This window comes from Rhopalosiphum padi, chromosome 2, assembly GCF_020882245.1.
Source record: "Rhopalosiphum padi isolate XX-2018 chromosome 2, ASM2088224v1, whole genome shotgun sequence".
NCBI lineage: Eukaryota > Metazoa > Arthropoda > Insecta > Hemiptera > Aphididae > Rhopalosiphum > Rhopalosiphum padi.
In genome coordinates, this window is record NC_083598.1 from 29,995,772 (window position 1) to 30,231,177 (window position 235,406).

Consider the following 235,406-nt stretch of genomic DNA (forward strand, 5'->3'; position numbering starts at 1 on the left):
GGCTACATAATAATAATATTATTTATTTAAGTCGCACAGTTTATTGTTACAGTGTTATTATTACAAAGAATACCTACGTCGAATAACTTATTATTCAGTTCTGAGTGTATATTGTTATAACGTAAATTTGTCGTAAAATATATTAACGTATATTATTATCATAAACTATCTAATAAATAATAAAGCAAAATAATATGCGATGCTATCGAATTCAGCCAAATCACTTGATTCACTTGCAAATGATGAGCCCCAAAAAGTAGACAGTGATGTCGTCGATTCGATATCAAAACAAAATGGATCGGTTCCCAATATTGGACTGATATCGGGTGCAGGTGATGCGTTGGAGATCCAATCATCGTCATCGGTACCAACGCAGCTAGTATCTACGGACTCGGCCAAACCGGACGCCGAAAAGGGTGACTTCACTCGTTTACCGAAGAAACCCTGGAGTTCGATGCCGAACATTCACATAACGTTTGGTGAAACCGAAGCAACCGACATTGAGTGCATTTCTATGAAAGTTTTAGACTCGACCAAACCGGACACCGCGAAGGATGACTTCACTTGTCTACAGAAAAAACCCTGGAGTTCGATGCCGAACATTCACATAACGTTTGGTGAAACCAAAGCAACCGAAGTCGAGAGCATTCCTATGAAAGTTTTAGCCGAGATTGAAAATGAAACGAAACCGGCCTATGATGAGCACGTTTATTCAGATCCAATAACCAACACCAGTCATGGAACCACCACTGAACGTAGACGCCGTTCGTGGTGGAAACGTACTAAAAAATTCGTACGTCGAATGTTTTGTTGTGGTGCGTAATATACTAATATAGCCTATAGTTTAAAATATAATACAGTGTGATTATTTTAACTTGTACGCAGTTATAAGTTAAGTATATTATATATTATATATTTGAACCTAGAAAAGTTCCTTATAGCTTTTAGGGTTAGGTTAGGTAAAAATATTTATATATTATATAATTAAAAAATTAAAAAAAAACTTGACAAAGATAAAAATATCTTTATATTTTTTAAGTTAAAATTGGAAATAAACATTGAATTTATTAAAAAAAAACAAAAAATGCCAACGGCACGTAGTGTTCCCAAGCGGTCACCCATCCAAGTACTACTAACTACGCCCGACGTTGCTTAACTTCAGTGATCGGATGAGAACTGGTGTATTCAACGTGGTATGGTCGTTGGCGATGTGTTAGTAGAAAATAATTGTAATTAAATACCGTAATCAAATGTTTAAATTTTTTGGTGGTGGTATAAGATGAAAACTGAATAATTCAGTTAATTTTCAATATTTTTAAAAAAATACTAAAAAGCAAACACGACACTAAACATAAATGTATAAATTAAGTTTTGATTTTACAGTAAAATATACTTAATTATTTACTTATTATATACTAATTTAATACTATCGGTATTGCCAGTATTGGTAAAATATTTGCCATTTGGTCAAAGTACCTACGACCTACGTACCTATAACCTATTAGTTAATAGTTATATGTGTCATGTTGCATACTTAATGAATACGAATTTCAATTGGATTAGAACTTATAGTGGTTGAATATTTCGTAATCCGTATCAGGAAATGACCTGTCTATAATATTATGCAACCACGTTAATATAAACGCCATACGTTTGGACGAATAATTAAAAATTGCAATGTGTTTGGACAATAATTTAGCATAATGCGTTTGAGCAAGTGATTTTAAAACATTGTAATGACGTGTTTGGGTGACCTTTTTTTCTTTTGACGGCAGTTTTAATAACACACCGATCAGCTGAATTAAGATGAGTAATTGATTCATGGTTATGTATATTATTATTTGAAAAAGATAGTATTTTATATTTTTATCGATGGTAGAATTCAATAAAACACTTAGGACATTTACTGTTAGTACATCGAGAACGAGAAGACTTTAAAGTGGTTAGATTCACGAAAAATATTATTTTAAATTAAAATGCATCGCTTGTTTGATTTTGTATTTAAAATATATTCAATTTTATGATCCATATTTGATATAAACTCGATAATACGATAATATAAGTTCAGTTTATCTCGCCCAAACACATTATTATTAATCGAGGTTAATTATAAATCAATTGTCATAATATAATCATTTCGCACAAAAACTATAAATGTATAATATAGGTACTAATTAGATAGTGTATTTAGCGTATTGCTAGTGTATCATTTGAACGTGTACGAAGATGCAGTCTATTAGTTTATTTTATTTTATTAAAATACGTTTAGAAACCTGGGATTTAGAATGTTCGTAGATCAGGGCCGTATACAGCTTAGACTATTTAGGCTAAAGCCTAGGGCGGCAAATTTTAATGATCGAAACGAAATAGCTTCTTTTTTTTCTTAGGTGATAAATTTATTTCAGCCTATGGACGGCAAAAACCTTAATCCGGCCCTGTATATTTATAAACAACATATTTGTCAGCTTAAGATTAAAAATTTAAAAAATCAATATTTATTTGCCAGTATATACACACGTAGTAATAAACTCCCAACTTCTATAAGTGTGGACATATTGCCATAAGTTGTATAAACGCCTAGCTATGATAAGATTTTTATCGATGATATGCTATGTTATACCTATAATTTATTATTAACCGTCGACAGTATGCCGAATGTCTCTTGTTAATCGCAAGAATTGTCGTACATTTTATAAACAAATTGTGAAAAACCAGTTTACACATTTTATACTTACAAAACAACGTTTCAAAACACCAAAAAGAGATGCTTTTGCATCAAAATCCCAGCCCTAAATATTATTACTAAAAGTTAAGATAAATAGCAACGTCGCTAGAAAAATCGTTCTCAATCGTTTGATTTTAAGGTACAAAATATTGATTCTTTGATCTGCCGACATCGTTCTCAATCGTGTTGCTAAAAAGGTAAAACGTTCTCAGTCGTACAACACCGACTTACACATCATTTATGGCCGATTGTAAACTCTCCCGATGGTAAAATCTCCCGGGTCTACTCTTGTACTACCTGTCGAAAACATGTAAACTTTCCCAGGTCTTTATTAATTTAATAAAAATCATAAAATAAATTTAAGTTTCATTTAAAAATATTCAATCTTATATTAATAATAATAATAATAATAATATAAATTATAGCTTTTATAGCTGATATGAGCTATAATATTATAGTCAAAATACAATAAAAAATGAAATTCATAAAATAAATCTAAGATACAAAATAAATAATATATAATAAAATAAAAATGTTTAAATTTAATTTTTTTTTTTTTGATAATAATAACACACTGATTTTAAAAAACTTATGGTATCTATTTCTATTTTAATATTTTTTATGATATAGTTTTTTATTATTGACTATTGTTTGTATTACCGGTTTTACTTGTTTTGTTTAATTTATTGCAACTTTGAATTTTAATGTATATACAATATACCTATTTCAGTTTAAAAATGTTGACCTGGGAGAGTTTACACATTTACTTCAGGACAGTTCAGGTAAACATTATGTTGATCCGGGAGAGTTTACTATTATGTTTAAAAATCGGGAGTTTTTACCACCGCACTCATTTATGTAGGAATTAACGTATGTGTTATTTACCTGCTACTATATCGTGTAAGAACTTACGATTCCCCACTTATGTAAAAAAAAATGTTAAAATATTAAAAAAATATATCTTATACAATATAGCAAATATAGTTATACGTAATATATAGGTAATATAAACAAATAAATATCGAATTATGCATTTAATAAGAAGCTAGGTGTTAATTGGTTTAAATCTATAATTTTAATTTTGTCTTAGTACGGCGTTACTCATTTCCAGCTTACTAATGTTAAATTTAAATGCGTGTCTTAGCGTCTAAAGAAATAGTGAAGCTGCTGTAAGTGCTAAATAATTATTAATCACATTGTATTATAAGTTCAGGGAGTTAAAATGAGTTAAAACTTGTTTGGTAACTAAACTTATCGGATTTTGTATTGAAATATTTTGCGTTTAAAATCGGATGCAATTGTTTGTGAGTCTTGTGTCTGTAATCGGATAGAATTGTTTGTTGGCTCCGTGTATGGTACAAGAATGGAACAAAACGTTTACTAATTATAGATTTTGAATTCAAAATCGGGTAGGAAATATGGTGGCTTATGAGTTTTGCGTTCAAAACCGGGTAAAATTGTCGATGAGTTTCTCATCAGATTATCAGAAACTGGGTAAAATTTGCGAGTAGTGTGGGTAAAGCGCTGCACGCTGTCGCTGTGTTAATAGGTTTCAGGTATTGAATAAGGTAACATTTTTTGCGGTTTACCCGTTTTTACTCCCTGAATTAATAATATGACAGAATTAGAATATAGAAATTATGAATTATACATTTTGATATAATAATAGCAGCCATTTTAAATCATCAATTACTAAAAATGTTCGATATGTACAACTGAAATAAATAAATATAACTTACAAAATGATGTATACATGTTTTACGGATCGCATATACTGATATACTGGTCAACTGATCCACCTGATCTAATATATATAGCTATAAATTATATTTAAAAAAAAATTCGGACTAAATACGGTAATATTTGGGTACACGGTACACGGCGTATACTAATACCAGTATAATAATAAAATACGAGTGCTCAATTCCACATTTTGTGTAGTAATATTTATTGTTAAATTAACGGCTTTGGCTGCTTTAATATTTCCACAATCTGGTACATGATTATGTGATATTTCTTTAAGTATTATTTGATCATTGTTAGAATGAATACGGCCTTTACACTTCTTTTTTTATACTGTAGGTGACATTTCCATATAGAATTTTGTTCAGTTCCAAATTTTTCAAAAATATACATATAACCATTATAAATTAATTTATCTTTGCCTTTTTCACTCTTTATAAATTCCATTTTTATACAATAAAAAACTGTTGACACACACAATATCGCATCAGCATCTAACAAACACAAGTATGTAATGAAAAATTGGTTTAACCAACGGAATAAATGACGATAAGTCGATAACGGCCTAAGGAATAAGCTTATCGAAGTTATTGTCTCGCCAGTTCAATGATATCGTGTGTGATGTGTATACATTTAATGGTACCTTTCATAATTCATACTATACCTATATATTATTATACCTGTTGACCGCATTGTAAATTGGATTAACTGTCCGTTATTTAAAAATAAATCAATAAGAATACTTGAATATTCTAAAATAATAAACATAACACTTGGAAATATACCTAGGGTAATAAAATAATTAAAAAACTAAAAAAGTTCGTTCGGCGATCAATTATCTTGGCGACCGCCGACCAATTGTATTCGCGTTCAATTCACCGGCGGTCAATATTGTTCATGACCAATTCACCACGATCTCTATAATTATTATTATACGTAAAAAGCTTGACATATCGTAGGTACATCATGCCACCCAATGACGACACTATTTCTTGATTAGGTTAAGTTTAAAATTGACCTATATATAATATATAACATATATTATGTTAATTGAGATTTAAATCTCTACACCACTTCCTCTTCAAACGATGAGGAGGATTACTAGGAAGTAGGAATGGTGTATATAGTAATAGTGTATATTAGTAGTAAAAATATTTGAATCTACTAGGTATTTAAAAAGCAATTTCTGGTAAGTACCTACTTTGATTTAAATGTTTTAACGTCTGAATTTATAGTACTGATGGAAAAATCATATAGTCACATTCTTAGGTGGGTAGGTAGAAATATTTAACAAAGTTAGTTATAATCAGGGTTCGGAACTTATAATACTTAAAAACACCGAAATAAGCGCTAAAATATGCCTAAATATTTTATGCAAAATATTATTTATAATAATAAATCTAAAAATATGCATTTAAAATATTTTTTATTCAAACATTAGTATTAGGTAGTATTTTAAAATTATTTAGTAGTGAAAATAAAATAAACACATTACAAATCTACAAATAATTTAAAAGAAAAATATTGCTTAACATTTACATTTTGGATAAATCTGTATTATTTCTTGATATCACCTAAATTTTTAAACTTTATTCGTGAACTAAATAAATATAAGAAAAATTAAAAATTGTATTTTTCATTTAAATTAATAAATGCATTATTTTATATTTTTGTCTTACCTTGATGGCGCTTGATTATTACATTAAATAGATAAATGTTTAAATATTTTTGTAAGTTAAAAATAACGAAAACATACGAATATAAGGTTGCATTTTTAACAGCCACATTCGAAGTAACTGATATTCGGAGTAATTTATTCGGAACAGTACTATATTCGATGAAATTACTTTTCGTGGCTACGGTGTTATCCTTGCATAGGCAGCTATATTCTATAATGATAATAATGATAATAATAATAGTCAATAATAATAAATAATTTGTAATTTGATAACATAATAATTTATGACGACGATGATGAAATTAATAGATTACATTGATTGAATGTTTCAATTTGTTTAGTTAGCTTTACGACCCGGTGCTTACTATAATATTTGTAAGTGTTAATAGTTCGCAATCAAAACAGAAACATAATTTATTATTCATATTTCTATCACGTTTCACCGCCGTGTAAACAATAGTTTAATAATATATTGTTATTATACAAACGGTGAACAAACTTCCACAGACATCGCCATGACTGTAACACACGAGTCCATTGACGATCCACAGTTGGTGGCGGCTGCCAATGTGTTTGTAGATGACATAATTGAGACCGCCAAAGTAGAAGCAGCGCAACGAACTATGGTAGGAACCTAATACTTACATATTACGTAACTACGTGCAGTAATAATGCCCATGTATGTTTAATCAGTCCCCGACTACCTAGAACATTATTAATATTGGTGATATATTAAATGATCGATACTTCATTCACAGAATTTTCTCATTAAACTTGAGGTGTTGTGGGAGCAATTCATTTCGAGTATTACTAGTTTGAATATTTTCAAGCTTTGTTGTTCTATGCAAGTGTCTTTTGGCTACATTTAATACCTAATAGAAATCAGTAGAATATTTAAAATACATAATATACTTTTAACTGTATATTGTTTCCTGAGCTATCACATAATATGTGCTATAAACATTATACATTCAATATAAAATGAAAACAGCTATAGGTACATACAATATATAACAAGAATATTTGATTTTAATAAGTGCTACCTATGATTAGCTTAAATAAAGATACTATTGATTAGTGTAACTTAAATTTTAATTTATAAAATAAGCGTAACAATACTAAAGGAAGCGGGTACCTTCTCCTCTTAAACTACAAAATAAGATTACCAAAAGCCAAAAGTGATTGGATGTATAAATTTGTTTTAAGTTGATAGTGATGGCTTACGAGTTTCGAACATAGATTTTTGTGAAAAGGGACAAAAGCTTATACCTAGGTCTACATTTGAAATTTGTGATTCATAATTTATTAACATCTAAAATACAAATATTTTGTTAAAATTTCTTATTATTTACTAAACTAAATCCAATTCTATTTTATTTTCAGACCAAATGCAATGGAGGATCTCATTTATGTAAGATCAAAATATTTATTTCTTAATATAATTCAGTAATATTCACTAATTTTATTTATTATTTTATAGTTGAATCAAATATAAAAAAAATTAATGAATGGCAGAATCGAGCTAAAGGTGTTCTTAGACGTTTTATGACAACCATATGTGTAAGATTTCAAGATCTTACCTCTAAATAATGCAAAGAATAATGAATTGGAAAAAAAAACAGCTTAAAATAATTTCTTTATATTAGTTTGACTCGATAAGTCTCTATAAAGTTACCTATGGTATTAAACACAATATACAAATTACTATTATCTACAAAAATATGGTAATGAACTAATGAATAATAATCATAATTTAAGCGCCATTCAAACTATTTTAGCAATAAAAGATTAATAAGTATCTATGTTTCTTTACCATTAATACTGTAAACCTAGTATTTAAGTATATATTATTGGTGCAACATGTATTTATTATTATTTATTTTAATATTTAAGACTTAAGTTATATTTGTTTAAGGAAAAGTCATAATGCGCACTTAAATAACTATTGTTTTGAAAAATGTATTTAATACCTATTCATCTTAAAGGAAAATTTATTTCCAAATATCCAAATTAAAAGTTAAATTGTTTTGTTTATAATGGATGATTTATTAATACATATTTATGAAATATTATTATGTTTCAGTTAAGTATGAATCCCTACTGATAAAAGTTAATCTATTCATATAATTTAACAGTTGTTTATTGGATTATTTATATAATGACAGAATTTCACACTTACATTAATTGACTTCAGTCCGAAGTAGGTTATTTTAAACTTGTTATTTAACTTCAAGTGCGATAAAATCCAAATTTGAATCAAAATTACCTTAAACAATCTTAAACAATTCATTAAATAATGAGGAATCAATTATCAATTTAACTAATATATTCATACTTTTTCCATAACATTGTGTTAGTCATATTTATAATTTTGTGGGGCCATGTATTGTTGTGATTAAGATTGCATTATTAAACTGGTTGCTTAATAATTTACTCTGATGTTAAAAATAATAATTGTATAAACCTTGAGTTTTACTTAAAAATGAATTAACTCTTAATCTATGAAATTTGAACATATTATTATTTTAATTAACACTGTAAGTGAATATATTGAGCCTAAAAGACAAAACATTCTATTTAATATTATATTTATTAAGTACTAAAACACACATACTGTACTATTCTTTATGAATTATGTAATATAAAGTTACCTTATTCCAAAATCCTTAACTAAGGTCAATTATGTTGATTTTTATTATTTTACTTTGACAATCAAAATTAATGTATTAATATCATATTACTTAAAATATATCATTTCTATGTCAACACGTACAGTATTTTTAATTTCAATTTTTTTTTAGTTACAATTTTTATATAACCTATTGTTAATTTAATTGTTTGTTACTGCTTAAACCTAAAATATTACAAAATTTAAATGTTAATAAATAAAAATTGTGTCATGGTATCATTAATCGTATGAAGTTATTCTTAAGGATAAAAGCATATTATGTAGTGTAATAATATAATATACATTTCCAATTGTAGAGCATTTATTAGTAATATTAATTACTAGAATATAATTATATTTATTATTATTTAGATTTTTCACTTAGAATTATTATTTTCATCCCATGTCAAAAGTGCTATCTTATTAAAATGTTGTTTGTTCCTTAATATTAATTTTATAGTCTCATTAGTTGAATACCATATCAACCATTTATAATATTAACTATATTGTACTAAAAATACGGTTTAGTCTTACCGTTTATACATTTTTGTAGTTTAGTAAGTAGACATAATAATAAATATTGATTAAAAATACTTCATGTCATATTTTTTACATCCATAACTCCTATTGTATAATCAAATTAGAAATGTTTAATGTATTTAATACAAAATTGTCAACCCACGTGTAATTGCATGTTTTTTTTAAATTTAATTTTAAAATTTTAAACATTTTTATCTTGACAGTTATTGTTTAGACTTAATGTTATGAATAGCGTGGACATAATATTAAAAATTCAAACCTAGCATAATTACAGCTAATACTCAATATTAAAACTCATAATGCAATAATGATAAAAAAAAATGTAATTAAACTTTCCTAAAAAGATCTAAAATGCATTATTGAATTTTAACACCAGACAACAATATATTCAGCTTTAACAAATTGATTGTCTAAGTCAAGATAAAATGTAACATGTTTTTTAAATAATTGTTACACAAAAAAGATAATGAATCAAAAATTATTTATCAATTATTAAAAAATACATACTATTTTACACTTTTATTTAAGAGTACAAACATACCAATATCAAAACACCTGTTATTTATGATTACAATAAATAGAGGTTATCTGTCACACATACCCCATACACATACATCTGCCATCAAAGAAATATAATTAAAAATGTAACATAACATAATATTGTGTATAATCTTACTATTATAAGTATATAAAATAACAGGAAAAAACTACCTTTTCACAGTAGGTAACTTAATTTTTGTAATACAACAACTGATTGTATAATTAAAAATTAATTAATTATGATTATACATTATTAAGCTTCAATATAAATAAATATTAAAAGTAATAAAATAATACAAATATTAATTTTTAACTATTTTTTTTCTTTCCTTAATTGTTTTAAACTATTTATGATTGAGATTTAATACTTAAATCCTTTCCTAGAAAAAAATCCTACCAATTTTTTACTCTAATCTTATTGAATGTCATTTAAAATTATTTTTATTCTCTTTTTAAAAAAATTACACAAAATCAGTACTTTTTATATTGGTAGCTAAACGTTTTTGTATTATCACACATAAAAAAATATACACCAAGAAAACTCGGTTAAAACTTAAGCACATAATACAATTACATACATAAATTCAACACCCAGACTGAAGATTCATTGTAGAAATTGTTTTTGTAATCATTGGAGTTGTGTTCAAACTTTTGTATATACCGACTTTGAATGTTTCCAGTAGCAAAGACAATGCCATTTCTGAAAATAATTAGACATTGAGTATTAAGTATTTTTTATAATAAAAAATATAAAAATTTCAATAATAATCAATCTAAAATTAAAAGTAAAAATTGTATAGATAAGACAATTCATAAAAGAAAAGAAATTTTTAAATAATTAAAATAAAACAGGCAAACATCAGCCAAAAATTGGTACAAATAGAAACGTGGAATGAATAACATATATAAATAATTTACCTCTAGACATTGACAAAGAATCAATATGGTTTCTTATTGTGCTAGAAACTTCATCATCATCAGACAATAGTGCACTCAGTATCGCTGGTACCAACACAGAATTTGTAGACAAGTTACTATTGTTAAACTGTAAATAATGCAATAATAATCCAAGAGATGGTAAACGTAAATGTGAACTAGGATTCCTGATCAATGAAGTGACTTTATTTAAAAATGGCTCCAATGCTCTATTACTACGGTATGCAGAACGTTCCATGTCAGATAATAAATTATTTGCAGAATCTTTAACATACGAATAATTAAAGATTAATGTTAATGTACTATATAAAATTTGCGATTTAAATTACCAGAGTCTTTAAAACAACTAAAGAAATGGTCATATGGCAAATCGTTTGATGTTTCATTTGGTGGCTGCAATACAATAACTTGGTCATTTTGACTAATTAGTAAATTCAGGTTTCCAATAGTTTTGTATCTTTCAATGATATTGCTGGGAAGAAAATAATTCAATTATTTAAATTACATGTATAAAATACTAAATTTTAATGAAATAATATTTACCCGAACCACATAATATTTGATTTAATAAAAATCATAGCGTCTTGTGAATTTGCAGCGATATAGCTGTGTACTCGGTTACCAAATTTTGTTAAAAGTGTATTAAATTCTTTTCTAGCAGCACTTACGTTTAAATTATTCTTAAAAATAAAAATGTTCAATATATGTAAATATAGAATGGTAAAATTGTATACTTTATAAAAAAAATAACTAAAATAGTTACACTGATTATGGTCAGGAAAATTCCCAAAAGTTTGTGAAGAGCGTCTGTGTAAAATGAAAAATATACTGTGGGCTCTAAACTTTCTAATAAATCAAGAATATTATTGAGCAATAAAAGATGGCCAGATTTCATTGCTCTAAACTCAAGATAACAACATCGACGCAATGGGGCTGATAATAGCTCAAATACCCTAAAATAAAAATGAATAAATAAAAACATAAGCACATATAAAATCAATTATAATTTATTACCTTAGGAACAGAAGAGGATGAGTTGTACATAATCGCTTAGCTAGTATTTCATAGTCATATATTTTTTTATTCAATTCTTTGTCCCTTTTAATTTTAGTGGATACGATTGATGACACAACAGTGTGTGAAATTGAATCCAAAGCACATCCTTCACTTTCTATTAGAATTAAAAACAATTTTAAACATTAATGAATCAATCATATGCAAAGACTGATGTATACCTTTTATAATTACTGGATCCAAAAAGCTATCCATATCATAATATTGTAATTTACTAATGATGTTTGGGTCATTAGTGTACACAAGACTTAAAATCTGTTTAAACACTGCAATGTTTGAACTGAAAAAACCATAATAAAATTGATGAATTCTAGATGAATATACCCAATAGTCTTCTAAATTACCTATTAATATATTTTAAATAAATATTGTGGAAGATTTGGACACAGTTATTTTTGGCCAAACAGTTTTTTAATATCACTGATAATTTGGTTAGCATGAATGCAGATAACTCTGTCCAAGTTATACTTGGATCTTCATTTTTTACTTTACATTCTTCAATCATATACAATAACAATGCTGTGAGCTTAAAAAAGAAAATAATAATTACATTATTATACTGTAAATTATGATAAACAAACAATTGCATGAAAGGCATTAACTATTTTGTTAGTACATAATAAGAATAAAGTAAAAATACATTTTTTTTTAAACTTAATTATTTTATTAAATTAAATTAAAATAAAATGTATTATCCTTGCATTACCAAATGTGAAAAATTAAAACTAAATAAATACATATTTTAATATTTATTATTAGCTTCATTCAAAAATATCAAAAATAATTTATTTTTAATTTGAAATATAATATATCTATGCAATTATATGCATTTAGTATAATAATACATAAATGTATTCAATTGTTTTATTATAAGTAAAGAAAACCCATCTGCCAATAGAATTACTAAAGTTTTCCAATCAAATAATTTTAGTTTTAATAATCTAACAGAAAAATAGTTTACCTGATCATGGTTCAATAACATCAATCCTTCATTTGATCTACTTTTAGAAGCATTCATTTCTCTACCTTGCCATAATTTTGGATTTGTCGTAATAGCTGTTATTAAGTCAAGAACTGATGAAGGTTCAAATCTAAAAGAAAAAGAAAAATAATTAAAACATACAAATTTAACTTTAATAATTTCACAAATTATTTAATAGTAGCATTTAAAAGTTTTAATTAAAATATTTTTATTAATATAAATATAATGAAAAAATTATTATTTATCAATATTTTAATGTTAAAATATGAAATACCAGAAACTAACTTTTCAACATTATTTAACTGCAATAAAATATCTAAGACACATTCCAACGACGACCAATTCATATGGTGATTGAGCAAAGTTAATAAGTATGGTCTGCATTTTCTTACAGAATTCCATTTCTCACAAGTTGTCTTTGAAAACAACATATTAACCTAAGTAAACAACATGAAGTAGTAATTTAAATTTGGTGTTTAAATTTTAATGATATGTTACCTGTTGATCAATTGTTAAATCAGATATTTTTAATTCAATTTCTTTTGGTAGATCTACAAAAAGTGAACGTTTTTGTCCTTTAATTGAATTATCAACTTCCATCAACTCTGATTCATTTGTTTTCTTACGTTTTTGAGGTGGTTTTTTAGTTTTTTCTATTACATTTAAATTTAAATTAGACAATCAAACATCAAGGGATAAAGAAAAAGAAACTGCAGTTTAGCTTTAAGACAATTATTAGGATTTTTGTTTTTAAACAAAACATAAATTACATTTAAAAAACTTGCTTGTAAGCTAAATTGCAATAATTATTTCATGAAAAAATCAAATAACAAACCATATTTGTTTTTATAATTTGTTATAATCATACGCAAATTATTTTGTTTTTTCTTCACATTCAATTGAACAAGTATCAATTTAACAATAGACATTAATATTTTGTTGTAGCCACATTTTGTCATTAACACTTTAAGTAAATGGCAAGTTATATTTTCATTAGCCACAACAGAACGCTGATACACTTTACTTCTTAACATATTTTTGAACAATGCAATCATACAATTTTGAGCTAATGATTTTGAATCTTGTGATAGTGACTAAAAACATTAAAAATTAAAATATATGTGAAGTAAAATTATGAAATTGGTTAACATACTTGTAACAAAAATAAAAATTCTTCACCCTCCATCTTAGAAGTAAAAAGATTTGAAATGATTAAATCAACATTTATATTTTTACTCTTTTCTAATACATTAATTGAGTTGTCTAAAATAATAAAATTATTAGTTATAATAATATATTCATATTTAAATAATAATATGATTAAAATACTTATTTACAAAATGAAATACCTTTTATTGATAACTTTTTTTTATTAGTCAATTGTACTTTTTCTTCTACTTCCATCATTGTTGATTCTTCATTTAATGTTAATACTGATGAGAATATTTGACCTCCTTGTGCTCCACGTCTTTGCTGTACTTGAACTAGTTGAACCATATAAGCTTTATCCATAACAGCAGCTTTAATGGCTTCTGGATCGTGACATACAGCTTTGTCCAATATTTCCAATAGTTTGCTAAATTTAATTTTAATTTCCATATTTCAAAAAAATACTTAGGGTTACCAAATTTAATATTATGATATTTACCTCATTGATGCAACTGGTATCCCAAATGATTGAATAAATAATATTAATTGAGGTGGTTCAAGGTCAGTCAATGCTTCTTCTACAAGCCTAGGAACTCTAGACCTAATCATACGCAGCTTAAGCCAATCAGGTATTAGTAATGCTTCTTCTGATGTATCAACTAAATAAGCCTGTAAAAAAAAAAAAACAGATTGCTTTGTTGAATAACTTGTAAACAATATTTAAACAGTTTATTTAAATAGAAAATTATAGATTTACTTTAGGCATTTGTTTTCTATCTATTGGAAACCAAGCTTCTAACAAATGATCAAATTTCAATGGATCGTGAATACACTGAGGGCCATAAGTTAACAATATAATCATAGCATGTACAACCAAAATGTGCAAAGTACATTCCTGACCACCTGGCCATGTTACGAGAATTTGATCTTGATTCTCTGACCAAGGATGATTTTGACGACAAGGTTCTCTAGCCTAACGTAAATAATCAATATTAATTAATAAATCAATAAATTAAAAGTTAAACTGAAAAAATTGACTAACCCTGTTTAGAAATGTGTAAAATATATTAACTAAAGAATTTAAGGCAATATTGAACACAGTAACTGTATCTGTTGACACAGGTAGAACTGCAGCCATAACTGTACTTCGTTCGACAATTAACTGTGCCATATCAAGTACCATGTCAGTAAGCTGCTCATTAGTTAAACTATCTGCCTTGTCCACATCAGATGTCCGTTCAGCCAGAAACGTCAAATAAGCTGTTATTAAATGAGGGTCATTTTCTACTTGACAAGCTTGTCTCAGAGCAATAACAATCTAAAAATATTGAAGTAAACAAATAATTAAAAAATCACTTTGTTGAGCTCAGAATTCAGCAATAAATTATGATTTTTACCTGGGACTTAAAAGCAGGAAAATTCGGAAGTTGTGGTAGACTGGTTAATAACCACGAAACATCAGTTTTTGATTCAATTACTTTATCAATGTCAATAACTTTATCGTCAGTTGCATTTAATAGTAATTTTAAACCCTTTGAAAATTAACATTAAATATTAGTTTTAACAGATTTATAAATACAATTAGTAAAGAAATAAGAACATGAAATTGAAAAGAAAAATATTTTTAATTTTAATCAAAATCTAAAAATTATTATTTATTTAACAATGTATACATAGCTTTTAAATCTGTATTTTTACTTACTAAAATAGCGTGTTGTCTACTAGTTGGAGAACTTAAGCGTCTCAAAAAATACTCCAAAACTTCACAACTTATTATTGGATCAGTTTCTGGATGCATTAAAAGCTTTTTCAGATGATTTAGTAATTGATTAAATTTACCTTGTTGTCGACAACTTGGACTCAATAAAAACTCACATAAACACTGAACAGGTAAATGACTAAAAATTCAATAATTTAATGATGAAATTACAATTATTAGCAATTATAAAATACATTTTGAATTTATATTTACTTTAATGATCCTTCAGATGAATTTACTAAATCAGCCAGCCAAGGCATTGATTGTGAAGTTCCCTGGCGTTGAATGATGTCCAAAAGAAAATCTGGGTCTCTTGATCGGCACAGCAAATGGCCAATACGTAAGTTAGTATTCATGACTCTTAATTGTTCTAAAATAGATGATGGTGGACGCCTAGGTGGACCTTTTGGGTCCATGCCCATAAGTTGACTTAACAGTAAGCTTGTTTGTTCAGTAATTGTAACTTTTGTAGAAGCTGCAGCCAAATATGATTCAAATTCAAGTATTTTTTGTTTTTCAAGTGATTGCAACTGAAGATCTTCCAGGAATGGAGGAAAAGAAAAATTATTTGTGATACACATCTCTATAAACATTCTTAACATTGGATATTTTCGGCAAGCTAGAGTTCCAAAAACTAATGGTATATGAGCACAATATATTAACATTATCAGCCATGTTTTCCAATACAAATTTGATATGGCTAATTGTGGAGGTGTATATCCCAATGGTAACTCTATTTTATCAGGATGATGATATTCACATAAATCCAATAACATTTCAAATAATTCGTATTTGTCAGCTAAAAATAGTATGGTTAATTAACATAAACAAATTTTAAGAAAATATATTTATAAAATATTACCTCTAATAATATTAGAATTTTGATACACTTGTAGTGAAGCAGCACGTTTTACTAATTGATCCATCAATTCCAAGGCGTCTGGCGAATTCAAAGGATGTTCTTTTGACAATCCCATCATAAGTATTGTTAAAACTGTACCTTGTAACAATGGTACTTCTGTAGCAATTCTAAATATTGTTGTTCTATCTTGCTCAGGAGGCCAACTTTCTAATTTGTAATACTGTTCAGGTGCTTCCATTAATAGTATCTAAAATCATGAAATAAAACTTAAAACATTATACTATATTAACAAAAACTATGCAATATAAATAAAAAAAGTAAGTAAAAAAATTGTATAGATAATAAATAAAATATATACTTTGTGTAATGCATGAACATAGTCAGTAGGGGCAGGCCGATAAGCACTTAAAGCAATACCTTGAAGCCATACAACACCATCCTGTTGAATTTTTGCTATAATGTTTTGCATTTTTTCAAACTAAAAAAACAAATAATTATTTCTTACATAAAATACACTTTATTATTTTTTTTTTTTACCTGTACAACATCTTTTCGTTCTGAACGCATATATGGGTACACAGTTAGAAAAATACACAACGTTAAGAGATCTATAATTCCAGCAAAAACTCTATCCTTAACTTCAGGAGATTGATTTATTGGCTCTTTGGCATTTAAAAGACCTTGAGAAAAGGTTAAAAAGTTGAAATCAGTTCGAACTTGGCGAGATATTTCTCTTAGAAGTCCACGTAATGGTCTCAAATAATCATCTCGTAATATTAATAATTCCTAATTATGAATTCAGATTATTAGTACAATTAAATAATTCTAAAGTATTTTAAGAATCAAACCTGAAAAATATCAGCTAAAAGTATTGCACTTGAATCTGGTTCAGCTTTAAAAATAACTTGAAAAATTGCCATATTATTTGTATTCCGTGAAGTAGACATTTCATTATAAACTACATTTTTTAATATAACTGGCAAATTATTTGGATTTGCTGTAATCAACTCTCTGAAAAAAAAATAAATATTAAGTGATATTATTGTGAAATTTTTGACTTAAATTCTAGTTGTTTGTAAAAATAAAAATTAAATAATTGAAAATTAATTAATAATAATAAAAATAAATAAATTTCACTTACTTGATACATGATACATAAAAGTTACCCATAGCTTTTGTTTTTAATCTCATTTTGACAATAGTTGAAATAACATCAAAATCTCTTTGAGTGCGTGATGTACAGTTAACACAAACTGCTAAAAGTAATTCTTGGGCTGGTCGTACAAGCTTAGCATTTTGTAACCAAACTTCCAATTTTCCAGCAACCATAACCCGAATCTAAAATTAAAATTTGTAGCATTCATAATAAAACAATATAAATTGTAATAGCTAACCTCCAAAATTCCAGCAGCAACAGATAATAATTTTAACAAATTCCTGGATATTCCTTCAGTTGATTGTCTTCTGATTAAATATTCTTTGGCAACATCTAAAATTATATTTTCAATAACTGTTTGATTTGCCCCATATCTTGACATAATTGAAACTTCATTAGAATCTGGTAACAATAACGCTGTTTCGGTTGTACTCATAGTATCCAAAAAATCCAAAGGAATAAAAGGCGAAGTACGTGTATTTAAACTAATTTTCAAGTTTTCAACAAAATAACGACATTCTTCATTATCTACCCACAGACGTTCTCCCATTGAATCTTCAACAAAAACCTTAAAATAAATAGGTAAATAATAATATTACTTATAAAAATAGTATATTCAGATTTTAAGAAATTACTTTAACAAATGCTTCTGGCCAAAGAACCAATTTATCGTGTGATGCCATTAGTAAATTAACAGAAGTAACTGCAGCTACTATGTTATATTGACGCTGTTTAGTTGAAGCAACTGAGTGACATGTAAGGATGGAGCACAAAGCATTTATAATTTCTTCATTATGAAATAATGTAGGAAATTGACGAGCAGCAATTAATAAACTCCAAAATAATTCTGGTTTTAATCGCTGGGTATGCATAATTTTAAAAGCTCCAAAAAGTAATCCAACCTAAAATTAAATTATATATAATTTAATACATTATTTAATAAAAAGGATTGTGTCAACCATGATTATTTAACAAATGCATAAAAATGAGGTTTTACAAATTTTATTTGTATTTATGTCAAATAAAATATATAAGATAAATACTAAAGATTTGTATATTACTTTGATAATAATAAATAATAATAAAAAAAAATTTGATAATTAAATATACTATATAAATTTAAATTTAAATAATTTATATGTAAATAAAAATAATCAAATATTTCACATAATATGTTATATACACATTATACATATTCTAAATTAACTTAATTATACACTTACAGCTTTAAGATTTTCTTGATTTTGGATTGAATAATTTAATGATTCAATTAAGTCAATGGAATCGACCTCAATACACATCTGTTCCCAAGCAAATGAACTATGACTAGAACCTGCATGTTTAGGTTTTTTACTAGGAATAGCAGCTATAGGAGGTCCAGTTCGTTTTCTATCTAAATTTAAAATTATAAAAACATATTACTACTAAATGCCATAGGTAATGAATAATTATGACGTGTTTTATTAGTAATATAATACTTAAATAAAATAATGAGTTTTGTTTTTTACAAATAAACACAAGAGTCACAGTAACATATGATATTTTACGAACTGTATAAAAACCAAAAATTTGATTTGAATAAATACTCGTTTTTACAATCATATTGTCATCTGGTGACGTGATTATTGTTGCGTCCAACTCAGACAATTAAAAAACTTACCAGACAAAGTTGATTCCATTAACTTTCTATGTAATAAAATATTACTACCACGTTTCTCTTGTGGATTTGGTTCGACTCGACTATTTTTCGAACCCAATGCCACCAAATCTCCAGGCAGGTATGCATTTTTCGATTTCCCTCCACGACTCATCTTAGACGAATAAGTACTACTTCAATTTATAATAATATACCTATGCAACATGCAGGCCGCAGCTAATGCTGAACGGCCGAATGAAGTACGTTGTATGATTCAATGATTGTAACTTGTAAAGTTATAAGAACACAGCTATACGTAGGACTCGTAGGAGCACCACAACACCAATTGGTAAGTACACCAGCCGGCAGGCGGCAAACAATAAATACTTGATTGTATCAATTTCATATAAAGCGTATAATTTGATAGTAGATACTATTATACATGAAGTGGTTATTAGTTTTGACGCCTTGTAGGCTGTACATGGCTAAAATATCACACTTCACAAATCACGGAGAGGTACGCAAATGTCAAGTCAAGTGATAATTTGTTCAATTTGTTGCTACATACTGAGTAGTATGAGTACATAACCACTGAATATTATCATACTTTCCGTGCAATAAACAAACAATTCAAGTATTCAATTATTTCACTGATAAGAGAACTGAGAAGGATGTAATACCACCACGGTTTAAGATCTATCTTAAACCGTGGATACCACAGATTTCTAAATAGATAATAGATATAGATATACTATAATATCTTATAATTATAAAGTGTAGTATTGTCGTATAGAAGTCTGTGATACACACGAATTAAGTTATACTTAAATACTTAATACTACCATTAATTTTAGAATATTAAATTATAGACTATTCTAAAATAATACTAGAATGGTCTATTCACTCTATTCTATAATCAATGCTTTAGGTCATAGTACAGACGTTGGAAAAGTTATTAATTTAGCAAACTAAAAATATCAAAAATGTTGAAGAAATTCATAAAATGTAGGATTTCTTTTTAGAAATAGAAATTCATAAACAATTATTTTTTCATCATCTAAGATTTAAAATTTATAATTGGTTTGGAGGTTCTATTTATGTTTTTAAATTTTTTTATTAAAAGCAATTTTTGTTAGAAAATCAAAATTGATTTCTTGATTTCTACGAGTTAGAATTTCAATTTTTATAACATTGCATATTAACCCGTAAAATAACTATTTATCCACAGATTACATTGATATTATGTTATAATTAAAAAATGAATAACCTATACAAAGGTAGGTATCTATTTATTATATAAATAGATATTTGAAATGTTCCTTAAATAGTTATATGATAAATTGATAAATGTCTATACGTCATAATAATATTTTAAAAATTTAAAAAAACCTGGTTCAATAACCTACACTTACATAGGACCATATATAGTACAATTTAATAGGCTACGCATAGGGCATCATCTTCTACCCAGCCACTCCTTTAAACTTGGCCTTAATGATTCTCCATTCTGTACTCTTCACCTGAATGAATGTATTTGTGACTTATCCCATATTCTACTTGACTGCCCTGCCCTACAACTCAAACGCATTATTTTAGCTAATGAACTTAAGACTCTTGATATCCCCTTAAATATCCATTCCATACTTAATACAAAATCCACTACCGCCATTAAATTAATAATTACCTTTATATTGGATGCTGGCTTCATTATTTAATATGTATTATAATGTTTAATGTATTATGTTGTTTTATGTATTATCTCTGTAATAGTCGAGCTGTCATAGTTGTATACTAATAGCTAATAATAAAAAAAAAAAAAAAAAAAAAAAAATATTTTAAAAATATTTTTACTTGTTTTGAGTTATTTATTGACATTTGAAATATTCTTTTTTTTTAGTGTTTATAAATGTCGATAAAAAATTTTTCGCTAAATAAAAATACTTGAAATTTTCATAAAAAAATCCCTCATAAATTGTATTTATACGTATTATCATTGACTATAAATACTCAATGGTAGTATTAATCAATATTTATAAATTATTTACAACAATATAAAAATAATTAAGTTATTTTTTTAAATATTAAAACTATTTTATAGTCATAGACATGGCCATGGGCGTAACTAGGATTTAATAGTTACAGGGGCTTGAGTCTTAGAAAACCAAAGTTAAAAATAAGAATAACTTACTTGAAAGCTAATTGAGGCTCAAAATTAAAACCTTATAGGGGGCTAAATACAAATACAGGGGGCTAATACAAATGCAGGAGGCTAAGCCCTCTAGACCCCCTAGTTACTCCGATGGTCATAGACAATACATTTTTAGTTAATTACTGACTTTACTGTTCAACTTTGAGTTTTATGAAGGATCCTATTGTTCCTAATTCTAACAAATTTGTAATTTGTTAAGAGTCTTTAGTTGGTAATCGCAGAACGACCGTTGTAACCTATCTTAGTCCGTGGTTGAAACTTTGAAAAGAAACAGCTAACTTTCATAAATGTAACATGAAATCGGAAACTAACATTAATAATTATAAATTTATAAATCTAGTATCTACTAAATCAGTAAATCTAGTAAACTAGTATACAAGTATACAGTGCCGTATCCAGGGGGGGGGGGCTTTTGGGCTTAAACCCACCACGAAATCTTTTATTTTAAATAGTATGTGTATACTGTATATATATTTTTAAATTATTTCCTATTTTCCTATAGATTTAAGTATGAATGTTGAAGCACCTGCCCCCCGGAAAACAAATCCTGAGTACGGCACTGTAAGTATACAACTACTAACTAGTAACTAGTATAAAGTATACGTATAACTACTATAACCACAGAACTAGTATAATATTATGATCTAAGTTATAAATTCTATTTATAATTAATGCTAAATGCTAATAACTACCAAATTTGTCCAATTGTAGACAATCGTTGAACGTTGATTGGTTACATTAGCTATCATCATTTATACATTTTTTGATTTCATAGGTTGGTACGAAATTCAAAATTCTTATCATATACTTTATCTATAAAAAATACCGACAATTTAAAGTCAAACGACAATGCTGACTTTTTTTATGTAGTGATTATAGAATAGGCTATAACTATAATATTATATTATTATTTATTTATTAATACTTATTAATTATTATATATTTTGTTATTTTGTACGTTGTATCACTATTTACTTTATTCTAATAAATAAATGATTCACTTATATAAGTAATAACTATCTTTTCCTAGAAAATAAAAATTGCATTGACCTAAAGCATTATGAGTTCAGAGCTGGAAAAAGTAACTGAAGACATTGATCGAGCAGTTCATTTACTTGATTTACTGAAATCTAGATATTTTTTCTTAAGAGCTAAATATGATATAGGTAAAATTAATTATTCATTGTGTATTCACGATTAACATGATTCTTTTGTCTGAGAAAGATATGCATTTAACTTTATTATTTCAGTGTATGTCATGTCATTGAAACATGTTTAATTTTATACTGAAACAAAACATTTACTATTGTACAATATATTTTTCAGACCTTAACTCTCAAGCATATGGGTCCAAAGATACTCAATCAGAAAATCAATATTCATCTAGTGATCTTCAATCATTTATCATGCTGGAACTTCACCTTTTAGAATATGCTTGTACTTATGGTATTTATTCCATGAATATGTATGCAACTCGTTTAAAAACCAATTTAAATTACAATGACAAAGACCATTTTTTTTTAAAGTAATTCTATTAATTAAATTATTTGATTTTACCTTTATCAATATTAATTTATATTTTTTGTTTTTAGACTACTTAAAGATCACTTGCGGAGTTTAATTGAAACTAATTCAAATATTAAAAATCTTTCTGTAGATTCTTATGACAATTTTACTTCATATATAAATTCATTCAAGGTATATGCCAATGTTTTGAATAGTGTTAACGAATCAAATATTACTCTATTAAATGAAACTGATACAAACAAGTAAGTTTGATAGATTGAAAATTTATATATATTACTGTTAAAATAAAAATAGTATAACATATGGATATAACCACATACTATGTCAAATGCTTAGAGCTGCGAATTCAGTTTAATTACTTAGGCCATGTCACACACATTTAGATTGTCTTCTATTATTAATATTATATATATATTATTTTTTGTTTTTGTACCTACCAATAATTATTTAGGTTAATATGTTACTTGTTATCATACCATTACTTCATTTGTCAATTTTTTGTATCCATATTTTAACTGCCGTTTGGACTGTTTGGTGTAAATAAACTAATAAACTAATAAAATGTATTATAATTATTTATATCACTGGAGAATATATTGCTATAACATGATACCAAGTTGCTTAATTTATATAGTTCTTAAGTAATGCATGCTATTTAAATACATACTTACTATACATTTTTTTTATTAAATTTGATATTTTATGTTTGATTGTATTTTATCACAAAAATGCTTGTTTGTAATTATAACTTATCTAGTACATAAAAGCTTCGACCAAATTACTTAATTATATTCTATAATGGTTTTTATAGTTTATTTCCAAACCTGATAATTTAATAATGACAAATAATTCTGCATGTGTTAAAGAAATTTAGTCATGTTGAATTAAATATAGTAGATATGATAATTAAAAATAGTGTTCTGAATTTTATAGGAAAAAGAATAAGCTGATGAAGAAAATTTCAAAAATTAATCTAATGTCAAATATTATTACGCTATTTGTATCCGACTTTATTTCAGACTATAGAACTGAAGAAGGAAGGGCAGCTTTAAATATGTGTTTAAAATATAGAACTCCTAGAAGTATCGAATATTATACAAAAAAATGTGATTTAAACAAATAAGAACTCTTTAATAGTTTTAGTTTATGTATAAAGCTTATTATTTTTATGTATTAAGTATCTACAAATCCATAATAATACACAAATATATATTTTTTAACTTTTAATGTTTATTTTTTTGTGTTCTACCTATGTTATTTGTGTTGGTCATATTTTTTATATTTAATAACATAATCCATATTATCACTAATAACTAATTATTTTAGTTTTAATATATTATATAGAATATAGATTATAGACTGTACAATATATTGTAACCAAAAACTTATAATCATAGAGTAATAATAATAATAATAAGTGTTTATAAACAACTTCATATTTTAGAATATTAATTTCAGAAGTAATAACTGTAGCTAACTTTTTTACTATAATTTAAATAATTATTGATTAATATTGTACAAAAATAGTATATTTTTACAAATTAAATTTTAGTATGTTTAATTTTAAAAGTTTATTTACTCAATAATATAATTAAGATATATTTTTTAATTTTGTTTTCTAGAAAGATAGTACTAGTATATTTCTATTTTCATATATTAAATTAAATTTATTTAATAAAATATGCATAAATTATCGTTCTGTACACTTTCTATGTACTATAAATTTTAACTATATCAAATCTCTTACTCCTCTGTGTGCCCAATATGTTTGAATAGAGATACCGTTTTCTCTTCACGTATTAATATATAAACATTTTTGAATTTTTGAATTATTACACTATAATATAATGTGCATACCATTTTTTTTTAACACAATTTGACATTTGTAGGTTCATATTTTACAAAAAAAAAACTAAACCTAATACTTTCAGTGAAGAATAAGTAAAATTAGTTATTTAGTACTTATAATCTGAAAAATTCTTAATAGTCTGACTGTTTATGTAATACTTCTTTCATTAGGATAAGTCTTAGGGAAAGGAATTCCCTGTACATATAGGCATATATCTTATTGTTTGTGTACTGAAATTAGTTATTCCGAGAAAAAGTTGTTCATAATATTCTTAGGACTTTTTTCCTTTTGGTGCATTTCACCATAATAGTTTGAATTATGACTTATGAGTAAGTAATCGAGACATATTTCTAAAATAAATTATATTTTTTACTATCTATTTCATTCTAATCACAAACCAAAACAATTATTATTTTATTAAAAAAAAATATGGAAGTTGCAACTGCGTTTAATTTACCAAAAGGATTTAAATTGCATTGATGTATTAAACAATGACTCTAAGTTATTAAAAGATATGAATTGTGTTTGATGGAGATATCAGAACATCATTTAAGATGTTTAGGAGAGTTGGATCTACTACTTTTTTTTCGTTTTACAAATAGCATAATAAATTTATTAAAGCCGATTACATAAACTGCAGATGGCAATAGTCTTGAATATATCAACACATTTGATATTAACAAAATATTTTTAAAAAAGTAACATAGAACCTTATCATAATAATAATTTATAATTATTAATTAATCTAATGCCTAACCCATATATAACACACAGCGTACATAATATCATGATATTGATTAACATACTTTTTGTCACCGAGCAAAAAAGTTGAAATGTATTTTATTTTTATTTATACATTTTTATTGATGAAAAAAAAATATACGGATATATGGTCCAAATTTCAGTCTTCAAATAATTTTTATTTAGGGCAAAACATTCGAGATATCACAGAGTTAAAAAATAATAATAATATAAAACCCTAACAAATACAAGTCTTGGTTGATATTTTATTACTGTGCATTTAATTTGATGAATGAGCTTCCCAAATTGTAATATAAATTATTATTTTAGACATAGCAAGTTTAAATGTCAATACTTGTAATGAAAGATTATTAAATGGTTGATTTAATGTTTCATTAAAATAATAACTTTTTTTAAGCTAAGTCCAAACTAAAATATTGAAATGTATTTAATGATTTATCATTAATGAAATTTTTTTTTTAAGCACAGTTAGTACTTTATTATACACTTAAAATCTAATACATGATTTATCTGAGATAATTTTGTATTGCTTTAATAACATTAATATTTCATATAAATATTTATATAGTTACTCACTATAAACAATATTTATTTGTTTCTAAAATTGCCATTTGGTGTTAGTTAATTTAAAAATATAAAAATAAATAAACAATTATATCTTATTATTTTTTTAAATTATTATTTTTTTTTTTAATGATTAAAATATTAATGACTATATCCTAACAAAAATTATATTAAATTGTATACCATGTAAAAGCTAAATTTAATAGTTTCAAAACATTAAGATGTATACCAAGTTCTCACTGTTTGTAAGTCTTGGGTTTTGTTTTTAATCATAAAAATAAAAAAACAATATTTATAACATAATAATCACAATAATAATATTAATAATAATAATAATAATAATAATAATAAAAAACATTTAAACTTGCTACGTAATACGTATTCATGTCAATATCAAATTGATAATTACCATCATACATTTATATAATAAATGTAATTGAAAAAATTACTTTATGCATAATATGGATATACCAACATAATTGAAACCAATTGCATGGCATATAAATGGATACATGTCATACGTAGACACATCCCTAAATTTAAGTTAACAATATGAATGTTTTCAAACAGCCAATAGGAAACCAATTAGTTATATGTGTATATAGCCGCCATACTTCAAGCTCATCCAAAATAAGAAAACAAGCACTTGTGTGATAAACAATTTTGATCTTTAGTGTTAAACTTTAATACAAACAAAAATAAAAATAAAATAAATATTTCTGGCTAAGTTGTAACACAATCATATTTTTTAACGGTATTTTAATAGATCTTAAATTTGAATACCAAATCCCCCCCACAAAAAAAAAAAACAATAAATCATTAAAAGTTATCATTAGGCTCATACCAAATAATGGAGCCGGTAACCAATGTTAAGACAGTAAAAAATTATAAATGCACTGAGTTTTTAAACATTGAGCGAACCATTATGTGATTAGTCACTGATTTTTCTATCTCTTTTGTGCTATGGAACTAATTTGGGTTTTATAAAAATTGTCATTTAGAATAATTATACATTGTATTTAAAAGAAATAGAAAAAAAAATATAATAATATTATAAATAATTGATTGCTCATAGGCAAGAAGAATCTGGTGTTGCAGTTCTAATCAACACTGGATTGTGTTTATCATAGTCATGCACCAGATCTTTAATATGAGACAATTTATTATGAAGATAGTCAAAACGTGTTTTAGCTGCTTGATATTTATCATCATGTTTTCTTTCATTATATTCTTGTAATATTTGGTTTTCTAAAATCTAAAAAATATATTTAAATTATTAAACTAATAAACCCTAGAGTAAATAGATAATATATACCTTATATTCATTTGAACCTTTAGGATAAAGCAACATACGATCTTTTAACTTGGCAAATTTATTTCGAACAGGATCCATAATTTCAGCCAGGTGTTTATATTCTTTATGACATTTCATGAATTCTGATTTATATTGCTTTTTTTGCTCCTTGTTTGTTATTCGTACAAAATCTCTGAAAATAAATATAAATATTTTTAAAATCTAATATTTTTAAAATAAAAATTAATTATACTTTTTTAAGAATTTTCATAATGTACTTACTGAATATATTTTGGTATTGGATTAGTGTGAGAGGGTGCATGAGTAGGTGATCGTATTGTTGATTGAGTACTAGATACAATTGGTGGAGGACTATTTGATAACAATTTTTTCTCAGGTGATGGTCGTTTAAAATGTGAAATACGTAATCTTTTTGTCTGGAAACCATCAGCACTATTGTAGTACCCAGGTCTTTTGTTACCATGCACATTATTAGGAGGACTGCTGGGGACAGTGCTACTTGGAGATTGTTCACTGCTGCCAGAGCTTCCAGTATCACTCAATCCAGGAGGTGTTAAATTTTGAGGCTTTCGTCTAAATATTAAAATCTTGTTTAGTTTTTTTTATCAATCTCTAACTAATTAATAAAAATGTAAATGACTAAACAATTATTTCAAATTATTTATTGGCTATCTAGTACAGAAAATGTATACTTATTTTCATTATATTATTTAGATATACAGAAAATATCATTTGTTTTAAACAGAAAAAAATGGATTCTCATTTTTTCAAAATAATTAGGTGTTTTTATGGTCATGTGGGCCGCTAGATTTTATTTTCCTTGTATCTAGTTGGTATTTTGGGGGGAAATAGGTTAGGTTAAAATTAATTTTATAATTAGGAAAAAATATAATAAATATTTCAAGGGCCAGAACTAAATAACATGATATTCACTATAATATTATTGATGTTTTAATGTGATAAAAGATGAAAAAATATATTTCTACTATAACATAATACTGCATTTCCCAAACTCTTGTTTGAGCTGGCCTGGAAATTAATATTTTCCCCTTAGCGATTCACCAAAATATTTTACATTTATCATTGTGTAAAAAAAGCAAAATAAAACACATTTGAATGTCCAGATGGAATTTTATAATAAAATTGAAGCGTTAATTTGTAACAACAATGTAATAAATAATAATTAAAATATAGTTACTAATTATATCAAATTATTAAACGAAATGATAAATAATAAAATTTAATATGAGAATTTTATTAAATTCTGTGACCAGGTAGTGGGTTCCAACCCACTATTTGGGAAACGCTGACATAATAAATTATACAACAGAACTTAAAATAATATATTTTATTAAAAAGCTTATTAAAATATGCTATACATGTAGCATACTTATAATAAATAACTATGAACTATATTTTAAAAATTGTTATTTAATTTCTTTTAAAATTTCTACCTTGCTGATATCGAATATTTTTAATGTTATGTAATACTTTTAGTTAAGTAAAAAATCAATAGTTAGTATTTTATTTGATCATATTTTAATTTCTTTGGATCAGCACTTTTGTTTGTAACATCTATTAAATTAATAATATTATTGAAATTAATGAACATTAATTATACTTAGTATTATTTTTGTTATTATAGTTTATTATATATATATTATTTTATACATAATTAAACAGAGCTTTTATTATAATTGTTCAATAATAAAAGAAATACACAATTTTACTTACCGTTTTAATACAATATGATCTTGACTACTATAAAATGGCCAGTCTTCTTGTACATCATTCCAAATATGCCTTAATAGATAGTATACATTATCTTTTATTTGTGCTACATGACTAAGAACTGACATTATTTGTGTTCTATCTTTATCTTTCAAACCATCTAAAAAATGTAACATAATTAAATTAAACAAACATGTTAAATTAATTAACAATTTTAACAAACCTCTATTTAATATACTAATTAATTCTGGTTTCTTGTATGGCCTTAATGCTAAAAGATGAATAATTCTATCTCGTAATGGTTTTTTGCTAATATCTGATGCATGATTGGCTGGTGAAGGGATATGCGGGGGTATAGGTTTGGAAATTATAGGTTTTGGAACGTTATTTGTAATATTAACATTATTATAAGTATTATTATTATGACGGCTAGCTCTTATTTGAGCAGGATTTTTTCGGATTTTGCGACTAAGAGCTGATTTGCTGTCAAGTTCAATTTCCCGTGTACTGTAAACAAAGAAAAAATATATCTAATTATAGTTATAATTTCTACAGATATTTATGATAGAATTTTTATTATTAATTAATATTTTTTTTATTAAATAATGGTTATTTTATTAATTGTTACATTTGAACAAACATTTCACATCCATATATACTTTTAATGTAAAGTGATAAATGATTAAGATAAAAATTTTTTTTTTAAATAAATAACAACTATACCATGATTTCTTATGTAATTCTTCGACAGCGACCATTCTATGTCTAGTAGCTTCATATACATCATCATTCGCTAGTACTCGTATATGTCTATTTAAGGTACCAACATATTCTAATGATCTATAAATAAATGAAATAGTTTATTTTCTGGCTACTATCATATTATAAATGTTTATTATTAATCAATTGATGAATAATTTTTATAAAATACCTTGAAGTATTTTGACGAATACATTCAAAGCTACTTCTAGGAGCAGCAACATCGTTATTCGATAAACTAAAGTCAAATGTATAATTTTTTGATATGCTCGGTACGCATAATTGCTGTAATAATAAATATAAATATAAAATTAACATATTTAATAATTACTTAGACAGTACTATATTATTATACTTACGCCTTCATTGCCTTTAAATTGTATTCTAGGTTTTGGAAGGTTTTCTGAGTTACCCTAAAAAAAATGTATAAATATTAATATTAATTACATTTAAGATATATTTATAAACAATTAATTTAACTACAATACCTAAATTCTATATTTGTAATAAAAATAATAAATGAGCTAGACCTAAATGTAAGTAAGTTGAAGTTAGGTTATAAATTAACAAAATAAAGAACTATAATGAATTAAGACTGAAGTTTAGAGAAGATAAATTTCAAATTATAAAAAAACAAATACAACTGATTATTATAGATTATTAAATTGGCATGGTTCATTTGAAGTAAATTGCAATCTCTTATCTTGTTTATTGTAATACGTTATTACAATATAGTAAACAACTAAGGAATGATAAATCTATAATGGATGTAAGATTCCTTTTTTAAATAGAAACAATAAATTATTTTTTTGAATACGGGTACATCGCACATATTATAAAATTAAACCATTTAAGAGGATGCCAGCGTAGTATTTTTTAAGTTATGAATATTTTAAAATTGTAAATTGTTTAAACATCTTAAAAAACTCATAACTCGCTTTAAAATAAAAATATAACAAAACACTTATGAGATGCCCTAGATAATGTTCTCAAATTTAAATTCTATAATTGGTCATTTCACTCTAATTTGAGAAATTAATATGGTTATAGTCATTTTTGTGAACGTAAAATGTGCTATGTTGCGCGTGGGTTAGAGAGAGATAACTAATATTACGCTGGCATCCTCTTAAGTATTATAAATCGTTAAAAATGATTAAAATCACGGATATTACATTTTTTAAATAAATAAATTCACACAATGTTTAAATTATTTTATGTAATAAAATGTATTATGATCTTATTGAATACATTAATTGTATTTTTAATGTCTTATGCTAAACACGAATTACGAACATATTACCTTATTTAAAATATAGTGTAGATGACGCGCGAAACTATAATTATATTTTTGTTTATTTATAACATAAACCAAGGAATGTTTTAGTATTATTTTCTCGGTGCCCGTAGTTAATATATGTTTGGTTTTGCTATATAAATATATAATATTATTCACTACATTTACCTATCTATAGGTAGTATTATAATATGCAATATTATTTTTTTAAATTATTTTTATTTTTCCGGTTAAATATACAGCTAATATCAGCCGTATATGTTCGTTTTCATCGCATCGTGTTTTAAAATGACATTATCTCTGCATTAGACAAGGGGGACACGTCATTTGTAGTGAATAAAACATTGTTAAATGTTTGACATGTTAATAAATGTTTTAATAATAATAATGGATGTCAAATTATTATTGGTAGGTCATTCTCAGGCTTCACACAGGTAGCTCTGTGAGAGAGCTGGCCTATTGACGTGTATGACCCAAATACCAAACTCTTAGTCTGTAACAGCAGCAATAGTACATAATATATATATATATAAATATATAAATATATAAAAAATAGTGTGGCAGCAGCGGTAGTAGCGAAACTTTCACTTTTTGTCATACAATTGGTCCTGACCTTGTCCTCAACGTAGACAAATATTTAAGCCTTGCCTTGTGTATTAATTGTATTTATTCGAGTTATGCCATTTTAGAATAACCACTAATAATAATAATAGAGTAAAACAGTTATTGCGGAGACAGTCATATATATTTTATATTTTATGTAAAAACGACTGCAGAACCGAGAATGAAAATAATTTAAAATAAACGAAGTCCAACAACTTAAAATTTAAAAAGGCATTTTGTATGTATGATTTTTTTCCTTTATAGTCACAATCCATTCTAAGATATACAATATATAAGTCACATTAATATTTGGTTTTCTTTTAGATAAAAATAATAATCATAAAACTTAGTTAAGAAAACTCATGGTTTGACACATTGTAGATTCGTGAAAATAATATTTGAACGCGTATTATTATTATTATTAGAGTACGTACACATTTTTATTTGTTGCGTATTACTAATGTTTCACGTGAAAAAGCGGGTGAAAGTACGAGTGCTAAAGACGAAAGGATAATTATGTTACATACATATACAATAATACTGCTTTACAGCCAGTTAAAACCAGTTTTTATTAAACCATTACTATACAGTATGAAGAACACAAAATAAGTTCTTATCATAAAGTTTTAGCCCAGATATTATTTTTGTATTTTTACTGAGATACCTTGAATTGAAATAAATATTTACCAAACAATAATTACGGGGACTGTTATTGAGACTTAGTTTGTTCGACATGTAAATAATAAATAGAAAATGCCTAGAATACAATTCTAGTTTTAAAATAAATTCTATTCAGAATAAAATAATTGTTAGTTTCCTAAGTTACCAAAAACTCTTTAATTAAAAGGATGTTATATTTATTTGAATAACATATATTATACAATTCTCGTTAACTAAGTTTTATCAATGATAAGAAAACCAAAACCAGAAAATAATTAAGGATAATTTGTTTTTTTTTTTGTGAACAACTGTTCAAATTTAACTGAATTCGAAGTGAAGAACTTTTAAAATTTTACAAATAAATGAAATTGTATTTAATAAGTACATCCATAATTCAGTGTAACAAAAAACCGTTTTCTATGGACTAAGTACAATGATATTTTCACTAAATCTTAATTTAATAGATTTCATACGTTTACGAAAACCAAATTAATTAGTTGTTTATACTTTGACCTTCATTTTATTTCGTCAACATTGTCGATAAGCCAGCTGACATTGTACGGAAAAAAATAAGTACAAACGTAATTCACCAACCAATGCCACTGAGTTCTGTGCACTTAACTATTATTTTTCGGTTTTCAAAAGGCAATCTATTCAGATAGATATTCCATAATAATACACATAAATCAATTATTATGGAAAATGACAAATAAACTAAAATTCTTCAATTCGTTTTATTTGAATAGTGATATTATTTACGACGATTGTAATAACTTAATAAATTATTAAACTATAACTATGTTATAATTATTATGTTTTATGACACAACTGATGTGGGTAATAAGTAGCTAATCTAATATATATTTCCACATAATTATCATAGACTAAACTATTGTTTTTTTTTTATTTTTGATAGATTCAATATTTTTATTTTGTATAGGTACATATATTATACAACTTATTTAATCATAATTCATAAATATAGTTAGTAAGTTTAAAAGCAGTTCTTGCAGTCATGAAAATAGTAAATATATTATAAAAATGCAATTTTATATAAAAAAAAAAAGCATCTGTTTAATTCGTTAAACACTTGTACTGGTGCTTTTCAATTGAAATATTTTCAACATAGTTGCCAAATCGTAATTGAAGAGATAAAAACGAGTTTCGGAAACAGAATAAAAATGGTAACGTTAAATTAATAGACGAAAAAAATTAATTTTTATAACGGAATTAATTCATTTATAAATATTATTCAAGGACAATGAAGTATCTGTGTGTATTTAAAATACAAATCGATCTTTCTCCAAAAACTTGAACATACTTATGCATAAAAAGTAAGTATATATCATAATATCATAGTATGTCGTTCCAATATAAGTATAATAAAATAATGACTGTAGTGTTTAATGTATAATGATTAACGAGTAATGACAATATAAACTATATACTATAAACTATAATTACCTGAGTAAACGCATTTAATTTAAATATAAAATATGTATGATAACATTTTTTAATCCAGCATTTCTATTAATAGGTTTTGTAGTGTTGATAAATTATTTTGTTAGAATTCAATATTTTATAATAATAACAATCAAAATCATGTTATTTGTTTTTTAAATAGGTACCCTAAAGTGTTACATGAAAAAGGAAAAATAATTCTTGTTTCCAGGCGTATTTTCGGGATTTTTATTTATGGAGAGGGGGTGGGGAGGCTTACAAATTTGTTCTGCATTCCTAACACAATTACCACTAGTTTTTAATAATCATTTTTTTTTTTTTATCATTTATTTTTTTTCGAAAATTATTCGTTATTGTAATATATTTTTAACAAAACAATATAATATATTATTCTACTATAATGTATAATATAATATACAATTTAAGGGACTTTAGCCCCAAAGGCCCTACTTGGGTGCATCACAACTATTCTCTTTTGTTTGCATTGCATAAATTAAAATAAATCAATTATTAGGTATTTTAAAAAGTTGTAGTTTTTTTTGGAGAAAATAGATTTTAGATAACACTTTAACGACTCATCTTAGAGGCCTATCCAAATCTTTTTAATTGGTTAAAATGTGTATAAAAAATTTATTTTTATTTAATATAGTTCATGACATTCCTAATAATTAATTTTAATGAAGAATAATGTTTTAAAAATTTCAATAACTTAACATAAAATTATCACATTATAACTTGTAAATATTTTAGTTTTAGTTAAGTAGATTTAAGCAAAACAAGAACCTAAGAAGATGATACACTTCAATCTCTTATTGTATATAAAAATGTATTCTATTTAATATCAGTAGTCTATACTTCTCAAAGTACATTGTTAATTGTTGTACAAAAAAATTAATCAGATATTTCAAATTAATCTTCAAACATGGGATAATTTTAATAAAAAATATAGCTAAATTAGGTAGGTACATGATAGAAGTATTTTAAGAGGTTTCTATACAGTAATATCACCACTATTAATTGTGTTACTACCAGTGTTTTTTATCAAGCATTTTAACCCAAATCCAACTCCAAAATACATATAAAAAACTATTTAAAATCTATTATTACACCCCCAAAAAAAGTCATTATGATGTTACACGAAAGTTAAATAGAAAATATAAATAAAAAAATTAACCAGCCCAAATTAATATTGTTCTTCAAAGTTAACATGGTACAATATTATTCTGGATGTATGTCGAATGAGAACTATAAAAAATATATACATAATGACTAAAAAATAAAAATAATTCTATGTATTATATAATAAACATATTTTTTAAAGAAAACTCTTTTTGTCATAGTTCACCAATACCGAATATCACAAAACAATTTGAAAATAAAAATAAAATGATTAAAACCACTAAATATTTGAAATTTCAAAAATATTGTTTGCACATGCCACTTTTAGATTTTAAAAGATTATTTAGCATTTATTTAACCATAGGTACCTACTGTTAAATATTAACTTCAGATACAGTGATATATTTTTAATTATTAAATCATTAATCAATTTAAATAAGGAAGAACAATAATACTTTATAAAATTAAAAACATTGCAATATATGATATAGGTTGGTAAATATAGGAGGCAGACTGGGAGGTATGTTGTATAAGGTCCAGTAATTAAGAATTCTACAATGATAAACAAATAATACCTAATAACAGTAATAAGTGATATTTTGTATTTTTATGTTCCTCGGTCTACATATTAAACTGGTCTAATCCGTCCCTCGGTATGTAATTTAGTTATAAAAATACCTAATAACCTAATTCTAACTATTAAAATATTATCAACAAATTGTTATAAAACTTAATTATAAATACTTGATATATTCATTGGGAATCTATTAATAGAATCAAAACACTTTGTACCAACATGATTATATGTGGTACTCCTCACCATAATACTAAACAATTTGTTTAAAAAATTCAATAGCTTATACCCACATAAGATTAGTTGTGCAAATTATGAAGTTGAAAAGTAATTATACCTCTAAAAACTTAAGGGTTTGCAAATATTGATTGGAATAAAATATCTGAACTTAGAAAAAATAATACCTACATCTAATTCTCAACCTAAATCTAACATTTCCTTTCTCTACATGACACATAGAAACAGAAATAATTTTTATTTACATAGTTTATACATTAAGAGAATATATTCTTATCATGATTTAAAAATAATTTTTATGCTATAAAATAAAATAAAGTACTTGTTAAATTAGATGGGTATAGCATGTATTTTGGCCAACTATAAGTAATTCATACAATTTGTTTTAATGTTTATTATATGTATAATTGATACACAATATTAATTGATTTACTATAATTTTTTAGAGCTATAAACCATTAGAATGGATGAAATTTATTAATTATTATACAATTATAGTTTTAGTTTATTATGAATGAGATGATAGCAGATGGAAAACAAATATGAAAATTGCACTTTTTTTTTTTAACTTTTTTATGGTTGGATAATTTTAACAATAATATAGTTTTAATATTTTTAGTTATGACTGGTTTTGGTTTTTTAAGTTAAAGGTTACAAATCTACTTATTTTAAATTTAAAATAGATAAAATAATCCAACATTTTTTTTTGGCATTGATAATATACAAGAATTATTCATGAAAAAAATATTAGAATATTAAGATAACTGTAACTTCTTTTTTAGTTTTAGTAAATAGGTAAGTTATGAATGTATGCGTATTTTTATTTTACTACACTACCTAATTAATAAAAGTACCTATGTGGCAAATAGTTTTCATAATTACCTAAGTACAATAAATAATTTATGAATATATTACAAAATGTAATATAATTGTCTTAAAAGTTAGTAAATTTAGTTTTATAAACAATATAAGAGTATATTTTTGAGAATTTGTGCGCAAAGATCTTTTTTTAAGAATTTTCTACAGTTGATAACAGTGGTATTTTTACTGTTTTTTTTTTATTATTTCCTATTAAATTTTCTTTAAATAGGTAATATTATTAAAAAGAGCATCTATCTACCAGACTATTGAAACAATTTATTGATATAGTTATGACACCGAGGATTTTTATTCAAACATTAAAAATAATTCATATACCTAATGAAGATTGTAAATGTAAAATATTTATTGCCTAATCTTTCTAGAAGGTCAGAAGGAAGGTAACATGAATCTTATTTAGACCTACAAAATAAAAATTATGTTGTAAATATCTATATTAGCAAACATTTTGAAAACTAAATTAACAAAACATTTTCTAGGTATAAAAGTATAAATGTATTGAACTACCTACAATTTAAATAGATACTAATACTAATTAAATACAAATTATACACTTAATATTAAAAACTAAAACAACTTGATCATACAATGATTTAAGAGGTACAAATATATTAGAAATATATCTATTTTTGATTTATTTTTAATTATCTAATATTATTAATAGTTATTCAAGGAACAGATATGTATTAAAATTTACTGTTCATTTAGATGAGCTAGTAACATTGTAAGGAATTTAAAAATATGTTAGTTCACCTATGCAATTCTAAAACTTGGTAAGTAGTAATTTGTTTGTATAATAATTCATTTTATTTCAATTATAGACTATAGTTGTTCAAAAATAAAGCTTTAAGTATAAGTCTAACAAAAATGCAGATCTAATTAAATGTGTCACACCATCCAATATTGTCATTATAAAAAAACATCTAATGAAAATATTGTTAATTTATATAATATATAAATTCAACTCTAGCGGGAAAGCTAAGCCTATGGACAACACAGTTAAGTTATACAAGTTTATGACATCGATATGTGAACAGTATTGAAAACCAGCTGTTTGAAACATTGAGATACATCAGGCTCAGAAATAATGAACAGATATTTGCGTAAATTAATAGACTGTTGGAAATCTTCCCTAGTCAACTCTGGAGATTGTCAAAATGAACCGTGGAAGTAGAAATATAAAATAAAAACAAGAGGTGTAGGTACTGGTGGATGAAATCGATTTCAAAGTCAAGTAGACAGTGGTCAACTAAAACCGAAGACCTTGTGATGGTTGCCGAAAAATCGGGGTCGCAGAGGCTGGTTAGGTACTTGGAACGAGTAATGCGAGTTGGTGTCCTGGGCCAAAAAATCGGAGGACCGACGAAGACTGAAGAGTGGATGTGTGGACGTGGCCGGAGGAAAACGAGTCGCGCGGGACGAGCGCAAGAGAAATCGCGTAGGCGACGACCGAGAGGACAGAGGGAGCCCACAAGCAGCGAAAACAAACGGTCGCGGAGAGAAAAGATCGTCGCGTAAATCGTTAAAAGGTCGGCACCTAAGTCTGGTTCTTACCTGTTGACAGCACCGCAGGTAATCCTCGACGGCCTTCAGACAGGAATCGGTCAGCTTGACGAAGAACAGCGTTTTGTTCTTGCCCGTCCTCTGTTTGGGCATAAGGCCATTGTTCTGGTTCGACGACAGACTGTATTGCACCCCGGCGGTCAAAGCGGACATCGCGGCCGATATGTCGTGGCGACTGGCGACTGTTTGCGGGCGCGTTCTCGGTACGCGGTCGGCGTCCTCTCGTCGTCGTCGATAGAGAGAGGAAAATGATTTCTTTTCGGGAAAAAAAAAAAATTAATTTTTTTATTATTATTACTATTACTATTACTATTATTATTATTATTACATCTACAAACGAATCATAATCGCACCAGCGACGATCGCGGACATGTACGCATAGGGAAAAGATTACGAGACTACTATTAATTATTATATTAAATACGAGTTGTATTACACTACTTCGATAGCTGATGGTAATGGTGCGAGATACCAGGTGCACACGGGACCGCCGCGCTGATACGCACACACCTGGGCCTCCCGGAGTAGTGACGTCACGGACGTACGATGTCTATACGACGGCACAACGGCCAACGATTGCTCCATACACCATAGACGTCGTCGCGCAACACACAATCAGCGACCAGCTGCTGCAGCTGCTGAAAGTTGACGCAACACAGTTTTTTGTGATTATACTGATTACTATGCCGCCGCCGTCATTTGTCCTGCCGTCGACTACTGCCACGGCGCCACTACTACCACAGCGCCACTATTGACAATACTACCTATACTATATTTACTAATAATATTGTTTACGTAATACCGCGACCGTCATCGGCCGGTCCTTCGATTGTAAATAGTAAAAGGATTATAAGATCTGTATATTGTACTGCAGTGCGCAGGATTTTTCCCCGTTGCCCAAAGCAGAACGTGTTGATTGTTGGCTGCAAATTATGTCTGATTATATATTATATTCAAAGTCAATGGGGGTATAGTAATTATAGTATCGTAGATAGGTAACTCATAAGAGTCATTTATTTGAGATCAAACAAGTTCAACTAATTTTTTTATGATTTTATAACTGCAAGACAAGATGAGATTACTAAAGTCAAAAGCTTTAACCCTTGATTAAAAAATCCTAAAAAAAAGTATTTTAAAATATTCTTGTTTTTTTTTCTTCATTTGTTTAGGTGTAATGGTAGGTATATATAAACTGAAACGATAATACAATAGTTTTATATAATTATATATATATATACTAGTATACTACCCCCCCATAAGTGCGTTGTTAAGCCAACTGCACTAATGGTAAATTTCCTGTGGTTCAATTTGGGTTCAAGGAACTATTGCGGCACTGCCCATGTCCCGTTGGAACAAATTCCGATTTACTTATTCTGCAGTAATACAATACCCATCCGACACGAACAATAAAAATCGGCAAACACATACGGTTGTGCTGCCGTCCCAAAGGGCCCTTCGAGATATCAAAACGTCACTACTCACTAGGAAATCAGCCCCAAAAAAATAAAACGATTTACTGAGGGCTGTACCCGTATGTATATGGAATGTAGTAATATAGTTTCTTTTTTTTATTTCCATTTCTTGTTCAACATGCGCAGCGCAGTGAGAAGATCAGCCGGTGGTAGTGATGACCAGGTGTTCGAGCTGGGAGCTACACATATTGTACAGGGGTGCGTATTATTATTATTTTATTCCGTACCCCACGAAGCCCCCACAGTAATAATCGAATAATAGCTGTATATATATATAGGTATGTATATACACCTATAAATGCCGTTATTTATTACATATGAACGACGGACTTGTATTATATGGTAATATACGCCGTAAACAGTAGGGTATTTTAAAAAATATTGGGAATAAACATATATAACTTACTACATAGACATAGCACGAAAGATGTTTGGGGGAACAGTTTTGCGTATATTATATCCTGAAGTCAAGGTCTGGAGTTTGCTTGTGGACTGTGGTGTACGAGCTTGTATTTATAACAAGTAACATATATATATATTATTAACTATATTATTATATATCTCGACCGGCGCCGTAATTGGGTTTAAATATACATATACGTAAATTAATGTAACTAATAATAATAATGCATAACGCACACATGCATAATACAGAGATATGTACTATAATAAATAATAATATGTAATATTGTAATCTTAATGTGTTTTTTTACAGCTATGGTATTCACCACTTGGTGACTTTTTCCAGCAACGAGCAACCCCTTCTACGTGATATAAAATAATATCATTATACAGAGTGAAACATTTAAATGAAAACACTTATTCATAGTGAAATTTTTAATTTTATAAAAACTCTTTTTATGCATAAGGTTTGAAGTAAATATTTTATAACACTAAAAAACAATTATTTTTATCGGTGGGTTTTAATTTTTTTTTAATGACAAGTCAATAACCTATAGATAGGTACTTTTATGTATATATATATACATATGATCAGAAACAGCTGGATACCTATTAGACTTATAAAAATGTGGTTTAAAAATAATTGAACAAATTTAAGTTTTAAAGTTTAAATAAGCAGCGACATATTATACTATAGGCATATTATAGCAGTGTAACTTTTGTCTTGACTTCTTGAGTGATATATATTGCGTGTTATTTTAATTAGGTACTGTTGAAGTAGGTAATACCTATAAATTATAATGTAAATAATAACAAACTATTTATTCAATATTTATACATCAACAATTTCAGAAAAGGATTAGGTATGTTTCTGATTATATAGAAATAAAAATATATTAAAAAATTTAAGGAACCACTATGTAATAAAAAATACTTAGCAAAGTGTAACCACTGATAAGGATTATACTGTATATGAATCTATATTCTATATAATATTATATATACGTACGCGTATTATAAAATACGTATATTATTACACATAATACCTATTTATATAGGTATCAGGTATATGTATAATATGTAATTCTATCGAAAGCGTAAATGATTTTTACTCTACAGACTACAATAATATATGATATATATATATATATATATATGTAATAATAAAAATCACTGCGCACGCTACGTTGACTATATAAAATAATAATAGTTATAATAGATATTGTGTATGGCGTATGTATAGGTATCGCGTTATATTTGGATTTACCTACCTATCGGTACACGATTATTCAATCAAGGAGCTCGTAAATCGTTTGAAATTCCAATCTTGATAAAAAAAAAAAAAACAATAATGAGAATGATTTGCGATATTCTGCTTTACTGCCGCAGTTATATACCTATATAACATATATACTGTATATATGTGTATACTGTAGTATACACCGTGCCGTGCAGATATTCCAATAAAAGAGACACACGTAACTCCCTCTATAACTCACCGACCAGTCTCACAACCAGTTATAAAATAATATATTCGTCTATATTAAATTTAATATACATTTATTTATGAAACAACTGTTTTTTACGTATATTTCATCATTCCAATAATACTTATATACATATATTATTATGTACGAACCAATGATGTGAATGTAATTATATATACACGTAAGCATATATATATTTATATATATATATGTGCGTATACACACGCCTAACGCGTGAATATATATAACATGAGTACATGACTGTGTATATATTCGTAGTGGGGGAGGTTCCGGGTTCAACCCCCCACCTAAAATGTCTTCAAAACAATAATTTGTTTTTAGTGTATATTCGTGTATATATATACACTATATATATATATATATAAATAGGTTATATGTGATTTTTTTTTCATCATAAGGACTTCTCGTCACATTTATACCTCACCCGCGGCTCACCCTATCCAGAAAAAAAGACAGATATTAAGACGCGTGGTAAACAATCGACTTCGTCACAGTAGGTATAACTAATACATAATATATTTATACATATACATACATGAATACTTAATTATTACTTATAGCTAAAGACTAAAATAATAAATGCTAATATTATATATATATTATATTATTATTATATGTATAACATTTCTTATTCATATGTTATAATAATAATATAATATTATACTAAACATGACGATGTACCTACCTATATATAAAACACAATATTAGTTATTACTGTATTATATATATGCACGTAACAATGAAGTTTGATAAACAAATAAGTATATATTAATTATCTTAACGACTTTGCCGAAGTTAAGTGTAGTATAACATTATATATACAAAGCCACCAAGGTAATTAGGAATTATTTAATTTTGATATGATTATAATTTATTATTTTAATTATTAATATAATAATATGATATAAATAAAAATATTCTCTTATTGTAGGCACCATTGCACCAGACACCAGTTTGTATAATTGTATTATTTTGCACATGATGGGTATTTTATGCGTGATATGTGTATTACATCATATATATATTATATCGATGACATATTATTTAGGTGTAATAATATAATAGCAAGCAGGGCATAATAACAAATGACGAATTAAAAAATAAAATCATATAAATTATTATTAATATGTTTTAACTTATCGAGACAAAAAAAAACATTCTTTATGACAAAAATATAAATTAATATCACTTTAATATTAATTTACAAGACATCCGACGGCCGACGTAATTCCACTAGCAGAGACTAGATAATTACCCGGCAGTAATAAGTCAACTGACATCTGACTACATCGTCTTGAGTGTGTTGAGTGGATATTACCTATAAGAATTGTTCTTATTATATTGTATATGGCACTTTTATATTATAGTAATTTTGTAATTTACAGTTACCTACATAATTAAGGGTTATTTATTTCTAACTAATTGGGTTAGTTTTTTAGGTATACTTGCCTAACTTATTAGTAATATTAGTTTAAGCTTTTAAGTTAATTTCATGAAGGTACCTATACTTCTAAATCTAAGCTATCATAAATTAAATTATAAATATTTTTAAAAATACGTTTCTATAATAGGACATAAGGGAATATAATAAAATGGTAATTTTTAATATTTTTTTTTTTAGTCAAATATCGATTATGATTAATTATTTATAAGTTTATAGCTGCTTTAACTTTAAAAGTTTGATTGAAAACTGATAGGAGTATATACATTCAGGAAGACAGACCACTCACTACGATTTATATTCCTATGGGAGTATGGTGCACTAAATACCACTTAATTTCCCATCTTGTCTAAACTTTAATAACAATTATAAATACTAAAATACTAGGCTATATCAAACAAAAAATATTATGTATTATATATTTGTATAAGCTTATAAGTTGTAGGTAAGTATGTTAGGTATATGTATTAAAAAAAATATTCCACTGCATAATGTAAAAATTTGTTCAACATTTTTTAGGGATTACAAAATTATTATTCATATTTACTATACTTTCTTGCCCCCAACTTCAAAAATACAATTACCCTGTAATATATGCCTATACTATTCTGTTATAATTTATAGTACACCTTACACACGCACTGAACGGTATTTTTATTTTTTGTACACGCGACTACGCGAATCATATTAGATACCTACTATATTATAATACATATCGATCGACTCGACTATAGGAATCATACTTGTACAATACAACAGTTATACTTATACACCATGATAATACCATTAACGTATTACGTAGAGCCGTATATAGTATATAATATGTATTAAGTAGATATTATAATAACGATCAACGGAATAAATATTGTGAATTTGTAATACTGTAATAGTTTCCTACATTTAAATATATTTCACTTATCGCGCACCAACTCTAAACAGTCTAAACTATAATTTTTTTTACGATTATTGTTCGGTACCTAGGATTTTCATTACGAGTCTCCTAACCACTATAATAACTATACAAGTATGTTACTACTACATATGTAAATATGTTATATTTTACACGGCGAATTATTTATATTTTATACGCGTAGACAGTGGCGGATTAAGCAATTTATCGCCTTCTCAAATTATAATATAATATTATAAATAGGTACATTTTATTTTTTAAGTGCGGCAAATTTTACGTTCCAATCACATGATTACTTTGCCTGTTGGGTAATCCGACGCTGTGCGTAGATAGTATTATTAATTATTATTAAATTTCGTATTGTTGTTTTTCAGTTTTTTCTAGTAGTACGGATTACAAATTATAATTTACTATAATACATTTAGATTTAGGTACATAATAGGTATATAATGTAGGGGCGTCACCGTTTTAGGCCAAAATGTACCCTTCCCTTTTCAGCCAGTGTCACTTTTCGGCCAAAAGTTACTGTTTACTTTTCCGCCAGCACAGTTTTCTTTTAACAACTTATGAGTTATGATTATACCCAAAAATGTGATTTTTTTTTAAACTATTACCTACCTAATACTTTATGAAAACATGATAAAATAAAATAACAAAATGTTGCAATAAAATGTTATAATATAATACATTATTCGAATAAAAATTAATAAGGTATTAATTATAATTCTTTATTAATTGATATAACTATTAACTATATAGGTATTAACCTAAAATCAACGAAATGAAGCTTACATTAAAGACTATAAAAATAATAAAATATGTCGTTACAAATTTGTCAAACAAATATCATATAATTATAAAAATAAAACTTCTGAATGCATATTTTATTATTATTATATTTGTATTCGACTAATGTATTATATTATAACATTTTGTTATTTTATATTATTTTATTTTATTATTTTTTCATAAAGTATTAGGTAGGTAATAATTTTTTTTTAAAAAAATCATAGTTTTGGATACAATCATAAATTCATAACTCATAAGTTGTTAAAACTGTGCTGGCTGAAAAGTGACAATGGCCGAAAAGGGAACTGTAAGTGTTGGCCGAACAGTGACACTGGCCGAAAAGGGAAGGGTATATTTTGGCCGAATAGGGGGCCGCCCCTAATGTAGTAATGTGTGATTAGAGTTGATCATTATTGTTGATAAATTTGATATCAATACACGGGTGCCCATATAGCTAACATTTTAAGAGGAGAGGGACGAGGGAGCAAAATAAAAAAAATCTCAAATTTAAGGTAGATAAATAAATAAGGTGTAAATAATGTCATTCCAACATATAAATATAAAATATTATAATATGCTATTATTTTTATAACTAATAATTGTATTGGTTTATTATAGTTAATTAAAATAATTTTTAGAAGTATCTACTTACAAGTCAAAAATAGAAAATAAAATATACTCAGATGTATTATTCAGTATTGGTAAATAAGAATTGAAAATATCTTATTATCTTCGTTTTATGATATAAAAGTCATTAGATAATGGTAATAGTTATTCAATTTTAAGTTAATATTATTTTCCCAGGGGAGGTAAATGCTTCGTCTTATATCCTTTCCCCCCAATCAGTGCTCATACATCTATATATTACTTTATATTTAATAATAATTACTCGATAGAATCAAGGTATATATATTTTATAATCATATTAAAATACTTATATGTAATACAAGTTTACGACTATATAAATACCTACAAACGAGTTATATAGTCTTGCCATTTTGACATTATACAAATGAACTTATACAGCTGTAGTGATGCAGTGCACTTATAGGCTTATAGGTTATCGAATATTTTAATCATATATTAAGGCATCGAAACGTAATAAAAATGTAATTATTTAACTTATTATTATTAGTAGGTAAGTAGTATACGTAATATATAAGCATTAATCATTAATCATCCGTATATACTATATAATATGTGAATAATATTTATGTACCTACCTATACCTAAAAATGTAACTGTAAAAATTAACATTTCTCAAAAAGGTACACAGTATACGGGCCCCGTGTTCGATTGCCCCTCACTACTTCACCTTTTAAGACACCATCACTGGCTGTACATGAATCGCGTCCCGAAATTAAAAATCCCATAAGTGAATACACGAAATATTGCACCTTGGGTTTGTCAAAATAGTGCTAGATCATCATTCAATAGAAGAAATATTTGTATGACTTTGGCAATAAGGCACCAACTTCAATTAAATGAAATGTTTACTAAAGGTAAATTAAATAAATCAGTTATTGTAGGACCTCAAAAAGAAATAGATTCCATTAAAGCCTGTCTAATTCAAAATGAACTAAATCTTAATAACATTGAAACATTAATAAGAGTTAAATGGGCTGAAGTAAAGGGGACAAGTTATAAACTAAAAACTATTTTGACGTTAGATATTATGAACGATAACCCAAATTTTGTTATTGTAAAAGATATTTTTCTTTATGGACCGAATAGGGTAGTTTTTGAGTGCAGTAAATTTACAACAATTGGTTTTGATGAACATGTTTTTTGTTATGAAGTAACATCACCAGAAATAAATGATTTATGTTATATATTCCAAGATTTATTGATATCACCTATTCCTAATACTATAAATATTGTATCAAATGGAATATATTATATAACTGTAAGAAGTCCTTTATAAATAATAGTTTACTTAAGTATCAATTGTAAATATTTTGTATATTTTTAATATTGTATATGTGCATTGAATATTTTTTTTAATATATTGTAATGTAAAATAATTATAATAAACATGTTTATTTAATTTATGTCAACAAATAAAAAAAAATTATTAATTTGAAAACTGCTTTTCTTTCAACTATTTAACCAAGTTGTATTAACTGAATAGTAATATTGTAACAACTAAGTAATTTTGTAACAATAACTATCAGATACACAATTTCAACAAGTTAGTTTTGTAGTACCCTCTAAATAATTTGTAGTATATACAATTAAATTTGTAAAGTCAAAAAAAAAAATATTTCTGCTTTACTTAAGTGTTCTGTTAAACCCGCACAGTGTTTTTCTGATTTTTCAAAATAACTTAGTAACAGTAACTGAACATTTTGTAAATGTCATACTGAGTTCACCCATAAATATACATACTTTCTGTTATCAATACGATCACATTCAGTTTTAATAACAGAACAAATTTGTTGTTACTACAACTTCTGATTAACAGGAATGAGTTAGTAAGCGTAACCATACACATTGCTGTCCCTGAGCCAACAGGAATTCACAGTTATTATTACTACATTTTGATTATGTTAACAGAATATTTTTTTCAGTGTGTCTGTACTAAAAATTATATTTTTATAAATATATTTATTGGTTTTGGTTATACCACAGTTCTATTTCAATATGGTAACTTTAAAACAGATTATAGAACATCTTTATTAATTTGGATGCAGATTTCATTTAGGTTAGAGTTAGTGGAGGAAAATTCAAATGTTTGATTTGTCAAGAATAAAATAAAACTATATTAGAAATAAGCAAGTAATTTCTTAAAATATTTTTTTTGTCAACCGTTTAAAAAATTAAAAGTTAAAGCCGATATGGGCGATTGTAAACTCTCCCGATGGTAAATTCTCCCGGGTCTACTCCAGTATTACCTGACGGAAACATGTACTCTCCCGGGTCTTCAGTACCGTGACTTCCCACGTCGCCGAAATCCAAATTGCCGACTTATTAAAAAATAAAAGTAAATACAAATTTGTCACGTATAAATGGTTATTAATACATTGTCAGTATTCAGTAGATATATTATATAAAAATAAAAGTAGGTTATGATATATTATTATATACAGAGCTAAGGCACATATTCTTCGAACAGTTTTTTTTACTTCATCATTGTGTGTATAATCGTGCACTAATCCAACTTTTTATACTTGACGCCATATAGATTGCCCAAAAATGAAAAGGGCATCCTTTTATTTCTGCGTTTTATCCAAATAAATCTCTATTGGCAACTATCATTCCTATTTAAAAATAAATTTGAAATGTTTTTGGTTTAAAAGCCAAATAATTTCTCAAGGCAGCTTCTTTAATGATATTGAACATTCTCTTATAAGTATTATCTATTGCTTTTATTCGGTGAAAAATCATAAACCTAAATATAAATAAATATATTAATGTAAATTTAATGTAATATATTATAATGTTAATGTATAAAAATATGAATATAATATAATAGGTATATATTTATATAATATGTTAGTAGGTATATATATTAATTTTTGAAATGATAACATACCATAACCATTGGTACCATAACACCCATTATTTTTATTTAGTATATTTTTCGTCAAATTGAGTTGTCGGCGAATTGGGATTCGGAAAAGTGGGTATGAACCCTTAGTACTACTAATTTAATTTAATAAAAATCATAAAATAAATCTAATATATATATTTAAATGTTAAGTTTCATTTAAAAAAAGTCAATCATATAATAATATAAATTAATTCCTTTAGCTGCTATGAGCTATAATATTATAGTCAAAATACAATAAAAAATAAATTTAATATACAAAATATATAATAAAATAAGTTTTTAAATTTTTTTTTAATAATATAGAAACACACAGATTTAAAAAAAACTTGTGGTATCTATTTCATAGTCTTTTATAATATATATTATTTTTTGTATTACTGTCTTTACTTGTTTTGTTTAGTTTATTGCAACTTTAAATTTTAATGTTTATTTCAGTTTGAAAATGTTGATCCGAGAGAGTTAACATATTCCTACAGGTAAATATGATGTTGACCCGGGAGAATACTATTTTTACCATAAAATCGGGACTTTACCACTGCCCGCCGATAGTCGATACTGTATTAATTTTAGTAGGTAATAAGTAAAGGTCGGATTTATATTCTCTTAAAATCCTTAAAATATGATGTTTTTATGTCACATAAAATAGGCAATATATTCTCTTAATATTCTTTTAAAATACCAAATATATGATGTTTTATGTTCTTAAATATGCAAAATCTTCATTTAATATTAAAAAAAATTCAGTTTAAATTTATTTTTTATTAATTTGGTTTTAAATATATTTAATTTAATTAATTTTACAACAACAATTAATTACTATTTATTGTTTAATGTGTTCCGGTGTCATTTTAGTACGCTGGTTTGTAAAAATACTTTTGTAGATGCTGAAGGACCGTTCGACATCAACCGATGTCACTGGAGAATATTGCAAGTCGGCTACCATAGTCGGTGAATAATTTTCCAGAAGTTGTACTGTGTTATTTCCACTAAGAATTTGTCCAATATTTTTCAAAAATTTGTATCCTTTGTTTTTTGTTGAAGTTGCAATATTTTTGTTTTTACTACTCTTTCTTCTGGTATTTGTTCAAGTTGTGTCAAAGTGTTTTCGATAATATTTATCATATCAACTAAGGGAGTATTTGATTTTTCCAAACTTTTGATAGTTGTAACAATTTGAAGAAAATGATATGTATTATATTAAATATATCGTAATCGATAAGGAATACCTGGAGATTAATTTTTATTAGAACCCAGAAACCCAGAAATAAATCATTTAGTGAACATTGTATTTATCAAAGTGCTGATATACGTGAAATATGTTAAATTATATGCCGATATTACAAAAATATTCTCAAATATTCTCTAACCCCTAAAATATGCTTTTTTATGCAAAATAAATTTTTTCTTGTGAATTCTGTGTTTCGTGAATCGTAAAGATTTCTCACTCCCATTTAACTACATAGACTAGAAATAAATATGTAAAATCATAAAAATCCTACCTCTAGTAATAAGTATCTGTTGACAGTCCTAACAAGTCAGTAGGTATAATACGGGATGGAAAATGTTTTTACATTGGGACATAATTAGTGTGCAGCGCTGGTCAGCATATCTTTAATCCAGGCTTGTACATACGTGTACGGTATAGTTGGTCACTTGGTCTTGGCCACTTGAGTAATTATAAAAAATATATAGGTACCTATGCAATATTCATGTCTGTTAAAATAAGCTTTTTAATTTTTATTGAACGCCTTTATGGTAAATTAAAATATTTTTATTTTCGAGATTAAATGAATTAGGCCAAAGATAAAAACATTAAAAACTATTGAGTTCTAATGAGTTCAACAATAGAATACATAACTTAATTATTTTAAAATAATAAAAATTATTTCAATGAAATATTAAAGTAATTACTCGTCAATCGAAAATTGAAATAAAGTTATTAGTTTCTAAATAATAACATATCAAATATCAACGTTAAACGTATCTACTATCCAGCCATAGTCATCATATTGTATTTATACTTTACAATGTAAAGTTTACATAACGTGCCTATGATATATATTTTTAGAAAAATAAATGTTATCGATATTCTGAAAATGCGCGTCGTAATAAGTTTTCTGATAGCTGGAGATATAATTTTTTTTTCTGATAAACCGGTCGAGAATTTTTGTTCATCGAGTACCTAGCGAGTAAAAAGTGTGAGACTAAGTACCAAGTAGGTATTTACTAATGGTATTTATTATAATATGTGTATAAATAATAAAAAATAGGAAAAACACCATTTTAATAATTATTAATTATTATATCATACAATTATAATTATATTTTATACAGATTTTGAATTTATAACAAGCATGTAATTATAATTTTATTAAGCACGTACATATATATTTATTAGTAGTTACTAGTTAGTTACTAGATATGCGATATAGATACAAGGTTTAGTGTTTTGGAACTGAAAATAAACTTTATCCCAAATTCCAATATGACCTTTTAAAAACGCACGTTTTGTAAGTCTAAAGTATATATTTATCATTTATACACGATTACTCGAAGAGCGAAACTATAAACATTAAAATAATAACACTAATAATACAAGTAAACAAATTGATCAATATTATAAATTATAATTTATAATATAATATAGGATACGTGACTATAATGTATATTGTATAATGATTAATGAGCATGTCTGAGATTCATACTTACTTATTTTTTGCAGACATCTCTCAATTTAAGAAATTATATGTTGTATGGTTTCCCGCAATAACTTTTAATATAGCTATCTATTTGTAATTTTGTAACTGTTTTTATCGGATTAGAAATAAAATTATTCGTGTTGCGTTATTTAATAAAATCATTAGAATTAGGCATATTATGTTTAAATTCAAATCAATTCCCAAATGTACATAACTATAAATTTAACAGATAAATAATCAAAAGTATCACAGAAAACTGTTAGATGTTAGTGTTTTAATTTTAAAAAATTGTATCGAATATAAGGGTCCAAAATTATGTTTATAAAATGTTAGAAAAAAAAATTTGCGAGTTCATGGAAAAATGTTCAACGAGTAAGAGGTTACCTAACCAGTAACCTTAAATTAATAATATATAATTATAATTATCACATTATTGTTTTATTTTCCTATGCAAAATTCTTAAAATTCCAAACCTCTTAAAAATTGAAAATTATAAAATGGTAGCAGGATAAACTATTCTATAGTTAATATTATTTATCATTTTTCTCTGTAGAATTTGTTATAAGGATAAGCGTGGGTGTATACATTCATAAGATAACAAACGTAAATATGCAACTTTATTCTCATAAATTATTTTAGTAACAACATTGTAGTGTATGGGAAATATGTATAGGCATTTTTTTTTTTTTAATAAAAAACAGTTTTATACCATTTGTATTTTGTATTTTTAAAAATAATACAAATTATAAAATATATAAACATAAATGAATTGATTGTATTAATTTAAAATATTTAAATATTTAAAATATGAATAACAAATAATTTTGTATTAAAAGTTAATAGTAACATACAATCAATAAAATTGTATCAAATACATTGTATTTTGATGATAAATAATATATATATTATTATGGCTTAAAGTATTCAATAAATAATTTGTTTTTAATCTATAAATTAATTTATATAAAAATAATAAACAAAATAACATCTATAAGTTTTAAGATAAAATATACAATCTACTATAACTTTAATAGTTAACAAAATAAATATATGAATTTTTAACTACTTGACAAGGATGTCTATTATTAAAACTCAATTCTTTAACATTTTAACAGTACTATAAAAATTTGAATATTAAATAAGGTTAAAAACTATGTTTAAAAATTTGTTCAACAATCGTCACCTTCAATTTGATTTGCTAGTCTATAATCTCCATGATCTAATCCTGGCTTATATCTTGTACAAATTCCTCCTTTACAAAATATAAGTAATATAAATATATTGATGATCAGCAGTACTGTTGCTATTATATGCCATGTCTTATCGTCCAGTAAATGCTTAATATTCTTTGAATAACAGTAGGTTTGTCCTAAGGCATGGGTCAGATCTGCATCTCCCCAACAAGTTGTACACTGATAATCATTTGGTCCATTACATTTATAACATGTATAGTGACAATCAGAACATACACCATCGTTATTTGCATATGTTTTGACCGGACAATTGACAGTACATTCACCATTGTATATGTTATATCCAAATGCACATTCTGCAATTAATTAAAATCAGTTATATTATAATACATAAATAACATGATATTTCAATAAAGCTATGATTATGACAAGCTTAATTTTTTTAGTGCTAAAAATTAAAAGCAAAGCTGTGTGGTACACTCACCGCAAGCATTTGATTGATGTTAGAATAATACAGCCCATTTTGCATTCCAATACGCGAAGTTTCATTAGTTGCAAAAATGCAAAATAGCAAATTTGTATTTAGATTCTGAGAGTTGAAATTGATTAAGGTTTTACATTTTATTTTAAACAAAATAATAGATAAAAATATAATAATATACTATAAATAGTAATTTTTCAAAATTAAACACATAACTTTTAAAATAAAACCTAATTTATTGTAAAATTTTGATTTGAAAAATAATAATTTCACACATATCACAAAATAAAAAAAAACAATTTTTAATCAAGTTATAATTAAAATATAATGATATTAAGTTAATATCAGAAAACAGACAAACAGGTAGTTTCAGTGCCGCGTTAAGGGAGGGAAATTGCCCCAGGGCAGCAAATTTTTGAATTATAATTTACTTAAGGGTGGCATATTTTAATTTGCCCTGGGGCAGCAACATATCTTAAGACGGCACTGGGTAGTTTAGGTCTTTAGTGTTGCTTTATTAAATTGTTTTACATGTAAACCAATTTCTCCATATCAATAAAACATTTTATTTTTTTTTTAAATTGTTAAACTAGAGGTTAAGCTATTCTAAAAGTAGCCAGTTAAGTCATTGAAAAGATAAGCTATAACTTTTTATTTTTTAAATTAGAACTATTCAATATAGCTAAACAATTTCAAGGCTCAATTCTTCGAAAATAATATTTTTTTATATATCATAGTATTTAGCATTATTAAAACTAATATATATTATTGTTGTTGAATATTAAGGATTAATAAATTTAATTCATCTTTATAATTTTAAGATAAAAAAATAACAATAAAATACTATTTCACGAGATGTACAATTATTAGGTATATAATCAAATTTGTGTACATAGTATACCCTTGTTAGCCATTTTCATAAATTTTAATGAACAGTAACAATAACTTAAAAACTTTAAGAAATATAAATATTAATTCAGTATTCAATTAAATAAACCTATTCATCAATTACTATCCAAATAATTTTAAGACTATAAATGGAATTTTGATATTAATAACCATAGGACTTATGTAATTCATTTATTCCATTTAAAAATATCAGACAACTTCATCTCAAATACTCGGTTTCTTCACAATGTTCTTGATTAAAGATGATAAATAAAATAATTACAAACTGAAATATGAAAGATGACTATGCTCGTTTTGAATTACCAAACATTAATAAGTAATTATTGATTAAAAAAAAATTAAATCTCAACAAATTATAAAATATACACAGTATAGTTAAACCATGACTCAAATTTAAAATAGTTACTTGTACTATTTTTAATATCTTATTCATGAATTAATGATATTAATTATTTTTAGTATTTATTTGTATACTTGCATAATTAATATTATATAAGGTAAAAAAGTATTATATTTTATATTATGAATTATATGAATGATTTTCATATAAATTGTTGATAAATAAAAAATATAAATTTATTTATTTTCCAAGTTAAATACTTGAAAAACTATGGTTTTCAATAGTACAGTACATGTTAAATAAAATATTTTCTTTTATCTGTATAACTGTTTAGGTATTTAATGGAAAAACATATAGATTAGCTGGTTAAATTTATTTGGAAAATACAACACAAATCAAAATACTAATTTTTTCAAAAACACAAAATATTTTGAAAGTACAAGTAATAATTTTATTTACAAGATAAACAGATTTTTGAGCGTAACATACTTTGGTATTGACGAGAGTAAAATATTGATAATAAAATATTTACATATTATGTCTAATAATTAATGTTTTATAATACTGATTTGGCAAAATTATATCTATTCAATTGATTTAGACAAATTAAGTAGCTATCCAAAATTATATTAACTTAGAAATGCATTCAATTACAATTAAAACATGACTTATTAACACACCAAAAACCAATTTCTATCACTTAATTTTAAAACTTAAATCATTATTTTATGTTATGTATAACGGCTAATTATAAGTTATAACTTATGTGATTATATTTGAAATCTATAAACTATACTGTCAATTATGAGCTAGGAGGAATATAAATTATACAAAACAAACTTGAACGTAGAAAAATAAAAACTATAATTAATAAATATAGAATGGAGATTTTTTTTGTTATTATTTATTATAGCGTATAGTAATAACAATATTAAATATTAATTATAGTACCATTGAGAATTTACTATAAATCACTAGAACTGTTATCAGAAAACAATAAAATAATACTAAGTCACTGATGAAATATACAATTTTATAATGCCTATTTAGTCAAGAGTCAAACTATAACTTAAAATTATTATACTTATTATTTTAAAATAAATTAACCCAATAAATAACTATAATTATATAAAAAATATGTTTATGGTTTTTTTCTTTAAAAAGGTCTGTTAAAACTAATAAAGTATTTATTAATGGCAATATTTAAATGGCAGATTGAAAAAAAAATATTCTATAGAAACGTAAGTGAATGAAGCAGGTTAATAGTTATATATTATGCTGATTCATTATTGTGATCTAGTACTATATAATACTAAAATTGAAAATATAATATTATCTAAACACAATGAAATTTTGGTTTTGTAATTTTTTCAGTATCAATTGACCAATTGGTCATACTTTAATTTATAAGCAATATAAACCAAATCATAAGTTTACAATTATAACTATTTAAATGTATTAATGTTTATAATGTTTATATACATTAAAATTCCATGATGCTTTTACAGAAAGTAAACATAGGTATTTTAAAAGATAAAAAAAAACTTTTAAATAATTCAAACACATTTTTAATGGTATTACTATACAGACTTAAAAATATATCACACCAATTCTTAAATGTATTTATAAATTAAACAACATATATTTACTTTTTAATTAATTTGTGTAGAACAATTTACGCATAGTCGTAATATCACATGTCATAAAAATGTATAATATATTATTTAATATTTTATTATATTATGACAATTGTACAAATATTATTTTGCTTGTCAATTTGTAAAACCTACATTTATAACTTTAATATTAAATAATATTAAATTAATTATAAAAATTACTACCTTCAATACTAATATAATTGAACTAATTACATGTATAGATATAGGTTAGAAAAAAAACTATTATTAATCTACAACTAATAAAACCATAATTAAGAATATTTTAAGTTCAAATTAGTTTATCAAGTTTAATGGGAATAAATATTAAAATAATTTTAATGTTGAAACACAACTTTTTTGATCAATATATATATATATATGAATGTATTCATACAACAATATTAAGTTGCAATTTTGTTCAATTCAAATATATATTTTTTTTAAATAAGAAACATAATTCATATATTATTATGATATTAGATTTATGATAAATAATTATTTTTTTGTATAAAATATTGTTTGAAAAATACATTATGGTTAATCTAATATTTTTGAAATAATCTCATGTTTTAAAAAAAATGTAAATAATTTTTCATTCCATACTTAGAACAAAAATGAAAATCTATCATTCTTTAGAGATTTATACAGTTAGAATTATTGTACCTTTTTCATTAATGTTAAATATTTTGTATTTTATATTTGCATGTATTGTTATAAATATATTGTAACTTGAATGATATAATTGGGCTTATCCCATATCAAAATATAAATAAATAAATACATATAATGATCTATGAATATTATGTATATTATTATATATGTACAAGCCGTTTAATCTAGTCGATGGTTATAAATATTTAATAATAAGAGCACCATTATTATTTTGTTAATTAAAATTCAAGTACAGATAAAATGGAGCTGCAATTTAATATAGCCCATATTAATTAAGAAGCAATAAGTTAAATGTTAATTAGAAAATAATATTTTAAGATTTTAAAATTAACTAAAGAGAAAAATAGCCAGGAAGATATAGTTTGAAATGGTTGGATGATATATAATTAAAAGTTCTTACTGTTTTTCCAATTTTTTTTTTATAAAATTGTGCACAAAGATAATACTAGTATTCAGCAATTTTGTATTTGTATCACAGATAGTTAAATAATAATTAAAAGATGAGATAGGAACATAAAAAACCAAATATATCTGAAATCTAACTGATTTAAATCTCAAAATATAAGGATAACATTTTCGAGCACACAAATTATGATTTTTAGTTTGAAATACAAATATTTTGTGTTGGCAGTAAATAATTTATTATAAGCAGAAAATTAAAGAAAACTTTTTTAGTAAATAGTTGTAATTGTAATTTATAAAGTATGTAAGTACAAAGCTCCCTTAAATGTATTATAAATAAATACATATTAAATATTATTATTTATTTTGTTTTTATTTTTTTAAATTGTATATATGATGAAAATGCAATCAAAATATTTAATGTCCAACATTAATAGCTATATTATCTACTAAGAAATATTTTTACAATTTAGCCAAGAAAAAACAGTGTATTATATATAATATAGCTTGAAAACTGTACAGAATAGCATAAACTGCATGAAGTACTAAAGTATATTAATGTTTAATATTTTTTAAAATATAAAAATAACTTTATGCAAATTCAAAATGAGTTTCTAAATCATATTATTTTTTCAAATTATCATTGAACTAAATATTATAATATTATAGATATTTGAATGTAAGATAATAATTATTAATTATTGATGTAAAATAGTTGGTACATTTGAATGTTCGCCAAATTTACAAAATCCTTAATTTAAAATATTTAGATAAATATGTAATAAAAAATGATTTAATATTACCTAAATATGTCCACTATGTATTGATTTTTTTGTAACCAATTAATATATTTTATTCACATTTTTATTATAAGTATACTAAAGATTTTTGATATTTTACAAAGATTGATTGATTGAGTTGAGAAAAATCTATAAAAATCATTACAGTACCGTACTACTAAACCAAAAAAATATTATGATTAATTATTATAAAAAGGAAAACATCGTTGCTTACAATTTTTAATTAGTATATAGTACATATTATTATATTTAAATTGAACAGAAAAAACAAATTAACTTTCTATGCCGTATTAAAACAAGTATAAAAAAAATTGATTTTCTGTAAAAGACATCATGTAAAGATAAACATTGGCAGTATGTACTTTTAAACTCCTCAATTCGTAGTTTTATATTTAATTAAGTAATTTTTAAATGAATTACATTTATATTGAATTACTCAATACTTTTTGAACTAAAAATAAAATTTGCTTACATGGGAAATGTAATTGTTGGAAATCATTTAAAATATGTGGTAAATATAATAAAGCATAGGTGTGTGCCATGTTTAGGTTAGGTGCAAAAAACATTTTAATTCACAAACAGCAAAATCTTTTACAAAAGGTTCAATTGTTAATATAATTTTTTAGATAAAATATAATTATTATAATACTCAAACTAAAACTAGTAATAAATAATTAAAATTTGGCTGTGGTTATACAATTGATTATAAAGTAGAGTTAGATATATTTATGAATCAAGTGAGAACTTTTAAACTACTGTAAAAATTTATCAAGTAATATATTATTTTTAACTATCAAACATGTATGATTATAAATTAAATTAATATTTGTCGATACTACAAATTGGAAACATATTGGTTATTAATAATTTAGAATTTTCCTTAGTTAAATTTTTCACACCAATATGCAAATTTTACAAGACTTATTAGAGGATAGCAGTCTAACTCAATCTATCTATTTAAAAGAAAGCAGGTTTAGTCAGGTGCAACAAAAGCATACCCCTACTACACCCATGCGCACACCTATGTTTTAAAGAAATTGAAAAAATCCATATCCATCAACCTTTATTAATTACAATGTATTATTAATAACTCTAATATATTTGTTGTAACGAATATAGGTACTTGTTTGTTGTACTCAGGACTGCACTAAGTTTTGGCAGGTGCCAAGCAAACTACATTTTCAGGGCTCTTTTATTTTTCCTTGGATTAGGCATGATTTTTAAAAGAAAAATTTTTCTTGTACACAAAAACTAATAATTAATTTATAAATTACAATACATGGATACAATATTAATAAATTAATAAGTTCTGAAAATAAGTTGAGGTTTATTACCTAAGTTACAGCCGAGGCTCCTAAGGATTTTTAATTTTTTTTGTAAGTACAAACCCCAGATAAATGACCTAAGTAAACCGATGGTCTGAATACAGCCTTGATTGTACTTAATGATTCCATAATATTAGTCGGATCCGTTAGTATATCATATATTGATCACTGTGATTGTGAATAAAACTAATTAGCTATCGTGAAATTATCTAAATCCATATAAATCTATAGTCCTTTCATTTAAGTAATTGTCCAATTATTCAAGAACCTAAGTGGTTCATTAAATTGATTATATAACTGTTAATATTTATTTAAATCGTGTTTTTTCACATAATGTCTAACTCATTATCATACTGATTTTTATAACAAACAAGTACCAGGAAAAAATATTTAAACTGCAAATGCTTCAAAACATAAAATTCAAGACCCATAGATATATAATATTATTTATTATATCCATATTACAACAATATTAAAACAACTTTTAATTTATCATTGCAATACACTTGAGAGTAAACATTAAGATCAATAAAAAAAAATAAAAATATGAATATAATTTTTATAATTATCTATGGGCCTTACAAAAATTTAAAGCCTGAAGCAATTTATATGGCACTTTTATGGGAAGACTTAATTAAACCTTAACTTATTTACCCTGTTAAAAATAAGGGATTATTGCACATAACATTAAAAACAAACCTAAACATTTAGCAGTGGTCACGCGACATTCTCCAGATTTGAAATTTATTTCAGGTTCATCTTCTGATGTCAGATTTTGGTTTATATTCATAGTAGGAAGTATATGTGTTTGTTCTGGAGGTAATATTGTTCCATAAAATACCATTTCCCAGTCAGTCATGGTAGCTAAAACCAAAAATATATACATTAATTTATTAAGCACAGTCTATACAATTATTAATTAAATAACAATCAAACAACTATAATTATCAAAATATCAAACACGAACTATATATTCGCAACATAAGTGGTGAACTAAAAATTGTAAAATTTTACTATTATTTTCTACAGCTATTTAATTGTAAAATAATTTGAAAACATATTTAGAAATAATAAGAAAAATAGACATTTTAGCGTAAGAATTAGGTAATGACTAATTATATTAGATTATGATGTATTATTGTAAATAAATTGTTGATTTACAATAGTAGGGAAATACAAGTAATCAAATTTTAAATATGATCACAGTGCTGATTAAAAATAACAAATCACAATTATGTATATATAAACTATAGTAGGCTAATAATGCGTGGCTTGATTTTTCAACTTTAAATAAAAATCTAAATACTTTGTAAATTAATAATTAATTTCATTAAGTAAAAAGCATCAATTTGAAATAATGTTTAATAAATATAAGAAATAACTTTTTATAATTTAAAAAAATTATAAATATGTTAGCAAATGTTTTTTTCAATTAAGAAATAATGTGCAATAAAAAAATACTTTGTACAATAAACTAATATAATTCAACACAAACAAATTGATTAGTTAATAATATTATATGATTACAAAACTAAAATAAATACCCTATGATGTGCTAAAATATAAAGACATTTATTTGACTAAAATAAGCAAAATAATAAATAATACCTATTTTTTTTTTACTAAACTATAATTATAGCATGGCATGCAAAGAAAATGGTGATTTCCATGCTGACATTCTTGCCTGAAGTTGTAGGTGATATGTTTCTTTCAGGCGACAAATTTTTTTTTGTCTGCCTGCCATCCACATTTTGTAAACTGTAGAGTCTATGGCTGCTAGGATATGTTTGGATGTTGTCTGTTAGTGTAGGAGACAATTTGGAAGAATTTTTAATAGGAAATAGAACAATATGAACATTTGGTTTATAACTAGAAACATTTTGTTTTATCAGGGTACTAACTGGAGTGGTAGACTGTTTTTGTGATTTACTTTTTTTTGATTTTTTTTTTTGTATTTTTGGAATTCCTTCGGGGAATTGGTTTGGGTGGCTGTTCCACAGGATAGATATTAGGAGATAATGTCCTTGGGGAATATTTAGTACCATACAATATCAAACACCACTCGTGTAAAGAAGATCGACCTAAAGCACATTAATTTGTAAGTGGCAATAGATTGTTAGTAAATTATAGAACTTTGATAAATGATACATTTAAAAACATTATTTAGTAATATGTACATAATTTAAATGTATTATTATTATTATTATTATTATTATTTAGTCAACCTCATTGACAGTATTATAAATTTTATTTTTACAAAAAATAAGTTATAAAAATATATAAATTTAATTTTTACCTAATAATTTTCCTTCATTATGAATAGTCAATTGCCAAATACCAAAAGGACGTTCTCCCCACATATGTACAGTCATAAATGGCCACACATGAAATCCAGCATGAGAATTATCATGAGTTCTTGGAGCAAGTAGTGTTGATTTAGTACCACTTGGAGAAGTCAAATCAATTTTTATATCACCACGTCTACTAGCTGTTAATGATATTTTAGCTTGAACATGTTCTAAAAAATTCACGGCTATTGCATTCTTTCACTAAAAGTTGTATTGTGACTGTGCTACGTGCAGGTACTGGTCTGTAATATAATTTAAACATTAAACAATTATAAACAAATTAATTTATTAAATTAAGATAAAAATGTATTTAATATTTGTTTAATGAAATATACTTTTCAAAAACTTGAGCAGTAACATTGCAAATATGTTGAGCTGGAACAGTTTTCCATTTACGAGCTAATCTTACCATTGTAGTAGCATCCATTAAACCATAGCCAAAAGAATGACTCACTAAAAAAATATTTAAATATCAAAATAGGAATGCAAGACTAACATATTAAATCAATTTATAGCTTTTATTTATTTTTTCCTATAAATATATGTTATAGTTATTTTTTAAGTATTGTTAAAAAGTTTAATATCCAAGTAACAAATAATAATTTAATTCTGTTATGCATAAATACCTTTTCGTACCAACACCATTAATAATCCAATCAGAAGCTAATAAATGAGTTGGTCTGGCTGTTAACACTACAATATGTTGCATATCTCTCCAAGTTAGTTTATTATTAGCTTTCTAATGTTAAAGCTACTATCCCTGCAGCTAATGGCGCTGATGCAGATGTACCAGTATGATTACTAGTACATTCATGATGAAGATCTGTTGTAATGATCTATAATTTTAGAAAATAAAATTCAGTCAATAAATAATTAGTTTTAAATATTTTTAAGTTACTTTATAATGTATTTTTTTATTACCTGGCTTTCATAATTACTTCCACTACTATACGTTGTTGCTAAAGTTGAACTACAAGCTTCTGAATACCAAGGGACATGACCATTTTGTGTAGCACTACTTATACTTAATGTCCAGATAGCATTTGTATATCCATCACAATTACAATTATCATGTTCACGGCCACCATTACCAGATGCCCATATAAATATTGATCCTTTACCACCCCGGCCTTTTGATATACCCTCAAGAAATGCTCGAGTAGCTAATTCACCAGGCCCATCAACAGTTTTACCATCATCGTCTGGACCCCATGATGCACTATAGATGTGAATATGCTGAGGATTTAAACTTAAAGATCGAGCTTCAACTGCATCAGTCACATCTCCATCTAACATTCGAACACCACCTATACTCGCACCAAATGCAACACCAACCGAACACAGAGAATTGTTAGCAGTTGCTGCCACTTCTCCAGCACATCTAGTACCATGACGGTTTGTGTCCCATTTGATCATATCTAGGCATTGGGTCTTCATCTCTATTGTTCATATCATAACTAGCTGAGGGATCCTATTAAATACATTTGACAATGGCATATTTATTTATAATTAATATTATTAGAATAATCAGGAAATGTTTTTTTTAATTAGACATACATAATTTTTTATTAGATCTGGGTGGTCTTTTTCTAAGCCATCATCTAATATTGATAACAACAGATCCTTTTCCTGTAATCCCTTCTTCCCAAGCACCTTGAACATTCATATCCATATCTCTACCACGGTTCTAAATAATATTAAAATTTAAAAGGTTATTCATAATTATAATGGTATAAATGCTACTAAAATTAATAAAATTCATAATATAACTAATAAGTAATAATTAACATTGAAAAAAGTAGATACAGGAAATTAAAAACATTCATGGACATTTTACACAAACCACAAGGTCGTCACAATTTTAAATTAGATAGGGGTAAAAAATAACATTATGTACAATGTTTGCATATTATAATATAACATTATTATTCAATATTTGATTCATAAAGAGTATTAAAATTGTTAACTATGATTTATATTATGATATTTTATAAAGAATAATATTCCATTTCAAAACTACTTACTAAATACCACATTTTTGGCCATTTTGGATCATTTAATCCTCCCTTAATTGCAAATCTTTTTGAACTTCTGCTATCTCGAACATAAGTTAAGTAGTCTCGTTTTGATCGACTTAAAATTCTTTGTTGTTTTGCCCACTTCACCTGAAAAAATAAATAAAAAAGTGTTTACTTTTTAGACTACGTGACAAATATAGTGATTTGGCACTTTTCTTTAAACATTTGTTTTTAAACAAGCAAAAGAGATAAATATGTTGTTTATATCTAAAGAAACAATTATAATACAATAAATAAGTACAAACATGTATAAAAGTACACACATATTTTTCATTTATGGGCTAGACTACAAATAGTAACGGTCAACATGAATTCTATACATCTTTTGTTTTTAAATAGTGTTGTAGCGGTACTGTCATTTAACCAGGTATAGTAAATTAGTAACATTGTTATTAATATAATAATACTAGTGAAAATATATTCATTTGAATACTTTATGTTTAAAAATATAATTTATAGAATAATTTATAAGTAGGTATGTAAACACAATATTATATAAGAGATCTAATAAAAATATTGTCATAAATATTTTTAATTTATTATAAATTTTTTTTTACATTTTAAATACATTTTAATATATTGTACAAGTATACTCAAATTAAATAATAAGGATATTATTTAGAATTTAGAGGATGTCATACCCACATATGTTGTTTCCCTTTTACTAACGTATAACACGGTAACAACAATAATTAGGTTCAGTAGTTCCAGTTTTGTATTGTTAGCCTAAATATTAGTGAATTGACTTATAATCAAACTTGAAGGTAAGATAATTATCTGTGTTCTCTCATTGTCTTTTTAGAATATTTTTTAACTTTAAATTGAATTATGAGTATGTAAAATATTAAAATTTAATAATACAGTAGAACCTCAATTATCTGTGCTCACTCTTCAAAAAATTTAAAAATAAGTATGGACTGTAAATATATATGTAGTTATAATCGAACATTTTATATTACATAATACACAATATCGACAAACGTATTAATGATATTTTTGACGATAACAATATGAAGATAAGCAATATTGTACATACAATATTATGGATGTATAACATTATTGTATATATCTAATTATAGTTGAATAAAAATTTTCATTATTATTTTCATAGTCTTGATTAACCGTGGTTTTCATTTATCTGTGTGACCCCCTCCCCACAATTACCACGGATTATCGAGGTTCCACTGTACTCAAAAATTCTGAACCTAAATACTGAATATGTTATGTGCTAGAAAGATGGGGACAACAAAATGCAATGGAGATGTGGGTATGACGTCTTCTTAATTTATAAAATAATTTATTGATCTATAATTATTATACTATTTTTAGTACATATTTTAATTTATCATATTAATTCAGTTATATTTGTTTGCACTTAAGCATTAGCTTGGTATATGATAAGTTAATTTTTTTTCATATATAATCACCAATTAGAATGAAAGAAATCTAAAATCTGAAAACAGAAACAAAACAGTTAACTTTAAAAGTTTAATCAGTTATCTATGTCTTAATAGTGTACTAAACTAAACAATTTAAAAAAATGAATTTTAATATATTAAGAAATAAATTAACCTGTACTTATATTTTTTTTAGTTAGCTTTTGATACTCATCAGTGGAAATCAAGTAATGTCGGTGAAGAACAATCATATAATCAAGTATTAGAACAATATTTAAATTATTATAATTATTTATATCAGCAAAATTGTATTTTAAATAATCAAAATAATAATGTTTACACCAATCCAATTTCAACAAATATCACAAATGCTAGTTCAGTTCCAACCAAACATCACAAATAATATTCCAATAAGTGTACTCAAAATGGAAAATAAATCAACAAATGACAAACAGCCAACTATAAGACCAATATTTCCAAGAAAAAACAAAATATTGCTGCCTCGTAAACTTAATATAGAGCCAATAAAACCATTAAAATCAAAAATAAGATTAATTTTATGTAAATCTCAAAATAAAAATAGCATCTAAATACATTTATTTACTTACATTTTGTTCTGATGTTAATTTTTTATGATGTTCAAGCCCTGGGTTAACTGATCGCTTCGATACATGATTGTGTTCTAGATGATAATAGTCTGGAAATATCTAAAATAATTTATGTTAATGTAAAATCCAATATTTTTTATTATACAATTTGCACAAATGATGTATGATAAAATTATTTGAAAAAAGCATAAGAGTAGAAAGAAGAGTCTATCTAGTCTATCCACATAATGGATATATAATATTACTTACAGACCTATATATATTATTTTTCTTTGAAAGTGAAGCTATTAATTTTTAAATATTTTTATACCATTTTTATATAATAAAGCCTATTTAATATATTAGAAATGTTTTACCTAAAGCATTTGAGTACGGAAGAGCATTTTCGTGGTATTACAAGTAATTATGTGTATTTAGAATTTACTTTAACAGTTAAAATGTTAAGATTACTATTAATATTGTTTTATTTGAAACATAAAATAGAACTTTTATTTTAGTTATTAATTATTACTTGTTTTTATCCCATAATTGAATTCTAAAAAACCAAATAGATTCAAAAAAAGTTTGTAGATATTGATTTGGTTTTTTGTTTTTATTAAAATAATAATGTTTTAGTATTAAATATATATTTTAATTTAATAGACATCAGAAACATTTGTATAATATTTATAGTTATATTATATTTTACTTAATAATTTGCCTTATATTTAGTAAAATATCAAAAACATATTTTATAGCATTCAGAATGAAAGTATAAAAGTTAAATGCAATTGGTTAAGTAATAATAATTTAAAATATTCCATACATAAATATAATTATTATACAGGCTGATTCATCAAGCATACGTGTCCGTTTTTTTTTTTTTAAATTATTTAATATTCTTAAAGAACTTATTTTCAAATAATATTGAGTATTCATTTAAAAAACCAAAAGTTCTTATCGCCACACAACATTCTTAAGTAGTATAATAAAGATTAAGAATTTAAAAATATAATTTTTATAAAAACATTAAGTTTAGGTTTAGGTATTAAGAAATAAAAAAAAAAATAAAAAAAAATAACAGAATTTGAATAAATTTGTTATTAAAGGAAAAGTGGGGATAAACATATTTGGTAAAATCATACTGTATAGCAGCGTTTCTCAAAGTATGGGTCGCGACCCACTAGTGAGTTGCGAACAATTTTTTGAATTATAAACCTATAAAATACTAAATACATAATATAAATTTATACATATTTATATAATACAAATTTTGTTTTTTATAATTACATTTGAAAAGTGAAACCATGTGGGCCACAAAAGATTTTTCGGAAGAAATTTGGGTCACGGTACTTAAAAGATTGAGAACCACTGCTGTATAGTATAGAATAGTACCTATGTTTATTGTTTGCAGATAAATTAGTTAGTTTTTTTTTATGAGTACATTTTAACTACTTAATATCTAATACATCAAAAATGTTACTTGATAACATGTAGATTTAATAAATATTAAGCAACTACATGTAAACAGTTTAAGTTAGTAAAATTCTAAAAATGAATTAAAGGCCAATGATTATACATAGGTCATAATATTATTGTTATAGGCTAAAGGTGGTCTGTAGATTTCAATAGTTTATTCTATGATCTAATAAATTACCAATACTATCAATAACTGCTACAAATTAAATACTATTATAATACATTATTTATTATTTATTTTATATTTCTTACTTGTTAGACTAAATAAGAAATATCTATGCTTAGTAGAGCAAAGTATGTTTTAAGCGGGGTTTTAAACAATAGAATCTGTTAATAGTTACTACAAACAAATTCAAGTACCATCTATAATGTATTCAATAGAACTACATTATTATTTTATAAAAGAAATTTCATCATAATAATTGTAATAAAAAATAAGTTTTATTTTTAATATTGTTTGATTACATTATTATATGTATGTACCAATTACTACAAACGTATACATATAAAATGGAAACAAAATACACAATATTAAAACTGTATTTAAAAATACTTGTATTCGTTACACAAAATTAACAATCAAACACCACAAATTAATTTATCTTTTCTTATAGCCTAGTTATTTATGCTAACTAAGAATTATTGTAGATAAACCTAATAATATTCATACTAAGGATTTTTTTTTTTTTTTTTGATTATAAATGTCATGTATTACAACAGGTTTATTTACTTAACTAATTTTAAATTCTAATAATGTTCATGTATTTGATATTACAACAGACCTGTTTCTAAATTTAGTTTGTATAATTAGTTTTAATTTATAAATACTTAATAAACATACATATTAAACAGTATAAACACACAATAATAATAATTAGTGCAATGTAATGTTTAATCAAATGAATACTACATTATTTTATACACCTACCAAGTATATGTTGTTTGATATGATAATAATTAAAAAAAAAAATTAGTTATTAGGGTATAAGGAAATCTCAATTCTAAAACATTTACATTTAATTAATGATAATATATTTTTAATTATACCTAACTTATAAAAATATTCACCAATCATAATTAATTAAAATTATTTATTATTTTAAAATTATAATACAAACAGTGCCTATAAAATGTGAATAGTTTAAATGCATTTGATTTGATTATATGTATTAAATTAATTGCATTTGGTACAATTTGTTTTATTATGAAAAAGCATCTGATTAGTACATCTAATATACATTATGATAGTCCTATTGTCTATTAGTATTCATATATAAATTAATATTAAAAAACCTATAGGCTGCAATCAGGTAAGATTTTTAATAATACTCAATAAAAATATATTATGTGATGCATAATTTATGTAATATATATATTGTTATGTAATTTAGTTATTAACTTAAATTATCCATGTTATTGTTATTATTATAATTGATTTTAAGATATTATGTTACATATTTACAAAATATGATACAATTTTTATTTAATTTATAACATATTTGGCATTTTGCAGAGGAAATTAGAACCTTTTTAATGCTCAAATTTAAGCTGATCTATAAAATAGTTTGTCCTGCACATTTATCTTAACTTTTATCTGTTCGCACCTTTTAAAATCACATTTCCAATCATTAGGACAGCAATTTGACCGTCAGTTTTTTTTTGTCATTAAATTAATTTTATATTTAGTATAACGTACATGTTTTGAAATAATTAGGATCAATGTATTTTGTTACAACAATGTAAGCTTATTTTTTCTCAAAATTCTTTATTTATATTACCACATAATTGTTTATAGTATATAAATTAAAACAAAATATTCAGTTGTTATCTTATGGAAGAGTGCGTTACTCGAGAATATGTGCTACTATCACCACTGCACTAGATAAAAAATGAGCACACAATTTCAAAAAGACGGCTAATCTGCCATCCTAGCTAGTAGATGAAGGTTAAGCATTACTGGGTTTTAGATTTTTAGTGTATTTTATAATGTTAATTATTAACTCTACAATAAAAATAAAGGTAAACTCGAGGGTAAACTATATTATGTAGGTAGGATATAATATATTACGCTATTAAACATATTTGAAAAGTATTATTATTAATTGACCTTACTGCAAAGTTAGTAAGTATTCTTAATTTTTTAGGAAGTATTTAACCAATATTTAACTGATAAAAAAATCTAAGAAATATGAAAAATTAACAACCCCTTTTCTTCGACATATATACTTCACCAAAATAACCAAAATGAAGTTAAAGTAACAAAATACCGAATTAGATGAAAATTAAAAACTTAATTAAATTTGTCTTGTTCTCATATTATTATTATTAAGCATTGGAAGTCATTAGACAGCCCGCCAGCTACAATATTGTTAACCAGATCAATAACTCAGGATCAATAGAAAATGTTATAGGTTGTTTTGATATATAGAGTAAAATTTTTGCATGAGAGAGTTGGATGTTTATTGATAAAATAAAATAAGATTATTTACCTCCCCTAGTAAAACAAATCCATGTTTTTCTGTTATTCTTTTGGCTATTTCTAATCCACCTTCGATGTGAGCCGCCCACTGAGAAGAATAGTCTTGAGCTGAAATCCATTGTAATGCGACTATCCACAATAGAAATGAAACCGTGCAGGCAGCCATGGCGCTCGCCCAACACCGGCCAATTGTGGGAAGACTCAATTCTCAACATCAGTCGTATAACAAACAAAACGAATAAGGATAATAGTCGTCATATTGATTGGTTACGTATGATACGCTGTTCCACACTGAATCAACAAGACAACAATAAATACTCATTAATACGGTATCGAAGACACTATACAGTATACAACACTATAATATATCTCCCATTTTGGAATGGTTCAGTCACATTTTCAAACCGATCAACATATCGACTCGTGACGAAGTTAACGATCATAATATAGGGAGAAATAATTTTAAGAAAACAGTTAATAACAGAAACAATAACGACTTACATCTACGTCACAATCGACTATCAGACGACGTCGGGCCCGACGGCGCTGACTGCATGGTGTAGGTAGGTACTAGCGGACGTCAGCGAGTGTGACGGACGTAAAACGTTTGACGGCGGCGGTGATATTGTCGGCAGAACAGTGAACGCGAGTTGAAAAATTGACACACGCCGCCAATTACTAACGGTACGACACTATTATAGTCTATTCGCTAGCTAGCGGCTAGGTTAATAAATTTTAACGATTCGGCGAGCTTGCTGCCTACTTGTTCGTTGCACCTTGCACTAAAACGCTATCAGTGCGCTACTGCTGACAACTTGCTGCGATTCGGTAATTAGTGTGTGCGTGTGCGCATATAAATAATACGTTCACCTTCACACGGAGGCGACGGTCCGCGACTGATAAGTGATAAACTGATAACCGATTAGCTACCGTTTGTAGATAACGACGACAATGCGTATGTAGTAACCACGAAAACATATACCTAGTAGAGTAGTAGGTATTTACCTACCTACCTACCTATCTGCATAATATGATAATATGCTTTGGGTAGTTAGGTTATACAGAGTGATCCATTTAAGTATTTTCACACATTATTAGTGAAAACTATTAAATTAACAATTTAAAATATTTTTTAAATGCAATTAAAAATGGAGTCATTCTGTTTTCAGTTTTGAAAAATCAATCTGTTTCCAATACAACATGCATTTTCTATTTATTCATCAATTCAACTAAGGTTCAAAGGTTCAACTACCGTATTACTAGGTAATAGTAAAATAAATTACTTTGCCTACTACATCAATATACATTTTAAAGACCTATAATATCATAAAAAATATACATATATTAATAAATAGACTGACAAACCTCTTTGTTCAAAATTGTTTTTCGCACCTATGCATTAATTTACCATTAAATTAAGATTTAACACATAGGTAGGTAGAACATATATGTATTACAATTACATGATCAGGTACACTCCTAGTACCTAGTGGTTACTTATTTCCTCCTTTTTATTTTTTTAATACCTTATTAAATAAGTTTATTAATTATTTTGTTTAATGTTATTTTCGTTTTTAATGTATTTGCCTGCGGGCTGCGTGTGCCCTTGTTCCCCTCCAATTGTTTTTCTCGTTTATATAATATACCAACTTACTCAAACACTTGAGCGTCTCAAACTATACCTATATTAGATTGTTTTTATCCATTTTAGATTCTGAGCGGAGCGATGCATGAATTGATTTAAAATGATGCGTGTTCTTTTTGTATATGTACACGATAAATAATTGATAAAATGCTTCGATTTTCAACTTTGAGGGTGGTTAGAAAAAGAATTTAATTTGTAATTTAGAGAGACCAAAATTAAAAATGTCCAGTATTTTTAAAAATAATCAGGAATAACAAATAAAAATCAAGGAAAACGGGGGTTATCCTTCGACACGTGGTCTACCATAGTATGCAGTCTACTTACATTTTATAAATTAATATATAAATAATTGATTTTTCAGTAAAAAACAAAAATTTAATTCGTTTTATTTTGTTACTTATTTGATATTTTTGATAGGTATTGAAAACTTTTCGTACTTTTCCTCGGTCATTTATTCAATACAGTTAAACTATCACATTTGTGTCATTGTGTTGTACAAGGTATAATAGCAGGCCATACTCTTGTAGGTATTTAATAACTGTGGATTCTTTAGTTAAAAAAGTAACATAAAAATCTTTTACGAGCATTTTAAAAAGTTTTTTTATAGATTATAATCTACTATACTATTTAGTTCTTTACACCATAAACGACACTAAACCATCTAAACTATTTTTGTGTCGATAGTAAACCATCACCTTGACATAGCTCGCTTATGATTGATGATGTAGATTGAGTACCTTTATTATTAACTTTTAATTATTAGCCTAAAATCTTATCGATGATAGGTACCTATTTGAAAGTACAAAGATAAAATGGTATAAAATACCAGTATGAGGATTTTATTTATGGTAGAATACAAAAAATTAGTAGACCATAAATTATAATAATATTTATAGTTAAGTAGTACATAATAAAACGATGATAGACCGCATATTGGGAGATCGTTAAAACGGGAAATTTTACAATAAACTAGTTTTTGAAAAAATTGATTTTGTTTTTTTTTATGTAATTTAATAACAAATAGCCTTAATTAGGTACTGGAGATTTTCATATAATATTTGTGTTAGCATTTCCTACACATAAAATAATTTTCAAAATATTTGAACTTTTTCTGAGCTATTTATAGATATATTAAATTTACAATTTTTTTTCTATACATGTCAATAAAAAAATAATCGTCTGGGAAAAAAGCTTTAATGTTTATCAGGAGATTCCTCCTGATACAGTGATACGATAGGGGCTCTACTGTATTTTTATTTAGATACTACACTTAATGAAATTTTCCAAAACATTTAGATTAATTTAACTTATTTTTACAATCACAAATGATAAACTTATTTACGTGGCGCTAAACCTATAAATTAGAGGTGACGGTGACCACCCCTTTTTTATGTTAGCTCCATACTCTCGTGTCGCCTCACCTCGCTTCATCTATAGGCTCCACACCGAGTCAGTATTTAGAGTCTTGAATCAAAGGATGCGAGACAACAACTACACTCAGGAAACCTTTTGAAAAGTTCTACTAACTAAGGTTCCAGATTCACTCTCTTAACCCAAAACCAAAACCTTTGTAGAAGTCAATAGTAATTGTAACGCGTCCACAGAACATATTTCGGTTTATTTTTCATGATTCATTTCCAATCTAAATTTACTAATCAGTTAACGTTTATTTGTTCAGTGTTTAATGTTTTAAATATTTTAATGCTCTCATTAGTCATTAGTCATTACCAAAGATTGTTTCTCCCTAATTATTTTCATACAACTTTTCCTCATATAATCTCTTGTCTACTCTGCTACCTATCATATCCATATTGATATTCATTAATATTTTATGTATTCCAACTTCGCTTCACTATCAGTTTTATTTAATAATCAAATCACTATATTATTTTTTATTATTCTTAATTAATCCTTTTGTTATAAATAAATTTTAATCATGGAAGTCATTATTTTTATTATTATGTATGTATATAATTATTGAGTTGTAATAGTTTCCATACTAGAAATAAAAAAAAAAAATACATAAGCATAACTATAACGATAATTGGACTGCGTTTCTAGTTTTCTACCCTACTTGTTTATTCTATGTTGTCTCTACTACATAAATCCCAAATAAACTTTTCATTCGTGTAAGGGAATTAAGGGAGTTTTTTATGGTGTAGAATAGAACACTTCCTCAAATAGTGAATAAGTTGATAATTCATTTATGCATGGTTATTATGTCTATATAATATTATAGTATTATCACTCTGCAATTATGGCTGTATGAAGAGGGTTTTTATATCTTTCCTATAGCTAATTAATATAGAGTACCTACCTGTCTTATAAGATTACTACAAAAGAACAATAAATAAGTGCTAAATAATATAATTTAAGAATTATTGTAGATATATACATTATTAATATTGTTTTAATAGTTAAAATACAGCACTATAGTAAATCATTTTTAAAAACCCAAGTAATGTTTTATAATTATAATATAATCACAAAATTTTACATTAATTATTGTTGTATAATAACGATATATCTACGTATTATATAATAAATATTACAGTGCCATTTAATATCATACAATAAAATAGGTATGTTATTATATATATGTAGGTAAATAATAAATGTTTTAAAAAAAACTATTATATATGATATATTATACTTTAATTTATATTTAACAACAAATAATAGTTTAACCTATAACTAAAAATAATGTTAAATACACATTATAAATAATACGATAATGTAATTGATAAAAAAATATTTTATTTGTGCAACGTACTATTTTTGGGTTCATTCACTTGACCCGTGATCTTCTACGCGTCTATTGAAATTTGTCATCATAAATATATTAACAGAATGGTATTCACGTAGACTCGTTTATAAAATCTTTAAGGGTAGGTTCAGTTAATTTTACGATCTAATTGGAATTTATTTTAGACTATTCATAACTTGTATGAAGAGAGACAAGAGAGTGTAGACAAGTTTTTAGTATGTACACAATATTATTTTCAATTTTTAGAATGTTAAATGTTTTCTAAAACATCATACAATTATTGAAATATATTTAATTATATATTATACGATTTATTAAATGGTTTGTATTTACTTTACTTTTATAACAAATAACTTAATTCTGTTAACTCAAAATCTAAAATATAGAAGTCAAAACTCGAAAATAATTAAACCATTTGTATAGCATTCATATAAATATAACATGCGTCATACTTAAAGTTTCGTAATTGGAACCAACTGAATAGACTATAATAGGAGTAAAATCGTGAGATTCGGAATCCTCCAATGTGCACCTCTTGTGTACTAAATATAATATAATAAAATACAATTCAACGTGTTTCATATAATTTCTACTACTAGATACAATATAAACATAAACCATTTTAACTTTCAAGTATTTTGTACATGAATATCTTTGACGTTATTTCATAGTATTAAAATTAAATCAGATAATCGTAATTGAATTGTGTACTCATAAACTATTAGAAAATATTATAACAACAAAAAAAGTACATATTATGTGATAATAACTTTATTACAATTGATATCATGTTCTACGACATTAATTTATAATAATGTAGGCATAGGTAGGTAGGTACATATAGTAGTTATATTTTGGAAATAAAAACGATGATAATACAGTGATTTATATTGGATAATATTATATAAAAGTACTTATACATTATTATAATTATAATATATATATTTACATAAGTCATTGTGAAAACACGGTTTTTTCATAACCGGGTTATGATTCTGCTGAAGTAAATTTATTAAACTTAATTATATTTTAAATGTGATCTGAAAAGGGTTTAGGTATCTATATCATGATCACTGATCATTGTCGTACACCTCAGCTGCCAAAAATGTCGATATTAGTCGAATTATTGACATCACTGATTGCGATAATACCATTGTAATTAGTAGGTAAATATCACAAAATAATTTATTTTGTGGTAATATTAGGTATAATATGTAATATGATTGTGACATAAATCTAAGGTCCGGATGTCGATGACTTTAACGTTTTATATCGAAATTCGATACGCTTTCTGTATCTATTCGATGATTTGATAGCTTTACAGGTTTAGGTGATTGTTATGAATCACGCATATCTGTTTATCAAGATTTATTTTACATTTTATGCAATTTTTTCACGTTTTGGATGAAATTAATTATTTTATTATTTATTTGTTAATTATATAATGTGTATCTATATAAAATATGACCATTAAACTTCAATACAGTAGTATTGTAACGGCCCATAATTAAACTCATTTTACTTTTTCCGTATAGGTATAACTATTATCATAAGTGTATACATTTAATACTCGTACATATGGATGGTGTGCAACATGTTGAATGTTCTACGTTTTCATTATCAAAATTTAAATGTTCTATTATTTTTTAATAATATCTTAAATTAGCCGTGATAGACTTATAGACTTATAGTTTCAAAAAAATCTTATACGACATATTATTATAAAATATATAGGTAAAATATTTTTTTTTTAATTTGAATAGGTTTGTCATCGACCCACATTCGGACTCTAAATCAAAAATATGCGTTAACGCATGTTTAATATGATGATATATATATATATACAGTATGTCAGTATTTTATTATAATATATGACCTATATAATATGTTGACGCATCTACTAAAATATTGATTCGACGGTCATTTTCGTTAATCATGACACGTAGGTACCTATAATATTATACATTTTAATAATATTACGACGACGATATTACGCACACACGCGAACAAAAATCTATTCCGAATTTCCGATGGACGCGAAGCCGTGTGCAACGATAAGCTTGATCAAGCGACTGGGGATCGTGCAGGTCTGTTGGACGGCCGGTTAGTGGCGGGTGCGTGTGTGGGTATTCATGATACATAATAATAATAATAATAATAATAATAATAATAATAATATAATATAATAATATGCGCCGTGACTCGTGTCACCGTCGGCCTCTCCCTCCCTCCCACCAGTCCCACCCCATCATCACACCCACCGACTGTCGGCGGAACGTGTGACGCACGACCTCGGCGACGGGGACGGACGCGGCCGTGGCCGGATGAGTCTTGACGTATTCGTCCGCATCGTTATCCACCCTTCGACATTCTAGACGGGCAGAGGGACGGGGTCCCACGTGAGGTTCTGCAGGTACGTCGTGTCGCTGATGTCGTTGTCGCGTTTGTCGAACAGCGCCGTTGCGCTGCCGTTGCGCGGCCGCCGACGGCGCCGCCGAGCGAACGACCGCGTGTAGATCTTCAGAACCTGACAGTTGCACGTGACGGCCAGCGCGACCAGTATGCCCTGCAGCGAGTGGCCCACGTTGTACGCGATCCACGCCACCGGGTCGGACGCCGGTGACCCGTTCCTGGCCACGTACCCGAACACGTTCACTGCGAACAGTAGCGTGGCGATCTTGACGTACAGGTGCAGCTGCAGTGTGCGCTTCCGGTGCATCTTCAGCCGGGTTTTTTTGTCCACCTGCAGCCCGACCGTGGCCCGGGCGGTCAGCCAGCTCCGGACCAGCGAGTCGACGATGGCTGCGAAACAGCAAAGCGCCGGCATGGCGAACGTCACGTTGTAGATGGTCTTCTCGAAAAACCTGCAATACGGTGGCGTTATGTTATTATTATTGTTGTAGCATGGCGTTTGCAGACAAATTATTGAATAATATAGTAAAGCTGAACAGCAGAAACAAAATAACAATTGTATATATTCCTATTATAATACTGGAGTATACCTCGAAAAATATATCCGTATCCTCGTATTAATCCATCTATAGGTCATTTTTTTAGCAGTAATATTACAATTAACAAGACATGTATTTTAATGCCATTAGAATAACCTAATATTTTGGATTAATTAAAAAAAAAACCACATTTAAATCTATCAATATATTCAATAATGGTGATGATGTGGGGCTTTATAAAGACAAGTTGTATATATTATTATAATTTATTATTATTCGGGACGTATAAACGTCGTTTGAATAAAGGTATAAATTCATAATACATTATTATTTATTATTTATGTTACTTACAGACAAAACGTTCAAAGTATAGTAGGATAATACATTAATACATAATAATATAAACATATAATTAAATAAAGTGATAGCTTATAATTACAATTAAGATTGAATTTAAATTGCTGTGTAAACTTCACTTTATATAGTTTATTTCTATAACAGAAAAAAAGGTCGACATAATCCGATGAATAAGACTACTGTAGTCACAGACATAGGTGGAATTAAACATTTTCATTAGACTGGGCTACTCATGAGAGTTATTTTGCACCTATCATATCCAAAGGAAAAGATGGAGGGCGATAGAGAACACCAATGTTTTTTTATTACAATACAAATGTATAACACAAGTAATTTATTTTATTACATTTAAAATAATATGTTCTTAGCAAATGTATACATTAATACGTAGAACGTAGCCAATTAGTCTGGGTCATGGCCCAGTTAGCTGTAGTTCCGCCCATGGTCACAGAAGTTGGCTAGTAGGAAATGACAAAGGAAACAGAAAAACACACTGAGTGCTAAGGTGCTTTAAAATGTGTAATAACGCAAACAAAGTAGAATGATCAATAGCGCCGTGAACAAGTCAAATTTAAGGATCGGAGCAGAGTCCACAGACTTACATGGATGTACCTGTTTGTGCTGGCTTATCAACTCAGGGAGCATATTATATATAGGTACGATCACGGCCATAGGTACAGCTATAGTATAGTTTCATGGTACCTACTCAATATTGTATAACGTGTTAATACGTCAAGTTAAAAAGTTAAAATTTTTTAAAAGATTGTATTAGAATTAATAATGTTTGATTTGATTTAAAGACCACCAATATTTTTTAGTTACCATTTTTAAAGTTAATAGTATATCACACTTATTGGAGATAATGGAAAGTTTATAGTTAAAAGTTATAGTTACACTATATTGGAGCAAATGAAAATTGTATGTACCTACCTATAAATTGCATATATTATAATTATTTTATTATATAGATTAATGTTCTATGTTTAAAGATCAATATTGTTATAGTCAGTTAGACTGCAGTTAATAATTAGAAATCAAAGGTACTTTTTCAAGAAATTTATAGATTTATTCTTAATAAAAAAATATGAATAAAAAAATATTGGTGCCTCGTGCCATGAACAAGGTGAACGCGATGTATGGGCGTGTACGATTTCTATTCTGATCATGCTATTCCGTAGCACTACGATGAGTCCGATACAGTGAAATACAATTACGCACTTACAATTAAATTTATCAATATAGTTATATTTCAAATGTTATTACGTTAAAAGTAAGTTATTTCCGTGATAAATATTATAGTATTATTAAATTCACAGTTCTGTTAATAACCAGCTTAGCATTTTTAAATTACTTAAATATCTAGTTCAATTATAATATTTTAGTATTTAGTAACCAAATGTTAGTTGTGTGTTTCAAGTTAGCATGATTTATAGTAAAAAATAAAAATATGTTTTAGAAATCATAGATACTGAAAAAATCTGGATAGATGTAATAATTACAATTTTATGGGAGGACATTAAATTTGAAAGAAATAAAATCGTTAGTAAATGACATAAAATTGGTACTTATCCTTATGAATTTTATAGATAATATTATGACGTAGATAATTTGATAATAATTAGTAAAAACTCTAAAAATTAAAAGTTTAGAACACTCAAAATAGAGTCATTAAATTATATTAATTTATTATTGTATTATTGTAAATAGTATAGGTAAACATGGTTTTTGTAGAAATTACATACTTTTTTCTAACATTAAGCAGTGTCAAAGGTTAAACAATATTGTTTCCGCCGACAGATGTGCATATTATTATTATCGAACAGTAGAACCTGTGTTAATATTGAGCCATATTTATTACTAACATTACGTATTTATGCCACCACCCGTGGTTTGCTGTCAGATATTACTGTAGAAAATTATGTGAATATAGTATATACGTTATACGTGTATATATAGGTAATACATAAAATTAATGTCATTATCTTTGGAAATTTGGATGAAAACATTTAGAAACACAGAATGTTTATTATAATTACTTAGTATTACTATAATATAGTAACGTAAAACTTAGTAAAATTAGGAATAATATTGTTAGTTTTTAATTGTAGAAAAATGTTTGAAGTATGATTTACTATTTAAAACATATTATCTAACATCAAGATTTCGTAGAATTTCCTGTTCTGTTTTACAGTTTTGTCTGCGAGTCTTAGTAAAGTACCTATCTAATTTAGTCTGTCAACAAAGTAGATTCGAAAATTAATATATGGTTGTCTACATCATTATTCATTCCAGGATATATTTTATTAACCTCTGACTTTGTGGTGTTAGATGTATATTATTATCTTGCACAACCATTGGATAAAATTGATCGAACTACACACAGGTGCCTTTGTCTACATAATTTTTGCATGGGCGGATTCTACAGGTTTAACACGGATGTCTTTTACAATTCCCACCAAATCGATTATACCAGAAACCTGAGAAACCATTTAATTATATATATAATATATAATATATATATATATGTATAATTATACATCATCATCGATATCAAATTATATCTGTATTCAGATACATTTAAACATTTCATACTCTGAGCAAAGCGTGAAATTTACTGGTTTTATTTTTTTTTATTTCATAAAAGTGCGTTTTTGGGTAATGAAAAATCTCCAATAATTTCGTTGTACAGGAATTAATCGTTAGGAAGGACTTCGCAATATGTTTAAAAAAAATGTAGTTCATATCAAATATATTGTACATCACATACGCACCTAGCACATATTATTATAGGTTGATAAACATATTATATATTATATAATATATAAATATAGATTATAGGCTATATTACTCAGAATCAATTATCTCTGGTTACTGTTATCCCGAGTTAAATCAATCGTAATATTATTATTACAGGACGTAGGTATTCGTGCAAATATGTAATCAATGATAATGATACATTTTGTATTATAATATATTAGTGAAATAATTGTGAAAAGATCATGAATACGGAGAACAATTTTTTTTTTATTAAAAGTACCTAAAAGTATATAATAAAATTTATTTTTTTAGTCTTATCGGATTTTTTACTTTGCACGAAATAGTACTATTTAGTTTTTATGATAAAATAACAATACAATGTTTATCTGAAAACTTTTAGGTACATAATACTTTACTATATCTGTCTATATTCATAATATATGTATAGGTATAGGTATATTGTAGTACAATCAAATATTAATCTTGTCAGTTGGGTATTTATTTTTTTCCCAATGGAGAACTGTTTACGATTATCAGTATCGTTATTAATTTATTGCCGAAGAAAGCATGAAGAATAGAGTAGGTATTATTGTCAATATTAATATTCTAAAATAGTTTGAAAATAATAGTGATCTCTGACTAGAAATTGATTAATAAAAAAACAAAATAAACCTTTAATTATATTAAATTTTACTATTTAGGATACAAAAAGGAAAATAAAAATGTTATTAAATAATATCATTCTGAACTTCTTAAAAGTATCTATAGGCTTTATAATGAAACATTTACCCACCAACTTACCAGTAACAATTCAGTAGAGGAGTTTTACCCTTTTGCGTTATATACTTATAGTGTAGTGGACTCTCGGATTCTCAGAACTCATTAAGGACATGGGTTATTTCACGATAAACGCTAGTACTTACACCCTCAAGGTTTTGTATCATGTCGTTACAATATCATCAATTATTATTAAGATAACTTAAATGTATTGCATAAATGTATTGAATTATGTTATCTACTAATAATGTTCAGAAACAATAACTTTCAAAAAGTAGCAACAACGAGCCCGTCGGCCAAATTATAGGACTTTTGGTCTATGATGACAAGATGAACGTGGATACCATATTATTAAATGATATATATAAGGGTAGTCTGTAATACATCATTTTCAGTTGTATGATAAACGTCGAGTCCATCGTACCTTCACTACACATCATTATTGTACTTTTTTATTTTAACTTGTGTTTTCTTTTAATAAATAACTGTTTTGTTTCAATTCATGGAAATTGTCTTAAGTTAATCAATCAATAACATAATATTTGGATCACAGACTGTCTTCACACTACAATAGCAATATTATAATATGTAGACATATAAATATATAATATTATACTGACCAACAGTTATATGGGTTGAGATTGTCAACAGTCTGGTGGTTAATAGTCACTCTCATCACGCTAGCTGATATCACTGACAACGAGGGTACGCCCCAAGCAAACAGGCTATATTTGACAAACCTTGATATGAGCACATTTACCGGCTCCGGTCGAGGGTTGAGATTCACATTGTTGCGGAACGTTATCAACATATCGTACGTCATCACACACAGCCAGCTGATAATGGCCAGACGGAGGTAGTGTATTCCAAACGCCAAGCACAAACAGAGATTGTCTTCCTGGAAACATGTATATTACAATTTATTATTATAAATAAAAATATTTTTCATTATCTAATATAATTGATACATTTAACTATAGATGTATTATTCCACTCTACTCTAGGAAAAATGAACAAATATAAAATAAAAAAGTTGTATAGCACTGAATTTAGTTATTTACGACAAGGTTATAGGGTAAAGGTATACAATCTAATTTACAATAAAATAATTGGTAAACACGAAAATTCCTTATTGATTTTTTTTGTGTAGTTTTATTGACTGTTAAATGCAATAGTCAGAGCAGTCGACATGTTAAATTACGTGTAAAGCACATTATATGAAGTATAGATAATAGTGGCAGTTATACTAGTTGACAATTTTGTAATTAAATATCGTCGTTCCTAGATTATTTAATACTTGTATATTCATATCCCGTATTGTTGTATGCTACATTGGCTGATTTAATTGAACCATTTTTTGATGGAATATATTTCGTTTTTGTATTTTATACAATTTAAAACAATTTAATTTTTTGACAGCCGACAGTAGTCAGTATTTATAAGTTTTAATGCCAGTGGAAAATAAAGATGTGAAGTGATTATTCCAAGCATTCTAGTGTTATGCTAGAATATATATGCATCCATCATACATGAATTTATTTTAGTCTACGTATTGAATATTGCATCATAGAAGTAAATAAGGGCTAAAACCACAAAACCTCATCATATAATTTACGTAAAAATATTTATCGTCGGTAATATTTCTCGGATTTAATAAAAATAACTTTGTTCCCGTTTTTTTTATAACGTTCGAGTAGTTGTTACACCATAACATTTATTATTCTTCATTACCTACGTAATTTTTTGTCATTATTATCACGAACATTTTATGCTTTCGTTTCTACGGAAATCTAACTCAAATGATAAACTAAATAGGTTAGAAGGTAGGTAAGTACTTGTGTACAAAATACACTTTCTTTGAAAAGTATAAAAAATTGTTATTTATATGCACAGTTAGTTAGAATTACAAGTATTTTTCCACAAAACTAGGTATTTAAATATTTCATTTTCATTTAACGGTTTCAATTGAATTTCTTAGTTCTATTAAGTCTTCTAATAAAAAAAAGTCAAACTTTTTTCTTTATTGAATCGGGAAACAAACGTTATAGATGTTTTTGATTTATTCGTTCTTTTTTCTTAGTTTTTGGGGATGAAAAAACGATGATGACGGTACTTTCTTACATCTATATTTGTATGTGTGTGTGTGAAAATGTACCAATGACGTTTAATTACTTTAGAAATTGAGCTGAATTTCACAAATTAAAAAAAAAAACCTTATTACAATTTATTTCATTTAAAAGCCAAAACGTTAAAAACAATAGATTAAGTTCCCATAAATAAAATTGTATATTGTTTTGATGGGCGTTCACGAATTGCCTTCCATGAATTATTTTTAAAAAGGTTACTCAAAATTGCCTACTGATTTCCATAGTAAAATTCACTCGAATGGCCTCCTATTTTGGACCCGCTTGTACTGGAATCGCCTCCGATAGCTATAATTAATCGATTTAGGTATAATCTTACATATTATAAGAAATATTTATAAATTAAATAAACTGAGAAAATTCAGTCAATATCGATTAATTTAATGTTAATTATATTACCTAAATCGGGCTAAATGTTAATAAATAATTATAATATTTTAGTAAATAAACCGAATCAGCAGTAATAATTAATAATATTATAAAAATAATAAATAATCAATACGTAAAATAATTTAGATGAAATATCATTCTGTTATACAGTCAAAAACTTAAGTTTGTATATAATGATGGATTAATCTTTAATTGATAATTAGTGACCGACAAGATTGTTGCATTCAACAAATTAATCTGTCTGGGAAATACTGTATGTCTTAATAATAATTTTTTTGAACATTACGGAAATCGATATAATAATTGATATTATACGTATAACTATCAATATATTAATTAATAATCTAGGTATGTTATGGGAGGCATTTCGAGTAGATCGTATAGGTATACTCGAATTGCCTCCGAAAACACCCGGAGGAAATTTGAGTGAAAAAAGGTTACCTATTCAGGTTTCACCGTTTTGATCGATATGTGATAGGTCATATTATGGATGTTTAAATTAAATTTTAACTGATGGTTAATATTGCTATCTTAGAAGGTTTGATAATATTGATATGCTTTTTTTTTTTAAATTAAAAGTTCTAAAAGTTTATTCAACCGAACAAAAGTCGACCAAGAGAAAGGCCTAGGCAACAAAGGGTGGACTGAAGTCAAAGAAGACCTCAGGATGTTGGAAGTTATGAACGGAGAAGAACTGGCAGAGCACAGAGAAGAATGGAGGGAGATAGTGGAAGCGGCAATGGGTCTAAATGACCTAGAATAAGCTAAAAAAAAATAAAATGAAAGTATATATTGGTATCTCAATGTAATGTATCGATAATTGTAAATGTGTTGTCATTTTACCTGAACTCCTCCGACACCAACTACATAAAAAAGCTGCGTTAAAAACATATTTGCTAGCATGTACATTAATGCCGTGCCGGACATTGTTCTCAGATCTGAAAACAAACTGAAAACAAAAAAGAAATATCAATTATTGTTAAAAAGTTAACATATTATTATTATTATTGTTTAGGATTTTTTTTTAATTATCTACTACAATCTGAAATTTCTATATTTCAATAATAATAATGAGTAGATATGATACCTAATGTTTTAAATGTTTTAATATTTTATTGTAGTTTGGAGTGGTGCACCTTTCTTCAGAAAAACCTTTATATTTAGGACACAGCTGTAATGCTATACAGTGTGAATCATTAAGTATGCTCGGTGCTCACTCATTTTTTCTGTAATAATGTATTTAATCAAATTCTGATTTTTGGTAATTTTTATAGATAATTATTAATTAGAAACCATATTTTCAAATTTTTGAAATTTTTTTTAGAATTTCTCATGGCAATATAAACTTCTGTTTTTCAGATGAGAATATTCCCCCATTTTTACTGTAAATTATTTAGTGGGTATTTTTTTCTAAATTTTGATGTACACCTAATTTAAAATGTAAACTAGTAGTTTCTCAGTTGTTAATATGTTTATACTAAGGATAATAGTTCTTAAAGAATTAAAGATGGTTTTAATAGATGTCATATTTCCCGTAGATTTAGTATTTATCATACTTGACCATTTTTTTCACCAATTATTAATGTTGGTAGATTTATATGAACCACTAAAATTTTCAAATCAACATAGCTTCCATATCTTTTAAATTTAATACTAAGTAGTAAGTACCTATAAGTACCCAAAGTATAATTAGTACCCAAAGTATACTTAGTACCCAAAGTTAAATAAGTAAATAGCTCAATAATTAAATTACTGATTCTAATTTTGATTTTGATATGTCAACATTTTCAGAAAAATAACTTACAGTTGAAAAGGTGGGTTTTCTTTTGAAAATTAGATGTGTGTATCTTTATTGTAAATTATTTTAGTAGGTAGAACAAAGCAATCTTAAGAATTTGAAAATATGACCGTCTTAAAGTAAATGTAAAAATTGAATGAATCAAATTTTCATAGTTGCATTATCAAAGAAAAAAGGGAATGGCATGCTTGGTGAATTACCCTGTATACATATCGTGGATGGACGAGAATGAAGAGGAATGGATAGTGAAAGGGTGATAAAGTATCATTTGTTATGGTGACATTTCTGTGTTGACAGAGATATTCTCTACGTTGTGGTCGTCATCATTATTGTCATGTCCTTGCTAAGTCTTTTACGCTTTCGTTCGGTTCATCTCACACTACCCAGTCTACCCCTAATTTTCAAGTTGGACACTAGGTTTTAACACTAAATTATCAATATATTAGCTTAATAAATCTACAATATGTATGTGAAGTCGTGTGGGTAGCAGAGGTTAGTATGTTGATAAAAGAGATAAGTTATCGTTTTTCAAAACTTTTGCTCTAGATAATACCAAAAACAAATATGTCCTATAAATAAAATGTGAATAATAAAGAACACGTCATATTTTATTATACCAAAATAAAATAAGATTATAGTTTTTTAATTCGACGAAAAATGAATACATATATTATGTCATAGGCATACAAATATACATACCTATTGAATACCTATACGTTTTAATACAATTACTTAGTGTTAGATAAAATCTAAATTCGAAGGCATAAATAATTAGGTTATAAGTAAAAAAATCGTACAAAATGTGTTTGAATATGCGGATCACTATATTTTGCGTTATATTATTATCATTTATATATTTTTATTTGAAGTTTGTAATTTACGTGTTATTATGTTTTTCCCAATTTTTAATTTATTCAGATACCCGCTAATTGCAGGACTTGTTGGAGAATATTTTGAGTAGTACCTAACAGCCAATAGTAGTTGTTATTTGTAGTTCAAATCATGAGTATATTTTTTTTAAATATTTTTCTTGTGAAAACAAGTATATATGTTAAAAAAGAAATAATAATAATAATAATAAATGGCCAATAATTTGTTAAAAATAAATAATAATACCAGTCATGGAATCAAATACTCGATAAATAAATTATTTATTTGCTGAATAATTTTTATTGTCTTTCGTCTAGAATAATAATATACCTATGGTTTTTCTGTTCATATTTTTCTCATGCTATACATTTTTTCAGAATTCAACAAGTCAGATATTATTACTATTGTTATGTCATACGAATGGTACCCGAGAGAATCTGTACCGGCCAGTCAACCAGTAGATATCAATAAAACAAACTTTTTTTTTAGTAGTGTTGTACTTGTTTCACATAAAATATTTATGTGCATTGTGCACAGACGTATAGTTATTAAATACCTACCATATATACTATATTATATACATCTATATATTATATAGAGTTTACATACATTTAAATAAATATTAGATTCTAAATTTTCAGTGTTATAAATTTGTACATTTTTGGAAGATAAAAATGTTAAGATGTACAATTTATGCGATTACAATTTGTATTTATTAGCTCCACATATAACACATACATAAACATATAATTATATTCTATTACTCAATATAATACCTATGTAATAAAACCAATTTAAATAATCAATGAAAAAAATACTGAAAAATATGTATCATTCGTGTACAGAAATACAAAATGATTACTTATTTTAATAGAATACTCATTATTCGGTTATATTATACATTTTTTTTAATAATTTTTTTATTATACTTGATTTTAGCCAATGAAAACAAAAAAAAATTTTAAGAAGCTATAAAATGCAGATTATATAGTATATTAGTAAAAACACTAAGTTAGGTATCTAATATCTATAATACTTGGTCTAACACTATTATATTGATAATTGTTTAGGTTAATATGTATATTGGCTATTGGATATTGATGATAACATAGTATTTTGTTAAGTACTTAAGTCCGATATTACAAGTTAAAGCTAGGGTTTTTCAGTAAATTAATATAATATATCATAATGATGTTATTTTACATCATATGTATTGTTGAATTATCTGTTTTTATAATTGTATTTATGGATTAGAATTTAGGAGACTTAGGTACGATATGTTGTTGTTAATGTTAGTCAGTACTCAATAAAAATAAATTAGAAATCTGGCTCTTCTCTGTCATTGGTTAGGTTAATTAATAATTAGGATAATTAATAACTGTTGCTTTATTTGTCACATTCAAGATTATTATTTAATTGCATAATATACAAAAAGTAAATATTAAAATAAGATTATTATTTTTGAAATTTCCAAAACAAAAATAACTGAATAATTCTATTTTTTAAATGTTTTGAATTTGAAAAGTTGGATTTTTAATAACACCTTTTAAATTATATAAATATTAGATTGAGTTTGTAGTTATTTTTTTAAGTATCTATTGGTTTATTTATGTTTCAGTATTATTTTTAGTTCTTTGGTTTTTAAACGTTGTTAAAATGCCATCAATTACAAAAGCAAACCTTTTTAAATTTTACGTTTCCACGTATATTTTTTACTTAAATCGATTTTATTTATAAATTAATCCATGCTTCTTAATATTTTTTATTCAAAATGTACTTGTAACAAGAAAGTCGTAAATTGTTATAATAAGAATTATAATTTTTTCAAAATTATTTGTTTTTCTATTTATGTTATTAGTTTTTATTTTATAAATATAAAATCTTTAATTTGTATGATTAAAATCTATAATAAATATAATTTATAAATATTTGGTTAATGTAAGATAAATCATTGCTTACATGGGAAAACATTTTAGGAATAAGTCATTTTATAATATTGATTGTCTTTATTATTTTAAACTTGATGTTGATTGTATGTAAAATAAATTATGATTACAGATTTTTCAAACGTATTAAGTATAGTTAGAATTATGTAATTAATAATAGATTAATATTTAACATTAAGTTATATTACATTTTACTATTTTTGTTAACTCTTTTCTACATCACACCGTAAAATTGTAATCAAATGATGCGTATAAATGTCGGTCAACCACTGACCCAAAAATTAGTTTTTTAGCTAAAGATATTTTTAATATCAATTAAACTTATTAATTGTTACACATTTTTATTATATGTGCTTAGAATTTATTTTAACACAAACGTAAAATCATGATGTTTTCTTAAACAATTTAAGTTATTTTTTTACAATACAAGAATATACTAATAGTAAAGATTTAAAACTTTTCACAATTATTATCTAACTATATATTAATAATTTACAAGTAATATTTTCAAAATATAGACATTATTTAGTATATTTTTATATTTGAATGTTAATACATTTTTTATGCTCAGTCAAACACTTGAAAACATAAAATACAGAGTTCATAATGAGTTTTTTTTAAAGATTAGATATACTTATGAAAATTTTTTTTATAGACATTCAACGTTTTAATTTTGACGAAATCAGATATTTAATCGAAAAATAACGATTTGAGTTATTAGTGTAATTAAAGAAATGATAACTATATCTTAGGGACTTGAAAATTTTCATCAAATTATTATTTTCTATACTTAATATCTATTATTTCCAGAATATATACATAGCTGTAAGCTGTACCAGGATGTACCTACTGTTTTATTACGGTAACCGATATTGATAATTATATTTGTACTTATAAGTTATAATAGTAAGTTAATATACAAATTATTATATATGATATAATATTAAAATATTTAATTATATTATGTATTCAATGTTGATAAAAAAAAAAAAAATAGTATAAAATATTGTGATAATACAATAATTCACAAATCATCCTTAAAAATAGGGACGGACATACCATCTTTGCTCAGAATTTATTGTTTTTCGTACCTGTGGAATTTTATCACTGAATTTAAATTTAATTCATTCATTATAGTATAGTTTCCTACTCAATGAAAAGGTAGTACACTTACGAGGTCCTCATCAATAGCAATAGTAAAATTTACGAGTACTGCAGCGAACCGTTGACGATCCGATCTACCACCGCGACGGGGCACAAACAGCGTGACTAGGTCGACTCTCATACCTTACCCGATCACAAAATGGATAGGACGTGAGAGAGTGTGGGACTGAGCTGACTGTGCCAGTGCGGTCTGTGGTAAAGGACTCTATGTATATTAGTCGTACTGAAAATACCGTCTACACGAATAGCTTTATTGAACCCGGTTCGCTATCCTAAACAAAGTGTAGGCATTGCAATAAATATTGAAATCGTGCTCCTATTTTTAAAATTTGTTTTACAGTACATCACAAAGTGTAAATTTCTAAGTCATTTTTATTTTTTATTTTAACTCTCACCTTATGTGAAAAAATTGTATGGGCAGTACCTAACCTAACTTGGGTTTGACCACTCACACGCCAGTCATTAGTGGCGTTCGTGCATCCGTCACATCAAAAGTGTAATAAAAATTAAAAATGCACTCGAAATTAATCTGATTTTTTTTTATCTTTCACTTCAAATCATTTCACCACATAACATAGCCGAAACGGGATAACTGTTAAACCACAACTTACTACACCTAGTTCGAATTACACTCAAGACCTATTGGCTATTATTATAGAGCAGAATGACTTACCTCTTTTAAAAAAAATATTTTACTTATATAATCATATTATTCTACGAGTCCCTAGAAGGTATTATTTTCAAGCGTTTGTGTTATAGATATTTAATCAAATTATATTGTTATATAAGATAATCCGCTGGGTAAAAATTCATTGACCGTGTAAAATACCAGCAGCTCTTTATTATTAATTTATTATTACAAGAATATATTATACAAAAAAGATTCTACAAAAGAAGATTATTTTTCTGGTATCAATGATGGAAAATTGGGTTATTGTGTTTATTTTACATCATAAAAAGTAAATATGCCATAAGCAATTCAACATAAAAATTAAAAAATGTATACTTTTCCTAATATAATAAGTTTATGTTATGTGTAATAATTTATTATGTTTTCATGCTTACCTATATATTAAAGAGGTTGGTATATATTTTTAATATGAAGTTTCAAGGTGAGCCTTTGATCAAGTAGAAATTCGAGATATTTTTACACTGGATAATAGTGGGTAAAGTATAGTGGGTATAGTGGGATTAAGTTAGCAAAACTGTTGAGTAAAAATCTTTATCTACGGAAAAACGACGTGTGAAGATTTTTCATTGTTTACATTTACTTGCCGAGAACAGAGGTCAAGGAGGATTTTTTGATAGTTTGTGGATTGTGACTATGTTAAGAATTAATTCTAGGTGTAAAAATAGAAACTATAGTACCTCTTGGTATAATACATGTAATTTGCAGAAAAATAATAAATTTTACTATTACTGAATTGGAGTTCAAACATTACGATATTGTTTGATAAATTAAGTAACATAGGAAATTAAAATGGGTATTAATGATTCAAAACCATCAAAGAATGAGGAAAGGGTTCGGGGAAGAATTGATTTGAAAATGGGAAATGGGTTTTGAATTTAAATCTCCTATAACTATTTTCATTTTAAGAAGTGAGAATTGACATTAAATACTTATCTTAAACTATAATAACACTACAAAATTCTTACATAAAAAAATAACAATATGTTGGAAAATAAAGTGCTAAATATACATCACTGAAGTATGTACTTCAATAATTATATTATACTGCGATAATATATAAGTAGAACATAATGCATGATAATGTTATAAAAATATAAATAAAAGTATAGAATCCATTCTATTTTTTGAATAAATGTATATATTTGTGTTTAATGTTAAACAATGAAAATGTATTTGTTATTTCAAATGCTTTTAGGTTTTCAATTGACTGCTTTAAAATTAACATTTATATTGGCAGCTCAAGACAATCTGTCACATTATTGAGTCGAATGACTTATTTTTTTTATCGTTTTCACGAAATTGACATTTTTGGCCACTTCAAAAACGAAAAACCCATATCAAAGGTATTCCCGATTTTCAAAAACTTAAAAGAACTTTCTTACTCTAAACGTCGGTTGACGGGTATTCGGTTTTATCTCTACTAGACTATCAAAGTTAGTGGATCAACGAATAAACATAATGTTTACGCTTCACTAATATCATAGTAGGTATATAATCAAGAATTTTTTTAGTTGATGGATATGAAATTTGTTGGATTAATGTAATCACTATAAATAGTAAAAGGCAGAGTGACATTAGAAAATTCGGACGTTTCTGTTGACTGTGATATTATAAAAAAATAGTTTTAGATTTAACCGTTAAATAATTAATTGTTGTTTATTTGAAAGTCGAATCGTTATTTGTTGTTATTTAGATGTAAGTTATGTATATATTATTCATATATTATGAATTATGATTAAGTTAAATAATGATTATAATATAATCAATAATTCGTACTATAATTTTGTACTGAATGTAATTTTCAATTAAAAAATTCACGTAATATATTACGGAATAAAAAAATTCTTAAAATATCAATATACAATTTTTTTTAACAAAATTAGTTCAGTTGTTATAAATCTAAAAAATGATGAACTTAAAAAATAATTAAAATCACTTATAGGGTTGTTTTTAGTTGTTTGGTTGGTAAAAAAATAATACTTCGTATAATCCAAAAAGCCGAGATGAAAAAACTTAAAATAATATTTTACGATTCCTCCAATGTAATATATTTTAAGTTTTATATTTTTCACTTTTTAAAGTTTTCTCATGGTTTTTTGTAATAATTAGTAGAATAATCAACAAACGTTGTTAAAATGTCATCGGGTTAAATTGTTGGTTTAAAAAATGGTAATTTCTAATTATTGAACCTTAAGTGGGACCAAGCCTCCTGACAAATACAACTGTTAACAAAATGTATTTATTAAATGTACAATACTTGTTACACATGTATTATTTTTTATTATTATATATTATTAATGGACATACCCACACACTTTCACACATTTTATATCAAAGTTTCAAGAACTTATCTCATCATATTTAATAATAAAATATAATTAATTTTTACTAAAATTTCAATAACATAAAATCAAAAACTATTTAATGAAAAATGTATCGAATGTATTAAAAATCCACCTGAAGAGTTTATCGAAGAGGCAATTCTTTCATGCAAAAAAATCTTCGCATTAGATTGATTTAGAAATGTTACCGGCAGTATGGATAATCCGGTGTTTTGTGAAATGCCTAGGCATTATATAAAATGCCAAAAATCACTCGGAAATATGCACAATACGAACTTTGCCTAGGTATTATGTATAATGCCAGAAGTGAAATAGGAAATATGATCAAAATAAACAAAATTGGGTATCGACTATTACTAGAGCGCGGTTTTTTGCAAGGATTGTTTTTTATTTATTTAAAATTTACAAATTAATTAATAATAAAAATCTATTATTTTCAATCAATCTATTATAATTTATAAAGATAACTGACAAAAATCCAAAAATGTGAAAAGAAAAAAATATGCAATTGCATAGAAATCTGCGCTTTACCTATTCAGTATTCACCAACGACTTTACTTATCGTTTATTGTAAATGCGTGTGCCGGCCGCCGCGTGATGATTTGACACAATAAAGATAAGAATCTTAATCTTTATTGCATCAGATTCATACCCTACTATAAAAATAATAATTCTGACGAACTATATTGAACATATTTTTATTATTTTATCGTCATTTTCGTATCTCGTCGCGGTGTGAACTAAATTGAACATTCTTACTTTTATTATTTTATCGTCATTCTCGTTTCTCGTAGCAGTGTGGCATTATTATGGATACGATTAATATGAAGTCAAATTTTTATAACGAACTACATAAAAACCGTAAAAATTTGGCTAATAATACTAGTTTTTTGTCTGATGAAAAATATAACGAATTGATAGAAATTATTGCAGAACTTAAAACTGGACGTAAGAAAAAAGAGCCTAAAGACTTCCGTTTAATCAAAAGGTAAGAAATTCATATTAGAAAAAAATACTTAAATTCAGGGCTTAAATTTAAAAAAAAATATATTGTTTTTTCGTAATATTAACCGAGGGCTGGGGCTGGGATTTTGATGCAATGTCATCTTTTTTTCTGGTGTTTTGAAATTATTTTTTTATTCGTTAAGTATTTAAGTAATTAATTATTTAAATACTTAACGAATAACTTTCGATACTTTTTAGTGCATAGAAATCCGCGCCTTGAAGCCCTGTATATAAAGTACTTTTATAAAATACAGCCATCTATTTTTTTATTTAGATTTATTTTAATTGATTTATTTCTGTTATCGTAGGTATGATATACTGGTTGTACAAGGAAAAACGAAACTTATATTCCCTGTAAAAGATGACAATGTTGTTCTGTATTATGTGCCAACCAGTGAGCTATTTGATATATTGCAAGCCACACATGTATCAATAGGACATGGTGGGCGTGATCGAATGATCAAAGAACTTGGTAATAAATATAAAAATATAACACGTAGTGATATAGAGACATTTTTGCATTTTTGTGAACCATGTCAACAAAAACAAAAAGGCTCGAAAAAAGGAGTGGTAGTTAAACCAATAATATCTCCAGACTTTAATTCCCGATGCCAAGTTGATTTAATAGACTTCCAGTCTCATCCTGATGGAAAATTTAAATTTATTATGGTGTACCAGGATCACCTCACTAAACACAACCACACGATGTAATAAGTACGATAGAAAATGAAGAACAGTTAGCTGAATTAATTACAGAACAGTCACAAAAAGTCGAAAATGAAGTATCAGCTGACACAGAACATATCACAGAACAACCACAAAATATTGAAAATGAAGTAACAGAAACAGAAAAAATTACAGAACAACCACAAAATATTGAAAATGAAGTAACAGAAACAGAAAAAATTACAGAACAACCACAAAACATCGAAAATGAAGCATTACATACAGAACAACAATTAGCTACAACTATCAAATTAAATAACGAAAACGCCAATATCATGCGAACTAGAGCCAAAGAAAATCTGGAAAATCAAGCAAAAAAAATGATGGCGTGGTCGGATAAGAAGCTATTACCGGTGGCAATTCATTCAACTGTACGTGTTCCAGTTCCTGAGGTAGATAAAGGACGTTTAGATGCAAGAAGTATACTGGCAATTGTTTTAGAAGTAATAAATAAGTTTAAAAATTATGCATTTAATAATAATAACTATAAGATATTTTATTTTTTTTAGGTGACAAGTGATGGTTTTTATCGATTAGGAACTCGGGATGGAGTTCTGAAGCAGTTATATGCCAGAAGTCAGTTTACAGTATGTCAGAAAAAGCTACTACAAATTGACGAGGTTCCAATAGAGACAGAAGTGGCATTACGAACAGTCGCAAAGGAACAGTCCACAGGAACTGGCCAAGGATTTTTTAAATGTATTTGTAAGACCAAGTGCCAAAATAAAAAGTGCATTTGCCTTAAAAATAATGTTTTGTGCACTTCAAAATGTCATTTTTCTACAACATGTTGTAATAAGTAGCTATTAGTTTAAGTAAAATGTATAAATAATATTACTTAATAAAATAATATAATACAATAATAATAATAATATCAATGTATGAAAATATAGTAATAGATAAAAATTAAAAATTAATATAATGTTTTAACAGATTATGAAAAATTGTTTGTTACTTTGCCTAAAAAGAAATTGGCATTTTACATATAACCTAGGTATTTTATAAAATACCTAGGTTATATGTAAAATAATATTAAACATTATATGTTTTATTTATATTGCCTAAAATGGGTCAGCAATATGCATAAAGCCTAGGTAGTTTGCAAAATACCTGAATTGTCTATATTGCCGGTAACAGAAATATAAAGTAAATTATACGTTTTCTAGTTTGTTAGATTGTATAAAATAAATTATATTTTTAAATGAAATATTTACATGTTGTAATACTGTAATTGTAATAAATCATAATATAATTTATTTTATTAAAATGTATGATCAATGAAAAAAAGTAATATCCCTTTTCAAAAAAAAAAAAAATGTTTGACTTACACACCGAGTTAAAGAGGAAGTTATTAGGAGTCTACAGGTAATGATTGGAATGAATATTATTTACTATAATATATAAATAGGTAGGTATTATTGTTTTTATTTTATTAATTAATTTATTATTCTACTTTATTGTTTGATTTGAACAATAATATTATGTTTATTACCACCTATATGCAACTAGTAAGTTAATGACTTAAATTTATAAATTGGTCATCCCAATTATCCATTTTTTTATATTTAAACATTACACATTTACTTCAAATTTAAATAAAACAAATGAGAAAGATATATTATCAAAATGTATGTTAAGTAGAAGTCTTATTATTAAAAATTAATTTTTTAAAACTTGAATGATTATTCTTATAATATTTGTTTTAACTACATGAACAGTATTGGTAAAATCATTTTATATATTTTAGAGGGTAAAGTACCTAATATGTCTGCAACTTGTAATATTCCTTTAAAAAACATTTCATTTGGTACTTGGTACTCTATAAAAAAACTTTCTTAGTATTACTTTAGTTAGAACTTTTGATATTCTATAGTTTTGACTGTTTAAAGTAGTATGTGGACTGAGGATAAAGTTTTCAACCAAAAAAAGTGTATGTAAAAGTAACTAAAATTCATGTATAGAAACATATTTGTTTTACTAGAGAACAGAATAAATCATATTATAGTAAATACTAAATCGAATTGAATTGAAAATAATAAAATCTGCGTAATTGTAATTTATTATTTCTACGTCTTATAATATTTGAATCTTAGAAAAATGATTTTTTTTTATATATTTATGCATGATATTGCATTATATGAATATGATATTCGCAAATTTGTAAATTAATATAATATAAAACGTATATTGTACTATTATACATCATTTTAAACTTACATAGCTAAGATTTGTGTTTGCATCTTGATTCAAGTTGGAATTAAACATATTTAAAATCCGGAAATGTATAGGTAAAAGTATAATAATTTATTTACTGTGGCTTATTGTGATAACTTATAGTTGGATATTTTAAGTTGACAAGAGAGTATTTATGGTGGAAAAAAAGAAATTCTTAAATTATAGAGATCTTTTCACGTGAAAGTCATAGTTTTAGTATTAAATGATATACTATAATACAAATATGTAAAAATATTATGGTACCTTTTTAATTTTTTAAAACTACGGTGAATAAAAAATTATTTGAAATGTAATGTTCAAACAATAAATAAAATTTAAAATGTCTTCTAATATAAATGATTAAGATATATTTTTAGATATAAATATGATTGTAGCAAGACAGTTTAGATATACGAAAGCCTGAATTTTGCGATTTGAGTGTTATATTATTAATTTTGTAACTGCAAGATGTGAAATTAAACAAAATGTTGCATAATTTTCAGAATATAATTTTAATTTCTATATTACATTCTAAAAAAAGTCAATAATAATTTTACAAATAATGTTAATGCGTATAATATATATTTTATGTGTAGTATTCGATTAATTAATTAAATAAGAACTTTAACTAATTAATTAATTGCTTTTTTGATTATTTTAACATTTTTAACATATAAAAAGTAGTATAAGAACTTACTCATTAAATATCATTAAAATTTCAATAATTTCATTATAAGAGTTTAAGAAAAAATAATATTAATAAAACAAATAATAATTTTTTGTGTGGTATAAAATATTTTAGTAAAATTATTTATTTCAGAACTATGAAGTGATGGCCAGTTTTTAATGATGTGTTTTGGATAACAGTTTTAGTTTATAAAGTTACACAACTTTATTTAAAGGTTTGCTTAATCATTTTTTATACTTACGTTAGATAATAAACTTTCTAAAAATTTTATCATTTAAAACTTGAGTTTGTTTGTAAATATTATTTATAGTTTCAGTATTCAATTTTTATCAGTAGTTAAACTAACAAAATAAATAATTGTTACCGTTAAAATAAATTATTGCCGGGGAATGTTAGAAATATGCATTTAGCTACTATGTTACAAGTTTTTTTAGTTTCTAGTGTTTGCTAAAAATTTGAGTATTTATTATAAGTATTTTAAAAAAAATATTAGAAACTAAAAGTAGGAAAAATTTAAAACTACGGTTTTAGAAATAGATTTTAATTTTTCATCAAATAAAACCATAGGTTTCATTTTGAATACATTTATATTTTTTTATACGTATTAAATTTTAACAGTACGAACAATCGCTAGGAGTATAAAATATGGCAGTATTCATCGAGTATGTGGTGTTTTGTGTCAGAATACTCAGCATTACTTCAAATCAATCAACTAAACAGAATCCAACAGCAGCTTATTATGAATATTTCAAATATAGTTTACGTGGAAAAAGATAAGCCAACTCTTTTGACGTCAATTCAGATTATGAAGCGGTGATGGATGATTGAACGAATAATGAAATTGCCGTACATTTCGATTTTTCATTTTAGATCAAACTTGGATACTATTGGAAAACTAGAAAACACAACATTCACGGAGGAAACTAAATAATCTAATATTATCACTCAATCGTGTAAGTCATAAGGTTATATGTTAACTTTCTTGTGTTGGGTGAGAGAAAAAAATTAAATCATAAAATTGTATTAAGTTATTTTATTTTTAAAACACGAATTACGTGTTTCCTTATATAAATTAATAATTGTAATCATTTACCTTTAGATTTTATACTTATAAATTGTTTTGTAATCAAAAACTATTATTTTATTGTTAAAGGTACTCATAAAAAATATAAAACATTAATACTTTGTAAGTAAATATGTAAATAATAATTTAAAAATTAAATATATATTTTCTTACTTATAAATAAAAAAAAATGTCTTAAACTGTATTCATTTAGATTAATCTTTCGTGACATTTTTTTTCGTTATTAAGTGATGGATTTAAATGTTTTGGAGATCCGTCTTCTAAAAATGTCATCAAGCCTTCCCGATGTTTTATCGATATGGTTTTTTTTACACTTCTCTCGTAACCAAAAAATTGAAAATCCATTATTGAAATGACAAAAAATACGTGGTTTTGCTTTTCGGTTAGGTTATTTGATACATAGTTTTATAGTTTATATAAATATAATGTAATCGACCAAATATATTGTGTAAGGAGTAGTGATAATCAATCAATATAACATTTAATGCTAATTTATATACACACATGTGTAAATAGATTTTTAAAATGTATTATGTGCGATTCATGTATGATTAAATTATTAGATATTACGATCTTTCTTCAAAATTATTATTATATTTTTTAATTTATAACTGTGATCACTATATTGCGTATTAGAAAAATAAAATAAAATAAATTCAATATGATATTAAATAAAAAAAAAATTTGTAGTTGATTATATTCTATGGACGACCTAACAGAAAAATTGATTTATATGAGAAAAATATAGAATAGATTATATAAATCCGGGTTCTATAATAAAAGATTGGAAGAAACTTACATAAAAGCAAGGCTCAAAGTAGTATATATTCAATTAAATAAGATTTATATGGATAAAAATGTATTGTTGGCAATCTACCTATCGAATTTACTACCTATAGTCTTATGATTTCGTATTATTATATTTTTACGTCATAATAAAAATATAGTAATATTGTGTTTAATTAAATTTTTGATTGAAATCTTATACAAAAATGAAAGTGATAAAGTGTGTATCATTCTCATTATGTATTCGCACAAATATAATTTTTTAACTAGGCATTATACTGGGCGTGATTCTTTTAATAATAAATTTTACAAAAATGTATAAGCGTTTGAAGAAAATATTTTTCTATAATATATTTACCTAGTTTGAAATCTTTATGGAACAACATTTTTTTTTTTTTTTTAACAGTCTTTATCGTTATTAAATTCTTACATTTTTACTTTTTAGAATGACAAAAAACAATATGTTTATCTTTATATTCCAAAGCAAAATACTTTTCTAAGAATTTTCATGTATAAAAGTTTAATTTCAAAAGAGTAATTAATTAGTTATAATTAATTAAGTTCATTATATTTAGTTATTTAAAGTAATAGTAAGAGGAGTAGTGGATCAACTTTTTGCGGAGTAACCTTGTGCTACTCTATTACGCTCATCAAAACTTTAAATATTTAAACCTATTTATCTACTACAGAATAATATTCTGTTGTTTTCCAAAAATTACAATACTCTCATGATAATTAGTATTTAGTTGAAAAAAAAAATTACTCCCTATAATATATTCCTTTCACATTTGACTAATATGTTTATTTGACCAACTTTATAGAGATAATATCTATAAAAATTGTTATTATTTAAAAAAAAAATCACAACTTATTATATTTATATTATTATTGATTATTTGCTGGAAATGAAAAATATTTTATTTAATAATTAAGATTTATTGTAATATATTATAACATAATAACACAAGATATAAATAATACGTATCCAAAATGCTATTTTTTCATTTTCGAGTTAAAAATTGAAAATTTCAGAACTGCCTTGTGTAACGCTCTAACATTAAATATTTAATTAAAAATACTATCTATAATTTATTGTATTTATTTAGTGATACGATACATTAATTATTAAACATATTTATTCTGATGGTAAAATATTAAATTGTATTATGTATCATTCATTATTTTATATAGATCAAATAATAATTAATCAATTAATAAAATTACATTTATAATTATCGGAAAAACTTATATTATTTCGCTATCAAAAATTACATAGTTTTATTATAGTTTTAAAATTTTAATGGAAATAAACTAAACATTTTAGAATAAGATAAAATTAGAATAATAAATTAATCTTTACATTTAGTTGTAAGCTATCGAACATTTATGAAATTATGCTTTAAAATAATAAATTCACTAAGCTGAAGTTGTCGGTTTTCTTTGACTTAAAAACTCCATTTCAGACCTGTTATGTGCATTAAAATCTACCCTTAAAATTGAATAAAGCTATAAACTACAGAGTATACTATGGCATGCGTGTTATAATACCGTTGTTATATTATGAATAATGTATTACAACCACAATTGCCAGTTAAATTATTCTATCATACCCTATGGTGTTGATTTACGGTAATAACTTGTACTCAGCAAGTTTTTATGTATGTCTGTTTGATGGTAGTGGACCTTATTCGTTGAGAGCGAAACCCCACAACCATATACACATAATATCATATAATTTTCGATGAACCAAGCCATATAAAATAATATTTATACAAAACTATAAATAAAAAAAAAATTAATTTAAAAGTTGAAATTATATGTCTATGGTCACAAATTAAATAAATTACAGTTGTATAGTAAATACAAACTTAATTTCCTGTATTGTGAAAAGGTATACCAAGTTCTCAATAGAGTAATTATTAATTAAAATATATCCTTTGATCGGCTTATTGTTAATTATGAAATAAATTATATTTGTCATAAAAATATCATATTATACACAGTGTATACATTGTAATAATGCTTTAGTAGTTAACAAATAGGTAGTTTATTATTTTTAGAATTGTGACCTTTAATGGATAAATAATTAAGAAAAAACCGTAAGAACATAATAATCTAAACGAAACAGCCATATTTTAGAAAACATTAATTATTAATAGCCAATAGGAGACACATACGAAAATGAATATTGCTTTTATTAAAGTTTCATATAGACTTAATGTACATATTGCTCAAAAATTATTATTAGGCTGAATAAGCAACTATTTAATCCAAATAATTCATATTATTTTTTTGTTGATTGCATTTAATGTTAAGTATTATTGTGATTTAGTGAGACGACAATATTGAGAATACAAACATTATAAACGTATTATATCTTATTGTTACGGTAAATTACCTTATATCGGAATACAGCCCCCAAAAATGTTTGAATTATCATGATATTTAGCGAATCACGTTAATTACCGTATGAAATGAGATATTACGTCATTTACTGAAAAAATATAATATATAAGTAAAAAATGGATAATTTTACGTTAGAAATTTATAAATTTTTCTGATCACTGTTCTTTCGAAAAAAAAATATAAATTTCATTTTAATTACTAAAAAATTAAATTTTTGAAAATGATGATTAAACTATATATTGAGTTACTTTAATTTTAATCAGTTAAAACTTAAAATTATTTTATTGATATTTTATATTAATAATTATTGTTTTAATGGAAAACATTAATTTTAATTACTTATAAAATATATGAAAGCGTCACGTACGTTTTATTTTTCAATTAAGTAACTGAATTTAGTTTTAATTATCATGCTAACTTTTGACTTACTTGAGTTAACAGAGAATTTAAATTAATTATAATTTATAGTTTAATTTTCCTTAAACGAGTTAAAAAATATCTTTACTCACACAGACTGACTAAAAAGTCAAATCTATTTTATAGACTTATAGTTTAATATTATTATTTACATATGTATTTTTCATTAATTATAATTTATAACAAATACAATTTAAAGTATACATACTCAAAGCATACCGTTAGAATTATGCTTTAAAAATTGTTTGAATCAATTTTTTTTATACCTAAGTTATTAATTTAAATATGAGACATTATGGAACATCGATGAAAACCATAAGATTTAATTAACATTTTATTTAATAATTCTTTATACGAAAGTTACAAAAAAAAAATACACGAATACCTATACTATACGTTATTATTATTTAATTTATTTAGAATTTTTTGTTGCATGCATGCAACACATGTGTTAAAATATAAATTATATTCAAAAAATCATTCAAGTTTAAAACTTAGAGTGTTAATTAACAAAAATTAAAACAATTCCAAAAAATAAAATAATATATAAGGCAGCATAAAGGATAAATTATATTTAAATAGAGTTAACAGGAAGGAACCAAAATGCTGAATGTCTAAGAAGGAATTCTTAAGAATGATAAAAGTAATGAAAAATAGTTAAAGAAAGATACATAGAGTGTGCATGAGATGGAGGAAGGTGGGATAAAAGAAAATATTTAAATATTAAACATAAGTTCTATATGAATTGTATGATAATTTTTTTATTGAAATGCAAAGAATTTGTTTTAAATATACGAATCTTTTTGTAGATAATCACAAAGAATTTTTTTAAAATTAAAGAAGACATTTCCGCTTTTCCTGTTCTAGACCAGGTTAAAGCTGATGATACCTCTTGAAACCATATTGTTAAAAAATTAAATTATTATTTAAATATAAAAAGCATCTGCATTTTTACACGTATATTATATTTTTCTCAAAATAAGTTATTTACCAATCATTTATTTTTTTTGTTATAAAATGTAAAAAATAAAATGGATTATAAATAAAATAAAAAAAATTTAAAAAAATTAATCGTTTTTCGTGTTTAATTAGACGTTTTGTTTATTAATCATTCAAGTGCCGTAATTTATTTCTTATGAAGTATAATATAATGATTTACTATAAGAGTATGCTCTGTATCGTCCGTATTTAACATTGTAGTGATAGTATGTATGATACAGGCATAAGGTGGATATTGTGCATGTTTACTCACACGGCGATCCAGCTGAACGCAAGTGTGTAGATTAGTTCTACAAAAGTAGCAATCACACGAAACTACCATTAGAGTGGAGATGATAAACGATTTTCTTCGTGGTCCGAAGTAAACTCTTCATCACTTTACCATCTGCCACTTTTATCCATTCACCTTTCCTCTAGTCCTTCTTTACTTGTGTAATCACCAATACAGATTGTGTGGCGTGTGTAGAAGGGTATGCGTTACACGTGCCGGTATGAATAGTAAACGATAGACGTAAATTCGTGTTCATGATTTCATTTCGATTAGTATTATTCACATACAATCGTAATATAAAAATCTTTTCTTATAGTAAAAATACACTTTAAAGAATGATAATCATCTAATATGCTATTATCAATGCATGTTCCTATGTTCTAACAGGTCAAACGCTGAAATAATAGTTTATAATAGGTTAAATACACAATTTTGTCTTAAATTCGGAACTTAATTACTTAAAAAAAATGTATGTGCGGTTAACGCAACTTTTTTTTAATTCCAGTAAAAAAAAAATCATACGAAGTCTCGTATTACGTTTTCAAGCATTAGTTGTTATAATTAAAAATTGTATAGTTTTAAACTACACCGTAGTAAAAAACAATTTTGATTTTTATAAATTTCACAATTTGAACTTTAAACTCTATAAAAATAATTGTTATTTTATTTTTTAATTGCTGTAAGAAAAACTTACTAGGAGCCTTGTATTAAATTGTCAAGCTTTATTACTTACAACAGTTTTGAAAACTATACTATGTCTATAAAATGATGTAATTCAAAGTTATTTTTGCTTCCCTAAAATATTAAATAAATTAAATTTATTACTAAAAACCACTCAAAGTTGAGAATTGAAGCATTTTTAATGTTTCAAAAGATAACGATTAGCACAAAAATAAATATAAAATTTTTAGAAATTAATTATTGTAAAATTATTTGATTCACTTCGCTCAAAATCTAATAGTATATATTATATAACTTAAAACATACATGTCACAAAAAACTGGGTGGATAAATTTTTCTCTGAAAGCAATGATAAAATAGTGTTAATTAAAAACTATTCTAATTGTGAAATTATGTTTACCCAAAAAAAGTCAAAATATAGTTAATACCTGCCGGTCAACATTTATTTAAAGTATTTCATTTTTTTCTCAAAAACTATTGATCTATTTTAAAATGATCTCTTTATTCTTTAAAGTACCAATTCTGCTAAATTTACAATCTTTAGATGTTGTTTGCATTGTGATGTATACATTTTCATTGTTGAGATTTTATTGCTTTCTCAAAATATTTTCCAGAAAAAACGCATAAAAATAAATTACCAATAATTAATGGGTAATAAATTACCCATTTTTTTAAAAAAATGACCATTTTCAGGGGTTTTATTCGGAAAATAAAAGTCTTAGAAAGGATAATACCCCTTAATATACATCGTAGTCAATAGGATAATACGGAATTATAAAACAAATATCAGAAAAAATTGACCAGTATGGAAATAAATAAAGTTAAAAATAAAATAAAACTTTGTTATCGACTGTGACGAGCATTAAATCGTCAATATTTGGCACTATGAGTTAGACGAGTTTAGAAAATTACTGTCAAATATCCATTTTACTATATTCATTATTATAGTATGATGTACAATACATATCAATTATATCATCACATTGTAATAAATCAATGTGTATAACTATTAGTAAAATTGTTAAGAAAATTGGACACAAATTATAAGTAATATATATATATATATATATATATATTTTTAAATTTATGGTACAGCTTCAACTGCTAAGGTTATTAGCTTGCAACAAAAATGAAAGTATTTGATTAAATCTTATATCTTAATTATATCTTTACAATACAGTACTTATATTTAACTGTAAATATTAGAACATCGAATATTTTTTTTTTAATTACAATAAAATAAATAAATCCGATGAAAATTAATCATTATGCATGGTACCAATCCATTGTATCACGCAACATTAGTTGCACACCCGTAATCATTAATTTATAAAAATGTATTTTGTTCACGTTGTCGGAAATCAAGTTAGTTTATACATTGTCTATAATTTAAAAGATCTTCTTTTGAAGTTTTGGATTTTATATAATCTTTCATTTGTGTTACTACAGAGTTAAAACATAATGCTATTTGATATGTCATATAAAAAAGGTTTTATACTTTCCCCTTAGGTACTCGGGCACTCGGTATAAGTACAAAGTATGTTTTTTTATAGGTACCTACTAATTATTATATTATATTATAGTATTTAATATACCTATATTTATGTTCACAATGTAACTTAATTATGAAAATAATTTACTTATAAAAATAATATTAATTAAATTCAATTGAATTGATAACTTTATTAAATAATTCGTTGATTTGTTGATTTAGAATTTCTTAGGAATGTACTGAGCAATAATTAAATTGTAGTAAAAAAAAAAATATATATAAATATAATACAAATCAATAATAATTTTATATTATGTTACATCGTCTATTTAGTATTACAATTGTAAATCTACTCCGTTTTATGTGTGTTGTAACTTGTAGATATTTGTTGCACTTAGTTTATTTTTTTTAAATTTAAATTTAGTAAGGTATTCAAATAGTTGTCTATAATTAATTTAATATGATGGTTGTATCATGTATTTGTATTATATTTTTATAAATATTATAATCATACATAGTATACTAACTAACGATTGAATTATAGTAGTTATTTGTATTGATGAATGGTTGTAAAAAAAAAAAATAATAATTAAATTTTATATTCTTTTAGTTATATTGCACTTGGCGCAATGACGTATAAACTATAGTTTTTTTCCGTTACTACGTGCGGCTGAAGCGAAAATCCCGTTTCCGAGATGAATTTAATGAGATTTCTCCTTTTCTCTGATTTCAAATCCCTGTTTGTCGACAGGATGAGTTTTTTTCATTACTCATATGTATAAAGGGTAAAGAGAAGTGTCCGGTAACAACAACAACTACAAAAAAAAAGTTTTCCGTTTCGGTATAATATTTGTGTATAAATGGTCATACTATATTGTTGCCCATCATTTATTTTTTAGACAAGAAACAAAGTTAAACATATAATATAGTAAAACAAAAACTAGAAACATATATATCTAGTATTTTATGTTCGGTGTATAAAACATAATTGCATATAGTATATAACCACTAGTACTGCTACATAATTGCACGCGTATAAATGTCTCGTTTTTATATTTAATTGGTGAGTGATGGCACATTTTATAAAGAGTTGCATATTTTCGAATTTGACATACATTTTAATATAATATAAGTATCTAATCTTCAAGTTAAATGTATTGTTTTATGTTTTATATACAAATTAATCTATTTGAAAACATTAACTATACGGAATACAAATGTTCTTAATTGTAATTTTGGAAAACAATTTAGTATAAATATTATGTGTACATGAATGACATGAGCAAGTTTTAGATGTTTGAATTGAAATTGGTTAGTTTTATTATGTTTTATTTTAATTGTCTATGACAAAGTTTTATTTTTCATACAGAAAAGATTGTTATTTTTTTATTAGTTCTGTCGACTAAAGATAGATTAATTTTGAAAAGCAACACTAACTAATTATAATAATATATACGAGTAATTTTAAAAACAATATTATTCATATAATATATATTTATATATACTTATATACTTATTGATAATACTTAACTTTTAGCATTTTTGTACTTTTTCAATAACTTAACGAATACTTTTATTAAATTAACTAATATAATATAATTAGTTAATATTTCTCTATCGCCTTGATCGAATATGTTTATTCCATGTTAAATGTTATTACCTAAAACAAACAGAAATAAAATAGTTTAATAAAATATGACAATATTAGCATGTATAATACAAATAACTAAATTAAAATCTTTGATTAGGTAACATAATTTCAAAAATAAGAATTAAAATCTTATTAACTCAATTTGACTTTTATTGATATTTAAAACGTGTATGTTTAGTTATAAATGTATAATATAAAAAAATTCAAAAAAAATAAGAACTTTTTGAAATTATGAGTATTAAATTTTAATTATCATATCTTTGTTATGTATTTAATTGCGAACTAGGACTAAAATACTTAATTTAAATGTGTTAAGTACAAAGTTAAATTCATATTTATTTTTAATAATAATAAATCACTACCTACCTATGATATTATATTAAGAGTAACTGAACCGGCACCAGTAAAATGTTGTTATAATATAAGTATATTATACATTTACATTGTATAATACATTTTAATAAATTTAAATAATTAGGTCAAATGTTTTTATTATTAGTTGTACAATTTTTACTCTTACACCAGAAATATTTTGTTTAAAATTAATACTGTATCAATTTATAGTTCTTATTTTAAATTTTTACGAACAATTAAATTTATTCTTAAATTATAAAATAAAAATTCCGTGTTTTTGTAGTTTATAACAAAAAAATTTTCATTTAATTTTGAAATTTAAATTTGAATCATAAAATTATGTAAGAATAAGTTGTTTAATCTTTTAAACTTAATAAAAATATAGTCTTTTTTTATTATAATTACTATTTTCAGCGAAATTCTCAGATTATGATGAACTGAAAATAATATTCAATTTGTTTTATTATTACAAAAGAATGAAATAAATAGGTAGATGAAGTTTTTTAACAAAAAATCCCTATAGTATTAATAAAAAATATTTTATTCTTTAGGTATATAGCCATATACTCAGTAGGTACGCTTTATATTGATAAGATAGATGAATAATAATTTTTTTTTAATTTATTTGATCTCTTAATAAGCTTTAGTTATTAGTTTGATAGATATAAATATATAATTAAATTTCTTTCTATTTTTTCGTGTAACGATTTTGAAAAATTAGTTTTTTATATAAAAAAAAAAAAGTGATAAGTTATTTGTTTTCTGTCTTCGTATTTTGTGATTATAGAATTTCGCGCAGTTGGCCGAGTATATTGCTCTTTTTTTGTTGTTTTTACAATGACAACATTTGGTTAATATTTATGTTCCACGATTAGCCACATGATCTACAGGTTATCATGTAGGTTATTTTTTGGCCATCAAGTAATCATGCATTAGCTTTTTAATGCTAGTAATAAAAATTTGATTTAGTTGTCTTATAAATTATATATAAAAAAAAATATTGTGTATTAATAGAATTTTGATTTTAAAACTTAAAATAAATTTAACCTTGACGTAAAATGGCCCACTCTACTAATCGGCTTTTTCGAGTCATGTTAATATTTAAAAACCAATGATGACGTGATCACTACTATGGCAACCAACGAACAAACAAACAGCGTTATGTGGGAGTACTACAAATATTATAAAATATACTGTCAATGGTGAACAACATTAAAAAAGAGCTTAATACCTTTTTAAATAATTAATATTTAACAAATAATAGATTTTGAGGTTAGGATAACTATCTATGTTTGAGATTAAGAATAAACTATGGCTTGTTTAACAACTGCCCAAAGTTTAAAATATAATTTCTGTGGGTTACGAATGCTTTTCAGTCGTAAGCGTTACTTTGTCTGTAGGTACGTGACAACCGTATCGTTGTTGGCATCGTTAAAAGTTTTAAGTGACGGTAGTGGAAGAGACAAAATTGAAACTCAAAAACTTAAAGCCCCAATGGCGTTAATTCATGTGTGCTTTTTTCTTTACAAATCGTCTGTCACGAATATAATAAAATAATTTTTATTTCCTTAATTCAACAAGTTTTTATTTTTTTGTTTATAGTTTTAATGGATATAATACTGTTCAAACAAATGTATTTACCTATAGTGTGAAACCATAGAATTTAAAATAAAATCATTTTTAGGTCTTCTACTTCATAATGGTTTATTAAAATATTTTTTGGTATATATAGCATTTAATTATTACTATAAGATTTTGAATACAAAGGATAAATATAAACTACCTATGTTCGACATTTGTTTACATTGCTTATTATATATATTGCAACTAATAAGTATAAACAATAGGATTTCAATATAAATAATAATTTATTTTTATTTTTGCTGAAAATGTTCAAACTGAATTAAGTATAGATACCATAGATATAATTTTATACAATTTTTGTAATTTTATATTCAGATTATATACAACAAAATAAATATATGGGAGTATAGGTTATATTAATGGTTGTAATCCAGTTTTATTTATTAGAAACGATGTTACTAATTAATGTAAAATTTAATATTTTAAAATTTATAATCAATAATTTTATTTATATACCCAGTATAGGTATATAATATTATATTCTGTGAATATTTTTTTAATTTATACAATATTCTTATAAGGAATTATATCAACTTTAACTGTTTTGTTTGTAACCTGATATTTTTATCATAAATATTTTTTTACTCATACTTATTTGTTACCTATAAGATATACTAAAATCATTTATTTAATATTAAGTTTTATTCTTTAGAAATAGATTATATGTATTTTTGAAATAACTGAATTGAGGCGTTGTTTTTATAATTGATAAGTTTTTCAATTAATTTAATTATTATAAGTAGCATATTGATTTATACAATGAGTAAGCATATAAAATAAAGTGAAACACTTATATTTTTGTGCAGGTAAATACCTTAGTATCTAGTATAGAAAAGTTTATTAGTCACTAGCATCAGAAATAACGACAAAACAATTACGGACTTACAGTTTTTTCATAGTTAATTTACAGAGAAATCAAGACCTTTTTGATGATTTATCAAATTGTACTTTTTTTTTTTATTGTTTACCATTCATTTCCTTTTCATTACTTCTCTTTTTGTGCTCAGTATTAAGTGAGATTTTGGGCTTAATGGGAGTTGATAAATGGACGTTTTCTATATTTTCAATATGAGCGACAAGACGAGGCATCCGAAACGCTTTTAATAACTTAATCACTGTATACAAGTACTTTTAGTAGAATTAACTGAAAATGAAATTGATGATGATCAATCTGAAATTGATGAAAATACTTTAATTTCCAAATCCCGAGAGAGAATCACGAGTCAGTGATGTTTTACAAAAGAAAAATAAATAGTTTTAGAAAATAAGTTTTCTAAAATAATATCGTTATTACATGTTTTTGAATTTTGTACGCATTAACAACTATGGAAAGTAACTGGATTATAAATTTATGAATTGAAGTCCTCGAATAACTTATTTTTAAATGTTTTAAAATATATAATTATTTTAGGTTTTTATTAAGTTAATAAATAAATAGTATAGACTAAATTATATTAAGTATCAAATAAATTATGACGCATTATTTAGGTACATTATAAAATCCCGATTTATTTTTACAACAGACCTCAGATTAAATAAAAATCATCTATATATATTCTATAATAAAAGCTTAGAGTAAAATTTAAAATAAAAAATATTATTATATTTTATCTTTACATACTATATAGTTTGATACAACATTTTTAAATATCAATCAAGTATGAATGTAGTAATAAATATTGTATAGCTACAGTAAATTATTTTGAATTTGCAAAAAAAAAAATGTGAAAAAAAAAATACAATACTATAAGTTTAACACACACATTTGCAGAACAAATAAGTTTGTATTTTTTCAGTTATTTATTTGCTCATTTTAAAAACAGAGTCAAATATTTTGGTTTTGAATATGGAAACAAATCTTTTTAAAGTACTTACAAACCAAATAGTTTGTTCTTTCGTGTATATGGAGAAAATAAACGAGAAATATTAAAAAAAACCTCATGGGAAATTCAACTATTCTCTTACATGCTAACAGAAGTATTGTTATGTTGTACAAGCGAAAGCTCAAAAGAATGATTTATCAGCACAATGAACGCAGATAGGTAAATGGTCATTTCACGTCTTACTCCATGGTGAAACAACAATTAATAATTATTATAAACATTTGTAAAATTAACTTAATCTGTGCAGATATAACTAAAATCAATTAAAGCACTATAATTAAATCTTTTATAAGTTATAAATTATAACTAAGTAAACTCATTATAATATCTAAATATCATATTCTGAAAATAATATTTTTTTGAGAATTTAAATATTTGTATTAAAAAGTAATATTTATAGTTAGTTATTAGTTTAAATGACGCAAATTTTAGACTACTTTGCTTATTTAAATTTAAAATTCATATAATTTACGACTAATGTTGAAGTTAAATTTATACATTTAAATTCTTAGAATGATATTCGGTTTTGGAATATGAAATAAAATATATTTGTTATCGTCTAAAAAAAAAAAATCAAAAAAAAGTAACGATTAAAATTCCTTAGTATTTCATCAGCGTCACAGATTTAAAAAAAAAACTGTGATCACCATTTATTTATTTATTTAATTTAATTTCATATACATATGAATACTGGACCCCACTGAGATGACTATAATACATAGATATAGATATTTATAAGATATTTTAACTGTAACTGAAAAAAACAATAATGCTTAATAATTATTGTGAATGTATTGTACGTTTTTATAGTTATCTGCGTGGGGAATTAAAAATTAAATATTTCCTACTTAAAATATGATTAGGATAATTTTAAAATAGTATTAATTTTGAATAAAATTTTGAGATGAATTAACGAGAATAATATGGTATTGTTCTTTTCAATATTTATTACGAGAAACAAGAAATTATAACTTTTCCGTATAAACGAATGGTGTTGATCGATTTTACCATGGAGTATATTCTACATCTTATTCGAATCTTCGTAATAGTTCAGTCGACCCAAACAAACCTATTAAACTGATTCTACTCGGATGATTCTACTTTGATTTATTCATTAGTATACACGATAGTATTGTAAATTTGTAACCAGTAAATAGTAAATAGTTGGTATTCGATATTGTAGACAAGTTTGTATAAAATAGCGATGTAGGCGATCGTGTCAAAAATGGACAAGTGAGCAACACATTCGAATTGATTGTGTTATATTGATAATTCATTATTATTTTATAATACTATTTTGAACCAACATAATATTTTAATATTTCTTGTGAACTTTCAAATGACAAAATAAAGTTATATTAAATTCATAGACTTTTGGTTAATCGATAAAAAAATCGAATTATTATTAAAATTAGAAATTCGCAAGCTTCCAGGTTCAACACAATAATTGTATTTAAAAATAGAAAATTAGAATAAAATTAGTGCCTATAATTTATTTAAAACACATTAAAAAAGAAAATATATGTTCAAGCAGTAATGACTTAAATTTATACTAAATTATATAAATAATTTTATTCAAATATATTATATGACATAATTATATTCATATTACGTAATACATATATATATATATATTATTATGGGTTTTTCTGAATAATTAATAAACTGTGTTTTACATTGAGCTTATAATTAATTACCATTTACCAAATAATGCTATATTTATATTCATACTATATGTCAGGTCTTAAAACGTCAATAGGTGTATTTATAATAAATAAAAAAGTTATTAAATAATATTCACTCTCGAATAGATTTGTAATCACTGTACATATCCAGGATCAAATACATTTTAGAATGAATAAAACAAATTAGATTACTAAGAATTTTAGTGTTTTATGTAATTTTGAGATTACTAATATTAGTATATTTTTTCACATATGTTTTAAAAAAAAAAAATAAATAAATAAATAAAAGTAATTGATTTGTTTGAATAGATTTATCGTAATATACTATGGACTATAGTTGATTTTAGATTAACTATGAAATGTTTTAACCTTTGTAGTTTTTAACGTAAATAAACATAATTTCATTGCATATAAGCAAATTGATAAAGAAATAATAAAAAGTTTATTTTTATAATTAATGTCGAAGTTGTATATTAATATGATCATATTGTTTTATTTATATATAGATATAATAGATATAAAATAAATAATACACATCACCCATTACGTAAATATATTTTTCATAAACATAATTCTTTGTGTTTTGTGTATATCAAAGAGCAGTTTGATATTTGCGAACTAATTGAATTATTTTTGATATTTTATGTTTAAATTACGTGAAATTTAAACTTGAATATAGTTTTGTTTTATAATGTCAAAGGTAATCACCGATGTGGATAATTTTAAGCTCACGGCTATAAATCAAACGGAAATGTAAACTTTAAAAGATTATTACGTATTCCTGTAGAATATTGAAAATATAATTTCGCAGAAAAGTTTTTGTTGATAATTTTTGGAAAATAATTTTAAAACTTAATTGCATTTTTATAACATTAAAAATAATATCAAATAAGTATACCGAATATCCCACTGGTTTTTTTCGCCTTAAATAGCTTATTATATAATTCTTAATTTTAGATCTGATTTGTTTTTTTGCAAAACGAAACTGAATTGCATGATTAGGTTATCTAATTTTTCATATTTTTTTTATATCTCGTAATATTTTTTTTCTTAATTTAAAAAAAAAAGAATTTTGAGCTATTCATAAAGATTTACTATTTATATAATATTCTTTGTAAATAATTTTTGAAATTTTTTTTTTTATCTAAAAAAAATGACCATACAATTGAATCATTCTTAATCTAAAATATAATTAACCACCCAATATATATACAGTTTTAATTTGAAAAAGTATAAATTTGAAAACAGTAATATTGATGAGGGAAAAATACATGGTATGATACTTTTGTAAATTAAAACATATTATTCGCGGGGTTTGTTAAAATTTATTTTTCTTCAACTCAAATTCTTATTTATTTTATAAATTATAAATACTATACTAAAACAATAGATTATGATTATTTAAAAAAATACTGCACTTTCAGTGAGTATAAGGTTATATGAATATAAATGACTTAATTCATGTTAAATATGTTATTAATGTTATTATTATAATTGTTAGAAATTATATTTGAATTAAAAATATTTAATGACATAAAAATAAATATTTTAAGTATCAACTGAATATTTTGTCAATTTAAGAAGTGATTGTTACTTTAAGAATAGCAACCTTATACGTATAATATTTAGTCTAGACTCTAGAACAGTGTTTCCCAACCTTCTTTTACTCAACGCCCCTTTTAGATTTTAAAAATCTCATACCACCCTCCCCCCACCAAATAAATTATTTCAAAACAATAATGTTTTATTTTTGAATAAGCTATTTAATTATAAAAATGTATAATATTTATAGTTAATTTTAAATTTAAATACCTACTTATTAGTAGGAATAAAAAAATATAAAAAAAAAAAAATTAACCAAATACGATTACACATAACATTGTCGGAATTGACTATTGATTAGCGGCTCATCGGAATCTATACGATAAGTCCGATAAGATAATAATAACATCAAGTACTTACCTAGAACCTAGATTCTTTAGTCTGATAAGATAATTATTTTGATGTTATTTAAGTGACCATAAATATTATACTTGCATAGTAATTCTGTATATAACATTTGGTATTTTAAATTAATTATAACGCAGTTATACATTTAATTGCAATCAATTATAAACAATAAAAATACAAATAAAGACGAGCGCCCCCTTTTAGCGCCCCCCTCAGAAAAGCCCACTTCAAATTAAAAAATGCCCATAGGAGGGGGGTAGTGCCCACGTTAGGAATCACTGGTCTAGAAAATATGTTTTTGATAATAACCAATTCATTGAATGCAGATTACATAATATAGTACATTAATGATTCATAATTATTATAATTTTTAAAGTGTATTGAATCTTTTTTTTAAAAAAAAAACAAAAAGATATACATATTCATTCTATTTAAAATTAGAATGCTAAATAATGAAAATAAAATAAAAAACCAGACATTTGGAGGATACTTGGTTCATAAATCGTTGAAATGTTTACCAGATCAAACATCAAGTAAAATAATAATAAAAAAATAGGTTGGAAAGGTAGCTCTTGTTTGTTTATAATGAATTTATTGAATTTGTAGAATACGTGATTTCTATAACAATAAAAAAAAAAATAAAAAAAATCAATTATGGAAATTACACCAATGAGATTAAAACACGTATTCCTTATTCGATAAATTTGTTTACGGTTAACTTTTTTTTTTAATCAAAGTTCTGTATAAAAAATTTGTTTTTATTTCAGTTTTAATTATTTATGTGAGTGTATGACTAGTTTTACCAAATTATATTTGTTTCGTTTACATAAATAATATTATTTGTGTTATAATTGAATGTTAACGTTTGGATAAAAATAGTATGCTTCGAGTTATTATTGTTATAAAATGTATTAGTAAAATTGATTATTAGTATTTATTAGATAATAAATAAAAAAATATACAGTATTTTAATGTACATAATATTATGCGCCATAGAAATGTTCAATACTTATAATCTACCAAGCGTGAATTCAGAGTGTACCTAATAATTAGGATGCTGGAGAGATTTAAAATATTATGAAAATATAGTACTACGTATGATACTTTGATACCTATCGATGCCATTCGAATCACACGATACATATTTCAATTATTGTATATTTTCCCAACTATTTATTCCCGAATGACCAAAAACCGAATTTATTGTACCAAAAAACCATTTCACAAAAACAAAAATCCCATATTAATTTTTTTTTAGTTTTAAAATTGTACATAGGTAACTTAACTTTTATTTCATATTTATTATGACGTGAATATAGAATCACCATAACGCACGCGTCGACGGACGATCGATGACAATAGTATAGTACTATAATAGTAGTCATGATACGTCTAAGTAAGTAAAAGATATATTAGGTATTGAATAGAGTAATAATGTCATAATGATGATAACAAATAGATATTTTCTGAACAGTTTACACTATTTTCTTATTAAATTAAAATAATTGTTTTAACTTTATTTACATATTAACATATTATGTTTTAAAATTTAAGAAAAAACAATGAAAAGCTGTCGATAAATACAAGATAAGTAAAGTAGGTATTAAAAATATTACATACATGCATATATGACTTAAATACATTTTTTAAAAAAATAAAATGAATTCGGTATTTTTCTTTTAGTAAAATTGTTATTCTAAAAAATGGATTCGAAATTTTGGTTTTTGTGAGATTGTTTTTTTCCGAAAGCGATATTTAAAAAAACGTCGAGTGCCTATATTTCTTTATAATTAAAATGGAAATGAATAAAGTTTAAACCAATTAAATAAATGTTTTATACTCGAATAAATTCAAAATATTGAAAGATAAACAATTTATTTAAATCATTATAAATAAATATTTATTTTAACAAAAACAATAATAACTCTGTTTATTCCGTTTATAAAGATCCGTAAAACACAACAGTTGACAATAATATTGGTTTTATTAATGTAATAATTTTATTTTGTATTGTTGTGAGTTTTTGTTACTGCGTTCATATGAAATATTAAATTATTATTATAGTAATTTATATTACCATAATTTTATATCAATCAATTTTTTATTTATTTTTCAAGATCCATAAAAATGTATTTTTGGATCATAATATAATATTTATAAATATTTAAGTGTTGTATAAATGTATAATTAAAGAAAAATTAAAATTTATACAGGCTATTTGAATTTGTAAAACCAAAATCACTAAAATATACTTGGTCAGCGAATATTTTGTTCATAGACATAATTTATATTTTAATAATATATAGGGGTGTTCGGGAGCGTACACCGGGAAAAGGTAGTGATCATCACAAACCTTCACCATCACTGAAATATTATACTAAAAAAAGTTTTCTTTCATATCATAACTTTTAATTTGTAATTTATATTGGTTATGATTTATAGCTCCTCTTCTTTCTTGAAGTATTTTTCTATGTACATGCGCAGAGGAGTTTCCTCGAGTTCGTTCTCATACACTCCCACTTACAAACTATATAGGTAGAATATTTTGATCACCTCCTGCCTAAATTATAAAACGACTGATTAAATTGTTTATTGGAATAAAGCGATTTGACTTAAATAATATTGCCGAAAATGAACTTAATCAATTGGTTCTAATCGTTAAAGAACGCGAAAATGACAATTATAATTTTGAGTTTGTTGTTTTGGTACACCATAAAACATTTACAATAATATTATATTAATGAATCGTCATTTCGGCATAATCGTATTACCGCAATAAATTAAACTGTAAATACATTCATCTCCTCCACTCGGAATCTAAAAAAATAATATATATATATATATATATCGACGGGGAGGAGAGAAACGAGGCGAAACGTTCAGCGTTATTATAATATTAATATCACAAACATCGGAACAATATGCGTATAATGCGCATATAGGTCGTCGGGAAATCGTGAATAAATAACGAAAAACAGATAAAAAAAAAAAAAAACGAAAAATATAAAAAATAAAACAGTTCGATATCACATAATAATAATAATAATAACAATATGACACGGAACGATTCTCGTCGGGCAAAAGTTGCTCGACAACGAACGGTTTCCTGAACGCGAGTCGCGCAAGCCGTTACCCGCGCACGGGCTGTTGTAGTAGTGGTACTACAACACAGCAGTTTACGCGTGACACCGCCGAGGTCGCGAGCCCCATAAATCAACGCCGCCGCGCGTCTCGTCCTCGTACGTTTCAAATAATATTATTATTACCGTTATTATTATTATTATCATTATTCCCGGTACGTCCCTTCGCCCACAAACTCTGGAGTGCGACCGGCATCCGACCGTCTCGGCGAGCGTAAACAAAATCCGCGATTCCAAACCGATATACGCGCGGGCGGTGTACATTTGCACATCGCACACGTCACATTAATATTGTTATTATTGTGTGTACACGCGCGTGTAAATGTTTATCCACACGGGCCTTTATGCGGCTGTACAACGATATTACCTTTAATGTTGTACACACGTCATAATATTATCACAGGCCGTACGATGTGCGCCATCACGATCATCGTTCGGCCACGACGCAGTGACACACACACTGTGTGATATGGCGATCGCGCATATAAACCGATTTCCGCCCGACCGTTACGATAATAACGATATTATAATGACGTCCTCGCCAAACTACGGACCATAATATTCGTTTGTTGCAGTGCATAATACTCGCAGTGCGATTCGAACGCAGCAAAAGTATAATATATAATACATGTGATATTATATTATATTGTTTTGAATACGAAATTTTTTCAACAGAAATTTTCATGAGAAAATTATTATTCAATATTGTTTAAACATGAAACTGAATTAAACCCGAGCGAAAACTAACAGGTTTAGTTACAATACTAAAATTTATAATATTTAAAACGTAGTTGTTGTATACGTATTGTTATTATTATGTGTGGAATACATTTCTTTAATTTTTTTTTTTTATATTTCGTTTTACGATAACTATAAGAATTTGGCGACCACAACACTATTTTTTGTTAAGGTTTTTTTTTTTAATCGAGTAGTACACGGCTATTCGTCGATGACGTGGTGATTCTAATATCTAATAACAAGATACATTAGCTGTACTTAGATTATGATAAAATAAGTTATTAATTTTAGAAGAACAAGACATGTGTTGACTCGATAGTTATTAATACTTTTTAAATGGTCAATTATGATAATTAGTTGACTATAGAACACGGTTTCAAGCATTTAAAATAATTGTGATCTTGTGTTCGGAAATTAAACTTTTAAATATTGTCCCCAAACCAACTTCAACAGAAGGCATCTTCACCCACACATAATAAGCTCATTATCCGCCGTACGATACTTATTATACTTATTGAAAAAAAATTTGATTAATCGTGTTATAATAAATTAAAGTAAAAAATAAAAAATTGTTGATCGTAATACTTGTATAGTTTATTGTAAATATAGATATAATTTATGGCTTTTAATAGAAAACTATGTTGACTACTTATCAGCGTTTATGATGTATCTCATTTATAACTAATAAATAAATAATATGCATTTTACGGTTTGATATAAAACTAGGTACTAAAGTTCACAAAAAAAAAACCTAAACAATAGGAGGGTGGAATTTTCCTCATAAAAAGGTTTTTTCTGTTCCATATATTGCCTTTAAAATATACACGACTTTAAGTATAATACGATTTGATGTTTAATATCAGTAGTTTTTAAAATATTACTATTGTGATAGAAAAAATCTTAGACGATCGGATTGTACTCATGTACGATGTACGTGATAAAGTGACTAACGAGCAATATTCAAAATCATTTGTTTTTTACTATAATGCAAAGGGTAAACAAACGTGATCAGGTTAATAATTATTTTTATTATAACCGTGGACATTCGAAAAGGTTCAGTCAACTAAGCAACTTTGTTTGATACATTATTATAATTACGATACTATGCAAGTGTATAATTTGTCATTTGTGCTAACAAAAATATTGTTGTCACTTTATGAAATTTGACCATCATAGAAAAGAATTAAGTGACAAACGGTGTTAGTATTATATTATTTTGTATGTATGGTGCACAAATACACAAAATCAAAACTATATAATGTGTAAATACTTAAATATTATTCTATATGAAATAAGTATACCCCCTTGGTTAATAATTATACAACAAATATTACCAACTATACTTTATAAGTGCAATAATGATTAAAATTGTTCGTTTAATGACTTCATTCATCTAACTAATGAGTTGTATCTTATATTATTAAGTTTTTAGGGCATAATAAAACTATCTTAAATTAATAAGAAAAAATACAAATATTATCCAAAATGTAGGCGGTATTATGCATAAATCGAGGAATATCTATTTCTGATTGGCTGGTTGTTAATTTCATTTTGATAATCTCGATTGCTATATAAACTTAATTCAACACCATAATTTATCGTTTAATGTGTGAACGTTTGATTACGACTTTGTATTAAACTTGTACATGATACTATGATAGTATTAACGCTACATACTTACTCGACAATTTAATTGATATTTTATCATTATACAATATACATAAAAGATAAAGAATTATATTATGATTATTTTAATATTCAACTATTTTGATATCTACTAATAGACTTTTATAAGTTTATAACATTATTGTATATAGTGATTTTAGTAAATTAATATAATATTATTTCATTAGATTTATAATTGTCAAGTCATAATACTATGTAATTAAAATACAATTTTAATGAAAAAAAAATATTAAAAGTTTAGAAATTTCTTAACGACAGATTTTCTTTGAAAAATTAATTTAAAGAAAATTAATTGTCATTTTTACTTTTTTTTACACCATTTTAAGAATAAACAGTCTAAAGTACTTTGAAGTTGTTTTATGGATATAGCAATCCATTTTTAATTATTATTTGTATATAATTATATTAATTCGTTCTTACCATAATCTAATTACTCTATGACATATTTAAAAAATAAGTCTGAGCATCTATTATAATATAGGCACTTATTTTTGTAGAAAAATGAACGACGTTAAAACAATCTGTAAAAAATGCTACGTCTAAATTAAAGTGGTACATTTAATCATGTGAATCCTTAAATCTACGTGTAAGATGAAAAAAAAGTTAACATGAAATGTCAAGTAGGACACATTGTAGCTCTGGCATTTTTTCTTCTTAAAAACTACATCTCAGACCATATAAAAAAATATTGTTATCCATTTAAAATTTGTTTTTTTAAGTAATTTTTTAATTACATATGAATTTATGAAAATAAGAAAAAAACTAAATATAATAACTGATTTACTTTTTCTTTTTTTTTTTAATTATATATGTATTAGAAGTAAAGAAACGGTTTGATATTAGGTATATAAAAACTCGACAGTTAAATGATTTGGGAAAAAGGTATTTTTCAATTCCTTTGTACGCGACCAATCTGGTTACCGCGTGGTCAAAATGGTTGTGTTGAATATGGAAATATTTCAATAGAGAAAAGGTACTAAATGTGTTTTTTCTTTATTCATAGATTTTTTTTTTGAATGAAGTATTCTTATAGAAATGTAATGAATGAAGATCATTATTCTTTGATATTTAATAATTCAATATACAAACATACTATTATGTAAATAATACTGTATTTTATTTTCATGTATTTTTTTTTTATAGAATAATTTATAAACATTATTATTCACATTGTTTATTAAAATGTATAACATTATTATCTTATTATTTTTTTTCTCTATATAATTTTCAATACTGATAACATTTGTAATTAATGATGTATCACAAAATAAATAATATTTAAGATGTTTGTACGTACTTATGCCTACACAACATAATGTTTTAAGACAAAATATATTTTACAAAACACTTTTAACATAAAATTTTTTTTTTACTGTTGACACATATTATTAAAGAAAATTTGATGGTGGTATTCCAAAATCACTATATTTATAAACTGTTTAAGCACTATCTTTATTACATAAAATTGATAAAATTCTTATATGATTTTAACCTCTACAGACGTTTATTGTTGAATATCCTTAAAAGCTTACCTATTAAAATATATACTTGATTAGCGGTAACATTGTTTAAACTTTACCCTAAACAATATAAGATAGAATATTATTAGAATGAATGTTATGGTATAATTAAATACATTTTTGATGTAATGTTTTGTAAGAGTTTCTAACACTCAATAATATATGCATTTATAGTCCTCTTTTTAAAAGCAAGAATTTTGTTTTATTATATTTTGTAGTTTTAATTAATATTTTATGATTTTTATCTTATTTAAACGTGTGTTTAAATTTAAATTTATTTAGATTCTATTTCAAATATTACAATATAAATAAGAATTTTATTATATTTGAGTGTATCTATTGTTATAATATAGGCAAAGCGGTATTTATGTAAAATTAGTGCCATTGAAAAGATTAGAATTCGTGCCTATAGAAATATTTTTTTTTTATTTGTCATGACTTGAGATAGTAGCTAACGACCACACTACATTATCCCTCTGGATGTTTACTATCCTTGATTACCAACCTTTATTATAGGCCAGAGATTTCCTACAATGTGTTCTCTTTTTTTCCCCCTCGAGAGTAAAAGAGAAAATGTACTCTGATAAAATAGCAATACCTGCCTTTAGTAATAATCCAGCATTCAGGTATTAATGTATTAAAGAATTAATCACTGAACACGGAAATTAAATATTTCTTGCAAATAGGTAAATATGTATATAATTTTCATGAAAATATACTATATAGAATTATACACTTTTACCTATAATTATTAGTTCTTTCAGATTTCTATTAAATTAAATACAATTATATTTTATTTATGACTAAACCTTTTTCATGATGAAGTTGAATAATACAATTTAAACAACGAATTCTATAATGTGAAATGTATACAATTATTGGTTTTAATATTGGTAAAATCATTTATGTATTATATATTTAGCGTAAGTATCTGCAGGTATGAAAATTGAAAATATCGTTTATTTGTTTAAAATAATTGTTATATAGTCATGTGGTTAAAATTGTATAAGCTAATGCAAAAATATCGTTTTTCCACTCACTCTAATAATCTAAAGTTATATTTTTTACTTACTTTCTGGCACCATAGGATGACAATCAAAAAAATGTCATCCCTTTGGAAAAATAAAGGCGTGTTCCATCGTCAATTTATTACTAACTATAATACGATTTAATGTTTATATTTTTTTTTTATTTTTAGGGATTTTTACAGTTAAAACAGTTGGTCGTTTAAAGGGGTCACGTACTCACGTCATTTTTTTTTTTTTTGGTCATTTATAAATTATATGGGGATCTGCTTAATTCATTTGGATAGTCAGCTTAACTTGGTTCTAATTCCGGTTTTTTTTTATTTTTTGTTAAACACAAAATGAATGACACATCTCAAATCATTTTGATTGTATTAACTAATAGTAAATTCAATATTTAAAAATGCTACTTCGTTTATTGTTTTAAATGTTTGTTATTATATTATTTTAAATAACACTGTTCAAGAATTTAATATTGAGTTTAAAATCATATGGACAACTTAAAACGAGTAGAGACTGCAAAGGTACACAAATACAAAATACGAACGAGTATCAACTATATTATTACTTGTTCAATAAAATGTTCATTTACTTTTGGTATAATATTACTATTTTTATTAATAAAAAATTGAACCTAAAAACAATTATGAATTTTTATCTTCCAAAATGTTATAAAAACAGTGTTACAATACGTAAAATGTTATATATACATGAATATATTATGTATAAAAATATATGAGAGTGTTATGTATTTTATGAAAATTACAATTATTTTGGAATTTTATTGTAGCAATTTATTAACATTATCAAACAACAGTATTTAATATTAAGATGACAATTAAAATAAATAAATTGCACTTCTAAAACACCAGTTCACGCGTTTATAAAATGTTTATTATTATTATTATATTATATTATTATTTCATTTCTTATTAAAACAATAGTTATAAGAAAAATATTTAGTAAATTATGCATGAATAACTCAGATAGCGAAAGTTATGTATAGGTTTTAATCTTAATATATAAATATATAATACAAAATATAGTTAACTATTAAGTAAAATTATAGTTGTATAATATAGCTGACGAATGAATCGTTAGAGTCAGTTGCGTTCTAAAATAAACTATTTTGGTATACATTGAGGCCACAATTATTTTTATTTTATATACTAATATTATGTTTTGAAACATTACGTTTGTTATTATATACTTAAAATTATTTGTATCTTAGACCTGACACAACAGTGACGCATACGGCTGACATGTCTTATCACTGTAGTACATAACATATTATACAATATTTTGAATTTGTGGAAGGTACCAAACAATAGCTTCCATTATATAAATAATTGATGTATTTTTCATCACTTATCAGTTGTTAAGAATGTGTTTAGGCACAAATGCACAATATTTACACGTGTTTACGCATTTTGACTGTGTATAAAATGTCGGTCGCTTTAAACTGTAATAAAGTACATTATTCAATTATTGTACTAAAAATGTATTCGATCGGGTATTGCATTGAATATCGATACACTTGAATACATATTCTGATTTTTGATAAATTGTTACTCTTTTGCTTCGGTAGCATGTTAAATTACATTAAGTATTGTATGTTTTCATACAATGCATTCACATGTGCGGCTTGCAGTAAATTTTTAAAAAATATTTTTTTCGCATAAAACTCAGATTATGGGTCGCTGAACACATCTTCTCTTTTAAAACTTTGTATTCGTAAAGAAGTATCGTTTTTGTTGACGATTGCGAGGAAGTTTAAGAAAAATCAACAACTCCGTTTTATAATACACGCGTACATTGTATTATATGATGTGACTGCATTTCTACGAGTAAATGTGCGATGTTTGCTTAACAATTGCTTGAAGTTTATTTAAATATTCAACCACATCAAATATGATAGCAGTAAATTCTATGTTACAAACGATACCTATTTTGATATTCAATTCACTAAAAGCAAATTAATGTATCATGCCATCGTATTGAAGACAAGCAATTTAATTAATTGAATATCAAACGCCGAGTATAAAATCGAATTTTTCTAAATGCGTGTAAATTATATAATATAATAATACATCATTATTATTACTACCTTGTAGTACAATGAGTGTAGTAGTGATATCAGTTCTTTGTACCATTCATCTGGATTTTTAATTAAGTGTAAACATTATTCTTTTCTGAATTAAACAACTTTGTGCTTAATATTTATATTTATATAAAATAATGAGATAAGCATGATGGTAGTAGTGTTATTATTTATATATAATATAGTTATTATATATATATAATGGAAAAATGTGAGTTTGTAATTTTCGTATTGGAATGATTTAAAAAAAAACTTTTCGTTTGTTTAAAATATTAAATTTTTTTTTACCAAATTTTTTTTTTCAGTTCTAAATTATTACTTACTTGTGATTATTTAATGTTGTACAACTGAGACATATAATAAATTTAAATCGTATGGTATTTTATAACAGATACGTATTATTTAAAATCTAACTAATAATAAATGAAAAAGGTATTCATTTTAGATTTCTAAACTTAAATATAAAATTATGGTGGTATGATATGGTGACTTACACAATTGTTAAGCATGTTGAGAATATTTTAATTTTAATACTAATAATATAGTAAATATATAAATAAATAGTATTGTATTTTATTTGTAATAATAAATAATTTATAAATGCTATCTGTTAAAACAATGAGTATTTTGTGTACTATTTAATTGTAAATATTAAAATTTTAAAAACAGTATGTTATATATGATATATATGAAATAATATTATAATGTATTCTAATTTTTATTTTAGTTATAATTATAAAGTTGTACACCTGTTAATTATATTTATAATGTAGGAAATTATATTTGACCATTTAATAATCTTCTTAACATCTGAAAATATATATTTTACATTATATAAAAATGTTTGAAATCGATTATTGAAACGTTAACAAAGTATATAATGCACGCCTGCCATTAACTATAGATTAATATATAATATTTTAGTTGTAGATAGCTAGTGGGTACTTTTTGATCTTTGTATTGATTTATTATGGTACTGTAGTACTTTAATAATAATATTGATTAAAAGTTAAAATTTGTTATTACAAGTAATTGTTTATAATTATTCAACAGTATTGCTCTGCTGCCCAAGTTTTAATATAAATTGGACACTTATATTGCACTTCTCGCCACGTAGATAAGGTTGTATTTTATCGCTGATCTTAGTATATCAAGGTTACAAGTCATTACTTAATCGAAGTAGTGCGTTATTTTTAGTAATTTTTTTTTTAACTATAAGTATATTATGGGAAATATGAAAATGAACATAAAAATAATATAGCTTTTTTTATAAATTGAATGAAAATATAATTGTTTTAGTTAATTAATTTACCGTATAGATATAATATTATATTTAATAACTATAAAATGTTTAAATATAAAACTTATTGTCATTGAATCAATAATTTATATTTAAAAATTAAACGTTTTAACAATTTTAATAATTTTAATCCAGTTTGATTTTCTACTTAAAATATCGAGTTTGGTAATTTTTGCAAATTATTCTTGTATACGACATTTTTTTATTCAAATATTCCACTAAGCAATATAAGAAGTTTCTCTAAGTGATATACTAATCGTTATTTGTCGTCAGTGTTCATTCTGATCAATTATCATTGTCAACTAACGGTCGGACGTAGGACTATAAAATATTAGTTCCATTTGACAAGCATGCATATTATACTTTTGATGAGCATTCTCGCACCTACATGTACACTGTAGTTGATGAACGTGGTGTCATGTTCGAATATTATGAATTGTGATTATTTTTTCATTTAAGCTGACATGACAAATGTTTTAAAATCCGATTGTTACGTGAGTAACAATAACAGTAATTATTGTTGTGAAATAACAATAACATGCCCATCAGACATTTTGAAATCATTACGGGGTGGATGAATCGCATTCCAATTCAAGTGTTTTGGTAAAGCGACACATATCCACCAAATACCTATAATAGAGCACTCCCGGATGGCGCATAGGTATTATATTTCAGTGAAAACCATTTTATGCACTTCATTAGTATACGAATAATTAATAGAATGATGATTAATGCGTTGACCTTTTCAACTCCTCTTTTACAACCCACACGTGTCCACGATAAAGGGTTAGGTTTTGAATATTATCGTTACTCACTAGTAATCAGATTGGTATCTAAGAATAATAAAAAAAAAATAATAGAATATCCAAATTACAGTAATAATTATCTTTCTTTTTTTTTTCTTTTTTTTTTAATAAACTGATTATGAATTTAGAATAAATAAATATTTTAATAAATAATATCATAATACTTATATTATTAAGTCCAAAATAACGTATTAATATTTTTAGATATTTTAATTTTTATTATTTATTTAATATAGGTGTACTCGATAATTATATGTCGCAAAATAGTGCGAGTTATCAAACTATGTTTCACACTTTTAGATATATTTAGGTTCATTAAATAATAACAATAATAAATAACATTATGTTGTATTTAAGATTTGAGGAGAAATAAAAACTTTTTACTTTTAAATCAAATGAACATACTTATTTAAAAAAAAAATAAAAATAAATATGTATATTAAAAAAAAAAATTACAAAAATGTTTCAATAAATGTGAAAAAATGTTTGAAGACCATACTATGGTAGTCTAATATAATTATTAATAAATATAATATATAATTTTTTATTCGCATTAAAGTATACACAATCATAACTATTTAATTAACTATTTTCAATTCTTTTTATTTATTTATGTAATTATTTTTTGGTAATAAGCCATAGTGCTATTTCCTTTTTAGATGACGTTAGGGGGTTGCTAGGTATAGTTTGGATGATGAGGATTTTATGAGTAAGTTATTATTAATTTGAAAACGATCACGAAAGCATGTAGTTTCTTCTGTAACAGTTTTCATTAAAAGATCTTTATTTTTTCTTTTCTTTTATTCTTTATCTTTTTTAAAAATTAAGGGTGAGGAATTAGTCATCTTCCGAAGGTCAATATTCTGGAACTGTCAAATTTTGTTTGTAATAGAAACTTTGGAAATACTTCATAATTGAAGACTGTAGACTTATAATAGTTTAAGTTATATTTTATATACACGAACTTAAAATTTTAATTTGGAATACCTATTTGTTGTTTATAGTCAAAGTATATGTAACCTGCGGAAATGAGCATTAAGGCAAGTGTTTTGATACGGATATGGCTAATCCAAGTGAAGCGTTTATTCAAGTTAAGTCCCAAATATCTAAATGTGTTAGATATTAGAATGGGAGTATTAAATAGGTAGCTACTAAGCTACTAGACGATTCGTTGTCAATTTTGAAATTGTTCTGAATTTTACAGGGCAACAAATATTAATTAAAATTTATCATCATGATTTAATATTTTAAACATTATATTTGTCGAACCAATATGTTCAAATAAATTGTATTCCGAGTACCTATTCTAAAAAAAAGACAAATTCCCATCATGGCTTATAGATTTTAAAATAAGAAAAAATATTCTGAAAAATTAGTTATTTTATTTTCTTGGATCGAAAACTTTCAATTATAATTTATAATTCAAAAAACAAACAAGATGCCTCGCTTCTTACAGACCAATAAGTCTTCTACCAATATAATCAAAAATATTTTGAAATAATTTATTAAAACACTGTTACATAAATTCAGGAAAATATACTTTTTATTTGGTTTTAAAAACGAAAATTCAATCAAAAATATAATTAAATTGTGACATTATTTGGAGCAAAACGGTATTGCTCTTCAATATAATCCTGTATGTCACATAAGTTCTCAACGGAGTATATCACGATAATCTTCAAATAGATATCAAAGTAGTGTACAATTATTTTTTGTTAGCTTTATATTTTATTCATTTAAGATTTAACCTTACTTAATTGAATAATTTTTTTTTGTTAATTGACAAAATTTGAGTTTCTTTCTATAAAGCTTTTTTTTTTACTATTTAAATCGATCAAATAAGTAATACTGAACTATTTTTATTCTTTACGATTTTATGTATGAATGGATTTCAATTAAATTATTGTAGGTACATGTTCGTAGGTTAAGCTAAAAATTGAATTGTCTTCAGATCAAAAAAATTAAAATATAAAATATCTTTAAAATAACATTATTTTTGTTCTCGATTTTGGTATTTTTTGTGAGTTTATTTTTAATTAGTGAACGTTAACTATATATTTAATAAATAAAACGTGTTTAACTTTTTATTTATATAATATTATACGAGACAATATTATAATGATCTTTCAAACGATTTACTTATTAAGTTTAATTTATTTAAACTCATTATTTTTAATGTGAATAATAACTATACGTTAGTTATTTTTAAATTTTTATTTTTTTAGTATAAATTATAAAAATTGCATACTAATATGGTATAAACCACGATTTATTTAATGATAAATACTATAGTTTACTGAAAAAATAAAAATAAATTGTTGCATTCTTAACTATCAAATACTGCATTAAATCTTCAAGAATAATAAAAAATATTTGGTTGTCTTATATAAGAAATTAGTTGTTATAATGAAGTTATTAAAAATTAAATACCACTAAAAGCCTATAATAATACAAAAAACTTTTTGAAGAACACTTTTATTTTTAAAGATAAAAAAACAACCTAAAAATGTAAAATAATTAATTTATAATGATCAATTAAGATATTAGAATTTCAAATGACAATTAAAGCGAATATAATCTGTCCTAACTTTGAATGTAGGAACTCTTAGTTATATGGATTATAATCGATAAATTAGTTGTAAGTTTCAAAACAAAGTCTCAATTAATCCCTTTTCATTAAATGTAATTTTATTCGGGTGTAAGAACTTTGTATTCTTTATGCATAATGTGTTACTTGGTTGCTTCATAGAGTTTAATATTATACGAGTTAGATAATTTTAATTTCAAATAATTTTATTTGAATCAAATTAGTTCATAATTATCGGTTGAATCATAATTCAAAATATATTTAAATTAGTGTATAAGTAATAAATAATAATATAATTTTAAATTTACGAATGTGCCTATTACGTAAATATATGCTTATAACTTATAGTAGTTAGTAATTTTAATAAATAACAGTGTACAAATGTACAATTTAAAAAAAAAAAAATACACTATAGCGTAAATAATTATAATGGATGTGTACAGTGTGAATTAAATGATATATTATTAGTGAGAAACGATTTTGAGTAAAGACGATGTGTCAGGCTTTATTTTTAAATACGTTTGATTTATGATTTATGGAAAGGAAAGTCAAACTAATTTTGAATTTCGTCAAAATCTAAACTCTCAATAATATAAAAATAGATGATCGGTATTTTTTAATACTTTGAGACAAAGTTAAAGGAAAACTTGTATTATTTTTTTATGTTGATTGATAAAATATTATAAATAAAATCAAATTAAATTAAAATGTTTATAAATAGTCTAAGTCATAAAATATTATAATAATTTTATTGTGTTTGGAAAAATTAAATATAAATATTTTGTAAAATTACAAGTCTCTACGATAACTGATTGATTTATGAACTATACATATACAACAAAATATATATTATTGTAAAAAATTAATGTTTGGTAATTATTCCAGTTTTCCTAATAACTTTTGGTATTTTTCCAATTATCACGAAAAGTAGATCAATTGTATCATTTTTGACCCTTTAAATACCGACTAGATTAATTATTTTACTAGAAACCACTCTTAAATCTAAATATCAAATCGTTTTTCTACTCCAAAAAGTATAATTAGAAACATTCACAAAAAAAAAAACATAAATTTGTAAAAATATTACCATTCTATTATATGTACTCTGAGCAGAGTTTAAAACTGTTAAATTTGTCATTATTAATAAAAAAAAAAACACAATTTCACAAAAGTATACAGGAATGTTGGATGACTAATGTTGGGTAACCGTTAATATTTAGAGTCTGTTATTTTAATTATTTACTCTCAGCCCGTGCAGAAGAGCTTTGTCTTTGTCTGTTAAATTATTTGTTTGATGGTAGACAACTAGAAATAGTTTGTTCGGTTTTTAATTGATATAAGTTTTTTTTAATGTGTTGAATATTAAATTAAAATATTTCTGGTCATGGCATTAAACTAATTGCATCAGATGAAAAACTCCTTCGATTTTAGTATTACCATATTTTCAACATAATTATAAAATTTAATTTACACATTTATATATAAATATTAATATATTAGATTTAAATCATATTTAAAAAAATGTATAACTTTATAAAAATACGGATATATGATGATAATTTTGTGTTATTGTGTTGATGTTGAAAAAAAGTTCATTAATTAACAATATTACGATACTTGAGAACTTAAGATTGTGAACGGTGTATAATTATTGTGGTAAAGGCTTGGTTTGAAGCTCAAGTTTTCTCTTTATAATCGTTAAAAATATCTCGGTAGAAAAATCCTAGGAAAGTCGCTCTGAAAATAGTAGGTATCGAGTGTACTTTGTTATTGAGTAGGAAATTAATGGGTTTGTTAAATTTTAATTTAATGATAAATTATTGTGTTTGAAAAACAATTATAAATGGTTCTATCACTCTATATTTCTAAATGTATTTTAAAAAGTTATATCATATTTATTTTTGATTTAGTAGTTGAACTAACTTTTGTCTAAAAAAAATCGCATATATTATATAAAATATTATTATAACTAGGTAGCTATTTTTAACATACAAGTTAATATAGGTGTGTTGTAGAATGCGTAGTATAAATAACTTAAGATTGCTATAAATAAACATTAAATTACAAATGTTTTGTAAAACGTTATAGTGTTTATTATTTGATAGTTGTTTATTACTTAATAGTCGATTGTTTAAAGTTTATATTATTATTATTTTTGAATAATAAAAATAAATAAATAATAATTTGAGAATAAAATGATACACTATCAAATACTTTTGAATAAAAAATGTAATATTCAAACGTTCTTAAAAATATATCACTTTACTTTTAATTGTAATAAAAAAAAACCTACAAGAAATTTTATATCATATTATGATACTTTAATAATATAGATATTTTCATATTTCGATATAGTTCATAAAACTAAAAAGTATATTATATTATATAATTCTGACTATGTATTTTTTATATTATTTAATCGATATACAGACAACTTATAACTTTATACCTTGTATTAAGCTTTAAAACATTTGATTGAAAAAAGGACCTTATATAAACATAAAATTTAAAAATAAAACAGTTTTAAATGTTTATAAATGGCATGAAAAAAGCCAATATATTTTAAAAATATGCTTAGAAAATATTAATATGAATATTTAGAAAAGTCTCTACAGTTATTTGTTTTTGAATAAAAATATTTATTGTAACAAAAAACAAAATAAATTTTGTCTAAAACTTGATTAGCTCAATAATTCTTATTTTTCATTAATTTATTTTTTACTTTTTCCGATTGTTCTGAAAAGTAGAAAAAATGTTTAACTTTTGATATAGTACCAACTTGATCAAATTTTCTTCAAGAAAAAACTTACAAAATTAAAATCGAAGCATTTTAATAATTTTTTAAAAAAAATGTTGTTATGTGGGTACCGCTCTGATATACATTAAGACGTGTCACTTGGATCATTATTAATTATGAATGGTTGTAAATTGGATTTCAGTGATATAGCATTGTTACGAAATCCGATTCAGGACGAATATGGTCTAATAGCTTATATCACAAACTATATAATTTGCTAAATTTTTTATAATTATACGATGATTCTAACTTTCAATGCTTATAAAAAATATTGAGACAATAGATTTTTGATATTTTTAAATTAAAAATTAACAATTTATGAGGCAATACAAAATTTTAAAATATTTTTACTCAGTGAATAATTTTTAATTTACACTTATAGAAAAAAAACTGTAGTGTGATAAATCGATAACACCGATCACCGATACTACTTGTCTCGTCAGTTTGCGGTGCGACGAGTTAGTCGTGTAAGCGCGTCAGCGGAGTGCGCCTCGCCTGCACGCTCGTGTTTTATATAATATATTATATGTATTTTGTTGCTATTTTGTCTTTTCTTTTTAATGTTCATTTTATACATTTATACTTACTGTTCATTTATATTATACCTAATAAGCGATAAGTGTCGATTGTAATTGTGCGTTATATTATTCATACAGAACAGTGATTTTCAACCTTTTTGGGTCCACGGCTCCTTTTGATTTTGGAATCAAATATACGGCTCTCATACGAATAATGATAATAATAATAAAAAAAATGTTTACAATTTTATTTTTAATTTATATTACGGACGCGGCTCCTTTGATAATAATCGACGACGCCCATGGGAGCCGTGACGCACAGGTTCAAAACCACTGCTATAGGGACCATATCTATCCTTTATTGTATAGCCTCTACAAAACTAAAAATAATTGAAAATTTCCAATGCTTATAAAGTTATAAATAGCTTATAATATAAATATTTGGTTATTAATTTCAAATATCTTCGGTTATTCATTTTCGAGTAACACCAAAATAAACAAAATCATTTTTGCTGAAAATTTAAATAAAAATTCCCGATTTTTGTTTTTTGTTTTCCCCAATTATAAAGACGATAACATTGTATTTTTAATTTTACTTCTCTAAAGTAAAAACTAGATTCAATTTCCTATCCAAAACTTGAAAACTATACTAAAAGTTGAAAATCAAACTATTTTATTGACAACATATCGTATATACATATACACAACAATAAAAACACGTAGGTACATAATATAATATTGTAAAATCAATACATTCATCGCTCCGTTCAGTATCAAAAATAAACACATAATAGTAATACCAATTTTAATAATATTATAGATTATGGAATAGACAGTATTCAATTTAAATTATTAATATTCATTAATCTGCGTAGATAACTGTAAAATTATTTATGATATTGAGCAAAATATTTATTTAACTTTATAATCTATTTTTATGATAAGTATGATAAATATAGTTAAAAATTAAAATATAATAAGCAATACAGTGTTACTTAAATATTTCCGATTTAATTTATGAATATTATTTAAAATTGGATACTTTTGAAAATGATCTTATAATAAGCCTACTTAGTACTTAGTTTATTTGGGTACTTTGTTTTATTTGTTAAAAATTTAATTTATTTTTTTAATTTACACAGTGTACTGCAATGAAGATATATTTATAATTTTTTTTTTTTTAATGGATTTATATAATACACGAAATAACAAAAATAACAAAAAAAAAAAAAACAATATAAGTATGAAATAAAAATAGTTTTCAAATTGGAATCCATTGGGGAGTTTGAATATATCTAAACTTTCACTATTTTCTATGATGCGTTACACTATATAAAATACCTACTGTACATTAAACGAATCCTTCGTGTACTTTTTTTCTTGAAAACTTTGTTAAATTTTTGAAAACTTTGATGAAATTGTATTTCAAGGTGTTTACATTCAAGTTAATATAGTAAAGATTCCAACTCCATGTAGAAAATAACATCCATTAATTACGTATAGTATTTAAAATAGAAAATACGTATTACGTTTTTTTACTTACTAAAACAAAAAAAAAATTGGTAATTTATATTTTGAAATATAAACTAAATAATAACGAATATTATCTTTTCTCATAGTTAATATAAGAACTAGTTATTGAGAACCTATGTGATTTATTTTGAAAGTCAGTATTTATAGCAATGAAGGCGAGGCGTAACACCAATTTATAGTTTTTACACAGTTACTATATTAAATCTACAATGCAATAACTGTTTTATTATATTCTACATTAATAATTTATAGAATTACAATTTTTTCACTGATTCAAGTTTTAATTTAGAAATACAGAAATATATTAGTTCTTTTGTTTGAATTAGTTGTGACTTGTGAATAAACTGGAATACATTCAACCACTGATAAGTATAGATTCATAAAAAATGTTCAATAAAATATTTTACTTACAAGACAATTATATAACGTTCAAGATGTAGATAAAGGTGTGAATAAAGATATTCGTTCATTTTATCTCTGTTATTCTTTTTTCAAGTAATTTAAACAAGATGTGAACCAACCACGCGTTATAATCACTTCGAGCTTTTCGAGCTTTGATGAAACATCGTATGGTCAAGTGTGTATATTTTGTTGAAAATGGCAATTATGGGAAATTTAGTCTTTAGTTTCCAGAAAAGTACTTTTAACTTCTTGTCAAATACTAATTCTAAAATGAATTTAATGGAACAATTTACATTTTAACGATTGAAATTTTAATTTTGGGTTCATTGAATTTAAATTATAAATTTCAGAAATTAGACGTAGTTTAATAGCTACCTACACACTTAAAATATATTTTTAATATCACTGTTTTATAATATATTATTATAATATTTATTGTGTTTGGTAAAAAAAAATTTTTTTCGAATACTATTTTATAAATAGGTTTACTAAATCTTATTCAATATATTATATTTTAAATTATATCCATTCAATACACGAAAAATTAGCTAAAAATAAAATACAATTTGCACATATTTTGAATTCTATGTTTACATTTGTTTGTAATTTCTATATGAAACGTTGTAAGTACCAGAATTTTCAGATTATGTTAACATATTTATTTGTGCATTATCGAATGCTCTATGTATGTATGTATATATATATGAATATAAATGGGTTATACTTACAATATAAATTGTTATAATAATATGATTTCGTCTTGGTTCAATTTTTGTAAGTCCAATTCAAAGCTCTAATAGTATTACTCTGTACAATGTAAAATGATATATATATTTTTTTTCATAAAACTTAGTTTCATTTTTAATATGTCATATTTATATAGGTACTTATCTTAAGTCCATAAATGCGTGGTTAAAAATAGTTATCAAAGTTGTGCACAGTTATACTATAGGTATAAACATTTCCAGTTTTTTTTTTTTTAATATTATAAAAAATATATTAATTGTATGTATATATCTATAGTAGATTCTATAAACTGATCATGACCTTCTATTTAGTGTAATCTAATTTTATCTCACTTATTTTAAATTCAATAATATATTGTTACTGTTCAGAAATTATATTTATAAGCAAATACCGACTAAGTCTGTTTAAAAATTAGTTATAAATTTTACCAATTTACAAAGTTTAAAAAATTATTTCTAACCATTACTTATATATTATTATTCTCATATTTTTTTTATCCTGCTATTATTAATGTACACATATAAATTATGATATTATTATTTTTTTATTAGGTTAAAAGGCTTTGATAATATTATTAGATAAAATAACTTATTACTAAAAATCTTAAACCGTGTTGTAAAATACAACATTTAGTAAATAAATAATAATATAATTAACTCATTGAACTCAATATATTTTTATTTATTTAAAATAAATTTTATTGGCCATAGTATTTGACATATTATTATATTAATAGCATGCATCATGTTTTAAGTTGATATTACGAGTATCAGTATTATTGCATGCTAACGCCTATGAATACCACTGTTCGTTATAAAATTAATTAATTTTTTTTTAAATAAATTTTAAATAAACTATAGCAGCCAAGATGAAAAAATAAATACAATTAACCGTAGGTGAAAATAATAAGATCAAAGGTAATATACTGAAAACAAATAATTTATTTGTTTAGTTTTTAATATATAAATAAATTGAGCTTTAACTGGCTTAGTTTTCAACCAAAGTAAAAGGTATTACTCTATTATAGTGATGTTCTTTGGTGTTAGTTGAACTAATTTTATAACCCCGTAAAATTGCAATTTCAGTTTATTTGATTGTGTGAACCACAGTTCAAGGAAAATGCAATTACTTGATGATATTATACTATATAAAAGAATAATATTACGTTGAAATATTAACAAATCTAAAATATCAGGATTGATGCGGTTTATTTTAGTCAGGATAAAAAAAAAATAAAAGAAAAAATGAAAAGTGTATACTTCCAAATTGTACTTAATTTGAATAATTAATATAATGCGCTTAATAAATTTACTTTATAATCGATGTTATAGTTAATTTTGTATTATTTTAGATAATACTATTTATCTATCTATTTAAATTAAACAACATTAAAGTTCGAAAGAATGTCGACTCTTTATTTATCATTGTTTAAAATATTTGAATCTTGTTGAATAATATTATATTAAATTGACATATTAAATCCGTTCTGGATATTAATCTGCGTTATTTTTTAATGTCTAGTATTACTTTTTGAAGATTTATCTGATCTATACAGTACATACATTCTATAAAATATATACTAGTATAGTATAACATTTTGTACTTGAACTTTTTGGGCGTTTAATACTGGTAATAATAAATAAATAATGTATAAACAGTAGAAGCCTTAATTAGAAACAATTTTGGATTAAGATGAATGTGATTAATTAAATTTCGGTGTTTAGACATTTTTAATTTTTAGAAAAATGAAACACAAAACCACCTTTATGTACGCACGCTGATGTCGAACTAAAACGATAACAGTAAAAAGCATAGTAGATACTGTGTTTACGATAAAGGACTGTAAAAATAAACGAAATTAATTGAACTAGTGGAATTCACTATCGATAAATAACGAAAGTAAAGATAAGATAATATTGTAGTACCTAATACCGTAGTAGTATTATAGTAGTAGTACCTTGGCCCTAATTGTTTAACCGATGTGTTGTTTCAATAACGCGATAGTATCAATTATCCATGTTCCTAAGTGGATTCTACTGTATATAAAATAAATATATATTACCAAACTTAGATTTAATAATATCCGTGGAAAAAAATAGATACGATAGACCTACAATTCATTATAAGTTATAGAAGGATTAGATGATAGTGTCAAATATTCGGATCGTGTTATTTGAGTAAATTGATTGTGAACATTTTTTTGATAAAATGTCTAGAAATCTGAAATTCCTTTTGATAATGATTTTTATGGTTAAAGAGGTATTACCAAATGTCTATGTGAATAACTTTATATGACATATTCCTTAAATCTTTAAGAAGTTTTTCATATAATACGTAATATTAATTATAATGATCATCACTAGATTAATAATTTGTTACCATGGAAACTAATTAGTACTGCAAGGCATTCTGCAAGTACAGTAGGTCACGTAAAACCACGAACTGTTAAACTTAAAAAGGTTTTCGCATGGAACGTGTTTGATTTAAATCTCTTTGAATCACTTCCTCAAATGTGCCAAAATCATGATTGAAATCTTATACAAAATTAATAATAATAAAATATGATATGGTTAAAACTTTTTGTTATTTATTATTTGTCACGATTAATAAATGTTTAAATAAGAAATTGAAAATCCATGTTATAATAATTCATAATAGCAAATCGTGAATCAATATGATATTAAAAATAATACGTATATACACGCATACGGTTATAAAACACATGTTTGTGTCAAAAATTTAAAAACTAAAGTAAGACATAAACTGTCCAGCGTAAATAACATCTTAATATTTTTTTAGAATTTAGTTGATTTTTCTTATAATATTTTCCAGTGGCAGAGAAAGCGATTTACAAATTAATTATTTATTTATTTATAGTCATGCAGTGAATGATATTGTTGTATCATACTCGTAGGTAATATGTGTGTATTTAAAAAAAATATACGTATTGCAAGGTGGCTTTAAAATCGTCTACTGCTATGGTGGTAAATAATAGTTTTAATTTTAATCTCGGTTTAAGATCCGTCGCTCCAATCATAGTTTTAATCCAAGTCGTCTATAGTTGTGCCTCAGTGGCGAAGTTTTCGCAAACGGTTCCTGAGATATGCGTCATATACACACAATAACTGTATGACAATATAATATCAGTTTAATACGAACGCTTGTTCGTTGTGGAAAGATATATGGCATTGTACATAATAATATTATATTATATGAGATGTTTTGTACGACAATAAGCAAGGCGACAAACCTAATTAGTCTTACGACTGTGCATATTAACAGTCTTTGCGTTGCTTTTTACCCAACAGGCAGACGAAAACGCTCGTATACCTAATAGTGGCGGATATTAAAACCGTTCTCTCTCCCTCGCGTCCTACCAACCTGTTTGCAGGAAAAATGTAACTATAATAATTTATACACGGCATGTTTTAATATTAATATATATAGTATGCAGACACGCGTATGTGTTGCATATCATTACGAACGTCGAAAAACCGCGCGCAAGGAGGAAGGACGAGCGAGTAAAAATACGGAAGGAAGAGTTAATTTCCGATTAGTGCGCGAACACGGTTATAATAACACATAAGAAGAGCCCGTGCGGCGGTGTAATCGCGTCGTTATATGTACCTATACTGTACACGAGAGTAGGGCGTGTATATAATATTATGTAGGTATATACTTAACCCTTTCTTATAGTACGTTTTCTGAAATTAAATTACTTTACTCCGTAACAATGTGATGCCTCGGCCCTGCTACCATCACCGAGAACAACATTAAAGCGGGTTGTATAGGTGTTGTTGTAGTGGGTGTATACGAGTAGGTATATATAATGATATATTATATTATATAGGACGTACCTCCTACACATGAAATTCGATTTGGTGTTAAAATTCTTTTCACGGGAACATTAAATAACTGCAGCCATACAGTATGGCGAGGTGTTTGAACGCTGGAGATTGTGTTCGATAGCGAATGTAATAGTATACCGTTTTCTTACGTTATATTATGGCTCGATGGTACGTATCACGACGTTGAGTTCTGAAATGGGCAGAATATAACTGTATACTGTTGAAACGTTTGCAAACATTCAACCGGCTTAATTAAATTACGCTTCAATGGCGAACGTAAAAATAACAGAAATATCGGAGAATTTAAATTTTGATTTTTAGTATGAAATAATATATTATGATAATAATTGGTCATCTAGAGTTTAATTGGTAAAAAAGAAAAGTTTCTAAAGTGTAATATTATTTGAACTATTGATTGCTTCAGATAATGAGATGCTATAAACTTTTTATTAAAAATCGTATAATTTTTAATATCTAGGTTGGCGATCATTTGGTAATGTATCTGGTTATCAAAATACGTATTTTTAAAGATTACATTTTGTGTATTCATTGTAGATTATTTTTGAATTAAAACGAATCAAATACCTATAGGTTATAATAATTATACACTATAAATTAATTTATTCGATTTAGATTTTTTTTTTTTTTAAATATTCATTGAAAACATAAAAAAGACCGGGATTATAATATTTATTTGAATATTTAATTTATTTTTAATAATATTATAATTTAAAAGTATTCAGAACTAAAATACGCATGTAAATTATATAAAAAATTATTACAAATAACACACAAAAAAACAATACGTGGTGTGTTATTCGCCAATTGTAATAATTTTGGTGAAAATTACAATTGATATATTATAATTGTTTTTTAATAAACAGAAAAATATCATTATATTACATGTACCTTTTAACCCTTTAACCCTTTCCCTGTAAACGGTTTTCACATTAACAGCTAGAATATTAGAAAACAATTGATGTCTGAAATCGCAATATATGAATGCCGCCGTAAAAGATGCTGAAACAGCACTGCGTTGGTCAAGTTGAACATATAGTTTGGTCCCAGACCTCATTATTATCATACCATTTTTACGACTGACCATTACTTCACAGACAATATATTATATGAACTTTCCAAATAGACAAAAATGCTATGGAAGCTACATGAAATACTGAACAGAAATACCGAAATCAATAAGTCAGCTGTCAGGCTGTCGTTTTCTCTAAAGTTTTTTTTCCTAAGATAACAAAAAAAAAAAATCCACTGCGTTTGAAAATCCATCTTGTTTTTTAATCTTAATTGAGTACAGTTAAGATTAATTAAAACGTATAATATGTTAGAGGTAGATGAATATCAGATGGAATCATTACAACTTCTGATAACTAATTTGTATTTAAAAATTATAAAAAATATAGTATTCTAATCAGTAGGTAATAGCCAATTAATTGACAGTACCTATATTCTTTTGTTCATTCTGTATCATTATATATTTTTTGTATAGTGTTTGATTACTGAATTTAAATTTAAAAATATTTTTAAATAATTATGAATAATATTCATTTACAAGATATTTATATTTATTTTATTTTAAATAAGTTTTCTTTGAACAATACAAATAAATAATTATAATAATATTATAATATTTACATGTAATAGAAATTATAAAACGAGTTTCATTATGTATATATATTATTAATAATCTCGAGTTAAATACATATGCACATGTATTAATTTTTGAACAATCTATTTTTTATAAAACTAATTAAAATGTATTTGAATTTTGCAATACTTACTCTAAAAGATATATATTCGTATGGGAGTGTAACTTATTTATAATACTGATGTATACTTCTGAGTTTATTTTAGAAATTAGTTAAATTTTAATATACATTTTTCTAGATGTAAATTATAGGTATCTGTATCACTTCTTTGTGATAAAATTCGTCGTATTAATATGTATTATATTTATGTCATTGGAATAGTCAGTCCATAATTTCTTGATGAATATTTTAATCTTAATTTTTATTAGTATGCAATAAAATATTCCTAGTATACAAGCTATTTATAACTGGATAAGATATTTAAATTTCAGTTTACTTACTGCGATTAATTAAAAGTTAATTCACCGTAATGGAGTGGTAACTAAGTGATAATTAGGTATTGATATCATATGATACGTTAAATTTAGTTTAAATAATTAAGCCGTAAAACGTCCTTATTTTATGTGGTGTTGGAGTGGTTTACCTATGTCAAGATGGTAGATGGTAGTGCGTTGAACCTGTTGACTTAAGTCACTCATAAAAGTGGACTTGAAGAAACTTTTATTCACATTTTAAATGTGGTTTTGAAGTCTCGGAATTAATGTTTTTTGCGTATATTAAAGTTTCTTACTAAACATGGATCATTTGTTATTCTTCTTAAGGTTTTTAATCTTAATCAACTGGAGTAATTATGTGATTCTGAATAATTAAATTAATTTTGATATTTTATATGGTACTAAAGATTTGTGTTGAAATATTTTTTATTTTATTTTAGATAAAAAAAAAAAAAACATAAAGAATCTGTAATATAAAAAACCAAGGTAAACTTATATTTTGAAAACTTTTTATTTTTTATTTATAACTTTTATTTTGATTTGAATTTGGTTGAACTATTGAATAAAAGTAAAATATAATATATTGACCTAAAGCATTTACGTTATGAGACCGGTGCTCACATACTTCCGGTAGGAAATCCGGGGAAGAAACTTTTCTAATCGTCTCACTCGCCCAGATAGTCGTTTGCTATTAGAAAACTTTTAGATAACAAATACCAAGTTTGTTTTTTAAAGATTAGGTGGATGGTTCCAAGGATAATGAACACTATGTAAATAATATTAGGTATATATTAAAATAAGTTCGGAAGACTACCATGTATACCAAGGTTCATATGGAATTTACTAAATAGGGTAGGTATAAGAAAATTGATCACTGAATGTACGTTAAATATTTTTCAGTTTAATTTTAATATAATATGACGTTAAAGATGTTTTATTTTATTCGAGTAATACAATAAGTTGAAAATCTGAAATTACTTATACAATAGTAAATATATAAGTATAAAAAGGTTGGTAAGTGGGTTCTGATCTTCTCTTGTTATTAACTTTTGAGTTAAATACAGTAAAACAGCGTGAAATAGGTTCATAGCAAACATAGATAATGTTTTAAAATTAATTAAAATATTTTGAAACAGTAATTGTATAATATTAGTAATTTGAACTTCTTCAAATGTCTAAAAATAGAATTAAGTAGATATACTTTTAGTTTCTGTTTGAACTTCTTATGAGGAGCATATCAACCTTGGTTTTAAAAATGAAAGATTTAATAAATTCTATACTACAAAATACTTGTAGTTTGTAATTTTCGTGATTTCGTGAAAATTTTAACTTCAAATTTATATAAAATAAAAGTGTTAAATACTAGAACTATTAATGCTATTAATGTGGTATCTTTTATTTAATTTTAAAAATGTTGACTCACGAATAATTTTTAAATTTGTATTATTAAAAAAATAAAAAAAAACAACTTAATTTTTTATACTTATAAATAGCTCAAAAAGGGAAAAATTTTATTATTCCATGCATAAAATTTGATAATAATATAAACATTTAGTGAAAATAAGGAAGCTAATTTTGACAAAAATTGGTTTTTGTAAAATATCTAGTTTCCATTAATTTTTAATTAATTTTATTGGTTATTTTGAAAATATTGATAGTTTTTGATTTTAACCCTTTTAAAGTAAAACTATATCCAATATTATTCTATCCAAAATCAAAAAAGTATCCAAAAGTCGAAAATCGAAGCATGTTTTAACATTTTAGTTATAAAATAAATACATTCATGGCTCCGCTCAGGATCTAAAATGCAATCATATCTGATAAAGGTCTCCAAATAAATTTAAAAATAAAGATGATAATATTTACATGTTATGAAGTATTGTAAGTGATAAGTAGCATAAACTATACTAATATGAGCACATATTTTACAACATTATTATCAATATTGATGGCAAAAAAAAAAAATTACAGTTATATTTTATGAAAATTAATTCAAAATAGTATAATATAATTATTTAAGTTATCATTTTTTTTTTAAATCTTAGTTTATTAAGTTCATATTTTGCATGTAGGCATTTTATAAGATTTTAATGTCTAAAATTATTATTGCATTAGGTTCAAATTTGAACTAGATTAATCGTATATTAAATTAATTAAATTAATCTTAACTCTTAAGTTACAAATCCAAATAATATTTATACAATTGGCTTGGCTTATAAATGTTTTATTTTCATATAAAAAGTTTATCAACTGATATTAAATAGTTTTAGTTCCCGGCTTCAATCAATAACACTATTATACTTGTTATATAATTAATGAATATATATAATATTGAATCGTTGAAATGATTATGATATACATATTTTATTTGATGATTATAACAAAGATTGTTGCTAATGTGATTTTGACTAAAATATGTCTTTATAGTTAGAGAATGAATAATAAATAGATGTAATAATGTTATGTGAATAAGAGAATAAATAATGGGTAAATAATAAATTATGCAGGTAAATATGTCAAATTTGAGTTGTATATTTTGTACATTGTTTTTGAAGAAAATAAAATTAAATACATACTTAGATTTTTAATAGAAAGGAAATGACATTTTTTAATAGAATTTACCACTATGAAATAGCAAAGTAAATAAATATACATTCGAGTCCCGAGTGTTATTTTAAAAACGTGAATATATTTTAAGGTTTGGATTGAAAGTACTAAAAAGTAAGCTTCTTAAAATAAAATGCCTGAGTTTATGCCAAAACATGGGTTCGTTTTATTGAATAATTTATCGAATTTCGTTCTTACTTGATATATTTAAGAATAATGTATTATAATATAATGCTACGTATGTGTACCTAAAAGTTGACGAAAATATAATGATTAAAATTTTCTGTCATCATATTCACAACGAAATGCGTACCTAGTAATTATACTGTGACGTGAGTCAACTCCAAAATCAGCAATTTAAGTTTTCAGCTTTGATACAAATATACAATATTAATAATGATATGTTGATGAAAAGTTTGAAAACTAGTACCCACCATTAAACTTGTTAATTTTATTTCATAATTAATTTTATCACCAATTAGACATTTGAACTTTCAATTGACAATCGTATGTATATCACAGTATGAGTGAATTGTAATTAGTATATTAGTAAAAATAAAGTATTATATTTACAGTACACGAAAGAAGCGACAAATTATTATTATATGATATATTACGTTTATATTTTAATATGAAACATTAAAACCATTAAATCCAAACACATTATGTATAATAAACAAATTATAATAAAAAGAACAACGATAAAATTAATAATGTATTTATGATTGGCTGATGGAATTTAGCTATTGATAACTTAACATAAAAAAATAAAATAAAAATATTTTCACTTTGATTCAAAATAAGTAATAATAATGGAATATTATATTATTTTTTTTTGTTATTTTTAATATGTAATTTATACATTACTAAAGTATAATAATATTGTTTGTTAAAACCATCAATTTTTTAACCGTAAAAAAACACTCATAATTAAATTCTTTAGACATATTAGTTGAAAAAGTATTCAATCCGATAGGAAGTTGTAGAACAACTACAAAACTAAATTTTCACGTAGTTTTTACACTTTATGTACAATACTTTCAAAGTTATATTAATTATATTGTTTTGTTACTACCCGAACTGCAACGAAAATTATTTGATACATTTTGTACAGCGCTAATGTATATAAAATAAAATAATTATTGGAATTTAAATTTAGTTATAACCCACTTCAATTATTAAATTTTATACTGCTTTAAAACTTTAATTGTTGTATTAATTATACACATAATAGTGGGATAATGCTCATTATTTAAGATAATTTTAATAATACATAATTATGTGTTCTAATAAACAGAGTTTTAATAATACAATTTGCTCATATTATATTTAAAACAGTAACGATAAATTTTTCTAATATAGAATAATTGTTTTTTTAAATATTTCATTAATTAATGTTACACTACTTATACTTCTCCACAGTCAGTGAACAGAATATTAACGTTTTATACGGTGTCATGACAATAGCGGGATTGTCTGGGTAGGCCAGGATCCACCTCTGTTTTTAAAAATATTAAGTAAATAGTAATCCCTTTGGAGGTATTCGTCTTGTATAATTTGTCATTTCATTCAGATTGCTAATATTAATTAGAATGTGCTTCCAAAAGCCAATTAACTCATTCCTCGTATACTAATACTAATATTCTCCAGAGGCGATATAATATATACATATAGTATTATAGTACTTATTGTTAAGCGCATACAATTGTTCATAAAATAAACACAGTCCGATCTTCATATTATTAAATTTATTCATACCTATACAGCAATTATTATACAAATTGTATTCTAGACGTGTTTTGGCCATTTTTCAACCAAACGTATTCAACATTTAATAATTTTCAGAATGATAGCAATACGGTTTAATACTAAATTAGGTATTCATAAAATTTGATTTTTTTAAAATGTTGATATTAAATACATAAAATTGTGTATAATTTTGTTTTCACTAGTTAATTTAGCAAACTTAAATTAGAATCATAGAATCAAAAGTAAAATTCCCGCTATTTTCAAAACAAATAATTTTTTTTTAAAACAAAGCTTAAATACAAAGTATCCCATGTATTACATTGTTCATAATATATGTAGAATTTAAGCAATATCGTAAAAAAATTCACAGCTTTTTTTTATAATCGTTTAAAATAAAAATATCGACAAAATTTCTAAAAATAACAAATGTATGTATGTGTAAATTATTTTGTATTAAGGAATTCATTAAGATTTAAATTTTATACAAATATATTACAGTGTTTTAAACAATAAATAATACATACCTAGGTAGGTATGCACAGTCACAAATTTGACAAAGTTAGGGTTTTGAACGGAATATTCAACAAGAATTTTTTCTGTAATAATTTTTGTTATTTTATTACTATTAAAAAAATATTAATTTTGCGGATTTGAATACCTATTCTTTACGATATGAGATTATATGTTATTATTACTTGACTAGGTATGTATATAATTTTTTTCCATGCAGAGCTAACTATTCATACAGTTCATAATGTGTGGTATTGGCTTATAAGAATGAACATTTTATAATAATGTATTGATGTAATATACCTATTTAGTAGTTTTTGCAAAAATATGTTAACTTCTAACAGAAAAATAAATTCTTAATATTGCAATAAAAATATATTAGAAAATATCCTTAGAAAATCAATATAAGCTGAAATGAATATAATTTTATTGTACTCAAACTTAACATATCAACTTCGGTAACCTATTCATTAAGTGTACACTCAACAGACTATCACTGGGTTTTTGTTATTCTATAACTTGTTAATTACATTATTAGTATCAAAATTAATAACGACTGAATAAGTCAATTTAAAATTGTTTATTTATTTAAATATCATTAAATTTTAACAATCGTTATTTTGTAATCGTCGGGTTTTAAATAATATAATAATAATAGGTACATTTTTTTTAAACAGGTATCATTGAAGTGCATAAAATAATTGTCTGAGTTTTTTATAATATAATAGGTATATACTAGGGTCTAGAAGTATAATAGTATATAGACTCATTATAATTAGACCGGTGGTAATGGAACTTATAACGTATAAGTCATATTAAATTATATCTAATTAATGTTTAATTTTTGTTTATTTCAATTTTCAAGTATGTTTTAAATTTTTCTTCGAAAAGTTTAAAAATGTAATATTTTACATTATAGCTATACATTTAAATTATGTATCAACGTAAAATAACATAGGTTATTTATAAATAATATATATTAGAGTTATTTGTTTTAAAATAAAATGTTGGAATATTTATTAACTACATAATATAATAACTATTATTTATGAAGCACAATGTAGAATATTGGGAGTACACGTATAAAGTTTTAAATCAACTCAAAACGATCGACACAATTTAATCTCATAAAATTAATATTCAAGACGTTTGCAGCGTTGTCAGTTCGTTTCAGGTGTATTCGACCTAAGTAAAAAGAAGGGCGTATACGAAATGTGACCTTTTGAAGAAAAAAAAAATAAAAATCAAAGTAAAATTTGCATTTTTTTATTGTAGCACTCGACAGTCAAAAGACATTAATGGGCCAATCAAATTAAACACGCAAAATCGACAAGCTAGTTGGTTGAAAAAGGGGTCTTTTTTATAACAATTGAATTTGTATTAATCATACTTCATATAATATTAATAATAATTATTATTATTATCATAAATTATTGTTTTTCTACGTTCAAATTTTTAATTTAGAATCACAGGAATTCAATTGCTCCATTTACCCGTTCATTTGCAACTTTGCGGACGAAAAAAAAATCAGACTACACTCTCTCTGATTACTAGTGACAGTCTGCAGATGACGACTAGGTGATCTTAGTAACGACCACCGGGTTAATAAAAAGAGAGCTCGGTGGTAAGTCGTCTATGAGTAAGGGAGGGTGGTACTTGCTATTCTTGCAGTAATTAACATGCAAAAGTCATCCGATCAGGACGGTATTCGGTCCTCCGTTTTCTTATAATATTATATCTACAGCACGGTCGAGATGTAAACGACCGCATATTATAATAACCACCGATGGATTGTTTTTAGGCCAAACGTGTATTCTCGGAACCCGCGCCACGGTGATAATATATCATTAAATTATACGCAGCAGTAAAAAGGTATAACAATGTATTATTATGCTCGTCTTATCGTTATGTCTCCGACCAGAACTCCCGACAAAAGTTTTTGTTTTTCAAATCTCGCGCTCGGGTTTGTGCACAAGTCGAATTCGGTCGATTTCTCGCCACCGATTACACAGAAACTATATATATTATATAAACAAAATACCGAGAAAAATATCGTATAGTGATGATTAAAAGCTGAAGGTAAGGATAATAATATTGTTGTATCCCATCGAAATTGTGGTCTGATTGTGGTTAAAAGGCCAGTTCAAACTGGTCATAAATACTCATTCAATTAACACGTAATCATATGCGTTGCATTGGTGAAATTGTGTTGGTGGGTGAGATGGAGAAGTGAGGGGAATGGTTAGAACCTGGAAAGACGTAGCTCACTTATTAAACCATTTATTCCCAAAAAATTCTTCGAGGGAGTTCTCTTAAAAACGGTTTGAAAATATTTAATTATCAGATATTGTCAATATAAAAGTCTCAGAATGTTTCCATAATTTAAGTGTTGGATATTTTTACTAAAAAAAAAATTCTCAAATCCAATGAATTTCGTATAATTATTCAACGAATTGTGTCCACCTTCTAATCTTTTAAAAACGATTAGGTATATAAAATATACATAAAAAAGGACGTCAAATGTCACACGATACAACATAATACCATAATAATCTATCTATATTAATCGAATATTTTTGTACTATTAATTGTTCCGTTTTCACAAAGTAAAGAAATCATTTTTTTTTTACAGATTTTGTTATTTTACAGCATTAGCTCACTCAATAATTGTGACTAATTGCCAAAAATTACGATGAACATCGTTTAATATATTATATTAAACGATAAAAAAAAAACGAAAAATAAATTATACCTTATATTATACCCGAGTACATTTTATTCGCTATCTTTCGTATTTTTAAATCATAAATTAGCATGCGGCCATGCGGGTTGGACTTTGTACAAGTTTGGAATATTTTCATCAACGATACATTTTTATCAAGGTCCAGACATTAGTATAACGCTTTTGTGCGTCTTGTATATTGTATATAATACAGGCGAGATAAAAGTTAGCAAGCGTATGTATAGCGGTTTGAGCTAGGGGTGCATTTATATGTATTATATAATATGAGGGTCGTTCGTATAACATATCACATACGTATTTATCATTTTTCCGATAATATTCTGTTATAATCATATATATTATGTAAAATAAAAATGTATTATAAGATATGTGTGGCTACAATATATTTGATTTTATCAATTGTCTTCTTATCACACCAATTTTTTCCTTCTTATTTGAGAACTGCTTGACACCAATTTTCACGGACACTGCGATGAAACGTAATAATGATGTAGTATTGGAATACGAAAAACTCTAAACATAATATTTGAATTTAAAAAAAATAAATAATAATAATGATAGGTTTATATTTTATCTTCAAGGTTTTTAGCTTTGACTCTTTGAGTTCATTTAAGAGTTTACAAGTTTGTAATACAAGTATTGAAAAGCTTGCCACGGTTACTTGGACCGGTATTCTTCTTCGTATGCGTCTACTTTTTATCTTGCATAGTCGGATTCACAATTTCGCAATAATTTGGCATGCATCGTGTATTCATGTCGCACGTATAAGACCTCTCAAACTTAAGAGCAAATGTTCTGGAAATTATGTATTTCTAATAATCAATATCTACGTATTTCATCAGAAAATATTAGTAAAATATTAATGTATAAAATATAATTGTAACTAGGTCGGACAAGGTTAATGTAATGTAGGGGAACAAGATAACTAATAATTCAAAATGTCTGTACTGATAAAAATATATAATACACTAATATATAGGTACTTGCTAATATAATATAATTAATATTTAAAACGAAAGTCGCACACTCGGCCTGTTATTAACTTTAAATTATATATATTTATTTGTCTATTATCATCGTATACTCACTTAACTTAAACTTTAGATTAAACAATTACTAATTCTACTTATTTACCCTTAAAGTGTGCCAACGCTGTTTAAAATTATCAGAAATTGTCATTTATGCTTTACCTGGAACAAAAATAATTTAATTACATCAATAAAATTTATGAAATATTATACATAGGTACTATTTACAATATAAATTTTACATAATACATAAATATATGATATTAAGTAAACATTTAATGATGGGAAATTAATATAGACAAATCAATATATTATTGTAAAGACCTTTCTTGGTAAAATTTCTCAGCTACATATAAAAAATCATATGAATTTTTCTATACAACTTTGATTAATACAATATAATCAAATATAATAGGTATTATTTATGTTTGTTTTAGAACAATATACAAATATAATTAATACAGACGTAATAAAAACTAAACGGTATATTATGTTAAATGTAATTATTAATAATATTTATAGTAGTTATTAGTGGAACGCGGAACATAATGAATAACATAAAAAAAATTAATACATATTATTATAAATACAAACACTGTTTTTATACCTTGAAGGCTTGAAAAACGTTTATTTTTAATATTTTTGGAGAAAAACATAATATATTTTATCTTTGATTTAATTTGAATAATTTATTGCTACTAATTTTATATTATTCATTTTTATTTTTAAATTATATATTTTGCATTAAGTTATACAGATTGAACATATTTGTCATCGAAACCTACATTTTAAGCGTTATATTTATATAATAAATTATAGAGAATGCTTGAAATCATATTCAATTTAATTTTATAATAATATTAAGTAAGTTTATAAATATCTAATAGTTAAACATTGATTATATTCTCTAAATTGTTCAATATTTTAAATGATATATTATTATTATAACGACAATGAATGAAAACAGTTTGTACGTGAAAAAAATACATTTCCTATCTTAAAGCTGTTATTTCGATTATCATGAAATATAGTAATACATTTAAATTAATGACAATGAAATAAATAAACAAAAATATTGAATTATTCATAAAAAAAAAAAAAAATACGTCGAGAGTATAATATTTTGTAATAAAAATGTCTACAAAGAAAATATAAGTGCGTGCATTTTTTTCTCACAGTCCTGTTAAAAAAATAAAAAATAAATTATATTTACTCTTTTTATTTTCTATTTTTCTACTTCACGCGAGAAATCGTTTTCGTCATATACGTTCACATTAAACATAGTATATGGGTCTTTTGTTTAGGATACGCAAGAGTAAAGCGTTACCATAGGAGATCTATGACATTCTGTGTGAATATCGGATATACGTATGATAGTCAATCTAGTGTGAAATAAGTTATTTTAAATAACCTGCATTATTCCTTATATCTATCTAGATACGATGAAACGTGGAAAAGAATAAAAGATTCAGAAAACATCACGGGTTGTATATGCATTAAACCAAGTATATATAATTTTATATTGAGTGACCAAAATATAATATATTATGAAATGTACGAAACAAGACGTCAAGACATATGCGAGAAAAATTAATTGGAGATTTATCAGGATAACAGGAATTATAGTAACCTATCTGTTAGAACTAATGTATTCTTTCGAAATGTCCATAATTATCTCCTTAAAAAACTCAGTATTGTGTATACAGTAAAATTAAATAAAAATACTGATGCGTGAGTCGCGGATCAATGCAAAAATAATTTTAAAGTTTTGAAGTTATGCCTGAAGCGGCTGAAGCATAAATGGTATTGTGATATCTTACAATAATGATTAATAAATATTTACAATAGAAAGTTTCATCAATTCTTTCATCACATTTCGGAGTCTTATCTCATTCATGTTTTTTATTCATTTTTTCATTTATGCTTATTGTCAATATGATATAGATTGTTTATTAAAAATATAAAAAAAAACCCAATGTAGTTAAAAAGTAATGATTTATCTTCATTTAATATAATATAGAGATTTTTTAAAAATAATCAACTACATTAATTTAGTATTATTGTTATTTTTTTTATAGTAAACGTGCCTATACCTAAAATAATATATTTTATGTTATTCAAACTTAAACACGACAAGATGATTAAACTTTTTCGAATCTAAGATTTTATATTATACAAATAAAAAAAAAATATTTTTATTTAATTATAGTATATTACAATATTTGAATTGTATGACTACAATTTTATTCTAAAATCCAGAATACAGACGATTAGAATTTATCCTTATAATTATTAATACAATTATATAAATAACTAATTATTCACACATTCATAAAAATATACTTTCATAATTTGATTTACGATGTATTTTTTTGTACCTTAATATATACATACTTATACATGCACACAAAGAAGCAAAACACGGTACAACCACAATATTTACATAGTATAGTAATATATCACTGCCTCACAACACAATTCATCCTTGTCTTTTTAAGAATCTAACCATTCTACATACGTAGGATTTTGAAAAATATTGTTTTTATTGTTCACTTGCATGTGTGTAAAAAATTGTTACAATTTGTATTATAGTATCTGTGCATATTTTTCGTTTTAAAACATTCATTTTTTATAAGAAACTATTCTGTTAAAATGTTTTGAATACTAATTACTGATTTTTTAGATGAATATAGCAAAATGTTTTCGTATAAATTAATGTATGTATATACATAATCGTGTTATTAATAGAATATCAAACGACCAAAAGGAAATATTTATTTTTAAGTTATTAGTAATATTACCAATAATTTATGGATGAATCATATACACACACGCAAACACACACACACACACACACACACACACACACACACACACACACACACATACACACACACATATATATATGTATATATAAGTGCATTATCTATATAAAAGTGTGTTATTGCAGTTTAGAAAATAATTTGATCATTAAAAGTGTAAGCTTGAGAACACAAATCTAGATAATATGCATTAGTGGATATATATTTGTGGTACAGTTATAATATAATAAATGGTTTTATCATTTTTACAAAAATGGTTAATGAAATAAACTACTTATAAAATTTGCTCTTAATTGAGTAGAGTGTAATTCAATTGACGAAGACAGACAAATATATTTACTTTTAAATCATTGAAAAATATAGATAATAAAATATTATAAAGAGATTAGGCACTATAAATTTAGATACAAATGTCATACATTATTTATCACAATATATAACTATCTTTCTTTTCTATCTATCTATATATTAATATATTATATATATGTAATTTTGTCCCACCTAAAAAATTGAAATATTATACCTATGTTTATATTGGGTTAGAACGAGTTGGAGTTGGGTTGTAAAGTTTGGCCAGAAAACAATACACACTGATTTCGAAAAAAAAACCACTGAATTATTGTAGGTTGACCTAATTTATGTACATAACCTCGTTTTTTAAATGTGTTTGTAGTAATCGGATAACGTATACTTAATCCTAATACTTCCTACGGTTTTTTCATGCTTTCAAACTATAGTTAATACATTTTAAAAAAAAGGAAATAATCTTCATACACCTCTAGTAGTTGAGCAACCGGTGCAGCAGGTATGTTGGGTATTTATATTAAATTTGAATGTAATATAATTATTATTGCATAAAAAAAATGTAATTATATAAATACGAGTATAACAGTGAACTTTTTTCATGCATTATACGTCATGTTATATAGTATACATAGCTAAATGGTTATTTTTAAATTAAAATTGTGAAAATAGTATTTTTAGTTGAAAAACAATTAAAACACGAATAATATATTATAAATAAAATAATGTACATTGTTTAAATAAGCTATTTTAAAGTCATTAAAGTATCTATATAGTATTGAGAAGTATAATGTGTGATATACCTCTAATATTAATGTAAATACTATGCTTATTACATAGTTTTTACTATCCGTTTATACGAATAGAACATTGCCTTAAAAAATTGTTTAGCAGAATTCTCAATTCTAATCCATTGTTACTATGTTGCTATTTAATATTATCGCAATTCGCAATATACTAGAACGCACACATTTGAGATTTAGAGACTCGTTTTCATATGATAATTTTTGGTGTAGTAGTGTGTTTTATGTGTAGTGTGCACCTATAAAAATTATAATATATACAATAGGATTTACACTGGCCACGATAAAAATATGACGAGGCGCTACGATCTATTTTTTTTAGAATACATAACATTGTAATATTCATTATTTATTAAGTATAACAAACCGTAAAAATGTAATATGTGGCAATTATTTTGTTTATTATAATGCGAGTAGGTAGACGCTTTTGTCGGTCGATTCATACAACTGCAATAAAGTTTTTTTCATATAAAATACCATCCATAATATAATAATATTATTTTCGATTTTAAGTGGGGTAAACTATTGGATTACAACAGTGATGTAGTTTTTTTACACAAGATTTTTTTTTGTGTAAGTACTAAAAAAACACCGAAAAATATAGTACACGACATGCATATAATATATATAATGAAATCGAACGCATACCAAATATATAATTTTTGGATTTACATTTATGAGTTTCCCTACAGCTATAGAGACCAAGTCAAAACACGACGAATTACTCGCATAATATAATCCTAAGCCCTACAAGATAGTATTATTATATAACATGTAAGTTTATGTTATTCCAAATTCATCGTTACCTCTATTAGTTTTAAGCTCAGAAGAAGGCTTTGAATGAAACGATTTCTAGTCACTTTCAATAAGCACTGATCACTGTTCAAAAAATGACGATTTATTTGAAAATTATTATTAATTTATATGATGAACATTTTCAAAAGTGTAATATAATATAGTCAAAAAGTTTAAGTTGCAATTAAAATGTATTTAGGTAAATCCGTGTTAAACGTCAAGAATTGTCAAGCTATATTAGCGCTATTCGAAATGATATTAAAAAGTTTAAATTTTAAAGGACCCATAGTTATGAACATCAAACAAACTCGTTGTTTTCTTATTGATTGTGTATTTTGTAATTTCAGGTTCAAAAATGCATTACTGTATGGCATACCATACAAAATTCAATTACATTTATATCAACATTCAGATAAATTATAACGTATAAATAAATACTAATAAAAGATTTTAAACTCGAGAAACTAGCAATGAATATTAAACAAACTTAACGGCTAACGCCCATTAATCTATAAAATATCATCAACAATGAATATTTAAATGGGATTATGCGTAAACTAAAGTTCATTTAAATTATAAAGTTGAACTTTGTATTGTCCGTAATATTAAAACGACACATTGAGAGTAAAACTAATAAAAACAATACGTGGATTAATTTAATTCGTCTATAATCTATAATTTGAATCGTCCATTCAAATGGAACAATAATAGAATTGAATAATATTAAAATACCTATAATAAATATTATTAATATTGTGTCCATATTAAATTTAATCTCAGATTATTGCTAAGTATAATACATAATATTATATGATTTAGGGTACGGAAATGGCTGTTAATGAAAAAAAAAATACGTGATATTGAATTTAAACTGTTATAAAATGTATAGTTTTTTTCTTGACATAAAACAGTAGATATACATATATTTACATTGTAAAGCTACATAATATACATTTATTTTTTTATACTAATGTAATGCCCAACATAAAAATAACGATAATATAATAAACGTCTCGTTAAAAAAAAAAAAAATTGGAAATATTTAAATTATTCGGAAGGAGATTGTTAAATTTCGTTTTTATGTCATTTACAACTCAAAATTTAAAATAAATTACTTTTAAATGTGTTTGTTTTTTGTAAATCATTATTAATTTTTTCATAAACATTTATTGTATGTATCTATGTTCTGATACAACGCTGCTTAATACGGCTAATAAATTTTATTATTTCTAATAATAAATAGGAACTAGTATATTATTGATAGACACATTTTCTTCCTAACGAAAATTAATCTAACCTATTTAGTTTAAAATATTTGAAAATTAATTATTTTTATTATTTTATTTCCCACGAACCGAAATTGCATGTTTTATATAAAAAAAATAAAATCAGGAAAATAATATATAATCAGTGTCATCAAATATCATATATTTATTGGTAAATAAAATGAGGACATTTTTAGTTATTTGGAGGACTTTTTCATACAAAAAAGCCAACAGGAAGTAATTAAGTGGATGATTTCACGGAAATATAATGATGGTCATCAACCGTAAATCGTGTTTAATAACAGTACATTGTTACATAATAACAAATTAATATTTTGTAGGTAGTCCAATTGTATTATTTTGTGATAATATTAACCTTGTAATTGAATATGTTAATACAAAATATATATCTAAAAAAATAAGAACACTATTTTTACGATTTCGCAACCGTTTTACTTTTTATTTTTGATAAGATACGTTTTAAAGTAAATAAATAGCATGCCGTTTTCCGAAGCGAATAAATAACTGACTACTTGAGTTTGTATCAATTCTCGGGAAATCATCACATCACGTTATCGTTGTGGCTGTCCATCATCCGGTTTTTTCCCCGTGAAAAGGTGGTGGAATTAAAAAATAAGAATGCGATTTGGACATCATGAAAATAATGGGATTGCACAGCGATCTTTTTTAACTCGCTGTCAACATCTCGTATGCATCAAATAGACAGGAAATAATGATTATTCATCGAATTTAAAATAAATTACAATTGTATTATCCACACAATTTATATCGATTATAATAATAGGTATACGACTAAATTGTATTGATAAGATTTCCTAAACAACTTTCATTTAATTATACTGTGATTGAATTGAATTGCATTTATATTTAAACGGATTTCGTTTTAGATTCATTATAGAGTGATCATGGCCCTCGTGTTTTAAATGACTCCACAAATTCTCAAAACAAAAAATAAATCCATAAACCGTTTATTTTAATATTATAATATCATAGATATATTTCCGAATAGGTCACGTGTTAACAGTGAGTTACGGTCATGGTCCATATCAGCCACATGTCCATCAATAATAAAATAATAGATAGGACAAACTTATATTAATTACATACGGGTACGTGGTCTTCTTTGGAGGGAAAGAGATAGACAGTTTTTGGATAAAACAACACTATATCAATGAGCCTATACGTTTGGGAAAAAGGGAAGGATAATTTTTTACTTTGGTTGGAGAGAAACAGAAAACATGGGCAGCTTTTGAGGTTATGTACTAGAACAATGAAAATAATAGGCTGCAATTGACGTTTTGCGAAACTTTCCTCGCAAGCATTCTCCGCAACGACGATATATTTTCGAGGGTCGAATATTATATCATGCTGAATCGATGAGGTATTTTTCTTTCTAAATCGGTCACTCCACGTTTCTTTTGTTTCTAATAGCTTCTTGTAATATGTATTAAACGTGCTTGGCACCAAAATTCGTAAATCAGTCCCCACGTCCAGTTGTGAAAACATAGCGGTAAGATATATTGGCACTATTATTTTTCTATTTTATTAATACCGCCGTTGGTTTTCCACAACTTTTCCGCCGAGATTAGCTTAGAATAGTAATTAGTAATAAGTAATAAGTAGGTAGTGAACATTGAAAAATTGCAAGATATCTCGGCATTTGTGAAATATTCGGCTCGCGATATACAAGATATAAGTGATATAACTCACATATTGTATAATTTAATAGAATGTATAAATATCTATAAGTCATGTAATCGTGTAAAATAAAAATGGATTGGGATAATATTTTTATTTATAAAATTGTATTTGCATTATTGGCAATGCACAACTGTACATGTAGTTAATAACTAACATAATTTAGAAGTTAAACAGATTAATAGGTATATAGGTATATTAATATATTAATAGGTATATATACCTAATATATATTATATAGATAACCTTTTCTAAACACGTAACATACGAATAATAATTCGTTTTATCACACTGTGAAGTTTAGATAAAAAAAATTTACATGAGATGTGAATAATAGTTTACAACGAAACGTTAAACTATAAAAAATAAAACCTAGAAATATAATATCACGCCCCGAAAAATATATGTTTAATGTGTATCAATCATACAAAGGAAACAAGCAAGGTTCTTGCAATTTTTCATAGGACTTGAGTTTTAAAGCACCGACACTGATAGACTAGAGTACACTTGACATACTTAAATAACATTGCTGTTTTGTTTTCAATTGTTTTTATATATGTTTTTTTTATTTTAGAAGAAAATGTGACAAATATACTAAATTATTTTTTTTTAATTTGCTTACACAAATATGAATCTTACCTAGCTGAGATTATAGTGTTCAGAAATAGGCCAATTTCTTAATACAACTCGCCTTAGTGCCTTACAATCGTGTAAATTATATAATATGCATTACTAGTTATTATAGTTGCTACCAATTAAATGTTTCCGCGTACTTTGAGTATGTTATATAATGTTATCAATTTAAATAAATTGGATTTATCAACACGTTTTATACGATACGGTGACATTTTAAGGGGTTCTGCCTGGAAGAGTTTTTCGATTACGATGATTTTGATCTCTCAACTTTCAAATTGTATATTATGCTGATAATTTATAATTCTATAATGTGTGCAAAGCACTCTTATCGGAGAAAAGTTTTTATATTTTTTTCATAAATAATAGAAAATTCAAGACAACACGGACATATATGATTAAACCTAATGTTTCAGTATTAAGTTTTAGTTACCATGAAACAGTTAAATACAACTCTGAACAATTATAGATTAGTAAAAATAGAAGTTTACATCTTTTAGGTTTTACGATATTTGTACAACTTTAGGTGGGTATTTAACTAAATTATTACTCATTTCATTTATAAGCTAATACAAATGAATAATTTCTAACACAATTTTCTCCATACGTATTTATGAAAATTTATTTTTATCTATTCTATAGGTTGGTACAAATAATTTAAATGAAATAATAATGTTCAGCGTTCCAATAGAATCGAAAAACATGTGCACTTTTGGTCGCTTATTAACACGAGCAGTATAAAAGTTTTGGATCGGATGTGTTTTGTTGTGAACAATCCGTAAACGAGATCAGAAATCAACAAAACTGCAATAACAAAACATAAAGATAATACGTGTTTTGGAGAGGATTTTTTTATATATATATATAAATATATTAATATAACAACGTTGCAAAAGCACGTTTTTAATGGCGGACACATGGGTGGTAGAACAATATCATAAACAAAATACACATTTAATACAATTTTGATGGTTATACGATCATATTAGAAGGATATCAGTATTCTCGCCCAAGTTAAAAAAAAAAAAACATTATATCGGTGTCCAGTGACGTATATTATAGCCACCATGTTGGGCCAGCAGACCACCATTGCTTTACTATACATCACACAAAATATATTATACCGTATACACTTGTCCGTCCAGGGTTGGCGCGGATCATCAACTAGCCATTTCGGTCGTCTCCGTCGACGACCACAACGACGACGTTGCCGCGCCAATAAGTCAAGGCTTGTACACGAAGTACCCTACTTACACATTCCGTGAGGCTTTTTCCCATAACTGGTATAGGTTATTTTTTTTTTTTTTACAAATACACTTGTTCTTCCATATTTTTTATGGGAAAACACTCGTATAAACACGCACACATCAAATCGGTAAAAATAATATATGTTATAATAATATTATATTACAGATTATTTATTACCGTTTATAAAGTCACTGATCATAATATTTTATTGTTTTAAATGTTCTCACGACCATGGGAAATAATAATATAACATATTAAGGTCAAATAATACAATAATATTTTTTATAGGTTTCTCGAGTACTATTTATTAATATAACAAAGATTTGAATAAGTGGTAATAAAGAGTTGTAAAGAATCTAACAATAAAGAGAACATTTTCAAACGATTTTAGTTCGAGGCGATGATGAATACAATGGATTACCGATGTGATACTGAACAATTAATCTTTTTTGCATTTACAAAATATCTATGCAATAAAATAGTGCATACAAAAACAATGTGTGCATTTTTTACGTTGTACGTTATATTATATTAATAGGTATGTCTGTGCAAAAAGTTTGTTTTTGCAATGCTATATTTTAAATATAATTTCAGATAGTAAAAATCTAATAATTTCGCGTAATCGCATTTTTCTTCAAAGATAAGAAATCGTAATTAATTGGTACTTTACCATTTTAGAATTTAGAAAAGTTATTTTTGACTTCTTTACCATACCAGTGATACGTTATCACCGATAACTAATTATTGAAATATTTCAAAATACGTGTTCAGATCGTTTAGAAATTTTATTGGATCTTTTTTTATATAAATATGTGGTATTATACTATATTTTTATATTTAGCATATTGATATGCATATGTACGGTATCGCATACTATTATGACGGGTACTCGTATATCGGATTTAATTGACATAGCGTGGACGTGGGACTCGATATAATATAATAAAATATATATAAATCGTATATTTACTCGGTGTAAGTGAAAAGAAGACCCGTTCGTTTCACCTCTCGATTTATCATTATTTATTACACGATATTGTGCGATGTGTGTGTCACTTCCACTCACTACACTATATCGCCGTAACGTGTCGTCTATAATAATACGTTATGTATATTATGTTATATGGTTTGTATATACCTCGTTCAAATGCTGGGCAAATGCTGGGCAAATGCTGGGACGCTGTCTGCTCACCGTATACCACGAAGCGACCTCACCACTACTACCATTACCGTAGGTCGAGCTGAACTTGTTAATTTGTAGCCCACCATGTCTATCCTTCGTATAAATAACGCATCCGGTCTGCGTGTTTGACCACTATTTCTCGTACGTCCGTCCTATATGCTGCCATCGCCATATTAACCACAGCGTGTTGCAGTTTCAGTATATAAAGCGTCTGTATATATAGTGCCGTCAGTGCTGTTAGGCGGTAGACAACAGATTAACGCAATCTCATTAAAAGCGTTTTGTTTTTATTTTGTTTTTGTCTCGCTCGTTTGACCCCTTCGAATACCATTATAATAATATAGTTTCTCAACTTTTTACTGCAAATGATAACAGTTATAATGAGAATTATTTTACCTAAACTAAATTGTTTTATAATTAAATATGTAATTAACCGTCAAAATATTCACTGTGGAAACTTACTTTTTCTAAGTATATATATATTATTTTTCTGACGTATGCTGTACTAATTGACATTTTTTATAATGATTTTGGAAAACTGTTATTTTTTAGATATAAACAGAGTAATTAAAATGCCTTTTATGTTTTGTTTTTGATTATTTAAATTCTGCAATTTAAAGTTTTGTTATGTAGGTAAATATTTAAAAATTTTAATTACAAATTTAAATTTGAATTATTCAAATATATGTGTAACTAAGTACTATGCACGTTTTAAAGCTTAGTTAGCTTAAATACGAGTTAACGAATATAAATATTAGGTGTATCCTATGTATAATATAATATTATATAAGGGTCACTGGAGTCTTTAATTCTAATTCAGATTTCTCATAGTAAATATACATAAAAAAAAATACTAAAAATAGTATTTATCACATTGCTTTTATTTTACTCTATAATTTCCTATCGGTCAATGTTTGTCGTCAATTTTTAAAGTTTAATTAAAATTTAATAAAAATATAAATGTACTGATTTATGTTATGTTTACCTTTATATATGTCGTTAGTAATTTTATTCAGCCGATTAAGGGTACCTATTTCTGGTTTTTTGTTTGTTTGTTTTATCGATTACTCGTGTTTTATAGCAAAGCCGTCAGCAATATAGGTAGTTGGTTTGAACGGCAAAATATTTTAAAATCAGCATATTATACCTACTGTTATTTAGCGTAATTAGCTTGCCTAATATCGGCACAGTTTTTATATTAACATAGTAAATCAGGTATCTGCTATGATAAACTATTGATAATTCAAAATTTAACTATTCTAAACGGAGTACTACTCCGAAATAATATTAAACGGTATAATTGACTGCCAGTAACATACGTATCTTACCTGCTATTTGTCACTGTTTCAAACCACACTGTAGCTTAAATATAGTACAATCTAGGAGCTGTGTGGCTTTTAAACAACTGACAAAGTCTATAAGGCAGAACTGTTTAAATAATCCAGGAATGATTAATCTAAAATTGTTTTTCTATGTCAACTGTTATAACTAATAATTGTACGATTAGTTATATATTTATAATGACAATACAATACACTTAAATGACAGATTTATCATAAAAGTTATTGTGTTGTCTACCTACCTTTGAAAATATAGAATAAATTGTGAATACTAAACAAATTTTAAATTTATTGAATAATTTCAAAAATAAATATTTTTTTTCACCATAGTAAATAAAATGTATATAACAAATATTTTCGTTAAAACAAAAAAAAAAATAATATTATAAAAATGAATACCTTTATGGCTTTATTTGTGATATAAAAATGTATTAACAGTTTTTTTTTTAATTTTAACAACTTTTTGCGACATGTAAGTAAACACTTAAACGAAAAAACTACAAATCAGTAAATTTAAATTAAATCTTTTACAATTTATTTTCATTTTATTATTTTAGTTCATTTTGTGCAGTTGTATCAATATACTTATCACCTTCTCTCCCAAACATATAAAAAAAACAACAACAATTATTCATAATTAATATATTTTTTCATTATTTGTTGGCAGTTGGCAAATGAAACTGAAAAATGGGTATTGAATTGCCAATTCTGATTGAGTAATTTATGACATTCTTCCAGCATCGAAAATTCAAATGTTACCTCTTATAATGACATATTGACCGAATCTATAATCAGATTATGAATGTTCACTATGAAAAATTTAATGTGGTAGACTATAACAGTCACTATAATATTGTATATTATAGTTTGCTATTTGAAATTCAACGATTTATCGTCGTTCGCTATCAAATCTTGTAGCTAATACCATCACAGAATGTTGTTTTAAAGCCACCTGCACAGTGATGTACCGAAATTGCCTATATACCGTGCCGGCCAATAGACAAATTAATTTTAATTAATTAAGTAATGATAATAATATTATTATTGTTTTAATATTAAAAAGTAAAAATTATAGAGAATAACATCAATATGTATTATTATAAAAATAAAAAATTGTACACAGCCGTTTCGTTATGAATAAAAAATTGTTAGCTCCAAGTTTTTTCTCACCCTTTGCAATGTCACCACTGTTCATTATTACTTATTTTTTTTACAAATATAAATAATTTAAAAAAATATTTATAATAATAGTTCTTACAAAAATGTCATAAAATTGTGGAAAGTAAGCCGTAGTTTTGTCAAATATACGTGATGAGAAAACCTATAAAATTTAATTTTATCGAAGGTTTAGTCGTCATGTTGACGTATTCCAAAGGGAATGTGAAAAGCTCTTGTATGACAGGCTATAGGTCACTACTCGCCAATGCAGGACACGTTCTTCTACCACAGAGGTATTTTAAAGTATTCTAAGTAATATTTTTATTTATTCCAATGGTTTTTTTTTATTTTGACAAACACTGCAGTACGCCATATAAACTAAAAAAATTAAATATATTATATATGTTCCGTTATTGGTTATAGTGTCTTATCTGTATTGTTAACAGTATACCTTTATTACAATTGTAATATTACTAATATTCATCTGGATATTAATTTTTTTAATCTCGTGTTGTACTAAAATTACTAGAATAATCATTCACTTGTTTATCTAGGCATTTTATTTTAAGCATAATAATTTAATAATAATTGTCCATGATGTTGAGTAGCACAGTAATATGCTATATAAAAAAAATAATTTATTAAGTTATGGCGTTATTTATTTTATATTGAGATAGTTTTTTATTTATAAAAAAATAATTATAATTAGTAAAATACATTTTAATGTTTATTGATATTGATATTATAAAAACATATTTTATTTTATCGTTCGTATTTTTAATATTAAATAATATAATACAATATGTATCTTATCAGTAACGATAATATAATATATTATTCATCGTACAATATTCATTGTACCCACTATTAAATTCACCAAAATTTATCGTAGTGAATAAGATATTCATATTTATATTGCGTTTCTATTCATTGAAGACGGTAATAGTGAAAATAACTATAGCATTTCATAGTATTGGATTCGTGTGATTGGCGGGGGCTCCCAAGGGTTAACCATAATTGTATAACAATATAACAACCATTTACCTAGTGAATTTCGATTAATTGTTAACCACTTCAATAAGAGATAATAACGGAACCGAAACCGAAACTGTGCTTTGTAAAAGCAGATTAATATAGCACAATATATTATATAGTGATACTATATTAGTATAATATTATGCATATTAGATTTTGCGCATAGGGTTTCGTGTATATTATGAGTTTCAAATATTTTGGTTGATTGTATGATAATGAAATATTAATAAAAAATGTTTTCACTGAATGAATTATTAATTAATATCAGTATTTGTATAACCACAGTCATATTAAAATTTAATAAATAAATTAATATATAAAATGAAATAACATAAAATAATTAATTAATTAAAAATGTTGCTTAGGCCTATTTGATTTCAGTACACATAGAAATTTTATATTTTAAGAAGTTAAAACATTACAGTGTATATTGTTGTCAATTTCAAATAATATGTTAATAAGACTACGATTATAATCCGTATAAAATAAAAAAACTAAAACTTAAATTACAAGATAACTAACCATTTACAGATAATAATTAGCTAATTATTATCTTCGTAAAACAAGCCTTGTTGATTTTATACAAAATTTGTAATGCTGGGTATTAATAGTTTACAATCTAACTCGTCGTTGTTGAAGTATAATTTATAATTCTATGTTTAAGTACGTTTTTTCCCTTTGTTTTAAATATACTATCTAAAACTCCATGTACAATAAGTGTATGAGCTGGGTTTAATTGTACATTGAACAGCTTGATGAAAGAAGCCATTAGTGATACTTTCTATTTGTTTTTATTTTAAAGTATGAATTTAAATAAACTTTTTTGTTTTCTATGACATTTCATACCGTTAGCTTAACAAATATTTTTTTTTTGTTTAAATATTTAAATTGAGAATACAAATAATAATAATTAAAAAAAAAAAAAAAATTAAATCACATCATTAAAATGAATAAATCCTTCACTCTGTTCTGTGCTGTACCTAAAATTGAAAACTTACTCGTTATGAATAAATATGCACATGCAGATATATTATTATACTATTTACTAAACACGACTGTAAACGAAATTTTAAATTATTGTTATGCTAATGAAAGTTTTACATTTAAAATAATATTAAATTAGTCAGAATACGGTGAATTTGCTTTTTTGATTCATAAATAATTCAATAAAATCGTTATTAAAAAAAAGTGGGAAAAAAATTCCATTGGTACCTTTAATTCATTTATGTTATTCTAAAAAGTATACAACATAGTTATGTGGTTATATGACTAATGTGGCTTGTACTTACTCCTTACGAGTTATGCTAAAGTTTACTATAACATTATATGCACTTATGATTTTTAGATATATGTTCCATACTATAACTATATTACCATTCATTTTATTGCGATTTAAGAAAAAAAAAACTTTATATTTTATCATACCAATTTTGGTTAACCGAAAAAAAACATATTTGATAATGATTTGTTACTTGTCTATTGCATATAATATTAATTAAAACAGGCAATATGTTAACGAAAAGTCATTATTGCGAAGGGAAATTTGTTTGAGGTGTAATTATTTTAAGATATACGTAAAATGAACGCGAACAAGGATAATATTAATTTTTGATTGCCAATCTTTCTCATTTTTTTTTATCATCTACGTGTTTTTCTTAAACAGGCATTTTAATTCATCTTAACTTGTCAATGTCAATCGATTTTATTCATAATCGTATAAATAAATAATAGTTTTTGTGTACTCATTTTATGCCAATAATAAAATTAATCACATTTTTTTAACGTTTTTTTTTAACAAATAAAAATAACACAATCACTATATATTATATTATAATATAATTACTAAAAATATATAACACATTTTATAGATAGGTACCCTCATCACTCGACTAACAAGTATAATATGGTTTGTGTAATTATTTTTAGATTAGTTTTTTTTGTCATGTTGTATTGGTACTTGAAAAATATTATTAATTATATTTTTTCGGTGTTTTCGATTTAAATATCGTTTACAATAATCGCCGTCAGTACCTAATATTTTGTAAACGTTATACTTGTGTAAATATGTATCGAAAAATTATTAGCATAATACAGAGAGGTAATTTTACTTTCGTCACCACATCACGATCACGTCTAATCATAATAAATTGACCGTGATAGTTGCGAAGCGTTTAGGATTTATATTAAAAAAATACAACAACGCGGTTTTTAAAAACTCCGTGCACACGCCTATCTCCATATAGACATTCTCGGAACAGAATAAGCTTAACTCGGGCACGCGGACCTGCAACCATTGGATTGTAATCACTGATACGAATCCGATCGTTTAAGGATACACGTATATTATAGCGCGCAACATCATAATATATCATCGCGATACCATAACGACACGACGTGTCGTGTAAATTTCGCTCCTATTGTTATCGCTTTTCGTGTTTCACAAAAATTATTATTACAACGACCAATGCAGCGGGTTTCTGTCGAAACCGAAACAGCGTAATGCGAGTAAACTGTCGGTCGGTCGATCGGGCGGGACGGACGGGCCATTCCACACCCCCCCCCTCCCCCGACCACCAACAATCTACCACCCCATCAGACGTATTATATTCTCGAAAACGTGTAAAAGACGAACGGCAATATACGGTAGCAGGTATATACTTGTTGGAAAACACCCGGAGCATATAATATATTATTATATTGTAAGGGATTACTGTATTATATGTGTGTACAGGGTGATTTGCCAATAATGTTTACCGCTATTTTTTTTTATCCTTTATAGTAAAAATATCACGAAAATATCAGAATTCTCAAAAAAGGTAGGGTACTCGACACAATATTTTTATATAATATTTAGATTGTGTTGGTACTATTTTAAAGAATATCTAATAGAAAATATTATTGTTTCTAAAATCACTATTTTTTTGCTTTTAACAGTTGTGTTGTGAAGATGTTATATTTTTTTAAATTTTAGTAGAATTAATAAATTCAACAATTAATAAATAGTAAACATTATATTTCACAATGATATATATTTTTTTTAATACAAGGTCTATGATTGTACGTAATACATATAAAATTAAACTGAATATCGTGGCTTCTATTATACTGGCAGAACATTTTCACAATTTTAAAAATTTCTAATATTTAAAAACTTTTATAACCAAACTATGATCATTCGATACAAAGTATTAGAGTATACATACAATATTATGTTTGAAAACTAGAATTAGAATGAATTCATAAAGTAAGATCATGAAATGGGGTAATGTTTTGCGAATCACTCTGTATATAATGGAGTTATATCGGTGAAAAGTACTCTGGGTTAGGTACTCGTAACACTGAAAAACCTCTTATTAAAATAATATAATATAAATTATAATACATTCGCGTCACAATGTAATGTGTGTTTTTAAAACAATAAATAATAAAAAAAAGATTGCGTGATTATAATATGGTCGAAATTTTTTTTTACATTTAAAAATATATATCTTCATAAACACCTATGTGTGTGACGCGTATAATTCTCGACTTTTATAATCATTTTTTATATTATACGAAAAAATAAGTGAAATGAGATACGATAGCTAAAACATCATCAAAGTTAATTATTATTTTATATTATATATTTTACATAATATAGTATAAAAAATAAAGAATTTTGACTCATTGTGAGATAAAATGATTATATCTAGCGTACGTTTTGTACGTTAAATTTTTAGTTGTATTTCTTATATTTTGAAATATTTGTTGTTTACTTACCGGTCGATTTTATAATTTTTCCTAAAATATGAATTTTAGGTATATGTGCTTAATAATATAATACATATTATAAATTTAAATATATGTAATATGTATATAATATATCGATATTATTGTGTAAACGGATATTATAAAATTATTGAATTGGATAGATTTTTGGTTAAACTTGTAGTGGTTTAGAGTGTTGTATGTATTTTCCTATATTAATATTTATAATGGAATAAATTATTTTTGGTTGTAACAGAGTATGGAGACGTGTGTTGCTGATATAACATAACAACTTTGAAATAAATGGAATTTATATTCTGAACATAGGCCGCCATAGTCCGGCCTCACACACGGCGTGTATTATTGCTCGTTTTGTGTGTAATTACCTTTTCTGATAGATGAAGTGCTTCAAAAGTTTTATATCCGTGGGTCGAAATATAAGTTACATTTGGCATATGATACATTATTACAGTGTACGTTTAAAAGTAATTTTTGGAAATTTTCAACGACGAAAACTACAGAAAAACTATGACCGGACTTTTCCAAGAAGAAAAGTTTTTGTGTAAAGTTCCAACTTTTTAATTATCCATTGGAGACTTGAAATTTGAACCGATTAGTTATTTTTGAACCCATTTTATAGACGTGATTAACTTTTCAAATAAACCATTTTTAATAAGTACTCGATTATTTAATGCTAAACATTTGATTTTTTTTTTGTATAATCAAAAAATGAACCAAAAAAGCAATTTACAATTTTTTATTTACAAATTATAATGTTTTTTATTAAGAACTTAAAGGTTATGTTTTAGTATACTTTTTATCACGTTAATTATTTTAATAAAGCTTAGATTTATGGTATTCAATTAAAATTTTATTTTGAAATTTCATATTATCATAACATAATATCTATTACAATAATTACATTAATACTCATATATAAGCAGATATTTAGGTTTTTTTTTCAAATTTTGCCGTTTTGACGACTTGATTTGATAGTATATAAGTTGAATTTACATTATTTTATACATGACTATAATATGTTCAATAATACATGTTGAAAATATTTCCACATAAATTTTATTTATGAGCAAACAAAATGTTAAAATGTCATATAAACACTATTGTAAACCGGGCTCAGAGCTCAGAATCGTTTTTCTAATGCGATTATTTATCATTTTTATTTTATTTTTTTATTTGAATTCGAAATAATAGTAGTACAACTATTATTGCTCGTCCTTGGCCTGAGCCAAGGGAGACATAATATACGATGTTGCTCGTATTAGCCAATTAGCAAGCTGTATTATTGTTTTATTTTTTCAGTCCAATCTGTTGCTATGATTGCAGGAGGAATAATTTTAATTATTGAATTCAGAATTACAATACATTGTTAATTCGTTTGAATTATTAGACATGAATAAAACCCAGCCCCAGCATTTAATTTTTTTAAATTGAATTTTAAATTAATATAATGAAAATAATATGAAAAATCCATAATACATGATCATAGTCTTCTATCGAATTTGGTAATATGTATTTTAATATACGAATATGTAAATCATTTCAGGGACTGAACTATTTTGATAAAATATACAAGAATTATGCTTGAGCATATACTGAGAAAATGAAATAAAATAATATAGCTTCTTTCGTATTATGGTCATAATATGCAAAAATAATAAGCATACACCGGAAGAATAAAATAAAAGTGTTATTGTAAGGGAAAATCCACCAGGATTTGTCACCTATATTTTACTACTCAGCTTATCGTAGAAATGTTCTAAATTTAAAGTTACAATAACAGCAAAAAAAAAAAAAAATTGGTCACCGTCCAGAAAGCTAGACATTATATGCTTAATGTGGCTTATGGGGATTCCACTGATTCTCGTATATTTTATTAGCCCCAAGAGTCCAATTTTGAATGTATCGTATAAACTAAATTTCCACTTAAATAATATAAATATAAAATGTGTATCTAATGAAATGATTTTGTAATCGTATTTTAATTACTTTTGTGTTTAGTATTTTAGTCTAAATCATAGAAATCACATTAATATAATAAATACCATGATGTACAAATCATTTATAACAAAATATACAACAATAATTTATATATGTTTTATTCACTAAGTGAAATCAATTTTTTTATGATCAGGATGTGCAGATATAAAAATGTATTTTTCTAGATCGTGAATTACCAGAAAATTGTACATTTGATATGAGATAAACAGTTATTAGTGATTAAGTAGTAAGTAACTTTGATCACTTCAAACATCTGAAGAGAACAAGCTTTCATCTGAGAATGAACTAATATTGATAATAATATGAACCTCTCGATATATACAGACTTAGGGAGGTAGGGAGAAGACAACGATTTATGTCTCGTAATCAACTTTGAATAATCACGAAGGAGTTAATAATAGTAAATTTCAAGGAGAATACTAAATGGTATAAGGATTGGATATCGGAGAACTCTGATGGATAACATATTTTTACCAATCTAACAATTAAACAATCGGTTTTGATCTGCCAAGAAAAAAATTGTTGACTTTAAATCGCTTGCGGACTGGCTACGGAAGCTGTATAATCACATAATGCACAAATTGAAATTACATACTACCCCTTTCTATGGATGTGGATATGAATCACAAACAATATCTCTCATAGAGACTGAATTCCGATCTACGCATCCGAAGTACCCTAAATCATATTCACACAGTTTAAAATTAAACTAAGCGTTGTATTAGGACTTAGAAGTACCCACAGTTAATAGAGAGTTGAACAAAACATAATTATTGTGTGATCATGGAATCAAAACAAAAAGGATCACAAAAACTGTAAATATGGTTTACTTAAAGTATAGTTTAGCAGTGAATATTTGAAAAAGTCAATAACTCAATAATTTATAGACAGTAAAAGATAAAATGTAATTTTTCTGTTAACTAACTCTTTGTTTAAAAATAAAAAACAATTAGCAACGATCTTATAAGACTAACAATTTCAAGATTTAAACAAATGTATATTGTCTATTTAATAATTTAGTAATATAGTATAAGATCCAATTTGAATATGCGTCATTATTGATTTTACAACTGAAAAAATATTTATTTTTTAGTGTTTTGTTACATATTTGTATTTATTTTTATTTTAAATCATAATAAAATATTAAAATATTTATTATTCAACAACATATACATCACGCAGTTTCATAATGGAACTTGGGCTAATCGGATTACTGATAGTGACAAACATTACTCTCAAAATAAGATTGCCTCTGTGTATTATTTTGTAACATTTGAGTGACTAAGTAAATTAATACCTAAGTGCTATCTCGTCGTTAGCAAATTTGATACTATGATAAAGTGTAAAGGTACGTTGTATGTATGCTACATTTTCTAAAAACATTGTTCAAAATATGAAAAAATTGAAAATTTGGTAAATAAAAAAACATGATAATAATATAATATAAGTATATTTTGACCAACTTTGATAAAACAGCGGAAAAAGCTAAGTTTTTTGTACAACACATATTAAATAAAATTTTAGTAATATTTACTGAATTTGAACAACGAAAAAAACAGAAAAAATACTTAATTCAACAAATAGAAAAACAATTAACATGTATTTCAAATAATATAATAGTTCTAATTTAAAATTTCTTAATTTTCGTATCAAGTAAGGTTTTTAATAGTTTTGAGAACTTTTGATTGGCTCTTTTGAACATAAAATTAAAGTCACTTCTATAGAAGATTATTCTTTTTGACTAAAATTGGCAATATGAAATACGATCTAAGAGACTCGCTCGGCAACATCATTTATTGATCATTTATTATTTGAACTTGATGCTATCCACTGATCAGTCGCGTTTTTGCAGACATTAAATCGAAATTAAATAAGATACCAGGCGAAAATAAGATAAAATAAACTCAAACATTGCTATGATTCATTAAGATTATGAATAACTCAATAATTTAATTTAACTAGAACAATTTTACAGATAATTGGCTATCTGATGGTTCTAGTACGCTAATAGTATGACAAGCTTTATATATTTCCGAATGCATAATTATTGACTTATTGTAATAATAATTACAGATTGTACGCTTTACAATAAAAAAAAAAAAAAAAAAAATGATATACGTATAATTTACATACGTTGAAATATTGTAAGCATCTAAATTCCAAATGATATGACATCCCTTTTACCTTTTTATATACATATACAAGTAAAGCAAATTATTTATTTATTTTTTGAATTATCTTTTTTTTAGAGTCTTTTATACTTTTTGGATAAACAAATGAACACCTTAAAACTGTCCATTCTAGATTCTAATTTTTTAGTACCGAATAACAAAATTCAATAAAAGATAAGTTATGGGCATACTATTCGTTGAATGGTATTCGATTACCTATACACAATAAAAAAAAATATTAGTAACCTACTGAATTGTTGATAATAAAAATATTATGTTGAACTACGAAATATATTAATGTAAACTGTACGTAAATACTAGTAATTATTAACGAAGAATCGTTATTTTTTTTTTTAATACCAAGATTTCTCATCGATTTGAAATTTAACACATCCATTATAACATTACAGTGACCTACTCCACGAAGAGGTACACTTTTAAAATATCCTACACAGTAGACCAAGTTTCTAAGATATTATTAATTTAAATAGGGCTGAATAGAGTAGCAGGAACTTCAACAGGGAACTTCAATGGGGTTTTAATTATTTTACAATATTTAAACGTACACAAGAATATTATCATCGAAAAGTAAGCTTCACACGTATCCTGGTGTTCCTAATAATTGGTTTATTTCATATACTTCCAAGAAATTGATTATATATAAAAATAAATTTAAAAACTAACTTATACTATAGTATAGTATTAGTATATTGCGGTTATGTATTGTATAGTTGTTATACAATACATAACCGCAAAGCATATCGTTATTTTTAATATTTTTATACGCGTTTCAACGGTGTTATTTATCTAAAGAAAATTGCGCGTGTGTGTACTTCAAAATCTATTTTTTTAGTTTTTGAACTTTTTGCCATTCCGGAAAGTATTACCGAAGAAAAGAAAACATAATTTGAAAATCAATATCTTCGTCACTCAGATCATAATTTATTTTTTCCAAAGTTTTAATGACATCATTATCGTCTAGACATGAAAGGGTAAAAATACAATTTAACTCTATTACAAATAATAACTGTTGAATTGTATTCTCTAATATTATTTAGTTATTTTAGAGGATATATTTAATAAAAAGTATGTAATCTCAAAAAAGAAATGTTCCTACTTAATGCGTTTTGTCTTTACTATGGAAAGTAATACTTATTTATTTTACTACGTATTAATGCAAAAAATAAAGCTATAGTTGTAGTCAGAAAGGAAATATTATATTCAAGTATAAAATGCTGTTTTTAAAGTCCATAACGTATAGCGTAAATACTAAACACGTTACAAACGATTTGACTACTGCAGTAGACGTTTTCAAAACCATAAAAATAAAATTATTTTAACATAAAACTCGCGTTTAATTATAATCCCGGAAGTCTAAAAAAAAAAATAAATCAAAAAATCAATATGTTTATATTATAATATACATATTAAAAACGTGGAAGTGACTTACTAGAAGTAAAATAAAAAGTTATATATCAACTGGGCAGTGTAGCATTAGGCATAAAATATAAAAGTAATAACTATAAGGTTGTCCGCTGGGAGACATCTTTGATTATTTCGTTATTCGGTTAATTCAGTTTGAAAATTTCACCGTAGATACATTAAAATATAAATTTTATATTTTAAGGATGTTTGTAAAACATGAAATAAATATTGAGTTATAAAAGAAAAGTTAAAAACGTTTATTGAGAGAACAAAGTTTTTATTTTGTATTAATGCACAATATTACGTATTAATTTGATTTCATATTTCATTTGCGAGTTTATCGTGAAATAAAAGATTACAACTTATGATTCGTTAGTAAATTCACCTTGAACAGACCTAAATTCGATATTTATTAAGTGCCTATACCAAAGGTGTAATTAGTATTCTATAGGATGTGTTTTTCTTGTTAATATTTCACAAAAAAAGAAAAAAAAATTAAAAATACGTGTTATATCTTACAAAATGTGTATTCGTCATTATTAATTTATAAATAGTTAATTAATTGATTTTAAATGAAATAAAATAACTAAAATCTAGTTTTATTTTTAAAACTAAATATGTTTTTAATAATTTGTTTTAAGAACACTAAAGGCCCTACAAGCGTAAAAAATAACATAGTTAAATGTTAACTAGTTTTAGTGGGCAGAAGTGTTTCTGAAAAAAATATTATTTTACAACATCAAGGTTAAATTTCATTTTATAGGGAATATAATACTACAAATATTTTTACATACAATATTCATTTTTTTTTCTATAATTATTACAATGAATTTTAATTTCTTTATCTGGTCAAAATATCTACGAAAAGAAAATATATATTAAGACATAATATTTATTCAAAAATAACTATTGCTAGAAGTGAAAATAATATCTAATTTTCAATTTTTTTGTACTACTTTTAAATAAAATATTTTATAATATTTTGTATTAACTAAAATACATTGATCCTAAAATATTATATTTTCTTGCTGTAATTTAATTTTCTGATTAAATTCAATTTCACAAGTTTATTGCTTGTAAATCATATGGATTATTATCTAATTATTTACTATATGTAATTCATAATCATTTAAAATCTAGAAATTCATATAAAAACGAAAATTAAGAGTTATGGTTGCTGATGAGATCAAAATCAGCTAAATGGAGGTTGGAACATTGACTCCACAACGAAAAAACTTATATCTTATTTCTTGACCTAGATTCTTTCATAAGATAATTCTCATTTCTTATTTCATATTCCGAAGCAAAATATATTTCTGAGAATTTTATAAATTTTAATTTACTGAAAGTGTAGATAGAATATAATGATTAGGTTGAAAAGTAATAAATAAATAAATACGAAGTATTTTTATTTTTACACTCATTAACTCGAATATATAAAAAATGAATTATTTTTTCAGTACCTATCTATTGAGCTGAGCAAATAAATATAAAAGTGTAAAAATTCAATATTGCCCTTTTGAAATTAAAATAAGGCAATTGAGTTAAATTATTATATTAAACTCGCGTATAAATAAGTAGGTATTAACACCATATTTTATCAACCAACAACGGTGGCTTGCGGCAAAGTGATATTTGAAATTTAAATATTGGTTTTAAAACGGGAAATTGTATTTATTTATTAATTAATTAATTTTTCAATTGTGTATTTTTTTTTATAAAATATATATTGTTTGCGATATTTTAAGTAATCATAAAATGTCATTTAATATAGTCTATATTATATTTCATTGACAATTTAATTTAAATCAATAATTGTTGTGCATTTTGAAATTGAATTAATAACTTTTATTAAAACGCACATATTATTTCTAAATAATTATTTTAATACAACCGTAAACATTATATTTTTAGGATATACTAAATTTAAAATTTAATTTATTATTCTATCAACGTTTTATCATACATACTCATATTGTTCAGTTTTAATTACTCTAAGTACCTGAAAACTAACTTGTATTAATTAAATTGAATTTAATTGCAATTATCATATTATGAAGTTTTGTCATGAAATAATATGGCTCGTCGAAAAATAGCTATAGGCACTCAAATCAATTGAAATGCAATTTGTTTTAATTCAGTTTTGTTGTTTTATATAATTAATTACTATAATAGTATATTATATTTACAACCCTATACTGATAACTACCTATAAAAAAAAAAAAAAAAAAAATAAGATACTCTTTCCGGGAATATTTGGTCTTAATAATTACTTACATTTTCCAAGTTCGGGTGGTAATTGAATTACTTTTGACGCATTAATTTTACTATGTTAATGTCTCTTTTAATCTTCGAATTTCGGTTTAAACAGTAGAGTTACGGTGAAAACAAACATATTTTTTTGCACCTCAAAAACTCCCAAATTGATAACGCCATTTGTTCAGGTGCTTTCTTTGAAGACAGCAGAAAATAATCTAGTTTAGAAAACTTCTGTGTGCATTCTACGGTTTTATTCTCGTAATCTTTCCACCAAACGTAATTATAAGTTATATCTTTCGGTTTCCAAGGCGGAACTATATTTAAATACTGAAATCATATTATTATATTATGAATTTAACTTAGTCTTATAAAACTATAATAGTCTGAATATCAGCTAATCACACTCCGTGAAACTTTCGTCGTAACAAGAGTAAATACAAATATAGTAAAAACACAATAACGAATAAATAATACTGTTTTATAATTATATGTATTTCCAAAACTAAACGACACTTAATATGCAATTACTATCGAGCGTTTTTAGGTAAAGTTATTGTTCTAAGTTCCTATTACTAACATGATATTGTATTTGAATAATTTTTTACTATTATATATATATATATGACTAGTAAGATATTTAATCAGATAGGTAATTTCCACAATAGAAGAATGTGATTAATCTTGATTGCATTTCTTTCACAGAGCTCTAAGTATTGAACCAAATGGTAAACTTTTTAACACTATTTTAAAGATTTTACTTTGTTATATTTTATTATTTAACTTGTACAATACTTTAATCACATTTTATTTGTATCCACTAGGACTAAACTATTTCTCCCCTATTCAGTATCCACTCGTTATTATCGAATAGGTGTGCAATACGTTTTGGAAAACTATATTATGTCATCGTCATGACTTATGGTTAATTTAGATACCTTATTATATATATTATTGATAATAAAATCTAATGGGCGAATGAAAGTTTACTTTGCGTTAACATTTCTGTACAACGATCTCAGAAATAGTTTCGAGATTATTGCCCAGCATTGTATTGCAAACAGTTGTAAGTAAAAATAAATCTTTTATTTTTATTATACTAATAATATATAATTGAATTCGAAAGTACCCGAGAAGATAACCGTTTAAAATGCAATAATGAACCCAACAGCGGTTTATATCGTTCCGTTTATTCTTAATTTATGTGTATTACAATATTATGATGTTGATAATGGTTGCCGGTGTCTTTAGGCGTTTTAAACTATTATATCGTAACAGACGTATACATTATCTTATTGTTTAACAGTACTTTACATTTATTCTTCAAAATCTCCCGCAGGCCAAATCAACGAGGATCATTCGTGTTTATTTTCAAACCAAATAAACGTGTATTTGTCTTCAGTTTTATGAAACATACAAATATTTGAAATCGAATGGAAAAGAAAATATTACTGAAAAACGTATATAGATAACTGTATGTACTTCATATTAGTACATAATATAATAGTATACGTAAAATAAAAGTAACAGTATTTTTATAAAACTATAATTAAATTCCTATTATTATATTTATAAGTTATTTTATTAACACCTGTTTTAAAATTAAATAATGTTAATGACATTTTAAATTACTTTTGTTGCTATTTATATATACAATTATAAAAAAAAAAACATGCATACATTTTTAGAAACAGTTAAATATAAATAAACCAGTTGAATACCTATTAATAAGTACTTAATAGTTATTAAAAAGCGCGTAACTTATCAAATTGTTCAATTGTTTGAAATAACATTTCCATACAGGCAATTACCTAGTCATAATATGTATCATTTATTATTTTTAAGTAAACCAATTATCAGCTATTAGGTAACATGATATAGGTTTGTAGATATTTTAATTACTTTTATTAATGTTGTGACCTGTAATATTTTTACGCTCGTCGTTTGTGGACAAATATTAGATGTAAAAAATTGTTTTAATTAAAATAATGTATGATGCATATTGAATATTTGAACGAAATAAATGAATATTTCTCATATGGCCATATAGACCTTCTATAAAAACGTTTCAGAACTTTTATCATAATAAAAAATCGTATGCGTCGTTTAAAATATCATACCTATGTACACAACGATTGTGAGTGTTCAACGAATACATGCTTCAGAATCACTTTAGCACTAGTGTAAACCGAGTTTGGTTTTAAGACTTCCGACGACTTGAAAGCAGTCGACAAGGGTTGATTAGAAGTTAGAACTGTGGTTGTGTTGACACGCACGTTCGGTTGTTTTAATTCCTCTCTAACTCAAAATTGTTTTAGGTGTATACAATGTATCTGATGGCTGATGCAAGTCCATATTGGATTGATAACAACGTGACGAATACACAACAGCAATACACAGACGTTTATAATCGGTTGATATTCCCAGATTTAAAGCGCGTTCAATTAGTCAGCCGGTAGCGCGGATAATTCTAGTGGATTTAATTAGCGTTTTCTTTTTTGTTTCGACGTGTCCAGAAAGAGTTTCATTCAAACACCAATTAAGAATATTACTTTTTGTTTTATAATAAAATATGTTCGGATAGATTTTTTCATGTTTTTTTTTCTTTTTCGCCGCCGATGACAGATTTTTAAAACTATTACACAATTTTTATACACATTATTATATACACAGAGATAATTTGAGAAATGGATCTATTTTTCATTTTTTATTATAATTTTTTTATTGTTCAATCTTCCTATTCAAAATAAATTTCTTTTATCAAATAAAAAACATCTAATTTGTATTTAAAATCAACCTTGACCTAAGACTTTTATGGACATTATTGTTATTATGTTCGCTGCGTTATTCACTTTAAAAAAAGTCTTTAACTTTTTGTAGGGCGCAAGCTTTAAAGTTTCTTTGAATTATTTGTGAAACAAGAAAATAAATATTATATATAAATTACAAAACCGAAACAAAATAATGATAATATTTAGCGGAGTATATTTCGCAGTACCTACATCAATTACGGGCATTGGAAGGGTTGTGTCTTCGCTATGAAAATACCACGTATATCGATAAAATAGGTAAATAAAATGAACTACATGCGTACATCATAAAATATCATATGAATAGTATATTATTATAATAATATACATATTTGATATATCTCGTTTTTTAGTTTTCGCATATTTCAAAGAAGGTCGTATATTTGTTTGCATATTTTAATGATTTTTTTGAGTCGCTTGTGGTACCTGAACTCTGATGGTTTATGTGCGTGCACCGTGTATATGTATCGTATATGCGTGTATATTATTATATCGTTCTCAAATTGATAATTTATATTTTTACATATCTTGATAAGGCGCATCAAAGTTCAAGAATGACTTCTCGACTAAGTATTTTTACGTTACATAACCACTCAAGAAGAAATTGTGAAGTTGTTGTCATGAAATGAACGGTCGAGTAGAAATCATAATGACGAACGTAAAAACTATTTGGCAAGCAAACTTTATGGATAGGTACCAAATGTTTTCTGAATTATTTTACGTATCACCGAAGTACTTTTAATGGAAGATCTCTTCATATATCCACAATTAAACCGATGCCCATTGTACAGTTAGTACTTATAAGGTTACCCTTTACTATTGTAAAATACATTGTTATATATTGTATAGTAAATTCAATTAAGTTTTTAATATTGAATCACTGGTGTAATAATGCTGTGTGACACAAACATTATTTTGTAAATACTCGTATTCGATATTTTTACAATTACCAACAGTAATAACGTTCTCTGGAAAAAAAAAACTTTTAATTGGTTTTTTAATAAAACGTAATACGTATGGTGTAAGACCTACTTTAAGATTTATATTTTAAATTTAACTAATACACTCTACCACTATGTTACGAGGTTCTATCACTAGACGGATCCTTCACTCAAGTGTTCAGTATTTTTACAGTGTAGCTAATTTGTTTTAGCTTATTTTATATTAACCTCATAATAATTTATGCTTATTGTAAAAGTGTATTTACATATTATATAAACTATAAATACAAATAAGAAGAAAAAATAACAAATATAAATACGCGAATGAAATAAAAAACAATTAAAATAGTCCCACGAATAGGTTTTACTGTTAACTTATGCATTTCTATTTACACGACTTTTCTCTCTCCAAGGTTCAATATAAAATTATATTTTTAGTTTTATAATGCAGTTTAATATAGGAGACTAAAAAAAATGTTATGAAAATACACGCGCGCCATGCTTTACAAGTATTGTATTATTTTCTTTAGGTATCTTATTAATTATTTCTTTGAACTATGTGAGTCATTTGACTATATGAAATGTATTGTGCTAAGAGACGGCCATCCATACCATGATGAAAATATAAAAATAAAAATATACATAAAGATGATAACAATAACGATGATAAAATAGACAATTTCATTTATCTTTCCGTGACTTTTTAGACGACAACAAAGTTTTAAAGCTGAACTAGCTACACTACATTTTGTTTAAATTCTACCGTCTAATCTTCTGTTTTGTGAATGAAACGCAATTACGTATATAATAATTTTATTTCAAATGCACATTGAACTAGCACAATAAACTGTATTTAAATTATTTAGTTCCTATATGTATGATAATTTAACGAACGTGATTCATAAATTACGAACCAGCTTGCTTCCAATATTTATTGTGGGTTATGTATAATATGTATAAGCTATAAAGCGTTTTTCCATAACGATAATGGAAGCACTCAATATCTCAGCGAAGAATTGTTCAGTTTTAACCATGATTAATATTGTACATAAGGTACTAAATAATATTTATGCTTTTGTATGTTTTTAACTACTTGTTCTTGTTTTGTAGTTGTGCACTACGTTTTTTTTTTAACTATCTATTATATTTATGATTTTTTTTTTTTTTTTTAATGAACTGAATAATCTGATAATCTTAGTACTTTTTAATTTAAAAATGATCAAGTTCAGTTTTTTGAGTGAAAATTGTATTTACATGTCCGATATACGTATGGAATTTGTGTTTGTTTATTAAATCGTTAATATTTATTAAATTATTACGATTTCTTGCAATAGTTTTTGTTTTAGTTGTGTATGCCTGATATGATTACTAATAAAATTATGAAAGTAAGCTAATAACATGTTTTTAAGAGTTTATTAGATCATAAAGACAAAACAAAATATGATACTACGGAACTTAATCTAAGGTAAAAATAATTGGGGTCTCAACTACTTCCGACAAAAAATCAGTTGTGTTGTTATTCTGAAACTGTTTTCCGGGTATCATTGATATTATGTTATTATATATTAAATATATATATACATAGGGAGTAGAAATTTCTAAGTATACTAAAATACAGTAAACATGAAAACTAACGTTGTATACGAATACAACATTATATTTACTTAATATCGACAATATTAAATTTATATAAACGTACCTAGTATAATCATATGTTTTATAGATGAAAAAATTAAAATTAACTATATTATTGTATTTGAACGAGTGTGATACACTGAATTAATGGTGTCTGTTTACATCTGTAAGGATATTGAAATGTTTTACTTTCCCGTAAAAGTCCGCTAAACCTAGTTTTTTCTTAGATTTTATACTATACGATTTTGTACAACGCTAAACTATAATATACGCCCACTGCTTATTATTATAGTATATTATAATACAAATTACTGTATTCTGAGTGTTGCTTGTGTTTTAAATAAAAAATGTTTAGAATTTATAAGATGGCTTTACGTTGCAGTTTACCTGAATTACCTGTCACACATACACATACAAACAGAGTTTATTAATATGTAGCACAGAATATACGATTTGAATTATAAATTGATTAGTTTGCAAGCACTTACTAAACGTATTGTCGAAATTAATTTAAACGATCATCATAAAATATCGATTTTATTGTTCTCGTTCGTGCTTATTTAATAATATATTGCATGTTCTAAACAATATAGGTACGTGTTAATAGAATACTATTATTTACCTGGCACAGTATTATTAGTCAAACGATTGTAGCAGCAGCTTTTATTATTTACACGGGTCACTAGTGTTACTCATTGCTGCAGAGATGTTGCAGGGAGTTTCGATCCTTCTTTTTATTGATTTTTATTGCGTTTCACACTTGCCATGTACTCGAATATCTACGTCGAAACATCGACATCACTATGAAATATAAATTTAATTCGAATACGTAGTAATGGCAATAGGTTTTATAGTTGATTAAAATAAAAAATAAATACTCTGGTGACTCAACACGGACCAGTGGTTTCAACCTTTTTTTTTTTTTAAACACAGCACACTTTGCTCTTTGCAGCATATTCACTGCACATGTCCAGTCACAGACACTATTTCAACAAAGCCGTTTTATTTTATTTTTACACCAAATTAGATAAACTATATATATTGTAATTTATTATAAAAATCGAATTAATTCTCGTGTAACGCCAACAACTATACCGTTGAATAGAACATTTAATTGGAATTTCTGAGAACGTATATAATACGTATACCGCGCAAAATATATTACGTGCAATAATCATGACCACGCGTGCATTTGATAAAATATAGCAACCACCACAAGACACGCGTTACATTAATTCTCGACACTTTTTAATTATGATAATTAGCACTCGGTCGTATGCGTGGATATATTTATTTTTACATACATTACTCGGAGCAATATTTTAGTATTCTTATACTAAAGTTTATTTTTGAATACACGGGCCCAAAAATATATGAACCGCATATTGCCGCATAAATAACAAAACAAGTCACGCACATCAAATAAACATTTAAGAAAAGAATTGAATAAATAAATTTAGAAGTTTTTTGAAATACGACGTCATGCTTCGTGGAAACGGTAAAGATTTCAAAATAAAAATTTAAAACTAATTGTATGACTTCTTCGTGTTGATATTTATTTTAAATTGAGATAATGATTGTGTATATTGTACAAGTATAAGTGTTGACTTCCCAAAATAAATCGATACTATTATAGGTCGTGTCAATGAGGTGTATATTTTCAAAATAATGAATAATCAATTTTAAATAATATATTATTATGCTTATTCCAATGTCAACTATTGTTTTTAAAGCGAACTGTATTTTATCGACGTATTTTTACGGTTATAAATTAACTTGCTGATCCTGCGCGGGCGCACAGCTAGTATACGTTGTTGCCCGTGACAAATTAAACTCCCACGGATTTATCCTTTCTTAAACTCTGTTAAATGTAAACTGAACAGATTTTTAATATAGTTATTCGGGTCGTTTGATCAAATATAAAATACCGGTTAAAATTATATCCATTTACAATATATATTTTTTTTATGTAACCAATGGCAACCTTATATAGAAACAAATAAAATAATATCTGTTTTTCATATTTCGCGAGTCCCCTCTTTAAAATACAAAATTTAAAAATTCGGCTCCGATGTGCATATATTCTGATACGCGATTACCATTGTAAAGAAATGTTGTAATTTTAGAATCATGAGTAATTGGATCGCTTATACTTACACACTCAAATTGCTTTTTATTAGATAAATATATCAAAATAATATATAAATATATAGATTAATATTGCTTTTGAAACTTGTATTTGGCATGAAATATTTTTTGAAATTTTGCTCGTATAAATGTGTGCATGTTTTGCAAGTTTTCTTTTAATTTTTCTTTTGTACACGAATTGGATCTGTAATAATTGTCGTGATTTGTGGTCATTACCTATTGTATTCATATATTATCATTGTATTGTGTTCATCGGCATCGTTTTGTAGGTATAGGTGTATTAATCGAAGGGCACCACGAACGGCGATCGTGTTTACTAATAATATACCTCGTAGTCGCCGGTATATTCTTCACAGTTCACAGCCATTATAATTATCACAGCAATCGCAATTAACGACGGTTCGTCGATATATAGTATAATGGCATTATTATTATTATTATTATTATTAAAGCTGTAAAACAGCGTCTCGCGCGCGAAACGGATGTGCGCCGCTAGTTCATCGGCAATCTGCAGAGGTAATGCGGTAACCGTGTTGAATATTCATCGACCTTCCACCCGATTACGTTGTACGGAATTAAACCGCCGTGTCCGACCGCTCTCACCCCTCCGCCAATGTCCGCCGGCCGATATTATATTCAATTTTGTGTCGAACAGGCGGGGTGGCTATATAATATAGGTACATGTATGCAATATATTATAGTATATATCGGTTATTGGGTGTATTATTATAGCTACGGCTGTCGCAGTGTATCTATCTGACCAGATATCATTTTGTCCATCGGGACATCACATTGTTATTATTATTATTATTATTATTATTTACTTATCATAATCCCGAAAGACATTTCGGATTGTATCTGAGTATATTATTATTATTTATTGTTGACCTGTACGAAATTGTATGTACATACGGTAATGGCTTCCTGCAGACGAGTGACACGCGTCGTTATTATTATTTTACAAAACGTATACACAAAGGTTGTCACAGGATAAGCAAAAACAAAAAAACTAACTTGATTTAGTTAAGAGCATAACGTTAAAATTAAAAATGAATATCATATTATACAATATAATTAACTCCAAGGGGGTAGTATTATATATACCTAAATGAGAACAGATTAATTTAACTCGGTTCAAAAAAAGCATTTATAATTAGTTTTTGCCTTTGTCACGTATAATGAAGTATTGACTGTTTAACGTTTAGTCATTATTTAAATTATAACCAAATAGTTTAAAATAACAGTTGTTAAAAATGCTAAAAAAAATATTCTTTTTTTATTGCAGAGGTACTAGATGTAGTGGCTTATACAATTATTACACGTTGGTGTAAATTGAATTAAAACAACAAATATGTATTTATTTATTTTGATTCAACAGCACTTTATACAGCATTATTTAATACAAAATAACTAAAGAATCAGTTTTAGATGTAGTTTAACCATAGACTTGTATAAACATAGTATAATTTTATAAATTGTGAATCATTTACTGGAATATAATATATATATAATATATAAAATAATTCAGTTTCATTTAGTGAACATTTTATTGTTGTTATTATGCATCTTACGCTAATGAGTATACGATGATGTCTTAAAATATGATATTATTAAAGTAATTTAATCAGTATAATACTGGTTACCATTGTTTATATCCTCCACAATCAACCATTTGGACGGTATAAGTGTGACACCGGTATTATTATCTCAGTTTACTTTCAGCTTTTGAATTAAGATCAAACAGGACTGAGTTACACACTCACTGAAAGAAGATATGTACCCAAGACTTTATAGGATGAAGACTTGTGCAAAAATAAATAGAACCTTGGGTTACTGGGTTACCTACGCAGGTTCGATGGAAGAAATGGTATCGGAAATTATACTCAACGGGCAGTCGCTCATTAGAAGGTATGACGTCCTGCGGGACGTTATTATCGAAATAAATTATTAATAATTATTACTCATCATACGTTTTATACGAAAGGTTTTATAATATATGTTAATGTATTAATTTATTGCTCTTCATTCGAGATTCTAAAATCCAATTTACAAGTTCAATAGGTTATAGCTTATACGATAACATGTTACGACTAGAAAATAAGATCAGAAAAAAATAGAAAATGCATCATAATAAATAAATGTTAAACAATAAGAAATAGGTATATTAAATAAATATTTATTATTTTAAACGTAAATGCAAAGTACATATAAAAAAAAATTGCCATTTAATCTAAGAGCCCTAATCTATAGCCAATCTATATATAGATAACTAAATCACACGAAATGTGATTTAAATCAAACGTAAAAATAGTTTAATATTTTCGTATTTATCTGTACAAATAAATTTGTATTAATTTATTAATTTTTTTTATGAATTAATGTGATTCTTAAAGATTGGGATTTTGTAATTTGTAATTTTTTTTTTTTGGTTTGTTGAAAATCCATTTTAAGACCGTTATTGGTTTGTATAATATGACTTTTGCCTGTAAACTCTACATTCAAAATTATCAATCTTTGTAGAAAATTAGTTTTGAAACAACTTGATATGATTTTTATAATAGTTTACAATCAGCAAATCTTGTTAAAAGTTTATTTTATAGTTCTTCATTGATGTTTATATAATATTCTGTTTTTGACAGTTTCAATACCTAAATATGATTTATGAATCTAAACAGGTAATTTTAAATGGATCGATTACAATTTTAAAATATTTTGGTACAAATTTATTCAAGAGTTGATCATAAATGTAAAAACAATTAGGATACCTGTATTAATATTATATATTCTAATAATATTAAAAAAATTTCTTTTAAGTTATTAATGCTGTTAAATTAGTATTCTTACAATAAAATGAAAAATAGTTTTTATTTTCAATAGAAATGATAAATCGTATTTTGTAGTGTTGTTAAATGAAAAACCTTTTCAGACACATTTGATATGTTTGTTGTCAAAAACTGAAATCCCGAAAAACCATACACTCTTCATTGAAGATAATATAAAGGTTTCATAAATTATTGATTCTGTTACGCACTTTTACCTATCTATAAATATTATTATCTGTATTTATAAATACACACAATGTACTGTGTACGTAGGTACGTAGTTGAATGTCGATACTGAACAATTTGTAATATAATATATCCACAAACTATTACCAACAACATTTGTACTACTTATTTTTAATTTTTACTAACAATATTTTGTAGAAATATGAAATAGGAATATGTCCATTTTTTTGTGTATAACCTCGTATGATTTGGAATCATTTAAGTGGCTCTATTGTGTCTTAATTAAATTCGTCCTAGAGTATGGATCATTTTTTCTTGTAATTCTTATACTAAATCCAACATTGAATTTATTGAAGTTGTTCAAAACTGATTTTTAAAGTACATAACATTGAAATTCAACTTAACTAACTATCATGATTAAACGTCAATAAGATTCCTTCTAAAACTTCCCACTTTAGTATCTAAACTTAAATTAGCTGACATTTATTTTATATATAAATAATTAATGATTAACTAAATTGATTCTCCTTATTATTTATTACAAATTATTCTGTTTAATATTCCAGTCTATAATAATCAAACCACTCCCATGTTTTACTTGCCATCATACAGTACAAATTAGTAATTGCTTAAAAAAACTTTCCCATTTCAACAGCTATGGTTTTGTGAAATACATTTGTTCCTAATGTTAATTTTTTATTTTTTCCGTTAATCGTCATAAAATATACTAAGTTAACAATATGTGATATTTGATTTTTATAATATATATATTCTAGCTTATAAATATTGAAACTGTTATATTATAAATCAATATTAATAAATTAAAACAATTAACCCATTACCTATCCTGTATTATTGGTCAATTTTCCCGTTTTGTTCATTTGAATAAACAATGATTATTATTATTATTATTAAAATGATCTATATTGATATACGAGTATTTCTACCTAATATTTTGTATCATGTATTTTATATATTTTGGTTGTTTAATAATTATATACATAATACCTATTACAAAATCAGTTATAATGTACTGAGCTATAAGATAATATATAACCATCGTTCGTTCTACATGGTGATTATGGTCGTCATTTTTATATGATGCTAGACAGTCAGTGTTTCGTGCACATTTTTACATGCTAGTGAGTGAAGTCGTAAACGTATTTTGCATTTTATGGATGCAAAATGTTTGGTGATACTAACGGTAAGTATCATATTTAATTATATTTTAATTTAAAACACTTGTTCCAATTATTATATGCCACGAAATTACTATTATTGTCACCCAAAAGTCCTTATTTTTTCATATTTTAAATCAACTTTAAAGAAGATTCATCCTCAGCAATGGGTACCGGAAGTATCTTTCAAAATATCTCATTTTCAAAACGAAAAGTATGTTATTGACTTCACTTATTAACTTAAGATGGTTATCAAAAAAAAAAAAAAAATTATAATTATTTTTCTTTGATACCATAAAACAACCAGAAAATCTTGTATATTTTTTTATTTTTCACATCACACTGACGTGTGCATGTGGGCGGGTCTGTGTTAAAACACCAAAAGGCCGAAGAGGTCGTTGTTGCGCGTTGCTGTATAATGATGGTATATTCAAGAGTAACAATATGTAGGTAAATCTCTAGTCGTTATAATCATAACTCACTGCCAGTTGTTATATAAAGGTCGCAATTATGAAAATAAACTGTTTTGAAATAGCTGTTTGTCAGAAGGGTAATAGTACAAATCGACTACTTACCCTTTGCTAAGATTATAGGTCATAAAATAAAGACCATTGTTATTTTGTTGTATAATTAAATGATAATAACGAAGATGTAATATCCCATACTAATTCGATTGTTAAAATGACTGTTAGAGGCCGGGTTAACATTGGTACCTAAGCAACGTCTGATTTTTAACGATATCAAACATATTATACAATTTCAAATTGACGTGTAATATTATGTATTGGTCTTGAGCGACGTGTGATTACTATACGAGCGATACCTAAGTGATGCGATTGGGAATTGGAATTAAACATGTTCGATATTTAGTCACTCCTTAGCAATATTAATAATATTTTGCAATTTAATTACATTATTATTGTGACATAATATTATCATACTATTCATATACTATCATATCGTTTCATATTTTAATCTGTCATAGGTATCATATTATTAAGGCTATCACGTTACGCAATATTTTCTGCGTCCAATCGGGTTGTTAAGAATACAAAAAAAAAAACATGCTCTATCAATTACCATAGATTCTCGCAGATTCCGTTCTGTATTGTTAATTAGGTACGTTCCGAAAAGATCTAAACCGGAATCAAAACAGTTCGTCTAGTTCGCGACCAGGAACAACACGGCTTATATTATAATATATGCATTTTTATATACTGTAGTACGAACGACGTGTTTATATTATTATACAAGAAACCACTACCGGAATTGTTTATGTCTTGTCGTTTCGGGAAATTGGAAATTTCGAATTGACGGGACAACGGCAACCACCGCTGCCGCCGCCGCCGCTCCACCTAGTGGTGCTGACGCGCGTGTCGTGCAGATGTCAACGATCAGTTCGCGCGTCACTGGTTCGAGTCCCCGCGCGGTCTTAAACGCCGCCGACGGTGCGACCATCGTATCGAATTAATTGAACTGAATAATATATTACGAAATGCGGTCGTCTATGTGTGACACTCTCGTCGTTCACCGTGATTAACGTTATATGATTTTATGATGCATTATGCGTTCTAAAACTCTTGCAATATTATCTCGCAAACGGTTAAAAAAAAAAGTTTCGTAACGGATACGGAGTTGTATGAATTGTTATATGACTAGCCGTTTATCCATTTGTTAGCAACTTTGGTGGCGTCGCGTTAAAATCCATTCTAAGACGAATCAACCAAACACCGTAATAAATTATGGCGTAAGTCTGCGAGTATAAATTATTATGTCGATAAAAGATTAGTATTGGCATTAGGAACGATGTGATGTTTTAGATTCCTTCTCCGCGGACTAACTTCTTTTCGGTAAGAATGTGTGCGTTCTATACGTATACCTAAGATTTTCGAGAAGCCTTATCTATCGATCGAAAATCAACTTGAGTTGGTACTTATTTAAAATTGCCAATTTTTGTTTCACGCACTGAATAGCTTTTTAAATGCAAGACTTACAAACCATCAACCGTCAGGTGTTTGTTTTCATTCTTAATATATTTTAATTTTAAAATATAAATATAGTTTACTTTACAATGGCTACAATAATATAATATACCTAATTATAACTTTTCTTATAAAATGCATTGTTGAGGTTTTATATTGATCGTTAACATTTAGATTCCACATAATATCTAAATTGTTTTTTAAATTAAAAATGAGTTGCAACAATTAATTGCAGTATTTATATGAAAAAAAATTTATTTTAGTAATCTTATTCACGTATTTTAACCATTCAAGGTAAAACAATTACTGTATTATAAAAACATTTGCTAAGTCATAAAAATTAATATATTTTTCAATCACACCTTTAAAACAAAATTTCCTTTCAAAAACTTTATAATTTATTTACTACTATATTTCAATTGTAAAAATGTATTAACTATCTATATAAAGTTTTATTTGATGATGTGAAATAAAAGCATGTCATTATTTAAGCAAGTTTCGAGGTTTCGTGTACTTTTCGAATAAAGTGTATTTGTACGAAACATCGATTAAAATTATAACGCTTGGAGACTTACTATAACTTTAAATAGATAATAATCAATATTTTTTTGCACTACCAATTGTTATGATAAAAATTAAATTTGTTGTAATCGTTTCTGTAATAATTAAAACACTGCAGCATAATTATTGTGTTTATTTTAATGCGATGATCATCTATAACAATAGGTATTCTTATACACGACATAACTACCGAGGAATAAAATATCATTAAGACCTAATGTCCTGATATTATATTTGGAGTATAAGATAACTTACCTTTGTCCTAATTTTTGTCTAATGACAGACGTTACAATGCTTTTAAGAATGCTCTCGAGAAGGCTAATTATTATCCATGAGGTTGGTATAATATTACGGAACTTTAGCAAACCCAACGGTAGTGTCGGTGTAATAGTTATTATGCTAAAAAAGAGATTGCATTAATATTATAATAGAAGAATGAAAAATAATGAAATCCAAACGCACCATATTGTCATCATCTAAATGTCCTTTGTATAAATATCTAAATGGACAAGAAATGAAACGCTAAGTCGAAAACGACGAAGAATTGGACGAGCGAAGATAAAACTAGGTTATCGTTCGTTTTGTATAAATTTCCTCCAACTTTTCTCATTAATATATATATATTTAAACTACGATAATAAATGTAGTACCTATTTTATTCCAGACTAGTAGGCAAGAGAAATATATATTATTATGTAAATGTTTAAAAACAAAATAGAATTTATGCGATGTAGGAGAGGTATTTATTTATCGAACATACGGTGTATATATATTTTTTTTTTAGTAAGTACTTATTCCGACAAAGTGAATTAAACTCAAAGTAGGTACATAAATAAAATAGTATTTGTAATCGAAATACCTTCTTTTGAGAATTTGAGATATCCGTCGTACGTTCTTCTAAATCTGAATGTATTTTCAGAGAGATTAAAAAATGTTCTATTAAAAAAAAATAAATGAATATCCAAAGCCAAATGTTAATAATAATAATTTTTTACATTTGGTGATATTATCTTGTCAGTTTGTCACCAATATAAATTGTTAAAGAAATATGTGTACAATATTTTTACTGCGTGCCACTAAAGTTATGTATACCAGAATCACAAACGTGATGTAATAAGGCAAGGACAACGATTTTTATTAAAGAACGTATTTTTTTAATTTTCACGAAATAAATTCTCCATATAAGAAGTACCTACAGTACGTAAACATAACCATTTTGGCTCTAAAACACAATTTCGCTATAGCTGTTAAATAAAAAATATCGACCTTTTTTAAAATACATAATTGCATATTCGTATAAACATAGTCAACCTTTGTACACATAATTTAGTTTTGTCACCCTTTCTCCGAGAAACTGTTTCATCGATATATATTATAATATACACTGGTCTATTATCTTACCGGGGCAGAAATATTTGAGCTTTTGCATGTATTTCTTGTATACATACTCTATTTAGATAACTTGCACCTTAATTCGTATATATATATATATATATATCGAATACATTTTATTTAAATATTGACACCTATGTATAAATAAATTGTTTGTGGTCACTTTGTTTTTTATGTATGAATAATAAGCATATTGTTTTACGAATTTATAAACATAATTTTATGGTTATTAAAATGGAATAGGTAATATATTTTGTATTAATAACTATATCAATCGATTTTATTGTCTAGTAAACTTCGATGTACATATACATGTAAATAAAAAACAAAAACAATTATTCTTTATCTATTGCCATAATATTTAACTCCTAAAAACGTATTTACCATAATTTTAATTTAGATTAAATTTATTTAATACTAATAACATATATTTTTGTTAATAAAGAATTAGTTATGTTTCAAAAAATATTTCATATTGGTTGTTATTATTTAATATTAATTAATAATACATTATGTTGTTCCGTTTACTTTAAATGTCAAATAATGTATAGGTATGTATGATTTTTATTTGTTGAATAAGTATTTTAAGATAGGTAATTAGTTTTGTATTGTCGTTTAAATATATTTCGATCAATACTATAAAATATACTGCGCATATTGCAGGTATATTTTCACGTTTATACGTATATTGTCAAAAAAATGTTTAATGCATTTGTATTGATGTATATAACAGTGTAAATGCTATATATTATTATTACATAATTGGTATTGATGTTTTCAACAAGGAATCACAATTTTTCGTAAGGCAAATTTAATTATTATTTTGAAAAAAAGTTCGATAAAGAACTATAAGTGGTATACATTACTATAAAAAATATAATGCGTATTACATACACTCATTTCAGTGTGTACGGCGATCATATTATATAATACTAATTATTTCTGTTTGGTATTATAATTTTCATATAGCGACGCTGTATCGTACGTTAACCGTATAAAAACGTGCGCTAAATTATTATTTTCGATATCAATATGATATAAACGAAATAGGAAATATATTACTGGTGTCAGTATAAAAAAAACTACTATAAATGTTAACGTCGACCTGAAAAGTGAGTGGAGCATTGTGTTATGATACCAACGATGAAAACAAGTAGAAAATAACTTCATCAAAAATTCTTCCAGAAACCCCCTAAATGTTGATGAATGGAGCAAATGTTCATCTTCAAAACATAGTTTTATTTAAATTTTTTCATTTTGCAATGCATAATATATAATATCAATGCATTTATTTTTCAATTCATTCAGAATCTAAAATACAAATCGTAAAAAATACTATGGTCCATCGTCTGTATGATATAAGCCTATTATATATAGTAAGACATGCAATATAAATATTATATAAGACATAGTTATATGAATCCATTAAGCGCGTGTAACAAAATGATTCACAAAATGAATAGACAAATAGCTATAACATCCATTCCGTTTTAATCGTATAAAATACGATTCGCAGTGCCATGTTGTAGAAACGAATATACATTGCTCTAGGCTGTAACCAATTGGGTTTCTATGTTAATTTTTTAAATAGCTTGCATATTGCATATTGTAATATACATTAAAATCAAAATTTGCATTGTCTAAATATTACATTAGTTCTACAAGTTAACCAATAATAATTATTCTGTTTGGTACTAAATATAATATATACGTTCTTATCAATTATGCACGTCTTATTTAATATATTTTATAAAAACCTATATTTTTAAATTTTGGATACACTTTCTGTCGGAACTGTTGCTTGGCTTGCTATAAGATCTCAATTATTAATGTTAGTTTATCGGACACATGGTTTCCGAAATATCTGTGTGTATTATTCAACAATTAAGGGTTTATAAAAAAGCGGAGTTCATTCGTTATCTTTGAAAAATTAAAATTAACATGTTCGTGGAAAAATAATCATCATAAATAAAAAAAAAGTTTCTATAATTTCAAATGTCAATAAATAGTTTTAAAAGTTCAAAATATTTCCTCAATAACTGATGGATGTTATATTATACCCATTATAAACCTATATATTTGTATATTCTTGTTTGTATTAAAACAATAATCAAAACTTTTAACACCCTATCCCATCACCTTCAAAATAACCACACTTATTGCTGTAAAAATAATTCATTCATCAATATTCTAAGAATAGAAACATAGTTCGACAAAAGGTTAATGATTTTATTGAATGTCGAAAGTTATAATTCTTAGAGCGAAATTAAATTAAACGGGTTCCGATGTTCCGAACGGATATTTGAAATCATTTGCTATCGTCCAGCATTTTTCTCTCCCCCCTCCGTTCAAAACACGCCTGGCATGTGTGCCCTGTGAATATGATGTATGTGTATAACAAAAAATGCTAATGTAATTTCGAACTGTATTTAAATATGAAATAAAACTCATTAGGATAAACAATTATTAGTGTAAAAATATTGTAATCGTCTACACGTGTCGCATAGTGAAATGTAATTTGTCGTTGGTTACGAGTATACTAATAGATATTCAGTTAGGTATATCTATTTTCAACGGGGTTGAATGGCGCGTGTGATATTAATTGTTCGACGACTGACAATAATACGCGATAAAAATACAAAGTCCGTCCGCCTCAAAGACCGAAAACAATATAATTTCGATTTAACTACCAATATAGTTAATTTATATTTTACAAAAGAGCGGTATACGCAAAACACCGATCTATATATATATATATATATATAATATATATAATATATAATATATATAATATATAATTTAATATAAATTAATGAATAATTTAATTGATTTGTCGTTAAAAACATTTTTCAAGATATGCGTAGTTTGTAGTGTATTACAAGTTTCAACGGATGAATAACCGCTTGTAATTCTTATTCAGGTAATGGATCCACTACACGGCATATTATTAATTATTATAGATCATCCACGCGGTCTCATGGATTGGACATGAAAGTCGTTTTCTTGCTGTTTTCTTCTATTCACGTTACAGCTTAACGGTTTCCAACTACAGACTAGGAACAAGTCTGTGGATATTCAAATTTTATTTTAAACATTAACGAAAAAAAAATTAACAATAAATAATGCATATTATTATAATTGATATAATAATAATTTTTTTTTTAAATTATATCTTTAGGATATCAAATATTTAGGACACATAAAGTAAGGTATCAGATTTTTTGATTTCTGCAAATAAAGCATAATATTATAAATTAAGAAGGATAATGAACGTTAAAAGAAAATGGTTATGTTAAGAATCCAATTTAAGACGACTGACCTGTGTCAAAAGTGTACATTTTGCTTACTAAGTTTAAATAAAAATAATGACAGTTTTAATAACGATTATATTTTTTTTGTATTTATTATTTTTTTTATTATGTTAATTTAAACATATTAATTTTTCCTATTACCATATTTTATGAGTTTCTATTGTTTAAGATAATGTGTTTTTATGTAAAGTTTAGTAATCTTCAAAAGTTATAAGAAACTAAATGCTTAACAATACGCGCGTTTGTATGCACACTGTTTCGTGTTTGGAATAATTATAAATATTGTTATTTCAGCACCACCCAAACTCAAACAATTTAATTTTAATTTTCAAAGGTAGGTAATAATGCGCAATATTATAGTAAGAATTATGAAACCATAAATATTATTTACGAGTTTAAAAAAATTGTACTGTGAATAGTTAAAATAAAATGCACAAATTTGTTATGACATGATAAACAAAATTGATTTTGATTTTATTACGTCTACGGGTCTACTTTATATATTTACGATAGTTTCTTGTTACTATGTTATATCTGTATAATAAACGTAAGCTACGTTACACGCTGTACGTATTTGAAAAAAAAAAAATCTTATTAAAAAGGATACGCTATAATACGAAAAATCGTAAATTAAATTTAAATTGTAGGTTATTGTTAAATATTTTCATTCGAAATTGTTTTCATTGAGGCGAACAGAAATATGTGGTAATTTGTAGGTAATAAAATGTACGCATCTTCGTTAAATCAACCTGTTCGTGTTATAAAGTAACAAAATGTCACAAAAATATACTGTTGAATAGACATTTGACACACTCAGATGCAAGTGGCTTCTATTTGTATACAAAAATGAATATTAAGGTGCGTTTTTTTGTAAAAAAAATTTAAATAAACCGTTTCCATGACAACTATTTTGGGCTTATTATTCGGCGCTTGTAATCATTTTTTTTTTCATTCATTTTATTTTTTAATAATACAGTATTGTAAGACGGCGTTTTTGTGTAGGCAATTTCAGTACAACAATGTCGTCTGTTCGTTTCTCGTAATTTAATGATACCAGCTATTAACAAATATTTATTATTATTGAGGTGGACTGAGTATAAATAATCATATTAAAAATTCTTATTTGAATAAATTCTCGTGTATAAATTAAATGTTAGGTTATTGAAAATACACATTATATTACGATACGTTTTGACAATGACTATAATATTATTATGATAGGTTATATTACGCGGTGACGGTTATATTACTGTACAAGTCTGTACTATATGTATACTATGTACGTACTAAACTGATAGTAAGTTTTCGGTAACAATAAAACGCACGGAGCATATTATGTAGTAATCGCAAACACGATAAACAGATAGGAAGACAAGACTTGAAGACTGTATGTGCGTTGCCCGCACTAAACGCAAAAACAAACAAATAAAATGTCTATGCAAATATTCGGCAATGTTCAAAAATAATTTATTGGTTTCAAAACGTTTCCATATTTTGTAAACAGATATAAAAATAATATTATCGCGTATTGTATAGACCGCGTGGCTACGGTTCTCACAGTCGGCTACGATTTTGTGCACAGAAAACGAACGTTGTATAGAGTATAGAGTACGACGGTACGCGTACATGTATACGTCGTATACCATTACACAGAGAGACTGTCGGATGAATAGTTTGTGTTCGCGTGTAGAGGCATTGTATTATACGTCGTGTGCTGCGATTCTAAAACCGTGTCGACGGTGCCCGGCGTGCGGGTGGTCGCGGGGCGGCGAGACGCGGCTTTGGGGGATTTCGTCGTCGGTGTGCGTGCGATTTCGGGTTAGGCCCTCCGACAGGCCCGCGCAGAATGTCGTCCCTCGACCCCGAACAGTCGAAACGAATACACCGGAAAATATGTCAAATACAGTCGCCATGTACGCCCGAACAACGGCGGCAGAAGCGTGTTCGCGATTCGACAGATAAGCCCGCGGCCATGTCACACCCGTCGCCGAACACGAAACAATACGCGGAAGGTACAGCAGTGTAACCGCATCACGAGGGCCCCACGTTTAACTGTAAAACGTCTCACCGTAGATAAGTGAAGAGAAGATTTCGTAAAGACGGCGTACGAAAGCGAAACATATATAGTGTGAGCGGTGCGGGTGATGGTTTTCGGGTATGTTTTTTTCCCGTACAATCACGACCCACCCGCGGTTCGAACAAAAGTAAAAAAGAAAACTGTTCAAAAGTTCAATCGCATATAAAACGCTATGACTTTTCTCATTTTTTGTAAGCAGGGGTCTGTATATCGCTGCATGTGTTTCAAAAAAAAAATTAATCGAATCCTAATTTATTCTATGTCTTAACGTTTAATTACACATAATATACTACCTATGCCGATATTGCTGTGGTTTGCGTTATTTCCACTTTTCGGTGTAAACGCAAACTACTCGTACTACGAGTATCGAGGCCGCCGCGAAACGCCAAAATACATAAGTCTTAGTGCCTTCGGTCGACGCCTCCGCTTATTCGCCTTGAATGCGAGAAAACCATAATTTTTATTACCGTATATGTACTAACCGGAACAATATGTTTTGCTAGATACTAAATTTTGTGTCCGGAAGCGTCCGATTCGTGTACAGGCGTTTTTTTTCCACGGAGCCCGAGTTTCCTATTACAGTATAGTAGTACGAAGTACAGTTTATACGTATTTCTCTACACATCGACACACCGTTATTGTGGTACTAACTTTAATTTCATCAACTGTATTTTGTCGATTAATCCTAGTTAAGAATCATCGATGGTTAAGTATGGAGTATTGAATATATTATGGAGAATACCTATGGTTAATTATGCTAATATAACACGTATAATTCTATAATACGTCATTGTATTTTTAAAAATGTAATTATTTAAGATACGTCCTGCTAGAAATGTTTATATTTTTTTTTACAATTTTTGTTGGATTTTATTTGTTTTCAATATTGATACAATATATTATAGTTGTTTTGAAAAAATCTATTTTCATAATGTTGTCTACTTAAAGTACAAAAAAAAAAAAATGTTTCAGTCGATTTTATTTCATGCAAGTCAAAAATTGAAATCGAAAACTCGTTAGTTATATGCGAATAAAATAATATTATGAATCCATGAATATTTATAAAATTTAAAATACTAATATGATTTTTTGTATGTAAAAAAAAATACATTTTAACGTATGAATCTACTGAATTTGCATACTCAATGCACTGTTTAATATATTATTATAAATAATTTATTAATAAAAATTCATTTTTAAATACAAACTGTGACCGAAAACTCGTCTTCAAAAATAGTAAATTATTTATTTGAATATAATATCATGGAAACTGAATAACTGTATAATAATTTAACGTATACGAAATATTTTATAATCCATTTTTGATCATTAATAGTTTATAAATACATTTGGATGTATGAAGATTTAATCTAATTATTAATTATGCTGCTCTAATAATACATCTTAACGTAACATATATCATATTTGTTCAACCACTATGATATATTATGTTAACTATTAATTTAATTCCTTTTTAATCTATACAATTATTTGTATGCTTAAGATCTTCATATTATTATTAAATGTTATTAACTTTTTTTCAAATTTAGTATTAATTTGTTTTCTTATAATTTATGTAGATCAGGATATTCATTCTATAAAATATGTATTATATCAGCAATAAATTATAAACAAAATATAATATATAACATATAATATGATATATTTATACATAATTGTTAAATTATGTAATGTTAATAATATCTATTGGAACGTAATTATCAGCTAAACTATTTTCAAAATGTAACCATAATCACATTAATATGTTATACATATCTGGAAAACTTCTACATCATTTAATTATATTAAATCGAATAAAATATATTCTTACTCTATAAAAAAACCACTATTAAGTGTGAAATATAATTCATTCACGTGTTTTTAACACATTGACAAACAATACTGCTATATCAATTATGACATTTATTGTAATTTTGTATTTCATGTCCAAATAAAAAATCGGTAAGAGATTTTTCATTCTGTTTGTTGGTTCAGTTATAATAATAATATATCACATGAACAATGCGGTTATGGTTATTCCTTTCTTTCTTGGTTTTTTTTTCATGATTTTTGCTTTTTATTACAATATATTGTGGTATTTAAATACCTGTGGATTATATGACACAGATTATAATATATTATTATTGCATTAAAATTGAAAAGGTTTTTTTTTTTTTTTTAAATAATTTATTAGTGAAGTTTAGTTGTGTGTCACGTTTTTATTAATGCACATTGCACACAATAATAATCAAACATAATGATCTATGAACTATTAAGATAAAACAATGAGTTTATTTAAAATTTAATATAATATACATACATATGTTAATACTTTAAATAAACGCATAATTCCTAGTAACTCCGAACTAACCTTCATATATTTGATTCAATCGAAATTCCCATAAGCATACAATAAATAAAATATGTATATATTATCATATTTTTAAATTAAATAATTTATAAAATATAAATTGCTGTCAAATTTATACAATCAAAATGTAATAATGTAGGATGGCATTTCCGCGTTCTAATAGATTTCTCAAAAATATTTGCAAATTAGATATCATTCAAATTATTGAACAGATTTAATGAAAAAAGTTTTTTCTAAAAGTTTTTTTATAATTATGTCGTGTTATATATATATATAAGCATATATAAAAAATAAAATCAGCTTTTAAAATGTATGTTTTCAATGGAATTTTTTCATTATATTAAATAAACAAAAACTATTAAAAAGTTAAAGTTTTATCTACAGATGAGGCAGAATTTTCAAATACACATTCTATATATATACATAACAATAATGTCACTTTTTATACAACAATGTAAATGTCTCAATCAAGGGGAAAAAATTTTCATTATTTGTACACGAACAAAACATTTAATACGTTCAATACGAAAAACTATCGCATTAGAATATTATTTATTTATCGATTTTTGTTTTTTACGCATATTATACTCACACTGCGCACTCTAAGGTAATTATATGTAATAGTGTAAACATATTATAAAATAATCATACAAACATTTTAGCTGGAATGTAATTAGTTTTTAATTTAAATGTTATGTTAACCACTGAACACACATTACCTACATGTAATTCGCCGCATGTACACTGTAAAAGGAAAAAAAGAGAGAAAAATATTGTTGAATCACAACTGGTAATGCGCTGTGTAAATGAACACGAGAGAGGAAGCTTAATATGCGAATTCATTTTCGTGTAAAAATACGTAAATTCGTCACGATTACAAAGGTGAATCATGTTTGCTCAAATGGCTGTGTAAATTTTCATTTTAATGAAGCTGCGTCAATTTATACGGAATATCAATGGAAATTTTTTTATGCTCGTGTCAATACAAGTAAATTTATTGTGGTTCAGTAATTACAAATATTTTTATTTTACAAACCGTAGTAAGTTTCAAAATTCCAAAGGCAGTTAATTTACAAAATATATCAGATTTTAATGTATTTTTTTTTAACCAAATCATATCGTAATTTTACATTACACTAGTCGCAGTTGTACACATTTTAAGTAAAATGTTTTTTAACTAAAAACACCTTATACATTTTAATGTATAAATCATATATACATTTTAAAATGCTTATTATCATTGACCATTAATCATTTACAACGAATTTACAATATCGTTTTAAGGTAACGTGGGTATGCATTTTTAAGAACAAAACCATAGGTTTTTTTTAATAGTTGTATATTTTCTCTGATTTCTTTGTCTACGCGAATCATTCGTTTTTCAATACTGATCAATTTATATCTAACGTATACGATAGGTGACAGTTGACCGATTTAATGGTTGTTTTGAATAAAACTATGGTAGGCACTGTATTCGTAGTTGTTGTGGTACATTAAACATGTGAAATAAACATTTTATTTATTTTTACGACATCGCTTCTTCGCTTGACCTCTTCTTCGCTTTGACATTTTAAGCAAAGTTTCTATTTCTATAACAATGTATATATTTATCATGCGATTGAAAATTACAATAATATTTATCATTTCATTGTTGTGCGCATTATGTTTTATAAATAAATACTATTTATCATACTGTACTAAGTATAGTTTAGGTGCTAAACTTTGTTTCTTCTTTCTTGCGGATAATCTCACAAAAGTTTTTACTTTCGACTTACAGTGTTATAAATTGAGTTTTTCATGAAAATTTCTATAGTAGATAATTTATTGTTATATTACATTATTTTATACAATTTCACCAGTTAAATATTATTTTAACGAATTCTGTAATTTCGTATACGATATTAAGACCAGACCAATTACATCTTTACTTGCTCGCATGTGTTCTAATACTGTTGTGGATATATTATACAAATTCTTCAAACATGTGCGATTTAATAACTAAGTGAAAGTCTAACAGTTTACAAATTGGTGAACGTTCATAATATTTACTTTAATTCTGTTTTTGCATGTGTTCGGCGAAATCCAGTTAAGCTGAGTTGTTTCTGACACCTTCTTGAACATAACTCATTTTTCAAAGAAACTTTATAAAACAATACATCTTACAAACTACCTACGTTCTGCTAAAACAAACATTTTAAGAAGAATGCATAGCTGTGTAAGTATTGTTTCTGTAGATCTGTTCAAATACAATTTAAGCTCCATGTAAAATTTTAATCAATTTGTGTACAATTAATTATTTTCAGTAAAATGATTTTAAACAATACTATAATTGTATACCTATGTATTAAATCAATGCGAACAATTTTCAAACAGCAATTAGAATATCTGATTAGTGAAATGTAAATAATTACTCATCAAAAAAACAATTTAAATCGACATTCGAATTAGGACATTTTTATCCAACTCCTGATTTCTCCTTTATTTCTTTATTTCATTCTTTCTTTTATTAATTCTATATCTACACAGTAAATTAACCTCGCTGGAAATTTATCGTTGTAGATATTTTTATCCATAGAATTGCTTTTTTTATTTTATGAATCCACGTCTAATGGACTGAAAAATTGGTAAATATATATTATGGCCTTTCGTTTATCTATATTATTCGGTTAGACATTTTTGCGGTTTCGTGACTTGTCCTATACGTATACCTGCAATACACACACACATATATATATATTTATACATTGCCAAAAGTGATAGGAACTTTCCTTGAAATAACCAAGCTTAACGCTATTTAAACTCACGCATAGACCGACAACAATCCATTTAATTTGAAAACCCCACTCACAAGAATTACGATTATTACTCTAAGAAACTGTTTTTAGTATATTCTGAAATAGGCACCAACCGAATTCGTTATTAATTATCGTTCACCGTCCGATAACGTAAACAATAAAATAAATACAAAACACTTGTGTAACTTTAGTATAATATATTAAAAATAATAAATATAAATAGAGGTATGTTCGTGGTAAATTAAAATTCAAAAAATCCCTTGTTGTTTATTTTATTTAAGAAATCATACATAACATACTCGACGAATTATTATAAATAATAAAATTATTATAAAATAAGCCATTGTTAGTACGTCAATTGAGATCAGTACCACGACATATATAATTTGATGCAATTTCGACGTTTACCAACTAATAGTTATGTTCGTTGTAATAAGGTAAGCAAGTATTCCGGAACAAAATATACTACGAACATATCCTTTTTAGTTACTTCGATATACACGACAAGAATCAGGTTAATTACAGGCGCCATTGTTGTATTTGATTTGTAAATTTTCTATGCAAAATAATTTAAGTAAAGTATGTTTATACATTAGTTTAATATTCACGAAGTGTATGCTATTATGAAACAAAGTTATAGCGCCGTTAATTTATTCGTAAATAATAATTATATTTTTGACTATAGAATTCAGTCATAAACTATTAATTTATCGAAGTATTAAAATAATATTGTTCGATGAAATGTTTTTATTGAATTTATTGATACAAGTTGATTTTGCGCCAACTTGACGTAGTTTAAATAAACACAAGGCGACATAATATCGGAAAACGTTATCGTAATGAACACGATGTTTTTAGATCATGATATGTAAACAAAACAAACACGATAAAACAACAAAAACGACCCGGTGATTGAGCGACATGGTTTTTTTTTTATCACTCTAAAAAATCGTCTGTATAATGTAAATAAAATTATTACGATATATTATACTCCATTGCTCTTATATGAAATTCTAGGTATGTCTGCAAGACGGGACGTGAGCGTTTCTTTTATTTTCTCGCTCTCCACTGCACACTCCGCGACGCGTATTATATTATAGCAGCTTTCGGTAGACTCATTTTCGTCTCGTCACGTATATATATATATATAATATAGGTCTATAAAGTCCACGAAAGAATGTCCGTATACTTATATAGCATAATACGGCGTTAGCCATTCAGACGGGGAAATCTTTTATCGTCGAATTTTACACACTTTTGAAGTGCGCGCCACCTGCGCACGCCCATGGGCTAGCGTTCTATACGGTGGCGCGTCCAATTATTATATTATACGTAATATTATATCTTATATATAAAATCGCGTGTGCGTGCGTGTGTGTGTGTTCCGGTGGCATAATTCACCCATATTATATTATGCATATTATTATTCGTTTTGCAATTTTATCCCAGTCACTATAATATAGTGTAATCTGCAACGCGCAGCAGCTATGTGTATTAATCGTGATAATATTATATATTATTATATAAGGTGTTCTGAATACCGTTTTCATATAAATATTTTATATTTATATCTATATAATATTTCACATGAGTTCGTGTAGCGATACGTATTTTATTTTATTTTATTTTTTTTTTTGGTTTACCCTTTCGTCAGGCCATATTAAGACCGTAAGTGGATATCACAATATATATATATATATATATATACTTTATATAACGGCGCTGATTTGAGTGATCTATTGTATATTTATGTACTGTCACCGGTACCTATATATAGTCACCCCGCCATGTTTACGTGTTTTTATATTTTGTGTTTTATGACGAGCATATAATATAGTGACTATATATAATACGACGTAGTAGGGAATTGACGCTCGGGAATATGAAGAGCAATTTTTTTTAAAATAAATATCCAACGACAAATACGTAAAAGCTCAAGTAACCAGCATTCTACTCGTATATAATAGATGATATTATACGTATTCTATACTTATGTAAGTCATAATTGTGTACGTTTTCATAATTACTGTTGTAATATTTTTCTCGCGTACTCTGTTACTAAATCAGTTGAAATAAAGCTTTTAGAACGACTATTATAATATATATATTTGAAATTATGTTGTATATTATCATTAAAAATATCTATAATAAACATTTTTAACACATTTTATTAAGATACAAAGAACTTTTTTGCTCATTATCAATTTGTATTTTAAGACCTTTCATCATGTTTTGATTGGATAGCATAACTATAAATTGAATAGTGAAAATTGTTATTTATATAATATAACCATTTTAAAACTAAGTAGTATAGGTCTTAATATTAATATTATTCTAATATTTTAATATCTAAAAATATTATTTAACTTGAAAAATGATCATATTGCTGTGTGCTTTTTACTAAATCAAATGGATAAAATAAATATTAAATTTGGACATTTATAATAATGAAAATGGCTGCTTTTCAAGAAAAGTTGAATATTTATATAATATATAGTAGCCCTGTTTGATAAATATTTATTAATATTAAAATGCGATATAGTAAGCATACTTTTCAGCATAAAGACATTTCAAAATAATTGTATACAAAACAAAAATCATAAAAAAACTTTTCCCCTGAAAAGCGGCGTTTTTATACATTATAATTAAATAGATGTTTATTCATACAACTGATATGTTTAAATACTTGACTTAGTCCCTTAAACAAACGTGCATTAATTACGGTTTTGATTTGTTTATAATATCTATGCTCAAAATCTAAAATACTAAAACAATTAATTTATTTTGTAAGTATAATACTAAATTATAAATCAAATAAAAGTTAGTGAACTGACTTATATTTTGTATCGATAGTTTTCATTATTTTTTTTTGAAATTTGATTTGTGTTTTATTTTTTTTTTTTTGTTATACAATATTAATATTTTAATTAAATCAAATTATCTAAATAAAAACAATAATATGTATAAAGAATACAGTGATATATTATTCACGGTATTATTCAAAGTTGAATTTAGATTGTAATATTTATTATTTAAAGAAAAAAAGTTTAAATTTAAGTTACATAATAGTATTATTAAAAAATGCACATATTTAAGTCTAAAATATATGAGAAGGGGAGTCTGTCAGGTCGAAAAAATAGACTTATTGGAATATCAGAGTTCAAAGTTTTTTTCCTATCCCAAATTTTAAATCAGACCGTTATTAGCTCTAGCACAATTATTCGAGACATTTAGTATCATTAAAAGTAACCTTCTTCCGTACTTTGTGTGCAAAATGAGGCATTCTCTAATAAAACCGTAGCTAAAATAAACAGGCTCAGTGTTTGTGTGTACACGAATGTGATGTTATACATAGTTCAAACGACTAGACTAATGAGATTTAATATACAGGATGATACACAATATCCAAAATTGGATTTGTAACAACAATTCTCGTTAGTCAATTTCGAACGAATATTATTATAAACCATTGTTGTAGTTGTACGTATTATAATAATATGTATTATAGTAATATTTATTGTCTATAACTAAATTAAATTACAGTGCACATTTAAGTATTGAATAGAATAATTTTTAAATGGTAGATTTCTAAGTTCACGCAAAACCTTCCAGACTTCTCTATGGAGTTTATAGAGGTATGCACATAATCAATATATTTCTTATTTTCAACATTAAAATTTATTTTCAAAATATTAATACACAATGTATAAATAGTTCTGAAACTATTGTTAATAGCCTATATTAAAACTAAACTTTTATTTTAAATGTAGATAAACCTTATTTTAGATTAGAAATTTGAAAGAATAAAAAATTGTATAGTATTAATTTTTTTAAAACACTTTAAGAGACATAGTATAATAGGACAAAGATTAGAAATATGATATTTTTACTAGGTACATAACTTAAACCAGTTATGTGTACCACGATATAAAATGTTCACAGACAATCTCAATACATTCTATAACTATAATAATTTCCTTAAAAATATCACACAATTTATTTATAGTGTCTTGATAATATATTGGCTTTGAAACCAACGTAAAAATTATAAATAATATTCATTCTGTACGACGTGAAAAGAATCAGTTACTAAATTGTTCAAGGTCCAACACAAAAGTAAATAACTATGATCAGGTTTCATCTTTTTGCTTCTCTGAGTTATAGTCTTATTTTGAGATAAACTGACTTATTATCAAACGAAAATAGAGTACAGTCACCCATTAGTTAGGTTTATAGTGATAGAAGATTGTTGTCAAACAATCATATGAGACATTACTACATTATAATCTATTACGATATTTTATATTTTTTAATAAAAAAAAAATATATATTAACAGATAAAAATAGTAAAAATAGAACGATCAATATGTGTTTTCCATAACTATAATTATAGTAGTTGGAAATTTGGAATGATTGATAAAAATACGCAAATTTAATGAATATAATATTGTATAATATTTAGTACTGAAAAGATTTGTTAAAAAGTGGTTCAGCTAGTTTATATTACTTCACACCATATAATCTTGCTGTTTTTCTAGACTTTTGGATTTATTTTCTCAAATTACTCTAGGGAAATTTTAAAGATGACCAATTTATACAACACTCTTAGTCCATTGTTCAAAAAATATACAGAGACGTTTCATGAAACTTTTTTTTTCTGTCCCAATGTAATGTTAACGAATTAAATGGGACATATGAATTACAAACTATCTCTCTCACAGACGCACAAACATTGTAATACCAATTGCATTCTTGGTCCGTTATAAATTTAAAACTGTTATTATTTACAGTATTTCATATAAATGGTAAAACAAAAACGTACAACACAAAGGCGATATTCTTTATAAATTATTTCGTATTTATAAACAAAATAATATTCATTAAAAATATTTCAACTATTATGTAGCGAATTTTGAGTTTTTAATTTTAATTTCCGTAAATAGAGTACAGTTAAGACGTAGTGAGAGTCATAAAATTGTTATTATTTTTTACACGCAATTACTCAAAGATAAAAATTTGTGGAATTAGGCCATAAATAAATATGACGAACATTGCAGATAGTTATTTAAATGTCGAAATGTTTTATTATTATTTTAATTGGTCTTTATATCTTACTGTAATGATTTAAAGGGACACCAGAGATATCAGAAAGTTTGTGAAAAGTGAGTTGAAGTCGGTGATTTACGATCCTTATAGTTTATCGTTTTGAATAAAACCACTTCAAATATTTATTTCTAAGAAAATAATATTATTTACCGTATCGTTATAATTTTGAATACGTTATTATTATTATATTCATATAATTATGCATTCACGTACAATTTACGTACTATATTAGAAATTATTATACGACATAAAGTATTTTTTACTGTCAGGTAAAATTTGAGTTTTTACATACTGGAAGTATCTACGCATATACAGGTATCAAATGAATGAAGTGATTCTAATAATTTTAGAAAATGTATAGAAAGTTTTAGAAAATACAACACTGTATAAAAAAGTTTATGAATAATAAAAACATGCTATATTGTCGTAACACTTATGCAAGGTTTTTAAATTCTCACAGAACATGAAAATTCAATAAAAGCGGAAAACACTGAAATAATAGTTTGGCTTAAAAAGTGATATTAATTGCAAAGTGTTCTACCACATTCTAGTATTTACTATGTATTTTTGTTTCATAATGATTATTATTCAATTAATATAATTTAATATAACACTTCAATATTACATACATAACTTATATAATATATTTATATATATATATATAAATCTACATAACTCTGTAACTTCTATAGGTGAAAAATAAAATATAATAATTTGTAGGCATTATTAAATTCCCATACCAAAAAAATAAATAAATAAACAAAATACTTGAGATGTTTTTAATAATGTTTATTAAATTATTAAATTACAATTTTGCATAAAGAAAAATTTTTCTTTACGGTGTATCAGTTATTGTCAAATTACTTAGTTGAACCAAACAATATTTGTAACATTGAAAGGTCTATTTTATATTCCATGTAAATGATTTATTATTCTCCATACTGTGGAAATTATAATATTAACTACTCGTAACTCAATATTGGAAAAAAATGATGTTGCAGGTTATTTTTTATTAAGTTAATAAAAAAGTAATATAATCAGAAGTCAACTTTAAGAGTAACTAAATATTTTTATTGATACTTAACTATATTAAAGGATAATACAATAACCATAATATTTTTTTTATTAATTCTTTGTTACATTTTTTTAAAATAAAATATTCGTTTGTTTTTTTTATATATTTATTGTATAATATATATTTACGTACCTCGTATATGTAACTTAATATTATGTATTTATGTGTATATTAATTTTTTTAAAGTATTAAATTATAGAATTATGTATTTACTAGTCTCAAGTAAAATGATTAAAAAAAAATAAATAATAATATGTACATACAATTAATGTAGGAATTGTCAATCAATTCCCTTTTCAAATATAATTAATATTAATTAATAATTATCTTTTTTTTATAAAATTATAATGTAGCATAATAATTTTTAAAAAGGTAGTTCAAATACGAAATGTATTTAAAAGTTTAAGTGTAAAAGAATTATTTAATTTCTGTTGAATTTATCCACCTTTCTACACTTCAAATGTTTTACAAATAATAATTAACAATGTGACCGAAATGTGACTTTTGTACAAACAAATAATACATAATTTGATATACCTACATTGTCATATACATAAACCTATAGTGTTTCCTATTTTTAATTAAATTGAAAAGCCAATTTAATTATATAATTCGCACAGAATATAAACGCGGAATAGAGTTGAAGTATTATGAAAAAAAAAATATACATTTATGTAGGCAATTCAAAAGTAAAAATAATATATACTCCAAACATATTGAACATTTCAATAGCATTTATATTTTACATAACTTGGTATAAGGATAATAAGCTAAAGGGAAACTACGTTTTTTTATTGTACACACAAATAATCAATTTTGGGATTTATGTATTTTTTTTTAATAAAAAAAAATCGTTTTTTAGTGACTAACAATTATTATATAATTAAAAATAATTTTTATAACAATAATACTAATAATAAGATTGTTATGATCTATAATAGTGGTCGGCAACCGGCGGCCCGCGCTGCTTTTGTATATGGACCACTTTAAATTTTAGAACATTTTTTTTATTCATTTGAAAATTGTATATGGTATTTATTTTTTTTATAGTAAATAAATTAAGAATGTAAAATTTTTATTTTTATCCAGCTCGTGAACTCTTTTTAATTCGTGAATGTGGCCCGAGAGTCCAAAAAGGTTGCCGACCACTGATCTGTATTGTTAGACAAACAAACGTTTATAACTATATTTTATAGAATCGTTTAGTATTAATAGTCTAACCAATTAAATATGGTACTTATGATTGTATACCTGTAATCGGTTTGCTCAATTGAATTGGTCAAACATTTTTCGATCAACTTGGCATAAAATATAATATTATGTGACCTCTATCGTCTATAAATATATTTTAACGCATTCTACAGCATTGTGTATGCTTTAAAATTTAAACGTTTGATTTCACATTAATTTGTTATATCGAAACACTATGTCAATTCGTAAATTTCGAATGTTTAACGTGAATATTTGAATTCAATAAAACCTGAATTCCCTATTTTAATGTCCATATTTTTATATTTTACGATTTGAAATATTTTATTAAATTCTATTCTAGAAATATCCCTTTACTATATCGTAATCTTATATGACGTAATCTTCTCACTGAACAGTTTATTCTTTCTCAATGTGCTTATACAAAAAAATTGTATGTATAGCTACAATATACAATTATTAGGTATGTAACAAGTCCTTCTGAATGACGGTATGAGCATTCATTTTAAAGATTTTTATGAGAAAAGTTGTACTGAATTATTGTATTATACTCAAATAGGTAAAATTAAGGAAATAATTAAATAATTAATTTTTTATTATTCATTTTACACCAAATAACCATGTTAAATGTTTCCATAGATTCTAAATTTATACGTAAATTCACATATTCGGTTTTTCAATACTTTTAAGAGTGGCGTGACATACAAGTAATTCGTTTTATTTTTGTTATTGTTTTCTCGTGTAGAATATTAATATGTTGGCCATCCGTCTAAATTCTAAACCTTACTATCTCATATAATATGTTACCAATAGGGACGGTAAGATCTTATGGTGTTACAGGTAAGACTGTTCCTCTTTTAATTGCTTCGGTATTTGACTTATTATTTGTTTCTTATTTTTACTGTAATTTGTGACATTATATAATTATTGTTAGTGTAAAATAAATCTAATGATCAAGATATAATTTCATAAATTGAAACTGAAAATATTAAAAAAAATATATTTTGGTTGTTTTTAAAAATATTTTAATTTGTTTTATCTTAGATCCATAGCAGATCAAGGAAGCTATTATATACTTCGATTCTTTTGAATATTCACATATTTCGAAAAGTATTGAATTTTGTAGAAAAGTCATTTTTAAATGTATTAAAGTATAAATTATATTCATAATATGTGATTAGTAACAGATCGATTTAATAAATGTACTAAATAACAATAATACATGTGAAAAACTAGCATATTGACAACTGATGCTTTTTATGACATTTTATTTTAAGTATAGCATTTTTTTTTTTTTTAATTATTTTTATGTAATTTTCAGCTTTAAGTACTCATTATTTGGAAACTAGGGTTGAAATATTTTCAAAAAGCTTATCACAAACTATTATAACGTTATTCAAAGTCTAGGAAAAGGTTCATAACAATTTGTTTCGTTTTGAACACTCAAAATAATGAAATATCTAATGGCATAATATAATGAACTCTATGTACAATGTAGTTCAGCTCTGAATCATTTTTCGAACGCAATGCTTCATCATTGCTTTCGAACTTAAACATTATTATATATATATATTTTTTATCAATGCAAACAAATAATAGTGATCAATCTTATTGTCCTGTCCTCTATTTCATCGTTAACTTTCACGACTCTGTTTGCTCCCGTTTGTAGCTCGCTTGGGTCATTTTACTCTAATATTCACGTTTGCACTTTGTTCTAATGACTTACGAAACATTATATATAATGATGTTTACTGTCCAATAGCTTGTACATTCGAAACTAATGTGATTTGAACTCGGTAAAATAAGCGATATTTAATGAACAAAATGTGCGCGCAGTGTATTGACTGCGTATACGTGCAACAATAATAATTCTAAACGTTCGGTTGAAGTCGATTAAATCATCTGCTTTTAAATCAGCGCAGATCGTATTGTTATGCTCACACATATGGATGTCACTAACAGAACGAGCTTAATAATGTGTCTTATAACAATAACGTCTGGCGTTGTAATATAAGGAATGCCCCACAGTCGTTACGCCGCCGACGCCACGTATTTGTGAGCTTATTCACATACTGTATATATAATACGATATATTATTCTTATTATACAGAATCGATTGTGGACGAAAATATTAAAATATGATATTTGTACTCTGTTATATTATATATTATTGTTATAGTAAATATATTGTATTGGAGAGAGCGATAGTCGTGGTCTTCGTGTATCGGGTATATAATTATACGTATTAAACACTGTGTCGAATTGGTTACACAGATATGACTTTAAAAAAAATGGCTTGAGTTGGTAAGTCAAGAGAACGTTTTGTATCGTCAAGTTGTAGATTACTAGTGAACAAACAAAATATTATGTATTTAAATCTCTCAATGGTTAAAGTTGATACTGGCACGAATATTGACAAGCCAGTTATTAAAACGTAAGTTATAATTATAGTTATAATTTTTTTTTTTTTTTTTGTTAATAACTCAGCGATTGTACAATTTTAAGATCGTTTAAATCAATTAGTTAACTACTTTTTTAAATATTCATCGTAGTTGAATAACTACACACAAAAGCACTTATTTATACCAAAATATATTATTTAGTTAGGCGGTTACCTGTTAATAACGACTAAATTATTTAATCAAAAAATATTAATCATTGCAGAATTATGATTATTTTAAACTATCGTAATATGTTATTACAATAATTAGTCACTATAAATCTATTGTCAATAGTTAAAATGTTATACCTTTTACACTATATATAGTTACAACGAGTTTTATGTCGGAATTATCAAAAAATATACACAAGACGATATCTCAAAGACGATGACGATTATTATTTATTGTTATACTATAATGGTCATTGTAAAGGTGAAGATCGCTGACGACGTCGGCAGGAGAGGGACAAGTGAGCGCAGTACGAGTTTGGTCGTCGTCGTGTTAGGGATGAGTGGAGGGTTTGATCATTGGCGCATTCCATACGATATACATGTACAACTCGTATATAATAATAATACATTGTGACGTGCAGACAGATCGAAACTCCTACCTGTACGTGATGAACGCGAATATGAGTCCGACCAAGGACACGCTGCTACCGAGTACGACGATCAGAGAGAGCACACTCTCCTGGCTCGCCACCGTCCATCCGTTGCCCGTCAGGTTGCCCATGACGGGCACCCGTCGCGGGTAAATGCTCTCCATTTCGGCGACCCGTCTAAAATACGCGTGTATGATGGTGATTCGTATATATTACAACAAAGGTTATATTATGTATGTGAAACGCGTATATGGATAGAATAACAATAAAAACAATAATAATAATAATTATTATTATTATTTTTGTCAAAAATGAATCGCGAGAGTATATTTTTGTTATTTTTTTTTCAAGACGACATCGTTCGATTCGCGACCGGTCGTCGTGGCCGCGTCGTGCGACTAAACCCATCGGGTTTCAACGCTACCGCCACCGCCGACGGCGTTTCGGCGCGCTCTCTGTGCGCTTCCACATTGTATAATATATTGTCTTATACTATTGTACTTACGTCTATAACTCTTATGTCTTTATATTATATTATGTTTAATTAAGGGTACTCATATTTTCAAGATGATAACAAGCAGGGCAAATTTTTACAATCTTTGTATATAACCAATATAATGTATTGAAAGAATCGGAAAAAAATTGCTTTTTAATCATCCATAAATATTATTATATGATTAGGTACAATACACTTAGCTTAACTACAAATATTTTTTTATCACTTTTTATTATTGAATTAATCCATTGCCAGCGATTAGGTAAATATAATAATGAATAAGTTATAAAATATATCAAACTAAAACATTACAGATAATATTATTATAACTATGTACTACATTTATTATCTATTGAATAATGTAATTTTTTTAACATTCTAAAATAAGATCAATTAACAACAATATTGTCTTATATATATTTTCTATTACGTGTTTTGATTAAACCATATTAAGTATATTATACATAAAACGGTTATAGTTGTTTCATATCTATTTAAATAGCATTTAAAGTGTAATTTATTATTATCTTCATTTTAAAATAGACTACCTTAAGAAATAGAAAGAATTATAGAACATTAATGAATAATAAGGAAAAAACCTACTATTTTTTAATTGTTGTCAAGACAACGGCACTTGACTTACAATAAAAAATGAAATAATACGGTCGTGTTGCCCAAGTCTCAGCACGTTAACGGGATCAGAATATTTTGTATTTTTGCTATATTCTACGACTGGTATAAAATAAGCTCAGCAATATTTTAATTATTGTCCTTCTTCGAATCGTACTGTATATTGTATAATAATAATATATGGTTGTAATACATTTTTGGTGGACGCATCGACGAGTATTTTATAGTATGTAATATAAATATGTATTATAAACGAAAATATATGGCTATCGATCGAGTGGAACCAACGTCCCGACAAAGTATAGCCTTTTATTATAATAATAATATTATAGTATATATTATGGTATTATAATAATTACTGGATACCATTATTATTATTGTTGGATTATATTGATAATATTATATCAAATGTGTCGATAAGCGTGCGTGACGTTCGGTGCGGCGAAATTATGGTGTGCATCAAATTTTTAAATTTCTTTACCCCATCCAAAACCGTGTGCTTGTACCTAACCTGCACTTTCGTAAAATAATATTCGAGACATTGGCTCGGTTTCCGAGAAAAAATAAAATCAGGAAAAACTTTGTTACGATTATTGAGTTAAAAAATAATACAACTTTCAAGAATGTAAAAAACAAAAGTTTAATACACAACACGAGTAAGTACGATATAGTGAAAAACTGAAAATACGTGTTTAGGTAAATACAATTTGTTTTTACTGTAATTCGTTTAGAAATATTTTATTATATATTGATCGCCATGCTATAGTAATAATATCCCATGTGGTAGACCTTTTTACTGTACCATTTGACTCATAGTGAATATATTGTAGTACAAGTTGACCATAGGCATAATTTTAAAAATCGATATGATATCGTAAGTTACACTTTACAAACATACAGTATACATATTCTATGTACATAATGCATGTGTATCAACAGGTGTGACATGTATACATTATTATGCTACGTATTAGCATTGGTTATAGAATAGATTATTCTATAATCAATAGTATTGGTGTATCTACTACTACTTCATGGATTTTGAACTTTACAATTTTTGTTTAAAAATTAAGTCATATTTATTATGTCTCAATCAGCAGGTGTCTACGCGCTAAGATCGTGACGTAACTCATAGGTGAAATTTACATATGTACCTACATATATAAAAAGATGTTGAGGGAAAATTGAAAAATTCTTCAAACAACAGATTTGTGATTTTAAGTATCTTTTTTTTTTTTTAACTTGGTATGACTATGAGTTTTTGTAACTCTAAGAAAACATTTTTACAATTTTTTTTCTTTCCGTTGAGTAAATATTTTTTGATTGTCATTTCCGTTCTTAAGTCCACAAGCACGCAATACTATCTAATAATATTTTCGTATAATATTGAGGCGAAAATTAAATAAATAGTAATAATAAACCCTTTATAATATTATCATTGTAGTCAGCAAAATAAACTTTTTATTTTAGTTTACTAACGATGTTATTAAATAAATACTGAAATATTGATATTATTTTCTTGGAACTATTTTTAATATTGATATATACAATATAATAATATAATATAAGTATATACAAAAAGCAATATTATCTTTTCTTTACAGAGTTTAGTGTTGTAATTGGTAATTTTATTTACTTTGATGTATACATATTTAATTATATTTTAATAAATTATGTTGCACTTACCAATAAATAATTATCCCATTCAAATTTTCCAGGTAAAATTTAATGTATAATTATATCATTACAGTCATCTATGTTAATAAGTGATATTTTTTTTTGTTTGTAAAATAATGCCTTACAACTTTTTTAACAGAAACATATCTATTATCTATTTATATTTAAAAAAAAAATTCAAATATGTATGCATTTCCCTTCCCCAAATTAAGAGTACGGTTGCGCACATCGTTTGTTATTACTAACCATAACTTTCAAACAACAATTTTCATCATCAACATTGTTTTTATTAAAAATAGTATTTTACAGAGGTCAAAGGTAAAACTCTCGTAAAACGATAAAATTAAAATTAAATATTATACTTTGGTAATATTTTTAGCATAATAATATAATATAATTGTACAGGACACCTGTAGGCTATAATAAAATTTTAATAAAATGCATGAACGATCAAAACTGTTTCATTTGGAAAATATCATCAGTTTTATTGATCTTTATAAATTATCGCATTACACATTTTTTTTTAAGGATTATATTTTATTCCTAACAAACACATATCTACGTTTTAATTTTTTATAATTTATTAAATTAACACTTAACTACTTTACTTTTTATTTACATACTAATATGGTAATCTGAATCTTTTACATATAAATTAATTTATCTCTTTTTTTTTATTTATTACTTATATAATAATAGCTACTGGACCGATAACGTATTTTTTTTTTTTTGCAAAATGGTAAGCGTTTTATAGAGAAAGTTTAAAATTGTTGAAATCTTTGACCTAATAAGTAATCAGTAAAATCATTGCTCTTAATCAGTAGTTTGGATGGATAAAAAATAATATGTATATATTATGTTTTTAATTGTCTAACAATCTAACTCAACATATCTATGTTTAAGTGTTTTTTCCAAGAAGCGGTTCACATTCGTCAGTTATTTGTCAGTATACTGTGACTATGACACCGTGCACGTTTTATGTTTTGTATATTATTCTTTTTTTTTCTTCCTCTTTATTGGCTTTTACAAGCCATTTAGGTCCATTACCGTAACAACCACTTGCTTCCGTCTATCTCTATCTTAGCTAGTTCTTCTCCGTCGCTTACTCTCAAAATCGATGCATCTTTTGTAATCCTGTCTTTCCACCGTTGTCTGGTTCGTCTTATCGGCATGTTTTGTATACTATATTATGTATATTATATACAACTTAAATTGTCAATTATGCTTCTCAAATAAAAAGCGATTGGTCAATATACAACTCAAGCATAAGATTAAAAGGCATCACGAGTTTCATAAATAGTTGAGCAACGAGAACCAAAAATGTAAGCCGTTCAAGTATGTTTGATCCAGCTGAACTATGTACGTTGATTTAAATACTGATTTATTTCATTACAATACTAATATTATAGTTACCGTTTTCATTAATGTGTGGTTAAATGAAGAATGGTTAAATTATGCGTGCATTTAGGTGCCTTCAAATTTAAAAATTTTACCCAAGTAACCCAAGGAACCCAAGGAAAAATGAAATTTTCAGAGTTACATTAGTCACCCAAATTATTATCAACGTCAGTAGAATGTGACACAAGCCTATAAAATAGACCTTGGCAATCATACACAAATGTAATCAATTTTGCCAATAAATTGAGATCGTATGGCATAAAACTCAAACTACAAAGTCTTTAGTATCTTTTTGAGTCATTAAAACCAATGACAAGTTATATAACGCAGATCACAAATTTATTCAAATTTATTTTTTTTAAATTACTGACCAATCAATAAACATCATACATTCAATACATGCATTAGAAGAGAAACTCTCGCTAAATTATAAACTATATTTAATTAACACATTACATTAATTCGATTGTTCATAACTTCAAAAAATGTCAGACAGCGACTACAAAGTTAGAGCAGACAAAACATATGTCGTCCAACATGAAATATAGTACAATACACCAAAAATTTAAGATGTGGCGATGTTAGAGTTGGTAAATAATTTATCACGCATGATTAATTATTCATCACAAGAATAGTGATATCAAATGAGTTGATTATACGAAGAATTGCAATATTCGTTTTTATTTTGGCAAGGTAAAGATGTACATAATTTCAATGATTAAATTCAGAAATCAACAAGCAGATGAGGAAACTAAAAAAAATTTAGTGTCGTGCATTACAATACATTTTGAAATTTACAATAATTGTTTAATTAATATGATGTTATTGATTTGTATGCGAAACCAAACGACTCGTTTATATTCGATTAAATCAAACAAGTAGCGATCAGAAGAAAACAGTAATTTACGTGATGTTGTAAATGATGAAATGTGAATCCAAATTAATTGGGAAAATGGTCATACACCAGTATAACATTCATAACGAGTTCATGTCACATGCATAAATACATACAATACATTATGACATAATATAATTCACGTGCATAGCCGATCAGAATTGTTTTTTTTACATTTTATTGCATTACTATTTAAAATATAATAAAATAACTCTTTTCGTTAGAAAATCACCACGAGTCTGTCATTATATATAACAGGGGTGGCCAACATGACTATGTACGCAAGCCACATGTATTAATGTAATTATATCAAGAGCCAAATTATCTAATATGTTATTTTATACCACAAAAATAATATAGATAGCTAACATCCGATAAACATATCAAATTACGAAATATGAAATTATAAAATAATAATAATAAAAACATTTTTTTTTTATAAATGTATGCAAAAATATTAAAATTTTAGTTTTTGTAAATAAGACCGCATACGTCGATGAAGAGAGCCGCAATTTGGCCACCCCTGATATATAACGTGAGTAATTAAATACAAATTGACAATATTATTGAATATCATTGGTATGCATAATCATGTTCTTGGAGAATACACTGTTCAATATTTTCCATTGACTGAAAAAAAGTGAATCGATAAAAAATTAAAATTAAACGTTATAAACCATCACAATTTTTCCGAAAAAAATAGTAACAAAAAGATTAAAAAGACGATGAAAGAAAATGATCAAAATCAAATTAAATATTGTTATAACGAGTTTCCTTTAAATTTAATTTTAAACGAAGGCGTAGAAACGAGACCAAGGTAAAGCTAATAATAATAATGTACATATAAATATTAAATTTTAACTTGGTTAGTAATTGAAATTGAGATCAAACTATTAATGGTCATAATTTAATATACATACGATATTTCAATACAAAGCATTACCGGGTCAGCTAATTATAAGTATCAAATTTACAGAGAATTAATAGAACAAAAGGATTAAATAATAAAATAAACATTTGATATATTTTTTTAACAAAGTCATCTCTTTTGACTATTACGCCGTAGTAAAGTAAAAAAAAAAGTTAATTAGTTTTCTGAATTCTATAATCATTTTTTAAACTAAATATTTTTGCATGTCACCCACGTTATTTACTGTGATATTTAAATAAATTCCACGAACATTGCTATTGAAAGTATAAAAACATTTCTCGACGATTTTTATATCTTACAAATTTTAATTATAAAAAAATAAATAATAATAAAACTAAAAACTTTCTTCTTTGGAAAATTAAGGTAGATTAATTTGGAGGATATAAATATTATTTTTATAATGAAATTTCAAAAATATACAATTCTAAAAACATTTAAGTTTAAATAAAATGACAACTATAATTTAAAGTAGGTAGTTTTCAGTTTAATAATATTACATCAAATCAATTCACTAACAGATTTAAATAATTCCTTATCTAATGATACGAATGTAACTGTACACTAAATATTTTTAACCAAAGGCTGAAACTATAATAATTACACACAGATAATATATATTTATATACATATGTACAGACTATAAGTATTAGACAATATTACGAGACTTGACCATTTCACTATAATTTATTACCGCAACTCGTAAGACATATTAATTTAACACTGACATTATCCATTACAATTAATTAGCTGTTTGTACTAAAATATATATCTACGAAGTCATGGGTTTATTATCCATTGTATTAACTTTTAAACTTTTAGTGCAATATTATTTTTTTCTTATATTACTTTTTAAATTTCAGTATACGTATGAGTCGACCATTTAATATTTATAAATAATAAGCTTTTAAAAAATTAAAACCCCATGGAATTCAATACATTTGTAATTAAGTATAAATTCTATCATACTTTTAGATATTTTGTTTAGTTGTAGAACAATATTTTATGTGTATAAGTTATGTCCAATATAAAATAATTGACTGTGTAAAAACATTTATAAATTATCCGCAGGTAACTCAATCAACTAAACTTATCATATGTCCTATTATATTTTTCATCTAATTAGACATTAAATGAAAAACATCTGGTATAGAAAATGATGAAATGCTAGTACACGAAAATTTAGTTTAAAAAGCTACTATAACTTTGTGTAGGTTTAAACTTATTCAATACACGGTTTTATAGACAAAAGAGCATTTCATCGTTAACTCGATAGAAACTATAGTAATAAGTAATTCAAAAGTAATTTACTTCATATATATATATATACGTAGTTTCTCATGGGTAATAAGTCAAAACTGAAATAAATTATTAAATGCTACTTTAGTTCGAAAAACATGTAATAGTGATTGAGAGTCTATTTGATTTAAATAATAAATATATACCACCATTGTAGTTCACATTTTATTTATAATTAAAATATTGTCATTATTACGTGTACCTATGTTTTTATAAATAAAAAAATTCCATGTAACATTTTTTTTGTTTGATTTAAGTAATAATGTTTTATGTCATTGAATGTCATTGAATGTCACGAAATATTACAATCATATTTATAAACTATTTTCTTTTTATAAAATGCGTCATTCAACATTTTTAACAAAAAACTCGAATACTAGAATTATATTATATACAATACGTAGGTATACGTATTAACTCAAAAATCTTCACAAATACTGTTTATTATATCTTTTTGTTATTGTAACATTTTCTGTTGATACAATTTGTAACTAAATTGAGGTTTTAAGGCAGGTTATTGTAAATCATAAATTAAAACACGGCGTATCTTCAAATATACGATATGAATATATATGAATAATAATAATAATGATAATAATAATATTATTATTTAATATTTAATATTAGTGTCTAACTTACTAACGATTATCCAACTCCCTGGAATTGTATTCTGACCATATAGTAATTAATTATTATGAGCTATCATATTTTTTTTTTTTGATGGGGGGAGGGTGTTTAATCACTTAACCGGCTTTGTTATTTTTCTCTCTTATAGATATAGATCAACCCTTTTCCACTCAAATGTATTTTTCTTTTCTCTTAAAAACAATACAAAATATAACATGAATAATTATATTTGAACTATGGATAAGGTAGGTAGTTAAAAAAAATACATCACAATTTATACCACACTGTGATCTAAAATAATAATAATAATAATTGTTTAATATAATATTTTTGAAATAAAAACAATATTTTAAAAAATTTTAAATAATTGAATTAACCCCTCAATAAACAAATCGTTTCACACTAATCGTCATATTATAAGGGTCATTTATTATGCCTAGCGATGAATTAGATTCACATTCAAGGAAAATTGTATAATTATTATAAAAGCATTTCATAAACAATAATATTGATTTTTAAATATAAAACACGAGAAGAATAATTCATTTCCGTGCAATAAATTATTTTAATTTAAATTTAAAATTGTGTTTATAGTACACAATATGTGTATAATTTATTATTATTTTTCAAAACAGCTTTTTTTTTTTACAAAATACGAATACGACAACGTTCCGACAAATACAATGAGTTAACACCAATACGTCTGAGAATATTAAGGCCTTACTAAAACGTTAAATTATGTATACGCATTACCCTTAATATCCCAAGAGTTCTCTTTAGAATTGTTCCCGAAACTTCGCAAGCTGTGTAATAATATACAAACAAGAGACATAAATAAATAATAAAATTTTAATTTTTTTCGTTTGTATTTATTTATTTTTTTTGTATTTTAATACGCGCTTAGTACGTACATAAAAGTTGCGAGAAAAGCACACAAGTGAAATACATTTCGTAATATTCGTAATAATAATACATTTATCGTTCGTTCGATAATTCTAATTTAAACTCATTAAAACCCGTTTACGAATGCATGAATTCTCAGTCGTCCAGTAATATTGTATGATGTATTTATTATTATTTTTTCGTTAAATATTTTCTTTATTATCTATTCTCTGTCTTGATATACAAAAACTACATTTGATCTAATACTATATTTTATACGAAATGCATTAAAAAGGAGACTTTTATTTATTTTGAAGGTGAAGACTTGAACATGAAATATTAATTTTCGATTACGTGCTTTTTTTTTGTTAAATTCTAAGTAAGTCTGTTTGCATAGATCATGCACAGTATAAACAGGGTCTTGAATTGCAACTCTGTTTTATTTTAGCACTATTCGGAGAATTCATTTACATTATTTATGATTCCAATAGTGTTCCATACGATAATTTTCATGGTTGTAGTTGTTGATTTTTTTATCGCACATTTTTTAGATTTGGTTTTTTATCATCACGGTAAGCAGATAAATCAAAGGACTTGTTAATAATTTTAAATCATTAATGAATTTAGCGAGTTGTTTTGTAAGGATTTGAGTATCATACATACAAATGATTAATGATTATTAATTATGTAAGCATTTAAAGATGCAGAAATTATTATTAAAACTACGTTTCAAAAGCTTAATTTTCTGAACGATTATTATGATGCTACTACAATAGTAATAGTTTTATATTGCTGTAAAAAAAAATACACGAACATATTAATATGTATAATGTAAATAATAATATTACAAAATTATGTATTTCAAATTTTATATTATTAGCTGACGATGAATATATATTGGTTTTACTATGGTGTGTATAATATGTAAAGGGTTGAATTATTTTTTGCGTCCTTTTTCATTTTAAATTCTTAACGATTACATTATTATATGTATTTTTTTTAATTATTCGATGTCGCGCGTGGTAATAAAATTAAATTTATATTGAGCTGGTGTTGAGTATTTTTGCACTTATTTTAATTTATTTACGTTACATGTGCGATACATTATAGACGAATAATATGAAAGAGGTATTCGATTGATGTTATATGAAAATTCGAAATTCGTTGTGGCTAATGCATTATAAGTTTTAAGAAATATTTTGAGCTATTTTTAGTATTGTATTATTATATTATATAAACTTTATTAAATTTGAACTAATACTACTTACTTATCTACCTTCTTTGGAAATTTCAAAAATAAGATCAATTCCCCCACATCTATTGAGGTGGATTGTAACCATTGAAATTATTTTCAGGTTAACATTTTGTATTTAATATACTATATAAAAGTATACGTATAGTTACTGCCTTACTGGGTATTATTATTAAACTATGACAAAAATTTGTTCGGGAATATTCAGTGTCATTTTATTTTTTGGACAAAATGTCTAATTTTAAATCATTACTTATTTTTATAAAATAAATGCATATTAATTGTTATTGTGATATCTAAGCAAAAAGTTATAAAATAAAAAAGATGCATTTAGATACGTATATTATTATCATAAATCATAATTTATAATACTATAATAAAGTACATACATGTCATATTATTATTATATTATATTATATTTATGTATATACTATATATCTTTCGAGAATAATACCTTCTCACATTGCCTAGAGGGTATCTAACGTTAATCTAAAAAAATGCATTATACATAATTAAGTAAGATATAATAATACAGGAATTCTTAAACTTTGAAGAACATTTATTGCTTCAGTATTAATGAAAAAAAAAATACTATTATTTAAATTTAAGATTAATTATTATAAATCCCAAAATTAAATTATTTGATGGAATTGTTATGAAATAAAATTAGTTTAATCAAAATTTACCATTATTTTTAGCATTATACAGCAAATTTCTGCTAATTGAGTGAGTCTGAATTGCACGGTGAATGTTTCCATATTGACTTTCATCTAAGGTTATTTAGTAGTTAAGTTGTTTAATATTTTTATTTAAGACAAGCGCTAAATTATAATACTATACTAGTTTGTTTTCGCTTATAAAAGAATTCTAGTTGAAAACTACTGAACAATTTGAACAATTTATTGTAATAAGTATTCTCTGTGTTTGATTTATGGTTTCGTGAAGCATGTTGTATGAAATATTGAAATATTTAAAAAATTTCCATCGTCTCAAAGAGAATTTTGTGAATGAATAAAAAATCTAAGAGTCACGGCCGTAAACCAATATCTTTTTGCTCAGAATCAACCGATAATCATGTAATTCTAATAACGTTACATCATAATCCTGCACCGAGGCGAGTGAAATTCATTTTTTTTTTTTATTCTTTTCATCTCTTTGAACAATGTCCAAATTTATTATTTTCCGTTTCGTCTTCGCCATAGATATTGGTATTTTTTTTTTTATATAATATTGTCTTTAACCATACTGTATTAAAAACAATGTAAAGGCATGTTATTTTATACGATGAAACATTATTGTTTATTATTATCGAATGGTATTATTTCTCCTTTTACGAATTTTTTTTTTTTGATACCTTCGTTAAAAATTGTTTAATAAACCACTATGTAAATATTGTAAATATATTAATAAGGTACATATTTGTTTGATAAATTATTTTCCGTGCATTTCGTGTAATATAAAAATCTGTTTTTAAATTATTCTAATTTGTAAAGAGCTATTTGCAGATTGAAAAGATTAATATTAATAACAATGTAGGTACATAGCAATTATTTATCCTGAACTCATTCATTGTGCTTAAGAAAATTTAAATTACTCTCAAATGACAATGGCTCATAAATATTAATATGTACGTTTTGTTTTATAGTGTAGTTTTTGTTATTGCCGCGTTAAACTGATTTTGAACTACCTAATAAAGTATATATGTCATAGTTGTGCATGTTTCATAAAAATTCTAAAATATTTACGTCCCATTTATCTTAAAAGATAATATGGAATAATTCGATAAATGCTTTCATACATCGAGTGAAAAATGTTAAGTCTAGATTACTCTTCATAGCCTCATAGGTAATAATAATATTAATAACTGATGTCAACAAATAAAATTAAATTTACGAATTTATAAACCTTTCAAGTTTTACATATTATCATTTGTTATAGACATACGTATATAGTTATACTACATATAATCAATGGATATTATCTTAAAAATCCTTTTTTTTCTTTTTGCGAAACTCGTAATAATATAAATTTTGTTTGTGTGTAGATAAAAACTGTTGCCGAGGCTTTGTTTTCCCAATTGCTCGAGTGGCCGAGTTATACTGATTGTTCCGAGAACTACGTAGTGTAGTACTTTAGCCCTCGCCAAATAGTATTCTTACAGGCTATAGCGTTGTCCTTCCTCAATACAAGTTATCGACGTAAAAACTAAATATTAGTTTGAGTATTTGTACGATTGATCAGTTTATGATCTACCTCGTAGTTATCGATCTATAAACATAATATATATTTTAAAAACCCCTAAAAAAGTAGGGCTAACGACTGCCAAGATCACTGTAATATATTTCTCCGTTAAAGTTTAAAAAAACCATTACAACGTACATATTTTCCAAAGTAAACTGATGTTACTTTTGGAGAATATGTAAGTATTTTAAAGAAGTGGTAATTAGTATACGGAATCGACGACAAAACGTATGCGATGCTTTACGTTTTTGCATGTACTTAACATTCACTACAAGTTACGTAAGTTGTCTACTTAACTTACACATTATGAATAGTATACTAAAATTTCTTGAGTTTTGATATAATTATCCTAAAGTATATGTTATTTTTTTTTTCAATGTAGTTATATTTTTAAGTTGTTTTAAAAATAATCGAAATGTGTCCCATAAAATGTTTTACGAGTTTAAAACATGACCATTTTTACCAACTAAATATCTATTATATTAGTATGCAAACTTATATATAATAAATTATAGTGTTATTTAAATGGTAGGATGTGTACTATATGTATAATGTATTCATACATTTTATAGTTTGCATACTTTTTTAATTTTACGAACGAAATGCAATACGTAGAACTGTGTCAATACCTATAGCAAAAACTAACATTTTACAATTTACTCGTCTCTTGTTAATCTCAAATTACTTAAAAATGTATTAAAATAGAACAACAGTTGTATATCCGTAATAATCAGTATACTCAACCACACATGATCCTTATTTAAACAACAACAGAATATTAATATGAATATTAGTTTATACACGACGTGTATTACACGTCATTGATAGTTTGATACAACAAATGTATCATATGGGACATGGGTGTTAAATAGCCGGCGTTCAATTCCACGCGAAACAATTTGTGAAACACTAAACTATAACATTACTATATGTCTGTCTACTTTGAATCTGTTTAACTATCATATTAGTAAAATACTAAGTTGAGGCACCCCCAACAGGTGTTATTTGTCGGTCTTAACACGTTTTATTTACCTTAAAAATCAAAATGAAAAATACGATTATATCTGGTAATCGTATATTAAACCATGAACTGTTTTTTATACATGTTTATATATATAAAAAAAAAATTGTGATCATTATTTGCAAATATTTCTTAAAGTTAGTTTGTGGTCAATGGGCTGATTTTTAAACTAAAATCTATGAACAAAATTCTAAGGAATTATAAGATAGCTATGCAAAAGCCAATTGTTACATTCGTCGGTTGCCAACATACAAATACTCACTATTTGATAAAAAAATAAAAATATATTTTACATTTTCAAAAGAAAATAATATAGATGTATATTATATGGCGTTCAACTGTGATTGCTTTTGACGATTTACAAATCACAGCTGCTTAGATCGTTGACACGTTTTTATTGAACGAATTAGTTATTAGAAAAAAATGCTCGCACTCATTCTCTATAAATTATATTCTATGAAAATAAAATGTTGTAGTTGTTTTATATCTCTAATAAATTATTAATATACCTGAAAACTAATTAGCTATCATAAATTAATTAGTGTATAATTCATGTATATAAGTAGTATTTTTTTAGACTATTACGAAAATATTTATTTAAGGAAACCATGAACTTAAAATGAATTTATAATTACATGGTTAATTTGTTTTGATCTTACAAGAGATAATATCTTAACTTGTTATAAATAATAATTTTGTTAATATTTATATATATAGGTATATACTCGTATATACAATTAAACATATCATATTTTTATTGAAAAAATATTTTTTTTTCAATGAATAACGAATACAATGATTATTGTCTTTATATTAAAGTTAAAATGTATAATATTATTTAAATTTAATTTATGGTGGTTGCTTATTAGTAAGTTGTTTTTTATATCAAATATTTTATCACTATTATTCGTTATTAGTATAAACGGATTTATTATGAAGTTTCCGTGTCAATTCAAATTTATTAGTAGACTCTTCAAATAGATTGAAACAGGATGCATGTTATTATCATATATTATATTATCTAGACATTGAATCTATAGAAATATACGTAAATAATTGTGTAAGGTAATTATATTAATAACTTTTAATATGTTATAATTAATAATCTGAGCAATACTGAAATATTATTGTGCGTTTAATAATCTTAATATTTTTTTCAGAAATTAAAGGCTTTTTTAATTTTTGGTAGCTAAGTATATAATGCCATCGGCGTATTTATTTTTTATTACCAGACCTCTCAATTTCAAAAATATTGCGTTGCACTTACAGCTCTTCTTTGTGAGATGTTAATCTGCTTCAGATATTTTTTACACGATTTAGATTGCTTTCAAAAGTTATCGTTCGTAATTGATCATGATTTATTAATTTAATTCAATTAAAGCACTACCACTTCTAGTTGTTTGGATAACGATAATCATCAATTAGGATTCCTATTCTTCCAATAATGACGTAATCCGATTTGAACGTACTTTTGTGTAGCTAAATTTATTAAGAGGTCATAATAATATAATACTTGTGTTGTTAGTTATTTACTCTATTTTGTATTATTCTTGGTCTGATTATATATAAAAAAATTTTCTGAATGACAATGATTTTTAATACTTTTTATGAAATAAAAAGATTAGAAAAATGTATTAAAACAAAATATATACATATATATGGGTAATTAAATAAATTATATGTACTTAATTTTATTTTTTGAGTACTTTTTTTTATCTAATTTTACCAGATTTTTCCATAGAAACCTAGCCTATAACTAGTAAAATCTACGAATATCCTTATCAATTATTCCAATTCTATCTAAAACTTGAAAAACAATGATTCTATGGAATTAAAAAAAAAAACGTCGATATAATTTAATATCACATTAAATGCTAATTTTAGTTATGTGTAATTTCGATATAAATACGTATTACCATTAAATTAGTAAATGTTATTTTTATTATTTAAGGAAAGGTTAAATGATAAGGTCGATATTGAATTGCATAAATGTTAAGTGTATTTTACTTACACTACAATTTCCGAAACGCTTATTGTTGATAACTAAATAGAAATAAGTAAGTACTCCATCTCTCACACAATATATATGCTACGGGCAAAGTGGGGTAGTCGGGCATTGTGCACAATGCCCGGACACTATGCACAATGCCCGACTACCCCACTTTGCCCGTAACATATATATTTGGACGTGTGTATTTTTTGGCGTAAAAATTAAGACACCTACCAGTTTTATACGCAGTGTACTTACATATTACAAAAATTCACCCGATACAACCTGTCACTTTTGTTATTTTTCAATAAAGTTTGTTATGTCTCTATTGTCAATTATTATTCTAAAGTTCTGTCCACTAAGATAGCTATTGTGCTGAAAATGTGTATTTGAACTACAATAATATGTATGAAAGTAAATGTAAACACGATTCAGGTGAAGTAGCCGTTTGATTATTTAAGTATTTAAGAGAAAATTCTAATTGACTATTTAATTTCTCAAATAATTTATAATTAATAACACAAAAAATATATAATCATTTTTTTTTTTTTTTTTTTGTAAAATTAGTTATAAGTGAACAACCCGCAATACAAATACTATACGCTACTCTCAACTCTCATACATAGGGCCTGTTTTCCTGTAAAAACAAAACTGAAATATATAATTTATAAATACATAATATTGAGTTGCATTTTTTTGATAATACCGAATTGATTCCCGTTTGAAAAAAGTATTGTATTAAGATGCGCTGAATATTGTTTCCCGTTTTTGTTCAGGTCAAATATTACATATTTTCCAATAAAACCATACTGCCGAAAATAAGATAAGTTTTTTACTACGTTTATTATACATACATAATGATAGACAATATCTTCTTACTGGAAATTTGAGCGAGATTTGATATGACTAAAAATTGTTGCGAATCGTTTAATTCAAAGCTAAATATTTAATTTACCAGCGCCCATTATAATATATTTTATTTTATAGAGACTTTGAACAGTATTCAAATATTAAATTTTATTAAAATCCGCAATAGTAATACAAGGAAACTTATCAAGAAACAAAGAAAAACAACCAATACTCAGAAAATTATATGACTGACTAAATGAATGGGAAATTTAAACGATTAAAATATTTGAAGAAAGTTTGCTTCAAAGTTTCAAGGTAAATTTAACCTAACCTATCAGCTTCAACAATTTTAAATTTTACATTATTATATTTCATTATCATTTAATATTATACATCTAAGTTATGACTGGTTGACTTCTACTTTAACAATCGATAACGTACTTTTTAACCATGCCTACTTTAAGCCAGTAAAATTGGGAAGGAAATATGCACAATTAAAAAGCGAGAAAAAACTCCACCAGTAGTGGAATCATAATACATTATTTAAACCGAAACCAATTCGACTTACTTTAATAAAATATATTTTTCAAACGGGAATAAATTCGGCTACTCCCATTTTTTTGTTTCGTAAATATATTGTATACACATAGTCGGTACGATGGACTTTTTCCAAACCTTCGAGTCTGCACGTGATCGTGATGATAAATATCATATTGGAAAATCAAATCAACTTGAAAATTAGTCTTACCACTTACCATGGTTCGTATTATTATTAAACTGTACTTATCTTACATTTTATATAATATAATGGCTTTCACTCAAATATGTGCAAAGCTTTACTAGAGTGAATTGGAGGAAATAATCATAGCCATAATAATAATATGCACATCCGTATGCATTGATTAACACAGTCAACGTGTTAGTTCCCAGACTGTAGCTAAGCTTAACACGGTATGCCTAAATGTCTGAGAATCGAGAATGATGTCCTGTGTAATTTAATTAAACAGTATATAGACTACTAACCAGTTATGAATGTCACGCTCATCTGCGAATATAAATGCATTTAGATTCCGGTCGACATTTACCTCTATAGTTATATGTTAATATAATCTACTACGGTTAGTTAAAGATCTATATTTACACATAATATATGATGAGCGTCGTTTTGACGTATATTCAGCGAATCATTGCATAATATAATACCTATACATTGTATTAAATATAATAATACAATTTAAACACTCTGTATAGTATCATTTCAACAATCCAATATAATTTATAATCAATCGAAATGCTGTGTAGGTCCACCCGAGAATCTCTGAGAGAACTCATCACGCTGCTGTTCGGTCGTTTGGAGGAAATAGCTCTTTTTAAGTCAATAATAAATTATCTGATTTCTTCGACAGTATTTATTTGCACCATAGATGAAACAGTTTTGGTTTTACGATAAACATTTTTTGGAAGACATTTCATTCAAATACTTAAATAGCTCGTGCAATTGGGTACAAATATAACATTAGTGCATACACAAAAATATTAAATTGTTATATTATTATTATAACGGCAGAGAACATTATAAATGATGATTTATTCAGAACTACAAAATATGTGAATATCATTAAATAATTGATTAAAAATAAACCATGTTATTATGTTAGTATGTAGTTTGTGATTGTTTCTTGTGTTTATTTTTTCCTTTGATTTTGACTATAATAAGTATCTCTTTGGGATTAAAAATTATGTATTATTGCCATCAATATTTAAAACGTTAATATTTTAATAAAATCTTAATAGTTATTATCTATATTGTTGTTACAATTAAGTATATTTAAATTAAAATTTTTTTATTATAAATAATTTTTTTGTCGTGGAGCGATTACATGTATGAAACAGTAATTTATTTTTAACATTTTTTTTTATATTTAAACATTAAATGATATAAAAAAAATCCAAAAAAATTATAACAAATCTTAAAAAAGAGGTTTTTAAACTTTTTGTTAAAAATTATCATTATTAATTTAGAAACCCTATCATATATTTTTGCTATTAGTGAAATCTTCATATCATTTTTATCTGAACAAAATATTTAGAGTCCTGCTTGGAATCAAATTTAATTTTGAACTTTGAAGCGTACAATATGTTATCATTATTAAACGGTCCACAATGAGTCTATTTTTAATTTGTAAGAAAGTGTAATTTTTTATCCGAAATGTTTTAAATACCATATGAGTGTATAACAAGGGTAGACAATATTATACGAAAAAATGCTTTAACCTAAAAAAATATTAGTAAAATGTTGATATTTCCCGGTATCAATTTAAAATAATAATATAATATTTATATCATGTTTATGTCATCTATCAGTTTTCGTTGAATTTGTGTATCAAAATTTTGTTGTACTTAATTTATCAACTAATAGTATCACTACACTTTGCAGGTCATTTATGCAAATTTTCTCTAAGTTTATACAAAATTCACCATTTGGTGCATAATAGACTAGCGCTATAGCACTATCATATTATTATGTAGGAATTTTTGGCAACCGGTTTCTCGTAAAATGCATGAGATATATATTCTAAAATTATTTTCATTGTTGTAGTACTGGGATAATCTTAAACCTAATAATAATTTGTTAACTCGATAACCAAATGGATCACTAAGGCTAAACTCCTTCTTTTTGCTGATGACATAAAAATATTCCTTAAAATAGACAATCTTAATCAATGTCATATCCTACAGTCAGAACTAGATATTTTTGCAAGTTGGGCACACTCCATTGGCCTTAGCCTTAATATAAGCAAATGTCATGTTATGTCGTTTTCTAGGCAACGATCTCCTATCCACCACAACTATTCTCTTAATGGCGCTTCTCTTAACCGTGTCTTCCTCTATAAAGATCTTGGTATTCATTACTCACCATCATTAAATTTTGAGCACCATATAAATGTCACTGTAGGTAAAGCTTTAAAAGTATTGGGTTTTATTAAACGCAATACTAATCAGTTTTCTTCTGCTCGTTGTCTCTGCACATTATACTTCTCATTAGTACGTTCTATATAAGAATACGGTGTGGTGGTGTGGCATCCCTACCTAGCTAAAGATGAACTAAGACTCGAGCGTGTACAAAATAGATTTCTTTCCTACATTGCCTACATAATGAAGATACCTCACCCTACGCATGACTATTCCTTAATTCGTAGTTCATTGGGAATACCAATGCTGTTAACTCGTCGACAAGATGCTGATGAGCGCTTTATAATCTCACTCCTAGGTGGCACCATAGATGCACCCGATCTCCTCTCTAAAATATGTTTTCGTATCCCATCCTTCTTCTCCAGAAATCACGCACTCTTCCAAGTTCCAACTCACAATACATTATACGGACATAATCACCCCTTACACAGAATGCTTCATAATCTGAATAATCTTAATTTTGATTTTAATAAGTAATTATATAATATAATTGTTATAAATATGTTGTATCATAGTTTTATATTACTAAATTACGGTATTACCATTTAGTTTATATTATGTTGTGTTTTTTCCATATGTTCTAATTTTGTGTGTATTTGTATTATTATATAACTGTTATATCTATTAATTTTAAACTTTATCTGTTAATTTAAAATTGCCGTTTGGCGTTTATATTTTATAAATAAATAAATAAATAAATAATTTTATGTAAATATTCTAACGCTTAATTTTTTTTTAGTGTTCAATTGTAAAATTAATACTTTATCAACTATAAACATGTCATCAACATTAGAGTTTTGATTTGGTACATCGCCATTTGTGTAAAAATATGCTAAACAAACCTTACGAGTACAAATACTTAATATAGCATTGTATTAATCGAGTTTATTAGCTTAATCTGGTTTAATAAATAATATTGTATAGTAATACACACAATACACCCTCACTAGTATTGTTGTGCACTGTGTACTCGAACAATCTGTCTCAGCCGATGATAATTTGAGTGTCAATAATAATGTTTTCAATGCGTGATATATTTATGTTTTTCTAATGATGATAATAATAATATGTTGTTGAAATGTACGTATAATATGATACTTATAAAGGTAGCTGTATCAACGAACAATAACGTTATATTTTATTGCTGTTTACCTAACTTGAAAACCAATTTATTCGGAAATATTTCGTCATTTTGTGTCTATTTCTGGTATTCGCGAGAAATTGAAGACCGTTGGATAACGTGTTAGTCGATAAAATATTAAGCTTAAAATTAATTACACAAGATTATAAATTACAAACCGTTTTAAAGTTTACAATACTACGCCCTTACTATTAAAATGAATTTTTATTTTAAAATAAATTCAGAAATATGTCTATTAATTCCAAGTTATTATAAAAATATGTTTGATGTGTATATTATCGAATAAAATAAATCATACAATGTAAGTTTTAAATATTATTACGAAATTGGAATTAAAGTAATTTTCAAATGAGTTGTATGAAAAATACCATTACATTTTCTGAGCAATTTGGAAAAGGATTATGCGTATAATATACAAGATTATTAATTAATAAATGTATGTTACAATACCAAGAAATCCTATCATTTTAAATTTTATTTTCTAGGGACACCAATACCAATTGTTTTGGGTTCGATTCAAAAATCATCGATTGGTGTTCTATGTTGTGGTACGAAGTATTTTTGCTACTATATTTCTCTGTTTACTTATATAACGATAACCATTAATCGTTATCATAAGCTCGCAGCATGAATGAAGAATTTTGTTAACAGCGTTTAAAATTTTTTTTAAATACATATTCTTCATATATATGGTATATTTGCATTTGTAAGCAAAATATTATTTCAATTGTTTTAAGTTTTTAGTGTCAGTTAGTGTCACCTAACCAAATCGATTACAAAAAAGCTAAGAAATAAAATGTAAAATTTTTTTTTAATAATAATAATTTAATATAAAATAATGTTCTGAATTTTATTTTTTGTCACTTTAAGTTTAGCCTACGATTGTACCGATAAAATTGATACACAATATGCAGTTTCACTTATTCAAATATTTTATTTCAACTTGCAAAAAAAAAACTACGCTCGAAAATCACACTTTCAAAATGAACAGAAACCAAACATACTATATAATATGTATAAAACGCGGAAAGAAGGTAAATAAAAAAAATATAATACAATTAAGATTTTAGATTTACTACATTTTTCACGTTATTAATAATTATTTTGAATGTAACACAACGTTTAACGCACACAATTTTCCATATAATGGGCTATTTTAAATAATTATATCTCACTGTAATATATTAATATTATTATTTAACTGTTAGTTATTAAACTAATGTTTAAAAAAATTTGGATTTTAAAGTGTACAAATGATTTCCAATGTTGTACTATTCCAAAACATTGATTAATATTTACAAGTTCTACGAGTGGCAAAAAATATATTCAATTTTTTTATAATACAATTTTGTAGCTCGAAAAGTCATATTATCATCCGATTACAATTTTGATTATATATTTATATATAAAAACGATAGTTAATATGATAAACTAAAAATTGCTATATTTTTCATCAAAAATAGGAACACTTCGTTAAAATTGTATGATGATGGTTTTAGATTTTAAAGTCTCGTACCTGTATTGTCAAATAAAAATAAGTTAACTAATCGGACTTATTCAAAGATATGGACTTGCAATTTGATATAGTTTTCAAAATTCCTAAATTTCTAATTCGAAAGAAAATATAATAATATAACACGTATTAAACCAAACAAACATAATTCAAATGATGGATATTATTAACGCGATTGTTATATTATACTTAAATCGATCAAACTGAACGTGTTAGTTTAGACGTCTTCAATATCACAAAAAAAAAAAATAAAAACTAAAAATCAGCAGACGCACTTTATTATAATATAGAGTCATAATTTACGTAACTCGCACAAGTCTGCGGCGCTCACTATAATATCATATACTATTATTATTATATTATACGGTTTTGCGGTAGTTGCATTGTACCGTACGGGGTGTACAAGTAAAAACACTTAAGGACCCTGGCGTATAATTGGCTTAACAATAAATAACCACGAGGTGTGTAACGTGTCAGTAGCCAGTTTCCGAGAATCATTATCGCTCAGCCGGGATCATAATAATATAATAATAATTATAAGTCGTACGTGGCTAAAGGAATTCGACTGATCACAAAACTGATCTATCCAATATTCGAATATTTGGTGACCATGTAATAATGTTATGTACCGAACTCGAGTCTATATTTTCACCTAGGACATTCAATTCGAACGGTTAAATTTGGTTGCGATTAAATTCTTCTTAGAAACCACCTATTATACACAGTACACACTTTTGGAAAATTTTATTAGGAATGATGGCCAAACAAATATACAATAGAGAGAGAAAAAAAATTCATGGTTTTACGATAGTTTTGAGTTAAAATTTTATAATTTTAATTAAATATGGACATGACGTTAATTGTAAAGATTACAATAATTTGTTACGAAGAGAATAAAACAATCAATTTACACAAAAAATTTCTAGAATCTGAACGTTTCAAAAGTATATTATTATATTATTTTCTCCTATATAGAAAAGAAAACGTAACACCGGCCATTGCTTTCACAATTTATTATCGGTCCACAATACGCATACTAACGTAAGTCTTTCGTGTCTTACTGTTGAGCACTCGTGGCACGAATGCATGAAATATTTCACTTAAAATGCGCAAGTCTGCCGTGTGGGTCTTAATATGGCTCACATAAAAGACTATTTATATATATATATGTAGTTACTTGGTGGTCGGTTGCACACATGAAAATTCTGAATTGCATGCGGAAATCATTATCTAGGTCCTAGATTCTAGGTCGAATCACGTGCATGGTTTTCTTACGACAGATCAAAATTGCATAGAAACTTGATTTTTTTTTTGCGACAAAAATGATGTTCACAATATATGAGCGAAACATTTCATATTCAGAAAAAATGATCAAACTTGTAAATATCAAAAGATTTTAAACTAAAATATAAAACACAAGTAGATTTATAAATAATTTTGTATGCGTTTTTTATTTATCGTATGAAATATGAATAATCGATATTGAATCTAACCATTAAATATAATTTTATATAGATAAATATACCTACCTATTCAT

General features: G+C 25.6%; 7 protein-coding genes, 1 non-coding gene and 1 pseudogene across 10 annotated transcripts; 4 read left to right on the top strand and 5 right to left on the bottom strand.

The window, feature by feature from the left end:
* Positions 1-1,085: 1,085 nt before the first annotated feature.
* Positions 1,086-1,207, bottom strand: LOC132923538 (5S ribosomal RNA). The gene has a single exon (XR_009661194.1). It is a non-coding gene; the product is annotated as a 5S ribosomal RNA (ribosomal RNA).
* Positions 1,208-9,854: 8,647 nt separating this feature from the next.
* Positions 9,855-20,044, bottom strand: LOC132919460 (integrator complex subunit 1). Its single transcript, XM_060981095.1, has 29 exons — positions 19,473-20,044; positions 19,036-19,205; positions 18,448-18,714; positions 18,051-18,380; positions 17,798-17,994; positions 17,505-17,667; positions 17,194-17,442; positions 17,015-17,134; positions 16,657-16,903; positions 16,008-16,593; positions 15,738-15,933; positions 15,433-15,567; positions 15,078-15,353; positions 14,793-15,008; positions 14,535-14,704; positions 14,236-14,462; positions 14,040-14,149; positions 13,722-13,980; positions 13,385-13,539; positions 13,172-13,323; positions 12,866-12,995; positions 12,249-12,430; positions 12,066-12,184; positions 11,845-12,001; positions 11,594-11,783; positions 11,374-11,510; positions 11,160-11,302; positions 10,813-11,094; positions 9,855-10,594 (listed from the first exon to the last, which is right to left on the bottom strand). Exons 1-29 carry the CDS (start codon positions 19,621-19,623, stop codon positions 10,479-10,481), a joined length of 5,832 nt encoding a protein of 1,943 aa, XP_060837078.1. The 5' UTR covers positions 19,624-20,044; the 3' UTR covers positions 9,855-10,478.
* A 2,452-nt stretch (positions 20,045-22,496) lies between these two features.
* Positions 22,497-24,411, top strand: LOC132920684 (uncharacterized). 2 transcript variants are annotated; one of them, XM_060983315.1, is made up of 5 exons: positions 22,497-22,611; positions 22,688-22,823; positions 22,984-23,182; positions 23,250-23,426; positions 24,118-24,411. In XM_060983315.1, the coding sequence occupies exons 2-5, from the start codon at positions 22,718-22,720 to the stop codon at positions 24,305-24,307; spliced, it is 672 nt and encodes a 223-aa protein (XP_060839298.1). In that variant the 5' UTR covers positions 22,497-22,611; positions 22,688-22,717; the 3' UTR covers positions 24,308-24,411. The 2 variants fall into 2 exon arrangements, with proteins under 2 accessions (XP_060839298.1, XP_060839299.1); XM_060983316.1 differs by having other exon boundaries at positions 22,508-22,823; positions 24,101-24,284.
* Positions 24,412-27,005: 2,594 nt separating this feature from the next.
* Positions 27,006-39,129, bottom strand: LOC132920683 (RNA polymerase II elongation factor ELL). 2 transcript variants are annotated; one of them, XM_060983313.1, is made up of 10 exons: positions 38,883-39,129; positions 38,546-38,809; positions 30,524-30,577; positions 30,337-30,449; positions 30,129-30,245; positions 29,629-29,912; positions 29,409-29,565; positions 27,936-28,247; positions 27,675-27,846; positions 27,006-27,614 (listed from the first exon to the last, which is right to left on the bottom strand). In XM_060983313.1, the coding sequence occupies exons 2-10, from the start codon at positions 38,705-38,707 to the stop codon at positions 27,429-27,431; spliced, it is 1,557 nt and encodes a 518-aa protein (XP_060839296.1). In that variant the 5' UTR covers positions 38,708-38,809; positions 38,883-39,129; the 3' UTR covers positions 27,006-27,428. The 2 variants fall into 2 exon arrangements, with proteins under 2 accessions (XP_060839296.1, XP_060839297.1); XM_060983314.1 differs by lacking the exon at positions 38,883-39,129 and having other exon boundaries at positions 38,546-38,875.
* Positions 39,130-52,219: 13,090 nt separating this feature from the next.
* Positions 52,220-70,363, bottom strand: LOC132919898 (furin-like protease 1, isoforms 1/1-X/2). The gene is given in 17 exon segments (XM_060981813.1): positions 52,220-52,877; positions 59,808-59,972; positions 60,793-61,057; positions 61,059-61,189; positions 61,405-61,639; positions 61,641-61,698; positions 61,792-61,905; positions 62,083-62,192; positions 62,194-62,292; positions 62,378-62,860; positions 62,862-62,927; positions 63,014-63,067; positions 63,069-63,143; positions 63,481-63,621; positions 65,540-65,638; positions 69,487-69,767; positions 69,978-70,363. Coding segments are annotated over 16 exon segments (2,631 nt in total). The 5' UTR covers positions 69,643-69,767; positions 69,978-70,363; the 3' UTR covers positions 52,220-52,497.
* Positions 63,791-65,544, top strand: LOC132919899 (uncharacterized; annotated as a pseudogene).
* A 3,109-nt stretch (positions 70,364-73,472) lies between the features above and the next one.
* LOC132921972 (adhesion G protein-coupled receptor E3-like) lies at positions 73,473-212,444 on the bottom strand. Its single transcript, XM_060985245.1, has 4 exons — positions 212,067-212,444; positions 84,108-84,213; positions 81,351-81,628; positions 73,473-76,752 (listed from the first exon to the last, which is right to left on the bottom strand). Exons 1-4 carry the CDS (start codon positions 212,219-212,221, stop codon positions 76,260-76,262), a joined length of 1,032 nt encoding a protein of 343 aa, XP_060841228.1. The 5' UTR covers positions 212,222-212,444; the 3' UTR covers positions 73,473-76,259.
* On the top strand, positions 92,266-94,227 carry LOC132923097 (KRAB-A domain-containing protein 2-like). Its single transcript, XM_060986917.1, has 2 exons — positions 92,266-93,063; positions 93,389-94,227. The coding sequence occupies exons 1-2, from the start codon at positions 92,885-92,887 to the stop codon at positions 93,789-93,791; spliced, it is 582 nt and encodes a 193-aa protein (XP_060842900.1). The 5' UTR covers positions 92,266-92,884; the 3' UTR covers positions 93,792-94,227.
* On the top strand, positions 93,786-94,772 carry LOC132923098 (uncharacterized). The gene is made up of 2 exons (XM_060986918.1): positions 93,786-94,249; positions 94,316-94,772. Exons 1-2 carry the CDS (start codon positions 94,082-94,084, stop codon positions 94,607-94,609), a joined length of 462 nt encoding a protein of 153 aa, XP_060842901.1. The 5' UTR covers positions 93,786-94,081; the 3' UTR covers positions 94,610-94,772.
* Positions 212,445-235,406: the final 22,962 nt, after the last annotated feature.

Coding starts and splice junctions, on each gene's coding strand:
- LOC132919460 (XM_060981095.1), bottom strand. CDS start 19,623: ATGAGTCGTGGAGGGAAATCGAAAAATGCATACCTGCCTGGAGATTTG. Junction 14,705..14,792: donor ATAGAAAACAAATGCCTAAA/GTAAATCTATAA, acceptor TTTTTTTTACAG/GCTTATTTAGTTGATACATC. Junction 14,463..14,534: donor ATACCAGTTGCATCAATGAG/GTAAATATCATA, acceptor AATTAAATTTAG/CAAACTATTGGAAATATTGG.
- LOC132920684 (XM_060983315.1), top strand. CDS start 22,718: ATGAGTTCAGAGCTGGAAAAAGTAACTGAAGACATTGATCGAGCAGTT. Junction 23,183..23,249: donor AAAGACCATTTTTTTTTAAA/GTAATTCTATTA, acceptor TTTTGTTTTTAG/ACTACTTAAAGATCACTTGC. Junction 23,427..24,117: donor AATGAAACTGATACAAACAA/GTAAGTTTGATA, acceptor TGAATTTTATAG/GAAAAAGAATAAGCTGATGA.
- LOC132920683 (XM_060983313.1), bottom strand. CDS start 38,707: ATGTCCGCTTTGACCGCCGGGGTGCAATACAGTCTGTCGTCGAACCAG. Junction 30,246..30,336: donor ATTCGTCAAAATACTTCAAG/GTATTTTATAAA, acceptor ATTTATTTATAG/ATCATTAGAATATGTTGGTA. Junction 29,566..29,628: donor AATTAGTATATTAAATAGAG/GTTTGTTAAAAT, acceptor TACATTTTTTAG/ATGGTTTGAAAGATAAAGAT.
- LOC132923097 (XM_060986917.1), top strand. CDS start 92,885: ATGGATACGATTAATATGAAGTCAAATTTTTATAACGAACTACATAAA. Junction 93,064..93,388: donor GACTTCCGTTTAATCAAAAG/GTAAGAAATTCA, acceptor CTGTTATCGTAG/GTATGATATACTGGTTGTAC.
- LOC132923098 (XM_060986918.1), top strand. CDS start 94,082: ATGCGAACTAGAGCCAAAGAAAATCTGGAAAATCAAGCAAAAAAAATG. Junction 94,250..94,315: donor TACTGGCAATTGTTTTAGAA/GTAATAAATAAG, acceptor TATTTTTTTTAG/GTGACAAGTGATGGTTTTTA.
- LOC132921972 (XM_060985245.1), bottom strand. CDS start 212,221: ATGGAGAGCATTTACCCGCGACGGGTGCCCGTCATGGGCAACCTGACG. Junction 84,214..212,066: donor TTCGCGTTCATCACGTACAG/GTAGGAGTTTCG, acceptor TTTTGTTTTCAG/TTTGTTTTCAGATCTGAGAA. Junction 81,629..84,107: donor TTGGTGTCGGAGGAGTTCAG/GTAAAATGACAA, acceptor ACATGTTTCCAG/GAAGACAATCTCTGTTTGTG.